The 285,775-nt window shown below is 47.4% G+C and overlaps 8 protein-coding genes across 12 annotated transcripts in view; 2 read left to right on the forward strand and 6 right to left on the reverse strand.

The window, feature by feature from the left end:
- The first annotated feature begins 23,837 nt into the window (after positions 1-23,837).
- NOL4L (nucleolar protein 4 like) lies at positions 23,838-120,929 on the forward strand. 2 transcript variants are annotated; one of them, XM_074969741.1, is made up of 11 exons: positions 23,838-24,143; positions 45,769-45,924; positions 49,657-49,768; positions 58,079-58,188; positions 90,245-90,386; positions 106,647-106,915; positions 109,220-109,405; positions 109,496-109,687; positions 110,166-110,288; positions 111,069-111,270; positions 115,730-120,929. In XM_074969741.1, the coding sequence occupies exons 1-11, from the start codon at positions 23,838-23,840 to the stop codon at positions 115,927-115,929; spliced, it is 1,998 nt and encodes a 665-aa protein (XP_074825842.1). In that variant the 3' UTR covers positions 115,930-120,929. The 2 variants fall into 2 exon arrangements, with proteins under 2 accessions (XP_074825842.1, XP_074825843.1); XM_074969742.1 differs by lacking the exons at positions 23,838-24,143; positions 45,769-45,924; positions 49,657-49,768; positions 58,079-58,188 and adding an exon at positions 80,955-81,031 and having other exon boundaries at positions 115,730-120,923.
- Positions 120,930-124,711: 3,782 nt separating this feature from the next.
- Positions 124,712-154,569, reverse strand: ASXL1 (ASXL transcriptional regulator 1). 2 transcript variants are annotated; one of them, XM_074969584.1, is made up of 12 exons: positions 154,491-154,569; positions 146,126-146,208; positions 142,983-143,091; positions 137,735-137,846; positions 137,208-137,311; positions 136,681-136,774; positions 136,172-136,324; positions 134,956-135,119; positions 134,746-134,842; positions 132,527-132,632; positions 130,528-131,152; positions 124,712-129,722 (listed from the first exon to the last, which is right to left on the reverse strand). In XM_074969584.1, exons 1-12 carry the CDS (start codon positions 154,548-154,550, stop codon positions 126,753-126,755), a joined length of 4,677 nt encoding a protein of 1,558 aa, XP_074825685.1. In that variant the 5' UTR covers positions 154,551-154,569; the 3' UTR covers positions 124,712-126,752. The 2 variants fall into 2 exon arrangements, with proteins under 2 accessions (XP_074825685.1, XP_074825686.1); XM_074969585.1 differs by having other exon boundaries at positions 124,713-129,722; positions 137,214-137,311.
- Positions 154,570-160,015: 5,446 nt separating this feature from the next.
- Positions 160,016-173,724, reverse strand: KIF3B (kinesin family member 3B). Of its 2 annotated transcripts, none has more exons than XM_074970472.1 (10): positions 173,647-173,724; positions 165,206-166,656; positions 164,465-164,566; positions 163,639-163,761; positions 163,409-163,527; positions 163,090-163,203; positions 162,275-162,380; positions 161,609-161,787; positions 161,268-161,333; positions 160,016-160,896 (listed from the first exon to the last, which is right to left on the reverse strand). In XM_074970472.1, exons 2-10 carry the CDS (start codon positions 166,586-166,588, stop codon positions 160,800-160,802), a joined length of 2,289 nt encoding a protein of 762 aa, XP_074826573.1. In that variant the 5' UTR covers positions 166,589-166,656; positions 173,647-173,724; the 3' UTR covers positions 160,016-160,799. The 2 variants fall into 2 exon arrangements, with proteins under 2 accessions (XP_074826573.1, XP_074826572.1); XM_074970471.1 differs by lacking the exon at positions 173,647-173,724 and adding an exon at positions 173,255-173,473.
- A 9,554-nt stretch (positions 173,725-183,278) lies between these two features.
- On the reverse strand, positions 183,279-197,573 carry POFUT1 (protein O-fucosyltransferase 1). The gene is made up of 7 exons (XM_074970337.1): positions 197,433-197,573; positions 196,359-196,480; positions 192,367-192,549; positions 191,496-191,608; positions 189,837-190,029; positions 189,309-189,551; positions 183,279-185,229 (listed from the first exon to the last, which is right to left on the reverse strand). Exons 1-7 carry the CDS (start codon positions 197,533-197,535, stop codon positions 185,041-185,043), a joined length of 1,146 nt encoding a protein of 381 aa, XP_074826438.1. The 5' UTR covers positions 197,536-197,573; the 3' UTR covers positions 183,279-185,040.
- A 56-nt stretch (positions 197,574-197,629) lies between these two features.
- On the forward strand, positions 197,630-211,183 carry PLAGL2 (PLAG1 like zinc finger 2). Its single transcript, XM_074969744.1, has 3 exons — positions 197,630-197,747; positions 201,185-201,572; positions 202,544-211,183. Exons 2-3 carry the CDS (start codon positions 201,310-201,312, stop codon positions 203,763-203,765), a joined length of 1,485 nt encoding a protein of 494 aa, XP_074825845.1. The 5' UTR covers positions 197,630-197,747; positions 201,185-201,309; the 3' UTR covers positions 203,766-211,183.
- Positions 211,184-213,337: 2,154 nt separating this feature from the next.
- On the reverse strand, positions 213,338-239,759 carry TM9SF4 (transmembrane 9 superfamily member 4). The gene is made up of 18 exons (XM_074969743.1): positions 239,644-239,759; positions 228,390-228,503; positions 226,058-226,157; positions 225,301-225,469; positions 225,083-225,209; positions 223,337-223,460; positions 222,224-222,342; positions 221,900-222,011; positions 221,197-221,267; positions 220,571-220,703; positions 219,837-219,918; positions 219,672-219,747; positions 219,070-219,153; positions 218,008-218,183; positions 217,543-217,606; positions 216,641-216,760; positions 215,946-216,035; positions 213,338-215,415 (listed from the first exon to the last, which is right to left on the reverse strand). The coding sequence occupies exons 1-18, from the start codon at positions 239,662-239,664 to the stop codon at positions 215,266-215,268; spliced, it is 1,932 nt and encodes a 643-aa protein (XP_074825844.1). The 5' UTR covers positions 239,665-239,759; the 3' UTR covers positions 213,338-215,265.
- A 2,154-nt stretch (positions 239,760-241,913) lies between these two features.
- HCK (HCK proto-oncogene, Src family tyrosine kinase) lies at positions 241,914-265,552 on the reverse strand. Of its 2 annotated transcripts, none has more exons than XM_074969576.1 (14): positions 265,384-265,552; positions 264,420-264,474; positions 256,959-257,076; positions 256,153-256,195; positions 255,245-255,344; positions 254,812-254,907; positions 253,834-253,937; positions 252,888-253,037; positions 251,900-252,052; positions 251,097-251,279; positions 250,375-250,451; positions 244,991-245,144; positions 244,511-244,642; positions 241,914-243,371 (listed from the first exon to the last, which is right to left on the reverse strand). In XM_074969576.1, the coding sequence occupies exons 3-14, from the start codon at positions 257,073-257,075 to the stop codon at positions 243,169-243,171; spliced, it is 1,512 nt and encodes a 503-aa protein (XP_074825677.1). In that variant the 5' UTR covers position 257,076; positions 264,420-264,474; positions 265,384-265,552; the 3' UTR covers positions 241,914-243,168. The 2 variants fall into 2 exon arrangements, with proteins under 2 accessions (XP_074825677.1, XP_074825678.1); XM_074969577.1 differs by lacking the exon at positions 265,384-265,552 and adding an exon at positions 264,705-264,748.
- A 15,534-nt stretch (positions 265,553-281,086) lies between these two features.
- Positions 281,087-285,775, reverse strand: part of CCM2L (CCM2 like scaffold protein) — a 13,234-nt gene continuing 8,545 nt past the window's right edge. Inside the window, exons 7-10 of the mRNA XM_074969375.1 lie at positions 285,523-285,586; positions 284,583-284,715; positions 284,294-284,432; positions 281,087-282,017 (exon numbers count right to left, since the gene is read on the reverse strand). Coding sequence (XP_074825476.1) covers positions 281,746-282,017; positions 284,294-284,432; positions 284,583-284,715; positions 285,523-285,586 — 608 coding nt within the window. The 3' untranslated portion in view covers positions 281,087-281,745. The remainder of the gene's footprint in view (positions 282,018-284,293; positions 284,433-284,582; positions 284,716-285,522; positions 285,587-285,775) is intronic.

A 285,775-nucleotide genomic window follows, 5' to 3' on the forward strand; every position in this document is an offset into this window, starting at 1 on the left:
TAACAACATCTTCGCGGCCTGCAGCTTTCCACCCCGGGGAGATGTAGCCCTCTGCATTCCTGTGCGTGTCCAGCTTGTGCCCTCAAAGGCAGCACTTGCACCTCTGCGGGTGGGAATCCCTGCAGCTGCCATTAGAATCCTTTTGCTGGTCTCTGTTGGTTTCTACCAGCCCCTCTAGGCTTTAGCTGAAGGATCACTAGCCCCAGGAACAAGCAGGCGAGTAGATCTGTGGCCACATTCCAAGGCCTGGCTGACAGCTAGAACCAGCTGAATTTTTTTTTTTTAACTGGAAGCTAACCCTCAGAACCCCACTTTTTGCAAACCGGCCCAGATTCTGTGCTGTGGTGCAGCAGGTGCAAAGCGCCCCTAAACACAGGCTGATCACTCTGGAGTAGGGGAGATCTTCTGGTGGCTTCGGGCATGTTTACACTGCAGTTGGAGGTGTGACTGCAGCTTGCACCAGCTTTAATCTAGCGAGGGCAGCTAAAAATAGCAGTGAAGATGCAGCAATATGGGCATCAGCATGGACTGTACGAACCTGCCCAGAGCCCTGGGTACGTATTTGTGTCCCTATCCCCCGCCGGGGTCTGTGCCACAGCGTTTTCCCTGCTGTTTTTGCTGCATGGCCAAAGCAGAGGGGGCGTGGCCAGAGCCCCAGCAATTCCTGGCTGCAGTCCTGGCAGCTGGGACTGTTACTAGTTGGTGTAAGTTAGAGCAGCCCTCAGGTGGCTATAACTTCTACCTAGGCAACAGCCCTGCCTAAAGCAGCTCCAGGATCAAGGAAGCACATGCATTTGCTCAGCCCAAGCCCCTACTGAGCTGTGTGGTGTGTGCTCCTCGGGCACAGCTGAGGCTCTAGCCCAGGTACTTTCTGTCCTGCTGCTCTCTCGGTGAGCCACTGAACATAATGGGCCAAATTAATCCTGACATCAGTGGAGTTACACCAGCAAAGAGTTTGGCCTGATGCCTTTAAATGTCATAGGAGACATGGTCATTTGACAACAACTCCAACCACCTGCACCAACATGGGATGTTTCTTCTCCCAAGTCCAGATCCCAGATGGTGCCGCATGGTGGAAGTGGCGCTGAAGATGCAGCCAATGAGCCACATCCACTTATTCCAGCAATAAATCCGAGTGTTTGCACAGACGAACTCTAGTTATACTCGACCGTCCTTCATGTTACGAGCGTTGGCTCGACTTCCCACCTGAAAGAGGGTGACGCTGTTTTACGTCATTTCACCCAGTTTTTAAAAACATGAGTCTTAAAAATTCAGTTAACTGGAAGAGTTGGTGCCCCCATTTCTCTTCAGCTCCAGGGTGAAGCCTGAGGCAAACCAGCTCCATTCCATCTCTGGGCACCCCAGCTACAGCCTAAAAATGGGCCAAGCCCCTCTGGCCTATAATGACATAGTACCTCACCTGTCACGGCCAGTTTGTTAACAGTAGAGAAGAAACTATTGGCTCATTTGGGGCTTTCTTGAGGCATCCTGTTACAGACACCAGCAGGCTGGAAGGGACATAGGCATTTTTAGTTTTTTCCACTGCCAGGGAATCAGCTTTTATAGATAAGTTCCCAATCCATTATTTATTCAGAGCCTGATCCTGTAAGATGCCAAGTGTCCCCAGCTCCTACTGGCCTGAATGGGAGCTGGAGGTGCTCAGAACCTTGTAGGACTGGGCCCTTAGTTACTCTTTGGCCTGTAAATGGAACCCCCTGCAGATGCAGGGGAGATTTCCAAGGGCAACTAGGCACCCAGCCCTCACGGACTTTCAAAGAGACTTGGCACCCACCCCCTCTTTGTAGCTCTTAGAAGGCCTCCCCTGTAGCTCTTATGGGACATAAACACCAAAATAATCCAGACTGTGTGGGACACTCGCCCAACGGCAGCTAGAACAGGAGACAGTAATACTGCTCTGGTTTTATGCAGCACCCCAAAGCCTCCCTTCGCCTCCCCCCCAAGGATCTCACAGCACTTTACTAACACTGATTAATTAAGCCTCACAACCCCCTTCATGAACTCAGTAAGTGTCATTACTCCTATCGCAGGATTTTGGCCTGCAAATTCGCTTCCACAAGCCGCAGAGAAAGAATGCTCCTACTTTGCACACGTGAAGCAAAGCTATCGGCACAAAGTTTCCAAATGGTCTTAAAGTTAAGAACATGTCATTGTATGGGAAGAAGGGCAAATCTCTGCATTTTCAAAAATCTTTTACTTTACCTGTCTGGGTTCATAAGTAAACACCAAGCACCAGATGCAATTATGGGATAGAACTACATGGTTAGCCATGTGTGTATGTCTCATCTAAAGTCTGTCCCCACTGAAATCATGCTTAAGCACAGGAGTAGAGATGGCTCTGAACTGTGCCCCAGATCCAAGTCTTTCCCACTGTCCCAAACTTTAGGTGAGGGGAAGATCTAAACCCATCTGTGGATTCAGCTTTTGCAAATGGTCCCTGCCTTTATAACAGGCCAAGCCAAAATGCCAGCTCCACAGACCGCTGAATTCTGGAGTGTTGCAAATCTGCATTTGATAATGCAGCATGAGCCCGTTTCTACACAGCATGGGTTATAACACTGTCTGGCTTCCTCAGAGCTGCGTTAATACCATGCTGAAGTGCAGTTCTGCTCTGCAAAGCAAATCTGTAAAACAGGCAGGGGGAGGAAGGGTGCCCATGTTTATTGTGCCTCACTGACAGCATATCAGGTATGCTCAGTTTCAGAGTGAAGAGATGCCTTTTCTAATGGCCAGCCCCAAAAGCTCAACCTGGAATCTGAGAGTCAAGCTGGGCTCTTCCTTCTTGCACATCATCACCAATAAAACAAGTTCTGAAGACCAAATTATCCCACCAGTGCCCCCTGTACGACCCCACAGCTGCCAATGCAGCCACAGGAGAAGGAAGAGAGAACGTTTGCAATAGGGTGGGGGTATGGGGGGGAATAGATGCTTCAGGACTGAGGAGAAAGAGCCTTGAGGCAGGTGGGGGGGGGGGGCTGTGCAGGTATAGCCTGGGGCAGTGAGAGGGGTTGGCTTACCTCTCCCATCAGGTGCAGTTTTCGCCTCAGTCTCCCTCTGGTACTTGGATGGCTCAGCCCTCCAGTTATGCCAAGAGTCCTCTCCTCTTGGGAGAAATCAGAGTTCAAACAAATCAAAGCAAGTCCCTTTGTGCCTTGACTGCTGGGATTTCCACACGGATCTCCGGGTGGCAGCGCTGAGGTGCAGAGCCGCCTAGTTCCTCTGGACCATACTCCAGGCCCACACTCCACACGCCCACCTCAGAACCATACTTCCCTCTCCCTTCCTGAGGCTACTTCCTACCCTTGCTTGTCTGGGTCACTGCCAGCCTGCCTGGAGGCCTCCTTCCTGCAGCACTGCCACCAGCTCTCTCTCTCCACCGGGAGCCCTGTTCAGACACTGGCTCTTCTCCCTCGAGGGCTCCTTAGCTGCTGCTCTCTCTAGCTCTTCACAGCCTCAGACAGGGAAAGTGGCTTGGCTTTTATTTCCTCGCCCCGCCCTGCCCCAGCAGGCCTTGCAGCAGTCCTATGACTTGGAAGTACAGGTCAGAGCCCGGAGGTGAAGGTTTGACTTACCCTGTGACAGACAGACTCATACAGATCTCTGTGTTATCTAGAGACTTGCAGAACCTCTTCTGCTGGTGACTCCAGATGCCCACTACACAGGGCTGCACAGGTGTAGCTGACTGACATTGTAAATGTAGTTTGGGAAATGATTCTCTTGTTGCTTCATTCAGGGGAAGGGACAGAACCCAGCTACTCCCTCACTCTGGGCTGGAGTGTGAGGAGTAGAAAGCAGTAAAAGCTTATCTTTGTCCCTGCAATCAGCAGCAGTGACTCTGAATGCAAGTGAGAAAGTGTCACCCTTCCACAAGCCCACTGCACATTAGGGAATGACACCCACATGCTGCGGCATGGTACAGAAAGTCGGCTGGGCTGGGCTGTGTGTGCTTTTTCCACTGTTAGCGCCTGGGTCTTTGACATGCTTAGGACATGGCTCTGTCCTGTCTGCACGGCCCAGACTTCTGGAGCAGGACTGTGTGGAAGCAGTGGGGTTAAATGCAGTAGATGCTGCAGTGCAGATAAGGCCTCGGTCCTAGCTACACTGGGCTCCAAATGGAGTTAAGGATCCATGGTTTGAAGATGCGATGGCCATGCCCTCACAGGTCTCCCAACTGCTAGAAACCAGCTTAGCTGGAACTGTATTTACACTGAGTTTGAACATGGCTCCTGGAGTTGATTCCCAGCCCAGTGTGGCTGGGGACTCAGAAATGAGCCTGTTATTACAAATGCACATATTTCTCTTGGCCAAAGATGGGTCTTACTTTGGCAGTATCATTAAAACACCTTTCCCCTGTAGGAGCATTTCCATCACAGGCACTGGTACGGGATGATAGGTAGTTTACACCCCCGCCCTCCAGATTCCACCCCAGCAGATGATTCAGCAAAACAACAGAAATGGCCTTGTTTTAGACTCGGTGGCTCATTAGGGGCAGGCTAGGAAACTCTCGCTGGGTCAAAGCTTCCTCAGGTTGCTAGTGAATTAAAGTCTTTGTCAGCAGGTGGCTGATAAGGGCCCTGTACGAAATGGATTTGCTCATCTCAGAAAAGCTGCTGCTAGACAGGTGTCCTCAGCACGACCGGCAGACTCAGCAGAGAGGCTGGGCAGGATATCCCAGGGTGTGAGTCATGTGAAAAACAGCCCCAGTTCCTGGCACCAGCCGCTGAGGCAGCGTGGGACAGCTGCCCAGTTACTCCGGTACAAATACAGTGGCAGGGCAGAAGGTGTGGACAAGCCAACGCAGTCGCCACATGGCTGTGCCAGAAAAATGCTGCTGTGTGAACGGCGTCTGCAGTAACCATGTCAGACGAGTATGTGAGAGCCTGGGCGCTGCCATGGCGCGCTCCGCAGCGTATTGCAGATGTGGGTTACAGACAGTCCCTCCAGCAGAGAGCAGAGCCATCCTGGTGGAGCGGCGTGGCTAGGAGCGCCTGGTGACTGTAGTGCCAAAACTTTCCCTTAAAAACATGACCGTTCACAAACATACGCGTGCCTGCACTAAGAGGCTGCCTCGCACTGAGTCTGGTTGTTCCCTGCCAGAGGGCTGGTGCTAATCAGCTTTCGCCCCTGAGAAAAACACCACTCCAGGTTCTGCCCTTGCATATGCACACTGACCCCCGGCTGAATGTCGGTAGCCAAATTAAAAACGTTTGCAGACAGGCTTTGGCCTGGTGGTGCTGAGAGGCCCCTCACGGTGGAGCAGCTAGCAGGGACTGTGAAAGTAAAGCTCTCGTGTTCAGGGTGAAACGAAGGGAACCCAAGGGGTTGGCAAACACCCTTCCTGTGCTAAAAGCTGAGGGGACCTCCCATCCCCCCCCGTCTCAAGCTGCTTTCGCCCCAGTTCATGCAGGGATAGAGCAAAGCACAAAAGGGCCCTGATCCACCCTCAGGAAAACGCTTCCTCCCAAACGGCTCCTCCCAGTATTCCAGGCCATGCAGCCCCTGAAGAAGGGGGAAAGTAGCTGGGAGCTGAGGGCAGGTGGGGAAGGCAGGAAGGGGCCTTGGGACTGAGATGTGGAGGAGAGGCTGAGGGGAATGGGGCATCGCCAGGAACTTGGTGTTTGGCATCTTCCTTGCAGCCCCAGCTCCTGGAGGCACGAGAATCTCAGCTCTCATTTCTCCAGCCCTCGTGGCCGTGGAGAAAAGCTGGAAGACGGGGACCCAATGGGCTCAAACCCAGCAGGCAAAGAAAACGACCCAGGAAGAACGTTTTTTTAAAAAATCTCTTTATTTTTAAGCCAGTCTTGTGATTTGGGGGGGCCTGACTCATGCCTTTGGAACACTCCGGGCAGGTGATACCAACCGTCTGACCTCTCCTCTATCTAAGCCCCTTCCCCTCATGGCCTCAGACCCTCAACCCCATCTCCTGAGCCTGAGCCCCTCCATCCTCACCAGCGCCACGACCCCATTTCCTCCCCCAGGGACCCTGCCACGGACTTCCACCATTTTCTGGACCAACAAACACCCTCTCCCTTCTCCACTGAGCCCCTTTTTCCCCTCAACCCCCCCCCCATTCTGCTCAACCCCAAGGCCTCCGTTCACCTCTCTCAGTCCATCCTCTCTTCCTTCCTCCTTCAGGCCCCATTCCCCACAGCCTCTCGTCCCCACCTCAGTCCCGAGGCCCCCCAACAACATGCCCTCAACCCCCAACTACCTCCCCCCTTCTGTGGCTGCATGGCCTGGCTGGGGTCCTCCTAGAAGGGGCCTGGGGTGAGGAGAGGCAGCAGGCCCAGCACCACAGTCCCTGCCCTCTGTGTGATTGAGACACTAGGCCTGGTCTCATGCCAGCCGGGTAATGCCGGCTGGAAGCCCTGTCGGCCCCCAGGGCCACGATGGGGGAACTGAGGAGGGAGTGGATGCTGTAAACCCTGGCTGTCACTGCAGGCCGGTGGAGTGTGGGGCCAGGCTATGGGGGAGCTGGTTTGGACAGTGGCTCCTTCTTTCAGCCAGCACCCAGCTGCGTGCACTGCAGCAGCTGGCAGGGAGGGGGTGGGCAGGCTGGAGGATCAGCTGCCTGTCAGGGCCTGGGATCAGCTGTGCTCAGTGCTTTCGGCTGGTCCCTCCTGCTCCCTGGTCCCAGTGGACAGCGGCAGGACCAATGTCCCCGTGCGGTGAAAGCTCCACAGGGCAGGCGGGGCAGGCATGGTCTAATCTTTACTCACGACTGTGCATTCCCTGCGCACACACATTTATGAGTCACCTCTCCCTGCCTGCCTTAGAGAATCACCAGCCACCCCGGTCCCAGGAGCCAAAGATCCGCCCTCTGGGAGCTCATAGGCACCCTCCCAGTTCAGACCAGCCGTTAATCTGCCCCTGCTTTCAGGCTCCTATTTTCCTAGAAAAGAAGGCCAGCCGGAGAGCAACATGTACAGACCTGTCTAACCTAATGTGTATAAAATCCATGCCATCGCTTTACCATGGAGGAGACGGAGTGATTCCCGAGTGCTGTTTAGCTGCAAGATCTGGACAGAGGGGACTGGAGGAGAACCACAAGGCAGGAAAGAGAGAGATGCTTGCATGTACTATCCGGCCAAACCCTTCCAGCATATTGCAGCCATAGCAACAGAGATGGGCTGTCCCAGCCGGAGTCTGCAGTGCAATAAAAGGAGAGAGGGACGCAGGGAAAAAAAGAGCCTTGCATCGCACTGGGCAATCTCCTAAGGGGTTGGCACAAATAAACAGCAACTGGAAGCAACTGGAGCCAATCCCCCAGCTCCCTTTGTAATGCTTTCTGACACAGATTCCTCTCCATGGCTGACTTTGCAAGTTTCCCCTTCCTCTCCCCTCCTTCCACAGCTTCTCTTCATGTGACTGAATTATACAGGAGAGGAGGAACAGGCTGGAGAGTCTAATAAAAACCCCCATCTGTAGGTTTCTGCTGCAGGCCAAATCCTTCTCAACCCCAGGGCTACTCACGTGAGTAAAAAGGAGCAGGCACTGGCCCCTAGTCAGTACCACAGAAAGCCTGTCTAGATCAAGGCAACAGAGAAAAATCATTCTGTTAAATACAGGAGCGCACAAGGGGATTCCAACCCCACAAGCCACAGCAAAGGCTCTGAGTGCAGTAGGACCCCCAATGGAAATGCCAGGGTGACAATCCCTTTAACTAGCAATTTATGCTGTCCCAGCAGCCGAAGCATCACCCTGAGAAGGAAGCAGAAGCATTAACTTCCCCTAGATTGTCTGGGTTGAGGGCGGGCAGAAAATCTGCATCTCTAGCAGGGATGGGCCCTTGCTTTGCATCTTTCATGCAAATGACGCCAAAACCCTTGGCTGAGTTAAATGGCAGAGAGCTAAACACTGAACGGCAGAGGGAAGAGATAGTCAGCGCTCGAGACAGGCAGCAGCTCTTCCAGATGGCAGGTGTTGCAGACTAGGCTCTCGCGCCCAAAGGGGCAAGACTGGGTGGAGTGTATTGTAAAGTTGCATGTTTTCCTACTGGGCAATGTTAACACCCTTGTAGCAGAATTGTAGCCTGTGTCCTGATGAGTTCGTTCAAAAGCTATTGATTTTCCCTTGTGCCAGACTCTGTCCCATCACTGGAGTCTGCTTCGGGGTCTGTGTAACCCTCACACTCTGCTTAAGTACACACAAACCCTTTGTTGCTTTAGCTCCAAAATGACGTGTGTGAACCTCAAGGGATGCTAAAGGGATGGCTGCTCTGGAGCAGTGAGAAAGGATTGCCACAGACTCATTATGTGATCTTGGGTAAGTCACTGATCTTCTGAGCCTCAGTTCCCCAACTGTACAATGGGATAATAGGGCTGCCCTGCCCACAGGAGTATTATCTGGATAAATACACTGAAGATTGTGAGGCCTCAGATCATACAGTGATGGGGGCTGCACAAATGCCCTAGACAAGCAGGCCTGATCCAGAAGCAGATGAGCAGGGCCTGCCCTGCTTTTTGCTGATCAGCAGAAATCTGAGAGAGCGAGAAAAGAACACCGAGCAGTTCCCATTCCTACGCCCGTCCCTGCTGGAAGCTCCCGGGTTTGGCCGCCAGCATGAACTGCCTCCTGGTAAATATCTGACTTTGCTGGAGCTGCTCCTTACTCTAACGGTGTCACATCATCTGGATCTGACTCCTCACACCCGCTGTGCAGGTGCAGCCCCTGCATTTCACCCATGGCTTTGCAGTGACTTCATTTGGCCTTTTCTCTATTTCTGGTTAACAGCTCAGAGACCAAAATTGTCCTTCGAGAGCTTTTTATCCGACAAGGGCTTTGATAGGAACACAGGACTCGCCAGGCAGGACCTGAGCAGGGTCCGGGCAATCCAGGAGCCTGTCTCCAACAGTGGTCAGTAGCAGCTGCTTCTGAAGAATGTGAGATGGACCCTGCACGGGCAGCTGTGGGGTAACCTGCCCGCCCTGGAAAGTTTCAGAGGCTGGCGTTTATTTTCCCCCTAACAGAACAAATAACAGTGTCTGATTGTTTAGGCTCTTTTTTATTTGATTTTTGATTTGGGCTCTTTGAAGATCTCGAAGTGTTTGATTAATTGTTCAGCCTTGGCCTCATCCTGTGGGTTGGGTCCTGCTGTAGCTGTTGTAGAGGCTGCAAAAAAAATAGACAATGAGGACTTGTGGCACCTTAGAGACGAACCCATTTATTTGAGCATGAGCTTGGATGCATCCGATGAAGCGAGCTGTAGCTCACGAAAGCTCATGCTCAAATAAATGGGTTAGTCTCTAAGGTGCCACAAGTCCTCCTGTTCTTTTTGCGAATACAGACTAACATGGCTGTTACTCTGAAACCTGGCAAAAAAAATAGTCTCCCAAAGTACCTGCAATATGAGAATGTAAAGGTGAAGCAACCCCATAGCTTCAGATCCAAGACCTGCCACCAGTGGGCCTGCTCTTTCTTTCCCCCTGCCAAGGAGGTCCTCTCAACAGACACACCAGGATCTGCTCCCACAGCCCTCCAGCTTGCAGCCCCAGAAGAAGAGATTAAGGATCCTGAGTTTCCAGTGACTGATTCAGATCAAACCATAGTGGTGCCAGAGTACAAAGGGCAGTCTATTGTAAACCATTTAAAGGAACCTGTGCCCTTTTCAGATGCAATCACTTGCTTGAATGCAGCATGGGCTGACTCTGGTGGCTAAAGCACCAGGCAGAAGGCCTGCAATCTGGATTCTGTTCCTGGTTCCACTGCAGACTCACTCTGAGACCCTCAGGCTAGTCACTTATTTCCAAACTAAAGTCAGGCATCTCACACCGTATTTGGGCATCTACATATAAATGGCCTGGCTTTGAGAGATGCTGAGCACCTGCTGTTCCTGCTGCAACCAGCTCAGGGGGAGTAGACACTGCATCTTTAGGAGGCATGGCTGAGCTCCTACTGTACTTTCAGGACGCACTGAGTCTGACTCAAGGACAATACCTCCCAGAGCTCTCCCGGGGCCCTGAAGGAGTGAACCAACCCTAGTGGGAGGTTGTGGCTGAACAGACACACCAGAGACCAAAACAGACATTCTGCCAGCTTTACAAATGGAGACCTGTACTTCACATACCAGCTTGTCTGAAAGTCTACCACATCCCTGTGTATCGTTACTGCCGGGCATGCGGTTCCACCCATGTTTATCCCATTCTCCTTGTGCAATAGCCACTGGGAGGGAAGAACTTGGTTCTGCCCCCACCAATCCAGAAAGGGTTCTCCAGCCATGGGGCCCAGTCTCACAACCCCTAATCACATGCGTAGCCCTCACGCACCTGAGTCATTCTGTTGCAATCAGTAAGGTGTGCAAGGACTGCAGGACTCATTCTTAGCATATATGAAATTCTGTGGATGGACGATAATGTTCAAGGAGAACCCAATTGGCAACCCAGGGTTTTCTCTATACTCTCCACTTATTCTTATTTAAGGAGGCAGCATTACCCGTGGAGTAAGCCAAACATGTCTGTTCTAATTCCACACCTGTGACCAGTTTTGGGCGAGTGACTCAGTCTCTCTGCTTCAAAAAAACCTATAAAATGGGGTGTAGGGAAGAGCTACTGGTTAACGTCCGCAGAGGGCTTTGCAGATGCAAACCGCTCTGTTAAATGCTCTGTGTTATTATTGATTCCTACTGTTACAGGTAGCTTGGAGAGCGTGGAGCAGTCTCGTCCCCGGTAGCCTACCTAGACTTCTTGGGAGATAATGCGTGCCTTTGGCTGAGGCCCTTCACTGTGAAACTCTGTTTATTGGCTAGTGGCTGCACAAGGTCTGTGTTCATTGTGATTCCAGCTCAATTCTCTGACTCACCAACCTACCACTTGTGGATAAACAGAAAAATTGTACAATGGATGTATTGAAGTTATGTAGTGAAACAAATGGTACAACACTAGCAAGTAAAAAGGGGAACTTCTGCACCATTCTTTGCACTAGCGTGCTGGAGATGACAGCAGAAATTGGCCAATAGGGAGCCGAGCTGCAAATTTGGGGTCCAGATCTGGATTTCAAACATCCCAAAGTTCCCAGGGAGTTGGATCAAGAGTCTTAGTTTAAGCCCCACAGAAAAATAGGCCAGCTGCAAATTCTAGATTGGGGTGGTTTTGGTGTTGTGACTCAGCCCTCTCCATACAAGCAGCTGGGCAGAATAATCCCCCAAAGCACAGGCAGGAGTGCCCAAGAGGCAATATGTGGTCCTTGCCACAAACCCAAGGAGGTATAGTCTGCTGAGAGAGGAGCATGTTTGCCCCACACTGGCTAGCACATTTGCTGTTGATCTATGGTATTTTACAGCACCTACTACCCTGGTGTCTAAGCAAGCACGAGCTGGCAGAGGATTGGCATGGATTTGCTCCTGCCCAGAGGACCAGCAAACTGTCTCTCACTGCATCACAACAACCTGCCTTGTGCTGGAAGGATTCCTCATGCAGGAAATGCACCTGCCAGTGTATCTGCTCATCACCCCTGACAGGCTGCTGTAAGGACAGGATTTCTGGGGGAAGGAAAGGAGCAGCACCTATGGCCCAATCTAGTAAAGCATGTAAGCACATGCTTAATTTTGAGCAAGTGAGTAATCCCACTGAAGACAATGTGACTGTCCCTGTGCTTCAGGGTAAGCACAGGCCTAAATGCATCCCAGGATCTCCTCAGCTGGCAGGGTTGAGTCCGCTGCTTGGTAGGAGGTGTTTGCAGGATTGGGCCCGAAGGCATCAGTTCAGATAGTTTATCTCACACAGTTACTTTGAATGGAAATTGGAGGCTGTTTCCCCATTTAGCTCCAAACTGGGGTGCACCACTGTGTGTTAGCACAATGCAGAGCGCTAACCAGCCAACTAGGAAGCTGGACTCCTCACTGCCATCTTATTGTTGTTAGTCCATGTTACATTTCCCAGGAACCCTGCAGCCTCAGCTTCATTAATTATGCAAATGAAAGGTGTTGCAGACACACCATCCCTCGATAGGATCCCCGTAACAGAAGTTCCACTCTGACCCTTTTGTCCATCAGCCTTTAATTTTGGCGAGAGAGGGTCCAGGAACAGCATCGCAGGATGGATGTTTGCAATAATTATCCAGTCATCCCCTTCAAGTATACTGCAACCATAGCAACAGACAGATGTTCTGTCCCAGCCAGAGCCCGGCAGTGAGCTGGGGAGCGAAGCACAAAAATTAACCTCTTCAGGCCCAAGACTTCAAGGAATCCATTTTACTCCTGGACTGGAGAGGACTTTGACATCTCCTGGTGTATCCTGGGAAAACAGACACAACAACAAAAAAACAATAAATAAATAAATAAATAAAATAAAAAGTCCCCACATTCATCCAGTCATGATACTTCATCAAAAGTTGGCAAGGAGGAAGCTAATATCCTATGGCAACCTCTGGTTACCAGGTGACTAGGGGCCTGAACCTGTAAGCCACTTGAGCACCCCCAGCTCCTGCGAAAGTCGGTGAGAATAACAGATGCTCAGTATCTCCCAGGGGGGCGGTTGGCCCCTTGCAGGATCAGGTGTTGAGTGTGTAATTCTAGAGGTTATGTAGGAAACAGGAGGTGTCCATTCGGGGATGTGTATTAATAACGTGAAGGTTTCTATTCTCTACATAGTGGTCACAAACAATATTTTGCTGTGCACCCACACGGCGGGTTGTGGGGGGGGGCAGGAATCACTTGGAGGAGACAATTTTGGTCTCTGCGCTGCTAACCAGAAATAGGGAAAAGGCCAAATGAGTCACTGCAAAACTATGGTTGAAATGCAGGGGCTGTGCCTGAAGTGAGGAGTCAGACCCAGGCCATGGGACACCTGTAGAGTAAGGAGCAGCCCCAGTGAGATAAAGCATTTGCCAGGAAGCAGTTTGAGGTCTGTTTTGAAGGCTGATGGCAGCAAGTACCTGAAGGTGGATGAACTCAGAGGTGTCCATTTGGGGATATCTGTTAATAACATGTGAAGGTTTCCATGCTCGGCAGTGATGTGGTCACTAACTAAATAGTCGTCTCACAAGATATTCTATTGTGCATCCAAACAGGGCAGAGAAATCACTTGAAGGAGCAACCCGTGTGACATTAAAAGCCGTGCCAAAGCGTTTGAGACACTAGGGGGTGGGTTCACCCGGATGAAAATGACATTGCATGGCTAAGCAGGATTTTCAAGGCTGCCCCAACTTGATGTGAAGCCCACCCACAAATATTGAAACAGGGGCCTTTATGCCCTCCACAGCAACGAAAATGACACCCACTTTAAACTGAGCATCCACTGAAGACCCCCAGGGATTGGGCAGCTCTCTGTGGCCACAAGGTCCACGGGTGCCTAGGGCAGCCCTGTTAGCCCTTTATGCCCACCCTAAAAATTAAATTAAGCAGCAGAGTTTAAACTTTTGAAACTAAGGGCCAGATCCCTCAGCTGGTCTAAATCAGCAAAGCTCCACTGAAGTGAACAGACCTCCACCAACTGAGGAACTGGCCCTTAAAAGGTCTGACCTCTCATTCCCATGCCAGCAATAGCTGGGGACCCTACAGAGTGGAGACAGGGGCTCATCACCTCACTCTGCAGCCATCCCTCTGGCCAAAGGAGGAGCAGCACTAAGGGGCTCCAAAGAGAGTCCTGCCCAGATGTCTGCAGCTACAAAGGCTGCAGTGCAGGGCCATGGCAGGGATTTCAAAAGAGGAAGATGGAAACGAGGGGATCTTTAGAAAGGAGAAAACCAAACGTCTGTAAAGCTAGGAATGAGTTACATTTGGAGAGACGGAGGCAAACCTTGTGCCTGGGCGGGGTCAGGGAGACAACCTGCCATCCTGCAAGTTACTGCAAACGCAAGAGGTCTCGGTATCAAGGTTTCACTTCCCAAACCGTAGAACTATTTTGATCCATATGACTTCCTTTTTTGCTCTCTGCCATTCAGACTATGAAAAAATCTATCAAGTGGGCATTCTGTCTGTTCAAGGTTTCCTGATGGCAGCTCTTACCCCATCGACAGCTTAGCTTTGGAAGCTCCCAGACTTTGATCATAAGGCTTTTCTGCTTTGAAAAGAAAGGGGGTGAATCTGCTGATCATGAAAATGAGGGATGGGTGGCATAAGCCGCAGTCAGGCATGATGTGGGCAGGTGCTGTCAGGCTCCCCCACGCAGCTCTGCAAATGTAACTCAATCCTGACCTACAACGTCTTGGCTGTTCCAATCCCAGGCTCCCACATCACAACACAGGCGTTGTAACGGTGTTGCAGTTCAGAGGACAAAGCATCTCAGCTATTCTAGTCCTGAGCCCCCTCAGCTTTTCCAATGCACCTCAAACCAGCACTTGAGCTGTTCAGGTCCTGGACCAAAGAGGATGATATGCTAAGCTAGATCCAGGAAACGTATGAGCAGCTACTAAGCTAGTTCTGCCATTCGGGCTCCATTTTTTCCCTGAAATACCTCTGCCTGTTGTAGTCCCAGGCCTCACCTGAGGCAAGCCAGACCAAATTGGGTTTTGGTGTTGTGATGTGGATAGAAATCCAGTAGAGTCAAGAATAAGACAACTCTCTTGGCCCTCCACCCAAAACTATCCTGACTCATTATTTGACCGAGGTTTGCATTAGATTTGGGGAAAAACCTGGGAGTAGTTTTCCTTTTGCTTTTGTAAAGCCTCATTGCTTGGATTCACAGTCTGCCAAAACCAGGGGTGACCTGAAACTGAATTCCTATTTTATCCAAACCCAGCAAACTTCAGGAATTTCAGATGAATGGTTCCAGTTTGGGTCCAACTCTGAATAGCAATCCAGATAGTGAGCAATAAAAACAAAACCACCCACTGTAGCCTCGGGCCCTAGTTTTTATGGTATAAGTCAGTTGTTCTCAAGCTAAGATCCGTGAAACACTTGCTGGTGGGCAGTGGAGACTGGACTTTTAGATGATGCTGGCTATCCCTATTTCCAGTTGCTAAACTGTGTTTAAAAACAGCTACAAATACACTAGGTATCGTCCTCATATCACCTTTCCATGTAAGCAATAGTTGTAGTTGTCCCAGGGATGTTATGGGATCTTGTGTGGGATGGGACGTGTCCAGAGGATGATCTCTCCATTAAGATGCAGTCCATGCTAGGGAAGTGTTTTAGAGCCCTGGTACTGTTTATCAGCATAGCGTTTTAAAAAACACATTCTCACTCAAATGAGAAATTGTAGCTTTTCTGTCTTCCTATTGACTCTGAGCAGCAGCTTTCCATTGACAATCAGCCAGGGGCTTGTAGAAGGTGGCAACTTGAAACAGGCTGTTCAGTGAACTGACCTGATTCCCTTTTCCTGTACACTCTTTAGCAAAGGAAAGTTAAACTAATCTCACTGCTTGGAACACTCCCATTCCTAAGGGCCTGATCCACTGGGGAGCTGAGCGCCCGCTACTTCCTCTGAAGTCAGTGCCTAGAAGTTGAGTCTTCTCAGTACTCACGAGATGGGCTAAGCCCTTAGACCAGCACTGATTCACTGCATCAACACTGACAAGGATTAGCAGTTAGTCTAACACAGTTTAGTTGTTGTCAGAGTTAGAGGTGGATATAAATTCGTAGGAAACGTTGGACTAGCTGTATTGCCATGCTCAGTTAGCCCATCCAGGCCAGAATGTGGTGTCTGCCACGAGCAAATACTAGGGGTTTCAAAGAAAGGTCCAAAAAACCCCAACCCTTAGACAGAGACAAACACCTACAAGATCTCTATCGAGCATTCTTACAACTACAATACCCACCTGCTGAAGTGAAGAAACAAATTGACAGAGCCAGAAGAGTACCCAGAAGTCACCTACTACAGGACAGGCCCAACAAAGAAAGTAACAGAACGCCACTAGCCGTCACCTTCAGCCCCCAACTAAAACCCCTCCAACGCATTATTAAGGATCTACAACCTATCCTGAAGGACGACCCATCACTCTCACAGATCTTGGGAGACAGGCCAGTCCTTGCTTACAGACAGCCCCCCAACCTGAAGTAAATAATCACCGGCAACCACACACCACACAACAGAACCACTAACCCAGGAACCTATCCTTGCAACAAAGCCCGTTGCCAACTGTGTCCACATATCTATTCAGGGGACACCATTACAGGGCCTAATCACATCAGCCACACTATCAGAGGCTCGTTCACCTGCACATCTACCAATGTGATAGATGCCATCATGTGCCAGCAATGCCCCTCTGCCATGTACATTGGTCAAACTGGACAGTCTCTACGTAAAACAATAAATGGACACAAATCAGATGTCAAGAATTATAACATTCATAAACCAGTCAGAGAACACTTCAATCTCTCTGGTCACTCGATTACAGACCTAAAGGTCGCAATATTACAACAAAAAGACTTCAAAAACAGACTCCAACGAGAGACTGCTGAATTGGAATTAATTTGCAAACTGGATACGATTAACTTAGGCTTGAATAGAGACTGGGAGTGGATGTGTCATTACACAAAGTAAAACTATTTCCCCATGTTTATTCCCCCACCCACCCCCCACTGCTCCTTGGACATTCCTGTTAAGTGCTGGAAATGGCCCACCTTGATTATCACTACAAAAGGTTTTCTCCCCCGAGCTCTCCTGCTGGTAATAGCTCATCTTAAGTGATCCCTCTCCTTACAGTGTGTATGGTAACACCCATTGTTTCATGTTCTGTGTGTATATAAATCTCCCCACTGTATTTTCCACTGAATGCATCCGATGAAGTGAGCTGTAGTTCACGAAAGCTCATGCTCAAATAAATTGGTTAGTCTCTAAGGTGCCACAAGTCCTCCTTTTCTTTTTGCGAATACAGACTAACACGGCTGCTACTCTGAAACCCTGAGTGGGTGATTGTGGAATGAAATATCCATAAGGAAAGTTTCTTCCAAACCCTAGGCAACAAGTTTTAGGCTTAGAGAGCATGTAAGGCCAGAAGGGACCACCTGATCAAGTCTGATTCTGTGTATATCACAGGCTGCCCCCACCCAGCCACTGGCACACCAAGCCCAACCACCAAAACTAGAACAAAGTATTACAGCTCCTCTCAGGATGCTAAACTCTTGTGTGCCACAGGCAGAGAACGGAGGGATCCAGCTCGCCAGTGTGTGAGGCCTCTGCAATGGCAGGAACTTGGTTCAGTGAGAGATTCCCAGGTGATCCGAGCAAGTGACTTGTGCCCCACACTGCAGAGGAAAGGGAACAAATCCCAATCTCACTGAGAGGAAAATTCCTTCCCTACCCATGACGCATTCCCTGAAGTGTGACGGTTTATATCCCTCTGATTTTTTTTAAAATCCCCTGGAATGCTAAAACTTTTTCTTATCCAAATTTTGAACCCTACGAAGCTCTTGGCTTCGATATTATCTTGTGGCACTGAATTCTGCAGGTTAACTCCATAAATTGTGCAAAATTTTTTTGCTTTTATCAGGTTTGTTCCCTTTCAGTTTCATCGGTGGCCCCTAGTTCTTGCATTATGAAAAAAGGTAAATAAGTTGCTTGATTTACCTTTTCTCTACCGTACATTATTTTGTAAACTTCCGTCTTGTCCTCTCATACTCATCTCCTCTCTAAACTAAACTATTCCAGTCTTTCCACTCAAGTATTTTCATCTCCTGTCTCTGCTTTTCCTCTGGTTCTGCACTATCCTTTTTGATAGAGGCTGACCAGAACTAAACACAGTATCCCAGATGAGAATGTACCATGAATCTGTAGAATGCCATTATAAAAAGAACTGATGTCCCATCTACATTTGTTGAACATTACTAAGCATGATAATTATTTATCGAATGTAAACAATAATGCATCTAGTTTGATAGAATGAAATGCACGCAGCAATTTATAAGAAGTAAAATGTGCTAAACAACGATCAGTATCTCTACTCTCCAGAGCTCACAGTTTAAGGCCCACCACTTGCAAACTCTTACACACATTCTTAACTTTAAGCATATGAGTGGTCCCAATGACATGCATTATTATGGACGAGCATGTCATCCTAATGAGATTACTCACATGCTTAAAGTTAAACCTATGTGTGAGTTTATTATGATTGAGGCCTCAGATATTGATCTGTATGCTGATCCTGTATGGAAATGGCCTTCAAAAATCTTCATCCAGAAAATGCTATTCCTTCCTTTTGTTTAATGTGCTGCCTCTGTTTTATCAGAACAACTCAGCCCCGGACTCTCAGGGGAAAGATCCTTTGTATTGTTTCCTGGGTAAAGCCCCAAACCCACTCATTAGAAACAATAGATAGATTCAGATCATCATATGGAAGAGCAGGCAAAAGCAGCTAGTTGGAACAATTAATCAAACCAGCTGGAAGAAGGGAGAAAAATCTGGTCAAATGAAAACGCAAACAGGACACGGTTCTCAAAATCTAGACAATTAAAAAAACATCCCAAACCCAGCCAGCTCTGCATATCAGATCCACGGATATTCACTTGTAAATACTGCAATTTCCCATTCAAGATCCATTATTTCTGGTTCCATCTTTGTCAGGGAGAAGACCATTAAGTATTTCCTTTCCATCAACCACTGTCATGGTGTGCCTGGTGCAGAGACTGGGCCATTTTGCTACATTTCAAGCCGACACCCTACCCAAACAAACTGCTTAGAATGGTCTCTGAAGGAATCTGTGACTGATTGGCTAGCAAATCGAACATGTCACTTCCCTCCTTGAAATCATTCATTCACTGGATTCCTATTTCTTCACCACGTCAGATTTAAGCTCCTCACCTTTTAAGGCTGTAAATAATCTCAGCCCCCCTCTTCATCTCTGCTCTTGGTCCTTGCATCCTGCTAATATCACCTATACATTTAGGCCCTGATCCTGCCAACACTTATGCACAGGAATACCTTTGTTCAGGTGACTAGTCTTATGTGTCCAATGGGAATACTCATGTGTGTAATGTTACTCATGTATGTCAGTGGTCGCTGGACAGAGCCCTTAGGGCTCAATCCTCCAAAGAGTTATGCAAACCACTTTACTCATACAAATAATGTCATTGAGCTCAACAGGAACTCTCATGTAAGTGAAGTTACTCGTGAGTGTAAATCCTACAAAGTCTTATGCTGGGGAGTAAATTTACACATGGGACTATTATTATTTCCATGGGTTTACTAATCGAGTAAAGTTTCTTGTATAACACTTTACAGGAGTGAGGCCTTCGACTATAAATTCCTTGGGAGTAAGGACATAAGAACATAAGACAGCCATGCTGGGTCATACCAAAGGTCCATCTAGACCAGTATCCTGTCTTCTGACAGTCGCCAGTGCTGGGTGCCCCACGAGGGAATGAACAGAACAGGTAATCACCAAGTGATCCATCCCCTGTCGCCCATTCCCAGCTTCTGGCAAACAGAGGCTCGGGACACCATCCCTGTCCATCCTGGCTAATAGCCATTGATGGACCTATCCTCCATGAACTTATCTCGTTCTTTTTTGAACCCGGTTATAGTCTTGGCCTTCACAACATCCTCTGGCAAGGAGCTCCACAGGACATGCGATTTGATTTGTCTCTGCAGCGCCATGCACACCACTAGCACTGTATAAATGAACAAACAATAACACGGTAGTAATAATTACTAATGCAAATAACATAAGATAATTACATTATTAGTACAATATAATAATGTGTGTCCAGTCCCCCTCAACCCTCCTCCTTACAGCATCCCTTGTCCCACTCTTTGCTTCACACCTCTATTCAAGCTGCCCACTACACTTGACATGGTGCCCCACTTCCTGTCCACCCACTGACCTTTCTTCTTTCAAATCCCCTCCTGAAGCCCCCTTTCACGCCTTCTTAGCCCCTGACACCATCCTCCTTGCTATTCATCTCCCCCACCCTTCCTTTACCTGAGCTGATGCCCTGTGTTCTGTCCTGTCTATGCTAGATCTTAAGATCTTCAGAGCAGAACCTCACCCTTATTCCATATTCTGCAAAGTGCCATCTATGTCTATGATGTAAGAAAGGTGTCTATTAATAATAAGTAATAATAAATAATAATAATAATGCATATTAGCCTACTTCCTGGTGATGGAGCCCATATGTTTGATGCTTGCCATGAACTGGCAGTCATAAATTACAAATCAGTTCAGTTGATTGGAAAATGACCAGATTCTATGGCCATGCTAACTCTTAAGCACACTTTGGAGTGGGTGGGAACAGGGGAGGGAGAAGAGTTCTGGGCACTCCCTTCCTCCAAAAGTAATTCAGACAAGAGTTTATAATTTGTGGGAATAAAAGGTGGGAGTGGGGGCTTCTTTTTTCCTCGGCAACAGTCCCGCTCCTAAGTGGTTAAACTGCAAGATAGGAAACTAAGCAATTTATCTCAATCAAGGGGTTTGATCATTGCTGAGAATGGAAAACCCCCTCCTGTTACCATGATAGTGCAAACACATACACTTAATTGTATTAATAAAAGTAAAATTTCTCCTTTCTCCCCTTCCAACTAAACACCTTCTGCTGAACAGCTGGACTATGGTGCTCCAGTATTTCCTCTACGTTCCTGTCCAGTAGCTACTACCATACCTGCTCCCCTGGCCAATTTATAAAAAGGGTTTCTTTTCTAGCTTATCTTTCTCTTTTGTGCCTGCCACTCCTTGACACGGAGTTCAGCTGGTCTGCTTCATTGCTCAGTGTCTCGCAGGCTGAATTTGACTTGGGATGCAAGACGTTCTTTGCAGGGAGGTTGGTTGTTGAGTCATAAGTATGCAGATACTTTTTTCCATGATGCCTTCCCGCCGCCATCCCAGCTTTCCCTGGCAGCACTGTCACTTGGTCAAAGCAGTACTTCTATGGTCCGTGGATTCTTGAAAAGGTGTCCATTTTATTTGTAGTGACCAATCAAAATATTGTGGTGTATTGAGGACTTCCCTTCCAGGTTTCCCATCTTGTGCATCTTTGGAACAATCATAAACAAGGCTGTGTTCCAAATATTCATTCCAGGTTTGATGCTGAGCCTGGTGGATGGTGGGACAGAACTTTGGGAGTTTAGTCAGGTCTGCATGGAGACCCACACAGTGCAGATCAACCATGTTTGTAATTATGTATTTCACAACTGACTCAAGGTGCTTTAAGAAGCTCCTAGTAAGCAGGGACACGTATCACCTATAATTGCTTTTTGCTTTTTATTCTGTCACACCACATTTGGAATGGACCGATTAGCATTTCCCAATTCCTAGCCATATTTAATGCTTATCTGAACCTTCACGAAACTCTTCTTTCCTCTCCCCTTTTCTACTCACCCGTTCCTCCCAATCCATCCAGCTCCTTCCATTCCCTTCACCTCCAGCTCAATCTCTATGTGCCCCAAACGGTTCACTGATACCCCAAATTCATTTGCCAGATTCCAAACAAGCTCCCATCTCCCTTGCCCACCCCTACCTTTGATAACAACACAATGACTTGTTAGTACGTATGTGTACCACTGGCCTCCACAGGCTAGACTTAGAACAATTCAGACATGTGTCATAGGTCCAACAAATAGCACTGGCTTTTAGCTCAAGTGATGGAGGCCAGCGCTTCTGGAGCCAGAACGCTCTGAATTCTATCCTCTTTGTGACTGAAAAGTTGCTAATGCCCATGGTGTGCTGCATCATGGCAACTATGGTTGCAGACTGTTACACTGTCATAACAGAGGGACAAAAGGGTCTTTGAGGTCTGTGCAGTGCTTCAGGTAGCTATTTGTCTGGGTCAGACATGCCCTGTAATGTGTTGCTCCCTCTCTCCCCAGAGAAACCCCAGAATTTATGAAGTTTTCAAACAGCAGGTGGCTTGGCAGAGATAGACAGACCTGCCAAGACTCAGATCTGGGTTTCAGCAAAAGTGCCATAAGAGGCCTGTTGAATACTGGGGAAGGGAGAAGACTAAAGACCCAAACTTATAATAATTTGATTCTGTGCTACATTTGGGCCAGGTCTACTTTATATCGATTCACCCATCTTGTTAATTACCCAGGCAGCATCTCAATGCAGGGTTGGATTTAGGGACAGGCAACCCAGGTGACTGCCTGGGGTGCTGGGCTTGGGGGGCGCCGGGCTTGCAGATGTACAGATCCTAGCATGCAAATTTATCGTCATATGACAAAGTTAAATCATGCACTCAAATCGTGCATCCAAGTTGTGAGATGGGCTACAAATACAATAAAAAATAAGGTATTCAAAAGCTTAACAAATGGGGTGGGGGCGCAGAAGACACTCCTCGCTTGGGGCACCATTTGGTCTAGGGCTGGTCCTGTCCCAATATATCAAAAAGTTGTGGGCAGTCTATTATACAGATAAATAGTAATAAAGTACACACATACAGCACTTTCCATCAAGTCGAAGCCTTTTACAAATCTTGAGATACCTGTACTCATCCTCATATAACCAATGGGGAAACTGAGGCATAGACAGATTAAGTGACTTTTCCATGGTCACTCACTGAGTCTGTGGCACAGTTATGAACAGACAGCAAAGCTCCTTACTCTCTGTCCTGTGGTTTAACCACACCACCATCTTTCTTCCCTAGAGCAATATGGCATGAAGTCGCAGAGGGCTAGGTTTCCAACAGACCTTTGTTTCTTGACCATCCGGGTGACACAGGAACCAGAAATCAGGCAGAATATGGCGGTAATCTTAATTATATTGGCAATTTCATTGATCAATTGATCACAAAAACTAGGTGAGCTAAGCTCACCCTCGGAATGTACCAAGAAAGGCTAATTCCAGCTAACGAGAGACTGACCATTTCAGTCCCAGTTTGCTTTAGGGGACTGTGATTGGTCCAAGGAGACTGGATTCAGTGAACTACATAGTTTGAGGAGGCCTCTTGAGTTGGGGGGGTGGGGGGGGCATTAACTGGACTGTTTCAGGGGATGGCTGCAAAGCCAGGGTGTGCTGGTCAATCCCTGGTGTGTTTAAGGGTCCAAGCCCTGGCACAATTTAGGGCAGGACCAGGCAAATCTTAGCGATTGGATTTTGTCCATGAGTCTCCTGGTGCAGTTTGGAAGCCCTGGGCCAGTCTAAGGGGCTCCCAGTGGTTTCTGGAGGTAGGACCCGCAAAGGTTCAGGGAAGTCACCGGTCGTTTCGAGAGGATTATTTTAGAGAAATTAGGGACCCTGATAATCCCGGGGTCTGCGTCTGCCTGTGGGCTCAGGGTCCCAGCCAGAGCAGCTCGACAGGTGCCTGCTTCCCCAGTCGCCCCCTGTCCCGAAGAGACCGCGCTCTCCCCGGCCCCGCCTGGGGCAGGGACACGTGCGCCCCTGCGAATGAGGAAGCGGCTCTTTATTGAGTCCCCGGGCCCGTTCCCCTCTCTCCCGGCCGCCTTCCCCCGCCCCCGGGCGCCCCCTTCCCCCCTGTGCTGCCTTGCCCGGCCCCCGGGCGCCCCCTGGGTCTCCCCCCCCGCCCCCGGGCGCCCCCTTCCCCCCTGGGCCGCCCTGCCCAGCCCCCACGCGCCTCTGCCCGGCTCCGGCCCCAGGCGGGCAGCGCCGACCCCCGCGCCCCGGCCCGGGGGGGCGGTCAGGGCGGCCGCGCCGCGGCTCTAACAGGTGGGATCCCGCGGAGAGGAGGAGGCGGCCGGAGGGGGGCGGAGGAGGCAGGGACGGGCGGGGGGAGGGAGGGGGACGAGCCGGAGCCGCCTGTGATCCTGTGACAGGAGCGGCTGCTGCTGCTGCTGGCGCCGCCGGTGCCTCCCTCTGCCCGGCTCGCTGGGTCGCTGTCCGGCTGCCGCGCTCCCTCCACGCCCGCCCCGCAGCGGCCCCTCCCGGGGCCTCGCCCCCGCAGCCCGTCCCGACTCCAGCCCCGCCGGCCGGGCCGGGCAGGGCGCAGCGCAGCGGCCGGCCGGGCTCGCCGCCGTCTCCAGCCCGGGACAGGGGGTCGGGCGCTGCCTCCGGCCGGGATGCCGAAGCCCCCGCTGCTGCTGCGGGGGAGCCGCCCCGGGGACAGCGAGCTGGGGCGGCAGTTCCGGGACTGGTGCCTCCGCACCTACGGGGACTCGGCCAAAACCAAGACGGTGACCCGGAGCAAGTACCAGCGCATCGCCGAGGTGCTGCAGGGGGGCGCCGGCTCGGGCAGCGGCTCCGGCGGGGGGGAGAAAGGCAAGTTCCAGTTCTGGGTCCGGTCCAAGGGCTTCCGGCTGGGAAGCGGCACCCGGGAGGCGGCGAAGATGGGTCAAGTGGTGTATGTGCCGGTGAAAACGGGAACGGTTAGTGCGCTCCGGGCCCCGGGGGCTCGGTGTCTGTCTGTCTGTCTTGTGTCTGTGTGTCCTTCCCTCCCGCCGCCGACACCCCAGGGGCTGGGGCCCAGAGCGGGGGAGAGACCCGATGTGGGGCAGCCCCCCCCCCACCCCCGTATAACCCCCTCCCCCCCCCGCCAGCCATCCCGGCCCCTGTCCCATCAGCACTAACTGGCACATCCCAGACACACAGCAGGGTGCAAATGAGCGCGCATGCCCCATGGGGGGGCGAGACACCCACCCCCCTGCGCCCCATGAGAAAACAGCCGCCCCACGCCCCTGTCTGGACAGGTCCAGCCAGCCCCCCCGCCCCAGTGCGCTGAGTTGCAGACAGACCCCCTGTTGGGGGGCGTGGGGCAGAGCCTCCTGCGGAGCAAGGCTGCCCGCCCCCCCGCCGCCGGGCGGGGGCTGAGTGGGGCGGCGGTGGCGGGTACAGCCGGGGCGGACCCCTCCCCACCCCTGTCCGATCACGTCCAACCTGAGCTGCCCATCCGCCACCCACCCATGCGCGGCTAGGGAGGGGTGCGCGTTCGGCGCGGGCCAGCCAAGCCGCCAGCCCGGGCTGGGCAGGGCCAGCCTGGCTCCCAGCAGCTGGCCTCGCAGCGGGGGGAGGATGCAGATTAGGTTAGACACCCGGCCCAGGGGAGGAAAACCCCTCACACGCACCCTCCCCTCCCCCCTCCTGCCCCATCCGGTCCAGCCGGTCCCTCCCAGCGGCTGAGCGGAGAAGAAGAGGGGCGGTAGCTCCCTCTTTTAGGGTGGGGGGAGGAGATCCCTTCCCTCCACCCCAGGCCACTGCACCTGCCCCCCCCCCCGCCCCACGATGGGTGCAGACTCGCACAGAGCTCCGGGTTGGGTGTCAGTCCCTGGCGGGTGCAACCCAGGGGCCGGCTCCCAGACTCTGCGGCTCCCGTGCAGCCCACGCGGCGGGGAGGGAGCCCCCTTGCACCCCCCCCCACACCCCCTCCAGAGCAGGTCCTGCCCCATGACGCTCGCCCTGCATTTCCCACCCACCCCGTGACCGCAGGCCGCTTTGCAGCCAAGGGCACAGTGGGGGCGGCGGGCACACACCCCCCCCCCCGCCTCCCTCGGCCAGGCCGCGTGCCCCCGCCCCCGCTGACCCGGGCGCAGGCTGGAGCCCAGCCCCGCCGGGCCATGGGAGCGCGCCCCTCCCCCTCCGCAGGCTGCCGTCCCGCGGCGCCGCTGGCTATCCTGGGGGGGGGCAGAGCCTGGAGCGGGGCCGTGCCCCCCCCCCCGCCTGCCCGCGGGCTGCTGTCCCGGGAAACTCCCCTGCGGGAGCCTCATTGTTCCCTGCCCGGCTGGGGCGACGGCGCAGGGCAGAGCCCGGCTGGAGGTTGCAGCGCCGCTCCCCCTCCCCCCGCCTCCCAGCAGGCTGCTGTCCCGGGGACGAGTCGGCCCCGCTGGAGCCATTGTTCCCTGTCCTGCCCGGCCGCGCCCCCGCGCCGGGGACCCGCTCCCTGCCAGCTGGGGGGGGGCGGGCGCTGACCCCTGTGTGCAAGGGGGGGGCGCTCCCGCTCCGCCGCGGGGCGGGGGGGGCACAGCATGGGGCTCGCTGGCTGGGAACTCCCTCCCCGGCCTCTGCACCATCTGCCCCAGCGCCTGGCAGCCCAGGGGGGCTGCGGCTCCTCAAGTGCCCTGGGGCGGGGGTCCCCCGGCGTGCGGCACGGAGACGCTGCGGCCGGGCCTGCCCGGGGGGAGCCTGCGCCCCGGGAAAGTGGGCAGAGCTGGGCGCGGGGGTGGGCTGGGTTTGGTGTATTTTTTTTTTTCCTTTTTTTCTTTTCTTCCCCTCGCTGCTGCTGCTGCTGCTGCTCTGAGGGTGCAGTGTTTTCCGAGCACACGCACACAGGCTCCAGCATTGAGAGGGCTGGAGCATGCTGCCATTGAGGGCAGCCCATCTGTGGCAAATGCTTCTAAACGCACTATTTACCTCCCATCTGGCCTGCCTTCCTCCTGGGGGAGGGGGGAGGGTCAATATTTCTTCTCTTTTCCCTCCGCAGGGCAGAGAGGCTTCTTGGATCTTTCTGGCCCCTCCACCCCAAATGTCTCTCGAATTTGTGGGAGTCAGCCTGCTCCGCACAACAGCCCCTCCCCCCCCAAAAGCCACCCAACCCTGCTTTGGCTGAGGTAGTGAGAAACACCCCCTCCCACACAGCGCACATCATAATCTCCCCCAGAGCCTCTCAGTCTCACTAGCTACTCAGTGTACATGCCCTGATCTTTCCAATGCTGCAGAGTCATGGTACCCCAGAGAGGCCATGCCAGACTCCCGAGACCCTGCTGTTAATTAGTGAGACACCCCCCCCCCCTTGCGGTGCACAACCAGGTCCTTATACCTGATGGCTCAGCGAGACCAGTGCAGGCACCAGGCTCCCTAAAAGCCTCATGTCCTGATGAAGTCTCAGCAGGGAGAGTATCTAGACCCCCAACTCCTCTATTACAGTCCCTGCAGGCTACAAATACTAGACACACCTAGACTTCCATAAATCAACAAACCAAAAATAGGCAGACCCTCAGGAGACAGATGAATTTTCAACGGGACCATAGAGCACATTTGCCAGAGACTGTAATACTGTAAGAAGTGAAAACTGGGGGCACTGTAAAGAGACACTGACTGCAGGAAAGAGCCATCACTGCTGCTCCCCCTTAAATCTTAAGGTGTCAAGTGTGTAGAAGTTGTTTGTCCCCCTTCCCCTCCCCCCCGCCCTTTTTGACTCAGTTACTTAAGAGGAACCATTATGTTGTAAATCCAGTGAAAGATTTTGAGCTGATGCATTTGCTATTTTTTGTTTTGTTTGAAACATCTCTGAACATTTATAAATAACGTGACAGGGTTTCTCTTTAGTTGGTGATAATTCAGTGATTCTGTATCTTTCAGTGGTCTTTGCTAGTTTTGTATAGATGGGTGCACTTCATTATTCACATATGTGCAGTCAAATAATTTATGAAGCTGATACTAGCATTCAGCTCAACAATCAAGTGCATGTTCTGGTTTATCATTATTCTGTTGCTCTTTCCAAACACTTCTGGGTTGGTGCTTCAATTGGCTTTCCCCTCATCATGCTTCTCATCTATCTGACACCTCTTGTTCTGTCCCATCTTCCTTCTCCAAGTGTATCTGTCAAAGACTTAATGTGCTCAGGACTGTCCTGAGGCTTGGGACCCTGGGAAAGAATAAGCATAGCCAAAATGCAGCTGGGGTGAGAGGGGGAGGGGATTTTGCATGTTGCTATTCAGTATCTGCAGATTGTCACAGGAAATATGAAGTACTGTACCGTGAGTGAAAAGTTGAGAAGAGCTAAAGAATGTGTGGAGGGCACTAGTGGGGTTAAGGTCTTTCCTTCTAATGACGGAGTCAGGGCCACTCCTGTTCTTGGGGGGATGGGGGATTATTAGTGTCCCTTTTGACCTTGTTTATTCCTAATTGACATAAGTGTTTTCTGTGCAATTGTGACTAAAACACAATTAACATGTGGTTCTTTTCTCTCTTGAGTAACTTTCCCTTGCCCTCCTTCAGGCCTCTTATCAGAGCAGGCCTAATCAGATTTGGGTGGTTTGAAAAATAGGACTGTACAGTGAGAAGGGGGCATCTGCCTTAGGTGATGGTCGCAGCAGATGGTGGTCTTTCTATTGACGAATGGGTTGGGAATAGAGACAGCAGTGAGGTCTGGCACAGGGAGTTTGGATTTCCCTTTCCCAGATGAGTGTCCTGAAGATTCAGGTCATTTAACACACACAACAAAAAACAAAGAAATGAGGTCCTAGTCTGTGTAGGAAATTTGGTACCTTACTGGCAGCATAACAAGCCTGTTCAGATATTAATTAGATTGTAAGCTCTTTGGGCAGGGACTTTAAAAAATATCCATACAGAGTGCCTAGCACAATGGGACCTTTGTGTGCTACTGCAAAATACAAAGAACAGGTATGCTGCAATTCCTAAGTGTATCCTCGCACTGCTCAACTATTATAAATTATAATAGGCTGATGTGTTGCTGGTATGTTAGTACCAGTGTAGCAGTGCTTGAACCCCAGCATCCATTAGCCAGCTGGCCTTGTATATCTCTGATCTTGCCTCAAAACCATGAGAGTATCTGTTCATGATAGGGAGTTAAAATGTGGCTTTTATTATCGTCTCATGTTTCTCTTGCCCAAAGTATTTAGCGTCCTTTGGACAGAGTTTTCCTATAGATGTATGTTGAGATGGAGATATTGTGTAAGGAAAAATACGACATTTTTAGTGACAGCTGGAGGTGTTGATTTGTTTTCATGTAGTACCAGGTGTTAGGGGAAAGGTTAGACCCAGCCTTTGGTTTGGGCATTAGCTGCAGGAGTGGATATGCACACTCTGTAAATCAGTGCTATACTTCACCCTGCATGGTGTGCACTTGTCACAGCTCTGGAACACTGGCCAACCTAGCAGGATATCTGCATTCTGGCAGCCTGTGATATGGGCTACAAGAGTGAGTCAAATGGGACTGCAAGATGAGACATGGGAAAGCCTCACGTTAGACTGACCCTTTGGGCGCTGCTCAGGGATCTGTGAGGCTCTGTGGCAGTACGTGCATTTGCTTTTGCCCTCCTTTGCCTCTTCTTACCCCTGCAGAGCTTGATATACGGTTCCAGGGTTCATTCCAGACACTAACAAAAGGCTGAGGCCATTTCTGATGGTGGGGTTTAATTGATTTACATGTAGAACCCTTCTAGATATTTCAAGGCAGACTCCCCAGAAAGTAGAGGTGTTTTAAAATTATCTTAGAATGACACATTTGGAGATCCCTCAAGAAAGATATTAGACTAAGAGTGAAGCATAATAAACAGAGGAGAGAGACCAAGAGGGGAATGGATGGCGGCCTTTCATCAACAGCAGAAAAATCACTGTGACACTGTATAAATCTGACCATTACAACATATGCCTAAAAAGTCTTAGTTTCTGCATGATAACTAAAACACAGTAGATCTCAGGATGGTAGAGCATAGTAGGAACAAGCTAGATTTAGGAAGTCAGACGGGTAGAAAGAAGGCAGACCTAACGGTTAGTAGAGGACACTTTTTCCCAGTACAAGTATTCCCTAATGTTGTCATTTGGTGCCCCCCCCAAAACCACAGTGGCAAAACCTTTGAGAACTTTAGTCTACAAAAGTTTTCACTGTCATAGCTAACAGCTCAGGTTTTCTGTGATCTTCATTTGGTCTGGATTAAAAAACAATAACAAAGATTATTGAAATGAAAGACGCAGGTGGTGCAAATGGATCCCAAGGTGAGAAATGGCCTATTATTTGACACAAACCTACTTGCAACACAGAGAGTCTTCACCCTGCATGAAAAGCCTGGGGGTGAGGATGCACTGTGGGTCTGACTTTTCCCAAATAATTGATGAGTAGCTTCACATTTAGAAGTGCACTTGACAGTTTGGCACAATACTGACAAAATGCATGGGCCTGTAAACCAAGTCCAGTGTGACCCCAAAATAACAGCCTATAACACTTCCAGATTTAGCTCTCTTTGTGTCTGCACAGGATCGATTGCAATTTTTACCCTGAGCAGTTTCAGGAATAAGAGTCACATTAACGAAGGGCTCACTCTTGGTGAGATTCTCAGGGTTCTTGGTTAAAGTTCACTGGTGAGCAGCAATAGTCTCTGATATATTTGCAGGCTGAATTTACACAGCCTTGGCTTTCTGTGTGTGTATAAAGAGAATTGGCAATCTTGGAGACTGAAGTTCCCTATCCATGAGAGAGACCATGACTACTGGCAGTGCCAACTGGACCTTGGTCCTGACCTGCTGAATCACTAGGAGATCAATCTCCATGGCTCATTCGGTCCTTGGCCTCTCTGCCAAGATTTCCAACAGGTTCCCTGTTAGTAGCAATTGTGTTGGGTAGTTTTGTGACATGCATATGGTCCAGTTCCCATCAGAGACCACAAAGCAGTCATCAGGTGGTAAAAATTTTTGGTCACTAGCACCAACTTGGGCTAAAAGTGAACTTGCAACCTACAAGTGAAAGGGTCTGTGGCCCATCATTAGTTCACTATGCCATCCAGTCCTCTACCTCTGGCTGACTGAACAATTCTTAAAGAAAAATACAGACTCTTATCTAAATTGTGCATCCTACACAATTCCATTGATTTCATTGGTGTTGCATAGGGTATAACAGGCAGGATCTGGATCTGAGATAACGAGCTCCCTCCCAGGCCCCCCAAAACTAGTCCAGTAATTTGGTTCTATCACTTGAAATTAACGCAACAAAATTGCTCTCAGATTTACAGCTCTTGATTGGCATTAATTTAAAGAAGAAGTAAAAAAAGCAACTGAGCACAAAACTTTTGTAAAGGCCTGTTACAATAAAGTTAAAATGAAGCAAAAGAAAATCGAGCTCCAATCAGAAACACCATTGTTTAAATTGTGCAAGCTACAGGCAGTGTTTGCGAAGGGAGAAAGGGGACTGAGCATGCTGGAAGCAATAGGAAGGAAGACACCCTGCATATATAAGCATAATTCAGGCCTCCCTCTCCACTAAGTCTTTCCAGACTCCTGACCCAAAGGAGCTTTCCCATATTTTAAGCAGGAAGGTGATTCAGGTAACTGGTAAAGGATGGCAGCAAAGCCCAGCAGAGGCCACTAAAACTTGTTTCACTGGGAGCCCTTTCAGGGTCTGTTTGCCCAAACCATTATCAACATGAGTCTCTCAGGTAAACCAAAAGAAATTATATTGTTTTTGCTGTTAAATTAGAGCAGACATGAACAGTGTGTAAATTTACTGTGTGGACAAACAAATGTCTGAGAAGGCAAAAAGATGGATGGAGGGATAATAATGGAGGTTCCGTTTATCCACCTGTGTTGACTTTTTAGCTTCATAGAAACTTGTCTGCATTGCTTTGACAGCAAAATGTATATTTATTTCTCTTTGTCTTTGGATCCTTTCTCTAGCAAAAATTAGAAATTACCTTTCCCTGCTCTCATATTAGCTGTTCCCTTCCCTGGGGAACTGCACTGAGGATGGGCCAAAGCCACCACTGAGTTTCAGTGTCCTGTCAGTCTAATTAGCTGATTGTAGCCATGGGTGGTACAGAGGAGACCTATTGGCCAGAATCAGCTTCTTTATGGGAACACTGCTGACTTCCACTCTTAGCATGGTTGCCAACAAAACAGTAGCAATTTATTTAAAAAGAAAATAGCTGCAGAGTGTGTGTGTGTGTGTTTGTGCATGTGTGCGCTGGGGGTGGGGAGGAGTGTCACTAGCTTTAGGGATATGGAATAGCATTTTCCTTTATTATGTAGCATGGGAACATCCATCAGTCACTCAGAGTTGAAAGGTTTCAGAGTAACAGCCGTGTTAGTCTGTATTCGTAAAAAGAAAAAAGAAAAGGAGTACTCTAAGGTGCCACAAGTACTCCTTTTCTTTTTTCAGAGTTGAAAGGAGGTTGGTTAAGTTTTACCACCGTGGTGCACGACTCTTCAGAGAGGGAGGATTCAGGAATAGATGCAATATAAATATTTTCTTTCAATGATTGTGCAGTGTTGGCTTGACAGTCCAGGAGGACAAGGTTTTCTGCTCACACACTAGAAGTAGCATGGGCAGCCGTCATGCTAGCTTCCCCCACGCTGGCTGCCTACAGACCTTAATCCTGATCTGGAGGGACCACTGCTGAGCGGAAGAGGGTAGTTCAGTCTCCACGGCCCATTCAGTCTGTGGCTCTCTGGTGAGACGGCTAGATGTAGTGGTTGTTTCACAATGTGGACATCAAGCCCACATCTCCCGAGCCAGTATAAGGCAAACCAAACCCCTAAACTTGTTGGTGACTCTACTAGTCTGGGATGGATTTGAGTGAGTGACCTAGAAACAAAAGGCTCCGTATCTTAATACCAGTCTCCACCCCCACTACCTAGAGTCATCCAGTCACCTGTCTTGTCTAGATATCTAAAGCCCTCTAGGTTTTGGTGCTGCGGGTATCATCCCCTTGATCCTGGATTTCAGCGGGCAGCAGAGCATTGCTGTTTTGAATCTTGCAGCATTAGGAATAAGCAGCCAGCTTTGCTGCAGGGTTGTGTGTGTTTCTGCACCCCCCTCCACTCCCACCCCTTTCCTTACAAATGCTTTAAGATTCTTTATTCCCATCATCAGTTTTGATGCCTGTGGAGTGGCTTCCCTAACTGGAACCATGTGATTTTTCATGAGATCTGACTAGCTGTGGAGAAAGGCTGCCTGCATTTTCTCACCTGCATAGTGTGTTTTGATCCAGCAAAAGCCCTTGAGCTGGTGACAAAGGTCTGAATGTGGGCTGGAAAGTACAGTCCTGTCTCTTAGCAACTGGTTCCTACCTCTGAGCTCGCTGAGCTTGTGTGGGACAGAGAGCATCAGTCATGCTTCTGCTGTACCGGGAAAGCGCTGAGCAGGGGATGGAGGAGGCCTGCCTCAGCCACAGCCAGCACAGTGACAGAGGCTCGGGCATTTCTAACGCAAGCCGTTGTCTGCAAGACCTAATCAAAGCTCCAATTTAATTGCTTTCCTCTTGCCCCGTGTCTTCAAGGTAAACAGATAGCCTACTGGCTGGCCGCGGGAGGCTGTATGCCAGCTACCTGGAGAGAGGTTATTCTGCATTATTGATGCCTTTTTGGTCTTACTGGGGGAGGGGGACAGCCCATTTATTTCTAGAAAAATAAGATGTCATGGGGTCCTTCCCTGAACTTCCCTGCTCCTTCCTCGGGAATCCCCTCTCCCTTCCTTGGTTCTCAGAGACATCTGCATTGGTCATTCTCTGTTCTGCTATTTTACCCTCCCATCTCCTCCCCCAAACCAGAGGTGATTCCTCTTTAGCAAGTATCTCTCAGAGTCTTTTGCATCTCAAACCCTGTTTCTTAAACATTTTCATTAATCCCTTGCTTCATCCTAATTAACCTGCCAATTGGCCCCTCTGGAGTCTTCACTTCTCCTGCAAAGCTTCTGTTTGTACAAAGTATAACCTGTCAGCTGCCAATTTATTTTCCATGGGGAGGGCAGATTATTGTAATTGTCTATCTTCTCTTCCCCATTTGGATTGCCTTCTCCCTTCATATTCTACCTCCTGCTCTCAATAACAGTCATGTTTCAAAGACAAACCTCACAAAAAGCTAAAGAACAGCCAGTTTTATGTCTGCCATATTGCCCATGTGACTACCCTGTTGAGGCTTAGTCATTGCATGAATATGGTTCCACAGCACTGGACTGTGTCAGATCTTGGGGAAGCGGTCTTTATAGATGGATTACCAGGTTATAGCAGTCACATTGTATAGCATGCTAGAGTTCTGTTTTCCCCAATCTTCTTTGCCTAGCATGTATAGATTCATAGATTCCAGGGCCAGAAGGGACCATGGTGATTATCTGATCTAACCTCCTATATAACACAGGCCATACAATTACCCCAAAATAATTCCTAGGGCAGATCTTTTAGAAAAACATCCAGTCTTGATTTAAAATTTTCCAGTCATGAAGAATTACCACAACCCTTGGTAAACTGTTCCAATGGTTAATTACTTTCACTGTTAAAAATTTAAACCTTCTTTCCAGTATGAATTTGTCTAGCTTCAGCTTCCAGCCACTGGATCGTATTACAATTTTCTCTGCTAGCCTGAAGAGCCCATTATTAAATATTTGTTCTGCATGTAGGTAGTTATTGGCTTTAATAAGTCACACCTTAACTTTCTCTCTGTTAAGCTAAATAGACTCAAAAAGCTCAATTTATCACTATAAGGCATGTTTTCTAATCCTTTACTCATTCTTGGGGCTCTTCTCTGAACCCTCTCCAGTTTATCAACATCCTTCTTGAATTGTGGGCACCAGAACCGGACACAAAAATACATCAGTGATATAACCTCTCTACTCCTACTTGAGATTCTTCCCTGTTTATGCATTCAAGGATTGCATTAGCTGTTTTGGCCACAGCATCACAGTGGTAGCTCATGCTCAGCTGGTTATCCATCCCAACCCCAAATGTTTTTCAGAGTAACTGCTTCCCAGGATAGAGTCCTCCCATCCTGTAAGTATGGCCTGCATTCTTTATTCCCAGATATGTATATTCAAATTTAACCATATTAAAATGCATATTATTTGGTTGTGACCAGTTTGTCAAGCAGTCAAGATTGCTCTGAATCAGTGACCTGTCCTCTTCATTATTTATCACTCCCCCAATTTTTGGGTCATCTGCAAACTTTACCAGTGAGGATTTTATGTTTTCTTCTAGGTCATTGATAAAAATGTTAAAAAGCTTAGGACCAAGAAACAATCCCTACAGGACCCCACTGGCCACACACCTCTTCAGTGAACAATTGCATTTTGAGACCTATCTGTCCCTGAGTTTTTAATCCATTTAATGTGTGCCATGTTAATTTTATATCATTCTATTTTTTTAATCAAAATGTTGTGCAGTACCAAGTCAAATGCCTTCAAGAAGTCTAAGTATATTATGTCAACATAATTACCTTTATCTACCAAACTTGTAATCTCATAAAAAAAAATCAAGTTAGTTTGATAGGATCTATTTTCCATAGGCCTGTGTTGATTTGCATTAATTACACAACTCTCCTTTAACTTGAAACACAAACTTGACCACATTGGTTAGGAATCTATCCCTGGAGAGTGCCATCAACTTCTGCAGAATCTAAGCTTTCATTCACGCACAATATGACTTTTAAGTTCATCTCTTATGTTTGTGAAGCCTTCCAGACATGAACCTAGTGTAACAATACATGTTTTCTGAGTCAGCAGAGAGAGAAGTGCACTCCAGCCCCTGGAGCAAGGGCAGCCCAAGTCTAACACCCCCCACACCCCCCAGACATCACCACCACCCCATCAGGGGACTTCGTGTGGGGCCAGCATAGATTAATTTGGTGGGAGACTGGTGATTTCAGGCCTAAGCAGCTGGGGGTTGCTTGATCAGCAAGTAGATAACAAGGCTGATGAGAAGCTTTAAACCTTGTGATAGTAGGTGTTGGCTAAAGTTTTCACAGTCTGGTTAATGCAAGTTGATGAAGTCTGCCTTTCCCTAGACGTCCATCTTGCCATTCCCATGGAGACTCCAATAATGGCCCATGTATGTTGCATTACCGGGGAACTGTGGGCTGAGTTAAGGATGTTTTATAGTCTTAGTTCACAGTTTCTTGACCTTGGTCAGTGTGTATTAGCTTTAGTATGGTTGGTAACTTATTTTACGTAGAGTTTTGCTTCTCCTTGTCCCTGAACTGTTGAACTGCTGTAGCAGTGTTACCCCTTCTCTGTAGTTTCACTTTGACATCAGGGTGCCATTACTGACGTGCAGTTGCTGTGAACACAGTGCTCTTTAGCACCAGCTTTCTCCCTGAATACAACCAAACTAGCCCTCTGGCAGCAGCTTAGGTCATTCCAAAGCCCAGGCGGACTGGCATTTGATTACCTCTGAAATAGTCTGCTCTATGATCTTACGCTCACCTCTCCTAACTCAGGACACCAGCTCTGGTGCAGGAGAGCCAGATGCCCAGTTGTTTCTAGCCCCAAATATATAAAAGCATGTTGATTTAGTGAGTGTGACACTTACCTCTCTGCTGTTAGGTGTGTCTTCAGCCTCAGTTTCCCTCCACCAATTCACAGTCTCCTCATGGAGAGGCGGCTTAGCCCTCCAGCCTTTCCAAAAATCCTCCCGCTCTGAAAGCAAACAGGAATCCAAACAAACAAGGCCTTTTGCTGCAGTGGTTTCTGCCCACCACCTCCAGGTAGCAGAACAGAAGTAAAGGGCAGCCTAGTCCCTCTACCTCTAGTTGCAGGCCCAGGGCCATGTGGAGCCACACAACTATCTACTCCAGCCTCAGTATTCTGCTTCACCCCTCCCCCAGGCTACTTCCTATCCTGTTCATCTGCTTTCTCAGCTGCCTTTCAGCCAAGAACCCTAGCACAGACCTCAGTCCTGAACCCTGTAAAGCTCTCCCTACAGTACTGTCCCTAAATCTCTCTCTCCAGCTTGGAGAAAAGTACTTGCCTTTAATTTCCTGTTTCCCCCTTCTCAGCAATCCTTGCTTTCAGCCTACAGACTGCAGCTCAGACTCAGGATCTGGGAGGAAAATAGGCCAAACTCAGAGCTAAGGCCTGAATTTCCCTTAAAGGAGTTGCTTGCCCCGTGACAGTTTAAAAACAGTGGATCTCTCCCAGTAGCTGGGATTTCACCCTTGTGCTCCCATAGAAGGAATATATCTCTGCAACTTCGTATTCCAAATATTGTAGCCATCTCTTCCTCACAAATAAGTATTTACCTTAGAAAAAAGTAGTGTAAAACTCTACTTAGAGAAGCAATGTGGTCTAGTCAGCACTGAGAATGGGGCTGGGACCTAGGAACTCTTGACTGCTAATCCTGCAGCTCTGTCACTGAATCACTGTGTGGCTTTGGGAAAGTTGCCTGTTCTCTCTGCCTCAGTTTCCCCCTGGGTATAAAATACTTGCCTTTCTCATCTGGCTGTGAGGATTAGTTGGTTAATACACCCAGTCTGTTCCCATTGAAATCAGTGGGGGTCTAGCTATAAGTGCAGGATTGGGCTCAGTGTTTGTATAGTGGTTTGAAAATACAAAGTGATATACAAGTGCTTATTAGGTGCAGTAGGGGGGGAAATACGATGAAAATTTTAGCAACAAATTTTTTCTGTTTTCCAACCAGCTCTAGAGATGATCAGAAAATATTCTTAGAAAAAATATTTTCAGGGAAAAACGGGAAAAGAACAAAAATGTTGTGAACATTTTTTCACATTTTTGATGATCTCTGATTATTGCTGTATGGCTGATGCCAAATGATCTTCTCTCTCTCTCTCTCTCTCTCTCACCTTAATGTTGGCCCGTATGCCTCAAGCACATACTGTGTCCAATGCGCTGTAGACTAGAAGGAAGAGTGAAGTTCTAGGGAGCTAGAACTTCTCGCTCATAGCAGCATCAGTAGAGGGAGCCTGCTGTGATTTAGCATATCCCCTGCAAAAGCTGCTTTTATCCTACACCTAAATACCACAAGGAGTGAACTTCCTAAAGCCCCAGAAAAGCCTAAATATAGAAAGAAAAGGAGTACTTGTGGCACCTTAGAGACTAACAAATTTATTTGAGCATAAGCTTTCGTGAGCTACAGCTCACTGCATCGGATGCATTCCATTTTGAGCATAAGCTTTTGTACTCCTTTTCTTTTTGCGAATACAGACTAACAGGGCTACTACTCTGAAACCTAAATATAGAAGTCAGTCAAGGACCAGCTTCCCATAAATGCACAAGTACCAGGAACAGTTTCTTTGTCAAAAGTTCCAAGAGTTCATAGTGAAACGGTATCCCTTTCATTACTCTGAAACCTGTCATTATGAGAGGAGGGTGTGAAGAAGTAATAATTGTCAAGCTGGACTTGTTCACCCTTGCACTCTACATTTCAGCTAGTCACATACCTCCCCAGTGTCAGGATGCAAATAACAGATTCGCGGATCTGAGTTTGAAGTCAGGTGGAGCAGTTTGCATTCAAGGTGTAGAACACTGAGGGCACACCAGGCAGGCTTTGCGGAGTTAATTCTGCTGTCCAGATTTGACAGGACTGGATTCTGCACCATAAATTGCAGCTCCTTCTCTGGGTGGTAGCTTGGCTTGTAAATGTTTCTCAATAAATTCCCAATTCCAGGTGCTGACAGGCAGTTTTTCTCTAAAGGACAGTGATTGAAAAATAAAATAAAATAAAACTTGTAGGGAATAATAAAAAAAAAAACCCCAACTAAGAGAGAAGCAAAACTTCCTGAGATTAAGTGTATAACATCATGCTTAATAACTCTAAAACAGGTGTTTGACAGAATCCCTTTACATGGGCCAGACAGAACCACTGGGAGTTTGCAGTAAGGAGTGACAGACTGTTGACTGGTAGACACAGAGCACCTCCACGTGTGGGATGGGGGAGGGTAAGGAGTATGGAAACAGCATTTCTCACTATGGGGTCAGGACTCAACTCAGGGAACTCAATTTCAGGTCAATTCAATAGCACTTAATTAGAAAGTTATACAAATGTAACCAAAAGACAGAAGGTCAGTGACATGTGACATACCACACTGGCAATATCCCACCCCACTATGAGACAGCAGGAACTCAAGCAGTTAGAATGACAGAGCTGGCCCCCTCCCAATATGGGGCAAAGGGAGTGCTTAGAGCGAGAGGGACAGAGACAAGCCCTTTTGCCGTATGTGAGGAAGACACAGAGACAGGAGAGATGGAAACTAATGAACGCTGGTAGAGGGTCCGCTGTATGGACAGAAAATAAGAGTTCTGCCATTATCAGGCAGCGTTTCATTGGCAGGAAGTGGCTTTTTATTGACAGGAAGTTGAATTCAGCTGGTATCAGCCCTTAGTCTGAAGGCCAGGAGAGCATTTATCTTTAGTCAAACAGAACAAAAAGGGAAGCACCAAGTCCCGTCCCCCCCGCCACACACCAGGATAAGCCTCTTGTACGTTCGGGCTAATGTTGTCCCTCCCCAAAATTTGCTACTTTTCCATGGAGAGCTGGAGGAGAGTTCACTTCCAGGTCCTCAGAATGGAGCAGGCAGCTCTTCCTAACAGGCAGGGATTCGTCCTTCTGGCCTATGTGGGGTTCACAGCTTCAGGTCCCAGTACTGCTTTTGAGCCACATCAGAGAGGTGCCAAGTATCCTCAACCCATTGACTTTAAAGGGAGTTGAGAGTACGTGGTACCTTGCAGGACTGGGTCCTTTGCTTGCAACTCAGATTAACTGGAGTCAGGGGTGGAGTTGGGCTGGATGCACTTGCTGATGGATCGTTAGTGGTCCACAACACAAAGCCCACCACTCATAATTTGGTCTCTTTCAGAGATGCTCTGAGACTGGATTCATTCAGCATGGAGAAGGGAGTGTCTGGTTACTTCTGGAGGGGGTGGTAACTTGCACTGGGTCAGGGTAGAGGTCACTGGCATGGCAGCATAGAGGGGATCAGATGGCAGCTGGCTGCATTAGAGACGTCACTTTGAGGAAAGACAACAAGCTTTACTTTTCAATACTGCTCCTTCCTCTAAAGCAATGGTTCCCAAACGGGGATTCGCAGAACGTTACAGGGGCTTCTCTGGAAAAATTTCACTCATGGCAGCCAGAGGACCCTGGGCACTGGAGGCAGCAGGTGGGACCCGGTTGCAGGGCAGACAGCCCGAGCCCCAGGGCGAGCGGGGCCGGGCAGTTGGGGTTGGCAGCCCAAGCCCTGCCCCCATCAGCGGCGGAGCTGGCCGCCCGAACCCCAGCGCTCTGTGTGGGGCTGGGAGCCTGAGCCCCAGGGAGAGCGGGGCCAGGCAGTCGGGGCGGTCAATGGGGTCCAGCAGCAGGAGCCCCACAGAGTGCAGAGGAAATTTATACTTAAATCCCTGGAAATATTCATTTTTAGGAGCGGGTTCACGAGATTTCATAATTTAGTGAAAGGGGTTCGCGGGCTGTTAAAGTTTGGGAACCACTGCTCTAAAGTTTATGCTACACATATCTCTGATTACAGTGGTCATCACACAGCGGACCACTGATGGATCATCAATGGTTGCAGAGCCCTCCAGTGATGACCCAAGTCATAATGGGGATTAGTGTGTTGGAAGGGGACATAGGCACATGTGAGGATGTGGCCTGCTGAATGAAAAGAGTGGGTTTAATGAGCTATATTGATAGAAACACTGTAATAGGTGGGAGAGAGTGCTGGACAAGAGGATGAATATTCCAACCATAAAGAGGAGTAGACCTGAGGTTTAATGGTCAGCGAGAGGCAGCAGACGTCTGTACGACAGAGGAGGATTCAGATCTGAATTGAGAGGCATGTGAGAGATATGACAGGCAGCAAGCAGGGTGGCACCAGGCCTTTGTAGGATGGAGTGGGGTGTTTGGAGCTATAATAAAGGAGGGATGATAGACGGGTGGGCAACAAACAGGAGAAGTCACATCCCTTGTAAGGAGTGAGTGGGTGGCACCAGGCTTGTGCATGATGGCGTGTGTGTCTAGGGAGGGGATAAAAGACAGGTGGGATAAATGTACGATTGTGGCAGGTGTGCATGGGATGGGAGGGATTTTGAATGTGTAATAGGAGCTGGACACGAGGCAGGGCAAACGCTGTGGCAGCCACTCATTCTCATCCCCCACCCAATGCGGATGCACAGGGGCCAGGGGATCCCTCCCTGTCCCATGAAAAGGACCCCTGTGTCTTTAACACCCTCCTCCCTGCCCCCTCGCTGCCAGCCCCTAGTCGCTGAGCTTTCCCCCTGCACTGACAGCTGGTATCTAATTACTGTGTGAGAATGAAAAGTCAGGCTGTCCCAGCTCGAGGGAGCGCGGATTAACGTCTCCTGCAGAATACACTTCCTCTGCCGGGTTACCATGGTTACCCTCATTACCTGCCTGAGGAAGAGGCGCTGGTGGTTCCAACAGGGCTTTTAAACTCGGGCCTGGGGAGGCCAGGGGGTGAGAGGCCAGGGCTGGGGGGTGAAGGGAGGGTCCTTTCCTTTCTGTGCAACCTTAGTGCTGAGAGGAGTCCGGGTCATACCCTGCTGCACGCAGCCAACTGAGCAGATGTCACCGAGGCAGCCTCTGTATTCTGTCAACAGTCATTAACACTCGCGAGGGAAGGCGCCCAGCCTTGAGCTGGGCGGTTCAGGCACCAAGCCCTGGCAGCAGGCCACTCTGGCTGCCTGCAGAGGGAGGGCGGGGAGCGTGGTGTGGTTATTAGAGAGGAATAAGGGCCGGGGTGGGATGGAGCCTGACTCAGATGCTCTGCCACTATTATGTAGATCCCGAAGCCAGGTTGCCGGCCCCACCCGGGGCGCAGGGTCCTAGGCAGCAGGGTTCTAGCACCGTGCCCCAAGCCTATGTGGGCAGTGAGTCACCCCTCCCCCAGCCTGGGAACTGCTGCGCCAGGCAGGCTGCAGAGTTGGCTGCAGTTCGCATGGTGCACAGGGAAAATCCCTGCCCAGAGGGGCGAGGACATGGGTCCCGTGAGGGGGAGAGGGAGAGGGAGAGGAGGCGTGGGGCTCATGAGTGGGGAGAGGAGAGGGACATGGCCCCCTGAGAGGTAGAGAGGGCACAGGCATCATGAGCTGGGGGAGAAGGAGAGGAGCACAGGTCCTGTAAGAAGGGAGAGGGAGCTCTAGCTCCATAAGGGTGAGAGAAGGAGAAAGGGCCCGGGGCTCGAGAAAGGGAAGAGAGGGCTTGGGTGCAAAGGCACAGGAGAAAAAGTACATGGTCCCCGTGGGGGGAGAGCGGGAACAGACATGGGCCCAGTGAGTGAAGAGAGAGGGAGCGGAGGCATGGTCCTGTGAAGGGGAAAGGAGCATAGGTCTAGAAGAGAAGAGGGGGCACCGAAAGGGCTGCCACCGGTCCAGGTTCTCCAAGGATCAGTCCTTTTATGAGGTAGCTGTCCTGGGAAATCTTTAAGGGTGCTCAGTGCATGCTACCAGCTGGCCAGTTTTATGAGCTCAGGATCATCCCGGATGTCCCATTTTTTTGTACCTCAGCGGTGGCAACCCTAAGCCCTGGTCCCAGGAGTGGGAGAGAGTGGGAGAAAGGGCATGGGCCTCAGGAGGGGCAGGAGAGGGCTTGGGTGCAAATGTACAGGCCCTGTGAAGAGCGAGAAGGGGCCTGGGCCTGGTGAGAGGGTTGAGAAGGGGAAGTGCACAGCCCTGTGAAGGGAAGGGGGCACTGGCCCTATGAAGGGGAGAGGGAGGGAGGAAGGGTGGGCCTCAGGAGGGGAGAGGGAAGGCTTGGGGGCAAAGGCATGGGCCCTGCGAGAAGGACAGGGAGAAAGAGCACACAGGTCCCATGAGGGGGAAGATGGGCCCTGGGCCCTAAGTGGGGGGAGAGAAGATACAGGTGCAATGGCAGGGGCCTTGTGTGGAGAGTGTGTTAGAAGAGAGCATGGGCCCCATGAATGGGAGAGAGGATAAGGATGCAAGATCACAGACCCTGTGTGAGGGAAGATAAGGGTTCCCTACTTTCATGATTTTATTTCGAGTTTTGCAATATTTGGTGTTTTCTAAAGTTTCACACGATTGCATCATTCCTGACGTAAAACTTATGAATTTCCCCTTATTCAAGATGGCTGCCACTTCCTGTTACTTTCAAGGGTAGGGTTGCCAACCCTCCAGGATTGGCCTGGAGTCTCCAGGAATTAAAGATTATGTCATGGAAAAAACATCCAGGAATATGTCCAACCAAAACTGGCAACCCTATCAAGGGGGCTGAAGCCAAACTGCCCTCATGGTCCCCACCTTCCTCATGATTTTTAAGTCAGTGTCATGCTATTATGGGGGCCTGGCTCATGGTTTTGAACAATTGTGGCGAGCAATAATGGGGGGTGAAGGGAAGAGAGGAGGTGGCTGCAGGCCCTGTCCGGGGTGGTTTATTGAGGTGTTTGTAGGGCACACATCCCCTTGAACCTGGTAAGAACCTTGTATGTCATGTCTGTTTGTGCTTTTCACATTGTGCAGTTTCTTTGTCCCGTTGCTGTAATTATCCCCATTTTGACCCTGCACTGAGGATTGCTAGTATGCACATATACTTAAAAACTGAGGCTATTAGGAACAAAACGGTATTGGTGCATTACTAGATGGAAAGGGTAGAATTATCAATAATAATAATAATAATAATACAGAAAAGGCAGAAGTGTTCAATACATATTTCTGTTCTGATCTGGGGAGAAAACAAATGTCATAATATCATATAACAACATTCTTTCCAGCTACTGAAAGTTAAGACATATTAAAATCAGCAGGTCCACAGCGTGCATCCAAGAGTTTTAAAAGAGCTGGCTGAGGAGCTCACTGGACCATTAGAATCATAGAATTTTGGTTTTCAGTAAGTCTTGGAACACTGGGGAAGTTTCAGGAGACTATAAGAAAGATGATGTTGTGCCAATATTTACAAAGGATAAACAGGATGACCTGGGGAATTATAGGCTTGTTAGCCTGTCATTGATCCTGGGCAAGATAATGGAGTGGCTGATACAGAACTCAATTAATTATATTATCCTCCTTTTATTTTTTATTAATGCCAGTCAACTTGGGTTTATGGAAAATAGATCCTGTCAAACTAACTTGATATTTTTTTGATGAGATTACAAGTTTGGTTGATAAAGGTAATAGTGTTGATATAATATACATGTCAAACTTTTGTAAAGCATTTGACTTGGTACCACATGACATTTTGATGAAAAAGCTAGAGTGATACAAAATTACAGTGGCACACATTAAATAGATTAAAAGGTGGCTAAGGGATAGGTCTCAAAATCAAAATTGGGGGGTGCCTGAATAATGCAGAGGACAGGTGCTGATACTGAAATCCAGATGGCTTGGTAAGCTGGACGCAAGCAAACCATATGCATTTTAATATGGCTAAATGTAAATGTACACATCTAGGAACAAAGAATGATGGGACTCTATCCTGGGAAGCAGTGACTCTGAAAAAGATTTGGGGGTCGTGGTGGATAATCAGCTGAACACGAGCTCCCTGTGCATCCCTGTGGCCAAAACGGCTAATGTGAGCTTTGGAGGCATAAACAAGGGAATCTCTAGTAGAATAGAGATATTTTACCTCTGTATTTGGCACTGGTATGACCACTGCTGGAATCCTGTGTGCAGTTTTGGTGTCCATAACGCAAGAAGAATGTTGATCAACTGGAGAGGGTTCAGAAAAGAGCCACAAAAATTATCAAAGGATTAGAAAACCTGCCTTTATAGTGATAGAGTCAAGGAGCTCAATCTATTTAGTTTAACAAAGAGAAGGTTAAGGGATAACTGATTACAGCCTATGAGTATCTACGTGGGGAACAAATATTTAATAATGGGCTCTTCAGTCTAACAGAGAGAATTATAACACGATCCAATGGCTGGAAGTTGAAGCTAGACAAATTCAGACTGAAAATAAGGACAGTATACATTTTTAACAGAGTAAATAACCATTGGGACAACTTACTAAGAGTTGAAAGGATTCTCCATCTCTGACAATTTTTAGATCAAGATTGGATGTTTTTCGAAAAGATCTGGCTCTAGGTATTATTTTGAGGAAGTGTTATGGCCTGTGTTTTACAGGAGGTCAGACTAGATCAGGGATAATCTATTTTTTTGTCAAGGTCCAAATTTCTTAGTCAAGCAATAGTCCAGGTCCAGACTCCAGAGAAAATAATAATTAAAGAAATAATGATAATAAATAAATAAAAAGATTTCAGGGTCCTTTCAAAAGTATCTGGCTGTCTGGATTTAGCCTGCGGTCCGCCTATTGACTGCCCCTGGACTAGATGATCACTATGGTCCATTCAGGTCCTGGAATCTACAAATCCATATTGAATATAACCTTTATTAGAAGGCCATCTCCATTGAACAAGTGATTTTTGACAGTCCCTTGAGTGGTTGCTTAAGAACAGGGCTCATTTTTTGAATATAGTAAATGTGTACACAAGACAATAAAAAAATAGATGTGCAACTCTATGCATAATTTGCATGTGTAATTACTGTGACTGCACATGCAAAATGGGTATCCAAAAGAGGAGCTGTGGGTCATTTACGTGCACAAGTGCCCAACTTGCATGTGCATTCACAATCTTTTCATATGCAAATTGGGCTTACATGCTTAACCTTTTGGAAATCAGGCCCATAATACCACCTAAGTGCATGTGTATATACACACACACATATATACAATAATTCTATTTTCTTAAGCAGCAGGCTGAATGGTCTCTCCAGGAGCCTGACTCCTAGAATAAACTAGCCTTACTTTTACACTAGACTAGATATCCCTACCATCTCCCATCAACGCGCCTGGCTCTGGTTCTGTTTGATGGAGCGACATTAGCAGCTGCTGGGTACTGAAGGATGCTGCTTCTTTTCTTGGCAAACCTTGCCACTGTGAGTTGACACCATTCGTGCCAGCAAGATAAGAGGTACAGTGCTCACCACGTTTTCCACCCTCATCAGTCTCTCAACATTGCCATGTGGCAAGATTACAGCCTCATGTTCTTCAGCACATCCTAACACACAAAGAGCGGTGATGGTCCTGCTAGTGCTCAGCTGCTGTGTGTGTGAGAGTGATCTTGGAAAGGTCAGCGCAGGGTAGGAAGGTGATTCAGTTTTGTTCTTCAGGGACCTCATCCTGGCATCACAGTAAAAGCTGGTCCTGCTAATTGGTCTGAGTCTGGGGGGGTTGCATCTGTTTAGTATCCCCCGGCCCCAGAAGGATGGGTATCATGTGCAAATCCAAAGAGCTTCTTCTGCCTATTCCCAGCCTAGTGAGATTGCTCTAAATTATGAGAATGGAAATTTTCAGTTGTTTAAAATTCCACTCCGGACTCTTCCCTTGTTTTTGTTCTTGGTCCATTTTCACTGGAAGCTTTAGTAGCACAGCAGCAGCAGCCGCCGCCACTGCCCTGGCTCCGATAGGAACCTCCCTGGAGCGCTGTTTAATTTATCCCCCCATATCCTGTGCTCAAGGCAGCTCAGGGTTGGAACATTGTGCCTGTCCCCCCCTCCAACCACATTAGCCCAAGGCCCATCTCATCACCCCTGTCACCCATCACTGATACTAACTCAACGTGCCTGTGCTGTTGTAGGGGGCAGATGGACTGTCGGAGCCTGAGGGCATCTCTCTGAAACGCGTTGCTGTGGTGGAAGATTTCTTTGACATCATCTACTCGATGCATGTGGAGAGCTCAGCAGAGCCAGGCAAAGCACCCAAACATGCTGGGCAGAAGAAAACCTATCGAGCGGTGAGACTTCCTCCGGCATTTCTCAGACAGCCGGGGGCACGGACGCAAAGGGGAAAGGCCTCCTGCGTGAGAATGAGGAATGGGTCTGATGTGGGGGAGAGTGGACACAAGGGAAAGGGCTGTGTATGCGCACTCGTGTGCGGTGTGAAAGAATGGTATAATGGCACAGCAGCTGTGTTGAGGACACAGGAAAGGTGTGGGGGGTAGTGGCACAAGCGTACAGTGGCAGGGAAGGGCACAGCTAAACAACACACAAACGCAACTCCACACGTAATCAGAAAGGCTTTGACCCTTACTGACCTTGGAGCACTACTCAGGTGAGAGGGGATGTTTATCCACCCCTCTCCTGCTCTATGCCATCTGCCTCTCTTCCCCCCTCAGTTGCAGAGAAGCATCGCTGAAGAAAAGGGTACAGCTAGAGCTTGGGAGTTTGCTCTTTTTTTCCCAGCTCTGATTTGCTGAGTGGTCTTGGGTAAACCATGTTAACTCTGTCTCAGTTTCCTCATCTGCAAAACTGAGGCAGTGACACTCACCTACGAGTGGGACATTTCGTAAAGTGCTGCCTAGAGAACAGAGCGCCACGTTTCTGTCTATGCAGCCTGAAGGCTTAGACCAGGAATGAATTTGTCCAGAAGTGTGTTTAGCAAAGGTTAATATTTCTCCTTCCTCCTCATATTCTTTCAACACAAGTACGTGTGTCCTGTTTCTTTTACATGGAGCATGGAATTCACTCTCCAAGTTCCTGCTGGTGTGTTGAATCCTGGAGGCCTGAGGACCTGGCCACTTGGAAAATTCCTTCTTTGTTAGGACTGGCCATGCTGCAGCAGTAGCTTGTTCTCTGCTGTATGCACCCTTCAGGCTCATGCTTGAGACTCCACTAGGCTGTACATGCTGCCCTGGTCCCTGCAATGAGCTTGCCTTCTGCTTGGGATCATGCAGGGCTCTGCATGCTACTTGAGTCCCCACAGGGATACAGGCTGCTGAGTATGCTCTTGTCCCCTGCTCCAGACTGCAGGCTCCACAGGGCTCTGCACACCCCTTGAGTGCCTATGGTGGAGCCCAGTCCCCCTACAGGACCTGTGTGCTGCTGGAGCCCCTACTGAGGAGCAGAGAGCTCTGTGTATATCTCATGTCCCCATTGCTTGTGTCCCTGCAGTAGAGCAGGGCCTGCAGCATGATTGTATGCAGTGATGCTCTCTGGCTGGAGGCAGATGACCTCTCTGTCATTAAGGAGGGCAACTCCACCAGAATGATTGTAATTCAGAAACTTTCTGCTCATTTCCACAGCAGACCGCTCTGACCCTCCCCTAATTCCTTCAATTCAGCTCTCTGGAGTACTAATCTGTGCACTGCACAGCCTCAGGGGACCAGGCTGAATACGTCTGTTTTCCCAGGCCTGCTAACAGCAGTCAGATAGCTCCATGCTCCACCCCTCAGATTCCCTCCTGAGCTGAGATCATCATATTAACAGTGTGTATCCCCTTCTGACCTGGCAGGACTCGACTGTCTGTCCTCCCTTGTGCCCCATCACGCTGCCCTAGAATTCATTTGCTGCCAGGTTTGGAATGTGAAATACTTTATATTAAATATAGCTTCAGATCCTGGTGGCTTGATGCACAAAGGGGTTCTGTCTGGATGGGCAACTCCAGAAGACTCAGTGTGTCCCCTGCTATTTCTCTCTCTCCACCATCTCTAATCAGAGAGTCACTGGAGAGTTTGCCCTTGTCCATGACCTCCAGAGAGAGGCAATCAGAAAGGGAATTTGGATGGGAGATAACTCATCAAGAAAGCTGTCTGCTCTGCAGAGCATCAAATCAGCTGAGAAATAACAATTGTATCACTAAAATTAGCTGAAATTTGCAGCAGACACCATGAGAGGTGGGAACTGGTCATAGTCCTACAGGCATGGCTAAGGGGCAGTTCACAGTACACTTCAGATACTCATGTTTTCCAGCAGCATTCTTCATGTGCCTGAATTTTAGTCCTTTTGTAGAGAGTTCCTGATGACTGAATTTCTAACAGACCCCTTGAAAACCAAAGACACTTATTCAGCCATAAAAGATATGGTGAGATTGGTCTTTGTCTAGAGAGATTGAAGGCAAATCCCATGCGATCCAGGCTCTGTGTCCCCAGTTTGAAGCTTTGGGACAAGATCCCTGTCTGAACTTTCCATCCATCTGCTATTAGCATGCGTCCAAAACTGGGGTTATGCTGCCACTTAGTGGAGATAAATGTCTCTCTTCCCCATGATAACTTTAGCTTGCAGAAATCCAAAATACTGCCCCCTTTGCTCTAAGAGACTTTTTTCTCTTTTTCAAGATGTTCACACTTCACCCGTCTCACCTTACCTAAGGGATATAAAATGTTTGGATTTTTAAGGTATTTGCAGTGTTGTTGGAGCTGTGTTGGTCCCAGAATATTATCTTTTATTGAACCAACTTCTGTTGGTGGAAGAGACACACTTTCGAGCTTACACAGAGCTCTTCAGGTCGGACCTTGTCTTTCACCAACAGAAGTTGGTCCAGTAAAAGATATCACCTCATCTACCTTGTCTCTATGGCTTTTTAAGTGTTTTCCATTTTCCTTAGCAAAACAAAATGGAAGGAGTGTTTCCATTGATTAGAGCATGAGACCAGGAGCCAGGACTTCCTGGGTTCTCTTCTGGACTCCTGGACTCCCTTGCTAGGATACATCACTTGGACCAAACAGTGAAGGTCATTAATCCTTTGAACAAAGTCCCCAGGGAGGTGGTGGATTCTCCATCTCTTGCTATCTTCACATCAAGATTGGATGCCTTTATGGAAAAGATGCTCTAGTCAAACAGAAGTTATTGGGCTCAATACAGGGGTAACTTGGTGAAACTCTTTGGCCTGTGTTATCCAGAAGGTCAGACTAGATAATCTAATGGTTTCTTCTGGCCTTAAAAATCTATCAAAAGGTTCAAATATAGATTTTCAGAGGTGCTGAGCCACCTGCTGCAGCTCAGAGTAGTGGGTGCCCAGCTTCACAATCAGGCTGCATATTTGGGTGCCTAAATATGCATATAGGTGCTTAACTTTAGGCATCAAAGTTTGACCTTAGCTTTTCTGTACCCTTGTTTCCTTATCTGTAAAACAGGGGTAACTCATACCTACCTCAGAGGTATTGAGAAATTGAATTCATTAATATTTGTAAGTGTCTTCTGTTTCCTCAATAAAATGTGTCATTGAAATACAAAACGTTAATAGAAGATTTTCAGTATGGAAAAGACAGAACTTCCCCTAAAAAGAGTAATGGATTCTTCCAATTACCAGAATAATGGTAATTAACAATGCTAACAGAACAAGGACCTCAGAGACCTCACTCTCACTGAGTTTAAGAACTTACAGCTACACTGTTCTCAGCCTTTCCTATAGGCGTAATTATAGGAGATGGCATAGGAGTGTCAGCTGTATGGGAAGTCTAGAGGTCTGTTCTTGTCATCTGAGGTCACTATTGGCCTTATCCTATGATATGCAGAGCACCTCCTGAGAGGTGCTGTGCTCCACCAGTAACCATTATGGCGATAAGGACACACTGTGCACTTCACAGGCTAGGGCCTTAAAGGAGTATCTCACTCTGAGTTAATACTGTTCTTTCCTATGCTGAGCAAGGTGAAGTGGGTCAAGGCCTGTGATCACTCATGTCCTTTGGTTCTGTGTGTTAAGCAGTCTCTCTTATCGAGGATACACAGACATCTCATTGTTTTCCCAGATTGCAGAGACCTATGCTTTCCTTCCAAGAGAAGCTGTGACCAGGTTCCTGATGAGTTGCACTGAGTGCCAGAAGAGGATGCATTTTAACTCCAATGGACTGGAGCCCAAAGGTAAATGCAAATGAGTTCTGCTAGCACAGGCAACTCTAGGCCAGGGGTTCTCAAGCTTCATTGCACCGTGAACCCCTTCTGACAACAAAAGTTACTACATGACCCCAGGGGGAGGACCGAAGCCTGAACCCTGACGCCCCATAGGGGGTTGGCAAAGCCAAAGCCCTCAGGCTTCATCTTGGGCCCCAGGTGGTGGGGCTTGGGCTTTGGCTTTGACCACAGGCCCCAGGAAGTCTAACGTCAGCCCTGACGACCGCCTTAAAAAGGGACTCAACTTTGGGATCCCAATCCACAGTTTGAAAACTGCTACTCTAGGCATTTCACATTGAAATGCTGTCATTGACTGGATATCGGGACGTGGTGTGGTTAGCAGTGGTATTTCTTTTCCAAAAGAATGTCATTACCTATATTATTGATAATACATTAATATATTAAAACTGAACAGTAAGTTGTTTTTGCACAATTTTCACTTTTTATGCTGTTTGGTTTTGTCCAATTTGAGAAAAGGCAAAAAACAAGGAAAATAGACTAGTCAGTTTCATTTTTTTTTCTGGTCAGTTTCACTTTCTGATTCTCCTGTACTAGCACCATGCCCTAATGTTTGGTCAAAAACACTGCAGATATTTCTGTTGGTTTTAGATTTTGCAAAGGCCTTCTCCTCCCCGCCTCAAAACTTATATTTCTGAGCAAGTTTGATCTTAAATTTCCCCTTTAAACTATTAGTTACATAATGAAAGATAATGAATAAGTTTGAATAACTGAAGTTTCTGATAATGAAGTAATTTGCAGTACTTAATAGACATGCAGGTTGTGACCCTATTTTGGATAACAGAGTGTTTGGATAATCAAGATTATGCTACGTCAGAGTATACACCAAATTATCACCACAACTCCGGTATTTAGTTTCATTATCCTTCCTTTAAACTCCAAGAACTGATAGGTTTACAAAGACAGAAACAATGCATACCACTGGACAAAATTCTCTGCTGGTGTAAAAGGAAAAAATGCCACTGAAGTCAGTGTTTATAATATTTGTTATAGTGAGTTGTAAGCTTTTATTTTGTGTTACCAAGTACAAAACAAAACTGTCTCAGGGAGGTTTTCTTGAACAAAAATAATTAAAACACAACCCATAATACAGAGAATTAAAACATTTTTAAAATGTTAAGGCAAATGTGATGCATTTGGCAACTCTCATCAAGCAGAGAAACAAAATAAAATGAACAGAGTGCCCTACACCAGGAAATTTCTCCTATTAAATACCAACTCCCACCAGTTAACTCCTGTGAGCAGACTTATGGACAGCCTTAGAGGTTCCAATTAAATGGATTATGTGTGCCATTTATTCATAGCTAGTTATTGAAAGGCATTGCGGTGAGTATATTTTTTAGAAATTGTCCCAAATAAGCATGTGACATTTATTAGCTTATGCTTCATTACTACAGCATATTCCCATGTTGCTGATTAAAGAATCAGGTCTGGATGCGCAAAGGTTCTTAGGTGCCTAGAAGAAAATCACAGGAACAAACTGCAATTCACAAAGCCTGAGTTAGGCACCCAGGCTCCCTACACAATGAATGGAGAGAGAGGTGCTTTCGACTGTCATTCATAAAAGCCAGTATGCTAGTCAGGAAGCTGCCTAAGCTAGACAAGGGGAGATACCAACTTAGCGGTGTACACTAAACACCACCCCTCTCTCAGAGATAGGCACCTAAGTCTTGACTTCAGGGATGCACTTATCTCTGCTAGCAATTGTCAACTGGAAACCCTCTTTGGAGTTAGGTGCTTTTGCTAGAGGTCAGGGTTTGGGGGAGGGAAGAGCTCCCTCATCACCTTTAGCCCAGTGGTAGGGTATTCACCTAGGATGCGGAAGACCCCCAGTTCAAATTCCCTCTCCACCCAAGGGGGAACAGGGATTTGAACAGGGATCTGCCAGCTCTCAGGAGAGTGCTCTGACCATTGGGCTATAGGATACTCTGATAAGGGGTCCCCTAGACCCAATTCACAGCACTTGAATAACATCTAGCACCAACAGAGCTGTCTGTCCCACCACTGAGATAGGCCATGACCCTGTTCTTCCAAGCCCTTAATGGAATGGGACTTGGCTATTTCAGATACTGCGTTATTGTCCCTGATCTCCTGAAACAGCTGTGTTTCCCACAGGCAGTGCAGCTGTACAGGCTCAGATTCTGGCCAGACAGCACTGGGTGCTACACACCCTCAGTAACTGAACCCAGCTATGGAACTCGTGGTCAGAAGAGACTAGACTGAGCCAAAGCCTGACTGTCTTGATCAAAGTGTAACAGAGACCTTTTCAATAAAGCCTTCCCTCAAAATCAATGCTCTTCAAAAATAAACCAAGCAGACAAAAAAATCTTTCACACTGCTCCTCAGTCAGGAGGGGCAGAAAGAGACAAATGCCTTTCTGTTCTGAGCTTTTCTCCTCTTTAATTTTGTGCAGTGCACAGAGCCTACCTAGAAACCTATAAAAGACAGATGGAATAGATTAACTCTTATCAAGAACTTTGGCTAATTCCACTGATATTTATTTATGTGGAAATTTGGAATAGATCACATTGGCATTTGGTGAAAGATCACACACCCACATATAAAATGTAACTCAGTAGGGTGAAAAAATCTGAACCCTCCCTTCCAGTCCTCATCTCCATCATTTATCAAACAAATCTCACCTCGCTGCATTCCAGATCAGAAAAATCCCTAAGTAAATTGGTCTTGTGCTGAACTCTGCAGGGCACCAATGTGATGCATGAAAACAAATGGTCTTGCTTATAGGAAACTTAGAACAACACTGGGCCTCATCATAATCTCAGTGACGCTGGTGTAAAAAAGTAACTCCGCTGGAGCTACACAGATGTGGAATTAGGATCAGTCCAGTTCCAGTCTAAACAATTCTGCCTGTGTTATATATAGTTTCCGGACATGGTGGGGAGTTAGTGTATTTTTCTCTTTATAAAAATATTAAGACAGTATTTTACAATAATGGCATAAACGAATGCAGCAGCCCCCTAGTAGGATTCAGGATGCAGGACTATAAAATGTGGAGTCCCTGCAGGGCTTTTTAAAAAAAGGTTTCCCTTATCTTTTATTACTAGATACTTTGGCTTGGGGGAAAAAAAAAAATAAATCTTTGTTTTTATAGGGCCAGATTCTTATCTGAGTCACAGTGAAGTAAATGCACAGGAAATGTATTGAAGTTAATGGCATGATTCCAGATTCACACCAGTGTAACTGAAGGCAGAATCTGACTGTCAGAGTTCATCTGCTCCTGCTCCTTATTCGCTATTTGATGACATCATCCCCCATTTGTGGATCTGCATTAATTACTTCAGCACCCAATTGTGATGGGAAAGATGGAAGCCTGGCGGGAAGCAGGGAACAAGCTATGAGAAGTAGTGTTTGCCACCAGGCTCTGCAGGGGCAGAGAGCCTCATGAGAAGCCACTACCGGTCATCAAAGCAGGGATCCTTGAGGGTCAGCTGATGTCACCTTGCTCGCCTTAAGCCCCGACTAGCAAGAATCTTTGGAAGGAGGCTACTGTTAATCTCTTCTCCCACTCTGATCACATAGGTTCTTGGATAAAAGCCACTGCAGACACACCCTCCACCCTCCCCGACTCACGCTACTGAGATATTCTGAGCATATCACTTTGTGCTCCTCAAACTGCTACCCCACCTGGTCAGACAGCAGAGGTCTTCAAGGTCCAGCTGCTTTCAGGCTGCTTCCTCTTGCCAGCGGCAGAGGTCTTTGGAGGGCAGAGTGTTTGTCATTATCAGCTCACTTCCTCTGTATACATTAGTTAGGGGAGAGAGATCCCTAGAATACCAATAAACCTTCTGCACGTACAGTCCTTGGGGGAACCCCAGAAACCAGCCCTCTGAGAACGAAGAGCAGATTAATCCTAGACTGCTGCTGACATGTTATAAGCACTCTATGCTCACTCCTTATTAATGAAGGGCTATATTCATTTATCTGAATATCTAAAGTAACTGAGTTTCAGAGGGGTAGCCGTGTTAGTCTGTATCAGCAAAAACAAGGAGTTCTTGTGGCACCTTAGAGACTAACAAACTTGTTTGGGCATAAGCTTTCATGGGCTAAAACCCACTTTATCAGATGCATGGAGTGAAAAATACAGTAAGCAGGTATAAATATACAGCACATGAAAAGATGTGAGTTGCCTTGCCAAGTGGGGGGTGGTCAGTGCTAACAAGGCCAATTCAATCAGGGTGGATGTGGCCCATTCCCAACAGTTGAGGTTCAGCTTCTTTTGATTCCAGTGAAACAAAGGCAGAAAGAGTGTCATAATGACAGAAACACCCCAATATTTGTATGGTGACTTTTTACAGAAAGTTAAAGCTATTATTTTTTGTTTTAATATTTTAACCAAAGCAACATACTGAAAAAAAACCCCACCATATAGTAGTAGTGCTATGGAAGGTATAATCATAGACACTAGACGATGAAAAGAACCTTAAGGCCACTTAGTCCATCCCCCTTACAACGCAGGAGTGCTTTGTCCAGACTAGTTTTAGAGGTCCCAGGGTGATGGCGCTTGAACCACATCTCCTGGAGACTAACAGACCTTTCTGTCTCCTCCTGATCGCCTCCATTTTCTGTTAGTAAGAATTTCATCCCATTGCTCTCACTCATACCATCATAGCTGGGATTCTGCCATAGGGAGTCCCCACCTCTGGGCACTACACCTTACGCATCGCCACATAGGATGGGATAGGAGGAGGAGTGGAAGACAAGCCCAGGTATGTTCAGATCCACTAACCATTGATCCCTGCAGAGCAGAAATGCAAGAGCGGCAAAGGCTACTTCAGCCTCAGGGCTTCAGCAGTGGATATGAAGCATCCTAGAGGGAGAGATTTTTCTCTTTTCATCTCACACAGACCCACCCTTGCTCATGCTTGGGGCAGTGGGAAAAGAGGATATGGCCCAAATATGACAACACTCTGTCACAGGGTGCTCTACTCACTGTTGGGTGGTGCCCCCTTCTGGCAGTTCTGGGATTAGCGCCACCCGGTTCAGTGCCCCCTTTCTGGTCTTCCACCCTTGCAGCTCTCCTCTCGCTCACGGAGTCACAATACAGCTGTTTCGTGACTCCGCCCTCTGGCTGGGTTACACCATGACTTCCCCTTCTCAGGGAGTCTTTCAAAGTCCTTCTGCACCAGCAGCATGAGGCTGCCCTGTGTCATGCCCACAGTGACTCCAGCAGTCTTCCTGTTCACTGCTCCTAGCAATACCACTGTGCAGTGGATGGTGGGAGAACCCAGGCCTGCCATCTGCTCTGGGTTCCAGTCCAGGGCCCTATAGCAAGCAGCTAGTCAGGGACTTCACCAATCTTACTGCTCTTGCCCCTGGATGACTGCCTACCATGCTCCTTGAAGCTTCTTTTTCATCAGCCCCCTCTCACTTAGGCCTACTAAGTAAACCCTTCCTAGCTTAGCTTTGTTTCCCTTCCTTCTCCCTTGCCTCAGGGAGAGAGACTGAAGGCTGCCTCTCACACTGTTTCCAGCCTCATGGCTTTATAGACACCCCCTGTTCCCTCACAGGTGAGCTTCCTTCTAATTAGTGGCCTCCATTCAGCCTACATCTTCTGTGTTTGCAGCTTAATTGGCTGATTGGGCCTACCTGACCTCATTCAACGGTGTGGGGACTGTACCCCATCACACCAGCTCTATAGCTACTGCAAACCCATAATGCATGCTTCTCTCATTCTGTGCATGAGTCCTCTTTTCTTAAAACTGGATTCATAACACGGGACTGCTCTTGGGAAGACAAAAACCACTAGCCATAGGGTACACCAAGATATTATGGCCACATACACAGATGAAAATGCAGTGTTTCCTTCTTCCCTGAAGAAGTCACTGCTCTTTTCCACCCGTCCTCTTAGATTCTTTCTTTTCTTCTACAATCAGGTCTTGCCATGATATTGAGAGGCTACAAGCTCAGACTTGCTGGGTGCTTTTCTAAATGTCCTTTGCCAGGTCCAGCTCATGCTCTGGAGCAAGTGTCAGCTTCCAAGTTCTGTCACCAAGTGCTAGGAAATAGTATTTTGCAGGAACTCCAGTCAGGTGCCTGATCATATTACCGCATAGACCCCACTGTGATCATAGTTTTCATTGTTTCATTAATGCTGCTTGAGACTGCCTGATCTCAGCACAGCTTTTAGCCTGCAGATTTATTTATTTGAATCTTACGATGCTCTGAATTAGTTTTAGTCCCATTTGGCAAAGACATGATATGTGTCCCTGGGAGCTTTCTCCCCTTTCCTGCAACCGGTTTGTAGGAGTGCCTTCTGCACTGGGTTGTTAGCAGTTTTTGTTTCACTAGTTAACATTATCCCACATAGGATAGTGGGTTATTTTGTGTGCTTGTGACATGCAGGCAAGGAAGTGTTAATTAATCTATTGACCAAAGCCAGGGAAAGAGAAGGGCAACATCCAGCCATCCAAAAGAAAGAAAATGAAGATACAGTATTTTATTAACAATGGACTTTGGGACAATGGCTATTCCACTATGGCCCACTGGCTGCTCTCGGGTCAGTTGGCTGCTGCCCTGAATGCATTCTTGAAGTTTTGTCTATTTCTCTCATTTGGGGCTAGTTCCCCAGAGGGGAAGGAGCAGGGGCGGGAAGCGGTGGAGTGGGAGCGGGGCCTGGGATCGAGCAGGGGTCAAGCATCCCCTGGGAACTCAGGAAGTTGATGCCTATGGCCTAGTGGACAAGGAAGAGATGACATAAGGTCTAGAAAATAATTAAGAGTTTGCTTTACAGTGGACTCTACTTGACTGGCTGGAAATACTGTTTGCTTGAGTGGTCTGAATCTGTCTTCCTGATGATCACTAAGTCTTCATGTGGATATATAGAAAGCTGTCAATAGGGACAGTTTAAGAAAATAAATAAATAAAAAGATTATTTTAATTATCTCATTGAAACACAATCTCCCTCACAAGAGGGAGATACTTCCAAAACTGCCTTAACATTCCCCCAAAATGAAGGAGTATCCATGACAATGGGTGCGACTTTCATAGAATCATAGAATATCAGGGTTGGAAGGGACCTCAGGAGGTCATCTAGTCCAACCCCCTGCTCAAAGCAGGACCAATGCCCAACTAAATCAACCCAGCCAGGGCTTTGTCAAACCTGACCTTAAAAACTTCTAAGGAAGGAGATTCTACCACCTCCCTAGGTAACGCATTCCAGTGTTTCACCACCCTCCTAGTGAAAAAGTTTTTCCTAGTATCCAACCTAAACCTCCCCCACTGCAACTTGAGACCATTACTCCTTGTTCTGTCATCAGCTACCACTGAGAACAGTCTAGATCCATCCTCTTTGGAACCCCCTTTCAGGTAGTTGAAAGCAGCTATCAAATCCCCCCTCATTCTTCTCTTCCGCAGACTAAACAATCCCAGTTCCCTCAGCCTCTCCTCATAAGTCACGTGTTCCAGTCCCCTAATCATTTTTGTTGCCCTCCGCTGGACTCTTTCCAGTTTCTCCACATCCTTCTTGTAGTGCGGGGCCCAAAACTGGACACAGTACTCCAGATGAGGCCTCACCAATGTTGAATAGAGGGGAACGATCACGTCCCTCGATCTGCTGGCAATGCCCCTACGTATACATCCCCAAATGCCATTGGCCTTCTTGGCAACAAGGGCACACTGTTGACTCATATCCAGCTTCTCGTCCACTGTAACCCCTCGGTCCTTTTCTGCAGAATTGCTGCCAAGCCATTCGGTCCCTAGTCTGTAGCCGTGCATGGGATTCTTCCATCCTAAGTGCAGGACTCTGCATTTGTCCTTGTTGCACCTCATCAGATTTCTTTTGGCCCAATCCTCCAATTTGCCTAGGGCCCTCTGTATCCTATCCCTGCCCTCCAGCGTATGTACCACTCCTCCCAGTTTAGTGACTTTGCAGCACTACAAGTGGCTGGAAAAAGCGGGTTGTTTGTGAAACTCTCTCTGTGTTCCATTTGGACAGAGGTGGTTTTGAGCCTTCTGGCAGGGTTCGATGTTTCATTCTGCGTTTAATGTTTAGTCACCCAAACTAAAAATGTTACATTGTGTGTCACCATTTCCACATAGGATGGTGCATTGCAATGAAAGGGAATTCCTGTCAGGGTGGGGCGTTTATGCAGCGTGTAGCACTGTGGGCCTAAATACGGAATGGGGGCTTTTGGGGGTGACTGCAATTCAGATATTAAATAATACTGATGGTAGTACAGTGTCAGGTCCGTGCTGCAATGCTCCCACATCTAAAAGCAACTTCCCTTTTGTTTTTTACTTCAGAAAATGAGCCACCCTCCTCTTTGGTCTCTGGAATCATTGACTACAACATGCCTCTCACCTCCACCTATCTGAAGCAAATGAAGCTGCGGGTCATGAATTCACAGGAGCAGGTGAGTTGCTCTCTTCCTGACTAACAGAGTGTCTTACTCCAAGAGGTGCTGAGAGGCACCAGGTGCAGAGCAGATTTCTGTCCAGACTGAAGGGGTAGGGTGAATGGCTGATGCTTGGCAGCTCAAAGTAGTGATGGCCAGATTTTCACAGGAACAGTTTTGCACATGTCTAGCTTGTGTCCACATGCAGGTTGCAGACAGTGTTGCTGTGTGTAGGTTGCGTGCACACAGCATTTTGTTTTTGGAAGTCTGTCTCTAAAAATCCATGCAAGGTTTTTGCCAAAAGGGCACGGAGGAGAGGAACAGAAATGTATTCAGTGCAGTTATTGTTCATTACTATCTGCATGTTCTTTAGACATATGGTGGTTTTAAGTGAATTTAATATAAAAATATCCATGATGAAGAGGAATGTATTTCTCTGCCACCTTCCAAACTGCTGAAGGGCTTTAGCAGATCGGGACTGATCCCTAGGCTTTGCTTCTGTTGCTCGGGTGTTCTCTTTTCATGAGTTGTTTGGCATCTTGCTGGAGAGTCAGCTCCAGTCACTTCCTTCTTGTCTCCAGCTGGGAAGAGGCTCAGCTGTTTGGTGACAATATTATGCCTCTGGATTTTGATTTGGGAATGGAGGGGTAGACTGCCACATGATTATACCTAGACCGTGGAATTTTCCAGCGTTCTGCAGCTGCAGAATTTGCCAGGGGATCCTCAATGCACCATGGAAACAGACTATAAAAAGAATACACTTTACTGACTCCCCAGTTCCATTGCTGGCACTTCAGAAATCAAGTGTCAGATTTTCTTCCCAGCAAATAGAGGTTGGAGTCTGATCCCCTTTTGTTTTTCTCTCTACCTCCCTGTTACCACCAGGAGCTGAGGAGGTGTGTGTGTGTGTGTTGTAGCAAGCAGGAGGCATTGGTAAATTGTTAACCTGAACGGTGAAGCTGAAGTGCATGGATGGTTGTTATCTGATGGCAGCCTAAAGAGAGAACTCAATGCAGGGGTGTAAAGTGCCAGATCGCAGTTATTTGCAGGGACTTAGGAAATAGATGTTGAATCTTTTCACTGGGTCAGTGGAAAAAACACCATCCCCTGGGGCTAAGTTACATGTTGGAGGATGCACTTCAGCATAGCTTTTCCTTGCATATGCTGGACACCCGAGTTTAACAGCCTCTGTGCAGTGGGTAATATTAGAGTTTTAGAACTGTGAAAAACTGGGGGGTTCTAATGATTTTGCCATCAGTTGTGGAGTCTGATGCTGTAGAATTATGGACAGCTCTACATCTTCACCAGCCTAAAACCTCTTTTCCGCAGAAACTGGCTCTGAACATCATGAGAAAATTGGATTCTAAACTGGATCAGTTCAAGGGGCTAGATGGCTCACGGGATCAGTAGCAAAACAAAGAATCTGATCACTGGTTTTATGTCCATCCTTGGATGGGGTGACCAAAAGTTGTTAACACTTGCTGACTGTTCAGTGGCTTATGTGAAATGAGTTTGGTGGGTCTCAGTCCACAAAAACTCCCACCATAATCGGCATTTTTTACTGCAAGGCTATGGACCAAATGGGTCATGGAGACTGAGCTCCTATCTCAACACAGGAAGAGGTCCTTTCACGTCAGGGGCGAGGCATATTAGCAGGGTTGTGTGGGAGGTTTGCCTAATCACTGCTTGTGCTTTACCTGTTCTGTGAAAGAGATGACTTCACCTGGTCTCTAAAACTCAATTCACTAAAAATATGAGATGAATCTTAACCAAAATCCCGGATCCAAGTCATAAATATGGATCTGAATTTCCAGATTGAATTTACCTCTACAATGAGCCAAACCCAAATACCCTGGAAGTCAGTAGAATTTGGGGTAGGACCTGAGTTTTGAACTCTGGAGTTCATGAGTGTTTGTGTCTGGAATTTTTTCTCAATAAATTACAGCAATAGCAAGTGTATGTCCTCAAAGTTCTGTTCTTGAACCTGTCAGTAAAAAGATGTATAGGAAATGTACTGCTACCAAGAAATGCTTTTGCATCTGGCTAACTGAGCCTAGAAAACAGTCCAATGTGGGGAGTAGAAAGCTGCAAACAAGATGGCTGCTGCTGGGGCAGACCAATACCCAGAGCTATTTGATTTTACTAACTGAATCTATTTCTCTTTCTGAAACTAACCCCCTCCCTGGCTCCCCAGCTCAGGAGTAGAAGGTGATTGGAGATAAGAACAAAAAAATAAACTAATTAGCTGATAACAGCAGAAGGTTCTCAGGTGCCATATTCCATTATCCTGGTCCTGAGCTCGGACTTGCAAACAGAGGTACCTTGAAACCACAGCACCATAAGGAAACTATTAGAATAATTATGTTCATAGACATACAAAGTCAAATACATCAGAGACTTCACTGGAGGGGAGATTACGAGTTATCACCATGAGGACACGGGCAGGTGGAGAGGAGCCTGATAAGTTACTAGTTCATGAGAGAAAAGAGGCAAGATTCTCTCAGCACTGCCCAGGAAACAGGGAACAGCAACACAGGCATAACAAGAAGAACACTGTAATGTACGCTGTGCACTTCGGAAGCAATTGTTATCTGAGGCTCTCACAGCGCTATACAAGGATTACATTAATTAAACCTTACAACACCACCGTAACATAGGTAAGCATTATTATCTCTATTTTACAGATGGGTGAAATGATGCATAGAGATGTTAAGGGTCTGAATTTCAGAGTTACTGAGCACCTGCATCTCCAGTTGAAGTTCACAAGGGACTTCGCTATTGCCAATTTAATCTTCTGTGGAAGACACTCCGATAGTACTTTGACGGGCTGCCATATGAACTCCTAAGACAGACAGGTAGACAGTTGATGTCAATGGAAGCTGGAGGTACTCAGCACCTCTGAAAATGGCTCTAAATGACTTGCCCAAGGTCACACATCAAGTCAGTGACAGAACTGGGAACAGATTCCAGGAATCCTGGCTCTCCCATCGTGGTTAAAACCACTTCAAAAAATTCCTTTGTTAGTAGAAAGATACGTCCAAATGATTATACTGAATATCTGTCAGTAAAGAGTCCTCAAGCCTGGTTCCAGTCATGGATAATGTACTAGGTTCTTTTTAAAGCAGGACATACTAGCCAAATCCTACCCTCACTTGCACCCATGCAGTCCCCCTGAAGTCAGGCCAGGCAGGGCCCACTGTAAATAGGATCTACAATATTTGGAAATATAACCTACACCTCTGAAAGCTTGAGGCAATTGTGGCTGTAGCTGGGGGGCAGGGTGGGGCAAAGGGGAGCCTGCTGTACCTGGGGGTGGGAGTCGAGGAGGTGTGGGGCAGAGGGTAGTGTGTCAAGGCAGGGGTCAGGAGAGGTTGGGTGGTAGGAAGGAGCGCACCACTCGGGGTAGGGAGGATGGGGCTTGAGGGAGCGTGCCGTAGTGGAAAGAAGACATGAATGTTACTCTACTTTAGCTGTGATGCATCTGGACGTGATGGATCAAGAGCACATATTAAAGGAAACAAACAGGAAATCAGGTACCAATACAGTAATGTTCTCCTCTGCCTGACCTTATCCCAGTGGTTCAGAGCAGGAGAAAGGTGTTAACCAGTATTAGGTTAGACCTTATGGAACTGATGCTACACCTCAGTTTCCCAAAAAGCGTCATATTGTTTATAATAGAACTTTCATCTTTTCCGGATATGGAATCAGCCAGACAAAGATTAAAGAGGATCATTTTGCTCAGGATGGAAAGAGTGGAAAAAGTGACAGAGGGGCAATCTGTTAAAATGGACTAATCTCCCTGGATCCCTCCTGCCTGGGGCTGAACCAAATGTTTGTGTATTATCCATTCTAATCTTACATTTGTAACTTATCCATGCCATTTCTGCTGTGTGAAGGTAGTGGGTCCTGCGACGACCAATTTCTGCCCAAGGATGTGGTGGCTAATTTGAGAGGCTGCTGTGACTTAAATCTTCGTGCTTAATGTTAAAAGGAAATCCTAATGTTTCACATCCGCTTAGCTGGCTCACTCCTTCCCCCAAATGGATGCTCTTTATTTTACTGGTGCTAAAGGCATTTATTTAAATTACTTGGAGATTTTGATCAGGCTATACAGCCTCAGGGCTAAATTCTGAGCAATGCTGAGCAACTGCAACTCCTGATGTAGCTTTTGGGTTTTAAGTTTATGCAAATAAAGTTTCATAGAGCACATAGTTATTCTGAGGCTCTCCTTCATGCTTCTTTGTATAAAGCTTTTCTGTAGTTCTGTATATTTACACAACACTTTGCAAACTCATGAGCTTGATCCGGCTGGGTGTAGGGTTGCCAGGTGTCCGATTTTCAGTCAGAACGCCCAATCAAAATGGGACCCTGGTGGCTCAGTCAGCACCGCCAACTGAGCCATTAAAAGTCGGGTCGGTGGTGCAGCGGGGCTGAGGCAGGCTTCCTGCCTGCCGTGTCTCTGTGCGGCTCCTGGAAGCGGCAGCATGTCCCCCCTCCTGCTCCTAGGCATAGGGGCAGCCAGGGGGCTCCACTCACTGCCTCTGTCTCCATAGCTCCCATTGGCTGGGAACCAGTTGGCTGCGTAAGAGCAGGAGCAGGGCATGATGCTGCTTCCGGGAGCTGCTTGAGATAAGCACCACCCTGAGCCTGCACCCCTGACCCCAACCCCCTGCCCCAGCGCTGATCCCCCTTCCACCCTTCGAACCCTTGGTCCCAGCCCAGAGCCCCCTCGTGCATCCCCAGCTGGAGCCCTCACACCCCTCCGTACCCAAACCCCCTGCACCAGCCCAGAGCCCTCTCCTACACTCTGAACCCCTCAGCCCGAGCCCCGAGCCCCCTCCTGCACCCCAAACCCCTCATCCCCAGTGCCTGCACCCGCAGCCAGAGCAGGAGGGGTGGGGCAAGGAGCAGAGCAAGGGTGTTCATTTTTGTGCGCTTAGAAAGTTGGCAGCCCTAGCTGGGTGTCCTCAACGCCCACCACATTTAGTGGGAATTGAAGGTTATTCAGCGCCTTGCAAGTCTAGGCTCTGTATAAATAAAACCTGTTCCCTGCTCCAAAGAGCCTGCAGTCTAAGGCTTTGACCTGTTTCCACTGAAGTCAATGACAAAGCTCGCAGTGATGTTGTGGGTGCCAGATCAGACCATTTTGTTCTTTATAAGGCCTAGGAGTATCATGTATTTCATGGGATTTGAGCCCTGTGACTATGATGTGAAGTGTTTCCCTCTTTAGATAAATTATGTAACTACGTAAAAATCAATACAAAATATTTATAAAGGGAGGAAAGCGTTTTTGCCAAACTGACCCTTGGATGCTGTAACACTATTAATTCTTCCATATTAAACATCTGTTTAAGCAGTGGGCATTTCTATGTCTACTTGGAGTTACTGTTGCAAGAAATGGCCCCACATCACATGACAAAAACTCGTAAGTATGGGCCCAGGACCACCACCCTCACTGATTTCTTCAATAGGAGTTTAGCATGAGTAAATTCTGCAGGGCTGGGCCTTCAGTTAGCCCAATAGGTCTGTAAATGTTACTCTGCACCATGGATTTGACTGTAATCTTCCACATCCAGTGGCAACTCTGCAACATGAAAAACCATGCTTTCTGCAAAATATGAAGATCCCAGAATCCTTGAAGAAGACCGACCTATGTGGCCTGAGGATTAGGATATTTAAAGGACCCAATCCTGAAATACTTATTCAGAAAAAAATTCCCATTAATGTCAACAGGAGTTATGCCCCACTTGGAACTATAGGATTCAGGCCCTAAATGATTTCTTAGCTCAAGGAAAAGTATCACATTGTTTACCTAATTCACGCTGGCCTCTCTTAGATCTTCTAGTCTTGAGAAAAGAAATCTGAATTGGTCACATTCTTGTCCCTCAGTATGCAATTTCATGGATTTTCAGTTTGTTGTTTCTTTTTCCCTTTGCTTCACCAAATGCCCATTGAATTAGAAAGCAGATACACTGGCTACCGTCTCGAGCTGCTTCCACTCTGCATATAATCAGCTCTACCTTCACCAACCAGTACATGTCGCCTGGGTTGCAGCTGCTTTTCACAATGCCGATATTTTCTCACCCTCAGTTTATCAGGCATATCATCCTGTGAACTCTTCCTCTTGTCACCAGTGTTTCTTGGTTAGGTGAGTACACTGCTCCCTAATGCTTTCCAAGATATAAGAACTGAGGGAAGAAATTATTCAATGTTGATAGTTTAACCTTCAGTCTGCTGCTTAAACTCCAGTGAGATTCCTGGGAGCAGAAGAGCAGCCAGAGATGAGTGCTGCTGTTCAAATTTCCACAGAAAAAGGACTTTCCATCAGATTTAGCTGCATGACCTAATCCTGAGGGGATATTTGGGAAAGAGCCAGTGTGTCCTGGGTGCCCTCAACCTTGAGTCTTAAGGACATTTTCTGACTTTTTCTGGGTGACCGAGTGCCTAGAACAGTCACTAATGCATTAGACCCTGACAGGGTTATGGTATTGGTGAAGGAAAAGTGAAGTGGACACAGGAGTTGCACATACGATAATTCAAGGTTGTTTGAGTGTTTTACTACAAGGCATGGTTTCCAAACTTTTAATCATTCTTATGCCTCTTCTCCAAACCCTCTCCAGTTTATACAAGTCAAGAAGGATGCTGATGAAGTGGAGAGGGTTTACACAAGAATACTTAAAGGATTGAAAAACATACCCTATAGTGAATGACTCAGGGAGCTCACTCTGCTTAGTTTAACAAAGAGAAGGTTAAGAAGTGATGAGCACAGTCTATAAGTACCTACATGAGGAACAGAAATGTGATAACAGAGGGCTCCGTAGTTTAGCAGAAAAAGATAACAAGATCCAATGGCTGGAAGTTGAAGCTAGACAAATTCAGACTAGAAGGAAGCTGCATAATTTTAACGGTGAGGGTAATTAACCATTGGAACAATTTACCAAGGATTGTGGTGGATTCTTCATCATTGGAAATGTTTAAATCAAGACTGAGTGTTTTTCTAAAAGATCTGCTCTAGTTTAAAGTAGAAATTAATTCAGGAAGGTCCAATGGCCTGGGTTACACAGGAGGTGAGACTAAAATGATCAGAATGGTCTCTTCTGGCTTATAATCTATGAAGGAATCTTAATGCCAATTATTATGGGCAAACAGCTACAAAAGGAGTAAGAATTAAGGCCACGTCTACACTACCACTTTTGTCAATATAACTTATGTTGCTGCAGGATTTGAAAAAAAACAAACCCTAAGCCACATAAATTACACTAACAGAAGTCCTGGCGTGGACAATGTTATGTTGGTGAGAGAGCATCTCCCGCCGACATAGCTACCACCGCTCGTGGAGGTGGTTTTATAATGCTGATGGGAGAGCTCTCTCCCATCAGCATAGAGTGGCTACACAAGCAATCTTACAGCTGGGTAGCTGCATTGATACAGCTGTGCCTGTGTAAGCTCTCTAGTGTAGACATGGCCTAAGAGGGTTAATTCACAATGGACCAGATTTCCGAACGTGCTCAGCATGCAGCATCTCCCATTGTTCTGAGCGCGAGCTGTTTGGCACTTGTGAAAATCTGGCCAATTTCTTTAGCCATCTAAATGGGAGCTGAGCTCTTTTGAAAATCTGCCCAAAGGTCTCCAAGTCTGTGAGCAAAGGGACACATTACCTAAAGTAAAATTTTCCAGGGTAGTTTTAGGGCCTGTCCATAGAGACTGACTGACCGTGTGGGGAACTATATTACAGTGCAGTGGTCCCTCAGCTGTGCTGTGCTCAGGATTGCCTGGATGGAGGAGCCTGGACCACATTATTGAATCATGTTGAAGCCCTCTCTAGCTGACATTCAGGTCATCTTTATTAGAGTCCTTTGGCTGGTCTCTGTTAATTTCTAATGTTTTCCTTTGGATTCTGTTGCTTTGTACTGGTTTGTCAAGGACTAGTGGCCCCCGCAACCAACAGAGCCATTGCTTTGTTCCAAAACCTAGCTGGCCAACTGGAACCAGTTGAAAGTTTTCAACTGGAATTTCTACTTGAGTTGACATTTACAGGAGAATCCAAAGACTAAGGAAAAAGAGGCTGATTTGCATCCTGGAACACTGAATGCAGAATACAGATGGGTGGCTGATCTCCTCAAGGAAGCAGTCTCATGGCAACTTTAGCTTGGAAAGACTGGGGACTGAAGGACAGGAGAGCTGATGGGCAAATCCTTACAATTTTCACCAATGTCAGGTGCCTGGCTTGCCAGCTAGAGCTCAAGAAACCCATGTTTTCTCTTCCCCACTATCCTTAGAGCTGTGTAGAAAATAAGTGAAAAGGTGATCTTGCTGTGTGTGATGAATAATAATAAAAAGGCCTCGTTCCCCCCCCCCCCCGGCCATTTTCTCCCTGTTTGTATTCTACATTAGAAACATCAGGTAATGATGTTGCTCTTTTTTCTGGAGGACTTGGGCAGTCTTTGGAAGACATGAAATGTGAAACACAGCTAGAGGTTGCTGCTCTCCCAGTCCCCAGTTGAGGCAGAGAGGATGTGGAGTTTTAGGATTAGAAAGCTGCAGCTCTGGTTTCGGTCTCCAGCTATGATGTTCCAGATGCCCCAAGGACTGCAAAAGTCCTCCAAGAATCAGGACCTGTTTCTAAGAAGAAGTGGAAGCAAACACATTTTGAGGTTCTTTTTGTACATCACAAACACCATTTTAAATAATTATTTATTGCTTTCTAGTTCATCTTTAAAGCAAGGTCACCTTATTGCCATGCAATCAACTAGCATTTGGTGGCAGTAATAGAAATAAAGTAAATAACTGACTTGTGTTCCTCTTGGCTTCTGCCATAAATGATTAATTGTGCCCAGCAGCACCATGGGAAACTCACTTTTCTTGGGGTAACTGATCTACTGAAACCATTAAATGAATGGATGTCAAGATGGCCTTTTAACTTCATTATCCAGGAAAAATTGTGTGCCGTGTCTATGATTTACGGGTGCTGCTAGACACACCAATATTAAAATAGCAGTGTCTTCAAAAGGAAGCACAGACTGGAAGAATATTAGAATGTTTTATCTGTGCTGAGGAACAAAGAAGATAGTAAAATCAGGAGTGTCTACTTGAGCCTTCATAAATGACAAGAAGGGGCTCCTGCAGAGAGTACAGACCTTGGAAAGCAACATTACAAAATAGCTCCCCATGAGTAATGAGGTTACTCTGAAAACCACAGACCAAATTCTATTCTCACTCCTAAGAAAATCTGGAATACCTCCATTGGAGTCAATAGATTTACTCTGGCATAACTCAGAGCAGAATTATGACTCAGACCACTTAGTTTGAGGTCACAAGAACATGCAGAGGCTCCTGGGGCCTGAGTCTCCTCTCACACTGGTTTTAAACAAATTCGCACAGGTGTGAGAGGAGACTCAGGCCCCTTACACTTTCTACACTGTGCAGAAGTAACTCACTGTAGGATGACTGCTGGTGCACTACAGTATCTGCTGAACTCCTGACTGTTACAAGCTAGTAATTAAAAAGAGCAAAAAGAAAATGTTTGCTGTTTAGCCCTAATGTTTAGCCTTGCCACCTAATTTTTAAATGATGAATTACTATCATTTTTTAAATGTTTGGGTAGTCCAAGTTTGGGGCAGTTGTTCTCTGGGCAAGCTATTCCTTCTGGTTTTATTCCAGCTCAGTCCTGAATTTATTTTTTCAGTGTTCATACTAAGCCATTCAGCATGACTTCCATTAAGGCCTCCTGTCTTACACAATGCCTGGCAGACTGTAAAGACTTTAAAAGGAACAAATCTTTAAATTGAAATGCCAAATTGACTCCCTCTGATCTGGACATGCTGCTGTTTTGGCAGTTTCAATACAGTCCAGTCTGGGGTTTGGTAACCAGGTATAAATGATACAGAAACGGGCCAGGAGATTGTATAATGAGCAAATGGCAGGAGCTGCTGTTGGAGCTGAACTAGCATAAGCTTTCTACTGGTGGCTGTAGGTTTGCCACACTAACTTGTGCTATATTAAGAGATTAAGAGGAATGGTAGGGCCTGGCCCAGTCCTGCATTCCTTACACATCCCAAGCTCCCACCGATTTCAATGGGAGTTTGAGATGTGCTAGGAGGGCAGGATGAGGTGTATGCAGAACAGGTTTTCAGGAAACATTTTCTCCATATCAGAGGCATAATCGTGAAAGGTAGTGAGCACCTTCCAGTCCAACTCAAGTCAAGGGGAGTGGAGGTTGCTAAACACCCTTCAGGATCAAGCGCCAGCTGGGGGACTAAGGGGTGAAAGGATCCCTGTGTCCACAGTAGTTTGTATGCAATATTGAGTCCTCCTGGCTCCCTCTCCTCTGCCTTCTCTATGCTGTACTCATTAATCAAGTTCTCAGACATCCTCGGAGGGTTTCTATCAAGCCAGCCTGCTTGGGATTCACCCCCATTCTTAACTCTAGGCTTGCAATGAGACAAGCAGAGCTGGAGCTGGGGGAAGGCAGAGGCACAGAGAGAGCTAAGTTAGGCTGGCTGGGAAAGAAGTTTGTCAGCTGCTAACCTCTCCGTTTGCCTGCCCCACAGTTCAGAGCAGCCCCAGGTAGCAGGAAAAAGGTATAGCCTAGGGTCTTTTGTCAGCAATGCAAATTCTTGGGACAGGGTTTCTAAAATCTGCGGCAGTCTTGGCAGTATTGGGACTGGCTCTATGTAGCACACAAGGTTTTCCTCTTCAGGATCTTTAGTTCAGAACTGACTTGTGTCACGTGAGAGTGAGTTTGGTAGTCTCATCCCTTTGTGCAACTCACAAAACCAACATCAAATTTGCCATGATTGGCAGCTGCTGCTCTGGGCTAAGGTGTCACAGGTCAGGATTAAGATGCCTGGCCCGAGCTGTCTGCGGGGGCCCATAGCTGGGACAACAGAGAGTGTTACAGTACTGGAGGAAGTTGTATTTAGCAAAACTGTACAGGGAAACGTATTGTGCTGCTTGGCTGTAGCCAGGACTTTTATCCCTTCCTCTCATGAGCACTGCATTCACTCAGTCATTTGAAAATAAATGTTATTTTGCAGAGATATTTGTTGCCCTCTTCTGCCCTGAAGAAGAATCTCCTTTGGTTCCTAAATTAAATACTGATAAATACAATGCCAAGAAGAAAAACAGAGGTTGCACTGAGAGACAAGTACAAATTATGTATTGGCAAATGGGTGTAAGTCAAAGGGAGCCGAAGGAGTCTTTAGTAGCTGGTACAAGTAGCAAGGGAATCAGAAAAAGATATAAATTCCACAACTTAGCTCTTCTCTAGCCTCACTTAAGACTGGGCTACACACAGACTTACACTGAAATAATAATAGCTGTGAATTAAAACCGATTTAGTTATTTCAGTGCAATTCTCTGTGTTGACAGGCTTATTTCAGAATAAGGCTGAAGTCAGTTTAGCTAAAGTCAGTAATTATCAACACATAAACTTTCAGCAAAATAACTAAATTGGTTTTAGGAAATCAATTACATTGAATTGGTGCAAGTTAGTATGTATATTAGCCTTTTGATTCAACTCTGAATATTGGCTTGAAACTCTTAACGATGGTAAACATTATCCAGTGAATAATATTTGGGGACAAAATGGCTCTAAATTTAAGAATTTCACTACTTTCATGTATTGTTTTTCCCCCTTGTGAATTATTTTGTGTAAACCACTCAAGATAAGTTCATTGTCACAATCTCTGTTGCCTTGGTGTTTTGGTGAAAGCTGTATTAGAGCAGTGTTCAGGATTGTATTTGTGTGGTTTAAACTATATTGCCCTTTGAAATTTACAGCTATATCTGTATTGTGTGTTCAGCCTGTACTCTCATACCAGTTTATACCCATCCTGTCACCTGTAACTTTCCTGGCATTTTATGGGGGACTTCAAGTTGGGAGACATATGCTGGAAGTCTCATGCTGCCAGTAGTTAATCATCATTAGAGTTTCTAAAAATTACAGATGATAAATTTTCTAACAGAAAGGGTATTGGACCCAAAATGAAGTAACTGTTTTGGATCTCATTCTGATGCATAAAGATAAATTAATCACTGAATTGGAAGTTGGTGGTTTCTTAGGAGCAATGATCTAACCTGATTACGTTCAACATGGGCAAACAGAGGACAGTCCCAACCAACCTTATATAGATTTGGTACCTCAAGTAGGCTAATTTCCCAAATCTGAAGAAAATTATGAGAAAAATTGATTGGGAGGAAAAATTTAGACAGGAAAATGTGAATGAAAACTGGGAGTTCTTTAAGAAGAGCTTATTAGAAGGCCAAAAAGCCATGATTCCACCATCAAGAAAGAGGACAACTTTGGTTAACAGACCATCCATGTTAAGTGGCAAAGTGAAGGCAGCAATTAAAAATAAAAAAGCCATACATAACAAATGGAAAAAGGGGGAAGTGACTAACAACTGATATAATTTAGAAGTTGTGAAGTGTAGAAAATTGATAAGGAAAGCAAAGGTATCAGGGAAAAATCCATGGCTGGCAGAGCTAAGGACAATAAAGAGGTTTTTTTAAAGTATATTAGGAACAAAAGAAATCCTAACAAAGGTATAGGCTCATTATTCAGTGGAGATGGTAAAATTGTTAATCGTGATTCAGAAAAGGCAGAAGTGTTCAGTAAAAATTTCTGTTCTGTATCTGGAATGAAGCAGGTTGATATACTCATATCACATGAAGATAATGAAGTACTTTCCAGTCCATTAGTAACTAATGAGGTTGTTAAACAACTTTTACTGAGGATAAAAGAATTAAATCATCAGGTCCAAATAACTTGAATCCAAGAGTCCTAAAAGAGTTGGTGGAGGAGAGTTCTGGCCCACTGATGTTAATTTTTAACAAATCTTGGAATGCTGGGGAAATTCCAAAAGACTAGAAGAGTTCTAATGTTGTGCCAATATTCAAAAAGGGCAAGAAAGATAGGCCAGTCCTGGGCAAAATAAAGAAAAAGATTATAAGGGATTCAGTTGATAAAGAATTAAAGGATAGGAATATAATTAATGCCAGTCAACATAATTTTTTATGGGAAATAGATCTTGTCAAACAAACCTGATTTCATTCTTTAAGGAGATTACAGGTGTAGTTGATAAAGGTAGCTGCATGGGTGTAATAGACTTTTGTAAGGCAGTTCAGCTAAAAAATTAGCACTATTCAGTATCAATAAAGCACACCTTAAATGGATTAAGAATCAGCAAACTGACAGATCTCCTTAAAGAATGAAATCAGGTTTGTTTGACAAGCCCTATTTTCCATTAAAATTATGTTGACTGGCATTAATTATATTCCTATCCTTTAATTGATCATTGTTCGTCAAATGGGGGTGTATCTACTGGGGTTCCACAGGGATCAGTACTAGGCCCGTTGCTATTCAACATTTTCATCAAATCATGTGGAAATATAGAATCCCTGTTGATAAAATTTGAAGATGTAAAAGGTTGGTGGAGTAGTAAATAATCATGAAGACAAGGCAGGTAGAACAATCTGCGTCCCTTGGTAAGCTGGGCCCATTCAAACAAATTGTGTTTTAACAGCCAAAGTAAAGTAATGCATCTAATTACAAGAAATGCAGGTCATACCTACAGAATGTATCCAGGAAAGCAGGGACTCTGAAAAAAGTTTAGGGGTCAGAGTGGACAAGCAGTCAACATGAGCTCCCAATGTGATGCTAGGACAAAAAGGCAAATGTGATCCCTAGATATGTAAACAGGGGAGTAGGAATAAGGAGATGATTTTACCTCTGTAAATGGCACTGGTGAGACAGATACTGGAATACTGTGTCCACTTCTGGTGTCCACATTCTTAAAGGGCTGTTGAGAAACTGGAGAGGGTGCAGAAAAGAGCCACAAAAATTATTCGAGGGCTGGAAAAAGGACCTGTGGCAGAGCCAGGGGTTGAGCAGTGAGCACCTCCTGGCACATTGGAAAGTTGGCGCCTGTAGCTGCAGCCCCGGAGTTGGTGCCTGTACAAGGAGTCACATATTAACTTCTGAAGAGCCACTTGTGGCTCCCGAGCCACAGGGTGGCCACCCCTGCTTTAGGCAAACACAAGTTATTGGGCTCAATGCAGGGGTAACGGTGAAATTTAATGGCCTGTGATATATCAGAAGTCAGGCTAGATGATGACTGTATGAATGGCTTGCTTTGAATGAATGTAATTTTTTAATTATTATAATTAACCATAACACTGAGGATAGTAAAAACTAGAATGAATCTTAAAAGCTTTTAGACTGTGTAGGTCATTACAAACATTTTTTCCCAGAGTAGATTTCCCAGGCTTTGTAAGATAGCATTGTGTGCTCAGTGCACTGTCCAAGTACAAACAAAACAATTTGATGCCAAAACTTGGGCTGGGTGAGACAAACCATGCTGCTGAAGCTTCCATATTCCAGATGAGATGTGAAACGAGGCCCTAACTCTTTGTTGTTATTGAGGATCACATGGCACTTTATGTAAGAATAAAGGTATTAACCCTGGTGCCTTGGCCAAATTACAGTCTACCTCCCTAAACTCCTGTGTTTTTAGTTGAACATAATATTCTTTATTTCCTGTCCCAAACTATTGTGTAGTGTTGCTGTGTGCTGCTAAACAGCTCTGTGTTCCCTGAGAGGCAGCTGCGGTGCCAAGAGAGGCCGGTCCCGAGCTATCTGGTACCCAGTGGTGAGCTGGAGCCGGTTCGCAGCGGTTCGCTGAAACCGGTTGTTAAATTTAGAAGCCCTTTTAGAGGGACAACCGGTTCTAAAAGGTCTTCTAAATTTAACAACTGGCCAAAAGTTGCGCCTTAGGCACCACCTCCATGGGTGCTCCGGGGCTGGAGCACCCACGGGGAAAATTTGGTGGGTGCAGAGCACCCACCGGCAGCTCCTTGCCCGGTCCCAGCTCACCTCACCTCCGCCTCCTCCCCTGAACGCACCGCCCCGCTCTGCTTCTCCGCCCCCCCCGGCTTCCCATGAATCAGCTCTTTGCCGGGAAGCCTGGGAGGGCTGAGAAGCAAGCGGCAGCTTTGCGCTCAGGCCCAGGGAGGCGGAGGCGGAGCAGAGGGGAGCTGGGGCGGGAGGGGGGGGCGAGGAGGGCCGCCCACGCCTCAGCAGGTAACCCGGGGGTGGGGTGGAGTGGGGTGCCGCAGGGGAACTGCTACCCGCCCCAGCTCACCTCCACCTCCCTGGGCCTGAGCGCAAAGCCACTGCCTGCCTCTCAGCCCTCCCAGGCTTCCCACGCAAACAGCTGATTCACGGGAAACTGGGGGCGGGGGGGGAGAGCGGAGAAGCAGAGCGGGGCAGCATGTTCAGGGGAGGAGGCAGAGGAGGAGCGGAGGTGAGCTGGGGCCGGGCGCGAGGCAGGGAGCTGCCGGTGGGTGCTCTGCCCCCACCAAATTCTCCCCGTGGGTGCTCCAGTCCTGGAGCACCCAGGGGGTCGGTGCCTAAGGCGCCACTTTTGATGTGATCGGTGGGGGGAGTGGCTGCTCCCCCTGCTCCCCCCCTAGTTATGCTACCCCACCTCTAGGAGCCAGAGGGACCTGCTGGATGCTTCCTGGGAGCTGCCCCAGGTAAGCACCGCCGGGACTCCCCACCTCGCCTCCCGGCAGGTGCCTCTGGCTCTTAGGGGCGGGGTGCGGTGGGCACCCACTATGGTGGCCCACGAGACCCTCCTGCCCGATTCTGGGGGCAGATGGGGAGGGGGGTGGATGGGGCAGGGGTGCCGGGGGGGCTGTCAAGGAACACGGGAGTTGGATGGGGCAGGAGTCCTGGGGAGCGGGCCACGACCCCCTCATGGGGTGAGGAGGGAACCGGTTGTTAAGATTTGGGCAGCTCCCTTCCTCACTGTAATGTTGTGCAGCTTTCTTAATTGTTTTTGGTAAAGTGCTTGGAGATATGCAGAAGTGCAAAGTATTGTCAGTGCAAGTGAACACACTCCTAGTGTCTGGTGCATATTAACTACTGGCACACCGCTAATATGGCCCACTCGCTTTAGCCTGGAACTGAGCACACTGAATAAGTGGTGTCAGTATTCCTCCAAAATTAATATACTTCTGTCTTTATTAATTTACATTTCTTCCTGACCATTGTGAACCACATGTTAATCAAATGACTGAATGTGTTCAGTCTGCTGTCGTCAGGATAGTGACTCTTCCCAGTAGAATGACAAGCTTCATGTAACTTCTCCCCCCAATAAAATCCTAAACAAGTTCAGATATCAACCTGTTTAGTGAGTATATAAAAAAGCCTTCCACAAGAATCAACAAATCTGTAAAGATGTGATGCTGCAAAATTACAACACAGCTTATTTTTTATTATATGGTATTTTTTCCATACAATGGACTTAATGTATCTAATGCAGTGTGTCCAGTACATGCAAAATGCTTCATAGCCAATAAATCTATGTAGGCTCTGTATCCAGCTCAGCCACAGACTTGCAATGTGATCTTGGTAAAGTCAGATAAATTCTGTATATTTCAGTTTCACCATCTCTAAAATGCAGATAACAAAACCTCAGAGAGGGATTGTGAAGCCAAATTCACTAATGCTTGTAAAGCTCTTTGAGAGCCTTGCATGGAAGTGGTTTAAAAGTGCAAAGTATTAAAGAAGACGAGACTCTAATGTTCTGCTTTTTAACCCTGATCTTTGAATTTCCACACTCACTTTTGCATGTGCATCTATTAAACCCACTAAAGTAGGCTTGCACCAGGTTCAGTAGCACACGCCATGAAATTTAAGCACTGTGACAAAGTTCCTGCTCTACCTTGGTGGGTCTTGTGCTTATTGGCGGATTTGCTTGCCTTGGAGCTTCACAGCAGCCCTCAGTTTGGCCATTTTTCTGAACCCACAGTCCAGGTCGACTCCTCCTGTGTCTGACCAGGAGTTGTGAGGATTTGGGGGGAACCCGGGCCCGCCATCTACTCTGGGTTCCAGCCAGGGCCCTGTGGAATGCAGCTGACTAGAGTGCCTCCTGGAACAGCTGTGCGACAGCTACAACTCCCTGGGCTACTTCCCCATGGCCTCCTCCCAACACCTTCTTTATCCTCACCATAGGATCTTCCTCCTGGTGTCTGATAATGCTTGTACACCTCAGTTCTCCAACAGTCCGAGTTCTCACTCTCAGCTCCTAGTGCCTCTTGTTTCCAGCTCCTCACACGCACACCACAAACTGAAGTGAGCTCCTTTTTAAAACCCAGGTGCCCTGATTAGCCTGCCTTAATTGATTGTAGCAGCTTCTTGATTGGCTGCAGGTATTCTAATCAGCCTGTCTTAATTGTCTCCAGAAGGTTCCTGATTGTTCTGGAACCTTCCCTGTTACCTTACCCGGGGAAAAGGGACCTACTTAACCTGGGGCTCATATATCTGCCTTCTATTACTCTCCTGTAGCCATCTGGCCTGACCCTGTCACAGCACCAAATGATCTTATATACATGTACAAAACAACTGTGCAGCCACTTTTGTGTAATAAGTTGTGCTTACAAATGGGAACATTCAAAACCAGAATGTGGCTTTGGACTGGCTAAAATTTTGGCCTTAAATGATTCAGTTCCGTACCTTCTAATAGCTACTGTGTTGAAACTACTTGATTCTATTTTCTGTGGCCAAGAAATATGCGGCAGCATTTAAGAGTCCTTCTATCCGTGTCAGTCCTTATCACAGTGTAAACATACCACCAGGTGGTGTGCATTAATACTCAGAGTGAAATTGATAGGAGACAGAGGGACTTGGAATTTCCATATTTACTCAGACCCTAGTGCTGAGACTTTGGAAGTGCCCAATACCTGTTACTTCCAAAGAAGGCAACCTCACCCCAAAACAATCCTTTCTCTCCTCTTTCAGATGATGGTGATTAGTTTACGCCCTAGAGGATGAAGCTGCATTTCCTTTGTATCTCTTTATTTTAGCTCCTAGAACTGAGGATTTTATTTATGCCTATGCCACTGATTAATAACTCTTATTTTTAAAGAAAGATGGAATTATAACTAAGGGTGAACAAGCTAAAGTACATGATGCAGCCCACAGAAAAGTTTCACGGATCTTCTCTCTCTCTATTTCCTGACTTCCCTAAGCTATGGACTGCCAAAAGGATGATGTGAAAATAGATTATCCTGCTAGTATTCTTTGACTATGGCTGTCTCTCAGCAACTTGCTTTCCAGTGACACTCTCACCCCTTTTTCCTTACTGGCTTCATTCATAAAAGGTTTGCATTTTTTAAAGCTAATTCTCTAGGAGGGTTCGGTAGTGATGTAGAATCTAATGCAGTAAGGTCCATCTTTTCATTTAGCCTGCTTAGCCAGAGGCAAAAGGGCATCAAGTGACTTGCCCAAGATTGCTCAGTGAGTCAGTGACTGCTCTGGGATGAGAATTAAGATCCTCCTAGCTCTCAGTCTTTTGCACTAGTCACTAGATGCAGGACTGATATTAATCAACAAACATATCTGTTAAATGAAGCTGCTGTGTAGTTTGTACCTTCATTTGAGAGCTGCCGTGGTAGTTCTTGTGGAACTTTGCCATGGGAAACTATGAAAGATGTAGTCAGTGTATTATTTAGTATGCACATATACACCCACAAGTGTGCTAGGTGCTTTACAGACAAAAAGCACAACGCAGCTCCTGTTGGGAAGAACTTTTGCTAGGGCTCCCATGCTACAGGCTGTTCCAGGCAAGAGAACCCCAGTGGGGAGCCCCAGGGTTTCTGCACGGGTGGCTTCTTGTGCCCATGTGAAATAGCTTTCAGCTGCTGGGCCTGAATGAACAAGTCACAAAGGAGTGGGAGAAGGAAGGAATGTGAAATAATATTTTTAATTATTACAATTTTACTTATTTCCTTTTTAAAAAATCCTTTAAAAACTAACTCCTGGTCCTTACTACTACAGGGATTATTGTTACTGAACCTGTATCAAACTGTCTGCCCCTTCCCCCTGGATCCAGAAATAGCTACGAAAGATACATTAGATAAAATTTGATAAATGCCTAATTCACTTAGGAGTCTAAATCTCATGGGGATTTGAACTCCTAAATCACATAGGTGTTTTGAAAGTTTTACCCATTTTCAGCTAGTTTAGGCCCCAGATTAAGGTTTGGTATGAAAGAGGAGTTCTCATATGACCAGAGACAATCTCAAATATTTGTTTGAGGACCATGTGAGATGCATGTGAACTAGGGCTGTCAAGTGATTAAAAAAATTAATCGTGATTAATCACACTGTTAAACAATAATAGAATGCCATTTATTTAAATATTTAATAAATGTAAATTGGTATTCTATTGTTTAACAGTGTGATTAAAAGTGCAATTAATTACCATTAATTTTTTTAATCACGATTAATTTTTTTTAGTTAATCGCGTGAGTTAACTGCGATTAATCAACAGCCCTAATTTGAGATCATTGTACCTGCAGAATGCAACAATGGGGAACTGTACGTGCATCTACCCTTTGTGTGCGTGGACACGCCATTGGTATGCACAAATGCAGGGTTTTGCTCATGCAAAGGGTGGGTATTCATTTTACCAAATTCACCCATTTTACCCGCCCTTGGAAATGGGGGCCAAAAAGAGTCGTCAGTAGATTGTGGAGATCTTCATAATAAGCTCGTCTCTCTCCTTTCTGACATGCTTTGCTCAGCAGTGAAATAGTTAATGTTGAAATATAAATCATCATACCTGGGCATCGGTGTTAACACTCCACTGAGAATAATGTAGCCATTCATACCTCTCAGTGTGCTATGGGCTGTCTGCAGACTCAGCCAGACATCACCACACTTGGGTCAAGTTTTTAAGGATTTCTTCTCAACCATAACAGCTGAAGACTTCAAAAAATAAAAAAGGAAAGCTGAGATTCTGGAGCACAAGGCGCCAGTCTCAAAATAACTAATGGATCCCTGGCCTGGGTCAGTTAGAATCCTGCCTGAGGGGCAACAAACATAAGAACGGCCATACTGGGTTCAACCTATGGTCCATCTAGTCCAGTATCCTGTCTTCTGATAGTGGCCAAAGCCAGGTGCTTCAGAGGGAATGAACAGAACAAGCAATTATCGAGTGATCCATCCCATCGTCCAGTCCCAGCATCTGGCAGTTGGAGGGTTAGGGTCACCCAGAACATGGGGTTGCATCCCTGACCATCTTGCCTAATAGCCATGGAACTTACCTAATTAATTTTTGAACCCAGTTATATTTTTGGGTTTCGCAACATCCCCTGGAAACGAGTTCCAGAGGTTGACTGTGCACTGTGTGAAGAAGTGCTTCCTTTTGTTTTAAATCTGCTGCCCGTTCATTTCATTGGGTGACGTCTGGTTCTCGTGTTATGTAAAGGGAGACTGTAGGTGGGGAGAAGGACACACTTCAGCATCCTAAGGCATGGTGGGGCAGCAGTGCTCTCCCTGAGACACAACCTCTCCCAGAGCTGTGGTGGGGCACTGTGGCTACATACACCCAGTGCAAGGCCTGTGAAGTACAATTGAGACCTGCAAGTGACAGGCTGTTTCTGCATCAAGGTCTCTTCCCTGAGGAACTGCTACAATTGAGATTGTACATTTAAAAAGTGATGTGAATCATTCTGTTCCTTGCAAACTAAGGGGTTGCTATATCCACATCCTCCCCTCGCCCCACCCCCCCAACATTGCTGCGCGTGTGGGGGCAGCAGTATCCCAGAGGGGACTCAGTAGGGGACATACAAGTTGTAGTATCCCCATTGCCCTCCACAAAGGGAGGGCAGCTTTACATTCCAGCAGGGACCTAATAGGTAGAGGCAGCATGGGAGATACACTGGATCATTGCATCCCCTGGATGGATTCCCTGGTCCTGCCCACTCACAGGGCTGTGACTGCCTGCTCCAGGTTCCTCCATTGCAATGATAGCTTGCCCTGGTGTACCATTGCTCATGGCTGATTTTGTCCCCAGGATCACTTAGCTTGACGAACATAGGCAGTGAATGGTGTCCCTAGCCTCTGTTTGCCAGAAGCTCGGAATGGGCGACGGGATGGATCACTTGATGATTACCTGTTCTGTTCATTCCCTCTGGGGCACCTGGCACTGGCCACTGTCGGAAGAGAGGCTACTGGGCTAGATGGACCTTTGGTCTGACCCAGTATGGCCATTGTTAAGTTCTTTATCGAACCCTAGATTTCTCACTTCACCTACAAGTTTTCAAACTCCCCTGATGTAATATGTTACTTTGGTCAGAGTTTATCTGACTGGATCCATGGACCCCAGTAACGCGGGGAGCCCTTTCTGGTGGTTTGCAGGACAACCAAAAGAGATGGAGATTGCAGGGGGGAAGGTTGGGTACCAAAGAGACTGGGAGAGCAGAGCATGGTTGGTTCACAAGATTATACCACGTAATTTTCTATAGAATGACGTTGCCCTGAGCACACCCCCCTCTGTGTAGCATGGCTGTTGGAATGTCTCTCATTGCTGCTTTGTATTTTTCCATGGTTACAGTGTCTCTGTGTAGCACACTCTTCCCGACTGTACTACTGTATTTCCTCCTGAATAACAATACTTAACAGGTAGCAGGTACTTCAGTGTTACTGTTTCTCACTGGCCAGCCCCCTCCCGCTGGCCCTTTCCCAGTGTTATTGTCCAAGTCTGGGCAGCTGTGCCCTCCCCCCACTATTGCTGTGTCTCTCTCGGCACAGAGCCTCTCCCCGGTTATTGTATCTCTCCCGGCACAGTCTCACGCTGTGTGTGTCTTACGCTGCCTGTTCAGGAGCTGTGTTCCCCCCAAACTACAGCATTTCTCTCTGACACTGCCTGTCCTCTAGGATGGCAGTCCTAGGCTCTCACAGCCGACCGTGCCCAGGCTGACTGTCTCTCCCGTTAGAAAATGGATGGGCTCAGTCTGCTCCTCCCCACACCCACTCTCCACCCCGCGCCTGTCTCTCTGCGTCCCCCCACAGTGTGAGCGCGCCGCTGTCCCGCCCCCGGCGATGTGTGTCTGTCCCACCCCCCGGGTCACTCCCTGCCCCCCCCCGGCCCCACATGCACAGTGGGGCTCACCCCGTCCAGCCCGCCTGTGCTTCCTCCTCAGCAGTGTGTGTAACCCCCCCCGTGTCCGTCCGTCTGTCCCTGCAGCGCTTCCCTCTCTTCACCCCAGAGCCCCCCCCGCCCTGGGTCACCCCCCCCCGTGTCCGACTGTCCCTGCAGCGCTTCCCTCTCTTCACCCCATGCCCCCCCGCTGCGTGTCACCCGCCGTGTCCGTCCGTCTGTCTCTGCAGCGCTTCCCTCTCTTCACCCCAGAGCCTCCCCCCCGCCCTGGGTCACCCCCCCCCCCGTGTCCGACTGTCCCTGCAGCGCTTCCCTCTCTTCACCCCAGAGCCCCCCCCCGCCCTGGGTCACCCCCCCCCCGTGTCCGTCTGTCCCTGCAGCGCTTCCCTCTCTTCACCCCATGCCCCCCCGCTGCGTGTCACCCGCCGTGTCCGTCCGTCTGTCCCTGCAGCGCTTCCCTCTCTTCACCCCAGAGCCCCCCCCACCCTGGGTCAGCCCCCCCCCGTGTCCGTCTGTCCCTGCAGCGCTTCCCTCTCTTCACCCCAGAACCCCCCCCACCCTGGGTCAGCCCCCCCCCGTGTCCGTCCGTCTGTCCCTGCAGCGCTTCCCTCTCTTCACCCCAGAACCCCCCCGACGCGTGTCACCCCCCGTGTCCGTCCGTCTGTCCCTGCAGCGCTTCCCTCTCTTCACCCCCGTGCCCCCCCCGCCGCGTGTCACTCCCCCCGCGCCCCCCGCTCCCCCCGGGCCGGGAGTGACGCGCTCCGCAGCGCCAGCCCCTCTCGGCGGGCAGCAGCTGGTTGTCAGCCGCTCCGGAGCGCGGCCGGGCCAGCGTCCCCTCCCGTCCCCGCACCGAGCCGCCGGGCTGGCGCAGGCCGGCAGGCCCCAGGCGCGGCCCCGGCCCCGCAGCAGGTAGGCACCGGGCCCGGCTCCCCGCGGCGGGCGGGGGCCGTTGAGCCGCGGGGCCGGGGAGAGGGGGCCGGGCTGTGCGGGGCTCCGGCGGCCGCCGCGTCCCCGTGCGGGGCCGGGGTGTTTATCTCGGTACCCTCGGGCTGGGCGGGGGACACAACTGCCCCCTGCCCGGGCCCGCGGGGGGCGCCCCGGCGGCTGGGGGGCAGGCGGTGTTCCGGGCCACCTGGCCCGCGGGGCAAAGCGGGGTTGGGGGGCACAGCGGGCGCGGGTGGGTGTTGGGGGGGGTGGGGGCGCTAGGGGTGGGTTGGAGCGAGTTTGTTGGGGGTGCAGGGGGTCACTGGGAGTTTGGGGTGCACACAGGGCACGGGGAGTTGGAGGGTTTGTTGGGAGGTGCACACAGATCACCGGGAGTTGGAGGGGTTTGGGGGAGTGCACAGGGGTCACTGGGAGCTGGAGGGGTTAGTTCGGGGTGCACAGGGGTCACGGAGTTGAGGAGTTTGTTGGGGTTGCAGGGGTCACTGGAAATTGGAGGGGTTAGTTTGGGGTGCACAGGGGTCACTAGGCGTTGGAGGGGTTAGTTTGGGGTGCACAGGGGCACTGGGAGCTGGAGTTTGTTGGGGGGCAGCGATCACTGGGAGTTTGGGGGGCACACAGGTCACTGGGAGTTGGAGAGGTTTGTTGGGAGGCGCACACAGCTCATGGGGGGGGGTTGGATGGTGCTAGTTGAAGGTTGCCCACTTCTCTGTGGGGTTGGAGGTGCAGGCAGGTCAGTGGGGTGGATGGTGTTTGAGTGGAGGGGGACGCAGCTCATTAGCGTGAGTTGCAGCGAGTTTGTTGGGGTGCGCGCATGGTGTTGGGGGGTTGTTGGCACAGGTCACTGGGGTTGGATGATGGAGGAAGTTTGTTGGGGTACGTTGGGGGCCTAAGCTCAGGTCACTGGGGTTGTTTGGGTGCATGTGCCCAGGTCGTTGGGGGCTGGACGGGGCTAGGGCTGGACCGGGCTGATGGTGAGGGGGTGAGCCCTGGTTAGGTGGTGGCCAGGGCTTAGCAGGAAGGGTTGGATGTTGGGGATCAAGGATTTCATGGCGGGTGCCATGTGTTGAGGGGGTTGCATGGGAAGGGGTGTTTTGGGGGGGGTGCACCCTGCACCGTAATGCATTGCTGGGGGGAGGGGTTGCCTAGCGGGGTGCAAGGGGGAATTGCGGAGGACGGCTGTGGTTGCGGGGCGAGTGTCCTGTGCCGGGTGCGGGGTTCCGCGGGGTTCCGTGCGCACCGCTCGGCATCGGGGCGTGCAGAGAGCGTGGTCCCGTTTGTGCCGGGGGGGGGGGGGGAAGAGATTTCGCCGTTTTTTAAACTCCCCCTCTGCGTTCTGATTCCATCTCCCCCGGTTTCAAACCGAACCCGGCTGGCGGTGGCTGCTCCTCCCTCCCTGCTCCGCTTTCCCGGGAAGTTCTCATTAGCGTCTCTAATTAGCATTATTCCTGGAGAAAGGTTAAGGTTAGAGCGTCCTTCCCTTATCGGGAGAGCGGCCTCCCCCTTCCCCGGAAGAGCACAAAAGCGCAGAAAGAAAGTGGGAGGAGGCAGATCAATGGGGGAAGCTACAGACCCATTAATTCACAGGGAACCTTTCTCCCTCCCTGAAACATCGATTTTCCCTTTCCCTGGTGCACAGGGCACGAGAATAATATCACGCTGCACCTAGAAGGGGCTCAGGGCTTTAACATTTCGCTGGCTCTGCGCCTTATTTTCCTCCCATTTCTGGTGAGGGATTGTGCTGGAAATAGCTTTCTTCCTAGAGGTAAAGCCCTACTTATGGGTCAATCCCTGCTTCATGCTGAAACCCCTGCCTACCAGGGCTGGAGCTATTTACACACATGATCAGACGGATTTGCCTTACTGATCTATTTATTTACATATATTTGGATGAGTATAAATGGAAAAAATGAAACTTCCTTCCTTTCAGAGTTCACATTTCACACTGCATAGATCTGAGCCCCACCTGTGTGCGTAGACACTACATTGGCAATAATCTTACAAACAAATAAACAGCCTTTTCACTCTTTAGGCAGTTTGGTTATTTTTCTGTATTTAGCTCATATTATACAAAGGAAACAGGCTAGTCAATTTCAGTTGTTCATAGTTTCTAGCCAGTTTCATTTCTACATTTTCAGGCATTAATCCAATAGTCCCTTGGTGGGAAACTAGAGGTGGGGTGGGGGAAGGATTGTTAGAGTCTGTTCTTGCACTGTTTGCTACTGCTATGAAAATATATTGACCAAAATGTTCCTATTGATTATATGTCGTGCAAAAATATGTTTTCACAAAACTTTCAATTTGGGTCTAGATTGGACCTGGCAACATCTCTTAATATCTATATACTCAGACAGTCACATTTTTGATAATTTTTTACTGTGTCCATGGAAGACTAAAGTATCCTTTCATTCTGAGCAATTTATGGGCTAGGAGGTTTAATCGTGTCCTTTCATATAAAATCAAATGCTTGTTTGATTTTGACCAAGATCTGTTTGCATGAAGGTGGATTGAAGACTTGCACCTTAAACAGAGTATTCAGACATATAACACGTTAATAGTACCTGGCCGTAGCTGTAGTTGCTTGGAAAATTCACACTTTCCCCCTCAGTATCCTACAGTAGCAGTTTTTCAACCTGTTTTCATTTGCAGATCCCTAAACATTTTCAAATGGAGATGCAGACTTCTTTGGAAATCTTAGACATAGTCTGCGGATCCACAGGGGCCTGTGGACCTCAGGTTGACAACCACTGTCCTATACCCTTTGTTCAGCACCTCCCAAATGAACAGCAAGAGCACCTGAAGATTCCACCCAGCCCGGAGGGCAGACATTCAGAATCGGTTGGAAGAATGCCTGCTCCTCCTTGCCTTGGGTAATGACATCTGGAATGTGCATGTGCTGTTTAGTAACAGTCTCTTTTGGGGTCTTTTTCCCAGAAGAAAAGAAAGATCTTAGGAAGGAGGGAAAATATAAGACAACAGAGCTCATGAATATTCCCTGGTCATGTAAAATATTCAGCTAGGTCTCATCTCACCTGATTTGGTGAACTAGTAAGAATGAATTCTTATTTTTTCCATGTCCTAGCAAGGGCTAAGCAGCTTCTTTCCCCTTACTCTATCACACAAGATCATTCTCTTCTAGGGTGTAACAGGATTTACTATAAGTAAGAACTCTAGTCAACCTGATAGGAAAGGCATCCATAATATAGTGTTGGTTTGTAATGTATAGAAATAGGTACCAGATCTCATGGATTCCTAACTCTAAAACTGAATTGAATCAGCAATGCTTTAGCTTTGTTGGGCTCTGTGGTGCATTATTTGGCTGCTACAATATCCAGTGCCTTTGACCTGAGGAGTTTTATCCTCCATTATTAAGCCTTTCTGTGAACTGAAGTGGTTAAGTTAAGGTCAGATGTGGTTCAGTACCTTCTTGGCATGCTCAGAAGACTGTGTTTAACACTTGCTGACATGGAGATGAGGCTACCCTTTTGGTAGGGTATTCCCCCAGACTGATACTACCTTCAAGGGGGCCAGCGGGAGGTGCCGTCCTTCAAGACAATATTGTGGTAGCATTCTCCCAAATTGCTGCTGCGTACAGGTAAAGCAGCTACAAGGGCAGGCAACTATGCCACATGGAGTTGGTTCTAAAAAAGGTGGCTGACTCCATTGTAAAACTAACACCGGCAAATGGTGACTGTGCTTGTCACCTGTCTGAGCGAGGTGGAGCAATTGGTATTTCCGTTGAAATTTTCTTTTTGCGAATACAGACTAAGACGGCTGCTACTCTGAAATCACCACCCTAGATTTTGGTTTCTGGAGTCCACAGAAAAAACAGGCCAGGGTAGTGTGTCATGCAAAAAAGTAGGGATATACTTCTAAATAAAACCAGATAACCTCAAAAAGAAAATAAGCAACACAGCAACAACAGTTCTCAGATCCTGGAAAATAAATTGTGATATAGAGGGTGTAACTGACTTTGGAGGCATTTGCAAACCAGTTCCAGAGAAACTGAGCCTACCTGTAAAATAAGCCGGTTACTGATATCGCCTGCATATATTTACAAGGCATGGTTATAAGAAGAGCTTTCCTACCCTGCTCAGTTTCAGCCTGTGGTGTGAAAGGTTGTTCTTTAAGAAGTTCTGAGGAGAAAAGATTATTCATGAAAAAGGGAATCATTGTCTGGTGATTAAAGCACAAGATGGAGTTCTGCGATCTAGGTTCTGTTCCTGGATCTGCCACCAACTCACTCTGAGGTTTTCAGCTAATCACTGCAGCTGTTGGTGACTCAGTTTCTTCAGTTCTGAAATAGGAATACTATTGCTCTAATTCAAAGAGAAATGGTGGGGCTTAAAATTCACAAATGTTTATAAAGTGCTTGAAGATTCTTGAATGGAAGGTACTATAGATGTGCAAAGTATTAATATTGCACATGCATTTTCTTTTGCTAACTAGAATACCTGTTTAGATCAAATCCATCTGTAGAGCAGATGTGAATATTGGACTGGAGAGGAGGAGAGTGGTAGTGATGTTTTTCCAAGTCCCTTGCTGTACCTGGAGTCCTTGTTCAGATATTTGGGTGTGGCCCTGTGAATATACTCGACAGGCACTCGCTTTTCTGAAAGGCAAAGGAGCTGCACGAGTATTTCATGACCCCTAATCATTCAATCCCATGAACACTAGAAATGAAGCAACAGAACTTTACTGCAGTGTGAGAAGATCTCTCCTGAGAGCTGGAAAGGGGAGGGATAAGGGAGTGGGAGGGAGGAAGGAAGGTTAGGTTAGGAAGGAGGGAGCAAGAGAAAGAAAAAGAGATTGTGCTCGCTGATTAGGGCAGCTGCTGTCGCTTTCATCTGTGTCATGACTGGCATGGTACGGGTGAAGAGAAGGCAAATCTGGAGCCAGGCTGTGGTAATGGACTGTGTTCTTTTTTTAATGAAAGTTTCATTTGAAGTTTGTTTACAGGAAAGAAGAAATTAGCGGAGAGAATTCTCCTGAGAATCCAGAGAGGAAAAGAATGAGCTGCCTGACTCACAGGCTGAAAGGGAGGGGAAGGGCAGATTATATTTACCGTATTGCTCTGAATTGTAGCTGGTGCTACTGTTCAAAAATTTCACTTAATCTGATGAGGCTTCAATAAGCGTCTCCTCTGTCCAGTCACAGGATTGGTATTCAGAGCAAAATTAGAGGGGATTTTTCCATCAGATGTTTTGAACTGGCTTGTTTCATTAGTTTTGACACCATGCTGTATTTGGGTGCACAAGCCTTCTTGTGCTGCAGCCAGAAAAATTATCCCTCTCATACAAGCTGAAATGTAAGTTATCAGTGGAGTCCTAGCTGGGGAAAAAAGCTGTAGGGTATTGTTTGGATGGGTCTCGCATCACTGGAATCTTCGCTGGCATAAGGAGGGCACTGCCAGGAGTCATTGCTGGCATTGATAGGGCATTGCAAGGAAGTCACAGAGCTCAGGGCCTTGTTTGCTTGACAGGATACGCCGATGAGGAAGTTTGCACTGGTGGCAGTTGTAGTACTAGCTAGTAGTGACAGGACACTGCTAAGGGCATCTTAAATGGCTAAAGCCAGAACCTGGGTTAGCAAGGCAGCAAAGGAAGATGCTACCTCTCACATCCGTGACTCTGGGCTGTGTTGCAGTTTAGAGAGACTGGAAGAGCACCAAGGGCAGCATTATGTGGGTGCTGCTGTAAGGAACTTCAGGAGCCATTGTGTGTGGTTGTGATAGGACACTGTTTCGAGTTAGCTTTGGGTGATGTATTGATTGGACACTACCAAGAGGCAGTTCCCATTGCTGGCTTTATGTGTGGTATTGATGGGGTACTGCCATGCTGCTGGTCACACTGCTAGATCTGCATGCTGCAGAAACGGGGCGCTGCTGCCAGGAACTTAATCCTGCTGGAGTCTTTAAATGTAAATGCTCTTGTTCTCCTAGTTGGAGTCCAGGCTGAAAAAGGTGCGGAGGACGCCTGCCTCTGTAAGGTTCCACCTCAATAGCATGGTCTTTTTGCTGATAGGTCATATTAGAGACTGCTAGTCATGCCCTGAGTCTTATTGGACTTCAGTCATTTACAGCTGGGTCAGTTTCTCTCTCGATATCTCTCGGGTAAATTAATGCTTTGGATAACAGGCCAATATATTGTACTGAGGGGGATTTTATATGTAACCCAGCGTTTCACAATACGCTGATAGGAAAGATGCTCTATGTACATGTGTGCATAAACATACAGCTGTACATACGTACTAGAATCCAGTATCCCATGGGTGAGCTTGTGGGTGCTGAGACAGGGCAGTCTCCTCTAGAATTTGCACCTTAAAGATATTTTCTTAAGCATGGGCCTGGCCATTTTCATTCAGCCCTGCAAGATGCACTCTGGGCCCAGTCCTTCTCTTGATGTGGACTGGTCAGATGGAAAGCTGTGAGCAGCAGGAGACCTTGGCATTTAGTCTGTCCAATTAAGATCACTGTTCCAGGTTAAGCTTTGTAAGGATGCCCAGATACCATGGTGATGGTCGGTTGGTGTCTCTCTCTATACCTATATATAATGTTAGCAGTGGAAGATCCCCTTCCAGTTCAGTCTATGTGTAAGAGGAGGATATTTTTGGTATGTCTATACTGGGGGGGAAAAAACAAACAAAAAAAAAAAACACAACACAAACACGGCAGCAGTTCTCAGAGCCTCAGCAGTTCTCAGAGTAGACATTCCTGCTGTGGCTAGAGCCAGGCTCTGAAGCCCAGGGAGGGGAGTGGGTCTCAGAGCCCAACCAGGAACATCTACACTGCTATTTTTAATGCTGGAGTGAGAGCCCTGCCTATCTAGGTCTGTAGACCCAGGCTCTGACACTCACTGCCCCAGGGTTGTTGGTGTTTTTTTCTTTTTTTGCAGTGTCAGCATACCCTTAGTTTCATAATAGGTAATCAGATTAAAACTTTTAGAGAATATTTAAGGTCATAGACACATACATTGAATAGGCATTATTGTCCCCAGCCATGTCAGTTCACGTTTGTCAAAAATGACGTTATAACCATGAATTGCAAATGAAGACAGAGAAAAGTTGTATGGATCTTAGCCAAAATGCCAAGAAAAAGTGCTGTTTACCCTGAGTGTCCCCTGTTGGGCCAAGCATGTGTGTGCTTCTGCCTGGGTTCTAGTCGTGTATGTCCATGCTTGGTTGGAAGTGGCATGCTTTAGCACTGTCATGTGAGCATGAGCGTGCCCGTGTCCTTCTAGTGCAAGAGTGCACGTGTGGTTAGTAGAAGCCTCCCTGTGTAGCTGTGCCCAGTGTATGATTTTACAAATGTTCAAGCTGAGGCTGTACAGAAGCTATAAATTCCAGGAAACTCCCTCTGAGGCACAACTCAGTGAGGAGGGGGTTGGGGGAGGGAGCAGGCTAAACCCAGCAATTCCTGCCCTGAGTGAGCAGATGGCTCTTCAGGGACAAGGAAGGAAGAAAGGTCAAACCTGTTCTTACAGAATTTTGTTCACAATTTAAAAAAAAGTCTGCCGGAGGCAGAGCAGCTTTACAAAGGTGCAGGTGCTGGTTGGAGGGGCACTTACTTGGTGCAAGGAAGAGGAGTGGGGATTGGTCTGGAGGGAAATGGAGAGGCTACAAGCCCGTGAAAGGTTGTTTTAAATATAAGGCAATAGTAGCTAAAGCAGAAAGTGGCTCTGGGCACGTGTTCAGTGTCTCCAGCCCACAGCTTTTGATGGGGTCTCGGTCTTATTTTGGGAGGGAACAAGAGAAAAGGCAGATAGAGGAACCATTACAGCAAATGCGTTGCATATCCCCATGTTATCAGTGCTTCCTTCATTACAGTGTGTTGCTGTGGCCTCTGCTTGGAAGGCCCAGCTCTGTGGTTCCTTAGCTCTTCCTTTCATTCAGAATCTCACTGCTGCTTTTATAATGATGATGATTTTGAAATCCAGTGGCTGACCTTTTGGCTCTGGAAGCTATCCAAGGGCTGTGTCTTGAAGCACAGTAAAGGTTAGAAAGGAGGAAGAGAAAGAATGTCCTTGCAGCTGTGGGAGTGGGAGAGAGGAATTTAATCTATGCCATAGGAAAGTCAGTGGGATTGCTGAGTGAAGGTGTCCATGGCTTCTGAAATGGCATGTTCCCTCCTCAGTGCTGGCAGTTTTCAGAGCAGCAGGACTAGTGAGTAGAGCATTAATTAAAAAAATGCAGGCCTCCCTCCTGCTACAGATTGCAAGGGTGCATTTCACGCTATCGTGGTGTTGCGTGTGGTTCATACATGCTTGTACCGGAGAGTGGAAGAGCCTCCGGGTCACATCTTGGCTTACCCAACTCCATGGGTTTCTCTCTGCGGTTAGACATCCCTTTCTGCAGAGGAACCCAGAAAATTGGGGTTCTACAGATGTTTCTGGATCTTGCCTGGGCTCGCTATTCCCCCTCAGGTCCCATTTGCATCACTTTCATGGTGTTACTGTGGCTTCTTTGGCATCTCTGGCCCTGGCCCTGCTGAAAAGTCCCAGGAATCTGCAAGCAGATCCAAGGGCCTGTGAAGCCTTCGAAGATCCTAGTCTCATGCTGAAAACCAGAGGTTAAGCGTTAGGCTGCAGGTTCTTAGGCCCTGTCCACACTACAGGCATATCCCCTGCTGCTGTGTATGGGCATATCTCCATGGAAATCAGAACTGGTCTGCAGATTTTCACCAGTGGCTGATCTGGCCTGACCCTTCCTGCTCGGTTAGAGAAATGGTGGTGGTGGTGTTTGGGTGTGCGTTTTTTGTTTTTAAACACAATGTTCAGTCTAATACTTTTCGAAACCATTTGAAGAAAGTCACACCCTGTCCACGCCACTTGCAGAGCCATTTATCTGCCACGGACACACTGTAGTGTCGATGGAGATTAAAGGGTAAACTGCAGGGCTCAGCCATCCGCTCCTACAGGATGCATGCTCTTTCTAATTGTCCTCAATTACAGACTGTGCCATTCCTCAGGCACGTCTTCAAACAGGAAGCAGAGCACTGGTGCTCTCCGCAGGGGAAATGCTACCTAGCCCAGAGCATGCTGGGAAGGGCTATTTTCAGAGTCCCTGAATGCCAGGAGGTGAACACGTTTCTTTGGGGATGCAGGAGCTGCTGCACCCCCAAAGGGATGTGGTCAGGAGCTTCAAAACCAAAGCAGATTTAACCCTTTTGCCGTTTGCTTTTAGGATGAGACATCGGTGAGCAGCGAGGATTTTGATATGAACGACTCCACATGGATCTCAGCTGACCAGCATCTTAACTCCAGTTTGAGCCCCAGTCAGGACGAGAGCATGCGCAGCCCTCAGAATCTCCACAGCCAGGAGGATGGTGAGTGCTCCTGATGTCCATGGGGCAGGGGAAGGGAGGGCTGCACATCTTTGGCATAGGTGGTTTTTAGTCACTCATTAAACTTTAACTGCTCCATTTCAATCCGATGTCCCACCTGAGGGATGGATTTCATAGCAGTACGTGCCCAGGGACTGCACTGGAGTCAGACCCCTCCTGTTGGTACCACATGGAACTAGTGTACTTTCCATCTCTCTCAGTGCTGCTGGCACCTGTCTGGTGATACTCTGTTGCAGGTGCTGGTTGTGATAAGGGCTCTGTGGGCTGGGGCATCGCAGTGTGTTTAAGTTTTTCATGAATCCAGATAGTGAATAAGAGACACTTCCTGCGACAAGAGGCAATGGAGTCACCGTGATATGCACTGGACACACTTGTTCCTAGAGCTGAACACATTGGCAGGGCTAGAATCAGGTCTGAGCACTGTGATGCAGGAGGTGCAGAGGGAGGGATGAAGGAGCATGGCAAGGCCCTGGGATATGGGCTTCGCAGCTGGAAGCATTCAGTTGAGTTACACGTTTCGGAGTGGTTTTGATCCCCAAGAAGAAGCTGGGTGCTCAGCAGTGGGAATGGGATGCATAGATGAGTAGTGGGGGTATCTGCCTGGGTAGTGCAGGTAATTAAGAAGGGTCAAAGTTGAGCAGCATGGAATGTGTGGGAGGAGGCAGGCTGGTAAGGAGGGGTGTTGTGCTAGCTCCGTGAAACATGTTGGCTTTAAAAAAAGTAAATAAGGGGTGGAAGTCTGCTTACAGGTCAAAGTTCATCTCCATGGTATTAGAATGAGAGTCAAACTACTGACTCTGCCCCATTCTCAAGTGGCTGAATCCCTCATTGTCTCCAGAGGGCTCTGTGCAGAGGCAGTTTGAGAGCTGATAGGAAGTGGATGTATCTTGGGGCAACTCAGATCAAGTTAGTGGTGCTTTAAGAGAAGGGACTGGAAAACCACCCTGTATTGTGAGAAAGAAAGGGCTTTTGGGCCACCATATCTGCCTGGCGTGGGTTTTAGCCACTCATGGCCAGAGGCAGAGTGTTGGTGCCCTGATGCGTTGTCCACTCAGATACAACGGGGCAAGTTTGGTTTACGTTGCAAAGCTGCTGTTTTGAGAAACTGCTGTTTTTAAAGCTAGCAGCGCCTGCCCAGTAGGCTCACGCAGGCAGCAGTAAGGATGTGAAACTTGCCTGCTCTGCAGGGTGTCCTGGTGTCAGTGGTAGAAGACAGTCTAGCCCTTCTCCGCCCCCTCATGAATACATCGCTAAGCCCAGTGCGGTCCAATTGCAGCACGGTAGGTGGAGGGGCCTGTTGAGGTTAACACAGCTTGTTGTCACACCACTTCCCAAGTGCTGCAGAAGTGATGCTTAGAGGGGCTTGGCATCAGGCTGTGCCATCATCTATTGCACTCAGCACTCTGTTCTTCAGCACATGCTCAAATAAATTGGTTAGTCTCTAAGGTGCCACAAGTACTCCTTTTCTTTCAGCACGTACTATCCTCCACACCTATGGTTCTAGGCTCGTATTTCTCTACTGCACTGTACTTTGCAGCTCTGGTGACAGAACATTTCCCAGCCCATGGTTTGTGATGCAGCATTGCATTCCAATGCCTGTCATTCATGAATGCTCTAGAATGAAATGCTTTGGATCCATTTCCCCAGCGCTGCAGTGTGCTAAAGGACAATGGTTTAGGCAGAAGCTTAAGATTTCTTCACTGTGACTAAAGTTTTGTCTCCCCACCCACTTTGGGAATTGCAGTGTGAGTATCATGGGAATAACACTTCTCTCTCCAAGGGCGAGTATCCTTTCTCAAGGATGCACAGCCCACAAAAGCTCTACACCCTGGAGGATGGTGAGTGCTCCTGATTTTTGTGGGGCTGTCATGGTGCAGGTGTCAGTATAGGGCAAGGGGAGGAAGGGCTGCAGATCTTTGGCACAGAAGGTTTATAATCACTCATTAAACGTTAAGCATTCCATTTCAATCAGGCTCCACACCTATGGTTTCTGCTTAGGGAAACACTCTCTTCTGTAGCTCCTTTCATTCAGTTCAGGGGCCGAGTAGAGTTTAAACTGTACATGTGATTTCTTCTCCCCGTCGAGTCTGTGCACATGCCTCTCTCATATGGGTCAGGGGGAGGAGAGCGATGGAATATACTGATCAGAGGTGATAGAGACAAAGAATAAGCATGCTGGCTGTGGAGGACACTTTAATTGAAACCAGATTATTGGGGTCTATATTAGACTGGCTGATACTATGGAATTTTACAGGACTGACTAAGATGATTAGGGATGATTTTGTATTTCCAGTGAATACCAATGGCCCATATCACATGCTGGAGTGAGTTCTAGGATGTGGGCTGGTGCCACTGGGATGGAAGGCCTTGGCCAGTCCAGTTGCCAGCAACATCAAGAACGGAATCAGCCAGAGGGTGTGATGGGAAGGGCTGAGAGGGAAGGAATGAAGTGATGCTTCAGGAACAGGAGACAAAACAGAAGTGAGAAAGATGCAATGGTGGGAGGGATAGTCCAGGACAACAGCTGCTGAGAGTGGGGGAAATGGAGAGGCAAATGGGGCTTAAAGGGAGAGAGAATTTAATGAGCCACAGTTTTTAAACCATGCCCATTTCCTTGGAGTCCTGGGTCAAGGGTCTGTCCCCTTACGGCTATCGAGTGGATATGGCGATTTTTTTATTGCCCAAATTTGTCTATTTGTCCGTAGGACAGGGACAGTCCAGAGTGTAGCAATGCAAACACCCTGCCCCTGACCTGAAGGGGCCATGCCCTCTCTCTCCCCAGCTGGGTGGATGGCCAGGACCATTCAGTCTTTTACCCTCTCTGCTGAGACGGCCAACAAAGGGACCAGTTAGTCCCCATTTTGTAAGGGGTTTTGGGGTGGACATCTGTCCACTAGGAACTGGATTGAGGCCATCTGCTAACAGCCTTGTCACAACAGCCCTGGGTTGGATTTCAGCAGCCAGCAGGTGAAGGGGCAACTCCCTGAACAAACACTGCACTACAGCAGGAGTTGCAACTGGACAGCGTAAACACACTTTGCATTTAAGTGCCAGGTCTTGTAGGAGTCTGAGTGAGTGCTTTGGTCTTCGCATTGAATAGTGAGGGCTGTTGTTTTCAAGACCTGATAATGGCTCCAAAACTGTGGCCATGGATTACTCCAGCAAGCACAAGAAACAAGTCGTTGGCTGGGTCAGTAATAGGGCAGGATGCACAGCTGGAGCAGTTGGCAGGAAGGGATGTGTGTGTCAGATATTTCGTTTGACAAATAGAAAAAGAGGTACCCGCACTCTCAAGTATCTCACAACATGGAGCAGAGTCCAGTTTCCTTCCTTGTCTTTTAAGCCCTCCTTAGACTTGCCTCATGAGCTGTGTCTGTTTCAGTTCTCTGTTGCTCCCACAGTCCCAATGCCAGTGGTGCGTGAGCACCTTCTCCTCTGCAGTTCCCGTCCATGGGAACAGGCACATTTCATCTTTTCGCTTCCTATCCTTCCTCTTCAGTGTCTGAAAATCTCTGTCCTGCTATTGTTTAGCTGTAAAGGCATTTGCAATATACATTCCATGAAAGACTGTTTACAAAAGAAAGTTGTAATGCACAGTTGCCATCTGATCAGAGGGACCCAGTGCTAAGATCATGAATTGTAGATAGATTTCAAACTTTATTTTAAGGACAAAGCACCAAGTTCCATGATTTGAAGAGCCCTACAAGGAAATGCTATGCAGAACCTCCCAATTGGTTTGGCAGCCTGTTCTGAGTGTGATAGTGTGTGTGGTGGGAGGGTGCACAAGAGGCAAGTTTGTCTTGCCTTGGGGTGTTGGCGTCTGCTAAATCTTTAGGGAGCAATAAGCAACTCAGACAAAAACCACCTTATTCTGTCTCAGTGCTCAGAAACCTTGGCCTGCTATTATCCTGCTGCAAACTGTGTGTCAACCTTTGAAACAGCAAAGGGACCCAATTAGAGCTAATGACTTTGGTACATACCAACAGGGATAGTAAAAGACACTGTCTGGGAGAATTTCAAAGGCCCTGTATCAGCAGCAGAGGTGGGGTTCACATACGATTGACCCTGCTAACTGCATAAAAGTACACAGAGTGAGCCATGGGGTCCCACAGTGCACAGACTCACTCTACAGCACAGTAATAGTGCAAGAACCAGCTCCTTCCGTTTTCTTGTGTGTTACTCTGCTGCTCCCGCAATGGGAAATGTGAGGTTCTTGCACATCCCCTGCCCAACTTGAATGTTACTCATATCTTAAGTTGCCCAAAAGGAAGTGACTGGATGCCCAAAGCCTGAGCAAAGATGAATGGGAACTTTTTACTACCAACTGCGAGAGCCATTTTCCAGGACAGCCTGGAGGGATTAATTTGCTGGGGTCAAAGAGATGATCACGGTATCACCACCTGGTATAGTGTCAGTGTACAGTGCAGAATTTGCCTTTTCCTCTCCAGGCATCCCGTGCAATCATCCAGTCCAACAGAACACAAGTTACAGAAACTTGCTAGGCAAATGGGCCTCATGGCTTTCTCGTGCCCAGGAGGTTACAGGGAGCTTTACCTCACTGCAAGGGGTGAACCATTTTCTTACTAGTTTTGGTTCTGCCCTTCTCCATCTGGCCGAACTTGTCAACCATAGAGAAGTATAGTGAAATCTATCCATTGCGCATGCAGCCTGGAGGTCTGTCCCCATCTCAGCCAGAGAGTAATACCCAATGCCGCAGTGAATCATGGCACTAGGACATTGTATTTCTACATACTGCATTATGGTGCATTTACTAGTAGATTACAGATTACAAATCATTCAGACTAAATACCAAGCATTTAGGGAGGCAGGTCCCTGGATCATGTGTATTTATGGTGGTTTTTTACTTGCTAACTGGCTCCTGATGGTCTCTCTGGGGCTAGTATGGAGCAGCGAAGTCCCACCAGGTTTTCTAGGAGTTCTCCCCAAAATGGGTAATACATTGCAATCCGTGACATTGGCACAAAGAACTGTCACCACTCAGCTACCTTAGTCAGGGATCAGGCTGCAGGTGCTCTCAGCACAAAGCATGGGGGAGGGAGAAGGGATCTTAACCCATCCCCACATCAGTTTAACACAAAACAAAACAAAAACAAACAAACAGTCTAAGGAAAACCAGCCCTTGAGCGTAGACTCATTTCCCTACCGCAGGGAGTGGGCAGCACAGCATTCTCCTGTGTCACTGCTGGGACAGATCCCCTTTCAGCCAAGGCATGCCTTGGTACTGATCCAGTGTTTGATTGGCAGGGCCACTGCAGAATCTGTTCTGCGTCGGGGAGTGGTCACTAATCCCCACCCTAAGAGGAAGGACATGATTAACCTGCTTAGTGCTAAACAACCTATCAGGGATGTCCCCTGGAGATGCTCCTCAAGGCCGGGGGAAGGAAGCATTTCCCTTGAGAATGTTTTAAGGAGGCAGCTATGGGGCAGATACTGGGGGTATTCCTTGGACATGCTCCTCCAGTGGGGCCTGGGAGGAGTATCACAGAGATTCCTTGGACCAACCACTGTGGATTGGGTGAGGGGTGAAGGCAGTACACAGGATGTCCCCAGACACCCACCTCCTTTCTGGTGCAGTTTGTGCACTGTGGTGCATGGTTACCTTGGTGTGTCACAAGGCTTTAGACTTCCTAAGCAATTTATTGCTGGACATTCTGCTTGGAGAGGAGCCTCCCAGGAGAGCATGGGTCTAGGTCAGCACGTACCAGGAACTGGGGTTTACATTCATGCAGCAAGTTCACCATTAGCTATCAGCATTGCTGCACCCTCAGCTTACAGGCTTCTCAGGTGCCCAGGTCACACCTGGTACTAGCCTCCAGCATGATGCTACTTGTTCCCCTCAGACATGACAAAAGCTTCACTCCCAGCCCCTCAGAGCTGCTGCACACTTTTCTGCTTATACATATAGGGCTGTAACAGGGTCACTTACCACATCCAGTAGCATATCCATTCCTCAGTTTCCCTTCCAGGCTGTAGTGTCTATCAGTGGTCATTGTGGTGCTTTCAGGCCCTCCAGTCAAAGCAAGAGCCCACCCCTTCCAGGGTAAGGAATGAAAATGCATCCTTGGCCGCCCAGAGTCTTCATCTCCATTGACACAGGGCCTTTGTGACACTCCTTCACCACCCCCAGGCAGCATACTTCTTTCCTGGGCTCTCTCTGGGCTCCATAATCCTGCACCCTTCTCAGGGTCTACCCCAGTCTCCCCCATGTTAATACAGGGCAGAAGAGGGTAGGGTGCCTCTCATCCTCTCAACAAGGCCTGGCTTGGGCCCCTAAACAAGGATCTGTACCCACACCAGGCCTTGCCTCAGACCTTTTCCTCCTCTGGAGACACCCCTCCTAGTTTTTTTTATCCTGTCTTCTCACAGGCCTTTTCCACAATCCCTCTTGGGCTGAGTGCTTCCCAAGCTCACTTAAGTGAACACACCCCCCCCCCCCCCAAGCTTACCCAGCAAACTGCTACTCCCACCACTTAATGGAGAGGCTGCACTTTATAGTTCCCAGCACACCTGCCTCTCGGTCACATGACTGGGGAGAGAACCCTGGCACAGATGTGGAGACTGGGCCTGAGCTCCTCTTAAAGGTCCAGCTCACCTCCGGAGAAGGGGCAAGTTCTGTTCTCAGTCACATGTACGCAACCCCAGGGACTTAGTGGGGTTTCAGGCAGGGGTGTAACTGAGGGCTGAATTTGACCCATAGAACATTGACAGCCAAACTCGCATTTCTGTGACACTCTGAGCACACATGTCTGATTTCCCATGCAGGTAACTACCAAATAGCTTCCTCTCAAATCACAGTCCAGTGAGTACTGCCTTGGGCCATTGGCTGGCTTCCTGCAGATTTCACCTGGTGGCCCATCATCTCTCTTGAGGCTCCCTGACTCTGTGCTCTTCCAGCCCTCCTGGATCTGTCATCAGTGTAGAAGTGCTACAGCCCTTGCAGCAAGGATCAGTAAATCCTGCCCACCCCGCTAGAGTTCTCTCAGGGCAGCTGTTCTCTTTCCTAGGCCCTTTCCAGACTAGTCACAGACACCTTAGGTCAGCTTCTTTGAGGAATACGAGGCTTTTGAAGCCTTTTCTCTTGCTGCTGCTGCAGGTTTGGGAAATCCAAAGCTGCTCCCGAAACATCCTTGCTAGCCTGTGCACGCTCTCTGTCCAGGCTTTCCTTCCTGCCTGGCTTCTGCCTGCCTTTGCTTTTAACTAAAAAACATCTTCTGCCAGATGGTAACACTTTCTGCATGTAAATCAAGCAGAGCTTTCCCTAAATTGCCCTCCCAGTGCCTAAGCAGCGATGCAGATTAAGCCAGTTAATTGATGGCAAATTTCACCCCTTTCCCTGTTACTGTTTAGTTTAGTTATTTTGGATTTTATTGACCAAATTCACCAATTACAGAAGTCCCCAACTTAACCACAACACAGGCTCCAGCCTGGTGAGTTTTTCCCATGCCACTCAGCCTTTATGACTCCCCCTCACCCAAGAAGTACCCACTTGTGGGGTTGAGAGGGCATCTCTGTCTCCATAGCCCATTGAGCCATTGACAGCCAAAGAGGGGAGCAGCTGGTGTCAGTTGTGATGATGCACATCTGCCCACTAGGAACTGTGCTTAGACCCACCAGATGCATTTGCTATGGCTGGCAGCACTGACTGGCTCTCAGGCAGTAACCACCTTCGATCCCTATTGGCTGGGTTTGAATCGGCTTGCCAGCAATGGAGAGATGAAAGGCTCCGTCTCCCATTCCTAATCCCTGACCCATCCTAGAGCCCTGCCCTCATTTCCCATTGACAAACGTAGACTCTTTTTTAGAACAAACCAAGCCTAAAACCTGTTAGAAAAGGAAAGAGAAAATCCTTCTTAATAAAAGACCTAAGGGCAAAACTTGGCTGCACAGTGGCGAGGGAAGCATAGTGCTGGGAGGGCCACAATATGGAGCATGAGGGGATGGCACAGGCCATCACATTAGGAAGAGGAAGACCAGGCCAAGGAGACTGCTTGTCGAGATGTTGCTGTTCTGCTGTGTTGGCTTCTGGGCTTTGGCTCCCGTAGGCAAACTGGAAAACTTCCATCCCTCACAGATCCTGAGCAGTGCTCTAGTCAGCCACTCCTTCTGCCTGTACAGCAAAGCTGGCCTCATGCCATTACGCTGGCGGGGGGGTGAGGGAGAGGGGGGAAATGCGCTGGGAGATAGCACGAGGAGACACCTTTTCTACACAATGCAGGAGAGAGCAAACAGCACTCCCTTGTCAGCTGAACTTGTCAGTAGAGACACATTGTGTCCAGCATTACCAGATGTCTGGCTCAGTGAAGACACTGGCAGAATACAGTCAGGGGGGTGGAGGATGGACACTTTGTCTGGGCATCACGAGGTTTGCATTAATGCAAAAAGACAGGAAATAGGACGTCTTAACTGGATATTGGCCAGCCTCACCTGCTCTGCTCCCCTGAACAATTTTTTTAATCATCTCAAAGGAAATCAGCCAGGCAGGCACTAGAGAAGATGGGCTTCCTGGTAATGGGTCTTCATCCCTGCCTCTTAGTGGGAGCTGGGGCTGGATCGAAGCAGATTGGCACTGCCTGGCCCCTCCTCTGGTCATTGGGTGAGGAGGAGTCCTTCAAGGCTGCTCTTTTGCCTTTAATTAACATTGGTCTCCCTCCCAGCAATGGCCCCCGCACGAGGCCCCCCATTCTCACTCTGTCTCTCTAATTTGTATTGAGTCTCTCTCCTTTGCAGCCTCTCCTCTTTCTCCTCCTCCCCCTTCTCATCTCTTTTGTGAGTGAATAATTGATGGCACTTTTCATCTTCCTGGCTGTTGTTACAGTGAGACGTCGGTGAGGTGCTTTGAACAGTTTTGACAGTCGTTTTAAAGCTAGATGTAAAGTTCGGGGCTGGTGACATTTCAATGTGGAAAGGGTGTATTTCCTTTTGTAGTGAAGGGGAGAATCTGTGCCAGAGACAATGGCCTCAACACGGAGACTCCGGATGGGCGGTTGGCTTATTACATGACAGGATCACGTGTGATCCCGTGAGAACAGGAGCTGGTGGTACTGACCCAAACTGCTTCTAGTTCTGGTAGATAATCACAAAGCCATCGAAAGTCCTGCATGTTGACTGGTGGAGGATGGCAGAGCCCTTGAAAGTCCTGCACAGCAATTGGTCAATTATTCCAGAGTCCTTCAAAGTCCTGGGTGGCGATTGGGTGGGCTGTGACAGAACTGTGACTGAGTGGTGCTGTTGTTTTGCTGGGAGGTTCCCGTGGGCTGCTGGCTCTTACATAAGCTCACTGTTTTCTGAGTCAAAAGAGGGTTTTGTCTCCAGGCTGGAGATGTGACAGGCGGAGGAACAATTTGCCCCATTCATCTCTAATTCCCTCTTTGGTCGGCAGCACATTGCCCTACGTTAAAATAGACGTTAAACCCAACCACTTCCCGGCCATAAAACCGCCTAGGGAGCAGGTGTTGGAAATCTCCCCTTCCCTTCCCGATCTCTGCAAATCCAGTGTCACAGAAATCAAGGATAATCCAGGCGCCTCCTTCAAATGAAAATGCTGAGCCCTGATTAATGTGTTTAGTAAATGACTGATCCCCCCACTCGAGCCTTCCTGAAGAGCCACGAGCCATTTGCCTGTCCCTCCCTCTACGCTTTCCTAGGATTGGTGAAGCTGAAGAGAGACTGGAGATGCTGCTGTCAGCTTCCTCGCTCCAGAAGCCACACAGTGCTCCCTTGGATGCTCATAACTATGGCGGAGGAGCTTTGAGTTTGCAGCCAAGCATGTGTTCAATCAGCAGCTGCACCAGAGAACAATACTCCTGCCTAGAGCACGTTAAAACAAGGCCTATGCAACTGTGGCTGGTGGACAAGCTGGTTTTCTGCACAAGCCTGGATTCATAAGACAGTTTTGATTTTCAGTCTTGTTTCAGGCCTGCATTGCCAACCTGGACCTGTTAAATTCCAGTTCATGGGTTTCAGTGTCTCTCAGGATCAGAACTTCTGCCATCGGAATTCCAGCTGCCAAAGATTACATGTGAAATTTAAATATTTTGTTTTCTGAATGAAAGATCAGAACAGTTAAAAGTTACATTGTTTTTACAGTTCCATCTGCCTCAATTAGGGCTTCGGGGTGCATGGGGACTTCCAGTTATCCTCATTGGAGGGGCTTCTCACTTAGCCAAACTCCAGCTGAGAGCAGAGAGCTCATGAGCACCATTCCCTCTAAGCTGTGCGCGTGTGTGCATGCACACAGATCCTAAAGCCCACACACACGGTGAAACACCGCGCACACAAAAATTTGCACAGAAGCACAATTTGCACAGAAGAAATTTTTTGCGCACACGGCCTGTCAGAAATTAGAGGGAACATTGCTCATGAGGCTTGTGCTGTTGGGATAATTAATATATTCATGGCTGCATAGCCCGGCTTTGCTCCCCTGCTGTTCATAGAGTTGTACTGTTTGGTGTATGTGTGTGTTCCGGCACTCGCCAGCTCTTTGTGGAAACGTGTACAAATCCCCAAAGTTTCACACTTTTTAACACTAACAATTATTTGTCTGAGAATTCAAACTGGCAACGCATCCCTCAATACTAGCTATTCTCCAAAGGTTGGTCATCCAGTCAGAAAGCAGCAACAGGCCCATGTGGACAAGGCGACCAATCGCAACACAAAATAGCTTGGTTGAAGCAAAGAACTCAAACACCCCACAGGGCTGGAATTTTCCCAGCCAAATGATCTGGCAAATGGTTACAAATAACAAAATTGGGATTGGTTTATGAACAGGAAAAAAGGCTAAATGGTCCCTCGACCCCCTTGCTGTGGGGCAGCTCAGGCTTTGTACAGCTACTTACATTTCACTGACGCTCAGTCCTGCTCTTAGCACAGCGTCGTGGTGAGAGCGTGATGGGCTGGCACTGGTGAAATCTCTGTGTTCAATGTGCTCTAACCCAGGGAGTCCTGTTGCTATATTCCAGTGCACTAGGTATCATTCATGCTCTGTTTAGAGAACCCTCCACTTGTACCTGGGAGGGAGACCTCTGCCCTGCCAGCAGAGCCCCTTGCTTTTGTTCACAAAATCTCCATATTCAACCCTCAGGCCTTAGGGACTCCTTGCTCTGTGTTTTGTCCCTTTGCAGTGTAAGGCAAGTCAGTCTTGCTGACCCCTGTGTTGGTGACAATTATTGAGAGAACCTCACGTGTAGGTCGTGAACAGAAGGAAGCCAGGATTTCAGTGAAGTTCTGCATTCATAAGTTTGCTAAAGCTCTTCTTACCCTGATCCAAAGACGTCTATATCTGTATTTGAAACAGCTTCTCCATAACTTCCTTAGAGTGTCTTATTCCTGTTGGAATGAATTGGACACTGTTAATATAGAGAGGTGCTGCGAGCAGCAAAGCCTATAAAAATGTATAAACTGTGGCTAATTTGTTTGCCGATTTCTTTGGTAAGTACTTTCATTCATTCTAGATTGAAATCAAATACATTCTTCCTGCAGAAGCTACTGGGCATTTGTTTCAGACCGCCATTGCATTTTATTACATCTGTACAGGTTGCTAACAAGTTTTCTGGAATGTCCTTCATATTTTTTGTCTGTAACAAACCCAAGATTGTTACACTGAAATTGAATATAAATTTAATCTTCAGCTAGTGTGTGTCTTCTGCATGCTTGAAATGGTGTGCAAAAGCAAGTGCAAGGCCCTGGGGAAGATGGACTCAAAACTTTATTCTCTAGGAGGGTACTTGGTGTGGACAGCTGTCCTAGAGATGGCCTCTTAGACCTTCTGCTTTGGTTGTAGACAGCAGTGGGAATTCTGTGCTGAGGTGGATAGGCGTTTGAGTAGCTGGGCAGTAGAGGTTCTGGTGGGTTTTGACATGGATTGGAATTGTGGGCTCTTGGGGGGATGGACACTGGGCATTCTGTCAACAGGGTGGCTGGGAGGAGAGTGGGCATTCATGGAAGGTTGACCATCAGCTGGGGTAATTCCAGCCTGGGGATTGAGGCTGGCGTGGATACCTGCACGCAAAGAGAAAGGCTGCAATGCATCTGCCTCAGTTAGAGTTTTGACACCTTTGTAACACGTCCTCAAATGATTACTCAGCCAGAATAATGCTAACTACCGCCTCAAGTGCTGGGGGGTGTGGTGTGGTTGGAGGCAGCAGAGATCCTGGAAACCACCCCAGTGCAAGTAGCAGTGGTTGGGTCTGTGCTTTTGGCCAGTTGTGCGGTCATGGTGCAGAGAGCGTGAGCTCTCAGCTAGGCCTGGTCTCTGCAGGAAGGAGGGCAAGTAGATTGAGCACAGCCAGCAAGCGTGCTGCACTCCAGCTCCAGCTGCAGCCTGGGGCGAGGAGCTGCCTCTAAGCTAGGGAGAAAATGATCAGCAAGGAGCGGTCCCAAGGCAGCTGAGATTTTCTCCCATTGGCCTAGAGGGAGGTCTGTGATTGGCCACCCTGAGAGGAGCAGCTCTGTTGCTGTGGCGATGCCCAGGCTTACAGCAGGGCCTGTCGTGCGGCTGGTGCCTCTGCGCAGAGGAATAATTCTTCTTAATCCTTCCGAGAGGCATCACTGGATAAGGCCACAGCCTCCCTCTGGGAGCCCTGTCTAGCCCCGAAGAAGCAGTGCAGGGGAGGGCCAGGTCTCAAACTGTCAGCCAGGCAGACGGGGAGAGAGATCCCGAGCCCTTCCCAGCTCTCCAAGAGCAACCTGCCTGATTTCTGTGCTCCTGCCTCATGGCAGTGGCTGAATAAACAACGGGCTTCTGCCCTCACAACATCCACACAGACCCAGGGCTCGCTCTTCGTGCAGGCAGGCAGGCAGCCGTAACACACAGGCCCAGGGCTCGCTCTTCGTGCAGGCAGGCAGGCAGCCGTAACACACAGGCCCAGGGCTCGCTCTTCGTGCAGGCAGGCAGGCAGCCGTAACACACAGGCCCAGGAAGCACAGTGACATGGAGTATGAACGTTCACCAGCAAGGAGTCATTGGACTGAGCGCATGCAGGTGCGCAGCATGAACAGACCACACAGCGAACTCTGCTGAAGCACAATGCACCTACAGAGATGCCCAGGCAAGGGGCACACAGACACGGGTCAAGGATGCTCCAGGGAAGCACACTCTTCCACTCGTATCCGGGCGCCAGGGGCGCACCAGCTTCTCCTGCCTCGGACACATTCCTCAGCCAAATCCCATCCATTAGCTCCCAGCCCTGTCTGGACACAGCCCGGCATTCCACATATTCCAGCTCAATTGTGCCCCTGTTTCAGGAACAGCAACCCTAGGACTGCAGCCCATGCAGGAGGGAGCCACACAGAGGAACTTAAATACCACACTGAGGATTAGGTCAGCTCTGGTCATCGCTCAGACAAATAAGTGGATCAGAACAACTGTGTGACAGGAAGGGCAGGGGTGAGAGTCTGGTGGCTGGTACAAACCAGGCAGTTTTGGGAGGAGGAGGAAAGAAGAAGGGAACAGTTTAGAAGTTGGTGCACAAGTAAGTAAAAGGGTTTCATAGAACAGCTGGTATCAGCAGAAGGGCAGTGTGTGGAGCACACGTCAGGGATGGTCTAGGTCAGTCATTCTCAACCAAGGGTACATGCATCCCCGGGGGGGGCGCAGAGCTCTTCCAGAGAGTATACATCCCCTCATCTAGAGATTTGCCTAGTTTTACATCAGGCTCCAGAAGAAGCACTAGCTAAGTCAGAACAAACTAAAATTTCATACGGACACTGACTTGTTTATACAGCTCTATTGTTTATACATACTACACACTGAAATGTACGTACAGTATTTATATTCCAGTTGATTTATTTTATGATTCTATGGTACCAGTGAGAAAGTCAGCACTTTTTCAGTACTAGTGCGCGGTGACCCTTTCGTATTTTTATGTCTGCTTTTGTAAGCAAGTCGTTTTTAAGTGAGGGCTGCGCAAGACAAATCAGCCTCCGGAAAGGGGTACAGGAGTCTGGAAAGGTTGAAAGCCAGTGGTGCAGGTTTACTTGGTCCTGCCTCAGCACAGGGGTCTGGATGAGATGGCTTCTCGAGGTCCCTTCCAGCCCTACGTTGCTGTGATTCCAAGTCCCGCTTGGCCCCTTGCACTTCATTCAGATGCCTAATTGTACTTGAATCTGTTTATTCTAAAGGATACAAAGTCCTTGCTGCTGCAGCCTCCACAGGGGTCACAGGAAAGTTCACTCATTAAAGTTTCCCTGTAGAGCAAAGAGTGGGGGAGGAGAGGGACAGACTGATAGCAGCAGCTAGAACACCTTCCTTCCCCCTCCTTTCACACACACCTTTGGATTCACTGCACATGCGCTAGAATCCCATCTGTTCTCTTGCAGTCTGACCCCTATTGTCCTGCTGCATGAGCAAGGATACAGGGAACAGGAAGCCAGGGACCGCCATCTGCTTGTCAGTCGGTGCAGCTTCTTTGTTTGAAGCACAGCTCAAAGTACACAGGAAGCAGCTCCCATTCCCTCTCCAAGCGGCACCTAATGAAATAAAGGTTTTTCTGCAGCGGGAAGGGAAGGGGAAATAGACAGAGCGGAGTTTAAACATGTGACATCTGACCCAGGAGACTGGCTCCTGGGCGTTCTAGAGCCAGGCTCTCCCTGCTGCTTTGCCTAGGAGGTGTGTGCAGGAGGGGAAAGCTATTTCTGCGCAAGATCAAACTGTTTTCAAGAGCAGCACTAATGCCACATACCAATGGTGTGAGGAGCTGTGGAGATGTGTGTGTAAATGAGGAGGAGGAGTGAAGGTGTGTGTGTGTGTAAGTGTAAGACACAGTCCATGTCCATGAAAGGAAGGGGGTATGTGATAACGGGGTAGCTTGTGTCCAAGATATTTAGAGGCTTGTGCATAGGGAGGAGACTGGGAAGCATGTGCAGGGCACCCTGGCTGGGAGCAGACATATGCATAAGAAAGTGTGCAGGGAAGCTGGGGGAGAACTGTATAGGCACAGGGTCGAAGGGAGGGTGTCTGTGCCTGTGAAATGGGGAGCTGGATGGTCTGTATAATGAAGGTGCAGGGAAAGATAGTATATGTCAGTGAGCCAAAGAAAGGAGAGAAGGTAAAGGGAGTGAGCTGTGACTGTGAATTGGATGGAGCTCTGGGAGAAGTTGGGGGGAGCTGCAGTGGGAAGCAAGTTGGATTGTGCATGGAGGACGAATGGATGGCGTTTCTTTGCAACGCACAGACCTGGGGTCTGCATTCAGGCGCTCCGATACCACAGCGATAGAAAGACAGACAGACTGACTGACCCCCTACCACTCTCCTGGGTACCATCCCTCTTCTGTGTCCATATGTCTGTATGGTTCGTGCAGAGGAGCAGGTAGTTCTATCTGCAGAAGCCATTGCTACATCAGGACCTATGCAAGAAGTCCCTGGGATGGGATGGGTGCCTGTGTTTTTAATGACAGGGCTCCCCTAGGTCCCATAAAGCTTCTTCCATTCTGCACTAATATGCATTTCTGCCAAAAGGCCCAGTGAGGTCTGTCCTCTTGGGTCACTACTGACTCTGAAATCTCTCCGCAGCGGGCAGTATCTGGGAAGGTTGAGGGCCTGAAGTTCATTTTTTCCTGCGGGGGGAAGAACATCACTTCCGAAATAGCCTAAAACCAGAGAGAGCGCACAGGGAGGGGAAGGGCCCCTTTCCTACAGCGTTGGTAAAATGGAAATTCCACAGCAAGCAAAACTCCCATTGACTTCAGGGGAGTGAGTAAGAAAAGGACTACTCTTCCCATGGCGGGGAGGGAGGGAAGGAAGGTGTCTGCCATTCTTTCACTTCGGGGATTGTTCAGCAGGAAAGCCCCCAGCGGCGAGGGGCTCTGTAAACTGCTGGACTTGACACGGTCAAGCTGCCTCCCAGGAACAGGAATGTTCTGATCCCGTAAGCTGCCATCCATCGTGCAGCAGGGGAGTCATGCCCATGGGTAATGGCCTGGAGCCTAGGCCTATGTGTTATGAGTATCTGTTCCTGGCAGTGCCCATGCTGACTGGTGTGCAAGCCAGGCACACGGGATTCTGGGAACCCAGGTTCAGCAGAGTGAAGGGTCATAAACAACTCATTTCTCTCTCAGCCAATGTGCCCGCTGGCTGCCTGGAGCAGGATGCCACCTCCTCCCTTTGGGAGGGCACAGAAGCTGCTCTCCTGGCTTGTCTGCAGGTGCCCAAGGGGTCTAGGGCTGATGGGTGCTTTAAGGGAAGGGGTCTCAGGGATTTGAGATAATGTGTCCCTCTCATTGCAGATGATTCCTCATCAGAGAGCTGCAGTGGGAATGGTTCCTCCACCCTGAACCCCTCCACCTCCAGCAGCACTCAAGGAGACAGCACCTTCCCGGAAATGAACGGGAATGGAACTGCTGCCCCCATGGACTTCACTGCTTCGGCCGAGGACCAGCCCATCAACCTGTGTGACAAGCTCCCGCCTGCCCATGTCACTCCTTCCTACCAGTCAGACAGCTGTGCCGACGGGCTGCGGAGCCGGGTGAAGTACACAGCAAAGACTACAGCAGAGGTTGGTCTGGCCAAGACTGCGGGGCTTCGGGGGGTGCACAGACTGCATAAGCAGGGACAAAATGAGCAGCCTCATTTACAGCCTTCCACAGCCTGATAGTAAAATGGAGGAAACTGCACACGAGATGTCCGAGGGCAGCAGAGGACTTTGCTCCTATCCATGGAGAGGAGAGAGCACTGCTCAGCCTGGGGGCCGGCTGGGAGAGGGGTGGAGTCTGCTCAGGGAGCTGAATGCATTCCCTTCTAGGGAGGGAAGGGGAAAGCATCTAGCTGTGCTCTGCTGGTTCTGAGGAACTGCTAGAGAGCAGCTGTGCCTGGCCTTGCTCCAGGCTTGGGGCTCTTGCTGTTCAGTAAAAACAAGGCCCAACTAGAGACAGTGTGGTTAGCAGAGGTAAGGAGAGAGGAAGTATTGTACCAGGAACCCCAGGGCCCATGGCATGCAGCCATAGCCCTGCCCCCAGACAGCTCCACAAAGACCCTGCTGCTGAGCATGTTTATTTTCGCATGGCCTATAAAGACATTACTATGGAATGGGCTTTTAACACTCCTCAGTGGAGACAGAAGCATCTCCCGCCCTTTCATCTCAGCCCCAACTCTTTCAGTTCTGTTTCACAGAAGAAAATCCCCTTAGGCATTCCCTGTGAAAGTCATTCCCCCAGCCTCCTCTCCCAACACACCCTAGCCATAACAGATGCAAAGCCAACAGTCAGCGCGAGGATAGTGTCTTCCCAGGAGGTCTCAGCAGACGCTGCCTCTGCTGTGGTGGATCTCCCAATCTCACTGCAGAACCATAAATCCCCCAGGATCAGCCACCTGTAATGCCTCAGCAATCCCCTCTCACAGAAACCAGCTTTTTAAAACTAAGTTTGGGTGCAGAGTGCACATTGTGCCTGCTGCCTGGTGGAGTAAGTGAATCTCTGCTGTTGTAGGAACAGGTTCACCAGTGGGGCTGTTAGCATTCCCAGGCGTACCCAACTGAGTGTTCTTGGGAACACAGTGAAGGGTGTGTGTGTGTGTGTGTGTGTGTGTGTGTGTGTGTGTGTGTGTGTGTGTGTGTGTGTGTGTGTGTGTGTGTGTGTGTGTGTGTGTGTGTGTGTGTACGTACACGTCAAAACAGTGACAGAACTTTAGGAAGACAGCACCTGGTGTACACAGGCGTAAGCCTCGTCCCCTACAGCTCCTGTGCCCACGATCAAAGTGACAAGTCCAGAGCATCCACCGATCTTGACAGAGCAATGGGCTAGGACAGATGGCTTGAATCTTTCCTGTTTTGTGCTACGGACTTTGGCCTGCTTTATCTGCACTACGGGGATGAAGGGCCCATAAGGAGCACCTCTCAATCATTCCCATTTTACAGATAGGAAACTAGGCTAGACACACAAAGGACCAGATTTCCAGAGTATTTAGGTGCTTAAAGTTGCAGACAGTGGCTCTGTGGGATTTTCAAAAGGCCCAAAAGCCAGCTAGGTGCCACTATTTCAGTCCTTTGAAAATGTAAATGGGGGCGAGGTACCTAATCTCCTTTGGCCATTTTGAAAATTGCACCACATCCCATCTTCATCTTTAAGCACCTCAGTACCTTGGAAAATCTGGCTCTAAGTGACCTGGCCAAAATCACACAGGCAACATCTGTTGCGGGGTGAGAACTGAATCCAGGGCTGCAGAGTCTGAATCCATGACTTCAGCCACAGGGCTACCGTACGCCATTCCTCTCCCTGACAGGAACAAGATGAGAGGTCTCACAACCCAACTGCAGGGTTTTCTAGAGAACAGATCCCTGTGCAATTTATGGCCTGTTGGCCACAGTGTAATTCATCACAGATGGTAATAGAAGGACCCCACACCCGCCCTTTAAACAAACTCCGCGTAAGAGGGAGTGGCTCCATGGGACTTTGCCTCTTTGCTGCTTCCATCTTCTGATGCTCTTATTTATCACAGTTTGCCCGAGTCTCTCTTTTGCGAATTTTCTCTCCTAGCCCATCTGCTCCTGTGTGATCCTGCAGTGCAGTGACCCTAACGCTGAATTTGTGACAGCTCCATCATTTCCAGGGCAGCAGATTGTGATGTCATAAAGGATATGACTTCATAGCAGGATCAGGCAGCAGGAAAGGCTATGTGGTGAGGGAGAAAGCTTTCTTTTAGACAGACCTGTAAAAGGAGCACAGTAGCCAGAGTAAACTGGCAAAGAAAGGGATTCTGCTTCCCCCATTCCTTGGCCTGTTTGAAATCAGGCCCCTGGCCTTTGGCAAAGACTGGAGGGTGAGTTGAGGTCTGGGTGCTCATGACTCCCCCTGTTCTCTCTCAGTCCCCTCCATACAGTTCTGGCAGTTATGACTCCATCAAGACCGAGGTCAGTGGCTGTCCGGAGGACCTGACCGTTGGCAGAGCGCCCACAGCAGATGAAGATGATGACGACCATGACGACCATGAGGATAACGATAAGATAAATGACTCAGAGGGGATGGATCCAGAGCGATTAAAGGCCTTCAATGTAAGAGTAACAGACTAGGGACAAGTGGGTCTAGCTGTCCTAGGTCTCTGCTGCGTCCATCTCCCCAACCCTTCTCCATTCTCTTTGCAGATGTTTGTGCGCCTTTTTGTGGATGAGAATCTGGACCGAATGGTTCCCATCTCCAAGCAGCCCAAAGAGAAAATCCAGGCGATCATCGAGTCCTGCAGCCGACAGTTCCCTGAGTTCCAGGAGAGAGCTCGCAAACGCATTCGCACTTACCTCAAATCCTGCCGCCGTATGAAGAAGAACGGCATGGAGATGGTGAGCTGCTTCCCCTGCCTTCCGTGCCCTTGTTGCCGTACTGCTCTCCTTCCTCACATTCCTCCTGCTCAAAAGGCCTCCCTAGTGCCTGCAGATTTGTCCTTCTTCCAATGTGTGGAAGAGAGGGACCAGATCATGATCCATTTCGGATATTGTCTGTGCCCCTGCTTCCAATGCTAGTTTTTTTTTGAAATGTCACTACATGTTCTCTGCCACCCGAAGGGTGTACATGGCAGACACACACTGATACTGGCGGATGGAGAAACAGATGCAAGCACTGGCGGGTTAAAAAGTTGAGGCCTTAAATATCTTGATTTTAAATATTAATGTTTAAGAGCTTGCGAGTATTCTGTGCTCTTGCCATGCTCCTGGCAAATGTACAATGCACAATCTGAATGGTCAAGACACATAAAATGATTGTTTCCATCAGTGTCCATGTTTCCCAAAAGATGACCTACCTGGTTCTATGTCTCCACAGACCAGACCCACCCCACCACATCTGACCTCAGCCATGGCAGAAAATATCCTTGCAGCTGCATGCGAGAGTGAAACACGGAAAGCAGCCAAGAGAATGCGACTGGAGATATATCAGACATCCCAGGTACGATCCCTGTAATCCTTTGCATGCTAGGCACAATTTCATCTGCTCTGTCCCCAGTCAGAGGCAGAAGATGAACCAGAATTGACAGACGAGGTCAGCAGAGATCTTGCTCACTGGTGATGTGCACAATACCTGCTTCAAGCCGTGCAAGTTTGGTCTGCTTACAGTTTGCCTAGAAAGGGAAAGATCAGGCTGTGCATGTATGTTGTAGAGGGAGAACGTAGGCAGAGCACATGTGACGGGGGAAGACAGTCTGGAGAACAGGAAGAAACCATTTATATGGTAGGGAGTATGCACAGGGGAGGCTGAGAGAGCCCAGACTGAAGAGAGATGAGGACAGGGACAAGCAGACTAGCAGTGGAGGGACTCTTGTGCAGGAGGTGGATGAGGGACGCTTCCTTTAATTGACAAGGACGTGTGAGCAGTAGTTCATTCCTAACACAAGGAGAGAGCAGCAGCTACGCATGCCTGCTCTGCCCAGGGGGAAAGGGTCAGGGATGCTTTGGCTGTGTGTATTTAAACACCTTCCTCACAATTTTCTGGGAAAGCTGTGGAACATGGGAGCTTCACGTATCTGTGACTAGGTGTGAAGCCATCCTTGCTCTTTCTATGCTCTGATTGGCTGGGATACCAGGATGCTGGTGTGGGCTGGCCCAAGAGGTCATTCCAGGGAATCAGAGAGTAGAAAAGCCAACTGTGCTTGGTGCAGCCCTTCCACTGGAAGTGAAGGGCAGGAAAGTCTCCTCAGTGGAATAAATCGGTTTGCTGTCCTTGCTGTAGGATGAGCCGATCGCCCTGGATAAGCAGCACTCCAGAGATTCCACAGCCATCACGCACTCCTCCTATTCACTGCCAGCTTCATCTTACTCCCAGGATCCGGTCTACATCAACGGAAGCTTGAACTACAGTTACCGTGGCTATGGGACCCTTGGAGGCAGCCTGCAGCCACCCACTTCACTGCAAACAGGGAACCACAGTAATGGTAAGAAAGGCAGAGGAGTGGCACTTGGGAGTGACACAGAATTGGGTCTCCTCTGTCTCCACTCGCTCCATTCAAATGGGGTTTGAAGACTGCTTGAGATGAGTGTGCTATAGAATACAAGCAGGGAGTTTGAGGTTCCTTACTGCTCTCCCTGCTCTGCAACTAGAAAGATGATGCTTTGCTAGGCCATGCCTCCAACTCTGGCTGAATGAGGGGAGGCTGAGGCTGCTCCTGCTCTCCAAGCACCGCCAGTGCAAGTGGCTCACACCAGCCCCCTTCCTCTGGTCTGCAGAGCCACCCCTCACAGTTGCTCCTGAGGACCCCTTACTCCCACAATAAACTAGCTGACTAAGGCTGGAAGACAGCATGGGAGAAAGACAAGGGCTGAACTGTGGGGGAAGGGAATTTAGTTTAACTTAAAAAAAAAAAAACCCCACAGGTACCACCTATTAATAATTAACCAAGGCAGGCACCTGTCACCACCCTGATTGCCTTGCTGGTATGAGACAACCCTTCCCCCACCCTTCATGTGTCTTTTTATAGGACGCTGGTTGGGCCAGGGGTCCTGTCTGCCTGTGAGTTAGGAAAGCACTGAGCATGCTGTGGGTGCTGCCACAATCTAAAAGATAATAAATAATAACCCTCTTGCTAGCAGGAGTGTCAGGGGGGAGGAGGCCAGGCAAAGGGAGCGCTGGATGGGAGGTCTGGGGGTCTGTGTTGCAAGGCGTAGGGAAAGAAAGAACCTGAGGAGAGGGAGAGAACAAGCCTGATCAGTTAGATTTAATAACGTGACAGTGAATGATCCAGTAAACAGAATGATTAGTCTGGGCTGGGGAAGCACAGGACCACACAGAGGGCCAGCCCTGCCTGGCATAGACATGCCCTGACCAGAAGCCTCTCTCTGTAAAGCATGGAATTGGGTGATCTTGCATCAGAGGATCTCACACATCTCAGCAGTAGCCTCTTGGGTTTGTTCTTGTGCCACTCCTGAGCAGTAGTGGCTGGAGCCCCTCTAGCCAGACGTGTCAGGCAATCACCTGACCTGCTTCCACAGCCTCGCACCCGGGTGCATGCCTGGAAACCCTGATTGGAGAGCCTGGCCAGGAGTAGTGCGCAGAGAGGAACAGGGCTTTTGCTTCGGGATCTATCTGGGTTCTTCTAAGAACCCCTTTAGAACGGTATATGCGAGTCACCCTGCCCATCTCCATTAGCACGCAGCCAATAGCACAAGACTTCTTTCCTCCCTGAGACATTTCCCTCAGCAGTCTTTGCCACTGAACCCCTCGCTCCTGTTTGCTCCAGGCTCCAGTGCCTTTCCTGGGGCCTCGCCCCCCCACCCCTCCCTAGCTGCGTGGAGTAAGGATTTGAAAGGATGTGATTTCCAGAGTCCTGAAAGATGCCTGTCTAGGATTAACTGTTATCATCCCTTCCTAATGCCTCTTAACCCTGAGTAAAGAGCCCACCCTAGTCTCCAGCTGCTGAGACCTAATCCTTACAGCTAGAGTAGAGGATGTTACACTTCCTTTCTAGACTAGCACAGGCACTCCGGGGCTCCCAGTGCAGGAGGGGAAGCAGGATTAGGGTTAGGTGGCAGTTTCCACTGTGCAGTTTCCTTGAGGTGCTGCCCAGCCACACAGCTGTTCTCATGACACCTTACCCCAAATAGACCAACCAGGGCCTATTCCAGGCATGTACAGGAAGCACAAAGCTGAAATCCTGCTTCTCTCCATTTTGGCCTCTGCCCCAAACCCTCCTCTGCCCAGGCTCTTGCCAACTCTTTTAAAGCCAAGAGAGCTCCTGCCAGATCCTCTCATAATTCCTTCCCTCATCCCCATCTGTGTCCCTTTTTCACCCCTGTTTGAATGAAGTCTGCACTATTCTGTGTCCCCCCACCCCGCACCCGAGTTCCTGGAGTTTGTGCTGCAGCGCCATCTCTCTCTTATCTATCACTCTGCATAGAAACAGGCCGTTTTCCCCGGCCTACCCACTTCCCTGTTACCCCACTTCCTTCCTCCTCTTGAGCAAGCTTTATGCTCCCAGTGCAGCTCCCTTCTCGGCTGTCTGTTGCCTTTCCCTCTCCACTAAAACTCCCCTCAAGTCACTAACCCCACTCCCTTCCCCTCCATGACCTCTGCTGTCTTCGACTGCCTACTTCTCCTCAAGCCTGTCCCTTGATTGTCCACTGTTTGTTCTACTCCTGCATCGTTGATTGCTGCTTTAATGTTGCCTCTTTGGGGACCCTTTCCTTCTCCTCCTGTTACCCCCACTGTTGGGTTCGTACTCTCCCTTCTCCCTGCCACTTACCTTCTGGGTGACCTCACCTCCTCCTGGGGTGTCCCTTATTTCCATTGTGCTGATGGCTCTCAATCTACCCCTGCCTAGACTCTCAGCTTCCCCATCTCTGCTCTCTCTTCCTGCATGTCCCAACACTTCCTCAGCCTGAACACAGTGAAAAGCCCAACTTCTCCATCACCCAACAGCTCCATCCCTCCCCATCACTCAGACTCACAATCACAGAGTTAGCTTCGATTCTTCCATTTCCTTCTCTCATTGCATCCAGCCTCCTCCCTCCCTCCCAATGTCACCACCCTTCCCCACTGCCAGAATTGTGCTTCACACTGGGGCTGTCTGCCTCAGCTGGCCTCCCTTTCCTTTCAGTCTATTTAACACACAACAACTGAAGTCTTTTCCTCCCTAACCACCTCTCCTCAAGGACCTCACCAGCTCTCCTGTCAAACTCACTGTCCCTGCTTTTAAAGCACTGCCACGGTCTGCACCTCATCCCCCTCTTGCACTCTGCCCACAGTTCTTGCTTTACTGCTCCCTATCCCCTCCTCCTCCCACCAGCACCTTTGTGCCTTCTTTCATTGTCCTCCCCGACCCAGATCCACTGACTAGGCCTCATTTCGCCACAACCAACCTCCTCTCAAGTGCTGACTGCTCTTCATCTCTAACCCAAATTACACCAGGATCTTCAGACAGCAGGGGGATTAAGCCTGCTCAGAAAGTAGGCTCCTAATTGCTTAAACAGCCCCAAATTCATTCAATAGTAAAGAGCACCCCGCAGCTGCCACCGAACTCTCTGGGTCTCCTTGCGTGGATGGAGGGCCCAGTGTGCAGGGCACTAGCCTGGAACTGAGGAGACATGGGTTCAGCACAGACTTCCTGGGTAAGCTTGCACAAATCAGCCGGCCTCTCAGTGGCTCTTTTCTCCAGTTTTAAGCTGAAGAGAACAGCCCTGCCCTGCCCTACAGGGGTGCTGAGAGAACAAGCAAGATTGTGAGGTGCTCAGATACCAGGGACCAGGACTAGAAAAGTACCTGAGAGAGAAAAAAAAAGTTACTCACTTGCATCAGGTTACGGTTGTGTTTGCAGGGTTGGAATTAACTCATATGCTCTGGGGATTGTCTCTCATTGGTGGAGCACATCATGCAAACGCACAGTCCTAGAACAATATTTTAGTCCCCGTCATTTGATTTTTTTTTTTTTAAATGAAGGCATTTTGTGTGTTGAAGAGGTTTTTTGGATGAGCCAAAGAGCAACATCCTCAAACATGCTCAAGGCTACCTCTCCTCCTGTCACACCTATGTGTTGCTGGCACTAGGAAACACCCTCTTGCAGAGTATGCTTGGGCGCCCCTGCTGGAACCAGGGGTGCTGGAACAATTTGTATAGTGGGGGTGCTGAGAGCCATTCAACCAAACTAAACCCTGTATTTGATGGAAACCACTGGGGGGAGGGGAGGAACACCCCCAGCACTCCTAGTTCCAGAACCTATGCCAGGAGCATGAAAATTACACAACTGACCATAAACAATGAAACCACTCCATGCAACATGCTGTCAAATGCAGAGAAGAACCAGAAACGGAGAACACTGTTTCCCCTAACCCTTAGGTTTCAGTACTCTGAGGAGTCGGTTGGAACAACTGTAGGTACAATATTTTCTCTCAGTTGACTGAGCCTTTAAATTTTATGCTAATTCAGCCAAGCTCCCAAGTGTTCCATTGCGATCCCAGCCCTTCACAAACTGCAGTGAATATATCTTCGTATTGTAGGTGAAAACCCCCTCCCTACTTGCCGGTTTTATTACAGTGTTAAAACGGATGTGTCTGACTTGTGCCTGATCTGACTCCTAGCAGAGCAGAGGGTTAGTCTGACTGTTCGTACAGTATGTTTACAAAATACACACACACACCCGCTCTCTTTGATAAGGGGAACCGAGAGCCATGGCAGTGCCTCTGTGACACAGCAGCAGTTGGAAGGTGCCTACAACTTTACAGTCTGTTCTGTAGGGCTCAAGACTGCATCTTACATTCTGTATGGAGAGTGCTGTGCACGGGGCTCTGAATCAAAACAGCAGGTGCTGGTGGAGTTTTCGCCTCTAAATTGGATGCGCCACTTTGGGGCAGCAACTGTGCCAGTGTCTTTTCCTGAACCTCCCTCTTACTTTTCCATTGCAGGTCCTACTGATCTCAGCATGAAAGGTGGGGCCTCAAGTACAGCCCCTTCTAACAGCACCAGCAGGGGGATGCCAGCTGCCCAGCTAAGCCCCACAGAGATCAGTGCAGTGCGGCAATTGATTGCCGGCTACCGAGAGTCAGCGGCTTTTCTTCTTCGGTCTGCAGATGAACTGGAAAACCTCATTTTACAGCAGAACTGACTCCTGGTGTCTGTGTAGCTCCTGTGGCAGAAGACAATTTACACCCTTTGGAAACAGGCTCCCACTGGTATCCCGCTCAGGACTAACCATCGTCCTCCCACCCAGTAGCTGGTACATTTAGTTTTTAAAGGTGGAACCCTAGAACTGTTTTCTTTCACACTCCAAGCACCTGGGACTTGGGGCACAAGGACATATTTTTGACTCTCTCAACACAGGTGCGCCTAGATGAGCAGAAGCAGCCAAACCTACAGCTTGGATGGGTGTGGGATTTTTTTAGGGTGGAAGGGAGCTTGGGGAGGCTTGGGGCTGCAGATGTATTTAGAATAACCTTTGTGGACCCCAACATTAGAATCCCATCCCCAGATAATTACCTTTCAAGGTCTTAGGTGAGCAGAATTGCATATTTATTGAGAAATGGTCCCTCCTCTCCCCTTAGTAATTTATTTTTCTGAAAATGGATTCTTTTGAGTTTGTACAGATTGCCAGTTTTGTGTCCGTCTGATCAGAAGGAATTTATTCCTGTGAAATAACACATTCCATATCACTACACTACTAATGGCTGAGCAACTCCACCAGCTTCTCCTGGGAGAGACCCCTTTCCACAGGATGCAAGTTTGCCATCTAGCCCTAGAACTTCTAGGCTGCTCAGCCTCCAGCAAGCTTAGGCAGAACCTGAACAATGAGGAAAGAGTGTCTTGTTAGACCTTTACTCTAAGCGGTCCTGTAGCAGTAGCAATGGGGTCCAATATCTCCTGCAGAGACTCAGCAAGCTCAGTAGACCTCCAACTGGAAGGACCTCTTACACTCATTTAGCTCAGTGCAGAGCAAAACAGGAAATATCTGAGAACCACTGTCATGCATTCACCATCCATATTCTACCTCACACTCCATTGTGGGCTTTTTCCAGGACTCATCGGGGTTCTGAAAGTTCACGCCATAATGTATATCACTATGATGTGCATCCAAGGCCGGGGAGCAGACAAGTAGATAACACTGAGGAGTCAAAACTAAGCCAGCAGATGGACAGCTGACCCCAGCTGGCTCCCTTTTTGTTCAGAAGAGAAGGAAGGACATGCACTGCTGATGGACAGCAGCTCCCTGTCACAATGGATGACGTCTGACCTCTCCTCAGTGAGGAATCCCAGGCTGTCTCCACAAGTGTATGGGAAACCAGCGCTGGGGGCAGCAGCAAGAGACCTGTTTAGAGAAACTCACGTGAATAATAAAGACCAGTGCAGACTTTTAGGGAGACAAGTAAACTACTTCAGTTAAACAATCAGTTCATTCCTACTCAAAAGGAAAGAATTAGGAGACTCTCGGCAGCAGAAAGGGTGTAAATTCTCCCCAGGGCCCAGGTTCCCCCCCTCATCCCCCCAGTAACAGTCCTGGGAAAAGCTCACAATTCCTAAAGTGTGGGGAAAAATCTGGCCTGATCACCATTGCTGTTTCTCCCCAACTCCCACCCTCCCAAGAAACAAAACCAATGCACTTCCCTTTGCTCAGTGCAATACCTACCACCAGTGCTGCTAAAACCAGGGACTTTGCTCGAGCATCAAGATGCTGAGCAGGGCCAAGCAATGCAACATAGTCTGTAGCCATAAAAAGCAGCAGTAAATTGCTGCCTAAGAATCTGAGAATTCTTCTCACCCCCTCCCTTGTCAGTGCTGGCAGAATTTGTCTCCTGTCTTCCTTTCCAGGGCCAGGACCAGAAGCAGCAGCACCAGATATGCTTGAAGAATATTAAAATAATTTTGATCATTTTAAATGCAGGTGGTTTCCTTCTCTGAAGTTAGCTCCTTTTAGACCAATTTATTGAGAACTCACTTCAGCGATGAAGGTTTCTGCTCTGCAGTGGTGGTCCACATTGTCCCCCGTCTCTTCCCCCCCTCCGTCCCCATCCCCCATACTGCAGAAATAACCATACTAGCACATGGGTTTTACACTTTCAGGTAGCACAGGCTGGGCACCAGCAGGGACTGAGCCTGAAATGGTTTTTCAAGAACCTTTTTAACCAAATTAGTTTCCATTCATACTAGTGGGAAAACTGCTGGCTAAAAAACAAGGCCCTATCCCTTTTCTTAGCTGTAAAGTAGACCAGGCTTCTGGCTCTCTAGAACAGGACTGCCCAGCCTGGCCCTAAAAGGGATTAACTAGTGCATTGACCACTTTCCCCAAACCCTGAACTCTCCCCAGCTGCTGAAGAAAAGGGATTTAATTCCTGACCATTTTCTACACTCAGACAGCCCTTGCAGGGAGGTGGTGGTGGTTTTGTTGTAAATCAGAGTTGATTCCCCTCATTTCAACATGAGCCAGCAGGGTGGTTCTTTGGGAACATTCTAACATTTTGGTTCTTAGCATATGTGAACAATAGACAAAATCTGACCAACCTCCAGGGAGTGTGGGTCAGTATCAGAGCCAAGGTATCTGAGAACAGAATGACCACACACAAGCCCAAATTTCAGGTCCGCACTTCACAAGCCTGCTTGATTCGTCCACTGCATCCTCCCATACTTTGAATTTATGTAAATATTTATTTTTATGTGTACAATACCATGAAGTAGCAAACCTTTTACAAAATGTTAACTACAGTCATTTGTGAAAGTCTTAATGTTAAAGAGAGGCAGAGACAATCGCTGTCCCAGAATTCTCTATAGACATTACTTAATGGTTGCCTCCGCTCCTCTTAAGAGGCCATCAAGAACACGCAGCCATAAATTTGCCAGCCAATTAGCCAACAAAAACATTGCCCAGGGGCTTATTACAACAGATCAACATCAGCTACAGTTTGTTTAAAATTGTATTTATGCAACATCTAGCTGTTTTTACCAGATCACCCTGGAACTTCATGTTTAGTAGCTCTTAATATTTAAACCACTGGTAGAACACCGATTGCACAGGACGAAGAACTGACAGCCCACCGTGCAACATCAGCTCATGTTCATAACCTGCAGCCGGCGGGCACAAACTCAGATTTCTGAAGCCCTGGTGACAGTAGTGCCTGTGACAAGTTGTGAAACAAATGGGATCCACTGCGTATTGGTGTCAGGGAAAGTTTTATGTAAACTGCATCTTTAATCTCTTTGGCGCTATCTCCAGAGAACATCTCAGTGCTCTAACTGATCCTTACTCAACAGTGGTCCGACTCTACTCAGAGGCTGTTTCACAGCCATCTTTGTAAGTTTTCACTAGATATTAAAGGGTTAGGAATCTCAATTTACGATTCTCAATGATAAGGAACGAGCAGGAGCAAAATACCCTGGCTTTCCAGAGGCTTTGTGAGGGGCAAAAGGGGAGCACTGGGCTAGCAGATGGTCTGGAAAACCAGTGAAGAAGATGATAAACCTCTCGTCTTAATCACCACCACTTGTACACAGGGAATGTTCAGTTCCCAATGACAGTGTTTCAGCAAGGGGAAGTGTTCACAGGATTCCCAGCAGATGTGACCTGAACCTCCCCACTCCAAAGGGCCACCTTCTTCCCACAGGTGGCCATAGGATTTAGTACCAGTCATTTACAAAATGCTGCTTTGAACTCAGAGGGTTAATATACTTTTGATTTGTAATTTTTTGTAACACTTTTTACAAGGTAGCATAGTATTTCACCAGAATACCAACTACAATCCGTCCATGGTCTGATTTTTATATAATTTAGTGGTGCTTTAGAAACTTTTGTTTGGTTGTTTCAGAGCTGTACAGCTCAGTTCTTCGCCTGTATCTACCTAAGACCAATGTGAACCTTTGTATTTTTGCTCCTAATTTTGGACTCAGTGAAAGTGTACTGTTTACATGTACAGAACTCCCAGCCCCTGTGTGTTCTGCAAACCTGCTGTTGAAGAGGAAGATGCACCTCACCCAGTTCATCTGCTTAGCAAAGCCACAGACACACTTGACACATAATCAACCACCTTAAAAGACACAAAACTGGGATGTGCTGCAAGAGATTTCAGCGTTTGCACAGCCAAACACACTTTTAAGTGATCAATTTAAAAAACAGCTGTAGCTTAAAATTTGAGAACTGATCTGAGGGGGTGAGGTGACCATAAACAGCCAGGACCCCAAACAGAAGTAGAACCATATGATGGTGTATTTCCCTGCCTCTCCTCCCTGACATCCCAGGCATGAAGGTGAACGCTATCTAGCTGATTTTAGGGTTCCAGTTGAGTCTAGAACAATGCTCAAGCCTAGTGGAGGCCAGGGAGAAGGGGGAAACCCCTCTTTCCTTCAGCACAATTGAACAGTTACTGATTCACAATTAAATGATCTTAGATGTTAATTTCAAATAAAAATGATAGGAGAGTATTCTCTCTGGAGACGCCGGAGCTCCCAAATGGAGTAGGAGGCAGTTCATTTAGAAAGTTAGTAGATTTGGGGAGGGGGGGGGCGGGGGGGGGACAACACGACACGCTCAGAAACTGAGCATATGGCACTTAAATCACCATGGAAAGAGAATCCAGCTTCGAAGGTGACACTTTATTGCTTAATCAATTGATTAATTTCTAAATGATATTTTTGCAGATAGGCACCTATGCAACTTAATGTGGCTCTTTTAAGCAGATGAGCACTTCCTCCTCAATAAGCTGTATAAAAATTTGTGTTATATACTGTGGATTTTTCCAGTAAGTGTGGCTTAATATTTTAATTCTTAGAATGTGTGTCTATTATATGTGATGCAACTTAATTCTGTTCTGTTTGTGGAATGATTAGCACAGGCCAACTCCCTGTCCCCCTCACTTAACAAAGACCAATGAGCTGTTAATCAAGCTGTTATTTCCATGGTATTACTTGCTAAATGCACTGATTTCATAAGTATGTGGAATCCTTTTTTTCTTTTGAATCTGTATATCATATATAAGACTGAATCTACTTAATAAACACTGTATAACAAACAGGGCTCAGATCTCCAGTGTCAAACACAGCTAGGGTCACTTTTACTTCTTGCTTATAAGGCTTTTTCCACCGACTGAGACATATGCCATCAGCTGTCTCCCGAGTTCCCATTAGAGATCTCGGATTTGCAACCCAGTGTCAGTCTGTGACCTAACACATGGAAAGTCTGTTTGTTTGTTACTGGTACCAAGAACAGCTTTCAAATTTAGGTGTTTTAAAATAAACAAACACCTTCATCACTCAAGTACCTTAAAACAAGCTGTGCTGTCTCTTCCTTAACAATCAGCTGCTGCTATTCTTATATTTTAGATAGCTACCTCAATAGTCACTTCTGGGACTGGCAAAGCTGTTTTCTGACAAAATGAAAATTTTTGCTAAAAGTGTCTGCTTTCATGGAAATTTTATTTGCTTTTCCCAGTGAAAAACTCTCTTTTTTTAAATGAAATTCAGTATTGTCCATAAAAAATAGTTTCCTGACCAACTCTGTTAATTACATAAAATAAATAACTACTTGGCACTTACTTGGTGCCTCTGTACTAAAGGATCTCAAACCACAACACAGTTAAACCTCACTAATTCACGTCAGTGATCTGGTGACAGAGGCAGAAGGCCTTGGAAAGACAGGTATGACAGGTTTTAAAGAGCCAGACTGTATGCTAAAACAAGTTTCCATTGCCCTACCTTTGACTCCAGAATGGGCAGGGCTTCCCCAGCGACAGACAAGAAGTTGGCTGACGGACACTTGCAAGGGAGTGACCAGGAGACCCACTGTGAATGGCTGAATATTATACATTAGTAAGCAGTCAATAAGAAATAGCAAGGAGAGGGCATCCTAAATTGTACTTTATCTAACAATTCTATATTAGTTGTAATTATTCATGATATTTCATAATATATACACTAGTAAATGTGTTCTATTGTGTGTTTTGAAAGCATAATGAAGTCTTAGTAATACTAGACCTCTACTCTTAAATCTACATTGAGTAGTGAAGAACCATTCTAATTATGGGGTGTGGGGATTACTGTGCATGTCTACAGTGAGTTTTGAGAACAGTTAGAAATACCTGTCATTGTTTCAGTAACTCCACACCTGCAAATGGTTCTTTTGACTCAAGGAAGTGATGGATTTTGCTGTTACTTCCCAGCTAGTCAGTCATTCCATTACGACAGGATCACACACCGGAGCATTGCTCAGCTAAATGCAAAAGGCAAGTAGGAGGTGCTCAGGTTTTTTTAAAAAGTAAATTCGATTACTTACTAGAAAAACAGTATGGAGAAAATTTTTAAGTATTCTTCATATTGGATCAATGTGAGACTCAAGCAAAAAAAATATTAGGGCTTACCTTAAAACCAACTGTGAGATCTCCCAGATCCCTGCTACTCCAGAGACAGCTAACTCTGCTACTGTCAGACACTGCACTATCAGAAAGACAAGCTATTGACGTCTCAGGTTTTCAGCCATTTTAAAATTATATTTAACATTTCTAAATGGTGAGTTCATGTATTTTTCACAATTAGATCAAGTTTTCTTTTAATGGATGGCTCATCTAACCGCACCCATGCTTCTAGGCCTACTCAGCTACAGTCAAAGAGCTTCAACTGATGGCAAAAACAAAAACAACAAAACTTGCCATAAGCAACCACTTGACTTTTAAGAACAATACATTACCAAAGCATCAGCGTTTAGAGGATATTTAAGGCCAATGAGTTCCTATCTGACTTCCACTCATATTACTGGAGGGATTGCTTTGTCGTTAGAACTGATGCTTACATATAGATAAAATTCAACACAATGTGCTGTGAGACTAATCTAGAATTTAAAACATGAACCTTCTGCCACACTTAGAACATGTGTCCTTGTATTAGGCAATAGCAGCAAAGCTCAGTTATGTTTCTCTTTCCTCCTCTTTTCCTCCATACCCTCCAAGTATGGGCTGGATGAAAGGACTATAAGGTGGACAGAAAGTTGGCTAGATTGTCGGGCTCAATGGGTAGTGATCAATGGCTCCATGTCTAGTTGGCAGCCGGTATCAAGTGGAGTGCCCCAGGGGTCGGTCCTCGGGCCGGTTTTGTTCAATATCTTCATAAATGATCTGGAGGATGGTATGGATTGCATCCTCAGCAAGTTTGCAGATGACACTAAACTGTGAGAAGAGGTAGATACGCTGGAGGGTAGGGATAGGATACAGAGGAACATAGACAAATCGGAGGATTGGGCCAAAAGAAATCAACAAGGACAAGTGCAGAGTCCTGCACTTAGGACGGAAGAATCCCATGCACCGCTACAAACTAGGGACCGAATGACTCGGCAGCAGTTCTGCAGAAAAAGACCGAGGGGTTACAGTGGACGAGAAGCTGGATATGAGTCAGCAGTGTGCCCTTGTTGCCAAGAAGGCCAATGGCATTTTGGGATGTATAAGTAGGGGCATTGCCAGCAGATCGAGGGACGTGATCGTTCCCCTCTATTCGACACTGGTGAGGCCTCATCTGTAGTACTGTGTCCAGTTTTGGGCCCCACACTACAAGAAGGATGTGAAAAAATTGGAAAATGTCCAGTGGACGGCAACAAAAATGATTAGGGGGCTGGAACACGACTTATGAGGAGAGGTTGAGGGAACTAGGATTGTTTAGTCTGCGGAAGAGAAGAATGAGGGGGAATTTGATAGCTGCTTTCAACTACCTGAAAGGGGGTTCCAAAGAGGATGGATGCTGTTCTCAGTGGTAGCTGATGACAGAACAAGGAGTAATGGTCTCAAGTTGCAGTGGGGAAGGTTTAGGTTGGATATTAGGAAAAACTTTTTCACTAGGAGGGTGGTGAAACACTGGAATGCGTTACCTAGGGAGGTGGTAGAATCTCCTTCCTTAGAAGTTTTTAAGGTCAGGCTTGACAAAGCCCTGGCTAGGATGATTTAGTTGAGGATCGGTCTTGCTTTGAGCAGGGGGTTGGACTAGATGACCTCCTGAGGTCCCTTCCAACCCTGATATTCTATGATTCTATGGCTGGTATTAATTTTTTCTAACAAGCAAACTAAAGAAGCTACAGGCAAGAATGAATCCACTCCTGCTAAACTAACATATGCAGTCACCTAGGTGCAGGAGCCACTAGAAGACAGCAGCACTGTAGAATGTAAACCATTATAGTTAGCTTCCATACTGCAGTATATCTATATATTCCAAATGTGGCATTAGATGAGTTATCAGATCATTTGCCTTGTTGAAATTCCACTACAGTGAAAGCTGGATCTACTGAATAGAGGCGTGTGATGCAACAGCTGACCGCAGTGCCAGTGTCTTACTAACTTTCCCTCCACTCCATCCCCTACAAACCATCACTGCCTGGAAGAGAAACAAATTTATTGACAATCTAAGCTTACAGCTAGTTTCAAGTGTTGTAATTGGTACCAAACCATTGCATTGCTTTGAAATCAGCATTTAAAATCCCATTAACCCCACAATTTAACCAGACATCAGAAGAAAATGCCATACAACAGCAGAGACCAAATACTTGTTTCGGAATACTTAAGGAATTCCCTACGTAGGCTGTACTGTGTGCAGTGCATCACCACCAATAAGGTGACTATCCGGGAGCACACCATTGCAGGAGGGCTTGTACAGCAGCGAACTTCGCTCTGGCAAGAAGTCCAACAACCCAAACTACTTGTTTTGTGCCGTAAGTACTTTTAACTTCACTTGGCTCATATACATTACTTGCAGTTGATGCAGTGTCTTCAATTATGTTAGTATATAAAAATGACATACTGAAGTTCAGACAAGAATGACAGTTCCCTTTTGATCAGCTCAGTTTAAAAGCTTGTGCGGACACTGCCAAGGTAAAAATGAAAAACTCTGCCTGAAAAAAAACAAGTGTTTTCCCCCTGAGCCTGGCTATGGCAAGACAACAGCAAACCGGTAAGTTCCCGAGCCCAGAACACCAAGCCCATTTCAGAAGAAGAGGATTGAAACCACACATGCAGGTTTTACAGAATGTTTATTTTTCCAATACCACAAGGGACATACAAGAGCAGGGCCCTGCTGGGGAGCTCTGCAGACCAGACCAGCTTCAATCTGTACCCTACAGTGGCCCCAAAGGATACAGAGCCAGACTGCCCCAGCTCTGCTCCCTATCTTTGGTAAGCAGGTTTTCACACCATCCCCTCAAGACTTCACTAATACTGCATTTCAATTCACCCCCGTCTCTCTTTCTCCCATTTCACAATATCAAGCTGCCACCTGGGTTATGGGTAAACCATTTCAGAGACGAAGAAGCTTTCTGCAGCCCACAGATTTTACACTTTCTACAGCTCTCAAACAGGGAGGTCTACAATTTAAAAAAAAAAAGCACAGTCAAGAAAGAGGTAGGTAGGAGCTAGGAAAGGGGTGGGAGAAAGCTGGTAAATTAAATGGTAGGTTTGCTTCTTCCCCACTTAGAGCAACCCATTCCCGAGAGGCAAACACTCAAAGGAGGGTCGGTCACTTTTTCTGCTCGCATCAATTCTGGATACGTACGGGCTTTCACACAAGCTGTCCATGGAGACTCACCAGTTCTGACAATGACCAGTAACTGCTATAGAAATATTTTTTAGAAGAGCGAGGAGCAAAATACATCCAGCTCAGCAAATCAGGGCAGGCATCCTTGAGATTGCACGTTGCAGTCTATCTGCCCACAGCAAAGCCACGGAGGCCAGAGGGAGGCAATCTGAACCAAGAGTGACCCCTTTGCATGTTCAGCCTCACATTAGGCAGCACAGAATACAGTGGCTTTGACTACAGATGTAGATTAAGAACTAACACCACTTTAATGTAATACTGCTGTAGAGCCTGAAAATAAAGAAACAAAAAAATCCCTTTATGTTCTATGTACATTACATCCATTTACAGAATTGGCCAGTACTGTGTACAACATATAAATACATGATCAAACAGATGCATAGAGGATACTTACAAGAATCAAATAATTCACTTTATACATCCAAGAATGAAAAGTTAAAATATAAAAAAAAAAAAAAAGGAAACACCGCTTAGAATGTAAAATGACCATCACACACAGATGCACAGCCAGACACTTACAGGTGGTCAGATGCTGGCATGGCAAGGTTCTCATTGTAGGGCTGTAATATGGGGAGGTTACCGGCCACACTAATGAACTCCTTGGCTTTTCATACAAGTCTGTAGAAACATTTGGCCAGAAGAGGCAGTCTGGTCCAACAGTTCAATCAGGTGCACACAGTTCCACAGACTACACATCTTGTTCAGTCCAGCAGAAGGCATTGAAGCTGGCAGCCACTACCATTTGCTTCTTTCATTCCCTTAACTGGCTCCATCCAATATGCAATCACCCATATATGGCTCTTCAGCCACCTGCCGAGTGTTTTACTAGTTACTTGATTCTGCTGTAGCATTCAAAGTACTGCACAGCCACCACCTATAGAGAAGCTTCATGTCCACATTTATTGTACAGTAGTACTTTTTCCACACAGACAGGGAACGGAGAGTGGAAGACTGTATTCTGCTCTGCTAAGGCATGGCTGGGACTAACCTAGCTCAGCCCTTAAAAACAGACAGCACTCTGTTCCAGTTCCTTTGGATGTAAATGTTTCCTTTAGAAAAGGTCCATGGATTTCCAGAGCAAACTGCCTCTCAGTCAGGTGGTAGCCTCAGCATGTGTGCCCAGAGCACAAATCAACATTTCCATGATGGCGTTAAGCAGAAGATTGCTCCAGTAGGGCACAACCCACAGATGGGGGAGTGTAACTGTGAGTAAGAACAACAGGTTTTGCACTGTGAATTTTAGTGGGAAGGCAAATCAACTCTCTCACCAAAACTTAAAGTGTAATATTGTGTCTATTATAAACAGAATAATATTTTGTGTACAGGTTTTAGGGTCAGTTATCAAAATACACACACTAAATATACAATTTTCCCGATGGCCATAATTTATTATCTCACCACAAGGCACAATACACAAAGCTTCGAGGGTCCTATACAGTCATCGTGACAAAATGCCCCACATCCTTTACACATAATCATGGCTTTAAGGCTGCAGGAACATTTGAGTGATATTTCTTCAACACTGCTGCTATCAGCAAACATCTGCACAGAAAGGGAAGTATTATGGTTTGCAGCAAAGTTCGCTTTGTGGCTTAGCTGCATCACGCTTCCAGCAAGGCTTCTGGGAAAAGCTGGAGTTGTGTTGGATGAATAATTAAAGCTGGTGGAATGAAGCTGCAGCTTAGAAAGCTTCCCATAAAATGCTTGTTTGATATTGAGCTGAGAGGGGATGGAAGAAGGCTCCAAGGGCTGATTGAGTCCTTTTCCCGGTTCTCTTGGTAACTTGAAAAATGGCAAGTCCATAACAAAGGGAACACTCTGCAAATGCTCCATCAGTTCCACTGGGTTGCATGCAACATCCTTCCTGTTCTTCATGATACTACCCTTGGTTGGGCCTCCACAGGCCAGTACGTTCTCATTTTTTATTCCTCCTAGAGTGTTTGCATGTTGCTTCGAAGGCCAGTCTTCCCTTACAGTTGGTGCTCCTTCTCCAGATGCAGAGCTCTTATTTAGTGAAATCTGCTTGCTGGGGGATGCGGTTCCCATGGTTGCAATGTGCTCCAAAGCTCTTGGATGATGCAATCTAGCAGCAGCGTTGCAAGGAAAACCAGAACCAAAGAGCTTTTTGCCCTGGACGCCAACACAACTTTTATTAATTGAGGTTCCACCGATCCGATTTGGACCAAGAGAGGTTACATTTGGAGATAAAAATCTAGGTGCTGCAGGTGGGTTTAATTTTTCAGGGCTTTCACTTGTAATAGTATTTGTTAGTGGACTGTGCTGTGGGACACCATGGACCAGGGGCAGCTCTTTTTGATCTTCAAAGCTACAGGAAGATGATGTTCTTTCTCTAGGGCCCAACTCTTTAGGTTTCTGAGAGCCACTCACCATACTTGCCAGTTGGTCTGGAGAGCTCAAGTTAGGGACAACTTTGGAATGCTTGTCTGGAACATCAGGCTGGTTCTCCAGGCTTTCTGTTTTGGGCAGTACCGTCCCAGAGTTGCACTGTTTTTTCTGAGGATCTCTTAAAGCACTTGGAGAGTGGAAATCATCACTTCTGCTTAGGTTACTTGTATTTATTCCCACATCTTGGGAAGACTCTTGGCCAAAGCAGCAAGTGCTACTTCTCTCCACTTGTAATGAGTGGTTTTCTGATGGCCTGTCCAGAAGTGACTCCGTAATTTCCAACTTGATGCTGGCATGTGACGATACTGGTAGAACCTTTTCCAAAGAAAGGTTCCCCTTAAGTAACTGCATCACCAGAGGGTTGTTGGCTTCAATAGAGGATATGGGCCGAGTGGAGCCTGGTGGCTTTTTCTGACTCTCAGAAGGTTTTTGAGGAAGAGGCGTATGTGGTGCCCATCTCTGAGGCTGAGACACGTTGCTCACCATTGTTACTGATGGCAAGTCCACCATGTATGGGAGACTCTCAGTTTTCACTGAAGAGTCCGATCTAATCCCTTCATCTCTCTCAGTGTTGCGCTTATGGCTGGCATTTCCTTTTCCTGTAGCCTCCTTAAGGTGGACATTCCTGAAGTATATATCCACCTCCACATTCTCATCAGTTAGGTCAGCTTCAAAATCTGAAGCAGTATCTGTTGTTTCGCTATGCGTACTCTGGATTTCATCATCTCCATTTGTCTTAAATCCTTGTGTCTCTCTCATGTGTTGACATACATTTTCTGTGTTTGCTCCTGATGGCCTCTCCCACAGCTGTGGAAGCTTTTCAGAGGTACCTATTCCATTCTGAACAGTTAAACCACCAAGTGAAAAAGGTTTCACCAAAGACCCTTTATACTGTTCTCCGTTCTGTAGTTCACTTTCATGCTGTTTTCCTGTCTGTAGGTGTGTAAAGGCATGTAACTCTGAGCCCATGTTCTCCATTCCAATAGTATTTGTTTTTGAATCATCATGATCAGTTACACATTTTCCCGTTGGTGGCTTTGATCCTTTAAATCTAGCTTCAATTTCTGGCTCATGTTGTTCTTTACCATCTGATGAGAATTCTGGGGTAAGGCTAGAATTACTGGAGAAAGTTTCCTTCATAGGAGAACTACAGTTCAACTCTACGGGAGTGCCAACATCTTCAATTCTTGGTACAACATTGATATCATCTATGAGATCAACTGCAGACCCCTGTACCTGAGAACAAAACAGATCATTCTCAGGAGGAACGCTGCATTCTTGCTTATTACTCTGCCCTTCCTGAGAGGCAATATGCGGTGCGTTCTCAGTTCTTACGTCATGGAGGCACTGCTCAAAGTTCTCCTCCTGCCCCAGAGAAGCTGCAGTGTCAAAAGATGATCCAGTCAAAGCATCACCAAGCTGGCTGTTAGCTAAACCGTCAGCATGTTGAGCAACATCTTCTGTTCCACCTGAGACAACATCTGCAGCATGTTCAAGAATGAAGGCTTCCACACCATTAGGAGTGTAGGGATCCTGTTTTGCAGGTTCACATACATTTATTTTAGCTACCTGTACAGCTACCTCAGCAAAGTTAGTCTTTTCTCCATCTAGATGGAGAGGCGGCAGTAATTGTGTTCGTTGTAGATCTGACGCACACCTTCCATGAGTTCTCTTTGATCTCCTGTATTCTGTATGGCTACTGGAGTCTCCTCCACCACCTCCTTTATCGGTGCTGTTCCCTCCTCCTCCTGGCCCACCCCCACCTCCAATGGCAGCTGTAGCGGCCTCTCGCTGGGCTCGGGCTTGCAGAGCACGAGCTTTAATGTCTGCGAGTGTTCTGGCACCAGTTCTGCCCCGACCAGAGGACTCCGTGTTGGGGATGATCCTGGGGCATATCTGGTAAGCGGGCTGACCCTTAACCACCCAGGGTGGTTTGATACGTGAAAGTTGAATCTGAAAAAGAATCAGAGGAGAAGATGTTAAACTAACACTTGATATTCTCAGAGAGCAAAAACCTTTAAATCGGTTCATTGAAATTCAGTATATTTAGTTAAGATTCCTAGAGGAAGTAATTTTTGGCACTTGGCAGTGCTGCTGCTCTTGGCCTCTTGATGAGGTCCTCAAGAGGTTTCTACTCAGGCTCCATATCATGGTATCTTTTAAAATCCACTTTATAGTGAGATCATCTAAGTCATTAGCCACCAGACAAGTATTAAACTGATGGCTTAAACACTAGCTGAATCTGGACTCTTGAGAAGAGAGAGTTTTGATTTCTGTCAAGCATAATCCATTTGCACTGAAATTAGTAGGATGGCCTCCTGCTGCCAAAAAGGACACAGATGCAATTGCACCTACAGGGGAGTATAAGCTGGAGACAAGAGGATTCCATCCCACATGGAGGTAGGTGGGGAGTCTACAAGGTTACAATGAGAAGGTTTGAAAATCCTGACTGCATTAAATCAGCCCATTTCAGGAAAAGCCATCTCTGCACTCACAAAACTACAAATGAGCTGTATAAAAAAAGAGGCTACTCTGCATTCTTGTACAGGAGACCTTGGAATAATTTTCCATTCTACTCTCTGGCTGTCTAAACAAGACAACATACTGCAGTAATTAGATCTTAGCCAGCGCTATCAATGAAAGACACTTCCATTCCCCTCTTTGAAGAAAATGACATGACATGACATTTTCATATTACTTTGGTGCTACTGGGCACAAAGTCCCTAAAGTAATAATCAGGTATAAGTGTCTCTCCTACCCGGATGGGTGGGACTTTTGGTTCCTCTTTAGTAGGCTGTGGCTTTTCTGGGTGAACACTTTCAATTGTGTTACGAAAGGACTGACGATCTTCAAGCCGGGGCTTCTTTTCGGGGAAGGAGGTAGAGGCAGCCTCCTCAAAGCATTTCCTTTTCTGGTCCTTTGACTCCCGATCTAAGTTTTCTTGGGGCACACTAGGAATTCTGTTTACAGATGCAGCTGCAAATGACAGATCTTCCATTTTACTGTGCAGTCTGGAAGCCTCTGGAGAAAACAGCAATTCTGAACTTTCTGGCTTCAATGATGCAGACGAAGAGCCTGCCAGATCATCTCCTCCCAAATCCACCTCAGCTTTAGTCTCTTTATGGAAGGAGGAATCTGGTCCCACAGACGCAGTCTCTTTGGGGGTCTCAGACTGGTCGGGCTCACGTATTTTGTACAGGCTCCTCCTTGCTCTGCATCGCAGATCTGGCCGAGAGCGTTTCTTGAAGTGTCCATCTCGCTGACGTGTGGAAGGACCATGCTGTGGCTTTGCTGCTTCTCCCTGAACAGACAATCCCGTCCTGTTCTCAGCATCTTCTTGTACTGAATTCTGCTGTTGTGATTCTTCTCTAGTCAAACCCAACCTGCAAAGCAACCACAGAATTATTTAAAGCCCAGAGCAAGCTTGTTAGGTCCGATTTCATCTCCTGGGAAGGATGTAAATTGTTTATTATTTACAGTATGTACTACCAGAGCAGTACATGGTGCATTACAGATTACAAAGCAGTCACTCATCTCACTCACTCAATCTACAAAGAAATATATTATGTATTCACTACTCCTGGTAACTGTCATGGGGAATAAGGAGAACAATTAAATGATGTCAGGATTTACAATCTAAAACTAATCTGTAATAGATTACAATAGAATACAATCTAAAACTAATCTGGCATAGAGAGTACACTTATAAAGTTTGCAGACAATACCAAACTGGAAGGGGTTGCAAGTGCTTTGGAGAACAGGATTATAATTCAAAATGATCTAGATAAACTGGAGAAATGGTCTGAAGTAAACAGGATGAAATTCAATAAGGACAAATGCAAAGTACTCCACTTAGGAAGGAACAACCAGCTGCACAGATACAAAATGGGAAATGACTACCTAAAAAGGAGTACTGCAGAAAGGGATCTGGGGGTTATAGTGGACCACAAGCTAAATATGAGTCAACAGTGTAACACTGTTGCAAAAAAAGCAAACAAAATTCTGGGATGTTATAAGCAAGACACGAGAAGTAATTCTTCCGCTCTACTCCGCACTGATTAGTCCTCAGCTGTAGTATTGTGTCCAGTTCTGGGCACCACATTTCAGGAAGGATGTGGACAATTTGGAGAAAGTCCAGAGAAGAGCAACAAAAATGATTCAAGGTCTAGAAAACATGACCTATAAGGGAAGATTGAAAAAACTGGGTTTGTTTAATCTGGAAAAGAGAAGACTGAGAGGGGACATGATAACAGTTTTCAAGTACAGGTTGTTACAAGGAAGAGGGAGAAAAATTGTTCTTCTTAACCTCTGAGGATAGGACAAGAAGCAACGGGCTTAAATTGCAGCAAGGGCAGTTTAGGTTGGACATTAGGAAAAGCTACTCTGACGGTTAGGAAGTTAAGCACTGGAATAAATTGCCTAGGGAGGCTGTGGAATCTCCATCATTGGAGATTTTTAAGAGCAGGTTAGACAAGCACCCGTCAGGGGTGGTCTAGATAATACTCAGTCCTGCCATGAGCGTAGTGGACTGGACTAGATGACCACTTGAGCTCCCCTCCAGTTCTATGATTCTAGGATTCTCCTAGGTAGGTATTCCCTTGCAGTGATAATCTGAATGATTCACTCCGTAACTAGCATCCCAAAAGGAGTGGATAATTATGGAGTTGCTTCTTCTCAGAGAGCAGCTAGCTACCAAAGGGAAGTTCCCCATCCGCCCGACTTGAATAAAACAAGACCAACGAGGTAGCATTCCTTACTTTTGTCCATAGTAGTCTTCAAAGAACTTCTCTTTCCACTGCTCCACCCTCTTCTCTTTCTCCATTTCCTGGCGTATTCTAACCTGCATCTCATGAGTGAATTCACCTGCAGAGAGACAAGCAAGTGCAAGTTTCATTACTATCCATAGCACTCAGAGCATGCATAGTACACATTCTGTGCTTGCCAGAGAGTATCCTTCCAGTATATAGACATTTTCTACCCTTTGAAATTCTCGATATCCTGATGGGATAGTCTGGCATGTTGAAATATTGCTAATGGTCAAAGCACCAAATCACTTATTGGGGGAAAAAAAGCAGGCCTCTCTGTCTTCTCCAGAGCAATACTCAGCTGTGACCAAACACTTATGCAACTGACAGCAAGTGTCCCCACCCCTATGGTGAAACTCTGGCCTCAAGTCAATGGCAAAATTCCCACTGACTCCCATGGAGTCAGGATTTCACCCCTAGAGAAACTATATTGCAAGAAATGACTCTCATCTAACTGTATTAAGTAACATCAAAAACCAAAAGAAAACTTGGTGATTCAGGGGCCACAGAAGTTGTCACAGGGCGTGTACATTATCCCATTCAGACAACAGGGGTGTGAATAGCAGTGCACACCAAAGTCTATTCTGTAACTCCCCTCTGTGGACAGTGAGGACATGAACTAAAAATTTCCCAGTTCACATTAATGTAGTCCTCGCTAACAGAACTGCATTAATGCAAACTAGGAACCATTTAGTTCATGCCCTCATGGTCCACACGGCGGAATTACAGCGCAGCGCTTTGGCGCTCAGTTATTCGTGACCTTGTAGTCCCCTGAAGTGCAGTGTAGACTCAGCCACAGAATCCTCCCTTGTACTTGTGCAAGAAATTCTAAATCTTTCATTCCTTTAAAAAAAAAGTTTCTAGCTCTCAGAGTTGTACAGAAATCCTTCAAAATGTAAAACGAGTATAACCAATGCAGGGATGTCTCTCTCCCAGAGAATTCAGACAGCGTGAAACAATAGCTGTGAGCGGTGTGAAATTCTCGCACTCATTATATTAGAGATGAATTCTGACATTGAAAATGTACAAGCAATGTTAATTACATTAAATATAAAAAACAGCAGCAGGGATACTGTATTGCATGTATTATTCATGTTTATACTTAACTCAATAAGTTTCCATTTTGAAATTTACCAGAAGCTGTCACACAATTTACATCCATATCACAGAAACCAGGGAGCTTACTACAAAACTGGTGTCCAGTTTGCCACAGAGTACACAGGGAGTTGGACTGGGATATTACCACCAATGGATATGCATTCTCCCTTCCTAGGGGCATTTACTGTGACTATTTGTGATGGGAAGATTGGGGGGAGCGAGGAAGGGAAAAAAGGGCAAGTGCTTACATACCACACAGATGAACATAGTAAAGATGCATCGATTAGAGCATGGGTTTCCAACTGAGTCACAAACAGCCCAGGGAGGTCCTGATCACCCTCCCTTTCTTTATGACTAGATAGGGGAAAGGGTCCCAACATTTTGCTCTGTTGTAACATGAGCCCATTATCTGGAAAAGCCTGAGGACCCACGGGATTAATAAGCAACTTGTATGTGCCACACAATAAGGAGGTCAGTGTTCAGTTTATACATTAACTACCAGAGAGAAAATGTGAGAAAAAAAGCACCCAGTTAAGTTTCTTTATTATTTATTTTTCTTTCAATTTAGAATAACTGAAGCCCAACTTAATACAGTAAGGTTGAGCAGGTAAATAAATAAATAAATAAATAAAAAGACATCTTGAAAGTGCCAAAACAAAAAAACCCCCAAAACAACATTTAAAAAATAAGTTAATGGTAGCTAGGACCTGAAAATAGTTTAGAGGTAGATTCCCCGCCTTGTCATCTGTCCTCCCTCTACCTTAGGGATTACAGCTTCTGCACACTGCAGCCACTAAAGGGCAACATGACCATACACACTTGAACAGGTCTGAGAGTCATATTCCACCCAATAGAGGCAGTACGAGAGAGACCACACAAATCTAGCTGGCACTTTGTTTTTAAGGCCTCTGGGCATCTAAAAAAAAGTGTAAGGTAAAATCTTAAAAAAAGGCAATGTAGCCAAACAGGCTCCAAAGCTGGTACAGAATCAAACTCCACAGTTTATTTTTCTTCTACCAAATAAGGTACACAGCAGGCTTCTCCCAATCATTCAAAACAGCAAATCTACCCACCATCAGCCAGTCGCTCTCTCCAGCTCTGAGCAGCATGGGTGAAGAACTCGTTATTGAGAGCACTGCCACTGAGACGCATCAGCCCATCTGCCCCCATCTATGGAGGACAAAAGTATAATAGTTGGAAAGCACATGCATCAGCTCCTTGGGAACAGGGGTGATACAACATAACAAGCCACAAGATGCACAGTGATTGTTGTGTGCCTGTACCTGTCTGTCAACTTCTGGCAAGAGGAAGAGGAGCTGCTGTTGGAAGTGTTGGGGGAGTACATTGAAGGTTCTGGAGTTTATCAGTGCCCGGAGATTTGTGTTGACGAGAATGGAACCAGGTGTCTCAAAATCTATATCCTCACCTCTGTTTCGCTTCATTTGCCCTGTAGTTTTCAGAAAACCAAATAAAAAATAAAATCAAAAACTATTTATGACAACATTTCATAAACGAACCTGCTGCTGCAAATGAGCAAATTACAAGAGACCAGGCTGTGGCACTCCAGTACAAAGGAAGGATCTCTCAAACACCTTTAAACAAGTAATTCATATTTTACTACATTACTAGGTAGCATATTTAATAGAGAAAGCAGATGGCTATTGTTTTGACATAAAAGAGTGCCCTTCTTAGATAACTTGATTTCAAACACCACAAATGAGCTGCTTTTTAAGGCACTACCCCACTGTGGCCTCAGAGACTAGTTCCCTGAATACCTTCATCACAGCATACAAACACAATCCTCTTGTATGTTTCAGAACCATCCTTTCCAGGGTTCCTGCAGTCAGAGCACTTTTGGACTAATATATAGGAGGCTAGTGATCCCAGCCAGCACCTTCTGTGCTCATGGGGCCAATGGCATTAAAGAGGCAATGTTTCTCTACTCCTGTATCTTTGTGATAGAGTCAAAGGATGGGACTAAGGAGTTTCCAAAAGGATCACTCTCCAGTTCACCTGGCTAGACCATTTATAGAGGTGAGGGACTTGTACTATTTCTGGATGCATCACGTCACTGAATCCAATGTGTCTTATGAATTATTACATGGATAAAAACGTGCAGCATAGCGGAACATGCACAAGATAACTGATGATAAAAACTAAGCTTCAATCACAATGGTTTTTATAAAAACCATTTGTTCCCAAAGACTTGGAAAGTACGTCTCTGGAACTCCACATTGCGTACGCATGCTCTCACGAACACACCATCAAGGCTCCGGATGCTCCATTTCAGATTAAGCAAATAGCATCTAGGAGTTCCCTGCCTCCTCACTGAGGGTGAGGAGAAGTTGTTTGATAGTGAGGAGCCTTAACATTGGAAGAGACACTCAGAAGGATAAAAGTCTTGGAGTTCTTCCATAAGAAGGGGACAGACTTGGACACACCTGATAGTTGCTTCAGTTTTTATGGCCAGTTCTTACAACTTTATTCAGAAGCACGTACCAGCAGCTGGCTTCCGGATACCTCTCAGCAGCTGTGGAGTATCCCTGGTGATTTCTGTCCTACTGCGCATCGTGGCACTACACAGGGCCAAAGAGGAGCGGCTGCTGCTGGAAGTGCTGCTGCTCTCTCCATCAGCATGCCTTCCTGTGAAACCTAAAGGCAAAGCCATTTGTCACAGATTCATGGACGAGTAGCAGAAGCTCCACTGGAGGAGAGGTCTTAGCACATGACAACAATCTGCTTACAACAGACCCATTTTTAGACAGACAAAATTAGGTCATTGCTCCATCACTGACAGTTCTGAGTGGGTGACTGATAATACAAATTTTATCCAATAAGGCAGCATTGCACAAATTAATTAGAATCACTTGTATGTTTAGTGAGCACTAAATAAATCTCTCTCCTGCCCTGGCCTAGGAAGAGCTTATGGGGATAGCTGTATAGAACCAGTGCTGAAGGGCCACGCCATGCAACTGGCTGAAAACAGTCAAGGTGCAACAAATGCTCACCTGAGGCTGACTCCATATGTGCCCCATTTACTTTCAGTGGAGTCAGGACAACTCGGGGCAACATCACACCAGTCTTTTTCTTTTGTTTGCTTGTCTGTGTTCCAGAGAAAAACAAGATACAAACTATTTAGGGTGCTAAAGTACATGTAGGTCACCTAAACTGCACCTCTTCCTAGCTGAATTCAGACACATAGCTCCACCTGGCCACAAATGAACTACCAGCCAAGTATTCAAGTGTCACTCACTGATTAAATTTATCTTTAACAGCAGAGAATCCTGCACCACCGCCACGTACCCACCCACCCTGGAATCAAGGCCTTATATAATAGATCTACCTTTGCTGCAGCTTTCACTCACACTCATTTCAACTCCATGAGGTGGCTCTATAATTCTGCCCCTGCTTGAGGAGACGACCTTGATGTGTGTCTAATCCCTCTCCCTACCACCCAGCCTTCATGTGGCTCTGAGATCTCTCCTCAAGAATAAACACTCCTGGCTTTGCCCCTTGACATTAACCCCACACTCACCCCTACCTGTGAGGTTGCTCTGCAGCTTTCTCTGGAAGTGGAGAGACTCTTACTCTGAGATTCAGTGGAACAGGACGCATTAGAAGAGGTTTCATCAAGAGACACTGGAAGAAAATAACACATGATCAGACCCTGAGGAAGATGCTTATAGTCTAATACAGCGGTTCTCAAACTGTAGGTCGGGACCCCAAAGTGGGTCGCGAGCCTGTTTTAATGGGGTTGCCAGTGCTGGCATTAGACTTGCTGGGACCTGTGGCTGAAGCCCAAGGCCCACCACCCTGGGCTGAAGGTGAAGCCCAAGCCCCAAAGCCTGGGGCTGAAGCCTTTGGGCTTTGGCTCCCTGCCGGGGCCGGTGGGGCTCAGGCTTTGGCTTTGCCCCTGCCCCCCACAGGGCAGTGGGGCTCGAGTGGGCTCAGGCTTTGGTCCCCCCTCCTGAGGTCAGGTAGTAATTTTTGTTGTCAGAACGGGGTCGCGGTGCAATGAAGTTTGAGAACCCTGGTCTAATATTAATATTATTTGACACTTACCATCATTATCACCACTCACAGTGCTGGCTTCATTGGACCCACAGCTTTCTGCATCATCCAGCTCCTCTCCCTCTGCCACAGATAGGTTCCGAGACCACTGCAAGGCATCCTTCTAGAAAGGCCAAACAGAACATGAGTGATTAGAGTCCTTACCTCTGCAGCTTTATGAGCCAGACTGACAGGAATATACATAATCATTGCTACAGTTATACTTCCTCAGGAAGAAACTCTTGAATATAACGTAACCAAATTATGACACTGGGTCATAGGATGTTGTTTTTATTAATCCAATCACTAATCCTGACTATGTTCACAATAATTATAAATAGGGCTGTCGATTAATTGCAGTTAACTCACGCGATTAACTCAAAAAAATTAACTGTGATTAAAAAAATTAATCGCGATTAATCGCACTGTTAATAGAATACCAATTGAAATTTATTAAATATTTTTGGATGTTTATCTACATTTTCAAATATATTGATTTTTATTACAAAACAGAGAATACACAGTGTAGTGCTTACTTTATATTATTTTTTATTACAAATATTTGCACTGTAAAATGATAAACAAAAGAAATAGTATTTTTCAATTCACCTCATACAAGTACTGTAGTGCAATCTCTTTATCCTGAAAGCATAATTACACATTAGAATTTTTTTTTGTTACATAACTGCACTCAAAAAATTAAACGAAGTAAAACTTTAGAGCAGAGGTGGGCAAACTGCAGCCCGCGGGACCGTCCTGCACGGTGCTTGAGCTCCCGGCCAGGGAGTCTAGCCCCCGGGCCCCTCCCCTGCTGTCCCCCCTCCCTCGCAACCTCAGCTCGCCATGCCGCCAGCACTCTGGGTAGCTTGGCTGCAAGCTCCTGCCGGGCAGCGCAGCTGCGAGTGCCGCCAGCCTGCCCCGGTGCTCTAGACTGCGCAGCGGTGTGGCTGGCTCCAGCTGGGCAGCGCGGCTGCCAGTCCTGGTGCTCTGAGCAGCATGGTAAGAGGTCAGGGAGCAGTTGGATAGGCGTGGGAGTCCCAGGGGGCCTGTCAGCAGGTGGGGTTGGGGGTGTGGATAGAGGTCAGGGCAGTCAGGGGACGGGGGGTGTTGGATAAGGGGTGGGGTTCCGGGGGGGTGGGGGTGGTCAGGGGACAAGGAGGGGGTGTGTGTGGATGGGTCGAGGGTTCTGAGGGGGGCAGTCAGGGGGTGGGAAGTGGAAGGGAGCGGATAGGGGGTGGGGGCCAGGTTGTTTAGGGAGGCACAGCCTTCCCTACCTGGCCCTCCATACAGTTTCAGAACCCCGATGTGGCCCTCAGGCCAAAAAGTTTGCCCATTCCTGCTTTAGAGCCTACAAGCCCACTCAGTCCTATTTCTTGTTCAGCCAATTGCTAAGACAAACCAGTTTGTTTACATTTACAGGAGATACTGCTGACTACTTCTTATTTACAATGTCACCTGAAAGAGAGAACAGGCATTCGCATGGCACTTTTGTAGCCAGCATTGCAAGGTATTTATGTGCCAATGTTAAACATTCATTTCAATTCACCTAATACAAGTACTGTAGTGCAATCTCTCTGTCATGAAAGTTGAACTTACAAATGTAGAATTATGTACAAAAATAAAACAATGTAAAACTTTACAACCTACAAGTCCACTCAGTCCTACTTCAGCCAATCTCTCAGACAAACAAGTTTGGTTACAATTTGCAGGAGATAATGCTGCCCACGTCTTGTTTACAATGTCATCTGAAACCGAGAACAGGTGTTCGCATGGCACTGTTGTAACCAGCGTTGCAAGATATTTACGTGTCAGATGCGCTAAAGATTCATATGCCCCTTCATGCTTCGGCCACCATTCCAGAGGACATGCTTCCATGCTGATGATGCTTGTTAAAAAAATAACGTATTAATTAAATTTGTGACTGAACTCCTTGGGGGAGAATTGTACGTCTCCTGTTCTGTTTTACCCACATTCTGCTGTATTTCACGTTATAGCATTCTCTAATGATGACCCAGCACGTTTGTTTTAAGAACATTTTCACTACAGATTTGACAAAATGCAAAGAAGGTACCAATGTGAGATTTCTAAGGATAGATACAGCACTTGACCCAAGGTTTAAGAATCTGAAGTGCCTTCCAAAATCTGAGAGGGATGAGGTGTGGAGCATGCTTTCAGAAGTCTTAAAAGATCAACACTCTGATGTGGAAACTACAGAACCCGAACCACCAAAAAAGAAAATCGACCTTCTGCTGGTGGCATCTGACTCAGATGATGAAAATGAACATGCGTCGGTCCGCTGTTTTGGAACAGAACCTATCATCAGCATGGACGCATGTCTTCTGGAATGGTGGTTGAAGTATGAAGGGACATATGAATCTTTAGCGCATCTGGCACGTAAATATCTTGCAATGCCAGCTACAACAGTGCCATGCAAACACCTGTTCTTGTTTTCAGGTGACATTGTAAACAAGACGTGGGCAGCATTATCTCCTGCAAATTGTAACCAAACTTGTTTGGTTGAAGTAGGACTGAGTGAACTTGTAGGTTCTAAAGTTTTATATTGTTTTAGTTTTGCGTGCAGTTATTTTTGTACATAATTCTACATTTGTAAGTTCAACTTTCATGACAGAGAGATTGCACTACGGTACTTGTATTAGGTGAATTGAAACATACTATTTCTTTTGGTTTTTACAGTGCAAATATTTGTAATCAAAAATAAATATAAAGTGAGCACTGTACACTTTGTATTCTGTGTAGTAACTGAAATCAATATATTTGAAAATGTAGAAAACATCCGAAAATATTTAAACGGTATTCTATTATTGTTTAACAGTGCGATTAATCGCGCAATTTTTTAAAATCATTTGACAGCCCTAATTATAAACCATCAAAAATTTCAAGCAAGAATTAACTTAAAGAATTCATAATCATATAAGTGCCCCCATATCTTTTAACAGTCCAACTATGATGCATTGCACAATGTGCATGTGCAAGAATTATGGAGCTAGAACTCAAGAGCTGTATGAGATAACGCTTGATCTGCAAAGAGAGAAAAACTCATGCATTGATATAACATTTCATATGTACATTAAGGTCTAAAATCCAGTGTTCCAGAGTTAAATTTGCAAAGCAGCAGTGTGTGTGAGCACACAAATGTAAGCAGTGGGAGGAATAACTGCTCTTCCGTTTCTGTGTTAGCAGGCAGTTTTACTTTCTGCTGTCATTACTGCCCTTGCCTTTGCCTAACTGTGGGCCCACTGTCCCACCACTTCCTGGCAGTATCCATTGGTTTTATTCTGATCTCATACCATTTTGCCAACACAGACAGCAGCAGTGCAGACTTTCAGCTTTTACTTGATTTTTTCACCTCCATATTTTAATCCCCTGGGACTTCAATAGATTCAAGCTCCTAATAGAACAGAAGTCAGCACAGTTCATTTTAATTAAATTAACTCGCACACCATCTTTTCAAATAGTAGAACTGTATTACTGGTATGCTCTGTGGACCCTTTTCAGATGTGTAACTCAAACACACTTGAAAAAAATAAAACAGTTTGCTCATATTTGTCCATGCATAACTACTGAGGGTACTTTGTTTAATATTCAGAAAAATTATTCTTTCTTGGGCTGAGAAACTGTGTGACAATATTTAGCCACTTTTTATTCCTAGAGATAAAGAGACAACAGTGTCAAACAGCTGCAGAGATGCCAAACTTGTGATGTTCATTGATTATACAAATGGCAAATTAAAGTATTTTGGAATTCAGTCTATTTTCAAACACAGAATGACACATTAACGTAAGGCATCTTTTGGGGGAAGAGAGAGGTTCAAAGGTGCATTTGAGGAGGTGGGGTGGGAGAGGAGGAACATCTCTGAGACACTAAAAAAATATAGGAGCAGAAGCATTTTTTTTATATTTCAAATTAAAGGGACTGTCAACTTGTACTAAAAAACCTATGTTAGGTAAAGCCTCTTTAAACAGCATGTCTTGACTTTTAAAAAAAAATTCCTTAAACAAAAAATTGATATATTTTTTCCTTTTTCTTGGTTGATGTTTTTAAGAGTCTTTTCAGCACAAAGACAGACAATATGGAGGAGAGAATGAACTATGCAGATTGCTGTCAAACACAGAGTAAACAAACTGAAAAATGATTTTTGGTTAACTTTTTAATTATAGTAATATTAGGTGTTACTTGTAACTATTGTCCGTACAAAACTTTCAGACAAATGTTATCTGTAAGCTGACTGCATCTCTTTGAGATTGGTATCCAATAAGCTCCCGATTACCCGAAAAGCAATGGGTACATGGATTTTATTCAGATAACTGGGAGTTCAGATAATGGAGGGAACAGGAGCCATTCAGCAGCAAGGTGGCCTCCCTTGCAGTCAGGGACTCAACCTTCTCATCTTCCTTACAGTCCTGGCCGGGAAGAGGAAGGGGAAATCTGCTCTTCCCCACTTACTCTCTTCACAGTGGGGCTGCAGAGGGTTCCCTGCCAGTGAAACCTGATTCCTGCAGGTGCAAGGTGCAGGACAAAGCACAGACCCCACAGCCAGGACTCTGCTCTGCCAGATGACTGCAGTCTTCCTTGCGCCTGCAGCAGTGCAGGGAGGCTTCTGCAGCTCCACTGCCATGGCCCTGTTCACTCACTTTCATGACAGCAGGGCTGAACAGGCCTCCCTGCACTGCTACAGGATCCATTAAGCAGCAGAGTGACCTCCCCCACAGCCAGGGGCTTGTCTTCCTCCTCCTTGAGGTCCTGACCAGGAGTATCTACTCTATTATACAAACCTCCACATTATTCAAATCCCTTTCTTGTCTCCCAGCATGAGATACATGGGGGACAAGAAAGAGATTCGGATAATGCAGAGGTTCGGGTAATGGGATTTTGGATGAACGGGAGTATACTGTATAAGGGAAACGTACAGGTTTCATTATTTTGATGATGCTCTATCCTTTATGACTGCATGAACTAAATTCTGACATTCCATGTCCTGGAAGAAGAGAGTTTATCTTGCTTGTGTAATTTAAGAATTATAAAATTTAAAAAACAAATGTATTACATATAGCTTATAGGCACAAGAACCATCACGTATAGAATTATGGATCCCAGAGCCTCTGTTTCGCATGATGTTACCAAGGGCAGTATGCTAAACTCATACAGTGATCACCAGTGATGGATTAACAACAACAGCAATACGTAACAAGTTGACCTCGCACTCTGTCCCCAGCCTGGAAGACAGGAGTTCACAATTCACCTTGAGTGTGAAAAGGCTGATACGTCCAGGCAATTTGTAAAAGAGTCCATCACCTCCCCTTGAATTGGAATGTAGCATGGCATTGAGGCAGGCCAGGGGCGAAGTGCCACTGAAACCAGAGAGAAAAAGGGAGATGAGGATTAGAGTATCTAATTGCCAATTTTTAAATAATACACAAAACCCTACAGCATTTTTTTCTTTTTTTTAAATCAAAGGCAGGTAGCAGAAGGGACGGTGATGAGATTTAAGGTACAGGATCTCAACAAGTCTGAACGCTATTATAGCTTTCCTATCTGAGCTGCTTACCACTAAGGCACATCATAGTGAGATAAGTCTCAGATAATAGGAAAGCAGCACATTATACTAATGTTCAAGCCATTCTAGGTCATTTTTAGAGGTTTATCACTTGAGATATTTTTCTCGCTCTCTCTCTGAATTCTTTGTAGCTGGATTCATGGTACTAAGGAAGCCTTACTTTATAGATGGAGAACCTCAAAAAAACCCTATCAATAAAATGTTTATAAAATCAAGTATTTCTGAAATAGTTTTCTTTCAATATAGATAACACAAAGAGAATACATGTTAGCATAGTGTAACAGAAAGGGTTTAATGGCACTCTTTTTGGATGGCCCTCATAACTCAGTGGTTGTTTGTCATTTGTAAGTAAACCATTCAACCCACACTCATGCTAATGAAACCTTTGTGACACACCACACCATCAGATTTTCCACATAATCACACATGCACATATAAAACATTACCTCTAGAGCCTGCAAGGACGTTATTAAAGCAGTGTAAGAGTTCACTATTACTAAAAGTGAAACTGAAAACTGGTCTAATTGAAATGTTTCAGTCTCAAAAGCTCAAACTATTAAGTCTCAACTTCTCAAACCGAAAACTGGGTTTAGAACAACTTCTCAGTTAATCTTGATTGAGTTTGTTTTTCTGCTGGTTTGCTTTTTGGCATTTCTTTGCAAGCCTTGGAGGTAGCCAAAGTTACCGTGTGTCATTTTATACACCACAGAGAAATCCCAACTCGCTCTCCTGTAAATTACACATCTTTTCCCCATCTGCACTGAACAGAATGCTGCAAGTAAATTACCAGCCACAGGACAAGTTTTAGGAAAGGAAAAGATTAACTTCCCTAATTGAAACAGTAGACAAAAGAGATCGCAAAACATTCATTGGAGCTACAATTTAGCCATGAGACTGGACCCAACATCTCTGCTCTTGCATAAACCACAGGGGATCACTATTTTGCACTTCTTCAGGAAGGCAGCACTCCAACTACTGAGTGTTTCGTAGAATCAGGGTGCATTAGTTCAGAGTGTCCCTTGAGTCATCATGCTACTTCTTTCAGAACTTTAGGTTTTCTTTGCAAGCACCCCATGTAAATATTGAAAACGTTCAATGCTATTTAGCTACACAAGATCACAGCCTTGGTGGGCAGTTTGTATTTTAACACTGGGTCTATGAACAATACTTGATCCTTTCAGTTATACGATAAAGAAAGAAAGCCATCTTTCCCCAAAGCAGAAAATTAACAATTGGGTGAAGGGAAGCAGATATACCTGGAAGGAAATACCAATTTCTAGAAAAATGATTTAGCTCTGAAGGATTTAACTTCACACACGCAGAGAAGCCTGGTTTTAGATACCCATTTTGATAAGTTACCAGTCAAAGTTTGGAAGACAGCAAGAAAATCTGTACTAGTGAAAAGACACCCTGTTACTGCCATTAGTAAAGACAGCATAGTGCTCACAGACCCTAAAATAGTGCAGCTACCTCTCTAGGTAAAAGGACTGATCAAAGAAAGTAGGTCAGTGCAGAGTGAATATCTGATTAAAAGAGAAGGAATATGGAGCTTTTCACTATAAGCCCATCCTTATTCCATTCTCTACATACCACGCTGTGAAATCATCACCCAAGTCCATTCCCACTATAAACCTAGTTGTGAGGAACCCTGAGTATTGAGTGGTGTTCTAACAGCTCTGCTATCAAGGGAACAAAGCATGCTGGCACAGTCCCTCTCTGAACAATGGTAACTCCTACACATTATACCTCTGTCTGTGAAATATGAAGCTTTTCGCTACTCAAATCATCATGATTGTTTCCTAATTTCAGGGATAGTGAGATAAGAAACAAGTTAACAGTCTGAATTGCTTCAGTCCCAAAGGGATTCATTTACCTTCTATAGTTATACAGCAGTTCACCAGTGATGCAAACAACATGGTGGAAGACAGTTCATAAACCAAAAAGAAAAACAGAGCATAGTTAGAACAGCACAGAGTTAAGATCACACATGGGAGTCAATGAATGCTGAACTGCCAAAGATAGCTTGATTTACTGTGTGCAGTCAAACTAGGGAACTTTCATCTTGTAACCCAAGTTAAGGAGTTTGCAGCATGATGGCTAGCAAACATCTACTTCCTTTGACCTACAAAGGTATTTTGTATCTCCTTTCTCCTAGATTCAACAAAAGCAGATGGAAATTCCAGGAAATTAATTTAAGACAACACCTGGGGTTCCATCCAACCCTGTAGTTTCCTACATTCCTGTGCAGGCTCTTCTTCAGGTGATATATGTTCTGAGATCCATATCAAGGGCCACAAAAAATACAGCAGAATTAACACTGTGGTATGGTAGAATATGTAGAAAGAGCAGTATACTTGCGTATATAAGGGAAGCTTCTTACTTGACCCCAGAAAAAGGAGGAGTCTCTGCTCTAGAGGTGAAGCTCTACAGAGGACTGAGTTTGACTCATTACATAAACACAGGCCCAACACTGGAAGACCAGTAGCAGTTATTTATTTGTAGAAGAAACACACAAAGGAGAAGCATTTATATCAGAGACAGACACGTGGTTGGCATTTAGAATATTTTACAAAAATCCTACAACTCCACTGAAAGGCAGAGATCTTCACTCCGTGTTTACAAGAAACTGGAAATCCTCCAGTAGCAATAGTTAAAGAAAAACAGCTAGTATATTCTTACCCCAAATTATTGGGCTACAGAGAGAGAGAGAGAAAAGAAAGGTGGATTAGAGAAAGGACGGCAAACTCCACTAAGTAAATCCAGCCCTTTTTATCCACCTTCCCCCACACTCCACACACTTCATTATAAACAAGAAGATCAATACTGACCTCATTTCCTTTAGTCCCTCAGCCTCTATGACCTGCAGAATCTGTTTCGGGGTCATAGGAGCATCAGAGTAGTTTTCCAACACCTGAAGAGATATAAATACCAAAGTTTCATTCAACATTTTCTATTCTTATTCGCTGAATTGTTTCCTGGGTTGGGATTCAAATATAGGAATATGTCTGCTAAAACTTAATATCTCCACAAGAAAACCTGCTACAAAATTCAGGTTAACCCAAGAGCAGACTACGGTATATATGCATGATCCCTGCACTTTTTCTAGGGCTACAAATGGCTTGCCCTGTTTTGTCATCAGGTCTCTAATTAAGTGTACAATTGTGCAAGTATGGGGAGAAGGGGAGAGTTGGGGAATTAGGCACTGATCCCGCACCATTAAAGTTAATGGATGATTTCCCAGTGACTTTCGTAAACATCAGTCAAAGCCCTTACTGCACACAACCTTTAAAATATATATAAGAATCAAAGGCTTCCACTGAAATAGACATTAACATAGTAGATATAGACTGTTTGCTCTTTGGGGCACAGACTTTCTCTTCATACCTATCTGTTAAGCATCTATCATGTTGGAGTTACAAATAATAATGTCATTACATAAATCAATAGTACAAACTCAGCTGGAACATGGTATTCAGTTCTGATCATCCCATCTCAAGAAGAATACAGAAGAAACAGAGGGGTTTCAGAGACTGGTAATAAGAATGATTAGGGGCACGGAAACATTTTTTGCATGGAAAGATTTAAACAATTGGAACTGTTTGTCTCAGAAAGAAGATGAGTAAGAGAGGATATGACAAAGGTATAAACTAATGAATGGTCTAAAGAATGTAGATGAGGAGCTTCTCTTCATCTGTCTCATAGTACAAGAACAAAGGGACATTTAAGTAAGCTGAAAGATGACAAATTCAAAGTGACAAAATAAAATATTTCTTTACACAATGCTGAATAAGCCTGTGGAACTCTCTGCCACAAAATATCATTGAAGCCAACAACTTAGCAGGATTCAAAAAAGAATTGGGCATTTATATGGATAACAAGAATAACCAGAATTATAATTGTAAATATTAAAAATAACAAAGCTTCAGAAGAGATGTAAACTGTAGTGTTTCAGAGCCGAAGCCAACCTTTAATTATTCAGATTTAAGAGGAAACTTTCCCTAGGGGCAGGTTACTCCATAACTGCCTGCTCTGCAGGAGTTCTTGTACCTTTCTCTGAAGCAACTTATACTGGGCACTGTCAGAGACAGAATACTGGCCTATATGGACCACTAGTCTGATCCAGTATAGCAACTCCAATGTAAAAATACGTTTCACTATATAGCCTAAAGTACCTGAGAGAAGAGGCAACAGATATTCAGTCTGGGATATTCTGCTAGTAATAATTTAATAAATTCCCCTAACTTAATGGCCACAATGACATGCAATTCTGATTTTAGGAGGGACAGTACTTTATACAAGTTGGCAATGCAATTTTGTCTTTCAATTCAACTAGTACAAGTCGTGAGCGAAGAAAATGAATGCCCTTTTTATGTCCGCAACGTCTAGAACTGAGTCACTGCAGCATCATGTCAGGGACCAATGACTGAAGTCTCCACTTGAAAGGTGTAGTAGCAGGACTGTCTGCAAGAAAACAGTGCAGGTCACCATCTCTATCACCCCCACTTCCCAGCCTCCTAAAGGAAAGAAAAAGTCCAAACTGAATGACACACTCCAGTGTTGTACTGCAATTAAAAGTCTACCTACACTTCTCAAGAAAAGCAAAACCAAATCATATCCACCATGTCACATTTAAGTATCTGAAAATAATACACAAAGCACTATAGCATTAGCCTGCCAGGGGACTGGAAGTTTGGAATTGTGAAAGCCATGGTTAAATGCAATGAAAGCCCAAGAAATAAGAACATAAGAATGGCCATACTGGGTCAGACCAATGGTCCATCTATAGCCCAGTATCCTGTCTTCCGACAGTGGCCAGTGTCAGAAGCTTCAGAGGGAAAACAAGGCAATTTTCAAGCGATCCACCCCTGGTCATCCAGTCTCAGCTTGGGGCAGTTACAGGTTTAGGGACACCCAGGGTATGGGGTTGTATCCTTGGCCTTTTTGGCTAACAGCCATTGATGCACCTATCCCCCATGAATTTTTCTACTTCTTTTTTGAACTCAGTTCTAGTTTTCGCCTTCCCAAATTCCCTGGCAATGAGTTCCACAGGTTGAATGTGTGCTGTGTGAAAAAGTACTTCCTTATGTTTGTTCTAAACCTGTTGCCTATGAATTTCATTGAGTGACCCTAGGTTTTGTGTTATGTGAAGGGGCAAATAACACTTCCTTATTCACTTTCTCCACACTATTCATCACTTTGTAGACCTCTGTCATATCCCCCCTTAGCTGTCTCTTCTCTAAGCGCAACAGTCCCAGTCTTTTTAATCTCTCTTCGTATGGCAGTCGTTCCATACCCCTAAACAGTTTTGTTGCCCTTCTCTGCACCTTTTCCAATTCTAATACATTTTTGAGATGGGACGGCCAGAACTGCAAGCAGTATGATAACCTATATTTAAATGGAATAAACCATTTTTATTTGGAGGCAGTACAGCTCTACTACAGTCTCCTGCACTGATCAAGTTTTCTTTGGGGTACAATAATTCAGTGCCATCATCAGACACTGTCACCCTTCATCACCCAAATGAAATGGGCATCTGATGTGGACAACACATCACTCAACAGTCAAATGTGAGAGGCACGAAATGGAACATTCATGTTTCCCAAATCAAGAAAAACCTTCACGGCCCATAATGCATCTGGAAAACACTGAACTCAATGACAACCAAATAAAACACAGCCCACAATGGAGAATGAGTGAATACTTACTGCCAGAAACAAAAAGCCCTGCTCAGAACAGTTCCTAGCCCCCAACTGTATCAGATGTATGACTACTTTTAAGTGTTAGAGCTGGAAGAGAAAGTATCCAACAAGATTCTCTCTCATTCCTTCACCTACCCTGAAAGGCCCTGTATGCACTGAAGCAACACCTCCTCTGGCTGATTATGGCAGGATATCGTGGCTCCATTAGGAACCTATTAATGCAGTATTGAGCACTGGCCAGAAGGAATAGCTTGGGGGTTCTCAAACTGGGGGGCAGCACCCCTCAGGGGGTCGCAAGGTTATTACATGGGGGATCGCAGATGTCAGGCTCCACCCCAAACCCACTTCGCCTCCAGCATTTATAATGGTGTTAAATATATTTTAAAGTGTTTTTAATTTATAAAGGGGGTCGCACTCAGAGGCTTCCTATGTGAAAGGGGTCACCAGCACAAAAGTTTGAGTACCACTGGGATAAGACAACACTTACCACAGAAATTGAATGTGTTGTTTGTAATATTTCCATTTCCTGCCTTTCCAAAGACCCTAACTGTGAACCTTTATGCTACTCTTCCAATTACCCTGCTACTAGACTAGTAATATAATCCTCAGAACACCTGTTCAATATTCCCTGTGGCTCGATGTACTACACTGAATCTCAAAATTCTGTTTAAAAAAAAAAAAAAAAAAGGTATGTGCAAAGAATTCACTCCACAGGACTAGAAGCTGCAAAAAGTTCTTTTCCTTCTCATCCATGGAGGCATCTAGCAGAATAAAAAATGTAACAGAGTCAAATTAAAAGCACTTTGACAGGGGTGTGGTAAAGCCTAGTACTAAACAAACATCTATTTTTAATGGATTTAAGATCAGCTTGAAAGGAGCCCCACAACCCAGAACAGCTAGGAAAGGCTTGGTCTCCCTAAGAGGATAATCTGGTATGAGGTTGAGCCAATGACAAACCAGAAATAGAACAAAGATGAAGCTGGGGTTTAGAGACCTCATACACTTAATGCACATAGGGAGAGGCCCCAACCATGAGGAAGGTAACAAATGACATCCATGAAGAGATTCACTGGTAGACCAGATGCCAGTGAGGATTAACTAACATGGGTGCTATGCCATTAAATTACTACTGATGAGTTGCCAAAGTAGATGAGTTGCAGACTTACTTTTTGGACAGCCAATAAGCAGTGAGTTATCACAGAGTTTAGTGTGTTGGGTGGTGAGAAAAATTATGCAAGCAGACTTAGCACTGGTCTACACTAGAAAGTTAAGTTGATCTAGCTACATTACTCAGAGGGTATGAAAAATTCACACACTCCCCCAAGAAATGTAAATTAAGCTGACCTAAGCCCCAATGTAGACAGTACTAGGTCAATGGAAGAATTTTTCCTTCAACCTAGATACCTCCTCTCAGAGAGGTGGATTTACTACAGCGATGGAAGAACCCCTTCCTTCGCTATAATAAGTGTCTACACTACAGTGGCACAGCTGTAGCATTTCTAGTGCACATATAACCTTAGTCTTTTCCCCACACTGGGGCTGCTCTGCTGGCTGGTGACCCAAAGTGCCTACATTCAAGTATTCCACCCACAAGACTAGGAGCCACACAGGAGCTGCGGGCTGAAGCACTTCTGAGCATGAACCTGGCACTAGTTTTTTTCCAGCTGCAACTTTTAGCTTGAAGAGCAGGAGAAGAGCGAAAGTCAAAGTCAAGTGAGCTCAAAAATAATAATCTTCACACAAAGGACAATGCAAGCTACCAGAAGGCAGACATTCTAGTCTGAATAGGTTATATAGCAAAGTACTTCTTCATACTACACACAGCGAACCTGTGGAATTCGTTGCAAAGGGACGTTATGAAGGCCAAAATTATAACTGGGTTCCAAAAAGATTTAGGTAAATTCATGGAGGAAAGATCCATCAATGCCTATTAGCCAAGATGGTCATGGATGCAACCCCATGCTCTGAGTGTCCCTAAGACTCCAACGGCCAGAGGCTGGGACTGGACAACAGGGGATAGATCACGCAATAACTGCCCTGTCCTGTTCTTTCCCTCTGAAGCATATGGCATTGGCCACTATCAAAAGCCAGGATATAGGGCTAAATGGACCATTGGCCATACTGCGTCAGAACATTCTCATGTTTTCTTTGTTGGTCAGCCCTGGGAATCTCCTCTTGCGTGCAAGCAAGTCCTATTCAGAAAAAGCTAGAATAACTACTAGAATCCACTGGACGCTAAGCCAAATCGGATGGACCCAAGACAATTGTCCAGCTCTTATTAAATGTCTACATGATCTGGTACATAACCTTGATTCATAAAATACATAACAAAAAACCCCAAGATGCATTTATTTATTATTTATATAGATGCCAATATACTACACACAAAGTATGCTCTTGTGCCAGTAAATCAATGATCAAGTGCCTTTGGCCCAAACAGAGCTGAGAAGAAAAACTATCTAATCCACTAGTATACATATGGAGATGGCAGGATCACTGTGCCTCCCCTAGTCACTTACATCCACGGATTTTATTTTTTAAAAGTTTATTGTGAAGAAATTTTGGTTCCTGGAGGAAAAAACAAAACAAAACAAACGTTTTCCAATCAGCATTAAAAGTAGATAGCAGCAACAATCAGCACAATAAAGCATGCAAAAAGCTGAGTGTGCCATTTGCAACGTGACTATTCTCCCACTCCAACAGAGTTGAAATGGAGAGTGTTATGAACTGAGTTAAGGGGCTGGATATTAAAGGCACCAACTGTTCAGACAACAGTTGAAGAGTTCAATCTCCACTTGGATCAACTGGCCCATATTCCCATCTTTTCCTCCTCTTTTAAAAATTTTAGTTTGATTCTAGTTTCTTGGTGGGTTTATATTTTCTTATTTGGTACAGACTTTTTAAAAGTTTGTTTCCATTTTAGATTTTACAGTTGACCTCTGGATTCCAGATTAAGATCTGGCTTTAGTTCTTTTATAAAAGACAGGTTTCTCCCACATGGTGATAGGCAACAGAATACAGGCGAGTCTCATCTTACGCGCATTTAACACGCATGAATTCAGCTTTGCGCGGTTGGCAAAAATAAACAAACAAAAAAGAGAAAAATAACAATTTAAATACTGTACCTGTAGTGTGGGCGATTCCGCCCACCCTTACATTCAATGTAATTTTGACTATACGCAATTTTCGCTTTACGCACTGACTGCAGAACGTAACCCCAGCTTAAGTTGAGACTTGCCTGTACAGCAGGGCTCCAATAGGATGGTATTAATGGACATAAGTAATGGTGTTCCTAGCCTCTTTTTACCAGAAGCTGGGAATGGGTGATAGGGGATGGATTGCTTGATGATTACCTGTTCTGTTCATTCCCTCTGTGGCACCCAGCATTGGCCACTGTAGGAAGACAGGATACTGGGCTAGATGGACCTCTGGTGTGACCCAATATGGCCGTTACGTTCTTATAACCAAAGCAGGTATTTATTCTAGAAATCTGCCGCTTGAATGAATGGAATTTTTAAAAAACTGATGAAAATACATGCCACAAGATTAACCACACACATACCAGATTTGTTACCAAGAACATGCTTATGACCAAATGAAAATGTTGACCATGAAGACACTAAACAAGTAAAGCCCTTTGGTAGACAGGAGGGATATTTGTGTTTTCATGTACGCTTGAACACCATAGCCTTTACAATACCTAGTTTCCCCATACTAGTGGTGTCAGGGAGAAGCTTGTTGCCATGAAGGAAATTCCTGACAGTAACGTTTTCTGGACCTCAAGCTATGATCCCTTCCAAGGAGGTTTAAATAAATCTAAGAAGGGAAAGCAGAATAAGAAGTAGGACCTGACAAAACTGAGAATGGTTACTATACTACTGCCCGGACTTTGCTGACCTGTAAGTAAAATTGAACCAAGCAGAAAAATTAAAGGCTCTCTAACAAACAGTACCATTTTCTACAGTGAAGAAATCACCTCAGACCTTGTCAATGCCTCGTCAGACTATCTATTCATACCATTTGAGAAGATACTGTAAGACAGATACTGAGAAATCTAAGCAATGCTTACAAACTGCTGAAGGCCTCTCCAGAAAAATGCCTTATCCAACCACCATAAATGGGGTGTGTTGTCACACCTTTCTAAAAGAGAAAATCCTCCTCTTTCCATGGTTAAAGGAGAATCTTTTTCTAGAAGACCCATTCCCTCCCCTTGGTAATATGTGAGAGAGCATATGAAAGGACCTGTTTCTCACCCTCTCTGAGAGAAGCCCCCACAAACCTGGCAATCTGGAAGGGAGAAATATCTGACAGTAGACCCTTCCCCCATGTAATATGACAGTCTCTCAAGATGATACTGTCGAGGTAAAATATCAGAGAGGTAGACACGTTTGCCACTTTTACAGATCCAGACTAAGAGTGCTGTGGCACCTTATAGACTAACAGACGTACTGGAGCATAAGCTTTCGTGGGTGAATACCCACTTCGTTGGATGCATGTAGTCATGCATGCATCCGACGAAGTGGGTATTTGCCCACAAAAGCTTATGCTCCAATACATTTGTTAGTCTATAAGGTGCCACAGGACTCTTTGCAACTATCGAGATAGTGTTTCTGGAAGCACTCCTGTAGTTTGGAATGAAGACCCTGCTGGCAGCACAGAGTGTGCATGTGTTAGGACTAGAATCATTCCCTTTCTTCCTCCCAATAATATACAGAGAAAAGAGGCTAGTAATTTATCTCTCTCTCTTGAGGGATGGAGGTGGAAAAAGGAGCGGGCAGAGTTGTAATGGTGGGAGCTGTGACTCTCCACCTTTCTACAGAGGAAGTCATGCTGTGATTATGTTGGGCTGGATGTGTGGGGGGGTGTTGTGCTCTAGAAGCAGCCTCCTCTCTTTCCCATCTCATACTGAAGATGGGGAGAAGGTTGCTCTCTCTCTCTCTTTTCTTGTATGGGAGAAGCAATGTCCAGATTGGGTGGGAGGGGGATGTTGGCCTCTCTGCAGGATCCTTGGCGCAGGGACCAGCTCTTTATTTTGTTTGCACAGCACCTAGCATGCACAAAGGGGTCCTGGTCCAGGATGGGGACTCCTAGGCACGACAGCAACACAGATAACGCTAAGCAGCGTCAGGAGGTGTCTCTCAGCTCCCTTGGAGCCAGGCCCCTTCTACTCACAGGGTGGGGTGTCCCCCCCTGCGCCCAACCCCCCTGGAGCGGCCACTGCCCTGGCTGCACTGGGGAGCCCCCCAGCGTGCCCGGGCCCCTCTCTGGGAGACATCCCATCTTCCCTCCGGGGGGGGGGGTGCACCTCGCCCCGAGGGAAGGCGATCTCCGCCCTCTCCCCATTGTACACCGGGGTCCGTCTCCTCACAACCCTTCCCGCAGGGCCCCTCCCTGCCCAGCACGGGCCCCGCTAGTCACGGGGGCAGGGTGTTTCCCCAGCCCCTGCCACCGCGGGGCCTCCCCGCCCCCCTTCCTGGGGGGATCTCCCCCTCACCAGGCGGGCGGCCTCAGCCCACGTGCGCTCCTTCTTCCTCCGCTGCTTCATCTCCTTCATCTTCCTCCTGCTCCGGGCTGAGGTGGGGGGGCCGGGGCGCGGGCACGCGGGCCGGGGTTCGGAGGCGGGAGCGCGCGGTGCGGGTGCGGACCGTTAGCCGGGGGGCGGGGCTGGCGCGCGGCCGGCGGGCAGGGAAAACGCGAGGCAAGGGGAGGGGTAGCTCCCGGGCGCTATGGAATGCAGCAGCAGTGGCGGCTCAGGCCCGACATAACAACGGGGTCAAAGGGCTCCGAGGTGGAGGGGGAGGGACCTCCTCAACGGTGGCCTCGGCAGGACAATCCAACCCCCGCGCTCGGCTCTGGCAGGGGGAAGAGGCGGGGAGCTTTTCCGTTTGAAGGAAAACAACCCGCAGGGTCTGATGGGAATTGTAGTCCCACCGCGGCCCGGCGCGAACGGCGAACGGGCCGCTCCAGCCCCGAGACTACACCTCCCAGCAGGCTCTCCGGCACCAGGCGGCCGAGGCCCGGCGTGCCGGTGACGGAAGCACGCTGGGCTTGAGCCGTGGTTGCCCTGCCCACGTTGGCTGACAGGGCCGGGCCCGGCTTCCATGCCCGGGGGCGGCCATTGTCCCCACACGCCGATGGGGGGTCCGGCAGCCCCGCAGGCCCCTTCTCCAGCCGCTGCCTCCCCTGACCCCGGGATCTCGTAGGAGCCACCCCAGGCCTCAGTACCGACACCCTCCCCCCACCCAGAGCCATTCACCCCCGTGTGACCACCCCCCCAGAGCCATACACCTCCCCCCACTCAGAGCCATTCACCCCCGTGTGACCACCACCCCAGAGCCATACACCTCCCCCCACTCAGAGCCATTCACCCCCGTGTGAACCCCCCCCAGAGCCATACACCTCCCCCCACTCAGAGCCATTCACCCCCGTGTGAACCCCCCCCAGAGCCATACACCTCCCCCCACTCAGAGCCATTCACCCCCGTGTGACCACCCCCCCAGAGCCATACACCTCCCCCCACTCAGAGCCATTCACCCCCGTGTGAACCCCCCCCAGAGCCATTCACCCCTGTCTGAACAGCCCCCCCCCGGACCATTCACCCCCGTGTGAACAACCCCCCCCGCACCCAGAGCCATTCACCCCCGTGTAACCACCCCCCCAGAGCCATACACCTCCCCCCACTCAGAGCCATTCACCCCCGTGTGAACAACCCCCCCCCACCCAGAGCCATTCACCCCCGTGGGACCACCCCCCCCAGAGCCATACACCTCCCCCCACTCAGAGCCATTCACCCCCGTGTGAACTCCCCCCCCACCCAGAGCCATACACCCCCGTCTGAACAGCCCCCCCCAGGGCCATTCACCCCCGTGTGACCACCCCCAGCCCAGGGCCATTCACCCCCGTGTGACCACCCCCCCCCGAGCCATACACCTCCCCCCACTCAGAGCCATTCACCCCCGTGTGACCACCCCCCCAGAGCCATATACCTCCCCCCACTCAGAGCCATTCACCCCCGTGTGACCACCCCCCCCCAGAGCCATACACCTCCCCCCACTCAGAGCCATTCACCCCCGCCTGAACAGCCCCCCCCCCAGGGCCATTCACCCCCGTGTAACCACCCCCCCCAGAGCCATACACTTCCCCCCGCTCAGAGCCATTCACCCCCGTGTAACCACCCCCCCAGAGCCATACACTTCCCCCCGCTCAGAGCCATTCACCCCCGTGTAACCACCCCCCCAGAGCCATACACTTCCCCCCACTCAGAGCCATTCACCCCCGTCTGAACAACCCCCCCCGCACCCAGAGCCATTCACCCCCGTGTGAACAACCCCCCCCGCACCCAGAGCCATTCACCCCCGTGTGAACAACCCCCCCAGAGCCATACACTTCCCCCCGCTCAGAGCCATTCACCCCCGTGTAACCACCCCCCCAGAGCCATACACCTCCCCCCACTCAGAGCCATCCACCCCCCCCAGAGCCATACACCTCCCCCCACTCAGAGCCATTCACCCCTGTGTGAACACCCTCCCCCCTAACCCAGGGCCATTCACCCCCGTGTGAACAACCCCCCCCCACCCAGAGCCATTCACCCCTGTGTGAACACCCTCCCCCTTTTTATGCTTCTAACTTCTGTTTATATCAATATAAGTTAGGAGCCTAAATACCTTTGTAGAGCTGGGTCTTACTGCTGAGCGTGTGTAGTGAGAGAGGCTTGAAGAAAATGAATGCTTAGGGTTTTTCTGTTGGAGCTTTTTTTTTTTTTTTTTGGACACAGGTCCCTCACCATGCCATGTCATAAAATACCTGAGGAACAGAACACCAGGCTTCATGTAATAAATTAAATAAATAGAATGACAGTGGTTTTTTCCCAACCAAAATACTAAACTTTCATTAGAGACCATATAGTGACTTATATGAAATGAGCTTAGTGGTCTCACTCCATTTTCCAGATGTTTACATCACAAAAACCTCCACCATAATTACCACTAACTGGATCCCTTTTTTTCACTCAGCAGAAAGGACAAAAGGACTAACCTACCCTTTCAGCCCCACAAGTGGTCTCTCCAAGGTAGAGGTGAGCCACATTTGCGGGGAGGGGAACGAGGACTTTGTGCTGCTATGGCTTGAACTATACAAATTCTGTTAATAACAAGAGTATGCTATTCTCTGGGGCTACCTGTCACAATGACATTTACATTCCATTGTTATAACAGGCTAGCTTCTGCAGACACTTTCTAATAGAATGAGGGCCTGGTGTTTTACAGCCACCTAAGGATTTGTGAACATTGCAATGATTTATAAATTCATTTAAGAATGAAGAAAGGACACGTTTTGGTAGATACAATAAATCTGATTGATTTTATTACATATCTTACTTTAGGATCACTTTTACATTCCTAGCCAAAAGAGAGGATACAAATAAATATAAGTTGTAAAACCTATTGACAGAACTAGGGACGTTCATTGTCTACAGGTCGCCAAAGAAAAGGTCAAGATCAGTGTAAGACCAAGGAGTGAAATCTCACAAAGACAGTTGTGCCCACAAGCATCCTTGGGCATTTCATTCCAGAAACTAGAGAAACTGGGCTGAGGAGGGTAAGGTATTAAGTGCCTAGATCATAGGGAGCTAAATGACCACTGCACGGTGCAGAGCAGCCAGGCACCACTGTTCTTGTTCAGTTCCAGCTGAGCATCTGATTATGGCTTATGCATTGTGCACATATGTTCTTCTCATTTGTCTATGTGTTTAACACTGTAGAAAGAAAGCCACAAGAATCACTTCTTCCCCTTTTAAGGCCTGGTTGTATGGTCAGATATCAGAAATTAAAAGACAGGACAGATAAAATATCCAGATTTACAGGAATCAGTGCTTCTCTGAAACTTGGCAATGAATCTAGACACAGTGAGAAAGTTCTACAGCTAGAGAGTTCTGTATTAAACCAAAAGTCTGTATATTGCATCATTACAGTTCAAAAGGTCATCACAGAGGTATATGTTCTATAAGATTCAAGCAGCATGCAAATCTTTCAACAAAGGGCTATCAGACCTATATTAAGAATGTTAAGTGCTGTAATTCCTGTGTGTTCGGTTTCATGTGGGAATTGACTCTGGGACAGAAAAGCTACCTTTACTGCATGTAACTTGAAAAATAAAATCATATCCAATTATACAGAGCAGAGCAAAGAGGAGGAGGATTTTAAACAGTCCTCTGAAGAAACTGATTGTGTACACTCTCCCAGGGTCTCTTCCAGGAACTTGGTGGATTTCCTGTCTTCTTTGGCTGTTAACCTGCAGGAAGCCCAGATGGTTCAGATCGTACCCACATGCAGCAGAGAGAGACAAGCCTGGCAGGATAACTTTTTAGACGTGTCAATCCAGAACTTCACTAATGTTGTACAATTTAAGACACATGCATTCATTTCATCCCAATATCGCTGCCCCACAAAATGTATGTCCTCACTGCAATTAGATACTCGTGGCTGGCCTGTGCCAGCTGATTTGGGCCCACAGGGTTCAGGCGCTGTTTAATTGTGGCGTAGAAGTTCGGGCTTGGACTCCAGCTTGAGCTCTGGGACCTTGCAGGGTCCTGGAGCCCAGGCTCCAGCCTGAGCCCGATTGTCTACCCTGCAATTAAATAGCCCCTTAGCCTGAGCCCCACAAGCCCAGGTTGGTTGTCCCAGGCCAGCCACAAATTTTTAATTGCAGTGTAGACGTACCCTATGGATCTACTCAAGGGGTAGGTAATCAGAGTGAGAAGCTGAAAGCTGCTGTTGCCCTGAGATTTGCTTATTATCTCTTATTCGGTGGACATACTGTTTAAAATGGAGCTGTGGGTAAAGCTAACTAAAAGTCAATTTTATACTTTGCTTACCCCATTCCCTTTCTCTCCCTCTCACTTATCCGCATTTATAAACAGGGCTTTCTGAGGTATCAGCTGTTCTAGCATATTAAGAGTAAAAGCAGAACAGTCTGGGTTTGGGCTGTGATTTCCAATGTACTTATTCCTGCCACATGGGAAATACTACAAAATTTCATACAGAAACCCAATGGAATAGTAGTGAGTGAAGAGGCTTAGATGTATATATTACCATTGCAGGCTATACAGTCACTTTGTCTCATTTCAATTCTCTGAATACTTAAACCATACAATCCTCTTTTTCAATTATGAAGTAAACAAGATTATATATCCAGGGGGGATGGGACGTTGACACTCTGTTTTATACCACAAGAGACCATCACAAGGTTTTTTGTACAGAAACAGTGGTTTACAAAAAAGAAAGTTATGTTAGGCTTCCATTATTAGGTTAGCAGAAAATGAGCAGATGGCTCCTCCCTCACCCATAGGCAAAACTCTCCTCCCTCCCCATCAAAATTTAAAAAAATATTAATCTGGTTCTCATCCAGAAATATACTCCTTGAATCAAAGCAGCTGAGTTAGAACTTAACCCAAGTTAAGCAGAAAGGACAAAAGGCCTGAGCAGCTGACTCACCAAGGCACCATGCCAGCAAGATGCAGAAGAGAGCTTTATGCCAGAAGTGTTGTGTTCCTTCTGCTCATGGCGGTCAGATACAATGGAGTTGTTCCAGACTGGACAGAGTCAGTCAATGGATACTTAACAAGAATACAAAGTAGAGTCCCTACATTAGAGTATTTCTAAAAACAGGCAAGTTCTCATACACTGGTCGGTCTAGTGAGAGGTCATCTGCGAGGGAGAGGTAATGGGTAAAAAACAAACAATCACAGGACAACAGTTGACAACAATCAAGAAAAAAATAGCTCAACTCTCAATATACAAGGAACTAAAAGTTACAAGCTGAACAGTGAGACGCAAGACAGGAACACCTTACTCTGCCTTCTGAGCCCATCCAATACAGCAGCTCCCCTCTCCCCATTGGACCATGCAGGCCTGTGATATTAGTCATAGGGCAAACTTTGAAAAGAGACCATCTAAAGCAGGAGTTCTTCCCCTTTCAATTTCAGTGTACCATCCTTGGGATTTATATCCGATTTCCTTGCACCCCCAGACTGGTGATTACACATGGCCCTCATTCCCACCTAGCCTCACTGTATTCAGGGAAGCTTAAGACTGAAAAGGGAATGTTCTTAACTTGGAGCAGGATGAGACACAAAAGGAAGCTCCTGCACTGAAGCTCCTCAGAACATCAAGGGAAAGGTTGCATACTTATCAGAAAAGTGAAGTCTAATATGGCTTTGCCTCATAATGCTCCAGATTCTATCCATGTCATAGGGAATGGCAGAACCGGCCACGTGTGCCTCCTGGCAGAGACCTAGCACCAAGCTAGATCTACATTTCCTACAAATGGTGGAAGATCTGAGAAAATGGCCATACAAGCTCTGGGGTTTAGATATTCAGTATGGAAACTGGTCTAAAAAGCCAGGTGTGGGATGGAGAAGAGAGAGGAAGAGAGCTAGTATGGATCTGGCACTGGTATGCAGACTTATTCTTTGACAAGGTGGTTCTTGCCAGTAGGGGTTGAGTCTTTAGCAGGTCAGTTTAGAAGAGTTCTTACTGATGTCTGTAAACAGATAGAGAACTTCAGTTTCTATTGCTTCCATTCTACAGGAGCAAAATATACTTCCAAGATCCTCTCTTGTTCTACTTTTCTAAAGGGAAGTGGAAAGGTCTAGCTGTGAAGTGCATGGAAACAGATCTCCAATCCTGCCCTTCTCAGGGTTGTTCAGCCCAACTCTAACCCCAAATGAAGATGCCATTCTTTCAACGGAAAGAGGAAAACAATGCACCTAGTCAAGCTTGGATATACCCTCCACTTTTTAACCTCACTAAGTTTTCATTCTGAGGTTCTGGAAAGTTGATTCTGTTGAGATGACTTTCAACTCTTTCCTGTTGCCCAACAGCAAGAGAGCCCAGTACAGCAAGGGGGCTGGAACAGAAGGAGAGAGGGCGATGCTGTGAGGTGATCCTCATGCTTCCCATTGCTTCTAACACACTTTAACGTACCTCATGCATTTCTGATTTCCTAACTAAAATCTGTTCCCAATAGGGGCTGATTGCTAGATTGTGAGCAAATCTTTTCCTGCAAGGTTCAGCACACCTGGGACTGGCACATTTTGACACAAGTCAGTTAAACTGCAAAGAGGCCATTGCTATTCCCCAAAGGAAAGGGCTTGGAGTCTGGCTGAGAGTCCTCTCTGCAGGTTTTTACTTGTCTTTGCTCTCAGAAGGTAAATGCTGTTCACGCCCTGGAGAGGAACTGCTGTTTTTACTTAGGAACCAGCCCCCGGGACTGTGGGTAGAGCTGAGATCCAGAGGTGCCTGAGGAAGAGGATCCCCCCGATTTCCTTCCAGTTTTAGGCCTGAAGAAGAAGTAAAAACAAAGAAAGTTGCCTGTTACACATCAAAACGAATCTCCTAAAAGCTGAATGAGTTTGACTGGATATAATTCTCTATCAATCTCAGCTTGCTCCTCCGCCCTGTTTACCCATCTCTCTCCACCTACCTCAGGGCTAATTTAGTTTTCATCTCACTGACCAGTCCTGCAGACGGACAGTGACCCTATGCATGCATACATTGCTGACTGGGGTCCAATGGACGGAGGTGGATATAACCTACTTTCTACAACTTGACTCACCTGGATTTCGATTTTTTATTTGACATGCTCTCAAAAGTGGAGGCATCCACCTGTATCTCATCTTCATCCTGCAGAGCTGCTTCTAGAGCAGCCTGCACTTTAGGAGCAATGGCTGGGCCCTCGTAGTCTCTGGTTGTTCGGCTAGGCATATCTAGCTCCAGTAACACAATATTTTCTGCCTAAGAAAGTGGAAGCAGAACCGGAACCATCAATGTCCACACATACTCACACTTTCCTCTCACTGTACTGACGCATTCCACACTTTGATAAGGATTGTTACCAGAACTCCTAGATTTATTGGAAGCATATATTTCCCTTGTGCTCGTGGTCACATTACCCTTGTCAAAAAGACTGTTCTCAGGCCACTGCATTCTCTCTGGCTTGTGACTTTCCTATCACCCTGCTTAAGCTTTTACTTTATCACTTCTGATCAACACTAGGTGAAGGTAACTTAGCAGCAGCATGAAGGTCATAAACTCTTCTTGAGCAACACCAGACCGCTGGGTTTAAGACACATTTTTAATATGTCAAGAGGGAAGCTTCCTCTCCACAGTCTTCTGCATCTGTCACACAGTTTATGTAGGACAACTATATATCCTCAGAAATTCATACTCCTCTGAATACAAGAGGTAAACAGATGCAGGCTGCATCCATGTTTGGGCTTACCCTGTACCGGGCCTCTGGACGAATCATCATGGACATCCTGGCATGCTGACTCAAAGGCCTCTTGTATCCCACTGCTGACACTGGCCTTTTCATCATCTGCTGGTTACTGAAAAGGAGATGAGTACGGAATCTTTCACATGCCAAAAATTAAAAAGATTTCTCATTATTTGAATAAATCAAAATATCTGCAATGCCCTGAGGCAATCCAGTGTATCTATTTGGAAAAAGAAGATTGCTACAGGCACCTGGGAATGTGCTCCAACTGAACAGTAAAAACCCAAGCAAGCGGTATTAGATACAGTCCTTCACAAGTTAGCCTCTACAATTTGTTGTTTTGTGCTTACTGTGGGATTCCTACACATTCCTATAGTACAAACCATAGGATGATGTACATTCCTCTGGCCCTTTCATTCTACATTTGCTCTTTGGAACCTCATATATAGAGTCAGGATTTGTCAACAGTTCCTATACACTGGCCTCTGAGATAGCTTATATTTAAAATAGGAAATAACTATGGTAGTAGATATGTTGAATCTGTTGACTTTTTAAATCGCGAACACAGTACTGTACGTAGTTTGCAAAGCAATTTGCAATCCTTTGGAAGAAAGATGCTATATATAAGACTACCAGTAGAACTTCCTTTCCTAACTTTGCCTTCACCTTTATCGTACTCAGGTTACAGTTTGGCTAAAACTTCATTCTGACTTTAAGAACTCTTACTGGATGAGGCTAAAACTGTATGGAGAATCTTGCTTTGGCCAGCTTGAAGTCTTCACGTGACCCAGTTTTAAAGAAAGGTTAGGGGGTAAACTCACTCCAGCCGAGTTATGGGATGCAGTTTCCACTGGTCTTCCTCTTCATCAAAGAAAGATCTGTTCATGATCTTGTTCTTTTCCTCCAGGGGAATAAAGTTTTCAATAATCAGGTGCCTGTAGATAACAGGCAAGAACAAAAATGGGACATATGCAAATAGGAGAATTAACATCCCACCATCTCTCCAACACAACCCTAGAAAAAGAGAAGGAATTTCTAGTTCTGTCTCTTGTTCTGTAAGCAGTTGGTTTGCAATCCACTCCCAAGAAGAAAATACCTTTAGCAAGAGTTAAGGGCAGCATATGGAGCAATGGGACCTACTTTAGCTTTAACTCCCTGGTAAGCTCATTCTGGGTCTGTTCCAGTTCTTGCCGCTCCTTGATGTGCTCCTCCTGGAGATCATGGATCTCTGCCTTCACAGCTTGCAGCTTGGAAAAAAGCTGGAACAGGTGAGAAGAACCAGAGCAATGACTGTGCAATGTTGTTATCACCTTCACATGCAGTGCCATTCAGTTTCTAATCCATCTGATCTAGCATTATTTACTTTTTACCTTTTTGAGTTTTTTGGTTTTAATGTCCACCTCTTGCTGTAGGGAACTATAGGTCTCTTTTAGCTCCAGTGTTTCCTCATCCCGACTTTCCATCTGTTGCTGGATTTCTCGCTCCCGACGTTTCTAAGGAATACCACAAACAAGATTAGATCAACACGGTCATATTGTTGCTTTCGGCGCCTGCATACATGAAAGCCACATCCAAGGCATCCCGGATTCTTGATTTAGATTCCAATTTCAAGTTGTTTTTTACCTTAGAAATATCAGGAACATCAACCCTGTGTTTATTTGACTTTGAAGGGTTTGTTGGGCGCCTCATAGGATATTTATTGTGAATAAACTCAGTTAAAGGAGTGGGAGTGTTGAAACCGTAGCAAGGACTTTCTTTCTCCAAAATCTTAATTAGTCATTGCAGTTAAATATGCACCAACAAAAACACAAAATAGAAAAAGTTGTAAATAGTCTGACTAAATATCCCTCCCCTCATTTAACTGCTGCAGCTTTTACCCTCTAGGGTCTTATGAGGATATCATTTCATTAGTCCTCCACCACAGAAATTTCTAACCAAGACAGGACCAGAGTCTCTAATGTAAAAAACAATGAGGAAAAAAAAAAGATTACAGGCCTTCTCTATACATCATAAAGCAGTAAGAAGGACACAAGCCCTTTTTATCTCTCTTTTGCCAGTGATCATTAAACTAGGGCTAGGGATCAATCATTAATCTCAAGAACACTAGTTTATAGTTTCTCTTACCTTCATGTCTTCTGAAAGGTCTAGAATAGCAGCTCTTTGCCACAAAATAATAAACTGTTTCCCGCCTCTTACCTGTTCTGCAATTTCCTGACGTTTCTGCTCCAAGATTTTCTGCTGTTCATTTGTATGATCCACAATGTTTTTCCCTCCAACAAGGAGCTTGCTTTCCATTGCCTGAAAGAAAAAATATACCGAGAGGTTAACCTCTCAAGCAGCCATGTAACCCATCCTTTTAAAAAAAACAATTCCTTACATAGTTACCACTGAACTCTCCTTTATAACGGGTGTCACTGACTGAACAGCCAAATTTAAACCTGTTGTTATGGAAATTGTTCTCTCTGTCAAATCCTACATAATTATAAGGTTAATGCACTAGTAATTTGTCTTGTGTTCTCCATTGTGGCAATCTGTCCCACATTTTGTCTGAGAGGTTGAGATGGAGGCTTTCACACATAATAATCAGTAACAGAATGAAGCTTGTTACTTAGAAGTTACAGCACAATAAGAAGTGTGTATATCACATTTAATCTCTTGTATTGACTTCCCAGGGTCCTACAAGTAGGTTCTACAACCACAGTTTATAAATTATATAAAACATCTTACAAATGTGAACCACTAATTCTAAATTCAATTTTTAAAGGAATTCCCACCTCTGTCTACATAAAGTTGATTTTTAAAACTTCTGACCCAGGCACATCCTCTCACCATTACTCTGAAACTTTCTCTACAAGGTTATCGTCCCAATTTGATGAACTGCCATCCTTCCTTAAACGCAGAGAACATTCCCTTCAAGGAGTCCAACAACCACTCTACCTTGATTTTGGCACCCAGCATTTCTGCTGCTTCCTTCTCTCGCTTGAGATCCTCCATCTTCTTCTCCTTCTCCTTTAGCAGCCTCATCTTTTCTTCTGCCACCAAGCTGTGATCCTCTACAATAGCTTTCTTCTCAATTTCCAGCTTTTCCTGCTGCTCCTTCCAGTAGTCATCTTTGTCATCCCCTTCGTCACCCTCTTCTCCATCCTCCTCTTCCTCTTCCCCACCATCTCTTCTCCTTTCTCTCCTCTTTCTTTTACCAACAGACCGTTTTTCCAATTGTGCCTTGAGCCGAGCGATTTCTTCCTGGAATTCTCGTAGCAGTGCATCCTTAGGATCCTCATTAACTCTTGGTTTGTTCTTGATGTTTTTGGCACGGTTGGCATATCGCAGGGTAGTAAGAGTTTCTTCTACATTGTAAGAGGCAGGGCCTATATTGGCCACCATCACAGTCTTAGCATTGCCACCTAGTGAGTCCTGAAGTAGCCTAGTTAGTTTTGAGTCCCGGTATGGAATGTGAGTGCTTTTACCATCTACTAGGGCAGATATAACATTACCCAAAGCTGAAAGGGAGAGGTTAATCTTGGTAGCTTCCTTCAGCCTTTCCCCCTGTGCTCCAGTCTTGGCCTGGCGTTCACTGCCTGCAAGGTCCACTAGGTTGAGTTTTCCTACACGGATGTGATTCTCCCCATCAAGTCCCACCTGGCTGCACTCAATGGTGATCACAAAAATGGCATGGGAACGGGAGCTATGCTCATTCATGTTGGTAGCACCAACTGAGCGGTTTTGGTTCCCCACATTCATGACATGCTCGATCTCTTTGACACTCTTTGTGACAAAAGATGACAAGTCCTTCACATACACACCAGTGTCTGGTCTCTCTTTCAGCTCCAGCCTCTTGGACTGATCCTTTGATAGCAAATCTCTGATTTCTTCTTGGTATATTTCCAGATAAGAAGCTCTAACCAAATACTGCTGGTTCTGAGATCGAGAGATGTGGGTGAAGATGTGGTCAAACGAATTGGGGATGACCCCTCTTTTTTCAGGGTCACCACGCACTCCTTCCATTGTATATGTTTTCCCTGTCCCAGTCTGCCCATAGGCAAAGATAGTCCCATTGAACCCTTGCAGGACAGAATCCACCAGAGGTCTAAAGGTCTCATCATAAAGTTCAAACTGCTTGGAATTCCAGTCATAGACAGCATCAAAGGTGAAAGTTTTAGGCAGCTCATGAGATGTTCCCCTGGGATTCTTCACTGATACCTGCCCTAACTGGACATCCACATCAACAACTTTATCATATGAAGCTGCCTTTTCTTTCCCATTCATTGGCCGGCACCGCACCACCACTCTGACGGATTCAGAACTCTTTAACTTGGACATGATGACAAGACGGTGGCAGGGGAGATTTGACAGACAGGTGATCCAGGAAGGCCAGGAGCGCTGAAAACCTAGAAATAAACAAAGGAAGGCCACGTGACTACAGCTTTCAGTCATTTTTTGGGCAAAGGCACAGATTCAACTCATTTAATTCTGCAGGCTTTGGGTCACCTGACCTGTGATGGATTCTGAAGCACAAAAATAACAGTTCAGGTAAACATTTTTAAAAGCCTTCATCTATTTGAAACAATCTCTCAAAATCTTACATATGGATTAATATTTTGTTACGTAAAGAAACGTTGCAAAGAATCTTCATGAAATAAAATCACTATAGTTGGTCAATTTACCCCTTTCCCTTCCCTTTAAAAAAAAAATTAGAAATGCTGTTTAACACTTTTTTTTATTAGTTAAACCCGTTGCAATCAACTTCTTCTACATTCTGCTTTGGAATAGTCAATTAAAAGCATTAGCTTCAGGTTCAAACCACAGCCCTTATCAATCTAACGTACACATGACTTTTGAGTCACTTTATCTGATGCTTATGCTGCTGCCTACTGCATTAAAGATGCTGTTTAGAGGTTCTTGCAAGGAACCATATCAGTGTTTAGATCAAGAGCCTCAACTCATCCAGCAAAATTATAAATTCAGGACACATCTGAAGAACTTATACATATATTTAGAAAGATGCCTCTGATTAAAACTACCTGCTGTTACTAAACATTTTCATTTCATAATGAAGAGCTTAGAGTAGCCACTGCCAAAACCCTTCCTGGCAGCACATTTAATTTCAGGGAAAGGGCATCAAACAGTTACATTAACCTAATGCTGCTGCCTCCCCCTCTTCAGCTGCCCTTATACTGCAGAGAAATGGAAGGTCACAGAGCACCATCACAAGACAAAAAGGAACTGGTGAACAGCAGCCTTTGTGCAGCCTCTTATGCACTACCAGCTTTAACTGCCTGCATTTTTAGTTGCCTAAAAATTGTCCTTGATTGTTTTTACTGCAGCAGCACCTGACAGACTGTGAGGTTCTTTGGAAATCAAATATAAATACACTGGATTCTGGAGGGAGTCAAATTTGGGTTCTGGCACTTCAGGGTCAGGATTCAGATTTAATTAGTCCTATGTTATTTACATGTTATGTCATCAGAAAGATGCAGTGCTTCAGTTTCTGGCCACAAGTTTAAAACTCATCTCTAGGATCTCTTAAAGGAAAGATATTGCCTGGAAAAGTACCACGGATGCTTTTTCCTTTTCTTTGTTACATTTTAAGTCACCTTTTGTAGGTCTAATTACAGCATAATAAATCTTTAATGGAACTGCCATAGCTGCAAGGATTCAAGAGAAACCCATAAAGCTTTATTTTCACCTTTCAACTATTATACCTAGCGTGGTCTGTGTTTCCAGAGCCCTGGAATTTGATGCAGAATCGACTGTCTGTGATATAAACATGTGGCAGAATCTAAGGGCTTGTCCCCACTTACAGCACTGCAGTGCCGCAGTTGCACTGGTGCAGCTCTGCCCCTGTAGCGCTTCGTGAAGATGCTACCTACAACAACAGGAAATCTTCTCCCATTGGCATAGGTAACTCCACCTCCCCAAGAGGCTGTAGCTATGTCGACAGAAGCCCTCCCGTTGACATAACACTGTCTACACCAGGAGTTCGGTTTGTATAACTACGTCACTCAGGAGTGTGGTTTTTCCACACCCCTGAGAGATGTAGTTATACTGATATAAATTTGTAGTGTGTACCAGGGCTAAACAGTCTCTCTCTCTCTCACACACACACACGCACACAAATGCATTTGTAGTCCTTAACATTGCAAAGAAAACCTTCAATGTGAATTGGCACAAACCAAGGCAGAGTTGTCTGCACACTTAGGAAAGCAGAGTAAACCATCCCCATTCATCTTAATGGTGTGTTAACTCTGAAACCAACTGGCAATTAAATATCAACACGTAATTTAACTACTGTGCTTGTTGTGGACGTTAGAGATAGTGGATGATGCTGAGGCATAGGCGCAGTCAGACAGCTTTTTGCTGTTAAGGATTGCATTGCTGGTTATGACAAACTTTCAAGTCACCACCAACTATGCTCATAAGGTGGGTGGAAGGAGTATTCCCATACAGTATTAAAAGCTGTAAAACTCAGCTTCCCTTCCCGATCGTTGCCAAAACCTTCAGGTTCCTCCCTACCAACATCTATGGTGCAGTTATGCATTTGCAATACAAACATCTGTAGCATGTTAAAAATAGAGGACGCAGGTCCCAATTCACAATTAGCAGAGGGGAGCGGGTAGGAAGAAGCCATAAAGATGGCTCTAGGTTATGTTTATAACTCTCTGGTCCTGAACCAGCCCCTAGTGCAAGTTAGAGCAGCCATAGGCTATTATAACTTATACAACCTGGGACAACTAAGCTGACAAGGGATCAGCGAAGTGCACTGAGTCTGGTCCTGGATCTTCATCCTCCAACTCCCATCATGCCCCTATCCCCTCGTAGCCAGCCCCAATACATATTCTGCATGGAGCTGAGAGATGGAGAATGGGAGACTCAGGATACCAGATTTACATCAGCCTGACATTCCTCCCTCCTAAGGCTGGTTTAAGGCCCGTTTGCACCACTTGTTATGAGAGGCTGAGGACCCTGTCCTTAAAAATTAGAGAAAAGAATAAAATAAATTGAACTTAATATCAAAATAAATAACACGAGCAAAAAGTACATGGGTCTTTGATCATATCCACCTTCTTCTAGTGTAACTGCTACTTTAGGGTTGGGGCTTGCAAAGTAACACCAGTTTCCCCCAGCTTCAACTCATACATCTTAAGCTGAAGATAGCCATATGTACTCTAGATGTCACAGGGTCAACAGATCTATGGCATAATTATTCTCGTCCCAATATACCTTTATTTGGATTCTTTGTCTAGGCCAGCTCTGCTCCAGAACCCAAAAATGATGGAATATATTCCACAACCGAGTTCTAAAGTACTAAGTGATCGAATGCCATCTAGTTTTACAAGGTTCTGCATTAGACAAAACTCATGCTACATAACAATTTGATTCAAAAGTCCCGCAGTTTATGGGTTCTGTAATGAGGAGACACCTGGAGATGGTGAAACACGCTCATCCATCCCCAGTCATTAGCACATTGAGCTTCCCTTTAAAAGAAAATGTGCAGCCATTCATCAATGGGCTGCCACCAAAAGTATGTGACTGCATAGCTCATAAAACGCAACTGAAAGGTTTCAGACAAACCAATTTTTAAAAAATGAACCCTCTAAGAAGGATGCCTGTTTAAATCCTAGATGGGCTTTTCTGAACTTGCTTTATACTTAGGTCCAGCTGTTGGAAAGATTTCAAAGTCAATTTGTTTGGTTCCCTCTATTCTAATGCTAGCTGGATCTGTAGCAAAAATACCACATTTGAGGACTACATTTTTGATTCTGTAATTGCATCTTGTCTCTGTCCTTGAGGGGACCTCCTGAGAAGTTCAGGTGTAGAGCTAAAGATCCAGCAACATTTTCTATCCCAATGCCCATGCTGGGAACAAGGCATTTATAAGAACAGGAGGTAATCTTAGAGCACCGAAGAAACACATGTAATAATATTTACTGAAATTTCAGTAAGACCTTTAAAATTATCTCAGTGCCTTAATGGAAACTGCTTGTCTCCCTGCATGGAGAAGGTATGCCATGTGAAGACACTTGGAACTCAAAGTAGATGATCCGGAACGTGCATCGAGTTGACCAAAGTGGCTAAGCATCTGCAGTGCTTTATAAACTTGCACAAAGAATTCAATACAGTGTATAGCCAATGAGTCTCCAGATGCTACTGACTAAAATACAGTGATCTCTTCCCTCCTGATTCACAACTCCAATAAGGATAGGCTCACTAACTGGACAGAAAGGAATACATATTTAAAAATGCCAGTCTAGAGAAAATATGAAAGTCAGATTGAAGACTTGTAAAAGCACACAAAGCATACCCTCCTTCTTTGCTGATAAACTTGTGAATGTCACCCACATATATGCTTCTCCCTCCACTTCTGCCCTGGCATGCAGAGTTCCTGCAACTGAAAATACCTCAGAACCGCATGGACAAAAATGAATGTGCATCTGTTTGCACCTTTACCACCATATGTACGTTCAAATTAGGCATGGAAATGTTCATGAGATTCTGAAAGCATGGGCTATGATCTGTTACAGAAATGCCACCTCTAATCAATATGGTTAATCTCTGAATAGGACCATCTCCGACTGCTTCAGTAGCACTCTTCTGTCAAACAAATTAAACTAACGTTTGTAGCAGCCAAACTGTCCTACAGGATTCTTTGAAGCAGACTCTTTTAATCAAAACTATATACAAGACATATTCTCCAGAATCTTCTTGGGCCAAAAAGTTTATGAAAAATAAAACAAAAACAACACAATAATTAATACTGCTGGGGATGTACCTTATCAACAACAGACTAACTTTTTATTCACAAATGAAATTCATTCAGCAGCCAGAACCAGAGGTGTGTTTTATTTTTAATGTTATCCTCTTGCCTCTATCTCTGGCACCTTCTGCAAGAGATATTGACTAGGATTATGTGATCCTAGGTTCATTTAATCTTCTGGTAGATTTTTTTTTCAGTACAAGAGCATATTGCTATTCACATGTGGCCATCTTGAATGTAAGAGAAAATACACATAACAGCAGAGGAATCAACCACTCACTCTCTCAGTTTGGTATCCTATATATATTTAGTGAGAATTATGTTATCTATTTGTCAGTCACCTAGGACTGCCTTTGCTCAAATGCACATCTCAGATCTACTTTTGCCACAAACAAGCCAGTTTCTTCATCTCATCTCACCCCTGATTTGCACTATTGTCATGCTAACTCATCATGATTCATTTCCATTGCTGCTGGTTGCTGTTGTTAACAGTTACTTGTGTATTAATTAGTTGAACTCTTCTTCCTAGTGAAAGCATTATAAATTATTCTAGGGAATCTGAACAGAAATCTGTCTCACCTAAAAATTAAAGGGCAATTTATACTGCATATTTTATAGTCACCAAAAATTATATTGCAAAATTTGCACTACAAGAAACAGCTAGAGATAGAGGGGATAGAACAGCTTGTAAACTATCACTTGCTTTGCGTCACAGCACCATTTATTTGTATGCTATGATTAACAGTTGTTCGTCATGAAACCAGTAAATCTAAAGAGATCTGGATAAAATCCCAAATGGCCTCTAATCCGTTAGACTTCAAGACTGAGATTAGTGTATTTTAAATTTTGCCCTGAATGATTGCAGGAAGAATTTTAAGCCCTATCCTCTTTTACTACACTATGAAGTCATACCCGGAAAAAAAATAAGTGATGTCACAAATTGTCACATTTAATCAACAAAGAATTTTAGAAATCAGAGATGGTAGTGAACAGTCCATGGGGCCAATGCAGAACTGATACCATACTGAACATATGCTAGTGTGCTTTAACCTCTCTATTTTTAATACTCCCAAGCAAAGGAGCAGCTATATCTGAAAAACTTAACAGGTCTGCCTGTCAGGAAGACTTTCTTAATATGCAGCCTAATTCTTACTTTTCATAATCTCATCTCCGTACTTTGGTTATACCGCCAAGCATCATCCTAAATAACTGCATTCCCTTCTTGCTGCATACGGTCTTCAGATATTTGTAGACTTATGTACTCACTTAACTGCATTTAGTTCTTTTAATATTTTCTCAGAACCCAATACCTTCTACCCCCTCTCTGTTGGTCTTTCCCACTAATTTTTTCTCTCTCACTCTCTGCCAAAGAAGTGCCCAGAATTGAACAGATTATCCCAGGTGTGATCATACCACAGAAAGGGACCATCACCCCTTTGCTCCTTTTTTGCTGCCATATGACAATGCAAACCCATGTTTAATCTGCTGCCCATTACAATCCCAACACTGTTTGGGCATTATTACTTCCCAGATGCCTTCCTCCCACCAGAGCTTACAGAGAGTTATGTAAACCCCAAGCTACATGAACATTTGAGGCTGTAACTTCATCTCTGGTTATGAGATCACAAAGTTTCTGAGTGTCCGCTTTCAGCTTCAAACCAACACGAGAACCACACTATACAGACTAACAATCCTATACTGTAGGTACTGTGACACATTAGATCTCGGATATGACATTAAATGTCATGATAACACACAATAAATGCAGCTGAGCAATAGTGAACTTTGTGGTGGAGAGAACTCAAAGCTATTGCAGTGGGTTATGAGATCATCAACAGCCTGTAACTCCACAGAAATCATTCTGAAAACACACAGCAAGCCAATTAGGAGGTTGACACATGCATAGGAAAGGGGTGGGGGAAGGAAGAGTACCCATTTACATGCCCACAGGAGAGATTTCTTCCTGTCTATACTCATGGAATTGGTTCCTTCTTCACATGCTCATCTGGGTAGAAACACTCCCTCCTTTGCATCCCCAGGTGTATACACGCATGCATGACAGGGGCTGCCATGCCCCCTTTGCACACAGATACACACACCCATGCATGACAGGGGCTGCCGTCCCTGCTTTGCACGCCCAGATATGCACACGCATATGTGACAGGGACTGCCGTCCCACCTTTGTATGTCCAGGGGCGCACACGCGCGTGCAACAGGGGGTGCCGTCCTACCTTTGCACACCCAGGCACGCAGGCGCGCGTGCAACGGGGGTGGCGTCCCACCTTTGCACACCCACGCACGCACGTGTGCAATCGGGGCTGCCAGCCTTCCTTTGCACACCCAGGTGCGCACACGCATGTGCAACAGGGACTGCCGGTCCTCCTTTGCGCGCACACGTGCACGACACGGCTGCCATCTCTCCTTTTCACGCCCCGACGCGGACAGGCGTGTGCAACAGCGCTGCCGCCCCTCCTTTGCTCGCCCCTATGATGGGGAGGGGGCTCCCTGCCGGTCGCTACGAAGCCCCCCACCCCCGCAGCGCATCCCCCCGCTGGGGCCCTTTCAGGCCCGGTTCGGACCCTGTGAATGGGAGGCGGGGGGGGGGGGTCAGTGCGGGACTCACCTGCGCTGTCACCATGGAGCCCCCGCCCCCGCCGCCGCCACTCCCGCTGCACCGGAAACGGGGGGATCGACCGCCGCTCACTTCCTTGGCAACCCGCGCGCCCGCCCCCACGCCATCACTTCCTTAGCAACCGGCCCCACAGGCCGCCTTGGAAACCGGTCTCACTTTCTTGGCGACCGGACAGAGACGAGGCGCCTTCGCTTCCCTAGCAACGAGCCCCGCCCGACCACGGCGAGCTCCATCCGGGGACCTAGGTGCACCTGGGGGGAGGGGGGAACCGGAGGGCAGATAAAGGAGCCCCGGGGGGGAGGAGAGGAAGTGCCTTGGGAGCGGATGTCGGGGGAGGCATGAAGGGTGGGGACCACAGACAATAGGGGAGGAGTGCAGGACGGGGGGTGGGGCCAGGGGGAGACATGCAGGACGGGGGGTGGGAGGGACTGGACGTGTGGGGCCAGGGGGAGACATGCAGGACGGGGGGGTGGGAGGGACTGGACGTGTGGGGCCAAGGGGAGACATGCAGGACGGGGGGTGGGAGGGATTGGACGTGCGGGGCCAGGGGGAGACATGCAGGTCGGGGGGTGGGAGGGATTGGACGTGTGGGGCCAGGGGGAGACATGCAGGTCGGGGGTGGGAGGGATTGGACGTGTGGGGCCAGGGGGAGACATGCAGGACGGGGGGTGGGGCCAGGGGGAGACATGCAGGATGGGGGGTGGGAGGGATTGGACGTGTGGGGCCAGGGGGAGACATGCAGGACGGGGGGTGGGAGGGATTGGACGTGTGGGGCCAGGGGGAGACATGCAGGACGGGGGGTGGGAGGGATTGGACGTGTGGGGCCAGGGGGAGACATGCAGGACGGGGGGTGGGGCCAGGGGGAGACATGCAGGATGGGGGGTGGGAGGGATTGGACGTGTGGGGCCAGGGGGAGACATGCAGGACGGGGGGTGGGAGGGATTGGACGTGTGGGGCCAGGGGGAGACATGCAGGACGGGGGGTGGGAGGGATTGGACGTGTGGGGCCAGGGGGAGACATGCAGGACGGGGGGTGGGGCCAGGGGGAGACATGCAGGACGGGGGGTGGGAGGGATTGGACGTGTGGGGCCAGGGGGAGACATGCAGGACGGGGGGTGGGAGGGATTGGACGTGTGGGGCCAGGGGGAGACATGCAGGACGGGGGGTGGGGCCAGGGGGAGACATGCAGGACGGGGGTGGGAGGGATTGGACGTGTGGGGCCAGGGGGAGACATGCAGGACGGGGGTGGGGCCAGGGGGAGACATGCAGGACGGGGGGGTGGGAGGGATTGGACGTGTGGGGCCAGGGGGAGACATGCAGGATGGGGGGGTGGGAGGGATTGGACGTGTGGGGCCAGGGGGAGACATGCAGGACGGGGGTGGGGCCAGGGGGAGACATGCAGGACGGGGGGGTGGGAGGGATTGGACGTGTGGAGCCAGGGGGAGACATGCAGGACAGGGGGTGGGAGGGATTGGACGTGTGGGGCCAGGGGGAGACATGCAGGACGGGGGGTGGGAGGGATTGGACATGTGGGGCCAGGGGGAGACATGCAGGATGGGGGGTGGGAGGGATTGGATGTGTGGAGCCAGGGGGAGACATGCAGGACGGGGGTGGGGCCAGGGGAAGACATGCAGGACAGGGGGTGGGAGGGATTGGACGTGTGGGGCCAGGGGGAGACATGCAGGACGGGGGGTGGGGCAAGGGGGAGACATGCAGGATGGGGGGTGGGAGGGATTGGACGGGGGTGGGGCCAGGGGGAGACATGCAAGATGGGGGTGGGAGGGATTGGATGTGTGGGGCCAGGGGGAGACATGCAAGATGGGGGTGGGAGGGAGTGGTAGTAATGGGGGACTTTAACTAGCCAGACAGCTGTTGGAAAAGTAAGATGGCAAAACCATATTTCCGATAAGTTCTTGGAACATATTGGGGACAACTTTATAGTTCAGAAAATCAAGGATGTAACTGGGGGCAGCCATTCTTGACTTGATTCTGACCAACAGGAAGATGCAAATCTGAAGGTTGAGGGCTATTTGGGTGAAAGTGGTCAAGAAATGATAGAAAGACTAACATGGCTGCTACTCTGAAACAAGAAATGATAGAGTTCATGATTCTAATGAAGGGAAGGAGTGAGAGTATCAGAATAAAAACAGTGGAATTTAAAAAAACAAAACAAAAACACCCACAGACTTTAACCAATTAAAAAAAACCTCACAAGTAAGAAGAAAATCTAAGGGAAAAAGGAGTTCAGGAGAGCTGGAAGTTTCAGTCTTCAAGGTGCAACAACAAACTATCCCAATGTGAAGAAAAGATAGGAAGAATAGTATGAGGTCAATATGGCTCCATAAGGCGATCTTTAAAATCAAAAAGGAATTCTACGGAATGTGGAAACATGGATGAATTGATAAGGAAGAGTACAGAAGAATACCACAAGCATGTAGGGAGAAAATCAGAAAAGCTAAAGCACAAAATGAGTTGCACCTAGCAAGGGACATAAAAGGAAATAAGAGGATTTAAAATACATTAGGAGCTACAGAAAGACAAAGGAAACCATAGGTCCTCTGGAAGGAGAGCTAATAATGGGTGACATCAAGAAGGCTGAGACGTTTAATGCCAGTTTTGCTTCAATCTTACTAAAAAGGTTAATGGTGACCAGAGACTCAACACAATAAATATTAACAAGGGGGAAGGAACACAAGCCAAAATAGGGGAAGAACAGGCTAAAGAATATTTAGCTAAGTTAGATGTATTCAAGTTGGCAGAGCTGGATGAAATTCATCATAGGGTACTTTAGGAAATAGCTGAAGCAATCTCAGAACCGTTAGCAAGTATTTTCAAGAACTCATGAACAACAGGTGAAGTCCCAGAAGACTGGAAAAGGGCAAACATAGTACCTATGTTTAAAAAAGGGAACAAAGATGACTCGGGGAATTCTAGACCAATCAGCCTAACTTTGATTCCTGTTAAGATACTAGTGGATAGGGGGAAATAGGAGATGTGCTATATCTTGATTTTAGTAAGGCTTTTGACAGTCTCACAGGGAAATGTGGTTTAGAGCAAATTACTATTAGGTGGGTACACAGCTGGTTGAAAGACTTACTCAAAAAGTAGGTACCAATGGTTCGCTGTCAAATTGGGAGGGTTTCTCTAGTAGGGTCCCACTAAGGTCACCCCTGGGTCCGGTACTATGCAATATTTTCATTAATGACTTGGATAAGTGAATGGAAAGTATGCTTATAAAATTTGCAGATGACACTATGCTGGGTGCGCTTACAAGCACTTTGGAGGACAGGATTAGAATTCAAAATGACCTTGACAAATTAGAGAATTGGTCTGAAATAAAATGAAATTACTTAACTTTAGGGAAATAGAAACTGAGCTTGAATTAATATGCAAACTAGATACCATTAACTTGGGTTTGAATAGAGACTGGGAGTGGCTGGGTCATTACACATATTGAATCTATTTCCATAAAGTTAAGTATCCTCACGCCTTCTTGTCAACTGTCTAAATGGGCCATCTTGAGTATCACAACAAAAGTTTTTTCTCCTGTTGATAATAGCTCATCTTAACTAATTAGCCTCTCACAGTTTGTATGGCAACTTCCAACTTATCTGTGTGTGTATATATATATATATATATATATATATATATATATTTCTTCTTACTATATGTTCCATTCTATGGATCCGATGAAGTGGGCTGTAGCCCACGAAAGTTTATGCTCTAATAAATTTGTTAGTCTCTAAGGTGCCACTAGTCCTCCTGTTCTTTTTGTGGATACAGACTAACACGGCTGCTACTCTGAAACCTGTCAAAAATGATAAAAAGTTTAGAAAACCTGACCTATGAGGAAAAGTTATAAAAACCAATGGGCATGTTTAGTGTTCAGAAAAGACAACTGAGGGGGGATCTGATAAGTCTGACTATATATTAAGGGCTGTTATAAAGAGGATGGTGATCATTGTTCTCCATGTCCACTGAAGGTAGGACAAGAAGTAATTGGCTTAATCTGCAGCAAGTGAAATTTAGGTTAGATGTTAGGAAAAATGTCCTAACTTTAAGGGTAGTTCTGGACTAGGCTTCCAAGGGAGGTTGTTTAATCCTCATTGTTGGAGGTTTTTAAGAACATGTTGAACAAGCACCTGTCAGGGATGGTCTAGGTTTACTTGATCCTGACCCAGCACAGAGGGGTGGATTTGATGACCTTTTGAGGTCCCTTCCAGCCGTACATTGCTATGGATCTATATGGGGTTGCAGAGGATGGAATGCAGGATGAGGGTGGGAGGGAATGGATGTGTGGTGGAGGGGGAGGAATGCAAGATGGCTGGGGATGGGGAGCACTGGTCATGGGTATGTGTAGGGGTAGCAGCCTGTCGCAAAGATCACTGAAGAATTTGGGGCCAAGCCCACAGGTCTTTGGTGGAGATGAGGGGACAACCATTGTCCTTAGCTAGGTAATTACTACATGCTTAGAGGCAGGAAAGAGAGAGTCTTATGGGAGGTAGGCACACTGGTCCAACCATACTGCATGCCCAGTAGCATATACATTCCTGAGCTCTGTAATTTCACAGGAATAAATCCATGCATAGGCAGCTTGCCCTCTGAACTTTATATTCCATTTGCCATGCTTCTTGAGTTTTGACACAAGCTGCATATAGCAGAACACAGAATCGAGCTGAAAGACTGTATAAACTTAAATTGGGGCATATCTCAGCCTTGGGGGTTGTTGACATTTTAAAGGATTTTGTAAGAGATAAAGGAAATTGCATCTCAGGCTCTAAACCCCTCAGGTTTCTGGAGCTTGGGCTGCTGCCCACAGCCCTTTGCAAGTTTTCTGTAACTGTCCAGCATTCCATTTTCAAAAAGGTGGCAGCTCTAATTTACACTCCAATGTGTTTTAAGATGTTAATGGTTTCCATTCTCAAGTGTCTGATGATTTTTTAAGAAATGATGACAGGAAATTCCAGCTTATCCTTTCAATCTTTTCTTGATCAGCAGGTCACGCTCTTTTTAAAATGAAGATACATCTGTAGTTTAAGGCAGGGGTAGGTAAACTATGGCCCATGGGCTGGATCTGGCCCACCAGCCATTTTAATCTGGCCCTTGAGCTCCCGCTGGGGAGCAGGGTCTGGGGCTTGCTGCGCTCCAGCCGGGAAGTAGGGTCGGGGGCTGCTCCATGCTGCTTCCAGAAGCAGCAGCATGGCCCCACTCCAACTTCTATGTGTAGGGGCAGCCAGGGGGTGCTGCTCTGCATGCTTCCCCCACCCCAAGCGCCACCCCCACAGCTCCCATTGGCTGGGAACTGTGGCCAGTGGGAGCTGCAGGGGTGGTGCCTGCGGACGGGGCAGCATGCAGAGCCACCTGGGCGTGGCTCCATGTAGGAGCCGGAGTGGGGACATGGCCGCTGCTTCCAAGAGCTGCTTGAGGTAAGTGCCGCCCGCAGCCTGCACCCCTGAGCCTCTCCCCACGCCCCAACACCCTGCTTCAGCCCTGATCCCCCTCCCACACTCCGAACCCCTTGGTCCCAGCCCAGAGCACCCTCCTATACCCCAAACTCCTCGTCCCCAACCTAGAGCCTGCACCCTACTCCCCCGTCCCAGCCTGGAGCCCCCTCCCTCATCCTGAACTCATAATTTCTGGCCCCACCCTGGAGGCCTTGTTATGGGGCTTATTCCTTCACCCACTTACTTCCCTGGTCCTTCTTGCATGAACAGAGAGCAACAATACCTGAAGTCCAAAGGTGCAAACAATTTGATGTTTATTGGGGTGAACTTCCAGCAAGCATGATTCCAGTTTCCTTCCTTAGTATCCTCCTTCCCAGCTCTGACACCACAGAGCCTTACACCTGTGTCCCTGTTCCCATTCCTGCCCTTAGCAAAACATGATTCCAATTTCCCCACTCCCATTCCCTATTCCTATTTCCCCCTTTAGCAAAACATGATTCCAATTTCCTTACCCCCATTCCCTGTTCCCATTTCCCCCCCACCCTCTCACTTCCTGATTGACTGCAGACTATATAGTAAAACTTGAGTTCTGCTTAGCTATACCTTACCCAATCATTTTCCTGAAATTTAACTAACCAATCCTAACATATTGTAAGATGATTATGTAACCAATTATATCCCACCACCTTAATTAGTTTACACCCAGCAAAATTAATTATACAGCAGACAGGAACAATCACAGAACCAGACAGAGATTATACAGACAAACAATAGCAAAGTGGGAACTATAATGACAAAACAATACAGAAGTGAGGATTTCACATCCCAGCTATTGATAAGTGAGTTCTTGCCAGACAGGATGCTAACAAACTAAGTTTCCTTTTACATCTTCTAGGCATTTCCCTTTCTCTGGAGGCGATAGGCATTATCAGGACAGGATTGTATTCCTAACAGCCCAATAGCACCTTCTTTCAATGGGACTAGTTTGGAATGTAAGGATGTGACCCTTGGCTTCCCAGCTTATGGCTGCCTCTGCTGCTTAGCCAAAGGCCTTAGCCTAAGAACAGGGCCTCAGACTGTCACAGTAAGAGAAGGACCTTACACCGGCAGACAGTGATTTTGATTCTTTCTTTTATACCTCTATAACTAGCCAAGTGATAAGAATACACCTAAATTCTTTGAGTACAGGCCTTTACCGACAGGCCTGAATATCTATATCCTAACAGGCCTCACCCCCTCCTGCACCCCAACCCCAATTTTCTGAGCATTCATAGCCCACCATACAACTTCTATTTCCAGATGTGGCCCTCGGGCCAAAAAGTTTGCCCACCTCTGGTTTAAGGGCTCACTGGTTGACTAGCCAAATGTCTTTTATTGCTGTGTAATGGCTCTAGAAAATTTGGTTTAGATTCTATTTTCTTATGTTACTGTTTTTGCATTCCTTAGATGGTTGTGTGATAAATGTTGGGCAGCAGTATCTGTGTGTGTACACAATACAGATTTGTCTAGTTGAGAGTTTCAAGGGTAAAGGATAGTTTCCTGGTCCCAAGAAGAGAAATACATTCTTTTAACTTCAGCTCTTCTATAATTTTCCAACTTAGTTTCTATAGGAGAAATAGTGAGCATGTATGTGAGGAAGGGGAGAGTTCTGAATTTGTGCAAATTAACCCGTGTTTTAGAACAAATGTGAGTTTATTACTATCCAGAGAAATCAAGCCCCAGTTGTGTATATTAGTAGTACAGCAGGCCATTTTTTATTTTGTAAAATCTTCCCTACAAATCAAATTTGCTAGCCAGATACTATTTTTTTCATTTTTGTTTTGTAATTTATATTTGAGAAGCAAATTGTTCTCTGTTGCAGTCTGCTGCAGAACAAATACTGGAGTAGACACCAGAATTACCATACTAGGTCAGACCAGAAGTCCATTTGGTCCAGTGTGCTCTATCCAAATATGGACAGTACCACATACTATAGAAAATAATTAAAAAAAACCCTCTGCATTGTAGGCAGTTATGGAAATACAAATATGGGCAGAAGTATTCATTCTCAAAAAAACAACAAGGAGTCCACAGACTAACATGGCTACCCCCGGTACTATTCTCAAAAAAATAATTTAAAGGTTGCGGTTTGGAATTATAAGATATTTGACTGAAGTTAGTTTATAAGGTTCCATCAACTTGTGTGTTTTAACTAATGATCACTCCACTATGCCTACCTACATGCCTCCAGCTTTCATCCAGACCACACCACACGATCCATTGTCTACAGCCAAGCTCTACAATACAACCGCATTCGCTCCAACCCCTCAGACAGAGACAAACACCTACAAGATCTCTATCAAAAGTTCTTACAACTACAATACCAACCTGCTGAAGTGAAGAAACAGATTGACAGAGCCAGAAGAGTACCCAGAAGTCACCTACTCCAGGACAGGCCCAACAAAGAAAGTAACAGAACGCCACTAGCCATCACCTTCAGCCCCCAATTAAAACCTCTCCAATGCATCATCAAGGATCTACAACCTATTCTGAAGGACGACCCATCACTCTCACAGATCTTGGGAGACAGGCCAGTCCTTGCTTACAGACAGCTCCCCAACCTGAAGCAAATACTCACCAGCAACCACACACCACACAACAGAACCACTAATCCAGGAACCTATCCTTGCAACAAAGCCTGTTGCCAACTGTGTCCACGTATCTATTCAGGGGACACCATCATAGGGCCTAACAACATCAGCCACACTATCAGAGGCTCGTTCACCTGCACATCTACCGATGTGATATATGGCATCATGTGCCAGCAATGCCCCTCGGCCATGTACATTGGCCAAACCGGACAGTCTCTACGTAAAAGAATAAATGGACACAAATCAGACGTCAAGAATTATAACATTCAAAAACCAGTCGGAGAACAATTCAATCTCTCTGGTCACTCGATTACAGACCTAAAAGTGGCAATACCACAACAAAAAAACTTCAAAAACAGACTCCAGTGAGAAACTGCTGAATTGGAATTAATTTGCAAACTGGACACCATTAAATTAGGCTTGAATAAAGACTGGGAGTGGATGGGTCATTACACAAAGTAAAACGACTTCCCCATGCTTATTCCCCCCACCCCCATTCCTCACACGATCTTGTCAACTGCTGGAAATGGCCCACCTTGATTGTCACTAGAAAAGGTCCCCCGCCCCCCGCTCTCCTGCTGGTAATAGCTCACCTTACCTGATCACTCTGGTTACAGTGTGGAGGGTAACACCCATTGTTTCATGTTCTCTGTGTATATAAATCTCCCCACTGTATTTTCCACTGAATGCATCCGATGAAGTGAGCTGTAGCTCACGAAAGCTTATGCTCAATTAAATTTGTTAGTCTCTAAGGTGCCACAAGTCCTCCTGTTCTTTTGCGGATACAGACTAACACGGCTGCTGCTCTGAAACTCCAAAAGCAGTGTAGCATCGTCCTTCTGACTGGACTGAACCATTACACCAAGTGACGGCGGTAGCACTGTTATATTAATATCTGACCCCCTAAAGTGCAGCTACAACAAAAGATTAGGGCTGTTCATTTTAGAAAAGAGACGACTAAGGGAGAATCTGATTAAGGGCTATAAAATCAAGAATGGTGTGGAAAAAGTGAATAGAGAAGTGTTATTTACCCTTTCACCCAAAAAAAAAAAACGGGTAACACTCTTTTAAATGAATAGGCATCAGGTTTAATACAAACAAGAGGATGTACTTTTTCACACAAAGCACAACTCCCATGGAACTCAGTGCCATAGGATGTTCTGATGACCAAAAGCATAACTGGGTTCAAAAAATAACTGGATAAGTTCACGGAGGATAGGTCCATCACTGGCTATTAGCCAAGATGGTCAGGGACACAACCCCAAGCTTGGGGCAACCCTAAACCTCTGAATGCCAGAAGCCAGGGGTAGATAACTCCAGAATTGCCCTGTTCTGTACACTCCCCCTGAAGCTCAGATATGGACCACTGTCAGGCACAGGATACTGGGCTAGATGGACCATGGTCTGACCCAATAAGGCTGTTCTTATATTCTTGGATATTCCTAACTGAAGTGAGATGACAGTACTGATTGACCTTTGTAGGGATTTGTATTTATATTTTTAAAAAAGAAGATTTGACAGCCTTAGAGTAAATTGATCTGGGCAGAACTACAGCCAAATGTTAATCCGAACTGTGGAGAAGGGGAATCGGTAAGCTTTGAAACACTCAAGACAAAGATAAATTTCATAGTGTTTTTTATTATGAAAAAAAAATACAAAAAAATATTTTCTTTTCAATGCTCCTTAAGTCAAAATACATCTTCTAAACCATGATATTTTTCAAATCTCAGTAATCAGTCTCAATCATTCGCCATTCCTAATCAATGCAGCCTTTGATTGCATCCTTCAATACCACCATAAATTGGAGGAAAATACTGATGGATCTAAACTGCTTAGGTTTATGAGCTTCCAAAGTTACATAAATCCCCAGCTAGCCTAAAACCTGCTCACAGTTAGCACCACTGAAGTGACCAAATCGGACACATTTTTGAAAGTTAGCACTGAAAAGCATGAGGCTAGTGTATATTGACACAACACCTTCGTTAGCCAATTTAACATGGGCCTCAACTTCTCTGACATTCACTATAAGCCACAAGAACACAAATAAGGGGAGATAGAGAATTAAACCAAAGAAAAATACTCAGATATGAGAGTTCCCCAGATGCAAGCCCTCGCTATACAACTAATCAGTATCGAAAAGGGAGTGAGTGCCAAAACTCAGTCATTTACAAACAGCCACAGGAGTAACAAGAGGCCTTAGGCCAATCAAGGCTGTTACATGCAGAGATAGTGATGTGGATCATCACAGTCACCCATGCAAAATTAAACTGAACTGGTCAAAAGTCTTAATCCAGGTTTCTGTTAGCATCTCACTGCAAAGAGACAATGTCCCTAATCAATTTAATGGGAACCATCACTGCGGACCAGATTTTGCTGTCAGTGGAGACGGCCCTTTGTGAGAAAATGCAGAAAAACCCTTAGCACAAACCTACATGGCATAAAAGCCCACCATACCGTCTCCTAATGCTTTACTGAGGTTATTTTAAAATTTCAGTTTCATTTAAAAATATTAGCTTCTAATATTTACTGATCTCCACAGGTCCCTGTGACCGAATATCATAATCCCCCTCTCAGAGCAAGAGATAACAGCTATGAAATCATAAAACACCAGCCCATGACAAGCTAAAGGAGATTGCCCCCATCAGTGTTCTGTGTGCCCCGGTCAGCGCAGGTACTGAACAGACAACTGTGTCATTATGATATAACATCGCCATACTTCTGCAGCACCCTTTGGAGATCTCAAAGTAATTTACAGACATTATTAAATTTAGTCTCAACACTCTGGTGAGGTAGAAGTATTAAACCCATTTTACAGATGGGAAACTGAGGCACAGAGGTGACTTGCCCATATCAGACAGCAGCAGTCCTCGAAATAAAACTCAGATCTTCTGATGCTCAGTTCTCAGCTTTAGGCAATGTTCCTTTTCATGGACCATGCTCCCTTGTAATACTAGTTTGCAATTCTTGAGCACCTGTCATCCAAGGTGCATCACAAGATGTTTCCCAGCACTTGCAGGAGAAACAATAAGATATGGGAAATGAAGAGAGGGGAATATGAGCCGTGATCAGATTGTGGTGGTTGATAAATCCCAAATAATGAAAATGGAAGGTTTCCTACAAGAGGTCACCCCATGGTTTAAAATTCACTTTCTATTTCTAATCTTATGCTGGCATCATGGAATTACTGGGGACAGGCCTGTCATAGTGGAACTGAATGTCCTAAGATGACATTTTTATCATGGTGTGTCTGCTGACAGTGCACTACTGTTCAGAGCTACAAGAACAATCAAAATCTGCCTCTTCCTCTCCTGATCAGAATTCATCCCGCAGCCTTGGGGGGTGGTCCATGCCAAAAAATGAGGAGGACTGCCCATGCACATCACGTTCTCGTTTCACAAAGGCAGTAAATGAAGAGACACAGTTCCCAATAAAATGGTCAGATTGGCCAAGGACATACAAGTCTAACTGGGCCACTTCGGGCTGCAAATTCACCACTTTGATCTGCAAAGTGAAAGGGGAAGAACAAGTTAATCCAGACATCACTGTACAGAATAGATAGTCCCAGAGCAGAAGAGTCCTGGCCATAACATAGCAAATGGGTACAAACTGGAATCAATCTAAACTTCCCCTTTCAAAGGCTCCAGCAAGTACTGGTATTACATAGTGACAGGTTTCAGAGTGGGAGCTGTGTTAGTCTGTAACAGCAAAAAGAACGAGGTGGACTTGTGGCACCTTAGAGACTAACAAATTTATTTGAGCATAAGCTTTCGTGGGCTAAAACCCACTTCATCAGATGCATGCAGTGGAAAATACAGTAGGAAGACAGACAGACAGACAGACACACACAGAGAGAACATGAAAAAATGGATGTTGCCATACCCACTATAACAAGAGTGATCAGTTAAGGTGGGCTATTATCAGCAGGAGAAAAAAAACCTTTTGTAGCGATAATCAGGATGGCCCATTTCCAACAGCTGACAAGGTGTGAGTAACAGTCGGGGGAAATAATTTTAACTTTGTGTAATGACCCATCCACTCCCAGTCTTTATTCAAGCCTAATTTAATGGTGTCCAGTTTGCAAATTAATTCCAATTCAGCAGTTTCTCACTGGAGTCTGTTTTTGAAGTTTTTTTGTTGTGGTATTGCCACTTTTAGGTCTGTAATCGAGTGACCAGAGAGATTGAAGTGTTCTCCGACTGGTTTTTGAATGTTATAATTCTTGACGTCTGATTTGTGTCCATTTATTCTTTTACGTAGAGACTGTCCGGTTTGGCCAATGTACATGGCCGAGGGGCATTGCTGGCACATGATGCCATATATCACATCGGTAGATGTGCAGGTGAACGAGCCTCTGATAGTGTGGCTGATGTTATTAGGCCCTATGATGGTGTCCCCTGAATAGATACGTGGACACAGTTGGCAACAGGCTTTGTTGCAAGGATAGGTTCCTGGGTTAGTGTTTTTGGTGTGTGGTTGCTGGTGAGTATTTGCTTCAGGTTGGGGGGCCATCTGTAAGCAAGGACTGGCTTGTCTCCCAGGATCTGTGAGAGTGATGGGTCGTCCTTCAGGATAGGTTGTAGATCCTTGATGATGCATTGGAGAGGTTTTAGTTGGGGGCTGAAGGTGACGGCTAGTGGCGTTCTGTTACTTTCTTTGTTGGGCCTGTCCTGGAGTAGGTGACTTCTGGGTACTCTTCTGGCTCTGTCAATCTGTTTCTTCACTTCAGCAGGTGGGTACTGCAGTTGTAAGAATGCTTGATAGAGATCTTGTAGGTGTTTGTCTCTATCTGAGGGGTTGGAACAAATGCGGTTGTATTGTAGAGCTTGGCTGTAGACAATGGATCGTGTGGTGTGGTCTGGATGAAAGCTGGAGGCATGTAAGTAAGTATAGCGGTCAGTAGGTTTCTGGTATAGGGCGGTGGTTATGTGACCATCACTTATTAGCACCGTAGCGTCCAGGAAGTGGATCTCTTGTGTGGACTGGTCCAGGTTGAGGCTGATAGTGGGATGGAAATTGTTGAAATCATGGTGGAATTCCTCAAGGGCTTCTTTTCCATGGGTCCAGATGAAGAAGATGTCATCAATGTAGCGCAAGTAGAATAGGGGCATTAGGGGACGAGAGCTGAGGAAGCGTTGTTCTAAGTCAGCCATAAAAACGTTGGCATACTGTGGGGCCATGCGGGAACCCATAGCAGTGCCGCTGACTTGAAGGTATACATTGTCCCCAAATGTGAAATAGTTGTGGGTGAGGACAAAGTCACAAAGTTCAGCCACCAGGTTTGCCGTGACATTATCAGTCAATCATTCAATCTCTCTGGTCACTCGATTACAGACCTAAAAGTGGCAATACCACAACAAAAAAAACTTCAAAAACAGACTCCAGTGAAAAACTGCTGAATTGGAATTAATTTGCAAACCTGGACACCATTAAATTAGGCTTGAATAAAGACTGGGAGTGGATGGGTCATTACAGAAAGTTAAAATTATTTCCTCATGCTTATTTTCCCCCCGACTGTTACTCAAATCTTCTTGTCAACTGTTGGAAATGGGCCATCCTGATTTTCACTACAAAAGGTTTTTTTTCTCCTGTTGATAATAGCCCACGTTAACTGATCACTCTTGTTATAGTGGGTACGGCAACATCCATTTTTTCATGTTGTGTGTGTGTGTATATTGTGACAAAGTTCCTCCTCTACCTTGGTGGGTCTTGCACTTATTGGCGGATTTGCTCGCCTTGGAGCTTCACGGCAGCCCTCAGCTTGGCCGTTTTTCTGAACCCACAGTCCAGGTCGACTCCTCCTGTGTCTGACCAGGAGTTGGGAGGTTTGGGGGGAACCCGGGCCCACCCTCTACTCCGGGTTCCAGCCCAGGGCCCTGTGGAATGCAGCTGTCTAGAGTGCCTCCTGGAACAGCTGTGCAACAGCTACAACTCCCTGGGCTACTTCCCCATGGCCTCCTCCCAACACCTTCTTTATTCTCACCATAGGACCTTCCTCCTGGTGTCTGATAATGCTTGTACTCCTCAGTCCTCCAACAGTCCGTGTTCTCACTCTCAGCTCCTAGTGCCTCTGGCTCCCAGCCCCTCACACGCGCACCACAAACTGAAGTGAGCTCCTTTTTAAACCCAGGTGCCCTGATTAGCCTGCCTTAATTGATTCTAACAGCTTCTTGATTGGCTGCAGATGTTCTAATCAGCCTCGCTGTCTTAATTGTCTCCAGAAGGTTCCTGATTGTTCTGGAACCTTCCCTGTTACCTTACCCAGGGAAAAGGGACCTACTTAACCTGGGGCTAATATATCTGCCTTCTATTACTCTCCTGTAGCCATCTTGCCCGACCCTGTCACTATATATCTTCCTACTGTATTTTCCACTGCGTGCATCCGATGAAGTGGGTTTTAGCCCATGAAAGCTTATGCTCAAATAAATTTGTTAGTCTCTAAGGTGCCACAGGTACTCCTCGTTCTTTTTGCTATTACATAGGCATCTCAATTCAGCTCAAGTCCTTGCCAACACACAGGACTGGATCTTTTAGTTCTGGAGGAAGCTGAATTCTTCAAAGGACCCTTAGTACTTTAATGTTGCTGTGGGTAAAGCCCACTTCTCATTCCATGTACCAGTAATTAACTTTCCTAATATGAAAGTTAGCAGTCCCTGAAGTTCACACTGATCTAAACTAGAAGGACTTGGAAATTTTACTTGACACTTATTAGCCCGAGTAGTAAACCTACTAGCCAGGGTGGAAAATATCTGTGCTACCATATTTTCTGTTCCTCCCAAACATCTTTTTTCTAATATATCTCATCAATTTCTCCCACTACATTAAGATGTGGGCTAGGGCTCTACTGCCCAGGGACAATGCCTGGGTGAAAACTGATGTACCCCACCCCAACTGATGGGAAAGGGGAGAGTGCTGGGATTGTTAAAATGTTAGGGTTATTTATATAGGACCCAATCCTGCAAGGTTCTGAGCGTCCAAATTCTTATGACACTCAGAACCTCAAAGGATCAAGCCAATAAACATTCAATCTTTTCACACTCACTAAACTATCTACCTCAATTTTACTGCAGCATCAGGGCACAAAGAGTATTTCCTGTCATCTGTTAATCAGTCAGTCTTAATTTCACTGAACACACACGAGACAATCAAATGTCCGGAGCATGCTGCAGCAGCAGCAGGTGTTGCACTAGCTGGAGGGGATAGCTCAGTGGTTTGAACATTGGCCTGCTAAACCCAGGGTTGTGAGTTCAATCCTTGAGGGGGCCATTTGGGATCTGGGGAAAAAATTGGGGATTGGTCCTGCTCCGAGCAGGGGGTTAGACTAGATGACCTCCTCAGGTCCCTTCCAACCCTGGTATTGAGGGGAGGGATAGCTCAGTGGTTTGAGCACTGGCCTGCTAACCCCAAGGTTGTGAGTTCAATCCTTGAGGGGGCCATTTAGGGATCTGAGGAAAAAATTAGGGATTGGTCCTGCTTTGAGTGGGGGGTTGGACTAGATGACCTCCTGAGGTCCCTTCCAACCCTGATATTCTATGATTCTGTGATAGACCAGTCCTGTCAGTCTGAGAGTCTGAAAGACTTACCTTTCCTTTGAAAAGCTGCTGTATTTCTGTAGTGTAGGGCTCAGAATCAGTGGCAATGTAGACAGACATAGCTTCCACAGTCTTCACCCAGAGCTTGAGTGCACGCTTGATCTCCTTCAGGTCTGGCAGGCACATGTCCATTGTGAGAGGCACAGCATTGTTTCGGTCATAGCCCACGCACTGTGGCGAAGCCATGAAGTGTGATCCAGCTGTCCCATCCTTCAGCATATTACATGCATTCTTCTATTAGGAGACAAAAAGAGAGAATGCCATATGTGAACGACAACAGCTAAGAAAAAAGAACTGACTCCAACACAGCCAGCATTTCTAGTATATAAACACAGCCAGTTATTGAGTGCAAACTAGGTTTAGACTCATCTCAGAATGATTGACCATATCAGTGCTACTCTGTTTCTCTTTTAGTATACTTTCTATAGGGATGGTGGCTGCCAGTCCAGTTGTGTGGTGATGACACTGACTGCCTGCACCACACCCACTGAAATCTACGTAAGAGCATAAGAGTCATACCCAGTCAGAGCCGATCCGCAGATGAATTCCTACATAGGGTCTAACCAGGAGAGAATGAATATAGGCCTCTCCCTTCTGCACCATCTCATCAGACCACACAACATACTTGTGCAGAGGCCGATGCTCCTCTAAGACTGGAAACTGGGCTGGAGCTCCAGGTAGGGCAAGAACAGGGTGCTCTGATGGTGGAAACCTGGAAGGAGAAACAAGACAGGAGCTCCATGTGTTTTCAGCATCTCTGGGAAAGAGAAGGAAAAAGAAACAGGTATGCAGGAAATCTTTTGGCCTTGTCAGAGTGCCAGAGTAAATCAGAAAAGACAGTTACTCCATGGAATGGAAAGAACTGAGCAATCCTGTAATACAGAAGTCCAGTGAACCAACAACCAAAGAAGAAGTTCAAGCAGTAGGTGTAATTCCAGACTAAAAACTATGAAGAGATTACATGGATAGCCACTCATAATCAAGAATTGCCAAAATCAGAGCTGCCTGAATGATTTTAACTCCACCCCTTTGGGTACATGCATTAGGATTCAGTTGTTAATTACATGATCACGGACATTCTCAAGAACAAACAAAATGCCTTCTCACCCTCACCATCCTTGCAGTTCTCTCACTTGTCCTTGGGTCTCTCCATACCTCATCCCCAACCATTGCCCCTGCAAGCTCTGGCCAGCTATCCCTAGAGAAATTCCTACTCTTCCCATCTTGTGGGCTTCAGAGGTGCAAGGAGGAGTCTAGCCTGTGTGCACCTTAGAACAACCACACGAGAGATGTAGGAACTGAACCCTAGCCTCCACTCCTGCACTACAAGTTTCAGTGCATAGCTAGTTAGCCCTACATCCACGGTGTAGCCATCCTTAGCTGTGCACTTTATGAGCTTGGTATAAGAAGTACTGAAAACAGTGGATTAGAATGGAAACCATCATGCAAACTGAAATATAACAGTGCCTATCACTCTTGCTGTCAGAAAAAATGAATCTTCACCATTTCAGCATATGAATTTTTCACAACTCATAGTGTCAAGACACTGCTTTTTACCTCAGACTCAACAGTAAATCAGAAGTGAATTAATGCAATTTGAGGGACAGAACAATGATAAGACAGCCGTGACATTCATGGCAGTGGATCAGTTATAAGTACTCTTTAGTTAAGTGTTTCTCACTCCAAGTTAAAGTAGTTCTGATGCACAGGCCCACTGCAGTAATAAATATTAGGCCACTTGTGGCTCTGATAACAGGAAGATATTGGACAGAAGTTTAGTGTAGTGTGATCTTTGTTCATCAGCTGAGACCTGAATTATTTCTGATTTACTTCTGAAGAGCAACTAAAGACTCAGCCAATAAACACGGTAATTAAATGTTATCACTTACAGGCTGGCAAGTCGCTCAGCCTTACATACTTCACACCTAATACTGTGAATAGGAACACAGTGTTGGGCCAACTGACCATGGAAACGGCTTCAAGGTTTTTGTCTCAAGGTTACACACTCCTAACTGAAATGTTAAACTATCACTTCAAGCCATCCCAAATGACATCAGGACTCTATGGTGTGACTAGAGTGAACGTGTCCCTGAGAAGGCCACTCCAAGTGCCTACACAAGTTCAGCTATTGGCATCGCTACTCCACCATGGTGCACAGCTTCCCCAGGCTCTTGCTACCTTTGGATCCAGTGGTCCTTGTAAGACAGACTGAAGGAAATGCCCCCGAAGAGCTCAGACCTATTGAAGTCCACGTTGAATTGATCCCAAAATGGACCAAAGGGATTTCCATCCTGCAAAACAAAGATAGCTGCTCATTCACCACAGCACATGGAGCCCTGGGCATGTGCAATTAACAGGATACCTGCCCTTAGAGCTGGAATCTAAAAAGTGGAGGACCTGGAGAGGTCTGCAGCCAGAATTCTGCAGCAGAAAGACAAGCTTACCAGGGGGTTGATGGCAGTCTGGTATGCTTACCATCTAACAACTTGCTGGGAAGGAGCAGATAAACTGAGGAGACCCCTGTATTAAAATAAAAGACTATTCCAAAAGCTGTCCTAAAATATATCAAGTAACAGGGGTCTGGTGCCCAGTGACCGTTTGTCCTGAAGGAGCCAGACTTTTAAAATCAGTTGGGGATAATTGCTGTGTGGATGTGATATCTGGGTAAAAGGCCAGTGGAATACCTGCTTTTTTTGGTTAAGGTCTTGTTTTTACCTAAAATGATAGTTACTGTGAATATGATAAATACACACTTAAACATACAACCCTATTGACTCCCAACCCTTCACTGTCACCACCAGACCTGAATGTAAGTACCTCACAGATGGGTTCTAGTGGAAAAGCAGCACATGGATGGAGTGCCTGAAATGCTCAGGAGAGTGAATAATCTGGAATGCAATGTCCAAAGGGATAGGCAGGGGAAGAAGGGCCCTGTAAAGTGATCTAGGACACCAAGCCTTAGGAAGGTCCCAGAATAGCAAATAAATACCAGTCTCAGACTCAATCATTCCTCTGACCTAAGCTAGCAAAACAGGAGTGAGACAATTACCTTCATGGGACAAGTCCTTTTGTCACTGCTTCTCTGAGCTGCTACTTCAAAGCAGTAAGCCACTCGCTTGCCAGGGGGCCAGTGAATGGGTGCTAATTGCTTCATGAAGTCCTCCAAGCTGATAACCCGGTGATATTCTAAGAGAGGTTCCAGCTTGAAGTATTCCTTGTAGGAAACATGCACCTGTGAATGAGAGAAATTAGATCTACCCATAGTGCAATTCGAAGTCAGTTCCAGCTAAATCTCTACTCAAATCAATAGAAAACACTGCGGTCTGTACGCTTTTACTCATTCAGTAATGGCAGGATGAACAGCTCAGGACATCTTATGATCCAAGTAAACAAATGCTTTAGAATCCACAACTCTATAGAATTTGATGGGGGGAAACATGGCTACCTACCTAAGAACGGCCATACTGGGTCAGACCAAAGGTCCATCTAGCCCAGTATCCTGTCTTCCAACAGTGGCCAATGCCAGATGCCCCAGAGGGAATGAACAGAACAGGTAATCATCAAGTGATCCATCCCTTGTCGCCCATTCCCAGCTTCTAGCAAACAGAGGCTAGGCACACCATCCCTGTCCATCCTGGGTAATAGCCATTGATGGACCTATCCTTCATGAACTTATCTAGTTCTTTTTTGAACTCTGTTATAGTCTTGGCCTTCACAAAATTCACAAAATTCTCTGGTAACAAGTTCCACATGTTGAGTGTGCGTTGTGTGAAGACATACTTCCTTTTGTTTGTTTTAAACCTGCTGCCTATTAATTTCATTGGGTAGCCCCTAGTTCTTGTGTTACGAGGAGTAAATAACACCTCCTTATTTACTTTCTCCAAACCAGTCATGAATTTATAGACCTTTGTCATAGCCCCCCTTAGTCATCTCTTCTCCAAGCTGAAAAGTCCAAGTCTTATTAATCTCTCCTCATATGGAAGCCATTCCATACCCCTAATTGTTTTTGTTGCCCTTTTCTGAACCTTGTCCAATTCCAATACATATTTTTTGAGATGGTGCGACCACGTCTGCACACAGTATTCAAGATGTGAGCGTCCCATGGATTTATAGAGAGGCAACATCATTTTCTGTCTTTTTATCTATCCCTTTCTTAATGATTCCCAACATTCTGTTCACTTTTTTGACTGCCACTGCACATTGAGTAGATGTTTTCAGAGAACTATCCAAAATGACTGCAAGATCTCTTTCTTAAGTAGTAACAGCTACTTTAGACCCCATCATTTTATATGTATAGTTGGGATTATGTTTTCCAATGTGTATTACTTTGCATTTATCAACGGTGAGTTTCATCTGCCATTTTGTTGCCCAGTCACCCAGTTTTGTGAGATCCTTTTGTAGCTCTTCGCAGTCTGCTTGGGACTCAACTATCTTGAGTAGTCTTGTATCATCTGCAAATTTTGCCACCTCACTGTTTACCCCTTTTTCCAGATCATTTATGAATATATTGAATAGGACTGGTCCCAGTAGAGACTCCTGGGGGACATCACTATTTACCTCTCTCCATTCTGAAAACCGACCATTTATTCCTACCCTTTGTTTCCTATCTTTTAACGAGTTACCAATCCATGAGAGGACCTTCCCTCTTATCCCATGACAGCTTACTTTGCTTAAGAGCCTTTGGTGAGGGACCTTGTCAAAGGCTTTCTGAAAATTTAAGTACACTATATCCACTGGATCCCCCTTGCCCACATGCTTGTTAACCCCCCTCAAAAAAGGAGCAGATTCTACTAGTAGATTGGTGAGGCATGATTTCCCTTTACAAAAACCAAGTTGACTCTTCCTCAACAAATTATGTTCATCTATGTGTCTGACAATTTTGTTCTTTACTAAAAAGAAAAGGAGTACTTGTGGCACCTTAGAGACTAACCAATTTATTTGAGCATGAGCTTTCGTGAGCTACAGCTCACTTCAACTTGTTCTTTACTGTAGTTTCAACCAGTTTGCCTGGTACTGAAGTCAGGCTTACTGGCCTGTAATTGCCGGGATCACCTCTGGAGCCCTTTTTAAAAATTGGCATCACATTAGCTATGCTCCAGTCATTTGGTACAGAAGCTGATTTAAATGATAGGTTACAAACTACAGTTAGTAGCTCTGCAATTTCACATTTGAGTTCCTTCAGAACTCTTGGGTAAATACCCTCTGGTCCTGGTGACTTATTACCATTTAGTTTATCAATTTGTTCTGAAACCTCCTCTAATGATATCTCAATCTGGGACAGTTCCTCAGATTTGTCACCTAAAAAAAATGGCTCAGGTTTGGAAATTTCCCTCATATCCTCAGCCGTGAAGACCGATACAAAGAATTCATTTAGTTTCTCCGCAATGGCCCGATCATCCTTGAGGGCTCCTTTAGCATCTCCATCGTCCAGTGGCCCCACGGTTGGCTTACAAGGCTTCCCGCTTCTGATATACTTTAAAAAAACGTTGCTATTACTTTTTGAGTCTTTGGCCGGCTGTTCCTCAAATTCTTTTTTGGCCTCCTCATTGTATTTTTACACTTCACTTGCCAGAGTTTATGCTCCTTTCTATTTTCCTCACTAGGATTTAACTTCTACTTTTTAAAGGGTGCCTTTTTGCCTCTCTCCGCTTCTTTTACTTTGTTGATTAGCCATAGTGACACTTTTTTGGTTCTCTGTTTTTTAAGGCACTTTGAGTTTTCTTACTATGTTTTAAAAAGTTTTAATCTAGAGATTAGAAGAGGGGACTTTAAGTCAGGACTCCTGGGTTCCCAGCTCCACCACTGGCATGCTGAGACCTAGAGACATAAAGAATAGGCACTTACATTTTTCCCCAATGCCCCTTACAAACAGTACCTGATTAAACCTTGTATAGCACGTAAGTATTATCCCTATTTTACAGATGGGAAAGCTGTGTAAAGTTATTATGTAATTTATGTGGCTCAATGTTTATAATGTGCTTTGACATGTTCAGATGAAATGGACTATATAAAGGCAAAGCTACTATAAAGAGAAAATAACCAGTGTGTATCCTTAACATCAACTAATGGAATCACCAAATGCAGCATCAACATCCAGGTTGGCTTGTGAGAGGCACCCCTGTGATCACTAGTTATGATCTTGACTTTTATACCCCATTTACAACAGGGTGATACTTATATAAAAAGTAGCACTGGGCCCCTGCTACAAGGATGCAGAGTTCAGCAGCTGATACAAACCCCTCAGTAATAACGTTTTCCCATGAGAACACTGACTATGTTAACTGGGACACGTGGGACTTTTAAAAAAACAACCCGTGAGATGCCATGTTTTTATTCACATTCAGTATCTTTGGTGCAAGAGAGCATACTGGTGGTGAAAGGAGCTAACTTAATAGCCCCAAAGTCTAAAATCCTCTGGGTATCCACAGAACAGGTTCGGTGCATGCAAACAGGGCAAGAATCCCCACATTGCCCTGGCAATGTGCCTTAGCTGGAGGGACCATTTCTACCAGCATGATGGAAATTCAGTCCCCACAGTCCATTCAAATCTTGGCCCCTCTGCTGAATCTGGCGATAATGGGGTCAGTTAGTGCCAGCGGAGTCATGCAACATCTGTGCAGTGGGAGCTAGTCTGAGATCACCAAACTCAGGAGTCCCTTTATATACTGTGCACCAGCACATCCTCTCTCTTCCAGAAGACAAGCTCTCTGCAGCAGAGACTGTCTTTATTTTGTGTCTTGTACATCATGGAGCACACATTTCAAAGTCAAGAACCAGAGCCATTATGTAAATATACAAATAGCTATGTAGAAGCCTGTCTCCCTAGAATATTAGATTATTTGGAGCAGAGGGTATTTTTTCCTTTATGCCTGTATAGCATTTAGCATGTTTGGCCCCAGCTGTTATATTAAGTTGTGCTGAATGTATTTATCAGGAACATGTATGTAGCACTACAAACGTACATGGCACCACACCAGCAGCGAGAGGGACATGTTTTCATGGTTTCAACATCAAAGTATTGATGGGCTGATCAGGACTTACATTAGTATAGGGAGGCCTGTGGTGGCGGTACTCAATCCAGGGAGGCACAGCCAAGGTACGATTCAGAGCCTTGGCAAATGCCAAGGAGCCCAGGAAATGATCCGCCTGATTCCCAAATCTCCCTAAAAAAGTGTCAAGATCTGGATTTATTCGCCAAATCAGGGATGCCCATGTTGCCACAAAGACTCACTACAACTCCATGCCCTCCCCCATCTCTGGGTCATCAAAAAAGTGAAGGTTTTCAGGAATTACAGGGATCTGGGGGAGATCTGGGACCCATGGCAGGTTGAGGATGGGATGAGGGAAGGCCCAGATGGGAAAGGGGCAGGGGTGAAGGGTGATGCAAGGAGGGGCTGTTGGGGTGGGAGAAGGGAGGAAGGAAGAGTGGATGTGGGGAGTTGAGTCCCTGGGGCTGAAAGTCTGATTGCAAGAGAAAAGAATGCTCCCAGTGGGAGAGGGACACTGGGGAAGCTCCGAAGGGGCTGGAACCTGGAAAGGGGGAAATTGCGGGGGGGGGGGGAAGGGGAGGGGCAGGATCCAGGACTGGGGACACAAGAGGGGTCTGGGGGGACAGGGGCCCAGGAAAGGGGACGCACGGGGCGAGGGGGTGGCGGCTCTGGGAGCAGGGGTCCAAGAAAGGGGACGCACTGGGGGGGGAGGGGCCCGGGAAGGGGGACGCACTGGGGGGGGACGGGCGGCTCTGGGGGCAGAGGCCCGGGAAAGGGGGTTGCACGGGGGGGGGAGCGGCTCTGGGGGCAGGGGCCCGAGGGGGGACTCACGGGGGGAGGGGCGGCGGCTCTGGGGGCAGAGGCCCGGGAAAGGGGGACGCACGGGGGGGCGGGGGGGCGGCGGCGGCTCTGGGGGCAGGGGCCCGGGAAAGGGGGTCGCACGGGGGGGGGCGGCTCTGGGGGCAGGGGCCCGGGAAAGGGGGACGCACAGGGGGGGCGGCGGCGGCGGCGGCTCTGGGGGCAGGGGCCCGGGGGGGGACGCACGGGGGGGGGGCGGCGGCGGCGGCTCTGGGGACAGGGGCACGGGGGGGGGTCGCACGGGGGGGCCCCACAGAGAAGGTCTCACCCATGCAGGGGCAATAGAGCAGGTAACCGGCGGGGTCCCAGGCGGGCGCCGCCGCGCCGCTCGCCAGCAAGAGCAGGAGCCGGAGCCCGAGAGCCCCCACCATCGCCGCGCAACCAGCGGGGCGGGAGGCCTATCCCGGCATGCACCGGGCTCCGGAACGGAAGGGGCGCTCTAGGCTGGGGGGGGGAGGGCACCATAGAGGCGGGAGGAGCGCGAGCGAGCGAGCGAGCGCGGCGTCACTCCCACAATGCCCCGCACAATGGGGCCGCCGGGGCCTGAGCCGGAGCCGAGCCTGGCGGGGCCCGGGGGAACGGGGTGAGTGCGGGGACCGGGGAGGAGCCTGCCAAGCCACGCCCCCCGCCAGCGGGCGGCTCCCGGCGGCAGCCGGGGGAGGGGCGCCGCCGGGGCCAGCCCGGACCCCCCCGCGCGGGGCTGTGGCGGACGGGGAGCCCCGCGCGCCGAGCCGGTGCCGCCTCCTGCCCCCGAGCCCGGGCCGTGGAGCCCCGGCCCTTCCCTGGGCGGCGCGAGAGCCCCGCCGGCCTGCGGCGAGCCCGGGCCGGGGAACCTGCCTCCACGCCGCTGCCCTGGTCCCGCTCCGCCCGGGGTGGGCCTGGACTCCGGGCTGCGGCGGGGCCGGGGGCGCAGAGAGCTCGTGGCTCGCCGGAGCCCGACCTTGGCCCCAGCCCCGCGGCTCGGCGGACGGCCCCGGCCCCCCGCCGCCGTGGCCAGCCTTCACGTCCCGCTCGCCCCGGGGTCCGTTCTTCCGCTCCAGCGCGGGCTGCCTGTCGGATCTCCGGCCACGCAGCCCCCGCTTCAGTTCTGCCCTTTGGCCTCTCCCAGACGTTGTGCCCGCTGTGCAAGAGGAGCAGGTGGTAACGGAGGGGCTGGTCAGCCGGCCACCAGTCCGGGACACTGGTCATGGGGTCGGCGGTGTAAATGATAAAGAACAGGAATATAATTAAATGCCAGCCAACGTTCAACATGGTTTTATGGGACATGGGCCTTGTCAGATTTGATTCCGTTCTTTGGGAGAAGGGAGGAAGGAGTTGAGTTGATGAAGGTAACTAGATAGGCATGGTGAGGGAGGTAGTAGTTATTAATAAAGATGTAATATATGCAGTTTTGTGAGGCATTTAACTTATAACTGCGTGGCATTTCAGTTTTTAAAAAAAGCACTATACAAGATCAGTAAATCACATGTTGAATGGATTAAGAACTGATAGCTTCATGGTATTTGTCAGTGAGGAATCATCATCGGCTGGAGGTGTTTTAAATGGGGTTCTGTAGCGATCGGTTCTAGGTCCGATGCTGTTCAACATTTTCATCTATGATGTGGAAGCGACTGCTAAATTACTGATAAAATTTTCTAATGACACCCAAATTGGTGGAGTGGTAAATCCGGAGGAAGACACGGCTGCCACACAATGCAGTATGGATTGGTTGCTAAACTGGCCCCATTTCAATAAACTGTGTTTTTTAATACAGCCAGAGTAAAGTGTACATTTAAGAACGAGGAATGCAGGTCATACCTACAGAATGGTGGGGAACTGTGTCCTGGAAAGCAGTGACTCTGAAAAGGATTCAGGGTCGAGAGTGGACAAGCAAACAACATAAGCCCTGCTGTGATACTGTGGTAAAAAGGGCTAATGCATTCCTTTGATGTATAAACAAGGTATAATGACTAGGAGTAAGGGGATGCTACTTTACCTCTGTATACAGCATTAGTGAGACAGATACTAGAACGCTGCAGACAGTTCTGTTGTGCATATTTTAAAAAGGATGTTTAAGAATGAGAGGGTGCAGAAAAGAGCACAAAATTATTCAAGAGCTGGAGAAAATGCTTTTGTGAGGGACTTAAAGAGCTCAGTCAGTTTAGTTTGTCATCTTTCAACCTTCTTTTTGACAATTATAGTGTGTAAATATCTTCATGAAGATAAAATAATGGGACACCTGCCAACCAGTAGCTGACATGAAATGTGGGATTCCTGAACACATTGGGAAAGAGGAGGGGGGACCAGCACATTGCTACTGGATTTTAGAATTGGGGTACCTTAGCTTCTTTTGTATTCTCTGTCTGTCTAATAGATGTCTGGTAAAGTTTTCAAGCTATATAAAAACAAATTCTCTTTCTTAGTATGACTTCAAAACATGCTTATAGATACTAATTCTCCTGGAGTCCTCCCATCCCTACTATTTTCCATCCTGTCTGAGGGAACTACTTGTAGTGTCATGGTTTCATCCTGTATCCAGGGCCCATTCTTGTCTCATCTATTTATAATGTTCACTGGGGCTCTGTCTTAACAGAAGGACTGGATCTTTCCCTTCCTGGCTGCAGATCTGGCCCACATCTGGCACTGCTGTTGATGTGTGGGTACAAAGTTCCTCCCTCATATGCAATCATTGAGAAGGGGTTAGAGAGTTTGATGCTATTTTAAGAAGAGTTTCTCATGTTGCTAAATTTAAAGGAGGAGGATATACTCCACTGTGACTTTGGTAAAAACAGCCATTCAAGTTAACCCTTCCCTGCCACATGAGGTTGTGGAGATGTACAGGCAACAGTGTGAAGGCAAAAGAGGGGACAGATTGGAGACAAATCTCCTATTAGAGCTGTAGAGAGAAATCCATGAGAGTTTTAATCTACTAGCAGAAACCCTCCAAGAGGAACCAGAAAATCCATAGATCCATAAGAATACTGTCAAATGTGTAGTTTTGCTGAAAAGCAGATGTTTTGACTGCCCATGATGATGTATAAGATCAGGTCAGACTATAAAAGGGGGGCTGTCTGTCATTACAGCAGGCTTGTTGATCCAGATAGCCAGGAACAATTCCATGTATGGTGGAAAGAAAATTCTAAGACTAGTCAAACTCTGAAACAGAGGCAGCCTACATCAGCCTCCCTCAGAGAGTCATATGTGCTTGTCTTATTGACCCACTTAGAGAAACACATATTTGCTCTACGGGAGCTGCTTTTGTCAGCTCACCCAACTGCTAGGCAGCTGTAGAATACCAAAAATAATAAATAATTGAATTGTAGAATTTCTGCGACAGATGATGCAAGAAGGGAAGCCCAGCAAAGCCCAAGAGCAAATCAAAAGAGTGAAATATATGAAGAAAGGGACTAGGATGATGAGGGGATGTTAGCTTGAAGAAGCAGATGAGAAAAAGATGACAAGCTTACAGGAGTAGAGGCATGACCAGCCACTATGTTCAGAGGAAATGAATTCACCAGGCAGCAATGACTACTTTTAATACAGTAGTTTGTTATGTGATCAGATAATGGTTGTTACGTGGGAAAGTTCTAACCCTCACCTCATTTTATTCATAAAAAATTAGTACAAGTGCCTTTAGGACCCCCATGACATTAAGGGAGGAAGAGGACTGGTGAGAAGGTGACCTGAGACTGGAGGATAACTTTCTCTCTCTCCTTGGTAGCCCTCTGTGCTAAGAATGCTCCAGCCTATTAGGAACATTTCTCCTCACAGAGTGGATGATTGGCTAGCAGGGTGAATCTCCCATCCAGATTTTACCAGAGTGGAAGCACTCTCAAACCAATCCCTTGTACCAGGCCATGTTGTATTGTGTTTATTCAGAACAAAATGTAATCCAGGGAAACAGATGAGAATTTCTTATGTCAGTGGACCAGCATAATATGAGTGGCTTCATGCAGGCTGTTGCTAAGGTATATTTGTACCCATTTGGGTGTGCAGCTAGAATGATGCAGTACCCTCACCCCGCCTGTTCTGTTGTTTCAGATGAAGATTTCTTGCTGTTAAAGTCATATCATTGCAAAGGTTCCAGCTATACTGGGACAGTGTAACAGCAAGTCACCAACAGGTACGAGTTCTGCTTAACATGGCCCTGTTCTACTAGGCCTGCCATGACGGCATTTTTTACCAGTGTTCCTACCTGGATTCAAGATGCAAAGCAGGAGGAGGAGGAGACAGGCTGGAAATTAGTCCCCAGGCAAAGGGGTCGAGAGGCTGAAAGTCAAGGCAAGTGCCAATGTGAAATTTCTGGGACCTCCTTTACCAATGTGGACAAGCTGAGAACTCACACGTTCACTCATACGGAGCAGAGACCTTACAACTGCCCTCAGCTGCACTGTGGGAAGGCCTTTGCATCCAAGTACAAGCTCTATAGGTAGGTGACTATGCTCAGTGCCTCTAATTAACAGTTCTCTCCCCTCATAGGACAGGGAGAATCCCACTACACTGGGGATTTGTCATATCTAGTGACAGGGTGGAGGAGGGAAAATCTTTGTTACCTTGCAAGTAAAGTGCCGGTGTTACCGAATTTCTTTAGCCCCTTCCATCTGAAGACCTCACATTACTTTAAAATTTAAGGCCCAGGATAAGTATTTTCTGTTTTATTGATGAGGATATTGAGGCACACAAGTTAATCTTACAAAGCAAACAGTAGAAGGCCAAGAATAGCATTCAGGTCTCAAATCCTTGTCTGGTGCTTTAATCACAAAGACCATTTCTCTCCCACTTAGTAGTCAGCCATGAAGAGCCAGACTTTGGTGCTGAAGAATGGGATGGGATCATTAAATTTGCTAAATAAGTTCACTGTGAAGATAGGCTGGATGGATCAAGGTTTGAGAGGGTAAAGAAAATCCATCTGAGTTTCAAGTAAGAATTCAACCCAAATTGGTAGTGACAAAAGGTTACCACCCTCTGCTGGCTGCTGCTGAAATGCGCTGCTGGTCTCACTCCAGTCCCCAGTAGACAAGTGTCCAACACAAAAACTACCAAAGTTGGCCCTAGCTAGTTACCCTGGTTGGCAGGCTCAGTAGAGAAGGCAAGAACTGAATGGAAGACTAAAGTATACTTGTGTAGATGTGATGCCTTCTGTCAGGACTGAAACAACTTAAAGGGCATTGTGAGGGAAGTTTGAAATGCTATTGCCCATGATCCTTTACTGGTTTTGTGGATGGAGGACTTGTGCTTCTAGTGCTGTCAATGCAACCCCTTTAAAAAGCTAAAATTTCACACGAGATTTTAAACAAAAAAGTTTTGGAGGGAGCAGGGGGAGAGCTTGCAAAAGCAGCACTTACTGTGCTGTGGGTTGAACACTACCCTAACTTTCCTTCTCTGTTTTCCTCACACAAGGCACATGGCCACACACTCTGCCCAGAAACCTCACCAGTGTATGTACTGTGAGAAAATGTTCCACCGGAAGGACCATCTCCGCAATCACCTGCAGACTCATGACCCCAACAAGGAAGCCCTCCACTGCCCTGAGTGTGGGAAGAACTACAACACCAAACTAGGCTTCAGGCGACACCTGGCTATGCATGCAGCTGCCAGTGGTGATCTGAGCTGCAAAGTGTGCCTGCAGACCTTTGAGAACACTCAGGTCCTCCTGGAACACCTCAAGGCTCATTCCAGGAGGGCATCTGGTGGAGCAAAGGAAAAGAAGCACTCGTGTGATCACTGTGACAGACGCTTCTACACACGTAAAGATGTGCGGAGACACCTTGTGGTGCACACAGGGCGGAAGGACTTCCTGTGCCAGTATTGTGCTCAGAGGTTTGGGCGGAAGGACCACCTGACCAGGCACATGAAGAAGAGCCACTCCCAAGAATTGCTGAAGATCAAGACAGAGCCAGTTGACATGTTGGGTCTCCTAAGCTGCAGCTCAGCTGTAGCAGTGAAAGAAGAGTTGAGTCCAGTTTTATGTATGGCATCCAGAGACATGATGAGTGGTAAGAGCTTTCCTGGCATGCTGCCTATGGGCATGTACAGTACACACCTCCAAGCTATGCCAAGTTCAGGGATGCCCCATTCTTTGGTTCCCAACTCTCTTCCAATGGGAATGAGTTATCCTCTGGAATCTTCTTCTCCTATCTCCTCCCCACCACAACCTCCTCCGAAGTACCAGCTCGGATCTACCTCATATTTACCTGAGAAACTACCCAAAGCAGAGGTGGAGAGCTTTCTGTCAGAGCTTCCTGGCAGTCTGTCTCTCTCATCTGGTGAGCCTCAGTCCTCCTCACCTCAGCCAGTAACTCTGGACGAGACTCTGCTTTCCAAGAGCCCTGCTAACCTTTCAGAGGCTCTCTGTGCTGCTAACATGGATTTTTCTCATCTTCTGGGCTTCCTCCCCCTGAATCTTCCTCCATGTAACCCACCTGTGTCATCAGGGGGGCTGGTCATGGGCTACTCACAGGGGGAAACCCAGCCATTGCTTACCACTTTGCAACCTCAACCTCAAGAATCTCCCGGAGCTGGAGGCTCCCTGAACTTTGGTCCCCTTCATTCATTACCCCCTGTCTTCACCTCCAGCTTGAGCACAACCACCCTGCCACGTTTCCACCAGGCATTCCAATAAGGTGACTGTGGCACTGGTTAGCGGGTCTTCCGCTAATACTTGCTCGGAGAGCCCTAAAAATGCACAACTCTTGTACTTCTCTGCTGGGATGTGAAAGCTTTTGAAAGCTGTTTCAGACAGGACGATTCTGGTGTCTGGAGGGAGCACTTGTAGACTGGAACAGCAGATATCCCTGTGCATGTCCCAGTCCTCTAGAGTGAAAAGGTTTCAGCTGTATTTTTTTTTTCTAATTTTTAATCTGTGAATCGGGAGCCACACTTAGCACTGACCTTCCCTGAGGTTTTGGAGCCTTGTTCCTCTTTGGGAAGGGATTGAATCTGAGGAGTTGGGGCTGTTTCAGCTTGGGCAGACTTGGACTAACCTTTTGAAGAGTCCAACTTCCATTTTGTGTTACCACATTGCAATCCTGGCATTACAGCCAGTACCTGCAGGTGAATCAAGAGGAGGGGCAAGTCCAGAGACCTATCCCATTTGGAACAGACAGGAGAAGAGCTGTCCTTCCCCGTTACCCCCATCCCATCACCTACACAGCTCATGCCATTTTGCATCAGTGTTAAGCGATGATAGCAGCAACACGATGGATGCAGAGCACCTCATTTCTTTTTGCAGAGCCATCAGATTAGACTCATTCCAGTGAATTTTTTTTTAAAAACACAACATGAGTCTCTTTCCGTCATTACAAAAATAGGACACACCAGTGTACATCGGTTTTGTATCTGGTGTAGCTAGAATACCTGTTTACACAATGAAGTCAGGTTGCACTGATTTCTCTTCTTCACTTGTCGTATTTTTCCCCCATGGGGAAAATAAACTGACTTGGACTACTTCAGCCTCTGCCATTTTAAATGGTAGTTCTTTGCACATTCCCTTTGACTTCCCATATGTGTCAGAGGGGGATGGAGCAACTTAGACATCTGGCTCACTTTCGTGGTGTATGAAGTGAGCCCTTTTAAAAACACCACAACCACACAGATCCTGCCTCTATATTGGAAACCAAAGCACGCAAAAAAGCAAGGTTTAGAGCTAGTAGCTGGCAGCATCAAGTGCTGTCATACAGGAGACCCAGGTTTGGGAGTGATCTCTGGGCTTCTGCTCCATAGGTTAGGCATGGAGATGAAGGACAGTGTATGAGCTGACATCTTTTCTGCCACCATTTGCCAGGGTCAGTGCCCTCCTGGCTGATCCACAAAGCAGCGTCAGGAGAAACATTTTGACCTCCACAGTGGGGTGATAGCATGCAGGAGTCAGGAGAAAACAAAACTGGCCCTAGTTTTGTTTACACTTAGTCACTGTATTTGAACTGTTTCCCCAACACTAATTGTCCTAACAATAGCTGAGGTCTCTGGGATTACAGTCCCCCTTCCTCTCCTCCAGCCTGGAGTTGTGGGCCTTTTTTATTCCTCTTTTCTCCTGCCATACCCCCTTAACCCTGGGTTCCACTTCCCTTGCTACTCATCATCTACAGCCTTTGAGTTCTCCTTTGTGGGATCTCCACCTACTGATAGCAAAAAGGTTAGACTTTTAAGGGTCAGTGGACTCCTAGTCTGATCGGCTCCGCATAGTCTCCTCTTCACATCATGCTCAGTAGCCCATAATCTTGGGTATGTTAAATCCAGCTGTATTTTAATGCACATCTGTGAACACAGACATGCAGCTTTTCATACCTAAGCATGTAGGAGCATAACAGGCTAAGATAACCCAGGGAGTTTACCCACATCTCTCTTTACAAACCCCCCAAAATAGAGACCTACCTCTGTCCTGTTATCGTAACTCCGTAAATGAAGTCAGTTACTGTCCCCCTGCATTCTCTTTTCCCTCTTCACTTCAGCTGACACAGTTTTTGCTTTTATCTTCAGCCATTTGTCTCAAACCCACAGCGCACAATTAGTTCTGTTTCATTTGCTCAGCGGCCTGGCTCTTCCTCCACTTTACTCAAGGATTTCCTATAAGTTTTTAGTAATGTCTTCCTAACCCCAGCTGGTGAACCAGCTAAACCTTGAAACATAAGGAGTGATAGACCTTGTCACTTAAAATTTAGCCAGTGAAACTGCAAATGCTACTTTCGTTCATATCAGTGTAAGTTTTTACCTCAGCAATATCCTGTGAAAATGAGTTTCCATGGATTAAAAGTAGTACTTCCTTTTATCCATTTTCAAATGTTGCCTTTCAAATTTCAGCAAGTGCCTTCTTTTTATTTGAAACAGTAAATAGGGGGATCTCAGCTGGTCTTCTCTTAACCATTCATTATTTTTAAATACCTCAGTCATGTCTCCTATTTTTCTCTTTCCAAATTAGTTTCACACTTTCACTTTAAGTCTGATTCCTGTCTTTTTTTTAATATATATATTTTTTAAAACAAAAGCAAAAATGGGAAACTTGAGGTGATCAAAACGGAAAGCGTTATTTAGATTTATGCAGTGCCGCCATAATTTTTCCTCATCTCTATATTTTTAGCATCTGATTCTCTTTTGGTGTTTTTTTGCCTTCATTGTACTTTGAGAAGAGGTTTTCACTGAAATATCTTCGGGGTAGCCAAGTCTACAGCCAGGCAAATGCCTCCATTTTCTACAAATACTCTCTCAAAGAATCAATGGAATTCATTTAACTAGTTTTTGCACCACTTGGTTTGCTTTCCATGGCTATTCTAGCAAGCAAGTTTACAAGCATGTTCATATATAAAATGATTAACCAACATTAGGGAATATATTAATGGAAAGCAAGTCTGGAACTCAAACCAACTGTTTACATTAGGAACTTGATGCAAAGATTCATCCTGACCCATAACAGGTCCTATTGAGTTCAATGGATATAGGATCAGACACTAAGTATGCAGATAAGATTAAAATGCCAAGTGTTGCAAATACCATTGCGGACACAGAAATAATGCAAAAGATCTAAATAGACGGGAAATAGCTAAATGAGATTCATGCAGGACAAATGCAAGTTAAAACATCTTGGGGGAAATAAATTGGAGAGGAGATATTTGGAAAGCAATATTGTGAAAAAGACTAAAGGGGTGATAGAGGACAGCAAGTTAGATGTATGTTTACAAAGAAATGTGACAAAAAAACTGTGGGATTTTAGACTGGATAAAGCAAAGCATCAATTCATAAGAGGAATCAATATCTATAACTGGGAAGACCTCATCTGTAATAATTATACTGGCATGTATGTAGTGGTTTACATCCGTATGTCTCCTGCCACTTACAACTGAATATCATTTGCTCCGTATATAAAATAGGGATAATGAGACAGAGGTTAAAGTCAACATCAAAAGTTCAGAAGTGCCTTTTAAGAATCTACATTTGGCTTGCTCAGTGATAGAACCCATGAATCAACTTCTTGACTTCAGCCCTGCACCATGTCTGATCATGCTGTGTCCTAGAATACTGTATGGTTTATGGACACCACTGTATACCAGAAGGGCATAGACAAATTGAGTTTCAGAGGAAAGCAATTAAAATGGGAAAGTGGCTGGAGGGGTTCATTTTAAAAAAGAAATTAATAGAAATAGACACCATGTAATGACCCTCAAATTTAAAAGACCTAGGAGAGAGAGAGAGGAATTACTGAGGATAGTACACAGGGGAAAATAAGGTTAAATAAATAAAAGGGAAAGTTTTGGTTGCAGGAAGGACGTCAGTCTCCCAATGGAAGTTAAGATGTTTCAGACCAAACTGGCTCAATTTTAGTATACATACAGTAAGGAATAACCCTGCACTGCCAAGGAGGTGGGCTTCCTAGTCCTCCCCAGGCTCAGATTTCTAGAACTGGGAGAATGTCACTCACCTAGATCTTTTTCCTGAGGGGTTACAGCTGGTTCAAGAACCCTTCTGTGTGCAGGTAGTGTAAATAGAAAGAAAATGTCCATTACTTTGCATTTGTCTATGCTGAATTTCATCTCCCACTATGTTAGTGACTTACCTGGTTTTGCTACGTCCTTCTTGGGTGCCTCATAATAGGGCCTGCTCTTTAACCTGAATAATGTTGGAAAATCACCTCAGTGTTCATCCTCTTTTCCAGGTTAAGTAGATGGTAGATTTGATTACTTCTGTTTGGAAACAGCTCTTTGTTCTTTTAATTCCTTCAGTACTGACAGGTGAACAGCAGCTCTCTAGGTGACTTACTGTAATTCATTCTGGAGTTTCCCCATCACTCCTTTCTGACATTGCTTCTTCACCTTCACTTCCTGGAAAAATAAAATCCTGGAGAAGGCATTTCCCATAGTTTTCTGTGATGAAGACTGGTGCAAAAAAATCATTTAAGATGCTTTCCCAGTCTTCCTACACTCTGGTCATCCCTTTTACTCCCTTCCAGACCCACTGATTCTCTCATGGGCTGACTCTTGGTAGTTAATTGCTCTTCAGGTTCCCCCTTAACCACATTTTGATAATAATTTTCAGTTGACCCAGATTGTAGGTGGTTTTCTTCTCCGTAATGATCTCAGTAATTATGCCCATAGTCCAACATTGTTACCCCAAGTCTCTTTAAATTACAACAGTTATTAGACTTATTGGGCTTGCATACACAAATCCTGCACCAATCAGGCGCCTAGTATCCAGAATGCTCTATCCTGGAAACAGATTACTGTACAAATTGATTAATCTCCCTAACACACTATAAATGCACTTCTCCCACAAAACAGAGTGGAACCTGCTTATAGTGAAATGGTTTGCACAGGACTGTTTCATTAAAAAGGTCTTTCCATCCTAGCTGGTCAATATTTCTTCATCTCTGCTCCTACAGCCACTTGCATCATTTTAATCCCCTCTGACATATATTTTAATCTCTGCACTGAGAAGGCTGATACCTGGGATTCTGAATACCGCTCATTTGATTTTTATACTGTGCTGAGAGGCAGTGTTGCCTAGTGGATAGAGCACTGGATTAGGACTCTGGAGACCTGAGTTGTTTGCAGATCTACCACTGGCCTGCTGGGTGACCACAAGCAAATCACTTCTCTCTCTCTCAGTTTCCTTATCTGTAAAATGGGTATAATGAGGATACTTCCCTCCTTTGTAAAGTGCTTTGAAATCAATAGATGAAAAAGCACTAGGTAAGACATCTGTCAGTAATAATACCTAAGCGTTCTTTCCTTTCACAGGACACCCTCGTTTCCAGTCCTGGACCTGTTTTTCCAATGTTATTAGATCTGTCCCAGGTTCTCACTATACTGCCCAATAATGATTTTGTGTTTGTCTACCTTAAATCTATAGAGTGACTTCCATTTCCTCATCTTGTTTTGGGCTTGCTTTACTCTTTGAGGATGCCAGCAGATTGCAAACCAGAACCTTTGTTTAGAATCCAGCTGTGCTCTGAGTCACACTGTTTTGGCATGATTCTCATTCCATCAGCCTCAGCAAAGGTGAGAGCTCTTACCTACCACAGCAGTTTGTTAATGTACAACCATCCCATCTAAATACCCAGAGCCATCTCTTCCCCACACTTGCATAGACTGCTTCTTACTATACACTTCCTCGCCTCTCTATAAAGGCAGGTTCAGCAAAACCCTTTGAGTTGATCACCAAGGATATTAGACCTTCAAAATGAAGAACACACAAGAATTTACTACTTGGGATTTTTTTAGTTTTCTAACTGAAAGTACATTTTGCTTCCTATGTTACTAATAGGGTACTTGAAACTATATGTACAGTCTTAAGAAAAAAATCTGAGCCGTATCTCCTCATACATGACAGCAGGTGCTCAGTTCTTTTGTATGCTGTATATGTCCCTCTCCCACCCATGCAATCTTGCTTCCCACCAGCCGCATTTACAAAGTGCACACAAAACTTGGAAAACATGGAAATCATTTTAAATTATGTTCTCACAACATGCAGCAAGAGAAACCAGTGGAAGTGAGCAGGAAACGTAAAGCCTGACAGAAGAAAACTTAGAGAATTTGGGCTTTTATTTTCATTTATTAAACAGGACAGTTGCACAACCCTCAAAGTGAAAGCATATGAACTTCCTTATTTTTTAAGACAAGCATATTTTAACAAATTCTTCCACTCCATTGCTGTATTCTTAATGATTAGCACAGGCACTGCATCTTACCCTGAAAATGCTATAAAATCAGAACAGGTCTATTGTATAGGATATGCTGAGATGATAAAGGGAAAGCTCTGTGTGAAACAATTTCTGCAGTACAGGAATACCACAACATGTCACTCAGAGAATGGGTCCCAGTTAAATTAAATATCCAGTTGAAAAGACCAGTTCACATTTGGCATCTGCACCAACAAACCCAATTTCTTTCTGCATTTTGTTGTTCCTTTTCAAGGTAATGTACCATTAAGGTTTCCACTTGTGGAATTCACCAGCACATCCTGCTGAGAGATGTAGCCTTTGGCAAGTTTGGAGAAAGAGTTGAAATTCAGGTTCTTTCTGAATGTTGAAGTCTGCATAGCAGATTCGATTGCTTATGCTGGAAGCCTCATGTCTTGAGCTTATGAGTTCTCCCCACCCCCTTTTTAGTGCCTCATTAAGTTCTTGATTTTTTTTTGTAGTTTTCCCTAATAACTAGGAGCTGTTTTAGAAAGTTTTTGTAACATTTGTATCAATATTTTACTTTAACATGGATATTTAACTAAAAAAAATGAAATTTGCCTTAGTGTAGGTTCAAAAACTGGGTGGTGACAAGAGGGAGAGTGCAGGGAACTTCTGGAAGCCACCCAGATTCACCCCTCGAAGTATTCAAGCTCTGAACCTGCGGCTGGAGGAAAAGCTACAGTGGCCTTCACAGCTATGGCAAAGTCAGGCTGAGGATCCTCTTCAAGTCAGGGTGAACTTTGTCACCAGTGGAACAAATTCTGCACTCGGGTTCCAATACACAGGAGTGGGACCTCCGAGGGCAGTATTTGGTCCAAAGGCTGGGAGCACCCCTTTCCGAAAGCAGCAACTTGGAATTTCTCTTCTACTGTAGCTGGGGTGGAAGGGAGTCAGCATCTTTTTTCTTTTTCCAGGGATGCAACTCAACCTTTTCCATGCTGCACTTTTAGAGCACAAGTTCCCAACTTCCATTCCTACAGCCACAGCTGTCAAGGCCAGCAGCTTCCCCTCCTTACAGCTGGATTATTTTTTTAAAGAAACTTTCTAGCACTTTTTTTTTTTTACACACAGTGAATAACCTCTTTTTATAGGAGTATTTTTGGGCTTTATATAAAACAAGGTTTTAAATTGTAAAATATCAAGTGCCATTAGGAAATGTACAGCTCATCTCTGTTAAATTAGCTTTTCCACTGTCTTACAGAATTAAGTCCAAGATGAAAGGGTTTTTTTATAATGAAGTTTATTAAAAACGTTTGAACTGTCTGCCTTGAACTTGCACTTTTTCCCTCAGAGGCTGAAGCCCAGGGTAGATCACAAAGCTCCAATTCTCAACATGGATCTGGATGTACTTTTAATTTCTGCCTACACATATATGGAGTATGTCTGAGCAAATGGATAAAAAGGCCATTCTCTTGTGTGTGTCTTTATGGGGCTGGTTCTGTTTATCTTGTATCAATGAAGGGACAAGAATACAGTATTTTGGAAGCTTACATTTAAACACCCTGGCCACTTGATTAAAGCTATAGCTACCAGCAGTGTTGAAACATGACTGTTGCTGCTATTAAGGTTTTAGCACCATTTTCCTGACCAGAGTGAACAAAACTTTTGTTTACTTTCAAGGAAGCATGCTAGCTAATTCCCCCATCTATACTATACAAAATCAGTCAGAGCAGGAACCTGTTTATAACACTGTTATCAATGCAGTATCAACTTGTAGTGTAGGCTGGAATTGTACTCAAGTACTGAATGAGATTAAAATACGCTTAGGTCATACAGCCACACTGCAACACTAAACCACAGCAGGGAGTTTTCACATTGGTGTCCACAGCCTGCTTGACTTTGTAGTGTAGACAGAACCTGTAACGCTTCTCAGAAAAAATCCCCGTTAAAAGTACTAGCGACAACCTCGTTTTGACAGTTTGTTGGTAACGCGGTAAACTGATATGGCGACAGAAACGGATAGGTTCTGCTGAAGCTTTTAAATCAGGAATCAGAAGTTACCAGAGGGCAATCCCTTAAGCACCAGGTTAAACAGCTACGGTATCATAAATAATACTTTACATGTAAGGCACTATTAAGAGCACTTCAAACACGAACGTTTCACAGTACCCATGTTGGGTGTCATCTCCATTTTACATAGCTTCCCTGGGTCACTGGTCTCACCTAAGTAACTTGCACAGCCACACACAGCAACTCATTGGTAGAGCCAGGAATAGATCCTACAAGCCTGGAACTAGTTCTGCTTTAATCCCTACACAGTCCTCCCTCAGCAGAAGCTAAGAGCTCTACAAATGAACCATGATTTCCATGGAAGTGAAGAATCCAGCACCTTTCCTCTCCAGAGACTTCTAAAGTGGTCTGCATTTCTTAAAAGCTTCACCAGCCCAACAACTGTGCCCAGATCCAGACAAAATAACTGGGAATGTGGGAGGAACCATGCATCCTCTCAGAAATTTCTCTTCATGAACCTAAAACCTGGGTTAGTCACTTCCTAGACTTCAAATTGCTGTTTTCCAGGCTAAACAATGTTGCCGAAACCCCAACAGAAGAGTCAGATTGCCACTTACTGACACACTACCATCCAAGCAAACCATTAATTGATCTATGCAGGAAGGCAGGTGCAGATTTAATTTCTTAGCTTGACATTCCTTTCTTCCTGCAGAGTTTCACGTATTATGTTGTACAGCTCAGCCCAGCCCAAGTTCATTGTATAGACAACAACAAATTGTCACTTCCTAACCACAAGTCAGTCTGTGGTGAGCCCTGTAGGGTCTGTACATCACCACCACAATAATCAGAGCTAAAGATGGAGATCCAGCTCTCCTCTTTTGGGGACGGATACTTTTGGGAGACTTGGCCAAAGAGTGAAAAGACAGCCCCTGCCTAACCAGGCACTGAGATTTAGGGTGAAATTGCTGCTTTAATAATTTCACATGCCTGCACCATGCTGCCACAATATTTCTGAACTCAAACAGCTCTTCCATCAAATCTTCATTCACTTTACAAATGCGATGCCTAATTCCTTAACCCCAACCATAGGAGGCAGAGGAGTATCCTCTCCATTGTACAGCTGACAAAACTGGCAGAGAGAGGTTAAGTGATTTGACTAACATCACACAGGAAGTCAGTACCATAGCCAAGAACAGAACCCCAACTCACGTTTTAGAGACAGGATTGTGCCTCAGTTCCCCTCAGTATGAAGAACATGCTGCACTGGGAAGAGCCTAAACATTACCGTGAAGTTTGCTGGAGTAATAAAGTGAGGTTTTCTCCCTAAGTAGATTTGCATTGTACTTCCTATTGCAATTACACAACAAGCTTTATTGTCTTTTAAGAACAAAAGATCGGGTCAAAACAGATGTTATGGGAGAGAAGACCATGAAAGGCTGCTTACACAGGACACTAGGACAACAGGACGATGGAATATTTATTTACAATAGGACACAGAATACATACATTAATTAAAAATACAAAGTAGAATACAGAAAAAAACAGTAGGGAGGGAGGGAGGGGAGAGAAATTTGCGGGCTGAAACTCTCCACTAGGAAATCAACCAGAATCTGAGAGAGAAAGATATTTCAAATTAGAGATTACTAAGGATACCACGCAACTAGTGTATCCCATACCCCCCGCCCCCTTTTCATCCTTGATTCCGGGCTGGGTAACTGAAGATTATTAGGTGAGAAGCAATGCAGAGAAGAAGTTGAATGGTTTGGGATTCTAGTTCTCCATTCTTCCTGCTTGGGGAGCAAAAGGTCACCATTAAAATTCAGAACCATTTACACAGCCCCAATGCAGACTGTTAAGGTGATACCCACGGTACAGAAAGCCTCAAATATGTGTGACTCACTGTTAGCAACAGAGAGAGGCTTTGTTTGGAGTTACGTCTGTTCTGTCTAAATCGTATCACTGTCGCCTGTGACAGAGCAGAATATTTGGAGATTTTTTTCCCCTGTCCTGTTGAAGAAATAAAAAGAATTCTTATAGTTCTGACTAAAGTCACCCCATAGATCTGGGGATGGAGGAAGGCTTCACTGCAATTTGGGCCTAGATTTGCCAGCGGCCATAGTTTTGTTTTAAATGAGTCAAATAAAAATTCAAATGTATTTTTAAAAGCGCCTCCCATGGCCAGAGCCAGGCATCCAGATATGGGAAAGGAGGAACCCCCTATAAGGTAGCACTCCTGGGCTATTCCTGAGGGCTCATCACATTTGGTAGCGAAGAGCGGAATACAGGTTACTGAGGTTTGAATCTTCCCTGCTCCCAGGAGGCAGTGTCTGAGAACAGGAGACAGGAATGGAGAGCAGGACCAGCCAAGAGACAGAGTAAGTGGGATGTATACCTCCCCTTTAAGAAATAGAAGTGGGAGGAAATCCTCAGGAACCACTCACTCCATCTCCCCCTGGCCATTATGCACTTTGTAGTAGACATGTCCCCAAAATGAAGCAGAGATTTCTTGGCACTAAAGCAACACAGTAATGAGTTTCTCTACACAGGGCTTTATCTAACCTCAGAGGCCTCTCCTAATTAGTAGGGCTGTCCCATTTCCTCAGATGGCCAAAGAAATTAATGGAACAAAACCATGTGGCAATCTCAAATGTTCTCCAGGGTACGGGGCCTTGTGCTCTAGAATCAACAAGTATTTACGCTGCTCTGGTACAACTCCCATGTTCTGCTTCTTCATGCTGCCAGGAAAGGTGAGTCAGCTATTCCAGAAGAGAAGCACTCCTGCCCTCCTCTGAGCCCCTCCAGTTTATGCATCTGGGATGTTATACGCTGTCCAAAAGTAGGGGGAGGGAGAAATGATGCAGAGGGTTACGGTTCTCAAGCCCTCTCAGAATGAAATTGCACTTGCCGGATTCTGAATGGCACCTCCATGGAACTGTAAACCAGTTGGAACTGAAATCACTGTAGTCAAAGCATGCCAGACGCATTCATGCAGGGGAAGCCTTTGAGATCCTCCTAGCTCACCATGGACTGAAGCACCCTCCACCTCTTCCAAGCAGAACCAAAGCAGGAGACAAACCCTGTGTGTTATTGGTCTGAAGACTCTCCCTGAACCCAAGTGCCATAAGGGCTGAAAAAAAAGTTTCACAAATGTTTCCATTGCTGTCTCAAATCCATTCGTTATTCAACAAACAAAAGAATGAATGAGCAAAAAAGGGGCTTACTTACATAGAGGGGTATTTCTGCTAAAAATCCCTCAAAACTGGAATAAAATAATAAAGTTAAAATGCAAGGTATCTACACACCCCTCCCCCCAGAAGTAGCCCCAGAATCCATGTACGCTGTGCCAAAAGTTACATTCCAAAATGAGTAGGAGTTATTTATTTCTCTTGTCACTCCCCCATTGGGTTTTGTTTCCGTAAAAGAACTGGGAAAGGATCCCCCTCTTCCTTTCCAGGAGGAAATGCACACAGAGGTGTCTGCTTTGTGCTGAGTCTGTGCATCTTCAGTCTATTTTCACCGCAGCATAGATCTTACGGACAAACATGTAGGCTGCGTAGAAGCCAATGGTGCCAGTGAGGAGCCAGAAAGACAGGACCATGAGAGCAGTGTAGCCAAAATAGAGTAAGGAAGGAATGAACTCAACGATATCCAGCTAGAATAGATGAGAAAAAGCAAAGTGAGCCTTAATACAAAGTGATGTTAAGAGTCAACTCCCCAGCTCAGTCAATGGCCTCTTCCTCTTCCAAAAGAGGATGGTCGGGGGAAGCAGAGAGAAAAGAAAGCACTGGATAAGTTGGACATGGAAGCTAAATTCCTCCCCCCTTAGAAGATGGAGCTCCCTCCAAGTCATAGCTGGGATTTTCACCCCAGCTGGGGATGATCCCCCCAAGGCAGGGTTTGAGAACATTAAGCAAATGTTATTCCCCACAGATGGATGGAGCACAGACCGGAGTCTCCAAGTACCTGAACCTTCTTGAACTTGAATAGTGTAATTAACAGAATCATCTCTAGAGACACAAAAAAGAGCACTAGACAATGAACGAAAAACGATACTGCAGAGAACAGCCATGCACTGGCAGGGAGGATGGACTAGAACCAGATGACCAAATAAGTATTCTCTCTTCAAAGTCTACTATGCCCTTAGGGAAGATAGAGCTTTTACACAGCGGGGACTGACAATACCTTATTCACGAAGTAAAAGATGGCATAAATCAGTACATAGAAGGCAGATCCTCCAGACACCAAGAAGGTCCTCCACCACCAGCGATAATCCTGACAGGGATAGAAGAGAGAGACTGCATTATTTCAAGGACTTCATTTCCCTCTTGGGCTCCTACGTACACATGACCCACAGTGCCTCCTTGGTCCAGATGGGGTAGGAATTATCCCCTGAGGCAGGCAAGTTACCACCGTTTGGGGATTCATTCATCTTACAAAGAAGAAACTACTATGAATCATTCCCAAATTGTCTTAAGTATATCAGAGAACAAATAATGAACAATGAAACAGAAAGCCAGCCCCTTGCCAGGCCCCTGTTGTGGCATATGCCATGGGAAACAAGACAGAGTTCTCCCACAAATATCTGCAGATTGGAGGTATTTCTCCAGGAACAAATTATACTTGAAACGAGTCTCCCTGAACCTCTCCTTTACAGCTTCCTTTGAGGAAGAGTCTGGGCCCCATCCTGCAAGGTGCTCAGCAACCTCACACCCCCTGAAGTCTGTGGGAGTTGAGGGCATTCAGCACCTTATAAGCTTGGGCCTCACATCAGCAGACTAGGCTTCTGCGGTGATGCAACAATCAAGTAATAGCACTTCTTGAAAGACACAAGGTCTGTTCACAGATCGCTACTGAAACTGCAACGGGGTATGTCTCACCTCAGCACAGAGCTGGAAATACACCATGACAATGCTGATTTGGGAGCACGATACCACCAGGATTATAAAAACCAGGAAGAGAAAGCCAAAGAGGTAATAGAACTGGTTCTCCCAGATAGCCTGAAACAAAGACAGTATAAGTTCCTCACACAACACTGCACCAGGAGACGCTGGTGCAAATCAATAGACAATCTAACTTTTCATAGCAGCTGACCCAAGCAACAGTAAGTGGTTTGCTCACTGCTAGGGTGGGTCTAGCAGATACATGAAGCCTGGTATACTTTACAACATGCCTTGAAAGGCGTTAGGCTGGAAGAGCAAATTCACAAAGCTAGGCAAGAAATAGCTGCCTGGACTCTGAAAAGTCGAGGGAAAGGGGCCAGGCAATCGCAGGTACACAGTATGAGGTGGGAAGAGCCACCATGGTGACACCTTCCTTCCCAAGATAAGGGTTCTTGCTCATGGGGAAGGTCTTTGTTCTCCACAGTAACAAGACCCCTGTAGTTTCTTCTGGTCACTTCCATGTGAAGGTGAGAAATGGGAAGGAACTGCAATGGTCTCCTCTGAAAAGCTTCACACCTGTGGTTTCTAATTTTTGTAGCAACTGTGAGGCATCCCTTCACCCTGGCTGTCCTTAGCCAAGAATAACCCAAGAAGATTCTGTAGGATCAAATCTAACCCACGACATCTTCCAAGAGTCCCAGCAAGAAAACAGCCTGGAAGACCTACGCTCCAGTGCTTCCCATTCACAGGGCCCCAGAGGGGCAGCAAAGCAGTTACCCACTCCCGGCATGCATACACCAAGATAGGTCTACTCCAGGTGGATAACCCCTCTCTCCTTAAAGGCACAATGCAGCAGTGGTAGGATTCTTATTTCAAAAAGAGGTGGATTTGGTGCTTACACTGAAGATGAAGAACAGTTCAATGAACATGGCTCCAAAAGGGAGAATGCCAGCCATAAGAATCCTATGAGTGAGGGAGAAATTCTGTTACCACCAAAACATGACTGTCTTTACTCAAAGATTAGAAAACCACCACCCAAACCCAGATACACTTAGGGTCAAAGGATACTGCTGGAATAAGTCTCTCACAATTAATTAAAATGAGCAATTCCTGCTTTCTTGGCCTTCATAAATCTCATTAGGTAGGTGGTTAGGAGGTACTAAGCTACAGACCAGGGTACATTTACTATTTCTCTAAGCAGCACAATGTTTCAATGAGTAAAGTGGAGTGCAGTGGGAGGGGCAGCCCACACACCTACAATTCACCTGTGATGTCCAGAGACCACCAGATGGCTGCCTTGTACAGTGGGCAGAGGGACTTGGAGTCTAATAAACTACCAGATTTACGACACATTTGCAACTCACCCAACGAATCTGTTCATGTACCACCTCTGCTCCGGGATCTGCCTTGGAATCTGATTGGTCCGCACAGGATTATCATATGGCTGTTTGCGAAATCCAAAATAGTATCCCAGGTAGACCAAGGGCAAGGAGATACCGAACCACATGCAGAGCAGGGCCAGCATGGTGGGGAAAGGAACCTGGAACCATAGCAAGCATCACCACTAGGGTCCCAGCAATTCTACCCACTAAATTCACCAGTGCCAACAATCAGATGAGGCTTTTCAAAGTCCAGCTCACCAACCAACCACGGGATGTCAGTGAGGGACCAGAGGTGGCTCCTTGTCACATCCTGGGAATGCTTTAGATTCCACCATTCTCTCTGGCTTTAAATTAGCTCTGTTTCTGGGAGCATGGATTCCCCCACAACTGAAGATCCTGATACCCCCAGTCCCTCTGAATCCTGGAGGAACTCAGGCTCTGGCCATTTTTAGACAGCAACTCAGTACTGACCATACAGGACAGAGCAATTAGAACCTAAATCCAAGAGGCTGTGTCCCACAGCAGCCAGTTTTATCTACTCTCTCATTCTCTCATCTTCCCACAGGTAACAACCTCCCCTGCAGCATCTTAGCTACAGCTGGAAATGCAGCTGGTCTGGGCTCCACCCTGCCTGAGGTTCAGGTATTCTTTTACCTCTCCCTGGAGCCCTCCTCACATCCCACCTGTGTCCAGGGACAGCTTCAAAACACGTCAGGGTGTGCAGGCAGATCCTTTTCAACATGCACTTATTTGCTTTTTTAAACTGTTCCTGCCTTTGTGTGTTTGCTTGTCAGACTGTCGCTCTCCCAACGGGCACAGCCAAGGGGAGTCCCTTTACCAGGGCATTTGCAGCTGGAACACTTCCTTTAAACAGCATTCCAGACCCCACCAGCCTAAACCTGCTTTGAAACACTCACCATTACAGGCCCAGCTCTTGACTGCAGACACCTCCATAAACTAGAGGAACCCAGAGATTAAGTGCCCTCCCAGGAACCCTATGAGCACCCTACCCAGCCAGGTTTGCAAGGAGAAGTGGGTACATACCGCTCCAGAGGAGTGCTTCCCCCATATGAAACAGTTCAGGACAAAGCAGATACCGAAGACTACACCAGGGTACAGGGTTGCCGTCTGTGGGAAAGAGCACATGTTAAAAGAGAGTGGGAGCTCGTTATCCCCCAGGTCACTGGTCCCCAGACTGTGGGGCATGCCCCCCCAGAGGCATCCTCCTACCCCTCCTGGCCTGGGTGTGTGTGGACACATTCCATTACCAGTAAAAGGGGGCGAGGGCATGAGCACAAGACAAAAAGTTTGGTCATCACTGCCCCAGGTGATCTTAATGCGCCCATCACTGGGGTAAATTAGGTGCAGAAAAAAATAGCCCTCTGCTTCACGCATGCCTGAGATCCTACCCCCATGCCCTTCTGCTTTATTGTGATCCATACCCAAAAGACCTCTTTCTTGCCAGGATTTACCCGCACAGAGCTGCCAGGACCCCAACCTCATACCCAGCTTCTCTCTATAGAATACAGCTGGCCAATGCCCATCTGCCCAGCAATGCCTACAGCAGGATGCTTAACAGCTACCAAAAGCAACAAGTGTATTCTGCCTTAGGAAAACATGGCAAAGAGACTCCAAGAGTCACTTACACAGAAGGCCCCTTTCTTCCATCTGTGGCCTTTCAGCGTCCGATAAAGACGGCCAGCGGAGAACCCACCAAAAACCCTGGGATGGAAAACAGGAGAGAAGCTAGGTTATCTCCCATTAACTGACAGGCAACAGCATCCCAGCATAAGGGCAGGAGACACACCTACCCCATGAACATGAAGAGAAAGCAGGCTGTAGTCATCAGGGCGCCCCGGCTAGAAGGTGACAGCATCCCCAGCATGGCAACAACTGCAAAGCAAAACACAAGAGAAAGGTGGCAACCGATGGACGTGCTCTAGCGAACACTAACTAGAGGAACCCCGGTTCGCACCATGGAGAATCCAGCAGCCTGGGATCGCTTCACCTCCCACACAGAACTTGTTTTCTCAGGTCATACCTGAGACCAACAGCCTCTGGTGACCAGAGACAAGGAGGGAGTTAAGACCCTTCCAAGCAGCGCCAAGGCTTTGGTCTCAAATAGGAGCAATACATGTCAAACCTCTTAGTGTTTCTAACCACGTTAACAGGTGCAGCTCAGGAAGACAGTGTGTGCTTTACCTTTTAGAGTCTGCCCACAACCCCACCAGCCAGCCCAACACAGAGCTCTCAGATCACAGGTGGACCCCAGCATCCAAACCACTCAAAACCAGCTGACACTACATAGAAAAATATGGGTTCTTTCCTTAGGGAAAGGCACCTACAAACCTGGAACTACTGAGTATGGCTCTGTAGTCTGAATCTGCCCTGAAACAGGACATAGCCAGCAAATGAAGAGGCTCAAACCAAGACAAGGGCAAGTACCACCAGCTGCTGAAACTCTGCTGGTGATCACGCCTATATAAGTCAGATAATTCTCTTTCCCCTCCTGTTAAGGCTGCTCAAACCCAGTGGTGATACTCACAGATAACTATCAGGATCATGCAAAAGAGTTGAATTCCAGAGCCCAGTAGCGAGCTGAGAATCATGGGATATTGTGGAGGCCTGAAGACATCTCCATGCACAAGTTTCCAACCAGATTCCTCCATTGTATCTTCCTGTAGCAAAACCAGAAAAGGGGCATTAAGATTTTATCACCCAAATGGAAACACAGGCTCCTTCAGGATGTCACACTCTCCCAACACCAATTCCCTTTCAGGGATTCCATCATTCTGACAAGAGATCCTGCATTCTTTTTGGGTTTTAAACTGAAGGTCTCTAAACACAGCTTTAGATCTGGACTGTCACATACCAGGACATGTGTTTACTGAGCTAATTACTTACTCAGTAAGTCTGGAAGAGTTTAATCAAGTCAGTGGTAGTGATCCCCCAGCAGCTTGGCTGAGCAGCTCAGCTGCTGAATGCATCAGTAGCTCACCTAACCATCCTATCCTCCCCATCAGTTTATTACAGAGCTGCCCCTCCCACCTTCAATAGTGCTTCTAACAAAGTGGGGGTGGGGGAAGTGCATCGAGTCTTCAGAGAAGGGCCCCTTCCCACATGTTCTGGTTTTACACAGCTCCCCCCCAGGAGAATAGATATATTTCATACAATGTCATCTTCCTTGTTGTAGTTGGCAATGTCCTTCCTGAGAGTGCGGATAATGATCATGCTGAGAATACCTAAAACACACAAACCCAGAGTGAATGAGACATTGTTATAAGGCTCCCAAGTAACCCTGCCATGCTACTCTCCCAGATGCTACAGAAGCACAACTCAGACTCGTAGTTCCTTGGCTCATTCCTTCTGTGCGTGGTCCCAAGCGACATGACTTAGGCAACTCAGCTGCTCTCCCAGAGCCTACTCCTGCACCACTACTGTCAACTGGAGCTTTGCCATTGCCTTTAGCGAGCACAGGATCAAGCCCTCAGGGCAAAGAATAGTATCGATGCACAAACAAGGCCATGTTGTCTTTCCAGGTTTGTTCCCAGTCTCCCTACTAAGCTGTGGAACTCAAAGGGGCAGAGACAGTTGCACACCAATACTCATGAGCACGGTGCGTGGCAGAAGTCAAAGCGTGAATGGACTCCTCCACCACAAAGTCCAGTTGGACCATACAAGAAACAAGAGCCAAGGGCTGACTCCAAAAGGTGCTGCCTGGGGTGGGAGTTTTACACAAACTGACCCTTGGCAATACTTTTTGTTTACTGCTCCTATTTGGGAATTCAGACCTGCCCTGATGTTTAAAACAAGTTCCTGACCCCCAGTGGCTAGCAATGGGGAGATTAACCCCCCACCCCAAGGTCTCACTCACCTGAAAGGAAAAAGACAACCACGACTGAATTAATGATGGAAAACCAGTGGATCTGCACATCACTCATGGTCAGGTAGGTGTCCCAGCGAGAAGCCCATTTAATGTCACTCTCCTGGAGGAACAGAACAGCATGTTCGGAAACTGATAAGACACCCCAAAAGCCATCAGCTCCCCCTACTTGCTCATCACACTGTACCCGTGCACCATTCATTACTCCCCTGTCTGCAACACGGACACCCACGACACTTTTCTTTCTGGAGCCCAGCACATGGTCCTCCCTCATCCCAGGGTACAGGTCAGCCAAGTCCCTCCTTACTCCCTCACCTCCCAGTGGACAGAGTACGTGAAGAGCAGCTGGTTCTTCTTAGTGGGATCTATCTCCTGAGGGGCTGAGCCTGCAGCTTCAGGCAGTATACAAGTGCCCTTCTCATCTGCCTTCAGATCTACGGGAGAAAACATCCACACATTGTATGTACCACATTAGCATTTCCCTCCGCCACACAAAGGGAAGGGCAATCAAGCTTCCCCCAGACATCTAAGGCACAGTCTTGTTCTTACCGAAGAGAGCAGAATGCACTGAGGGGACAGCAAGTTCCCTCCCTTGGTGGCTGAGCACAGCTCTGCATTGTTCAAAAGCTATCCTTCCAGCCAATAAACGACCAGCATTCACACACCCTGAAAGGAACCCTGGCTAGGCCCCTCCTTAGCTGGAAAGATGGAGGCTATAGAGACAGAGCCTCGTAAGACAGACATTTGGAAGAGAAATAAGCAGGTGGATCCTCAGCTCCACCAGAAACACTGAAGACCCATCAACCCCCCACCTCCTCCCATGCCCAGGGAGGTAGCAGGATCATAAGAATTAGCATACTAGATCAGACCAAGGTCCATTTACTTCCATCCCCTGTCTCCAACAGGGTCTGATATCTGACACTGCTTAGGAAGGTGCATAGGATAACAGAACCCATAGAGTTTCATTCCAACCCCCAACAGCAAGAGGTTGCTCATGCCCTGAAACAGGTAGACTTATATACCATCTAAGAATTTTTTTAAAATTCCATCCAGTGTAGCCGTGGACGTTCTCCTTATCCATATAAATGTCTATGTCTGCTGTCTTTTTGAACCGTGTTAGCCTCAGTGAAAGCTGATGGCAATGAGTTGCACAGGTTAATTATGCAAAAATTATATTTCCTTTGATCAGTTTTCTCATGTGGTTCATTTCAGTTTCAAGCACATGTCCCACTGCTTTTGTATCAGAGCAGGTGCTTTTATTTACTGGGGCATATTTCAAAATCCCTCAGTCCAATGTCCAAGTCTGCTTTTCAACTGGAACTTGCCACCTGGGATTTAGGTTCCTTTTTGGACCTGCAATGCAGGTGGCAGTGACTGTAGGGAGCTCTGCTGCCACCCTTACAGGCCAGGATAGACTACATAATTTACCTTCAAGTTTAATGCTCTGGGGAATCACTTCAAACCGCACAACCCTGTAGGTGGGCTCCTGATTCTCCTCCACCTCCTCTCTGTGGTAGTAAAGGATGAAGGAGAGGTGGTTGTGCAGGTAGAACTAAAACAGATTGACATTAAAAAAAAGAAGTGTTAGTGGCCCAAGGGAGAAATGGACAACACCTGGGGCAACAGCTGCACATTCCCCAGAAGGTTAAGGACTCCAACAGCCTCAGATAATCTGGGCTACACAGCAAGGCTGCACTCTATTTCTCTCTGAGCTCTCAGAGAGAAGGAACAGGATCTCTCTTCTCAGTAACTATCTCAGGCTTTTGATCAGAATAGGAACGACCATGTTTCACTCCATTTCAGATCAGGCGACCAGCGATCTTCTAAGGGGCAGAATCCAGCCAACCGTTCAACAGCATTTTGCATGGTACGACTCCACTAGCAAGAGGTGCTCCTTTGAACTTACTGCTCTACAATGTTTCTGTAGTACACCAAATACATATACTGCAGGGGGTCCTGGCTGTCACATGCTTCTTCAAGGCAACTGCATCCCCGATCATACATGGGCAAAGCACAGCAGCTCCATAAAAGTACAGAAGGCTTCCCTCATCCATAAGAGCTTAAAGGTTCCCAGTGATCAGAAGTGCATGTGCAACTGCACACACAATTACACCACGCGCATGAACAAATGATGAGTCAGGCACATAGCTGGCTACTGGCACATGCAGTCACTGCAGACGCAATGCAATAATGGTAATTGTGCTTGCAAACTACACATATAACTGCATACAAGTCTGAAATCTCCACAAAGTAGCCAGGTGGCTGTTCTTATAACTTGACCAATGTCTTTTTATTTTCCCTACTATTATATTACCCACCTCCTTAAGCATATTTGTTTGCGTCACACTTAAACAATTGGATTTTACTCAAGTGAATTCTGATTTTTGCTCTCTAAACTGAATTAATACACTCTCCATGATTGTATTCCAGCCAGTTCCTTTTGTTAATAAAAATACTGTGAGAAATACTCAGTGGCATTTATACAAGGAGCTCAAGGCAAGTTACAAGCGTTAGATAATCCTCACAGCACTCCTGGGAAGTAACTACCACTACTTTACAGAGGGGGACACTGACACCCAAAGCATTCTCACAGTCATCTGGTGAATCAGTGGCAGAGCTACGTATGAATCCCAGGAGCCCTGGCTCCCTGTCCCCTAATCCATAGGCCACACCATTTCTCTAACTCCTTTTTCCATTCCCTCAGGGCCGGTCTACACTAGAAAATTAGTCTGATTCAGCTACTTTGCTCTGGGGTGTGAAAAATCCACATCCCCGAGTGACGTACCGAAGCTGACAGTGTAGACAGCGCTAGGTTGACAGAACAATTCTTCCGTCGACCTAGCTACTGCCTCTTTGGGAGGTGGATTAACTCCAGCGACAGGAGAAACCCTCCCATCCCTGTGGTGAGTGTCTACCCTGAAGCGCTCCAGCGGCATGGCAGCTATGCTGCTGTAGTGGTTTAAGTGAAGACATCGCCTAGGCCTGAGGATCTAAAATACCATATTTCCGTCCTGCATACGGCCATTCAGCAGCAGTTCCAGCCCTCGCACCTGGTGGCAGCATCTAACATGGTGCACTTTATACTTTTTGAAGGAGGCCCACAAGGTTCTCCAGAACAGGCTTTTTCAGGGATCCCACAGAGGCTTTATACAGGAAGCTTCAAGCACAGGTTACCTTATTACTGTCCATGAAACCAAGCCTGTATCCATGCTCAAACTGCACGTCTTTTTCCTTCTTCTCCTCCTCCTCACGATTCGAATAGAACTCCAGCCGTGTGGCCACAGGCAAGTTATCAGCAATACTGAAAATACACAACATTTTCAAATCAAACCAGCCCACAGCGCAGCGATTCCAACCCAACCCTGTCACAGTGAGATTCAGTGGCAACTCACAGATGGATATAGTAATCCTCTCGGATACGCTCTGCAATCAGCTTGCTCTGTTCCACTGTCAGGGTGACTGGCTTGTTGGGAAAGTTGCAAAGAACCTCACATTTCTTCTCTATGTTCATGAAGACCTGGAATGGCGTGTTTACTATCCGGTCCCCCCGCAGAACCTCACCTGGGAAACAGAGACACAATGGAAGGAGTGAGGGATACCATTATCAAGCAACACTGATTCTGCCATCGGGTTTCTAGCATGCTGTTTATCATGGAGCAATGAGGGCAGCTTTAGTGAGTTACAGTGTGGACAGCAGAGCCTTACGGAAGCTGGAGAGGTTACAGCAGATGCTGACTGTATGGAAAGAGATGCGAAAGGATAGTTTGGAGCAAGGATCTTGTCTTGTTTGTCTGATGGACCCACAGAAATAAGAACCCGCCAAAGAAGCATTTCCCATCACTTCTTGGCTAACTGGGAATTCCAGCTTCCTGCTGCTGCCTCTAATCAACTAGCAAGAAGAGCATGGTACACTGGAGAGCGCCTCTCCTCTTTTAAGTCACAGGTTATCATAGGCTGCATTTGCAATTATTTCTCCCACTTAAAATGCACACACTGGAGTCACTCACACCCATACCATGCAAGAGGTAGGGCTGCAAATATTACTGTGTTCCAAGTACAGGTGCTGCTATTGCTCAGCCTATGAGATTGCACGGGCCTAGACAGCAACATATTTACATACAGAGAGCATGCTGTATGATGGGTACGTACCCAGATTCTCAGCCTTGTACGTTATCTTGTTGGGTTGGCAGAAAGGCAATGAATAGTACTCATATGGCAGCTGGGTTCGTGAACTGGTGAGCTTCACAGCCTGAAGAAAGAAGCAGCTGTTATCTTCCCCTCTGTGACCCGCTAAAAACTCAGACCATTTCCTATGCTTCCTACATCAGTTGGAAGTTGAAGTCTCATTCAGAACACCAATTTCAAAGGGAAACACACTATCTAAGATAGTCTCAGTGGGGGAAAAGCCAATCTGAACTGCCCTTCCCACCACCACCAAACAATTAATCCACTAAGCGTAGGAAATACCTGCTCCAGTAACTGAAGTCTGTAAGGTTACCAACTCCACCAGCTACATCAGGCTTAGTGGAGCAATTCTCTTAAGCACAGAAACGATCACAAAGTTAACTAGGGCACCAGAGAGCCAGAATTGAGTATGAAATGTTTGTAAGGGGCTGGTTGGGCAGCAGTGGGGGAGTGAACTCCACTGTGTATAATAGAAGGGTATCCCTCTCAAATTTTACCATGCAAGTGTCTTCTTCACAAGACACGCAGATACCCAGATACATTAGTTCCAAGCCTTTATTTGGAGCCCTGTTCTAGGAAAGGGGACATGGAAGTTATGGTTAAGTCCAGACTTCTTCACCTCTGCAGCCTATTAATAGTTCTATGTGCCGTATCTGCTGCAGCAGCCCCATCTTTAAGTAGCAAAGAAATACCTGACGCAGATGAGCCCAATATAGTTTGGGTGTCACTCCCCTATAACTACAGTCCTCTTGAATCTCTCCCACGCCTATTTTCTGAAGCACATGAATGGGTCACAAGTTTGTGAAAATGGTTTGGTGTGACCACTGTCGTTGCCTTTGGAAAAATCCTAGGCCAGCTCTACACAAGGTGCGCTTTGCCAGTATAACTATCCTGGCAGAGCACTCCCAGGGTGGAGGAAGCTCATCCAAGCAAAATTGCACTTTTGCGGGAAGAACTGTTTCTACAGTGGATGCTTTTACTCACAGTTGTGGTCAGAGATCACCCTCTGTGCACCTGACCAACACAGTTGTGCTGACAAAAGTTTGTAGTATAGACCAGGCCCTAGTCATGTCCTCAATCCTATATGATGAGTTGAGCAGAAGCTGCTTCTGAAGACAACAGATACTGACAAAACTGAATACTGCTGGTGGGCACCCACAAAAATGTAGGGCACAACTGAGGTGCAGAGATCCAGTATAAAGGGCACATCTGTTCTGATAAACAGGAGCTGTTTGTAACTGAAGCCAACCTCACTTATGGAAACGTACAGGAAGATTTGCCAACTGGTCTCATTGCTGGAGGACACATGTAGCTTTTGAAATCCTTTTGAGAGTTGCTATTCCAATCCAATTCCTCCTGAGGCTACTTTGTGATTTTACTGTAGCCCCAAGCTAGCCTTGTTCGCTTAAAATAGCTTGGGTCAGGGGATTTGTGACCAGAAAGTGAGTTGCACTGTGCTTGGTATATGACTAGACAACCCCAACATCCCCACAGACATCTACTTTTCTGGATGCCCTGTAAGCAATTTAGCCCACAGCTTTAGAATAAATAAATAAATGGCTTTAGGACTGTTTCTGTCTAGAAAGCAAGTCTGAACTCTCTCCCAGCAGGATAGACGCAGTTCCAGAGTTGGGTATTAATAACATTGTGTGGGAGTGTCGGCAACCTTTGCCATCTTCGTGGGCGTTTGAGGTCTGGAGGAAGGATGTGGGGGCATATTGTGGATTTCAGTTTATTCCTGGCATGGGGAGAGAGCTCGTGAGAACTGACTTGAACTAACAACTTGAAAGTGTTTCGTTCTATCCTTGGCTTTATCCCATCATCTTCAGGACACAGCCACTTCACGCTTTGCTTGTAGCCCAAGTACTGCCCTGATGGCAGTTTCACTCAGTTACCTCATGCATATGTCATGCACAATATTGGAGACAGAGAAGTTTTGATTACTTTCACTTTGTAAACAATGCTGCTGGGAAAACTCTTGTGCCAAGCAGAGCGACGTCTGCAGGGATTCTGGTGCAGCTGTTTGCATGGTTCAAAGAAATACTTGAGAGAATAAATGGGTGGCCAAAGAGAGAAACTGAAGAGAATAAAAAAATAAGTTGGGACTTTGAGGGGGGAGGAGGAGGAGGAGGAGGACAGGTATGGTCCAGAAGCCCCTTTTTACTGACATTTTACATGAGCACTGAATTTTAGAGGCAAGATTCCAAAGCTTGACTTTGGTAGTCCCACTTGGCTACTGTGCTATAAATAAATGTGTTCCCTCTTGCCATTTTTGTTCCTGTGAAATCCATCCTACCTTGATTTCTACGGGATCCTTCTGGTGGAAGTTGATCGGAGCTACACCTGGTACATAGAAGGAGCTTGTCTCATGAAAGAGTGCAAGCAGCATCAGCAAACACATTGGCCTTTCCTGAAAAGGAAAAGAGATATCACGGCTGTACCATCTGGGGGACACACATCAGAGCAAAACCCAATGGAAGAAAGGTGACATGGTGGACAAGAAATCCCCAGTCCGCTAATGACATTTATAAAGGCTGCATGGTCTAGCAATTCAAGTACAACTGAGTCAGAAGAACTGGGTTCTATTCCTGACTTTGTGACTCTTGGCAAGTCACTTCCCACCTCTGTTTTTCCATCTTTAAAATAGGGATAATATTTGCCTGTCTACCTACCTCAGGCGCATGTTGTGAAGCTCAATATTCATAAAGTGCTTCAAATTTCTTAGGTGGAATACACTATAGCCCAGAACAGCAAAGTGCTACAGATCTGGGATAACAAGAGCTCTGAAGCAGTTGACCATGGACACTTGATGATCTCATCACCATTTTTCTCATTCCACTCCTGACAAAGACGCCTTTCCATGGCATGCTGTATCTGAAACCTCCCCCCACCTTTACATTCTTGCTGCACACTACATAATCCGATAGGTGTGTAACAATCCCCAGGCTGATACAAGTACAATACACATTATTCTTCACCCTGGTAACTCCATGTTTCGCTATAGAGCAGGATATTAGACCCGGCACTAGCCAGGACTGCACTTCAGTAATTCTCCAGCAGCAACCTCTGGGATGCTGTTCACAGGACTTATCTTCCCTGCAACAATTAGCTCAAACAAGAGCAGCCACACTGCAAAACAACATTCTCACTCAACACGTGAGTTGCACACAGCAATTTGATTAGCAGCTCATGAATGGTGCTAACTCCAGCTGTAACCTTACTCCTGGGGGAATTCTGCACCACTGCGCATGCACAGAATGTGTGTTCCCTGCAGATTTCTTTGCTTCCCTGCAGAAAAATGACTTTCTGATGGGGAAGCAAAGGGAAGCCACAACAGTGGTCATGTGACCCTCCCCAGCAGTATGTTTCAGGCATAGGCGCTGACTCTGTGGGTGCTCCGGGGCTGGGGCACCCACAGGGAAAAATGAGCGGGTGCTCTGCACCGACCGGCAGCCAGGCTCCCCCCTTCTCCACACACCCCCCCCCGCCCCGAGCACACCGCGTCCCCGCTCCTCCCAGCACTGCCCGCCTCCCCGGCGCCTAACAGCTGTTTGGCAGCGCTTAGGACTTTCCAGGAGGGAGAGGGAGGAGCGGGGACGTGGCACGCTCAGGGAAGGAGGCAAAGAGGCAGGGCAGGGGCGGGACTGGGGTGGGAAAAGGCGGGGTGGGGCAGGGACTTTGGGGAAGGGGTGGAATGGGGGTGGGGCGAGGGCAGTGCAGGGGCAGGAAGAGGCAGGGGTCGAGCACCCTTCGGGCAGAAGGGAAGTCAGCGCCTACAGTTTCAGGTGCCCAGGGCAGCTGGCAGAGAGGTAAATTGCTATGGGGCAGGACAGGGTAAAACCCGGGGGGTGAGTCCTACCCAGAGCTGGGCTCAGCTGCTAGTCTGATTGGACTTCCTCTTCTCCTGCACGGCATCCAGGGCCAGGTCAGACCCACCCCCAGATTTCTCCCCCAGCTGCAGGAAGTTCTGCAAACTCCCTCCCCCTAAGCTTCCTTTACCCATCGCTCCTCAGCTGCAGGGGAGGGGGAAAAAATCGCTGTACAGGGAGCTGCTCCCCCATCTGCCCAACTCCTGTTCATCCAGACCCCCTCTACACAGACCCTCCCACCAAGCTTCAGTTCCCGCCCCTGCACTCAGAACCCCTCGATAAGCCCCAATCCCCCTGCACCTAGACCACCCCAATGAGCCACCTGTGCTTGGATCCCCACCCCCACCGAGCCCCAACCAGCTGCACCTGGATCCCCACCCCACTGAGCCCACTAACCCAGCACCTGGACCCCCCCCCACTGAACCCTCCATGCCCCGACCCCCCTGCCAAGCTCTATCCTCACACACCCAGACCTCCCCCGCACTGAGCCCCAACCATCTTCACCTGGACCCCCCTGCAGAGTCCTATTACTGTTGCACCCAGAACCCCCCAACAAGCCCCTGTGCATCCAGATCCCCCCTGTACCCAGATCCCCCACTGAGCTGCCCGCACCCAGACTGCCCCACACACAGGACCCTCTCAACCCACACCTGGATCACCCCCACACTACGTCCCTCCACACATGGATCCTGCCTTTCTGAGCCTGCTTGCTCACACCTGGTGCACCTGGCATGGCCCTGGAGTATTTCTGGGGCAGGCCCGGTCCTTGCGCGATGTCTGGGTTGGGTGCAGCCTCACCACTGAGTCCGTGTCCCGGGGAGGAGCTGCACAGTGATCTCCCACCTCTGTGCAGCCCATGGCTTGTGCTCCCCAATGCCACGCTGTTTGGCAAATAAAATTTTGCAGAATTTTAAAATACTGTGTGCAAAATTTTTATTTTTTGGTGCAGAATTTTTCTTCTTCACAGAATGCCCTCAGGAGAATAACCTGTAGCTGCATCCCCCCCTACATTGCAAACTCAAGCATCAACCCATGCCTCTTGATGGGTCCACTAGCTGGAGTTTAAAGCACCACCTAACTCAAGCTAGAGATTTGTAGGGATGGGGTCAGGTTTGGGGCAACACTCAAGTTATACCTCGAGCTAACAGTCCAGTGAAGACAAATCTATGGTCAACACTTTCCCGTGCAGTTTCCCTATAGAAGCAGCAAAGTCCATGTCACTCTGCTGGGGTCACGATGTCTATAGGCAGAGGCTAGGGGGAAGTGGTGAAAGGAAGCACAAGAGAGAACAGGAAGAGAGTGGAGAAAATAGAAAAGAGAGGGAACAGGCTGGCCAAATGACATGGGGCTAGACGAGGAAAAGGGGAAGAAGCTGCACTGGTGGATCACAGTCTGGGACAGAGTTTAGCTGCTGGAGTGGGTGAGTAGGGCCTGGGAGTACTGTGGAGGAAGGACACACCTGCTTCTGAGGATGGAGTATCTTGCAGAGGCTACACACTGCCTCTGTCCAACAAAAGCTGTATTGGCAGGCTCGAGGATACTAATGCAAGTCAGACCTCTTTGGCCAGAGGCAGTGGACACCGTGCAGAGCAGTGAGGAGAAGATGCTGGCCTCTGGAAATTCACAACTGCCCATCAGCCATGACAAAGCACAGCCTCACAACAAGGAGGACAAGCGAGGACATCTATCCCAAACTGTGAGTCTATGATAAAGCACTACAATATCTGTAAGCACACTCTAAATACCTACCCCTTCCCGGAGTTTTCTTCATCATTAGTTTAAGTAACAAACCTCAGACTAAGCTTCCTCCTGAAATTAGCTATTCCTATGTTCCCCTACAGAGCCCCTCTGTACCTGGCTCTATTTCCGCTCTGCCTTCTGTACCCTTTGATCTAATAGGCCCCACCTGCTCTGGCTGCCAGCATGAGTCAACAGAAAGGACCTCGAACAGAGATGCACAGCAAAGCAATGGACAGACACCCTGTCACAACAACAAATAAATACAGGGGTGTTCTCTGATTTCCCATATTCATTCAACTGCAACACAAGATTACAGCTTTACTAATATTCCCCAAATCCAATAATCTAATCTAGAGAATAAACGCTTTATAATGTAAGCCTCTGCATGAACCCTGGTTTGGTGCCATTAAGATGAAAAAGGTCTCATAGGTGGATAAAACGCTAAGAGGAGAAATCACCCTTGCTCTGCATCACACAGCTGCCAGCTCTGTCACAGCCACTGCACTTAACATTTATATAGTGTCAGAAACGTACCCTGCACTTTACAAAACAGAGGAAGGTGCAAACCTTGCCCTGAGGAGCTTACAATGTAATTGGATAAAACAAGGGTGTGGCTCAGGAAATGAACAGGCCTGGAGGCATGACAGGAAGGATTTGAGGAAGCAGCAGGTCTTCAGTGGACATTTGACAGAAGGTGCAAGGGCCAGCCAGAAAGGTGGTGTGAAGCTGAGAGCTGCAGATACAGAGAACCTTAAGGAGAGAGGACTGGGAGGCGAGAACAAGAGCAAAGGTACAGAACAGGCAGAGATGAGATTGTGCAAGGCCTTGAAGGTGAAGCTGAGAGGACAAAGAGGAGGAGGGAGACAGGTGGGGTTTTACGGAATTCTCCAGTTTAGATTCCTGGCATAGCTGTCCAATGAACAACAACATGCAGCATGTACAATGGAAGGAGTTAATGCTGGTATCAGGACCTTTGCTTTCACATTTGCAGGTCTGCTTCCTTGTTTTGAGACAAAAAAGAAACATAGCTGCAACAATATGGACATGTGCCAACCAATCTGCTCAACTCCAAGGCCTAGCCCAGCAGTTCCTCCACATGTGAGACTCCTTTAGGTTTCTTTGGAAGCTAAATGAGTAAAAGGTTGTAGGACTGTGTCCTGCCTCCTTAAAAAAACAACTCTGCTTACTTTACTCCTGGGGGAATTCTGCGCCAAAAAAAATTAAAATTCTGTACACGATATTTTAAAATTCTGCATATTTTGTCAAAATAATGCAATATAATCACTCTGGTTTCAATTATTTTGGTAATTTATTTAAACTACAATACAATGGGAGTAGAGAGCATTGGAGGAAATCCCCAAACCCCCTTGCCTAATAGTAATGTAGCTAGGTTTGACTCTTTATTTCTAGTTATTAGTCAACAAATATATGCAGCCATATGTTCAGTGTTACATCACAGGCAACAGAAAAGCAAGTGAGGGCTGGGGAATCAAACTCACAATTTATATTGGCTACTGACCAAAAAAGTCAGTAGCAAACAGTTCATGGAGCACATTTTGATAGGAAATTTAGACCAGTTCTAATCACTAAAGCACTGTAAGCATTTATAAGGCCATACTGTCCTTTACACCAATTTGGCAATGTAAAGGAGCCTTAAAACATCTGCATGACATTCTGATTGATACATCAAAGTAGACCTCCATTGTATATTTCAAAAAGAAAAATCACTCTAGTGATGGAAAATCCCATTGGTGTACCGGGAAGTTGCACCATGTGGCAACAAGTGGTACCATGGAGTTACACAATTCCAGATCCCAATAGAAAACCTTTAAGCACGAGAGTCATAATTGACAAAGGGCTTGTCTACCCTACCCGCTGGATTGGCAGGCAGCGATCGATCCAGCAGAGGTCGATTTATTGTATCTGGTATAGACACGATAAATCGACCGTTGAGCACTCTCCCGTCAACTCTGGTACTCCACCAGAACAAGAAGCGCACGCAGAGTTGACGGGAGAGTGTCAGCTGTCGCCACAGTGAAGACACTGCGGTACGTATATCTAAGCACGATGACTTCATCTACACTATTCATGTAGCTGAAGTTGCATATCTTAGATCGATCCTGGGCGGTAGTATAAACAAGCCCTAAGTTTCATTATTTAGTTTCTCACAAAACCACTAAGCTGCAAATGAGAGAGAAAACAAGCAGCTAGAGCAGCAGTATACACTCTGAAGTTGGATAGCCAGACAAGAACGACTGTCCCCGTTCCATTGTGATAAACCCATCAAAGGGACAGGCACGACAAAATCTGACAAAATCTGACAAAAGTCAACAGTGTGCCCTTGTTGCCAAGAAGGCCAATGGCATTTTGGGATGTATAAGTAGGGGCATAGCGAGCAGATCGAGGGACGTGATCGTTCCCCTCTATTCGACACTGGTGAGGCCTCATCTGGAGTACTGTGTCCAGTTTTGGGCCCCACACTACAAGAAGGATGTGGATAAATTGGAGAGAGTCCAGCGAAGGGCAACAAAAATGATTAGGGGTCTAGAGCACATGACTTATGAAGAGAGGCTGAGGGAGCTGGGATTGTTTAGTCTGCGGAAGAGAAGAATGAGGGGGGATTTGATAGCTGCTTTCAACTACCTGAAAGGGGGTTCCAAAGAGGATGGCTCTAGACTGTTCTCAATGGTAGCAGATGACAGAACGAGGAGTAATGGTCTCAAGTTGCAATGGGGGAGGTTTAGATTGGATATTAGGAAAAACTTTTTCACTAAGAGGGTGGTGAAACACTGGAATGCGTTACCTAGGGAGGTGGTAGAATCTCCTTCCTTAGAGGTTTTTAAGGTCAGGCTTGACAAAGCCCTGGCTGGGATGATTTAACTGGGAATTGGTCCTGCTTCGAGCAGGGGGTTGGACTAGATGACCTTCTGGGGTCCCTTCCAACCCTGATATTCTATGATTCTATGATTCTATGATGGAGAGGAAAGCACAGAAAAAGCAACAGCACTTTCTTTCAAACAAGGCTACTTCTAAGATCTCTCCACAAGCAGAGAGCTGCACAGGAATTCTGGAAGTTAAATCTCACGGAGAGAGACCAGAGAGAGAACTCCCTTATTGCTGTGAGGCTAAGTGAACCCATCACCACCAGGAATTCCTGGTGTGTGTCAACAAGGTCCTCCCAACTACACAATGTAATAATCATCCCACCAGACAAGTGACGTTCTTCCAAGTGTGAAACTCAGCACTGAATGGCATCAGGCAGAGTCACATGCCAAATTCTCTCCAAGAAGTTCCTTCTGAATAATCACCAGACTTAATATGAGCAAACAATTCCAGCAGGAAGTTCCAGTGACGGTTATGAATCTAATTTATGAAGTCATTAAGAACAGCCACCAGTTAATCTGTGAATCTGTTAGTGCTTTCCAAAACAGACACTTGTCTATAGCTGAGCCCCCTGCCTGCGTCTTGGCTAGACAGGAGCTTACTAGATGTTTTTATTATATTTTAAAAAGCGCATGCACACAGTGTGAGAGAATTTACAGCCACTGAAGATGCCAACACAAGAGACTGAGTTCCACAGTTTATCTACAGAACAAATACACTGCAAGCTTCTCTCCATGCCTGTCTGCCAACATGCCTCAAACCTAATCTGGAGGGACTATCTCCAGGGGGGTGAAAAAGCCAGTCTCAAAGCCCTTTCAAAGCAGTGGCCTCTCTGCCAAGACTGCCAGCAAGCAGCGTCTACTGGGGACAGCACCAAGACCAGGACCATATTTCACACAGGCTAACCTCAGATGGCAGTAACATTAGTCGTATCACAGGCACTACACAGGGCTTGCTTTGGGACTTCCTTCTGACCACAGTTTCGAAGTTCACTTGCAAACCCAGTGATAATATTATAGGTGTACTCAAAGGGTGGAAATGGAGGGGGAGGGGAGCTCAGTGGTGACTGACACCATACACACAACAAAAGGGAAAAACATCAGTGGGATCTGCTCTTTCAGTTAGTGTGCATCTTTCCGGCCTCTATACTAGGGGCAGTGCCAGGCCCCTTTTAACTCACAAAGCCATGTTTGGAAGAAAAGCCAGCAAAATAGAGAAGAGAAACCTATGTAGTGTGTCCCAGTATTTTTAAAGCAGTCTTGTTAGATTCTTGGCAATTGTGTGGACAAGCTCATCTTTATTACATTTCTGACCAGCTTTCACATGCACTCAGTGGAGCCACTGAAAGCCTTTGGCAAGGAGACAAATGCTGTATTCACGCTGGTTGCAGACTGTCCCTTTGACACTTGGAGAGCTGTTAACAGCCTCCTGTGCTCTCACCTCTACACAAAACAGAGGGCTAGTCTACACTAGAATAGCTACAGTGGCACAGCTGCACTGCTGCTAGTGCAGACGCTCTATGCGCTCTCCCGTCGTCGGCATAATTACTCCACCTCCCTGAGCTGCGGAAGAAGAAGAGCTCCTCCTGCCAACACAGCACTGTCCACACTGGTGCTTAGGCCGGTGTAACTTATATCGCTCTGGGGGGTGGCTTTTCCACACCTCTGAGCAACTTAAGTTACACCAAAGAAAGAGCCCAGAGGCCTCAGCCTTCTAAATGGGCAAAGGAACAATTCCACAGCGAAAGAACAAACAGGGTAATATAGATTTCTGAAGCAAAATAGATGAAAATTCCAGTACTTCCATGCAAAGAATCTTTAAACAATCTCCCATAGCATCCTCTGGCCCTAACACGACACAGAACACGTCACACATCCCTTCCCAGCTATCAGTGCCCCAACACTTGTATCCACAAAGTATGTTGATGTCACTCATGTATAAGCCACACACACACACACACACACTATAGATCTATATCCGAACCGGTATGAGCATCCTTCCACAAAAGAACGTTAAGTGATAGAAAAAAGCACGGCCACTGACTTACGGTGACACCTCAGGCAGGTCACCCGATTTCTCACGGACTTCTTTTCCCACATCTGTAATACTGGCCTACATCCATGGGATGTTTTGTGAGGTGTAATAAACTAATGCTCGTGAAGACCTCCAGGACCCAAGGAGGGAAGGTGGCTATACATATCTAGTTTTATTACTACAACTTGCACTAATATTTGACACACAAATATAATCCCCCGTTAAACCTGGCACTAAGTGTTCGGCCTAAGTCCATGTTTCTGTTAAGTGGATTACATAAAAGAGTCCTACTCTCAATTTTGCCATTACCGAGAACAGTTCAACCTTTTCACATTGTGGGCCACCTGGTCTGATGGACACTTCCCTCCCAATCCGACCTGAGTCGGCTAAAATGCTTGGCTCCATACAAAATAGTATTAAGACTATTAGAGGACACATGAAAATAGTTTTGCTTTGTGATGCATATAGCTGGTTGGCTCAATCCTCACACCTCCTGTCTTATCGCTGATCTATTTATTTCCTGTCCATAGATACAGGGCTTTAGCTTGCAAGTTCTTTTGGGCAGGGACTGTCTTATATTTGCACAACACCCAATACAATGGGACCCTGACCTGATTAGAAGCTCTGGAAGTTAGTTATACAGCTAATAATTAGGAATTGTCCACACTGCTCTATTGTCTCCAAGTTACTTTGTGTTTTCGATTTGTTCGCCAGTGTATTTATTACCCCCTCCAATGTTAGTATCAGCCTGCACCACGTAAGACACAAAGTAGGAAAGGCAAAGAGGGGCTTCAAAAAAAGATGTATTGGTCAAAAACCGCTCTAGAAACCTGTATCTGTATTAGCTTTTGGGGGGAAATCTCCAATTCACTACTGCCAGTGGTAATGCTCGTGTAGACAGGGCGTCAGCATTTTACCACTATGCCATCTAGATCTGCCCGGGGCAGGTTTAGACACCGCAGTGGGAAGAGACACGGGAGCCTTGCCTGCCTTAGCTCTGGAATTGTTCCTATCAACTGTGGGGCTCTACTGGTAGTGGTGGAACAGGGGGAGGTTTATGTATTTTTTGAAGTGCAGAATAAACAAGAAGAACAGGAGGACTTGTGGCACCTTAGAGACTAGCAAATTTATTTGAGCATAAGCTTTCATGGGCTAAAGCCCACTTCATCAGATGCATGTCTAATGCATAAAGAACAAACAAGGTCTCAGACTGGATTACGAAAGCAGGAAGACTCCTTGAAGACTGTGACAGTTCATCACTAAGAAAGAAGCAGCTCTGCAGAGTAAATATGAGAACCACTGTCTTAGAACGGGGAAAAAACCAACACAAAAGGATATATTGAATTCTGTCAAGAATTCTTAACTACAAGCCACCTTTGTGAAATATGTTTACAGCAACAATCTAATCTTTTTGCATAAAATGTAAAATAACAGGGCAGCAGAGAAATCATTCCACAAAGCAGTCTGCTAGTGAATGGAGGTGATAAGGACATCAACAGCCATGCTAACTTTCCTGTTTAACATAACACACCCATCTCCCTCTCATGCAGGGGTAGGGAAGATACGATGACTTAAACTTTAAGAAAAGGAGGACTTGTGGCTAACACGGCTGCTACTCTTAAACTTTAAAGTTTGTCCTGACTAGGAAAAGTTTAGGTTGGATTAGGCTTAGCAAGCCAATCAACTGACTGGTCATAGATCAACTGACCGCCTATTTGACCATAATCAAATACTGTCAACTATTCCAAAAAGAATGCCTGGCAGCAGCCTGCCTGCCGGCCTACCTACCTCTTTGATTGCACTATGATGCCATTCCTTCATTTTGTTTAGGACTTCATTTCACTGTGTTCTGCATTTTTGAGTTAAAATAACTCAGTTAACTAACTTGTTTTTTGTAATTAGTCATAAGTATTTAATTAAGGCTAAGCCTGTTGGAGACCATACAATCTTATTTTTTCTGTTTTATTGTTCTAATAACTTAGTGCTTTAAAATATTTGATTGTTTTTGACAATATTTGGTCATTATTTTTGGACCAGTCAAATGCCCGACCCAAGGCTGGGCTCTAACGCTTATTAACTAAGCTCAACCTGAACACGACCACTGTTCCTAGTCAAGACAAAGTAACGAGTTTATCCCACCTACAACTTCTGTGATTCTACTAGACTCAGGATTATTCCTTGTAACAGGAACCACAGAGCTAAGAGGGCTAGAGAAAGTGCTGCTACCCCCCAACCAGCATAAAAGGCCTAACGCGTTTCAGGCTTTCCTGAGTTAAAGCCTGGCCTGTGCAGAGTTTGCATCGGCACAGGGCTCAAGTCAGTGTCACATGCGAAGGGTGTTTATTTCACACAGTTAGAGGAAGCAGAATTCAAGGGAGAACAGTTATTTCGGGCTAGAGCCGCTTGCTCTGTGTGATCAACTCAGGGGACAAATCCCACGGACAGCTAGGTTCATTTCAGGAGACGCTTGTGAGAGAGGGTGTTCTGGGAGCTGCTGAAGCGGTGACTCCCCAGCAAGCAGCCGGGTTACGCCGCAGAATTAAAGCAGTGCCCCGACCAAGCCCGGGGCCCCAGCGCCCGCACCTTCTCTCCTTCAGCAACGCCCTGCCCGGGTCCTCAAAGCAACCCCCCAAAGTCTCGAAACTCAGCATACTTCCCCCCCCCCCCGGGACCACCACTCAGCTCGGGGCCTCAATGGGCCCCCCGCCCCGGCAGTACCGAGCCCAGCAGCCAGCCCGGTCCCAGGCTCCCCGCAGCCTCAGGCCCCACCCGGGCGGCGAAAGACCCGCCCCCGCCGAGCCTCCGGCGCCCGCCTGCCCCCCAGCCAGGGCTCGAAACTCCCCCCTCGCCCCGCCACAGCCGTCCCGGGGCCCCGGCCCCCGCCCAGCTCAGGCCCCGGAGCGAGAGGCCGGGACAAGCCCCGGGGCGGGGCAGGGTGGTCGGGCCCGGAGCTCGGGCGCCGCTGACGCCCCGGGGAGGCTGGTACCGAGCCCTGACAGGGACCGTCCGCGCCGCTCCGCTTACCGTGGCCCCCGATGCCGCCATCTTGGATCCACGTGTCGGGACAGACGTAAGCGGAAGTAGTTCGTGGTTGGTTGGGGAAGTTTATCACCATGGAGACGGCGACGGGCGGAGGAAGCCGGTTCCGGGCAGCCGGGATCTGGGCCGGGCCCTCCAGGCGGAGCGAAGAAAGACCGAGGCCAGGCCCCGGCCGAGCATAGGCACTGCCTCCGCGGGGCTACGCTCCCTCGCCCCATGCCCTAGCTACCGACAGCGGGCCCAGCTCCGGGGACAGGACTGCCTGCGGCGCCATCTTTACTGAGGGCAGCAGGACTCAGCCTCAGGCCCGGCGGGCGGGTGTCTAACCCTCGGCGCCATCTTTATTGAGGGCAGCAGGGCTCAGCCTCAGGCCCGGCGGCAGGTCTGTAACACTCGGCGCCATCTTTACTGAGGGCAGCAGAGGGTACAGGGAGCCCAGCGTGACATATTCCCGTTCGCGGCCCTGTGTGGTTAACCCTGGAGCGTAATGATGGCAATCTGTCACCGTTGTTACGCTGGTTGATGGGCCCCCAGCTGGACAGAGAGGTGGTAGCCGCACCAGTGGGCATTGGCAATACTGGATACCTCTGTTGGGGTAAATCTGAGAAGGAAGAGACCCTGCCCTGAAACCTGAGGTCTCTCCCTCTATTAGCCAAGGGAGCACAGGGTACGTACCAGTAGCTAGAAACACGTAATACCAGGCCTTCTTTCATTGAATAGTAGGGTTGGAAGGGACCTCAGGAGGCCATTTAGTCCAACCCCCTGCTCAAAGCAGGACCAATCTCCAACTAAATCATCCCAGCCAGGGCTTTGTTAAGCCTGACCTTAAAAACATCTAAGGAAGGAGATTCCACCACCTCCCTAGGGAACCCATTCCACTGCTTCACCACCCTCCTCATGAAAAAGTTTTTCCTAGTATCCAACCTAAACCTCCCCCACTGCAACTTGAGACCACTACTCCTTGTTCTGTCATCTGCTACCACTGAGAACAGTCTAGAGCCATCCTCTTTGCAGCCCCCTTTCAGGTAGTTGAAAGCAGCTATCAAATCCCCCCTCATTCTTCTCTTCCGCAGACAAAACAATCCCAGTTCCCTCAGCCTCTCCTCATAAGTCATGTGTTCCAGTCCCCTAATCATTTTTGTTGCCCTCTGCTGGACGTTTTCCAATTTTTTCACATCTTTCTTGTAGTGTGGGGCCCAAAACTGGACACAGTATTCCAGATGAGGCCTCACCAATGTCGAATAGAGGGGAACATTCACGTCCCTCGATCTGCTGGCAATGCCCCTACTTATACATCCCAAAATGCCATTGGCCTTCTTGGCAACAAGGGCACACTGTTGACTCATATCCAGCTACTCATCCACTGTAACCCCTCGGTCCTTTTCTGCAGAATTGCTGCCTAGCCATTCAGTCCCTAGTCTGTGGCGGTGCATGAGATTCTTCCGTCCTAAGTGCAGGACTCTGCACTTGTCCTTGTTGAACCTCATCAGATTTCTTTTGGCCTAATCCTTTAATTTGTCTATGTACCTCTGTATCCTATCCCTACCCTCCAGCGTATCTACTTCTCCTCCCAGTTTAGTGTCATCTGCAAACTTGCTGAGGGTGCAATCCACACCATCCTCCAGATCATTTATGAAAATATTGAACAAAACCGGCCCCAGGACCGACCCTTGGGGCACTCCGCTTGATACCGGCTGCCAACTAGACATGGAGCCATTGATCACTACCCGTTGAGCCCGACAATCTAGCCAGCTTTCTAGCCACCTTATAGTCCATTCATCCAGCCCATACTACTTTAACTTTCTGGCAAGAATACTGTGGGAGACTGTGTCAAAAGCTTTGCTAAAGTCAAGGAATAACATGTCCACTGCTTTCCCGTCATCCACAGAACCAGTTATCTCGTCATAGAAGGCAATTAGATTAGTGAGGCATGACTTGCCCTTGGTGAATCCATGCTGACTGTTCCTGATCACTTTCCTCTCCTCTAAGTGCTTCAGAATGGATTCCTTGAGGACCTGCTCCACATATACAATGTTAAAAGAAAGCCACAAACAATGCAAAATGTTTTAATAATTATTGACTGAAAATCAAAGCTGAGATAGAAGCACATCCTCCACTGTCTCTCTCCTGTTACGGGGAAAGTCACCTAACTATCTCAAAAATTCATTAGGAAAAAGAGAGACTTAAACATGTCAAAAATCTTTATCCTCACTCCTGCCACCCCCCCACTCCCCCCCCCCGCATAATCTATCTTTAAATACTAAAAAACCTGAAATAAGTGTGCAAGAAATGCAGGGTTCCTTCATAGAAATGCAAGTTATTAAACTGCAAATTGTGCTATCCTCCCCTGCCCAGAGAAACAAAGTGGATGGAATCTCTGAAGTTAACTACTTTCTCTTCAGATTTCCAGTGCCACCTACTCTACATTGTAAAATGCATGAGAATATATCAGTCCCGAGCATCGTGTTCCTAACAGGTTTTTTAGGAAACACTCCTGTAATTCTCAGACAATCACAAAGGTGCCACTATAAAACCTGCAGAAACAGCTCAAGAAAAGAGTTGAAAAATCAAAATTCTGCTGTTGTTATGCCAGAGCAACTGGGGGGGGGGAGGGGAAATCAGGCCAATGTCTGTTATTTACAAACTACCATATATGTGCAAGGCATTTTACGTGTCTTGTAAAAAGATGAGGTTCCTGCTCCAAGGAGCTCAATATCTAGTTTAGTTAATGCACTTGTCAATAGTTCACCCACAAGAAGATGCAGATCAGATCCATGCAGGAAACCATCACAAAAGAGAAATGGGTTTGAAAGAGGCTTTACATGGCACCTTTCATCCAGAGATCCTAAAGCCTTTTACAAATCACTTTACAAGCGACCACTTCTAGGGTGAAATCCAGCAGCTGCTTAACAGTACACAACTCCAACACATGACTGTGATGAGGAGTGAAAACTATATTCATTTGAAACTGCATGGGGAGATTTTAGTCAGAATGTAGTTATTCATAATGTAATTTGCTCTGTTATCCTATCTGCATAAAGCAAACAAGCATCATGGGATCTTTATAGAGTCAAGCCCACAGTTTTCTCTCTCGTTGGAAAGATGGCACCTTCTACATCACAGTCCCTTCTTGAACTATGCTAGGGCAATAGTTCTATATGGATTTAAAGGGAATGGAGCCATCTGCTGAAGACTTTCTGCAGCAATGGACTTTCCATAGCAGTCTCACACCTAAGTACAAACAAGGCCTAACAATGTTTAGCTTATCCAGGGAGTTCACAGCCCAAGGAGGCTGAAATGTAATGCTACTGCATTCTGCCTCTCAACTTCAATCAAGTCAGTGTCAGGAAGTCTTTGGTGTCTACGAAGAGGCTGATGGAAGTGGGCAATATGTATAAAGGAATACTAAGGGAGGGATGGGACAGGAGAAGAACAGACTGGGTGTGGATATTACAGGTACTATAGTATGCACAGTTATGGATATTCATTGTTGTCACTGGATTTTCTACATTAAGGCTGATGCTGGTACTGGCTCTCTGTTGCAGTAAAGAAATCCTCCAGAACACTCTGTGTGTACTCAAAGGTAGGACGATCTTCTGGTTTGGTCTTCCAGCATCTCATCATTATATCATACAGCTCTTCTGGGCAGTTTTCTGTGCGTGGCATTCGGTATCCACGCTCCAGGGCACGGATCACTTCTGGGTTAGACATCCCTATAACAAAACAATAGGCAGGAGGGAAACCGAGTATTAAAAGAGGTGTTTTCATTTTGATTTTTAACAACCCCTTTAGGAAGTGTGATCCTCAGACACAGGGACAGGAAGAAAACACAGGAAGAGGGGGTGGGGATGAGCCCCTATACCACTACCTGGGAAAGGTACAGCAATCAGAGACAATGACATTCAAAGCAGTATTAACATAATCATTTTTTATCCCAATAAGAGAGATCAATTATGAAGTCCAGTTCTGCATAACACTCCAAAAATATATACCATACTCTTCATTTAATAGGCAGCAGGTTTAAAAACAAACAAAAGGTAATATTTCTTAATACAACACACAGTCAACTTTTGGAACTTGTTGCCAGGGGATGTTGTGAAAGCCAAAACTATAACAGGGTTCAAAAAAGAACCAGATAAGTTCATGAAGGACAGGTCCATCCATGGTGTCCCTAGCCTCTGTTTGCCAGAAGCTGAGAATGGGCAACAGGGGATGGATCACTTGAGGATCACATGTTCTGTTCATTCCCTCTGAAGCACCTGGCATTGGCCCTGAGTTTCAAAGGTGCTGACCGTCCACAGTCAGTGGTGCTAAGCATCTCTGAAATCAAGCCGTGTCTCAAGCTGGGTACCCAGAAGTGGAATCACCTAAGTTTAGTGGACACCTTTGAAACTACAGAACTTAATTTCATGGCCCTTTCTCAGTCTCTAAAACTGAGGCTGCTGCTTTGGGCTCTGTGCACTTTGATGTCTGCCAATTTCAACTGGAGTGTATTTTTAGGCTATAGACAGTGAGTAATCAAGGTTAAATTAAGAGCACCAGCTGGGTTTCAATCTTTCACACCATCCAGGTACTTGGTACCTGCCCAAACAGCAAACGTGGATGAATGAATAATACATGTTGGTCAGAGATGTGACCACACCATGCCCAGGGTACTCGGCCTTTTACTTCTTGTTCCAAGGCTTTGTCACCTGGAACTCTGTGCTCACGATCCTGTCTTCAGACGCTGCTCCCCAGCTTTTGTGGTTCAAAGTTCTCAATGCACCCTTCCGTCCCTGATACCGTTCTAACTTCAACTAGAAGTTATATGGACAAGCCAAGAATAGCATATGGAGACATTTCAACTTCCTACCTGGGTATGGGGTCCGCCCATAGGTAACTATCTCCATCAGGAGGATTCCAAAGGACCAGACGTCTGATTTTATGGTGAAAGATCCAAAATTGATGGCTTCTGGTGAAGTCCATTTAATGGGAAACTTGGCACCTGGCAAATAGATCAAAATTGTCAGGTGTAACTCACATGCCAAGTGGTCAGAAGTGAGGCACACAGCAAGATAAGTAACTAACAGAAGGATGTATGGAGATGCAAGTTAAGTAGCCTCCATGTTACATTAACCTATGTGGTAACTTCTTCCACATGTCCTCGACATGCAAATTACGCCAACTCAGACTCCCGTGTACATGGGTAGGTAGGTGTAAGAAGGCCTAAGGGAGTCCAAGTTACACCATCTTACACATCACCTCTGAATTTGGCCGTCCATGTGCATTTTGTCATGCCTATTAGGTTATGCAAGCTGCATTTGTGCATGGCATCCACAGCAGCTCTCTCTACCTTCCCGGGCCGTGTACTCGTTATCCTCAATGATTCTGGCCAGTCCAAAATCTGCAATCTTGCACACCAGGGTGGCTGACACCAGGATATTGGCAGCTCTCAAGTCCCTGTGGATGTAGTTTCTCTGCTCGATGAAAGCCATTCCTTCCGCAACCTTTAGAAAGGGGAGAAAGTGTTTGTGAGCCACAGAAACAGACCCGTCTATGGGCACCATGAAAGGCATTAGCTGATCATTAACAAGCACCTGGAAATCAAGGACTAGAACAATGAGTGCACAGTGAATCCTCTCTCTCTGGGAAGAACTGCGGTGACAGACTAAATCCCTGTCCCCTAAGGAAAGGGTTGTTCATTGAGCTTCAAGACAGGGGATCAATGAAGGCAAAGTCCAGGATTCTGGGTGGCATTCAGCCCTCTGCAAAGAGTCAACACGAGGCTTATGCACCACTTACACGCATTGTGGGGAGATGGCAGAGGACAGTGGCTGATGAATTGAAGTATCAGAACCAGACTTTGCAAATTTCCATGAACTGGAAGCTGGGATCTAACCTGTTCACCAACCGTCATGCACATGGACTCACACAAACACCCATGAATTTGCCAGCACTCACACACGAGCTAGTGCACACATCATCATAACCCAAATCTGCTGCTACAGGCCCTCAACTCTACTATCAAGACCTGTGGGACTATACTAGGCTCATGTCTGCTTTTAAGCTGCCTCAGCAATAATCTTTTTCCAAATCTCACTATAACTGCACATGTGGAACCATCTCTGCTGACCCCCCTGCCCCAGTACATGAAGAAGAATGTAAGTGAGAACATATACAGATCTCCCATTAGGATGGAGAAACTCCACAGAACTGAGAGCAACTTTCCCAGAGCCTAAACATATATGAGCACTGTTCTCCCTCAGACATCTCTCTCATGGAGTTCAGTGGATGTGGTGCCCGAGATGTCTGACTGGAGAGTGGGAATTTTAAATTCAGACTTGCCCATAGTAGCACTGAATATTACATCTAAATAACACTCCCTTGTTATCTGACCAGGCTCATATGTGGGAGAGCCCAGTAGATGGCACTCGCCTCAAACAACACAGAACGCTCATCAAGAGGCACTCAGACAGAGCAATGGGAGCAGGCGGCAACAGAGAATGGGACACTAGGAATAGACTATGGAGCTGGAAAGGAAAGAATCCATGGGGATGAAGTATGCATACTGCACTTGCTTACCCCTGTGGAGAATCTGGCCCATAGAATTTGGGGGCCTAAACTTTCAAATACTTGTACCTGTGCTGTCTATGCAAAAAACAAGTGCCACAGACACAAGAGGTAATTTCACACTCAGGAACCTATTTGCACCCACAATTACTCATTCTGAATGTGCAAACGTGCTGCTCACCCAGCTGCCCAGGAGCTATTTGCATGTATTGCTGCCTGTGTCTGGGAAAGCTGGAGGAAATACTAAAGGTTATTACATTAAATACATTTAATACATTAAAGGTTCTAGCTAGGCCCTTTGTGAAGGCTCTGAGGGCCAGAAAAATGACATGCACAAGTGCATATCTAATTTGCAGAGGCATTTACCTGAGGCAGCGTGCTCTAGTGCAGAGGTTCTCAAACTGTGGTCCGCAGACCACCAGTGGTCCGCAAGCTCCATTCAGGTGGTCCACGGATAGTTCCCTCTAAGGTGCGCGCCTGGGCGGCCACACACGAGAGCATGAAGGGCCACCCACCTAATTAGTGGAGCTGCACAGGCGTGGCTCCACTAATTGGGTGCCTGGACCCTGGAGAAGACGCACATGTAAGGTGAGGTGGTGGCCTTCGGAGTAGGTGGGAGGGGGCAGTGGTATGAGAAGACGGGGTGGGGGGAATTTGGGATGTGCAGGGCGGTGGCCAGAGAAAGAAGTGACTTTCCCCAGCTCCAGGGCTGTGGCTTCCAGGGACACGGTCCTCCTTCCCAGCCTCCGCTCTGTGGCGGGGGAGAGACCCCCCCTCCTTCCCAGCCCCAGCTCGGGGGCTGCCGTGGCGGGGGAGAGAGGGCACATCCATCGCATTAGAAAGGTAAGACTACAGATATTAAAATATGAGTTGTGTGCTTTTATTTGTAGAACAAAATTTTTTTAATTATTATGACTTTTTTTATATAACGCTTTTATCCAAAACGCTTTCCAATAGTTAGCTAACAGTACAAACAACATTTGGAAAGATCATTAAGTGGTCCACCGAGACCCTCAGCAATTTTCAAGTGGTCCGCGAAAAGAAAAGTTTGAGAATCACTGCGCTAGTCCTAGTGGATAGGGACTGAACTAGGAGACCTGGGTTCTATTCCCAGCTTTGCCATCAGCTTGGGCATGACCTTGTGCAAGCTATGTCATATTTCTGCCCCTCCCACCTTTAGCTTGTCATTTCGAGGGTAATCTTTCCAGGCCTCAGACACAGTCCAAAAGCCCTGGTCTGCACTAGAAAATTAGGTCTGTTTAACTAAGTCAGTCAAAGGTGTGAAAAATCCCCTGCCCAGTGTAGTTATGCTGACCTAAGTCCCTCTATAGACAGTACTAGGTCTATGGAAGAATTCCTCCATCGACCAATCTACTATCACCTCTCGGGGAGGTGGAGTCCCTATACTAACTAGAGAATCCTTCCGTCAGTATAGTTAGTGTCTACACTGAAGTGTTACAGCAGCGCAGCTGTGTCACTGTATCATCTGAAGTGCAGACAAGTCCTTACCAGGGGCGAGTCTGCACTTCAGAGACTTTGCTGATACAGCTATACCAGCATAGCTGCACGGCAGAGCTTCCTTGCGTAGACACAGTGCATGCTGACAGAAGGTGGTTTTTCTTCCAGCATAACACCACCACCCCCCTGAAGCACATTAGCTATGCCGAGAGAACCACCCTTCTGTCAGCATAGCTGCGTTTACATGGGGGTTTTACTGACAGCTATGCTGGAGAAGGGGTGTGGCTTTTTAACACACCTGACTGACATAGCTATGCTGGCAAAATTTAGTAGTGTAAACCTGGCCTGTGTATATGTACTGTGCCTACGACCCTGGGACCGTGACCTTGGCTGGCGCTTCTAGCTGCTATTGAAAGAGAAATAATAATACATTTGGATACACAATCAGATAACTTCACACACAGATTAGATGCACAACTGCACATCCAACTTGTCTGAAGATCTGGTACTGAAAATGTTATTTCAAAAGCTATTTTCAGGGAGCACTCTGAACTCCTGTGAAATCTTTTACTTTCCTTAGCCTTATCGTCAACCCACTTTCCCCTCTGCTAGGAAACTACTTTTAGACATGGCTTCTGCTAACACACTTGTGCCAGGCAGGGTGTATGGAGCAAATGTTCATAATGCCCCTTTCCAGAAGCCTTGCCCAAGACTACACTAGTCTCATGTTTAAAATGGTTTTCCAACATGGGGTAAAGTGGAAAACAGTTGGAGCCTTGGGGAGCTGGAGAAAGTGCCTGGTGGTTCAAAGCATGAATTTTTGACTGAGTAAAGAATGCCCTGACTGGAAAGCTGCATGGCCCTGCCTGAGTACTGTGGTGTCTGGCAGAAAGGTGTCAGAGATGGAGCCACCAGGTGGCCTGTGGCTTGTAAACCAGATCACCAATACACAGAGTTATTTCTGCTGCTCCTCTTTGAGTTACACACCTGGCAATTAGCTGACTTCGGCCATAACTGTTGTATCCTGGAGACAGGAGAGAGCAAGTCTGGGTGACCAGAAATAAAATGAAAACTTTCTCCCCCCTCCCGCTCTCCTGCTGGTAATAGCTCATCTTAAGTGATTGCTCTCCTTACAGTGTGTATGATAACACCCATTTTTTTCATGTTCTGTTTGTATAAAAACATCCTCACTGCATTTTCCACTTTTATGCATCCGATGAAGTGAGCTGTAGCTCACGAAAGCTTATGCTCAAATAAATTGGTTAGTCTCTAAGGTGCCACTAGTCCTTTTCTTTTTCCCCATCTAGACTCCCACAAAGAAAAGTCACCAGAATCTGTAGTAAATTCTGTGGCCACTAGAGCATAAAACCAAGGGCCTTACTAGACACATTTCAGAGTAGCAGCCGTGTTAGTCTGTATCTGCAAAAAGAAAAGGAGGACTAATTTGTTAGTCTCTAAGGTGCCACAAGTCCTCCTTTTTTTTTTTTTAAATAGACACAGACTCCTCCAGATCATGACATGAGAAAGGCTGGGATTGGTTCTCTGCCAGATAGCTGACCAACCAGATCCTTTACAACACTAACCAGCTGCACAGTCCCCAGACCTCTAACTGTCACTGCCAAATTCTCTAGTTAAGGGTTTAATCATCAGAGAACAAACTACTTCCCCTTCAGCCACCACCACACACCTGCTTCTCCTAAGCTTCGCACAGCTGTACTGTGGGGCCCAGGGACAGTTGTGAACAAGTGACCAGTTGTTCCAGAGAGCAGAGTGAGAACACTAACGCATCAGAGACGGCGCAGGGAAAGGAAACTCACTGGATTATTTCCATGTTTCCTCTCCCAAAGCAGAAAAAGCACCAGGTCCTCCCCAACACCTGCACGTTTTCCTGGGGCGTACGAGGCCTATTTGCATATTCAAATCAGGCTCACAACTCTCCATTGTTAGATCCTGAAGAGTTGGATTCTTCACAGAACCTAGCTGGTCTCTACCCCCTCCCTCATCATCAGCTTTTACCAGGAAGGAACATCCCAGGCAGGGGTTTGCTCCCAGCAGGTAGCGACCTACAGGCCAAATATTTCTCCTGATCGTTTCAGCTTTTGAGTCAACACTCTTCCTTCCAGTAACACAATTTGGCCTTTTATGCCTCCCAATCGCTTCCCAAACACTCAGCTGTTCCAACTCACACCCCCGATGGAAGTAAGGAAGTATTGCTCTTTGCCTTTTAAAGACAGGGAAACTCAGCTAGACAGGCAGCCTGGCCCTCATCTCACTTACACTTCAGTACTTTACACTGCCCTCAGCAAGAGAAGAGGCAGGCCTCGAGTTCAGGGACTTTCTCAAGGTCACACTGAGTTAAGTGGCACTCCAGGGTTCCTGGTACTCAGTCCCATGCTCAGTACTCTAGACCACATTGCCTTTGAGGTCAAGGGCCCTTCTGCTCTGTAACCACCCCAGTCTGCGATCTGGCCTCTTCAGCTCACACAGGGCTCACGAACATGCCAAGAGACCAGTTGTTTTGACCCCAAAAGGTCAATTGCTGCAGGAACTTGAGGCCTTAGCACAAAGACCTTCAGCTCAAGCTGGCCTGGCTTCTCTCTCACCACTGGCCATTGAGCACAACTCCATTCCTCCTCCGTGGCTCATGCCCAAAGTAGGAGCAGAAGTTTCTCTGGCCCCCCTTATGCCCTCATCGTGCTCTCTCCTCACCTGGGCAGAGAAATCAATCAGCTTCGGGAGAGGCTGCTTGTTGCCTTCATCGCTTTTCAGGAAATCCAGCAAACTGCCTGCAAAGGGCATGACAGGAAAGTGGTCAGGGCCTGGCCAGCATGTTCTGTCCGTCGCCAAGCCCCTGGGTCACGGCCTGCAAACTTAGCGCGCTGCCCACGTCTGCTCAGGGAAACGCAGAGGGGACCACTACAGAACCAGCCTCCCAGGAGCGATTTCTCAATCCTGCACATCCCCAGTGCTGCAGCCAGAAGGATTCAGGCAGAAGATGGGACATCTCATGCTCTGATCCGTGAGATGTGTCTCCTGCCTCCTTTCTGCATGCCCGTGGAGTGGGGTTAGTCTGGGGGGAGGAGGAGTGCTAGCTCGACTCCATGGGTTTCTCATGCTTCTTGCCTTTTCCTTTGTTCTCTTCCTGTCATTTCCCATGCTCCTTCCCTCTTTCCTGGCAACAACTGTTATCACATACTTCCAGCCATGAACCGTATCCTGGCCAACTGCACGTGGGCAATGCACTCCTCCCAGACCGAGGGACAGCATGTGTGGAGGGGTATGGGCAAACCGTGTCTGCCTGGAGCTGCCAAGGAGCATACCTTGCCTACCCCCAGGAGGGCCCTGAACAGCGTTACCACCTGGTATTAGTGTACTCGGGGCTCCACCTCTCCTTCTGCCCCAGAGGCAGGTCAGCTGGGGGGGGAAGTTACCTTTCTCCATGAATTCAGTGATGATGTAGATAGGCTCTTCCTTGGTCACCACCGCGTGCAACTTCACCAGCTTGTCATGCTGCAGGCTCTTCATTAGGTTTGCTTCTGCCAGGAAAGCTTCCACTGACATGCTCCCTGGCTTCATGGTCTTCACCGCTACTTTGGTGTGTTTGTTGTAGGTGGCTGGAAAGGATAGGAGGACACTAGGATGCTTCAAGGCCATTCCCAACCAGCCTGGGGCTGCTGACATCACTAGCTGCTTTGAGAGCAAAACTGAACAGGGCTTCCTCTCTTCCAGTGGCCATGGCCCTATCCCACTCTGCACAGTCACAGATCAGTCCTGTTCTAGTTACAGCTCAGGAACCTGATGCAGGTGCTAGCACCCCTGAGGCTGCTCATCTCTCTTCCTCCACCCACAGTGACTCAACCCCTCTCAATTCGCACCGAGGCTTCTCTGCCCTGGGAGATCATTAGATTTCACAGGCATGACCCTGGTTTGTATGGACACAGTTGCTACATGAAGGCTGGTGGCTAGACATATCCTTCAGTGCTCTTCCACCTGCACCTGGCCCAGCCCTGAGAGGCAAATCATAGGAGAAAGAAAAGCAAAATTTGGTTTCATATATCCAATTATTCAAATCCTCCCTTCTCTGCAGCTAGAGAGATCATTTATTTACCTGCCTCCTTTCAGTGGCCTCCCTTCCTCATTGCCTACTATATCCCTCACCTCTTGCCTTCAGAGCCCCTTCATCATTACCTCTTCTGTCTTCCCTTTCCCCTTGACCCCCAATCCTTGCTCTTACCCATCCAGACTTCTCCAAATTGCCCAGCTCCCAGCTTCTTCTCCAGCTTCAGGGATTCCCGGGGGATTTCCCAGGCATCTTTCTCCCAGGGTTTCTGTGGCTTTGGCGCAGCGCAGGGGAAAGTGAGCTTCTGGCACAACCCATCACTTTGGTCTGAAAAAAGAGGAACAAGATCTACCAATCAGGATCAGTCTGTTCTGCCAGGCAGGATGAGTCCGGGCTACAAAGCTCTGTGCCAGCGTTTCAGCAGGTGAGCAGCTCCTCTCAGGCTAGTAATAGCATAAGGGCCAGTGTAGATGCAGGGGTTTTCACCACACGCAGGATTTCACGACTCACATAGCAGCCGGCCACATAAATAATGCCATTCAGTCCAGCCCTAAGGGCTGGTTTTGCTTTAATGGGATAAATGTTCATCTGCATGGCATGTGACCTCCAGTGCAAAGTCCCCCCTATGCACTAAGTAGGAACAGGTCAGGAAGCTTCCCCACAGTGCCCGGCATCCTGGGATTTTGGAGTCCGGGGAGCACAAGCCACTTCTGGAGCGTAGGAAAGTTTCTGACGGTGCCGCTCTCCAAGCCTCTGCTCCTGCGTGCAGATTGCTAGGTATGGGGGTAGTTTGGGGATGTGGACACCTGCTGCTAAGAACTGGACTGCAGCCAGCAAACTTATGTCCTAGAGCATCCAACCGACTGTCAAGCATGAACAATTTGCAGGCACCAATGACCAAGGCTGGATTCAAAGCAGTAACCTAGAGGTAGAAGAATCTGTAACGGATAGACAGCCCCTAAAACGAAGGAAAGAAACCAGGAACGGAGCCCTGACGGGCAGAGAGAGGGACAGAGGTAGCAGGAGCGAGGAGATGCTGCAGAGAGACAAGGCTCCAGGGAAGCCGCCCACCCATGGCAATAGCAAGGCAGCCCGGGGGCGGCAGTGTGTACGAGCAGCACTTTCTCTGTGAAGGACCCAGCACGGGTGACATAGGACTCACTCTGATAGTGGCTGACCAGATCCTGGAGCGTGGCAAAGCTGTTCCGAGGGGAGATGTAGAAGCCACCGCTGTCCAACGTCCGGATCTTATAGTGCTTCACTGTGTCTCCATTTTGGGGATCAAAGTCTCTCACAGACAAGGAGTAGCTCCCTGATTCAAGAGACAGACATGCAAATGGAGACTCCAGGGGTATTGGCAGGCCCTGTTGAAAGCGGGTAGCTACAGGCTCCTTGTTCTGTAGCGCTTCCACACTTGCACAGGTTACCCCCGTAATGCCAGCCTGAGCTCCCCTCCACGACACCACTGCCTCCTAGTGTGGACTGCCCATGCCACAGCGACCTCCTCACCATGCAACCCAGCTCAATGCTGCCAAGGGCAGCTAGCTCAACAGCCTGCAGCCGTGCCCAAGGGAAAGCAGCTCTGCTAACCGCTCCTCCCTTCTCCCCTAAGTGCCCGCATCCCTTTGTCTGTTGTAGGGATTTCCAGAAGCATGGTGGTGGGATTTCTAGGCTGACACTCAACCCCTTACACAAGGAAGAGTTTGCAATGGGCTTGTTTATTGAAGCACTGAGCTGAGAAGCGGATAAACTCTGCCCTCCCCGATCATCCGCTCTTCCTCAAGGGGCGTGTCAAATGGGGTCATTTCCTGCAAGCCTACCCCTCCCACATGGATTAGATTATTTTGCAACATTGTGGGTGACAGCAATACATTAGCAGAACTAACCTTATGTTCTGGTAGCAAGAGGAACCGAGTTAGACACCCAGCGCAGAGAGGGACTGGCAAGGGGGAAACTTTCAGACCGTTGTTCATTCCCTGCCTGATAACTGCTGCTTTGTCTGGATCAGGATCACCCACCCCCACCCAACCTCCTCCTGCCCTGTCCCAAACAGCAGAGGCCTTCAATTCCACAAGGGGCAGCACCCCCTCTGCTGCCCCCTTCATTACCTCGGGTTGTCTCGCTGTCCCGGATCATGAAGGACCCAATCATATTCCCCGGAGCGAGGAGGTGACGCTCTGCATCTTTCCGGCTGACTCCTTTGAAAAACCACCTGTAGGGTGAAACCAGAGCTGACCCCTGCCCCCCCGCGCTGAGCACGCAGGTGGGTTCCCAGGCTTTCTGCTTCTCAGACATTCCTGAAACTCTGCCCACTTAAGCCTTTCCAGGACAGACTCAAGCTGAGGGTGACGGTGAGTCAGGGGAGACTGTTGGACAAGCAGCCTGCTTTGCCATGGTGTTTCTACAACACAGCACTGATTGTCAGGGTCATTCATGTGACATGGCAGTTACAGCTCCCATGTCTCCATCACTGGGCTGCAAAGACCCAACCCCCCATTACCTATGCTTTGGGGACTCACCATGGCGTCTATGTCATGCCTTTCAAATGGATCTCCCTGGCACACAGGAACAGGAAGGAGGCTTCCTGGGTGATCTCTCCCCCTGGCCTCACTTTCTCCTCTGGACTCTGAACAGCCAGGTCAGGGCCACAAAGGGTTGTGGGGCTGGAGTCCACATTTAACTATCCCTTCGGCACTCCGGGCATTCCCAGCCCCCTGAAGGAGTGCGTGGTGGAGAGAGACCAGGGCAGAATTAGGGCAACTCATTCTGTGGGGTGTATGGGGAAGGGCAGGGAAAGCTTATGGTTCCCATGAAGGAGGAGAAGGAGTCTGTGGGGAAGTGGGAAGCAGAGACTCTGGTGGCCAGCCCCAGGTCTGTCTCTAGGCAGGAGAAGAGTTTAACCTTCCTGGAGATGCAGCAAGCAGAAGCAGAAGATCAGCAGAACAGAAATGGGAAGGTTACGCCCGAAAAGGCAGCGAACGGCAGACACGATGGGCAGCGGAGTGCAGGTTATTCAGCTAAAGAGGGATCTCTGAGGTTATCCCTGCACAGAGATCCTGCCCCACCCAAATGAATGGCAGACTCACTCTTCTGTCTCCAGGGAGTTTACCCGGGCAACGTAGTTACTAGGGATGTAGCCTTCTTGCCCAGTCAGCGCCTTTGCTCTCCACCACTCTCCTGACCTGAGGAGAGACAGACATGACATTGCTCCCATCACCCGACATTGCAATGGGAGTCTGAAGTGCATTTCCGTCCTCCCTACCCCCCAAAGGCAGCACTTCTAAGGCATCTCTGATGCTTCACTCCAGGCCAGGCAGCCTTGTAGCAGAGGAAACTTTACAGGCTCATAAGCCTAGAGAAGAGTAATCACAGGGAATAAGCCTTCAAGGCTCCCCAGTACCCACAGAGCCAGCTGCCAGGTGCTCAAGAAAAACAGGCTAGTCTTATGCCGTCACTCATTGAGCCTCAATGCCTTCCACTCCCGCAGCCAGGGAGCCGGGGTGCCGGGGCTGCACTTACTTCTCCAGGACCTTCAGCTGGTCTCCTTTTTGGAAGCTCAGGTCGTCACTGTGTATCGCTTCATAGTCATACAGGGCCAGGACGATGTAGTCATCGGAGCCTGCAGGGAGGAACACACACCCCGTCCCTCAGAACGGCAGAAGAGCTTCTCCTGGCCACAGATAGTGGGGTGGGGGGAAGCAGTTGACTCAGACGCAAGACACCCTCACCCCTCTCTGTCCACAGGTCACGGGGACCCTTCCATTATTCCAGTGGATCCTTCACCTGGAGGGGCGACTGGCTGTGGCCCCGGGAATTCAGCTTCCATGCACATTCAGTCCTGGCTGACCCCACACTGTTTCCCCTGATGGATTCCAACCCTGACTAGCCAGGATCAGGCCCCTCTGGTGGGTCCTTCCGTATTCACCCAGCCAACCCCATTATAACAGCGGAGTCCCCTCCACTCGAATAGAAAACACAAAGCCAACAGCAAAGCGCTCGTCTCCTTCACAGTAACGTACACACTCACGCCTTCCCTCCCCACACACAAACACACTCATGCACAGCAGGGGCAGGGACTGCAGACCTGGGGGAGGTCCCATGGGGGGATAAGGATTTATGTACCTGTCTGTTTTCAAGTTTTTGATGAGCTTGGGATATGCCTGAGCATCCAGAGGCACAACACTGAGACTATTACAGTCACTGGCACCCAGGACCCAAGCGGAATCCGAACCCAAGTTCTCAAAGGTGAAAGGCTGGTGTATTACACGCAACACTCAGACAGCTCGTATCAGGGAGGGGTCCAACCAGGGCACCGGAACAGATCCTCTGCTCTCGGGGAGTTTGAACCAGATCTGAAGCCTGCAGCTCACATTCATCTCCTACGCTCACTCTAACACAGCTGCCTGCAGATCATATTTTATACATACCATCTGCTGTGTGGGGCTGAGTCGTGCTGGAGGCGTTATTGCTCTGGAAAGCAAGACGGGGAGGGGAACGGTTAGAGTATGAAGTCCCCAGACATCACACAGACCAATCGCTCCCCTGCGGAATGGAGATGGGCCATGGACGGCACTGGAGACCACCTGGAGAGGACATACTTAGGGAGACTGGGCTCAGCAGAGCTGGGAGTTAAACCATGAAAGTCTGGATGGACAGCGGAATGGAGCACACGCTCTTGTGGGGTGCCACAGCCGTCACCCCCAGCAGGACAGCCCATTATGGATGACGAACTCCTGCAATATTTATATTCTCTCTTTAACCCATTCACTGCTGACCTCTAGTGGAACCATGACCTTCATCTCCTCCTCAAGTGTCTTCCTCCTTCTCTGACCCCTTCCTCTCTTTTTCATTCTCCATTAGCTTCTTCATTTCCATCAGCTTACCCTCTTGCCTGACCCCAGAAGGATTGCAATACATTTGCATTCCCAACCCAGAATAAACCAGCATTATCCCCCAAGCCACAGGCACAGTGACCGGTGACAAGTAGACTTCTTCTGGTGTGCTGGTCCCAGATGCCCCAAGAGCAGGTTATCCTACTGCCTAGGTCAAATCCAAACAGAAACATTGGCTGGTGGTGGGGAAAGAGGTTCCATAGCTCCCTTTTCTCTCCTTTAATGGCTGGATCTTGCACCTCATTTCCCTTTACCCCTGGTCTTGACCCATCGGTAAATACAACAGCAGCAGGACCTTCCCTAGCGCTCAGAAAGGAATTTCCACTGACATTCCCACTTACTTTCTTGTTAGTGGATGTGGGGTCTTTCACATAGTGGGGCTGCAGGAAATTAGGGCTAGAATCAGCTTTGAAGTCCTTGCTGTGCACTCTGGCATCCTTGGATTTCACACAGCCCATCCTGCAGTGGAAAGAAGAGAAAGAAAGATAGTTTCTCTGGCTCAGTGCTGCACAGAAAGGAAATAACTTTAACACTGACAAACCCATGTTCACGCCTACATAGCCATCAGCACACCCTATTAGGCCCCCACTCATCTAGCCTGCTCGGTCACCAGCAGCAGCCAGTACCAAGTGCTGGAACCCCAAAATGAACAATGACAGAAAAACCAGCCCAGAGGAAAATCCCTCCCTAACCCCAGGCAGTTCGCGGTTGGCTTACATAATACAGCAGGATTATTATCATGACTACTTCCAAAGGAGCCCAAAGACATGGTAGAAACTTCCCCAAAAGGAAGGAATCTTGACCCCAAGGAGCTTACAAAATAACATTAGACAGGACTCAAAGAGAGGAAGGGGGAGGCGTGAGGGGTCTCAGCAGGAGGATATTGTGGTTACTCAGGAAGGGCTAGAACATCATGGTGAAACTAGGAGATGTTTTTAAATTTGTTTTATTCAGAGAAAAGAGAGGTCTGAGTTGGTGAATCTCACGAGGGCATCACAGCGAAGAGGGGCCTGAAGGAAGGACATGATGGAGGAGAATTGGGGGCCTTGCAGCCCGAGCGTGCCATGCCTAGGGAGCACAGGAGGCACCCGGAGACAGCTGGGGGAGAAGTGACAAATGGCATATGGAGGCCAGCACCACTGGCTGTGTGGGGGAGGCAGGGAGTGAGGATACCCTGGCTCGCAGGGCGGAGAGACAACTCCTCAAACAGCCACAATCACAGCCCTAGCAGCGTGCTCCCGGACATGGCCACTGGCACTGCCCACTTGGGAGGACCTTTGGGGACTGAGATACCAACAAGCCAAACACCAGGGCTTCTACTCAGACAAGACCCCCACCGGCCCAGATCCTGAGCGATGCTGAGCAGCCGCAGTGCCTATCAGCTTGCAGTGTGAATCGCAATCGCACAGCACCGCTGCGGATGCAGCCCTTTGAATTCAGTGCGAGTTCCCCTCAGTGAGGGTGGTAGGACTTGGCCAGATAATGATAATCCTTGTTAAGAAAAAAAAAAGTCTGGTGGCCAAAAGTACCCTCCAAACACTAGTTAATCTGCACCCCTGTGTGGGAGGGAAGGACACGCCAAGGTTGATCTCGTGAACACTCCAACGCCCACGAGAGTAACAGGTGCTCAGCACTCTGGAAATTAGTCTGCAAGTCACCTGCTCTGCCACACGCATCCCCCTTGCGGCAGTGCCTGGGCTCGACCCTGCTTCTCCCACTCCACAGCTCAGCAAACTGCATGGGACTTTCTGGGCCTCAGAGTCCGGGGAAGTCAAAACTGTATTCCCTGTCTCGTTCGTCCAAGCTATCCCCGTGACTGTACGGCCTTACTCCAGGCTCACTGCTGTATGCTCAGAGTCTTCATCTCACTTGAACTGCATGCTATTTTGAATCATATTTCATCAAAGACAGCCGCGTTGTGGCTGCGGCCACAGCCTTGAGGCAGTAGAGTAGCTGATTAACTGTGTTTTAAATAGACATAGGGCCTGAGCCACAGAATTCAGATGCAGGCCAAGATGTCCCCACAGTTCAAGGACTTTCACGCCAAGGGCTCAGTGTTGGTCTATTTGTGCAACGGTGTTGGATCTAAAATTTGCATCAAAACCAATGGCTGGGGGCTTGCTTAAAAAGAAAACCTCAATGTAAAATGTCATTAATGTTTCATGTCCCTCCTGCCCCCACCTGCAAGGTCTTTCCACAAGTCAGGATTTCCAGGCGTCGTGCTGTAATAACTGGGGTCCAGCAGGGCTATCACCACAGGAGTGACGTTCTGGAACAGCCTTCCCAGGGAAGCAGTGGGGGCATAAAACCTGACTTGTGATAAGACTGAGCTTGATAAGATGATGATGGGGATGGTAAGATGGGATGGGCCACATGCCATTGCAGGCAATCTGTGACTGCTAGTAGCAAATACCCCCAACGGCTGGAGATGGGGCACTAGATGGGGAGGGCTCGTAGTTACCACAGAGAATTCTTTCCCAGGTGTCTGACTGCTGGATCTTGGCTGACAGGCTCAGGGTCCAACTGATGGCCATATTTGGGGTGAGGAAGGAATTTCCCCCCAGTTCAGATTGGCAGAGACCTTTCCTCTGCAGCATGGGGCCCGGGTCACTTGCAGGTTTAAACTAAACTAGAGTAAATGGTGGATTCTCTGTAACTTGAAGTCTTTAAACCATGATTTGAGGCCTTCAGTGACTCAGCCAGAGGTCAGGGGTCTGTGACAGGAGTGGGGAGGTGAGGTGAGGTTCTGTGGCCTGCGATGTGCAGGAGGTCAGACTAGATGATCATGATGGTCTGTTCTGGCCTTAAAGTCTACTCCAACTGTGAGCTCAATAGTTGGAAAGTGGGTGAAGGTTTCTAAGCTGTCACAATGACTGTAAGCAGAAGGGGTGCAAACAGGAGATTAGTTCTAACAAAAAGGTCTCCTGACACCATGCAAGCACCGTGTTGACGTCATGACTGGTAAAGAGAAGAACGGAACAGGACATCAGTGGTCCAAAACTAGTGCATCAGACATTAATCCTAACTGGGGGACAAAATAACAAGGGGATGGGCTATTCCACCAATCACTCTCTTGTGGGGGCTGTAAAAAGACACTTTGGGGAGAACCAAAATGAGAAGGGTAGACTGACTGAACGCACCATCCTGGCTACTACCCTCACAATCTCCTGGGACCCCAGAATCCTCCAACGACATTGCCACCTCCCCCAGCTCCCACTAAATCCCATCCACCACTTGGAACGTGAGCACCGCTCGCGTCAGGCCAGAGGCTGTTCCAGCACCGTTTTTTTTCTTTAAGAGCCAGAATGGCGTTCTGCTACTTCTGCTGGTCCTCGGCCAGGTAGCTCCTTTCCCCTCTCCAGCAGGGGAGCAAGGGGGCTGGAGCCACCAGGAGCCCGGGCATGTTGGGAGCCAGGTGGCAGGGCCACTCCGAGAGCAGCACACCATCCCCAGATCCTCTCTGCTCCCTCCCAGGGCCTCCTGCTGCCCTGTATTGGAGCACTTATTTATTGTTTTAGGACTGTAGCACGGAATGTGAGACTTGGGTTCCTGCTACCACCCCTCCCTCCTGTGGCCTTTTCCTTCCCCACTTTATTTCTTCTCCTTCCTCTCTCTCTCTCCTTTTGCCTTCTGTTTAATGGGAGTCTGGCTCAGGCCAGCCAAGACAACTGCATCTTTTGCAACACTGCTGTGAGCCTGGGACCAGTAGAGCTAAAAGCAGTGCCTTCAACAGCCTGGCATTGGTACAAGTTTGCCAGGTCTCCAAGTGGCTGTTAAGATCACGTGCTGGGCCAGCGTTCTCTAGCCATAAGAGTGCAAGTAAGAGTCTGCACCGGAGACAGATGTTGCATTTTCTGTCTTTGCTGTTCTGTTCTCTCCACTCTTGTGTGTGTGTGTCTTGTTTTATCTTGCAGGAAACAGGGCCGGACTTTAACAGCAGCAGCAGCTCCAGACCAGTTCAACTCTCTGTTGCTCTTTTCCCCAGAAAGGACTCAGTGGTAGCCATGTTAGTCTGTATCAGCAAAAACAACGAGGAGTCCTTGTGGCACCTTAGAGACTTGTGCCCAAATAAATTTGTTAGTCTCTAAGGTGCCACAAGGACCCCTTGTTGTTTTTCCAGAAAGGACTGTTATTACCATCTTTAACACCATCGCTAAACAAAAAACCAGCTGTCAGATGGGGGTTTCCTTATGAAAACTCTCTACAGCTAATGGAAACAAGGGATATTGTTAAAATGAAACATTACTGAATACTTTACATGTCAAATGCTTTGTTTTCCCTGCTTTTCTGTATCCTTAATAAAAGATTATAAAGATTTTTAACGGTGTGTTTGTCTTGGGGCTAAGCAGCCTGAGGTCACTCAAGCCATGTTTAACTGTGTAGCATTGTACAGCGACGGGATCATGTAAACACCTTTGACTCTCTGGGCCCATTTATTCCATCAAAATTAGTACAACAGTAGACAATTGCTTTGGAAAAAAAACAGACACCAGAAGGGAGAAAGTCACTCCAACAGCCAGCTACTCTGGCGATATCTGCCCATTGCACTTCCTTCTGTTGGGAGATGTCGTATGCACCCAGAACAAGATTCCCAGCGTACCCCTGCCCATGGCACTGCCAGAGCGACACAAAACAATAGGGGCACGTTGGTGACTGAGGCCCTGAGAATTACGGGAACAGCAGCCTCCTGGCCTAAGGGGTGGAACTAAGGGCAAATGATAACGTAGACACAGAAATCCCTTACACTGACACATGTAGTATCTGCTCCTATGTGCAGACCCTCCTCCCCCTCCCTCCCGCGACCTGTGAAACACCATACAAGGAATTAAAAGAAAAAAGGAATGAGTGAACTGGGGTGGGGGAGTGGGGGAAGGGTACATGGAGTACTCCCAGGGCTGAGGGAGTTCAGTGTGAGGTTGATGGGAGATGCAGGTTGGGGGAGCCCATCACCTGATCTGAATTTGCCAGAGGTGAAGGACTTCTGGAGAAAAATCACAGAAGCAAGATGGAAAAGACCCATGAGATCATCCAGTCCCTCCTGGTGCCAATGTGGGATTGTCCCCAATTGCACATTCTCTAGGGCTTTGTCCCTGTCTGTAGTTCGCATCCGCCACCTTCCTTGGAAGACTATTCCACTGCCCCAGGGAGCAATTCCTAACACTCACCTTAACTTAACCTCTCTAAATCTCACCCCATTACTCCTCATTCTAGTCTCTTGCTCTGCCCCACGGCACCCCCTCCAACCCAGTTTCTGGGTTCCTCATCATCCTCTTACATACTGAGTTAAGTCTGGCAGCTGCCATCCCTCACCCAGCTTTTGTAAACGCTGGGCTTTTCAAAGTTCCCTGTGAAAGGTCAGTGAATCTTTAAAGTGTCAGCAGTGAACGGGCCACAGGAAGCAGAGACAGGGGAAGGAGCAGCTTCCTGGTGTCCTGTGGAGACTTCACTCAGAACGAGAGAAAGGAAGTGCTTGGTGCTGCGACAGAAAGGGAAGAGAACCACAGCATAAGCAAGAGATGCCATGTAACTGACAGCACACACTGCACTCCTCCCACCAGGATGGAGACCAGGAGGTGGTGAGCAAAGTGACAGGGGGTTCTTTCACCAAGAGAGAAGTACAGCTTGGGCCCCATCCTGCAAGAACTCCCTTGGCTCCCAGCAGGCGAGGCAGTGAACAGCAAACTAAGAGATGTTTGAAACCAGTTCTTCATTTTGGAAGGAAACTTGTAGCCTGCCCAAAGATATAACTGCATTTCTCCAAACAGCAGAGAGAATCAGGCCCTTCCTCCCTCCCCCCGAAAATCTGTTCTAGGGCTCCTCTACTCTGCCAGTACCAACCTCCTCAGAATCCAGGAGAACGTGCCCCTCTCCAATCAGTGGTGCTGGAACTGGGGGTGCTGCTGCACCTTGTAGGTGGAATAACAAACACCAAATACATGGTTTCCATCACCAGCACCCCCCACTATAAAAATTGTTCCAGCCCCCTGTCCGCAATAGATGCTCCCCTCCACTGCTCTACACTGCTCCCTTGTAACACAGGTCTCCTACCAAGGAGCTGCAAAGACCCCCTCCAATGAGCTGTCATGCACCTCATTTCTCAGGTAGAGCTACCAGACTGATAGACACTTGGCACAATCTTTATGAAGACCCCTTTGGGCCCCCTACATTGGGCTGGGGGCAAAGCCCTGAGCAGCAACAGCCTTCTATAAAGGGAAAATAAAGTCCCAGCAGAGGGACTTAGAACACAGGGCAGAGTCCCGGCCTCGATGGCTCATTCTGACTGCGTGTCTGCAAGCCAGCTTCTGAAGTCCTTACTCAAGGAGTCAGTGAGAGCTTTTTGGGATACCCCAACCGGTGGGTTTGGCCCTGTGAGTTTTATGCAGTTAGAAAGTACTAAATGTTTGCTTTGTAACTCTCAGTAGTAGCATGGATGGCATCTTCCTGATAGCCGAAGGACAGTGGTTTTCAACCTGTGGTCCGCAGGCCCCTGCAGGTCCACAGACTATGTCTAAGATTTCCAACGGCTTCCGCATCTGCCTTTGAAATGTTCTAGGGGTCAGCAAATAAGAAAAGATTGAAAACCCCTAGGCTAGGAATCTGCTTACTAGAGACTCTATTTTTACTTTACTGTTTTCTTTCATCTCCACTCTCAACTTGTTTGGACGCATTTAGTGTCAGCAAAAGGGTCCAGATTAACAGGCCTGGAGATGGAAGGAGTCCTCTACCCATAGGACAGGTCCAGCATGCGAGGAGGTACCATGCAAGCTTTCCCCATACACTGCTCAGCCAGCAGGTCACAGGCCTGTTCAGTACAACACTTCTGTGATGAGATATAACTATTAGGAACTGGACTGAGAGCTTCCTTCCCTTCATTTTACCATGGTGTGACTTTTCTCTGTGTCCATTTTCATAATAAATGAGGGGTATTTAAAGGTGCCCATTCTCCATATTGCTATCTAGAAGCAAGGATGTTATGACTCAGTACTATGATTTATATATTTATATTTATATATTTTCCAAAGCTCAGCCTCCACTTTCTGCAGGCTCAAAATTGAGAGAGCAAATATTTGGAGATGGATGGCTCGCAGATCCTGTAGTTAGCTGTCCAGCTGCTAACTTCTGCACATGACAGTCACTAACCTGGGGGGAAAATTGGAGTGCAGTTTTTCAGATGCAAATTCCACCTCCAAATAGGGAGGCCAGGCTGAACCCCTGCTGTAAATTTGGGGCTTAATTTTGTACGGTTATGTGAAGAAGAGGCCGGGGTCTGGGACAGCTATCACTGCTGGAATTGATAGTCATTGTACTGGAAGTCCAGCTCTGGCTCCAGCCTGAGATGCTGCCTTCACCATGAGCAAGGGTCTGAGAGGGAGAGGATAGAAGATACGTTCTAATTACATTTCTTCCTGGAGGAGGAGAGGGAAGGAAAACTTTTATTTTTCAAAGTCACCACAACGTGTGAAATGCTGGAGCCAAATTCATTGTCGCGTCACTGAACTGAAGTCAGGAGTTCCACCAGCAAGGACGAAATTATTCCCAGACCTGTAGCAATAACAGAAACCCTGTGTGATGTAACGACACTGCCCGCCTCAGAGTGTGGGAAGCCAAGCTCCAGTTGTAGATTTGGGGCACTGCACACTGGAGGAGTGTAGCTGGTTGTAAGCGAGGGGGGGAGATGATTAAGAGTTGCCAGTACCTAACTCTCAGGGGTTGCACACACATCAGCAATTTTTAAGGGGACCTAAACCCATGTGTCAACATTTCAGCTATTTTATTTCACACATGGAAAAAAAACCCCATACCTCAATGCTGATAACTTCAGTTCCTTCTCCGCAACCTGGCAATTACCTTCAGTTCCTGAATAAAAGACCACAGGGTATGAAAAGTCAACCTTCAGTTCTTGAATTCATAAATAACCTTCCAACACACTCCAGGTGGTCTCTTTGCAGGCATCCAAATATACAGTGTCTGGGTCTGCACATTCCCGGCCACAATCTTTACTTAAACGGATTAAAGGGAATGAGATGGGAGCTTGCCCTGAGGACAGGTTATCCCATCATTGCCCTGAACCATTGCTTGCACCTTACCGTTGAAGAAGCTGGTACTAGTCAAGAGTGGAGACAGACTAAAGTTAGACCAGCCGTTACCTGCTCCGATCTGGCAATCCCTCGGTCCCTACCCCACTAAGCTTTGCAAACACCCGCGCTGGGAGCCCGCCACAGCTTCCCACTCCGCTGCTTGGCACGCACAGAGCTGCGTTTCGTCTCCACAGCGCTTTCCAAACATTCAGTGATGACTCTGCACCGCGGCCTGGCCAGACACTTGGGTGGCTTTGGCAGCCACGTTCCCTGGGCTCAGCGCGCGGAGCCCAGCCTGCCCGGGGAGCCCCTGCAGCCCACAGGGCAGCGCACCGCGGTGCTCCCGGCTCCCCGGACGCCGTGCCAAGCTCGCCCAGCAGAGCGAGCCGCCTGCCCACGCGGCGGGTGGGACCGGGACGCACCTCCCAGCCCAGCCGGGGGCTCGCCGGTAGAGCCGGGGATCGTGCACCGCAGCCGGGGCGCCCTGTCCGGGTTCCCCCCACGGCAACTCCGGAGCGTGGTACCCGGGCCCTGGGGCCGGGACGAACCCAGACCCCGGCCCCTCCCCACTGAGGCCAGCCCCCTGCTCCTTCCCCGGGGCCCCAGCGAGCGCTGCTGGCCGCCCGCCGGGGCGGGCTCCCGGGCTTCCCAGCTCGCCCTCCCGACCCCGACGGCCGCGCGATCTCACCGGCGCTTGCAGCCGCGGGTCCGCCTGGGGCTCAGCCCCCTTGTCTTGGCTGCATGTCTCCCCGCTCCCCGGGGTGCAGCTGCCACTTCCCTGCTGCCCGGCTCTGGGTCCCAGGAGGTCAGGCTACCGGCTCCCCGGCCAGGCCGGGGCCGCTCTGCCCTGAACCGGCTGCTAACTGGACCGCAAACCATACCCCCGCCCTCAGGAGCCGGTTCTGAGCCCTCCAGCACATGCCCCGCCCACACGACTGAGTCCCCGCCCACAGACTTCTAACCCTGCTCACTGTCAGTTCGGCACCTATATGGTTCTACCCGACCCTACCCTCCTACTCCGATTCCATTCCAGCCACCGGTCTCTGCCTCTGGGCCCGTGTTCCTACAGCCATCATCTCTTACCAGCAAAGATTCTCGTTCTTCTCCGGTGGACTTTGGCCCCTTCCCCTCGGGGAGCTGGTTGCCACTAGCCCTCAAAGACACTGGGCCTGGCTCCCCGCTCCCTGATACAAGAGTTATGCCAGTATAATGCCACTGAAGTCAATAGAAGGACCTCGGGGTAGAACCAGTGTAACAGCTTCATGTCTAGGGCTGAGCAGCCGCAGGAGAATTTGTGTCATGCTGGGAAGAGGGCATGGTGCACGGTAGGCTGGCGGGAGGAGGCGGAGGGCACAGTGTCAGACTCTGCAGGCCTCTCACGCTGTGACGATTTTGATAAGAGAAATTTCAAACAAAAAACTCCTGCGTGAGATTTAAGAAAATACTGCAGCACCCAGCACCCTAGCAATGACACCACCAGCTTGTCCGGCAAGACTTTGCCCTTCTCTAGCTTCCATCATCTCGGGAGCTTGCTGTGCTCTACAAACCTCAATGAGTTCAGTGGGAGGCTTTAAAAATTACCTTAAAAATGAATCCCAAGTGAATGACACTTGGCAGCTCCGTGTGGCCTTCACTTTGGCTATTAACACACACACACACAAACCATTCCAAGAAGAAACCATCTCCAGGCCCACACTCAGGGAGCTCGTTTGGAGCTGGAGGCATTCCTAATCACAGAATCAGAGAATAATAAATGCAGAACAAGAGAAACTCCTTCCCATCTGTCCCTGTCTGATTTCTTGGGGAACGTCATAACGTCCTGCTCCCAACCTGAGCTCCCATCTAGCTAAAGGGAGCCAAGCCCTATGGTGTGAATTGGACCTGGAAGTTAGCCAGGATCAGCACACTGCAGAAGCTGTCCCCATAACCAGTTCTTTAGAGAACGTATTTTCATATTTATGACATAGTCACAATATAATTTGCATGGATATACTAGGAATTCTCATGGGCTTCCTTGGATTGTAACTACACAAAGCAAACACAATGGAGAGAAATATCTCTGCTCACTCCTGCAGGGGTCTCCTCCCAGCTGCTCACTGTCCCTTTGTTAACTTAATTAAGCTGATCTGGCCCCTCTTCCCAACTCTGACTCTGATCAGAATGTCCACACAACTCTCGCGGCCACATCAGATGTGAATCTCATGGTGAGCCCAAGCTCCTGGGTGTCACCATATCGACCCCAAAACTGTTGTGTCAGTCCACTGTCACCAGAGTCTTGGGCAAAGGTGTTCATTTTGTGCAAGACCATTATCCAGGGCTTGACTCTCCATTGCCTTTCTCCCTGTGTTGTCACCAATACCTGTGAAAGTGGATTTAAAATGTTACCATTCTGCTCTGGCAGTGGGGCATCAGACTCCCCAATATGTGCACTGTCCGTGGAGTTACTCTGGATTTACACCAGTGCAACGGAGATCAGAATCTGACCTAAAGTCCACTTTGATGAAAACCCCTTTTGCATTATCAGAAAAAAACATTATTTCTTAACATCAAAGGTCAGCAGCATTTCACTGGGGCTGTTTCTAGAGAGAGACCAATGATGGCTGCCAGTAGATTGGTTCTTCTGAGCAAAATTAAGGAACTTGTTGTATGACAACACTTCAAGTTCCTTCTTTCGTTATTGGAACTGACCCGGAATGCAGTTAACATGCAAGGAAGAAGGAACAGAAACAGGCTATTCTATGTTTCTGAGAACCCCAGCATCTCTCTCTAAGCATCTCTTTTGCTCTCTCCATTTCTGTCTCTCTAAATACAAGCGAGACAAGTTGGGTGAGGTAATGTCTTTTATTGGATGAACTTTTAGTGAAAGAGACAAGCCCCCTGCCTCTCTAAGTGTAACAGCTTTCTGTTAACAGCTCAAATAAATGGGTTAGTCTCTAAGGTGCCACAAGTCCTCCTTTTCTTTTTGCGAATACAGACTAACACGGCTGCTACTCTGAAAGTTCTCTCTCTCTTTGGGGTTCTTAGCAGCAGCTGATAGCACTGCCTATTATAAGGCTGCCTGACACCTCCCACTACAAAACCCTGTTTTCACTTGCTTACAACTTTGCCAAACTTTAACTGGCCAGGCTGAAATTTTCCATTCTGGATGTCTGACTTTTTTTTTTTTTTTTTAAATTTCTGCCAAAACCGTTTGGCCATTTCTGAGAATGAGGCTGGCTAAGGGGAAAATGCTTGTTAAAAAATTCTGGTGAGTTTTTCTTTGAACGGCCCTAGCACCTCCATGCATTGGAGCAGGGACTTGAAATTTGGCAGGGGTAGATTTTGTGTCAGGGATGTCCCTTTTACCATCCCCATGAAAATCTGCCCAAATTTGGCCAAGCTATAAGCCTTGGAAAAACTGCAGTTTGTACATGCTTGGTAAAGCCGTCTTCAGTTTTAGCAACTAAAAGCTTGGAAGAGTCCATCCTCACTGAGCACACGCCATCCTCTCACAGCTCCCGGGGTGACCAGACTGTGTATGCACTGTCCCCACAGAACATGGTTTCTAGAGCCCAGGGCGACAGGGGAGAAGCTGGTCTTTCCCTGTAATGGCTGCTGCCTGCTGGGGCAGGGCTGGGCACCACTACTCAGAGCAGGGAACGTGCCTCCTCTGTGCTCTCAGTAACCACACTGAGGGCACCCAGGCAGCATAGAGAGGAAGCTGTCTGATTTGAATGCATAGGGGACAAAAACCAGACTACAGGGGAGGGAAAGGAGTGGATTGGGATGTGGAGTCTGGGGAGACTAGGACTGGAAGGGGGAGAGAAATTGGGACGGGGACAAGCTGAGCAAAAAGGGTGGGGCTGGGAGCCAGGGGTGGGTTGGAAGGCTCGTACTAGCTGAGTAAAGAGACTGGGATGGGGACTCCGGTGGGGAAGGTGCAACTGGTTGGGCCAGGAGGTTGGGTGCTGGGGACTTGGAGCCAGTGAGGGAAAGATGGGAGACTGGGATCGAGTTGTATGGGAGGGGATACACTGACTTTTGAGAAGGAGCTGGAGGGTGGGGGAAACTGGGACTGGCTGGACAAGAAGACTAGGATCAGGAACTAGTACAGGGGGAATGGGGCAGGCCGCAGGAGTCAGATCTGACAAGGAGTTGTGGGTCAGGGGAGAGAGCTGGGGCTGAGGCTCAGACAAGGAGTCATGGAATGGGGACACTGGAGCAAAGAGCCAGGGAAGGAGGGCGGAGACTGAGCTTGGGTGAGGAGTCTAGCTGGGGAGACTAGGACTGGGAGGGGAGAGATGGGTTGGACAAGGAACCAGGAGGGGTGAACTGGGTCGGGACTTGCTGGGCAAAGAGACTTGGATGAGAAGCCTAAGCCCAGGAGAAGAGACAGGATTGGGAGAGACACATGTTGGAGGGATGAGGCAGAAGGGATCAAGCCTGGGGGAATGGACAGAAGCATCTGTGTGCACTCGAGCACAACCAGCTCCAGAACCTGGAATGGAGCCCAAGATTCCAGAGTCCATTCCTCGGCTGTCAGCAAATATCTGTGAAACGCCCCTGGCAAAGTGTGTGGCTTATTCCCCTCTAGTGCTGGTCCACCTAGAGGATACAGCCTACTACTGCTAACAGTTGCTCCATTACGTCAAGGGGCAGAGGTCTGAGTGGTTGGATCTAAAGGTTCCAACCCTCCCAATGATCCATGCTGGTGTCATTATGATGCTACATGATGGAATTTCTGAAGTGGTTTGGTTTGGTTTTGTTTGTTGGTTTGTTTGTTTGGTTTTTTTTTTTTTGCTTTGCTATTAGAAATCTAGGAAATTACTCCTGGTAACTATGTTAAAAGAACAGTATTAAGGTGCCAAAGTCAAGCACTCAAAAGTAAGGAAATGCTGGAATTCAGGTTGCCCATGCAACCTTACACACACGGGGCTGAAGTATCTGCATGACGATACAGCCTTTAATTACATGATCACATCCTATTTTTTGACAGAACCACTGTCTCGTTTGGTGCACAACACGAACCTGCTTCAGGGTTTAATCAGGGCGGTGCAGTGAATGAGGCAGGGGTTTGAAGGAAGGGAAAGGCTGGTCTCATGGCTAAGGCAGATGACTGCTGCCTTGGAGAACTGGATTTTATCCCCGACTGTGCCCCAGAGTTGCTATGTGATGCTGGGTGACAGATAGAACAACTTCCTGCAGTATCTTTGGGGTCCATTGTTTTAAGCGAATGGATGAGGGCCAGTTGTGTTCTTCTCCATGGGGACGGGCTGCCGCAGCTCCTCAGGAACTAAGCACTGTGGGTGGTGACTAAGGCAAATCAGCCAGGTAGTAACCCCCCCGCCCACACACACACACCAGGTACTGCTTCTTGGGGATGCTTGCATATACTAGTTCAAACTGGATTCTCCAGACACCACTAGACAAAGAAATGACTTTTGGATAAATAGCCTGCGTGTAAACTGGCTCATGGCCTGCTTTCTGATCCAGCAAATGGACAGGACCTTCTGTCCAAGGGGAGTCCCAATCCTTGGGGAAGGGTTGGAAGGATTTTACCTACTAGTGCCCCATAAGACTGATGGGTGACCTCTGGTAAGATTTTTAGCATGCATGTAGATTCTTTTATTGTTTAATATGTTTTCTCTGTAACACTTTTATCGTAAGAATAATTGTGCTTGCCTAGAAGGAGCTGTGTGGTGACATAACTGCAGGCAGTTCACTGGGGCACTTGAATTTAATATGTAAATCTATTATCATGTTATTCAAATTACAATGCACTGGCTAGGGTATGTGTGTGCCACTTGGCTCTTCTGGAGAGAATCACAACTGCTCAGCTGCATGTCATATCACCTATAGTGCTAATGGAGAGTCTTCTGTGGCTAAGGGAGCAGGAATCTGTGATGTTGGAGCAGAAACAGCTGAGTTTTCTCCCCATAATTTCTGTAAAGCTGTAAATGATTGTGGTATGCAGCACAGTGACAGCTGTGACTTCATTCGTAGCCCTCAGAGAGAAAGCAAAGCACTGACACTGGCCTGTTCGGGCAGCCTGGCTTGCTGGGGATAGCACAGTGAAGGCAGGGAGCTGTGCAGCCTTAAAATCTTTAGCCAGAAGGGAGAGAGAGACGTGGGTCTCAGCACCAGAGAAGTGATGGATGGGAAACAGAAACCTTTAAATGGGTGCTCTCAAGGGACTGCAGAAGGGGAATGGAGTTATCCTGAAACTGTGATGCTTACTTAAACCAAGAATTTCCCAGGCGGTCACTAATTGTGTGTTCCGCATTTTCTCGGTGCACCACTTGAGACCCTGGCGTCTGATTTGCAAAAGAGCTGAGCACTCACAGCTGCACTGAAGTCAATGGGAGCTGGGCTTTGACCATACACAGTGCTCTGCAATGCTAAATACGCTGCAAAATCAGATCCGAGGCCTCTGAATTTGGGCATCCAAAATTAGTGGAAACTTTTCACAATCTCTCTGTGCCTCAGTTCTCCATCTGGAAAAAGGGGGGTCACACCACCCCTTCATCTCATGTGATGATAAACTCGTATTTGTGAAGCACTCACACACTATAGTGATGAGCACCATAGAAAAGGTCTATGAGGAAATTAATAATTCCATCTTCAGAGCAGAGTTTGAATAGGGTGTGGTAGATAAGGGCTGGAGCACACACTGAACAATGACAATAAAATAAAATTTTGAACTGTTGCTCATTAACTGGCCTGGGCATTGAAGGAAGCAGAGGGCCTGTAGAAAAATATAGCATGTCATCACATAATTAAAGACTGTATTGTATTGCATAAGCACAAGGGGGGCAAATTAAGGTTGCACTGGCATCCTTAATTCTGGCATTTCCTAAATTTTGAGGGCTTGACTTTGCAAGCTTAATTTGTGTCTGTGTGAGATCTAATATAGACATTGGAGTTGTGGCATTCCAGCATCCTGAGCCTTTGAAGACCATCAAACACTCCCCTTTTTATGATCAGGGTCTATATAAATCACATGCAGTTCTGGGCTTTGTTATACAAACATGTGTAGCTGACATCTCATTGCTATTTCCAGACTCCTCCATGTATTTCTAGCTGGTAATTAGCCACACAAATTGGGGTCAGGTATTTGTGACACATCAGACATGTTGCAATGTGCTGGTTTGGATCCTGTAGTGTATAAATCCCCAGCCCCACCTCCTTCCTCCCAGTGGGTCCAGGGGATAAACCTGGTTCATGAGAGGAGAGGGGGTGAATTATGAATGGGCAGAGGTAATAGGAAGAGATGGTGAGGAATAAAATCCCCAAAGGGAGAATGACACCAGACGGTAAGTGCAATGATTGATTTCTCTCCATCCCAGAAGCTGGGTCCAGGCCCACCTACCAACTTTCTTTATCTCACTGCACATTGTATCCCCGCTGTAGCCAGCTGGGACTTCACAGCTGTCACTGTACTGCACACCCCAAACCTTTGGAGTATCACAGCAATGATATGGAAAGAACTCAGCTGCTTCTGCTCCAACTTCACAGATCCCTGCTACCTTAGCCACAGAAGACTCTCCATTAGCACTATAGGTGATATGACACACAACTGAGCAGTTGTGATTCTCTCCAGAAGAGGCAAATGGCACACATATACACTAGCAAGTACACTGTAATATGAATAACATGATAGTTGATTTACATATTAAATAGAAGTAAACTTTGTCTAAAGAATCCCAGTTTTATGAAAGGACCTCAGATCAGATCAAGTTTCATAAGCCAGTCTGGGCTTGTCCTCAAATCAAGGGCAGCATGAATGTAATATCCCATGCGTCCTCTAACAGGGGGGCTGCATCCTGCATGGGTAGGTCAATGAATTCCCTGACCTGTCTTTGCCAGCTCCAGCATCTATGCCCTGCTGGGTCTGAGAACAGGGCACTGGCCTCTGTTCTGTTAGTGACTCTCTGTGGAGGCTCAGCCCCGTCGTTTCACCCCGGTACCTTGGCTTCAGTAAGATGGGGATAATGACATTACTCACCTTAGAAAGTGCTCTGAGATCCTCTGATGGCAGGTACTAAGTATTATTAGTACAATCCAGTGTTTTGTGGTCAAGCTCCCTCCAGAGGTTAGGTGAAGCTGCTAGGCCATGTTCTGGGATTTTAGCAGACTCCTAGCAGGTTGACGAGGTCCCCGGCAGACTTAGGGCACAATATTCACTTTTTATCACAGGACATAAAAATATTCCTTTCCATCTGTTAATTTGCGCCCCCGTGGCTCCCCATCCCCTGGCGAGGCAGAGCGCGGAGAGTCTGGGTGAAGGAATCAGAAGAGCAACAAGAGAAGCACACAACCCTGCGGAGGATGTCCTGAAACGGACAGAAATGCCACAGGAACTGCTCATAGACTGTTTTTTCTTGCTTAGCTGCACTGGAATGCCCAGCTGGCTCCCTTCCCATCACTGGGGCAGACACAGGGGTGGAAGAGGTGGGGACAAGGGGAGGTCACTCGTCTAAAGCACGAACTAGCTCTCAGTCTCTGGGGAGGAGAAAAGAGGAAATACCCCTCAACTTCCCCTCCCTGCTCTCCAAGCCATGACGCCTGCATTAGGCCATACAGCCCAGATGTTGCTCAGGTGCTGGGGGCTTGGGGTGGAGGGTTTTGGCTGTTTTTCTTCTCTGTCTGATATTTACATAGCAAACAGTGGTTGGAGCCTTCCTTCACCAGTATCCACAGGGACCAGTTCCACAGTTCCCCTGGTTAAAGGTAAAGTGAGTAGAGACGCTCAGACTTGGGGCTGCCGTACCAGCACAGGGGTGAAGTGCTGGACCTGGAAAAAGTGGTCCAGATCAGCATTTGTCAGTCCTTATAACATTCAGAGAGTCGGCAGGAGAAAGTTCAGAAGTTCTGATGGTGTCACTGCCATGAGGCGCTGTCTCCTGAAATGGCTTCCCATCCTAGTCTGTGCCTCCTTAGGATCTGTTCCCTGCTTGGAAATGGCTAAGGAGCATTTCCCGTAGCAGTATTGGAGCTGCTCCATGAGAGCCAGACTGGATCAAGCCCTTAATGAACTCTCAGCACCTCCTTCCTCCTCCTTGTTAGCCGGCAGCAGATCTGGGAAGTGTTTGCCCATCGCCAGCATTCTCCATCCTCATTCCCTTCCTTAGGGCAACAGGAAGAAAATTCTGACGGGCCACCTCTCTCCCATCTGAATTCCTCGCTCTTCCTTTCAGACTGCTGAGTATCAACCTACTCGTGTCTGCAGGGAATGGGCAAGGTCAGGATCCTGCTGGCGGGAAGACCCCTCTCAGAATATCCTGGTGGCCTTGCGGGTGCGGTTTTTCACCAGGAAGCGTAATTTGATGGATAAAGGACCTTCATTCTGAGCTACCTTGAGTAAAAGCTGAAGGGGCAGCATCTCAGAGCAGGTGGCTAACTCAGTGCCGTGGAGGCAGCAGCTGAGGAGGAAGTGGTAGGAGGGGCAGCCACTGGAGGAGGGTATCTGAGTTCAGCAGAGCAGGAAGCTGCAAGTCAGAAAGGGTCATTTCCCCTCTGCCTATTGCTAGGGCCAGTGGGCCTCTCTTGCTTTTGGTTTTTTTTGGCACTGGCAGGCAGGATGGTCCCCCCGCCCGCTTCCCAGCCAGTCAAACGACCAAGCTTCTCACTCCACTCCCATCTCTTGGCTTCTTGCCCTGAAGGCAATTTTCATGTCTAGGTTTTAGAAAGCTAGAACCATGCCAGGCTTGGTGCTCAAACACTTGGAACCAGAAGCAGCTGGTTTGCAGCCTGAGCTGCTGACAATCTATGTCTGTGCCCTTCGGCAGCACCGGCTGCGGCGTCATGCAGAAGGAAGATGATCTTTTAGCAGTAAAACCAGAATCGCAACCCTCTGACCAGGGAGGCAGCGCCATCTGGTGCAGCCATACTCAGCCTGAGGCTGCAATCCACAAGTGGCTCTTGAATGTGTCTGCTGCAGTGCTTTGCCACACATGATCTTAAAACAATGACTGATTTAACTATTAACCAATCAGGGTGCTTCTACTATGTTATTAATCAGTTGTAGCTGATAAAATAATACTTGGTCAGCCATTTTGCTGTGAGAATATATATAGAGAGAGAGAGAGAGAGTGTAAATGAAATAATGAATTCACACTCCTGTGGCTCTTTTGGGTACTGTTGATCACTAATTTGGCTCCTGAGCCATTGGGGTCTGAGTGTCACTGGTCTAGTGTGTGGGACGCTGGCCGGGGGTGTGGAGCAGCTCTAGTGTAATACAATTTGCAGAAGCCAGAAGTGAGAGCACAACCTCCAGGACAGACAAGTAGGGAGGGACACACACTTACCTTAGACTGGGGCTTGCTCAAAGTCATGATGCTGAGGGCTTTACTGGAAGCTTCCTAGGAGTCCTGAGAATGACACCTCATTTGCATATAAATTTGCATATTTCTTTTTTGTTTTAAATAAATAACTAGATGCCAGCAGGCGTTTCCTTGTATGTTCCTGTGCCTTGCTGGTGACCCAAATCGCTGACTGTTAGCACTCAACAGGAGCACAAAGCTGCAGGCTCATCCAGCAGTCCTCAGGGAAAGTGTGACTAAGAGGCTTTCAGGGCTCCAGTGTCCACATTTGCCCAGGGCAGACACGCTGGGCACATCTTTCCTAGGTGCACGATTATTTGGACCGAGTATCGGGGGCAGCCGTGTTAGTCTGTAGCCACAAAAACAACGAGGAGTCCGGTGGCACCTTAGAGACTAACAGATTTATTTGGGCATAAGCTTTTGTGGGTAAAAACCCCACTTCTTCAGATGCAAAAACCCCCCACTTCTTCAGATGCAAAAAAACCCCACTTCTTCAGATTATTTGGACCATTGTGCTTGTGTCACTGATCTGACCCACTGAGAGCTAATATGATGCTGTTCAGGGAATGGGTGACCCTCGGTGGGTCAGCAACCTCCTTGGGAGCTTTTTAAGGTTCCTGTGTATTTACAAATCCTTTCTTCACCTTGTAATTTAAACCCATGTGTTTTTATGTTCCCAACCATAATTGCAATAAAAACAACCCTATCTCCTAGCTGCTAGACAGCCTGAGCTCTGTCTGAGGGAGAGAGAAGCCCCTCTAACCTAGACTGCTTCACGGGGTTCCTGGTGTATGGTCTGGGAGCTGGCTTTTGCTTTCATTAGGATTTCTCTCTCTACCCCCACTCCGCCTTGTCGCTAAACTCTCTCCTGTGTGGGACATGAACCCAAGAGCAGCCACACTCAAGTCATATTTTCAGCTTTACAGTGTTTGAGTGAGTTGGAATTAGGCCAGTTAACTGCAGCTGTAGGAGTTCTTAGACTAGCCCAGCCATCTCTTCCTGCCCTGGATGTTGGTAACAGAACTGGTCTCCAGCGAACAGGCAGGGGCAAGCCAGGGACTTTTAGCACAGTGGCAAAGAAGGGACCAAGTCAACATCAAGGACTTCCCCTCTGCCATGCTGAGCTCCAGGCTGTGGGTGCTGGGGCAGCTAGGGAGACAATTTTCCTGTTATTCTCACACATGGTTTTTGTAAATGCAAGATTAGAAAAGGGAACTGTCTGAGCCATGCTCCAGATTAAGCCCTTGGGCTGCTGGAGGAAATGATGCAGACAGGAGAGCTGAAACATGGATGCCCCTCCCGTGTTCACCTGGCCAGGGGAACCCCACGCCCTGGGGCAGGGCTGTGTGCACTGACAGGCAGGACTGTAAGAACTAAAGCAGCTAAAGGCACAAAGGCACAGAGATGCCGATTGGAAGCTCCTTGCAGCAAGGCCCACATTTTTGTTACGTGTGTGTCCAGCACCTGGCCCAGTGGGGCCCCGATCCCTGACGGGGGCCTGAAGGTGCTCCAGCAAGACGCACAGCCAATAACACCAAACAGACCACATCCTGGTCAGCTGCGATGTGAGTGAACATTGCACTTGCAGACTGGAGCGTAACTTGGGGGAGGCAGCTGTGATGTGCTGGCTCTGTTGTAGGGGAGGGGGAGGAAGGGGAAGCAGAATGGCCCATGGCTGATTGCAGTTGCCCTGGTTTCCCTTTGCTCACGCGTGGAAGCAGAGCGCAAGAGCTACCAGGAGGCTGGTCCGAGGGGTGCGAGAGCCAGGGATAACCAGCAGCCCCACTCTGCACCCAAAGCGTGGGTGAACTGCAGGGTCACGCCAGGGCTGCATGGAGCTTGGGCTGAAAGTCTCCCAGCCGTGCACTAGTGCCAGGGGAGCCCCAACAGTGGGAGCGTGAGCGTATAGGCCCCAGGCGTTTTAGCCATGGTGTGGTCTATCCCCCCGCGGAGCCCACGCTGTGCTGGAAATGCTGACAGCTCCTTGGGCCCAACCTCCCAGATCCAACCACTGGACCATGCTGCCTCACACAGATTCCATTGGCCAACAGTGAGTGAGCTCTGCTGATGAAGTGCCCGACCCTGTTCCCACAGGAGCTTTTGCCACTGAATTCAGTGGAAGCAGGAGCAGGCCCGTAGGGCCTGGTGTGAGAAACCCCTCTGCAACTGGGTGACAGCTCTGGCTCTTTGCTGAGCAGGAAGTTGATTTGCAGGGTGGGAACTTCCTTTTGTGAAATGCAAATTGCTCCACATCTTGGCTCTGATGTAATGAGCTCTTTGCTTATCAGCCACCATCAGAGACCTCAGCTGGGGGGGGGAGAGGAGATGGCCAGCTGCTTACTCCCCTGACTTGTTACCTTGAGTGGGAGGGTCCCTCTGGCACAGCAATAACTCATTTCAGATCAGTAGAGTCCCTGATTCCCACCAGGCCCAGAGCAGCAGAAACCACTATCCCTGACAACCTGATAGCTTTCTCTGACAGGGTAACAAGTCTTGTGGATGGTGGGTAGCAGTAGATGTGGTATATCTTAACTTTAATAAAGCTTTTGATACTGTCTTGCATGACCTTCTCATAAACAAAGTAGGGAAATGCAACCTAGATAGAGCTAGTATAAGGTGGGTACAAAACAGGTTGGAAAACCGTTCCCAGAGAGTAGTTATCAGTGGTTCACAGTCATGCTGGAAGGGCATAACAAGTGGGGTCCTGCAGGGATCAGTTTTGGGTCCGGTTCTGTTCAATATCTTCATCAATGATTTCGATAATGGCATACAGAGTACACTTATAAAGTTTGCAGACGATACCTAGCTGGGAGGGGTTGCAAGTGCTTTGGAGGATAGGATTAAAATTCAAAATGAACTGGACAAACTGGAGAAATGGTCTGAAGTCAACAGGATGAAATTAAATAAGGACAAATGCAAAGTACTCCACTTAGGAAGGAACAACCAGCTGCACAGATACAAAATGGGAAATGACTGCCTAGGAAGGAGTACTGCGGAAAGGGATCTGGGAGTCATAGTGGATCACAAGCTAAAGATGAGTCAACAGTGTAACGCTGTTGCAAAAAAACTGAATGTCATTCTGGGATGTATGAACAGGAGTGTTATAAGCAAGACACGAGAAGTAATTCTTCCGCTCTACTCTGCGCTGATTAGGCCTCAGCTGGAGTACTGTGTCCAGTTCTGGGTGCCACATTTCAGGAAAGATGTGGACAAATTGAAGAAAGTCCAGAGAAGAGCAACAAAAATGATTCAAGGTCTAGAAAACATGACCTATGAAGGAAGATTGAAAAAACTGGGTTTGTTTAGTCTGGAAAAGAGACGACTGAGCGTGGACATGATAACAATTTTCAAGTACATAAAAGGTTTTTACAAGGAGGAGGGAGAAAATTGTTCTTCTTAACCTCTGAGGCTAGGACAAAAAGCAATGGGCTTAAATTGCAGCAAGGGAGGTTTAGGTTGGACATAAGGGTGGTTAAGCACTGGAATAAATTGCCTAGGGAGGTTGTGGAATCTCCATCATTGGGGATTTTTAAGAGCAGGTTGGACAAACACCTGTCAGGGATGGTCTAGATAATACTTAGTCCTGCCATGAGTGCAGGAGACTGGACTAGATGACCTCTTGAGGTCCCTTCCAGTCCTATGATTCTATCCCTGCCACCCTCCATGTGCTTTGGGGTGAAATGGGAAAGAGGATGTCTTCACCGCACACTGACCATGAGTAATGAGAGCTGTTACTGGAGTGTTGGCTCCAGCACTGGAAAGTTACTCACTCACATGGGAGAATCCCCTTTACTTCCCCCACCACCACCTCAAAGACCCCATGTTACAGAGACCCTCCCTTTGGCTGAAGCTCCCTCCAGAACTCACCCACATTGCACTGGGCGCTGGCCAGCTAGGACCACTCTGGAGTGACATAGGACACTCAGAGCATGTGTAGGCCGTGGGTCCCAAGGCTAGCTATCCAAGTCTTCCCCATGGCTGCTCAGCATGCAGCCCTCGAGCGGCCAGGCCAGCCCACAAAGGGACACTTGCCAATACAAAAACGGGGTGTGTGGCTGAGAACTTGTCTCCATGATAGCTACGGGGTAGAACTAGGTGTTAATTTAAATCAATGGAGTTAAACCAACACCAAAGTCCCCGGGGACAAGCCTATGAGTGGCTTATTGTGGTTTAGTTCAGCCTGCTTGTAAGAGATGGAGCTATAACAAATTACTTCACTCCCACACCACAATACAAACATGCCCACAGCCTTTGACACTGGTGTAACTATTCCTTTAGAGACCCATTCAGGTGATGCCCGTGCAATGCTCTTATGCAGACAAGCCAAGAGAGGGAACAGTGCCCTCAAGCTGCTTTCTGAAGCATTAACAACAGAAGCCACAGCAGCTTATTGGTATAGCCACATTTCTCTCCTGAATGACTCCTGGATTCAGACGCCCAGGAGTCACGATGCTGAGCAGCAAACCCTCCTTTGCTTCTCTTCCTGCCAAGGCAGTAAGAGTTCAGGTCGACAGATTAAGCCCTGCACTGGCAGAGCGGGTGAGCAGATGCTGTGGGACCAGAACCAGAGCTCGGGAAGGGACTGTTCAAAAACTGGCTCTGGACTTTGCTGCTTTAGCCCATCTTTGCATTTCCCCCCACCCCAACCACATGCTCTCTCATGCTGCTGGGTTCCTTGGAAAGGGAGAGCGTGGTTAGCACACAGCTAACTGCCCACACAGCAAGGGGCTGCAGAGCATTGCCTCCCAGCACCAGGTCTGTGGGCTCCCTGCAACCAGGCCTCTGGCTAGTCTCCAGGAGGCCAGCAGGCGACAAGTATGCACCATTTCAACCTGCCGGCTTGAGTCTGCTACAGCTGGGTCGCTATCCTGGCAGATTCTCTCTCGAGGGACAAACCAATTCCTCTCTCATGGTGGTAAAGAGAAGCCCCAGTGTCAGGGCTTCCACCCTAGTGCAGACCATGCCCATCTCCCCAGATGGCCTGGGACAGGAATATTTGCTTTGGATGCCATTTACTGCTGTGGCTGTGGGCTGCTGGCCCTGTGCAGGCAGGGCCCTGTGGGTGGGCTCTGTCCCACCAGCCAAGGGCTTGTTAACCTGGAAGCCTTCAGTGCGGTGACTATTGAAAGGAAGAACCCCGTCGGGGCCTGAGCAGCAAGCCCTTCCCCCAGCCCACCCCTGAACTGGCATCGCCGACGTCACTCCTGCCATTGAGCCGATGCCCTGACACAAGGGACCAGGCCCGGCCCCAGGCAGGCAGAGTGCAAAGGCGTGCGAGGGAATGGCCATGGTCCGTGCCAGGATATGCTGCTCTCCCATCGCGTGTCCCGTTTGTGGCTTACCTGCAGACTGCCGTGCAAAAACTGCTCCTTTGCTCCTCCTCACGGAGCAAGTGCTCTGCTCTCTCGCCCCCGCGGGGCCTGGGCTGGCTCTCAGCGGGTTTAATTCTGTCAGGTCAGGCTGTGCAGATCCCAGCAAGGAGTCCCCAGGCCCCATGACAGAGACACTCCCCCACCCCCTCCTTGGCCCGCAGTGGAGCATTCCCGTCAGGTGGCTGCTGTTTGAGAGGGGAAGCACTAATCCCAGCTGCCCTCAGACCCAGAGCTGGGCTCCACGTGGGCCGCCCTGGGCCCTCATTAACTGGTCAATCGCCTTTCTGCGGCTCTCCTTTAAACCCCTCCCTCCTCTAAAGACACCTCTGTGGGGCAGCCCTCACCCACGGTCCTGAGCAGGGCCGGAGCTCAGTCCTTAGAGAGCGATTCCAGGGGCCAGCTCAGCCCTGGTGTAACTGGGAGCAACCCCGATCTCAGGAGCGTCTCACCCTCTTACCTCATGAACTGGAGCATGTTCATTACAGCCCACCCCGTGTTGGATTTGGCCTGTCACATCCGTGCTCTGCACAGAAAACCGGACCCCGCCCCTCTCGCTGGAAGGGGTGTCACCCTGGAGCCCTGGCTCTCTTCCTCACCCTCGCACGCCCAGCTTGGGACTCAGCCATTCCCTTCCCGGGCTTGGGGTCACTGGATTCCCCTGATGGCCTAGCGTGACTGGTGCCTTGGGCAATAACACACAACTAGCGCCAACCCCGGGGTTTAATTCTGTTCCAAATTACTCAGAACACACGCCCGCGCCTGCCCCACAGGGTCTCTGCTCCCCTGGGTGCCGATGCGGGAATCCCATGAAGGCTGACGAACCGCTAGTTCATGTGGAGGGCAGCGGCTGCCCTCTTCCTGCTGGGTGATTGTTAATGAAGGGGAGACAAGTTCGGCTCGCAGTTCCCCCCGTGGAGCCTCCCCAGACCTGGACGGGGGGACTGGCCTCACCGAGAGAAGAATTTGATCCCAAATGTTTAACAGTAAATTGCTGCTCCAGAAATCCACGGCCAGGTAAGGCAGGTCTCAGTCCCCTCCTGCCATTTGTGGTGCTACAGTCCAAGCCACTCAAACCGGTGGCAAGGTGCATACAGAGCCTCACTGGGGTGTGTGAAGCCAAGGTCCAGCGCGTGGCAGCAGCTCAGTCTCCCCCTCCGTCAGGCCCCTTGCAGAGTCCAAGACCGCTGAGGAGAGGAGGAGGCAGAGCTGGAGCGGTGAGGGTTAAAAAGCCAGCAGGCTGGCACCAGCCGCAGCTCAGCTGAAACGTGGTGGGGCTGGCAGCTTTTGAGTTCAGCCAAGAGGTTTCAGGGTCTCAAGGAGTCTCCCGGCCGCGGAGTGAATCACTGAGCACCCTTTCGGGGAGGAGGTGGGAGTCCCTCACAGATAGTTGTCTTCCTCCTCCTCCTCCTCCTCGCGAGCCAGCGCCTCGATGTCGTGGGTGATGTCCGTGATCATGCGGTTGAAGGATTCCGACTCGGAGCGGAGGGACCAGCTGTCGTAGCTGCGCACGGCGGAGGCGGAGGTGTTGCTCATGCTGCGCTTTATCCGCCCGAAGCTGTCGGTCAGGATCCCCCCTTCCCGGATGCCAATGCTCTCCAGGAAGCTCTCGAAGTAGCCGATGTCCTGATCTGGGATGAAGGGCCGCATCCCTGAGGGGACACACAGCCATGAGGTGTCGGCCAGGAGCCGGTAGGCGCTTACTGCCCTGGGAAGTGCTCATGTTCCCGGGGCCAGACGGGTTGGAGGAGCCCACAGGCCACCCCCTTGGTCTGCATGTCTAAAAGCAGCTCCCGACCGACAAGCTGGCCTAGCAGGTACAGGAGGGGAAGGGCTGTCAGGAAATCCAGCTGCTATTCCCTGATCTGCGCTAGACTCCCTGCGGGACCCGGGCACTTGTCCATCGCTAGGACTGACCTGGGCCCTCCTTCCCACAGCATCCACGCACCTAGCACTCCTTAACGGATTTATCCTCACACCCCATCTGGGAGGGCAGGGCTGTCCCCTCCATCGTACAGAGCAGGAACGGAAACCCATAGACTTCCCAAAGTCACACCAGTCAGCTGTAGGAAGCACGGGGGGGCCCTGTCACTGCTTGACAGCATCTTCCACACACCAGGCCCCTTACACAAAATAAGATCTAACAAAGACATGCCCTGCCCTTATAGATGCTGCCTCCCCGGCCCTTATAGACACCGCCTCACACCTAGGGTTGGTAACCATCCCAATTTCCCCGGGAGTCTCCCGGAATCAGGCTCTATCTCCCGGAGGCTACTGAAGCCAATCCAGGCGATCTTAGGTGCTAAAAGTCTGGCGGCGCAGTGGGGCTAAGGCAGGCTCCCTACCTGCCCCGGCCCCGCACTGCTCCCGTAAGTGGCTGGCACATACCTGCGGCCCCTGGGGAGGAGGGCCAGGGGGACTCTGTACGCTGACCCCGCCCCGAGCGCTGACTCCTCTGCTTCCATTGGCTGGGAATTGCGGCCAATGGGAGCTGCAGGCAGGGGCAGTGCACAGAGTCCCCCTGCCCCCCACAGGGGCCTCAGGGATGTGCCGGCCGCTTACAGGAGCGGTGTGGGGCCAGGGCAGGTAGGGAGCCTGCCTTAGCCCCACTGCACACCAAACGGGAGCTGCCCGAGGTGAGTGCCACCTGGCCGGAGCCTGCACCCCTCACCACCTCTCACACCACAAACCCCTGCCCCAGCCCTCAGCCTCCTCCCAAGCCAGCACCCTGCACCCCGTCCCACCCAAACTTCGTCCCAGAGCCTGCACCCTGCACCACCTCCTGCTACCCAACCCTCTGCCTCAGCCCTGACCCCCCTCCTGCAGCCAGCACTCCAAACCCCCTCCTACACCTCAAACCCCTGCCCTGAGTCCCCTCCTGCACCCAAACTCCCTCTGAGAGCCCGCATCCCTTCCTACACCCCAAGTCCCTGCCCCAGCCCGGAGCCACCTCCTGCACACAAACTCCCTACCAGAGCCTGCATCCTTCACCCCCTCCCACACTCCAATCCTCTGCCCCACCCCTGAGCCCCCATCCAGCACTCAAACTCCCTCCCAGAGCTTGAACCCAGTATCCCCTCCTTCACCCCAACACCCTGCCCCAGGCTCAGCCCAGAGCCCCTCCCACACACCGAACCCCTCAGCCCCAGCCTAGAGCCACACCCCCTCCCACACTCCAATCAAATGCCCCAGCCTGGTGAAAGTAAGTGAGGGTGGGGGAGAGCGAGCAACAGAGGGAGGGGGGATGGAGTGAGTGGGGTCGGGCCTCGGAGAAGGGGCAGGATAGGGGCGGTTTGTGTGATTAGACAGCTGGAAAACCTACTCACCCGCCCCCCCCCACTTATAGACACTGACTCACCCCCACCCCCACCCCCACCCACCTTTAGAGATGCCGCCTCCCACACACGTAGTTCCTTCAGTCCCTCATTCTGGGTCGTATTCTCAGAATCAAAGGCCTGATCCTGATCTCACATCAGTGTAGATCGAGGAGATGGCCACTGAAGCTGGCAGAGTCACCCCCGTCAGATCAGAACCTTTATATCCTGAAGCCTTCGCTTTCCCATCCCTTCTTTACACATAGGCCCAAACCAGAACGTTGCATCCTTCTGGACCCTACTTTTTTCGCGGTGGAGGGTTGGTTACGAGCAAAACCAAGTTTGCAGAATCTGAATCCAGCATTCAGGAGTGCCTGGATCACGGTGTTCAGAGTCTGGACCTGGACTTTTCGGGTTGGGCTCCATCTCTCATCGGACAGTGCTGGTCTGATGAACACAAACCTCAACTCCCTGAAGAGAGATGCCTGTCTCTGCACATCTTAGAAAAGGTCAAATTAATTGCTGTCGACACCACCAGGTCTCCCACCCAAGATGCCGTGTTCACTAGCCAGCTAAGCCAGAGTGGGGATAGCATTCAGTAACAAGCCATTTACCCAGAAGGAGAAACTTCCTCTTGTCCCCATAGAGCTGCAGGAGATCAGAACAGTATTCCTGGACTGACCTTCCCATCCGGTACTCCCTGAGCAGCAACGCAAACTGCTGGATCTCCTGGGGGGAAAGCTTGTTCCTCAGCTGCAGAGCAGAGAGAGAGAGAGCAAGGTTAGACCAGCTCCAGCCTCCCGCAGGTCCCTGGCAGTGATGCAGTAGGACTTGGGGTTGGAAGGATGGAATGAGGCCAGGGGAAATGAAGACTCCCCCATGATGCAGTAGCAAGGAGAGTACTGTGATCATGTAGTCCTGCAGCTGCTCCAGTCCCACGCTGCTCTGGTCACTGGCCAGGCTGTCACGCGACTCCCGAAAGGAAGGGGAAGACGTCCCACTGTAATACGCTTCAAAGGTCTCGTGGGAGCCATTGCTGCAGGCAGAAGGGAAGGCGATCAGCTGGGCTGTCCAGACAGCCTCATTCAGAGCATAGTCTGAGCCCTACTCTAAATGTTGGCCCTGCTCATCCCACACCTGCCACCCCATTTTCCAGGCGGTGGTGGGATTGCTTCTTGTGGCTGAAAGAAAAGGAGGACTTGTGGCACCTTAGAGACTAACCAATTTATTTGAGCATAAGCTTTCGTGAGCTACATCGGATCCGATGAAGTGAGCTGTAGCTCACGAAAGCTTATGCTCAAATAAATTGGTTAGTCTCTAAGGTGCCACAAGTCCTCCTTTTCTTTTTGCGAATACAGACTAACACGGCTGTTACTCTGAAACCTTCTTGTGGCTGGTATCTCCTGAGGGACCAGCCACTGGAGGGGGACCTAACGCCATCGGCCGTACGAACAACCAGCTGGGATGTTTCTCGGCAGGGTTCAGGCCCTGCTGGCTGCAGGTGGAGCCTGGCTGCCCCTCGCCTGCCGGGAGAAAGGATAACTCCTGGGACCAGGCTGAGCTTGTTCCTGTTTCTTGTCTGTATTTTCCCAGTTTTTCTCTGGAACGGGGAGATTTTGTTTTATGTTCCCTGTTTTATGGGCCCTGGCTGTCAGCTCCCAGCCCCTTGCACAGATGCAGGCCGATAAATATATCCTCCTATTTCTAACTCTGTCTGCTGTGAGTCCCCCTCACTGGGCCCGGGTCCCTCGCACAAGGGGCGAAGCGGCTGTGTAGGGCTACACAGAGCATACACAGGAATAAGGGGGGAGGGTCATTCAGATATTCGGGGAGCAGGACATACAATGAGCTGCAGCAGCTGAAATCAGCATCGTATCCATACGTCCCATCAGTGCGGCAGCTCTCACCTGGGAAAAGGAAACCCCGGGGGCAAGATGAGGGAACTGTCCAATGGTGCTCGCCTCGCCCCATGTCACAGTCCCGCTGCCTCTTTAACCACCCCCAGGAGCCAGGGACACCACCTCCCGCTCCCATCCACTATGCGCAGCCCCAGCAACGACTCCCAAAGCACCACCCCAGACTCCCACTATCCCCAA

Source organism: Natator depressus, chromosome 13, assembly GCF_965152275.1.
Source record: "Natator depressus isolate rNatDep1 chromosome 13, rNatDep2.hap1, whole genome shotgun sequence".
Classification (NCBI taxonomy): Eukaryota; Metazoa; Chordata; order Testudines; family Cheloniidae; genus Natator; species Natator depressus.

Coding starts and splice junctions, on each gene's coding strand:
- PLAGL2 (XM_074969744.1), top strand. CDS start 201,310: ATGACGGCATTTTTTACCAGTGTTCCTACCTGGATTCAAGATGCAAAG. Junction 201,573..202,543: donor TCCAAGTACAAGCTCTATAG/GTAGGTGACTAT, acceptor TCCTCACACAAG/GCACATGGCCACACACTCTG.
- TM9SF4 (XM_074969743.1), bottom strand. CDS start 239,664: ATGGCGGCATCGGGGGCCACG. Junction 218,184..219,069: donor GGAAGCACTCCTCTGGAGCG/GTATGTACCCAC, acceptor CTATGGTTCCAG/GTTCCTTTCCCCACCATGCT. Junction 216,036..216,640: donor ATTTCCAGCTCTGTGCTGAG/GTGAGACATACC, acceptor TATCCCTGTCAG/GATTATCGCTGGTGGTGGAG.
- ASXL1 (XM_074969584.1), bottom strand. CDS start 154,550: ATGAAGGAGATGAAGCAGCGGAGGAAGAAGGAGCGCACGTGGGCTGAG. Junction 143,092..146,125: donor GAGGGACTAAAGGAAATGAG/GTCAGTATTGAT, acceptor CTCTGGTTTCAG/TGGCACTTCGCCCCTGGCCT. Junction 132,633..134,745: donor GAGAGAGCGACTGGCTGATG/GTGGGTAGATTT, acceptor GTCTCTCTGCAG/GTGAATTCACTCATGAGATG.
- NOL4L (XM_074969741.1), top strand. CDS start 23,838: ATGCCGAAGCCCCCGCTGCTGCTGCGGGGGAGCCGCCCCGGGGACAGC. Junction 24,144..45,768: donor TGCCGGTGAAAACGGGAACG/GTTAGTGCGCTC, acceptor GTGCTGTTGTAG/GGGGCAGATGGACTGTCGGA. Junction 106,916..109,219: donor CAGCAAAGACTACAGCAGAG/GTTGGTCTGGCC, acceptor GTTCTCTCTCAG/TCCCCTCCATACAGTTCTGG.
- KIF3B (XM_074970471.1), bottom strand. CDS start 173,381: ATGCGTGTGCGCACCTGGGTGTGCAAAGGAAGGCTGGCAGCCCCGATT. Junction 163,204..163,408: donor ACCAGGGAGTTAAAGCTAAA/GTAGGTCCCATT, acceptor TGTTATCTACAG/GCACCTGATTATTGAAAACT. Junction 160,897..161,267: donor TCTGGATCTCAGCTCTACCC/ACAGTCCCGGGG, acceptor TGTTCCAGCCCC/CTTGCTGTACTGGGCTCTCT.
- HCK (XM_074969576.1), bottom strand. CDS start 257,075: ATGGGCTGTGTGAAATCCAAGGATGCCAGAGTGCACAGCAAGGACTTC. Junction 253,938..254,811: donor AACTCCCTGGAGACAGAAGA/GTGAGTCTGCCA, acceptor TTCACCCTACAG/GTGGTTTTTCAAAGGAGTCA. Junction 243,372..244,510: donor TGGGCGGACCCCATACCCAG/GTAGGAAGTTGA, acceptor GTTTTGTTATAG/GGATGTCTAACCCAGAAGTG.
- POFUT1 (XM_074970337.1), bottom strand. CDS start 197,535: ATGGTGGGGGCTCTCGGGCTCCGGCTCCTGCTCTTGCTGGCGAGCGGC. Junction 192,550..196,358: donor ACAGGCCTCCCTATACTAAT/GTAAGTCCTGAT, acceptor TCTCATTCACAG/GTGCATGTTTCCTACAAGGA. Junction 191,609..192,366: donor AAAGGACTTGTCCCATGAAG/GTAATTGTCTCA, acceptor TTTGTTTTGCAG/GATGGAAATCCCTTTGGTCC.